This window comes from Schistocerca americana, chromosome 1, assembly GCF_021461395.2.
Source record: "Schistocerca americana isolate TAMUIC-IGC-003095 chromosome 1, iqSchAmer2.1, whole genome shotgun sequence".
NCBI lineage: Eukaryota > Metazoa > Arthropoda > Insecta > Orthoptera > Acrididae > Schistocerca > Schistocerca americana.
This window is the reverse complement of record NC_060119.1, coordinates 140,831,184-141,119,541: the sequence shown is the minus strand read 5'-3', so window position 1 is coordinate 141,119,541 and position 288,358 is coordinate 140,831,184. Positions and strand designations below refer to the sequence as shown.

Here is a 288,358-nt window from a genome sequence, read left to right as displayed (position 1 = left end):
GATTTGCATAGTATGAACATAGATATGTATATACAACATATTGGCTGGAGAACTCCACGGGCCGGGCGGCTGGCCGCGCGGGTTAGCCGCCCGGTCTCAGGCGCTTTGTAATGGTTCGTGCATCTCCTGCCGTCGGAGGTTAGAGTCCTCCCTCGGGCATGGGTGTGTGTGTTGTCCTTAGCGTAAGTTAGATTAAGTAGTGTTTAGGCTAAGGGACCAATGACCTCAGCAGTTTGGTCCCGTAGAACGTACTACAAATTTCCAAATGAAAAAAAATTCCAACTTCAGATACGAAAATTAAAGCCTTTTCTTTACATATATACGTGAGTCCAAACATGTTTGATGTAGGTAGAAGCAAAATTCGTACACCCGGACGCCGCTGTACGATTCCTTGCATTCTTTCATTACAAAAATGTCCGATCCATACTTTTGGTAGAAAAATTGGCTTCAAGGAAAGGCAACTTGGCAACATTGTAATTGCAGGTATGACAATATCTTCATTCAGGCCTGTCTGGCTCTATCCCACAGTTGCGGCAGTGGGCAGTGTTCCTCGTTAGAGTAATCGAGTTCGAGGGTTCGTTTGGGAGTGTAGTTGTAATTTTTTTAATTTCTAATTTTATACTGCGTGATATTCTATCTATGCTTCTTAGATATTAAACAGCAATTGCAACACCTCATACGAAAAGCTCGCAATTATTTGATACTAATACAGAAATTAGAGTACAACCGTTTTATTATTCGACCTTAAAGAAATATTTTGCTTTTGAACGTTTACTGTTCTCCTCAAGGCACTAAACACCCGAAGCTTTCTGGTCCATCGTCCCATATCTTCAGTTATAACCATTCCCACAAACGTAAAAAAAAAATACCACACCTCTGCTTTTTAGGGTTCTGTACCTCAGTCGGTAAAAGCGCAACCCTTACAGGGTTGCTTTGCTGTCCGTCTCTCTATCTGATTGCCTTTCAATCCGACATAAAAAAAAACATTTTTTCTCAGGAACGGGCAGAAGCATCAAGCTGAAATTTATGCCACATACTGAGACCTATGGTCCTTTCGCGGTGCAAAAACATTAAGCTTCTAAATCAGTTCATTCAAAAGATACGGAGATTTGTGTCACATATTTTGATACCTGCAAACTCACACATAAAACATACACAGGGTATTTCCTGTTGACCTAGAATCATGAAATCTGGCTAGAAACAAGTTTTCACAGTCCAAGCACAGGGAAAAAGCCAGAAAATTCTTAATTTGTGATTATATTGCACAAAAAATATTTCATTTGTCATTTTATGTGCAACTTCAAACTTAAAATTAAAACATTCTCGAAACTCTCGAAATTTTCAGGATCAGTATCCTGCCAGTGTCAGTGTCGTCAATATGCAAAAAGCGTTGAAATTCTCCATTCCTGTGACAGATGAACTGTCTATACGCGTATAAATAATTAAGTTTGTAAGGAACCCGCAGAGCGCAAGTTCTAATTACACACGGATAGAGGTGGCGCAGTGGTTAGTACACTGGACTCGCATTCGGGAGGACGACGGTTCAAACCCACGTCCGGCCATCCTGATTTAGGTTTCCCGTGATTTTCCTAAATCTCTACAGGCAAATTCCTGGATGGTTCCTTTGAAAGGGCACGGCCGACTTCCTTCCCCATCCTTCTCTAATTCGCTACGACCGATGACCTCACTGTTTAGTCCTCTCCCCCAAATCAACCAACCAACCAACCTCATCGCACCTGACCAATTTTTTTTGTTTTTTGTTTTTTTTTAGTCTTTGGAAATGAATGTTATTTAATAAAAGGCGGAATAGACCAGAAAGCATCTACATCTACAGTTATACTCCGCAAGCCACCCAGCGGTGCCACTGTCATTACCTCCATTTCCTGTTCTAGTCGCGTATGGTTCGCGGGAAGAACGACTGCCGGAAAGCCTCTGCGCGCTCTAATCTCTCTAATTTTACATTCGTGATCTCCTCGGGAGGTATAAGTAGGGGGAAGCAAAATATTAGATACCTCATCCAGAAACGCACCCTCTCGAAAACTGGACAGCAAGCTACACCGCGATGCAGAGCGCCTCTCTTGCAGAGTTGCCATTTAAGTTTGCTAAACAGCTCCGTAACGCTATCACGTTTACCAAATAACCCTGTGACGAAACGTACCGCTCTTCTTTGGATCTTCTCTATCTCTTCTGTCAACCCGACCTGGTACGGATCCCACATTGATGAGCAATACTCAAGTATAGGTCGAACAAGTGTTTTGTAAGCCACCTCCTTTGTTGATGGACTACATTTTCTAAGGACTCTCCCAATGAATCTCAACCTGGCACCCGCCTTACCAACAGTTGATTTTATATGATCATTCCACTTCAAATCGTTCCGTACGCATACTCCCAGATATTTTACAGAAGTAACTGCTACCAGTGTTTGTTCCGCTATCATATAATCATACAATAAAGGATCCTTCTTTCTATGTATTCACAATACATTACATTTGTCTATGTTAAGGGTCAGTTGCCACTCCCTGCACCAAATGCCTATCCGCTGCAGATCTTCCTGCATTTCGCTACAATTTTCTAATGCTGCAACTTCTCTGTACTACAGCATCATCCGCGAAAAGCCGCCTGGAACTTCCCACACTATCTACTAGGTCATTTATATATATTGTGAAAAGCAATGGTCCCATAACACTCCCCTGTGACACGCCAGAGGTCACTTTAAACGTCTGTTGACGTCTCTCCATTGAGAACAACATGCTGTGTCCTGTTTGCTAAAAACTCTTCAATCCAGCCACACAGCTGGTCTGATATTCCGTAGGCTCTTACTTTGTTTATCAGGCGACAGTGCGGAACTGCATCGGGGGGTTAGTGCCTTGAAGAGAACAGAGTAAACGTTTAGAAGAAAAATACGTCTTTAAAAGACGAAAAACTGCATCGTGGGGGTTAGTGCCTTGAAGATAACAGAGTAAACGTTTAAAAGCAAAATACGTTTTTAAAAGTCGAATAATAAAACCATTTTACTGTCATTTTTGTATTAGTATCGTATAATTGCGAGCTTCCTCTATAAGCTGTACTGCAGTTACTTTACAATAACTAAGAATTGCAGATACAATATCAAACAGTATAACATTACAAAAAAAGAAAATTACAATTAGACCCCCAAACGAACTCTCGAACATTCTAACGAGAAATGCTTCTCACTGCCGCAACTGCATGGCAGAGGTAGAGGCCTGAATGAAGATATTATCGTACCTGCGATTACAATGTTGCCAAGTTGCCTGACGTCGATTTTCTGTCAAAAATATGCGTGGAGCGAAATTTTGTTAGTCAGTCTTGTACTGCTAATATGTAAGAAATCGCGCTGTCATGACTTGGTGCACGAATATTGGTCCACCCTGTATGTCGCTTGAGGCAAATACCGGTATGGTTCCTTCGAGAAGGAAAAGACTTTCTCCTTCCTTTTCGTTGTCTTATCCGTGCTTGTATAGTGTCTTGTAATTAGCGTGTCACTGACCTTCATCTCTCTTTCCCTCTCTTCAGAGGAAGTGATCAATGTTATCTCCGTTGTGCTGACCGACCTTTTACCTAGCTTAAGCAATGGAATCGTAACCAAGAGGATCTGGTTTAAACTACTCCGCAGCCATCCTGATACGGGTTTTGATTAGTTTCGCTCAGTCATGAAGTTAATGCTGACGTTATTTCTCCATTCGGGTCGCTCGTCAGTTATCCTCTTCCTTTCAGAATAACATCTGCACACTACGTCATCAACGATGTGCCTTATGCACTCGCTAGCAAACCGGCAGTACCTCGCGACTGCTAAATATGTGTGGAAACTGGATATATCAACTGATCAGAGGCCTCCCTGGGAATTGAGTCAGGACGCAAATTTCGACTCCTAATGGCGATTTCGCCCACTTTGAAGGTATGGAACTCGATATTATATCATATACAATATGAATGAAAAATACTGCTTTGTTTTCGTTTTTGGTTTTTATTGTGTTTGAATGCTTTTTCTAAATTTTTTGTACACAATATAACACCACCTCAGAATATGCAGTTTTCGTTTTTCCGATGCGGCGTACTAAGAGTAAGAACTGGCCTTTTCAACTACCAGTTCGTTAAAGGGCAACATACAATTGACCATTTAAAACTCGCTAACTGTTTAATTGCCCTACAATCGTTGATAAAAACCAATTGCGAGGAATAAAACAACACATTTTCACAGAACATCTCTAAACATATATATTGTTTTGTATAGAACTGTTGTTTAAATATTATTTGTCCAATGTTCTAATGGTATAGACAATAGTTTTAGTTTTTTGGATACTGTGTGGTAAGAGTTAGTGAAAGGACACATACCATTCTCCATGGTACAAAAACTCTGGTCGTAAATCAATTCCAATGTCTCTGAATGTTCGACCTCGAGCCTTCTTTATCATTACTGCAAATGAAACTTTGATTTGTTTAAATTGAACGGGTAAATCGGTTGGCATCATTGGTGAATGGGGTATGACAAGGACCGCTCCTGCTGCTCGACCTCTGAGAACAGTAGCTTTTATAGCATTGCTTTGCATAGTTTCAATCTGCCATCGGCTAGCATTAGAAAGTTTTGTATATTTCAGACGCTATTTTCCACATTTCGGTTTTAGCGGAAACATGATCATTGTTGTCAAAAATATATATAGCCTTTGTACCTCTGAATATTTATCTCATATAAAAATGTAAATTAAATCAGTCAAGCACTTACCTAGATTTTTGCAAAACGACGTCGCCCCATTATATATAAGTACAGAAATGTAGATCTTCACCTTCCCAAGTAAACCCTTTACTGTCACCGCCTTGTCAAGTGCAGATTCAAATAATGACTCATATCTAAATAAGTATCAATACCCTCTATTAAAACACCAGTACACCGCCCCCCTCCCCAATCACTTCCGTTTCCTTAAAGAATCGAATTCTTAAGTGTAAAACAGCTTCAAACATCTCATTACTCTACAAATGAGTTAAGGTTGACGTTGCGTTTGAAGACACAAAATCCCAATTACGTTGGTTTAATTTATAAGCTGTAAGTGAGAGTAGTTTAGAAAAGTATCAAACTGTGTTTAAAGTTAGTTGGAAATCGCTAAGGAATATCATTACAAAACGCTCCATGAGTATAGTCTGAGTAATTTGCAGTTCATTAGCTAATTTTTTTACTTGTCTCAATGTTTCTGACGTCATGTCCCGTTGTGGTATAATTTTGCAGATACATTCAGTGATATACGTGGATACTGTCTGTAAAATCTGTTGCAAATAGATTTACTAATAAAGAAATAGTAAATTAAAACATTATGCCTGATGCTGAATCTTCACTGCATGAGAAGCAATAAACCTTTCTTCAGTTTATTGTCTTGTGTGGGTTAAGTAGTATATCAGTGGTGAACCTGGCCCACTGTGCCTAGAAATTCCATATAATACTATCCATAACATGAAAAATCTAAGACAACAGGTGGCAGGAAGTTCAAAAATGCAGGATGGCACTGGCAAGAAATGTAAAATTACAAGATTTTGGGAAATTTTTAACAATTCACAAATTTTTTAAAAATTAAAAAGAAATGTTTTAAAAAGTCAGATTCGAGATGGCGGGATTACCCAGTTGTGCTATGCGCCACCTTTTCCTCTCCAAGCTTTCTGTTTCCCCCTGCCATTACCTATTCCTAGCCAATATAATTTCCTGTCCCATTCCCTTTCCCTAGCCAGTGTAATATTAAAATTGGGTGTAGTATTTTACTGAACGTCAAAATGAGGTAGTCACTTGAATTTCATAAAAATGGCACTAGTTTCAAAGATGCTTATGTAAAATGGTGCCATGTACAATATTTCCAGTGTCGAAAAAATGTAGTCTTTACTTGAACTGATGGCATGGAGAAAGATATTTGACTCTCAATTTCATAAATTGGCACCATCACACTCACACACGCGCAGGCACTCACATACCCGCACACTACTGCACAATGTCCCATCTTTGTATTTAGTGTAGTGTCTCATCATTAAATTTCATCTCAGATGTGTATGTTACTGTAAAAGTAAGATGACTGGTAAATCTTACAATTAACTAGTGAAACCTAAAACGTACCATCATGGTGTGGTAAAAGTCCGAAATTTCTTTTTATATGCATAGATTACGATATTTTACCAATAGACGTTGGTAAATCTTAGGGTGTACCAATACCAGCTGATAAAACCGTATTCATAAGAAAACAATCTCAGCAATTTATTGAAATAGTTTGTACTGATTGTAAATTTATGTATCTTATACATTCTTGCATTCCAATGTGATTATAATGAGCCAGCTTTGGAACCAAGTAGATAAAATTCGTCATCATGAATATTTATCACTACTGCTATTATAGATTATGCTTCAGTTTTTGCCCTGTCTACAACCGGTACTTTAATTCTCACATTCTGTCCAACTGAAGGTTTTGGAATTCTCTTACATGATCCTGCAATTCAATACCTTCTTTGGCAGCTTTTCGGACCGTTACACTCTATTAACACTGTTGAAAGTAGTCAGCGTCTCGTCACAACCGTCAGCTGGTGCCAGTGTCTCGTTGTTAACTGTGGTCAAATTATGTGTCTCTGGTGCTTCCTCACCTGCTGCAGCCGCACTTTCTACCTCTGTTGCTTCTATTCCAGAAGATTATTCTCTGGCATCAGTTCCTTGGCCGTCGTTTTCAGTTTCCTGTGAGTTTTGGAAGTGGTGCTTCCAAGTCTTCTTCAGTGTTTATATTTCTTATTAAATCACGTGGAACAGCTGAAGTTGCAAAGCCCATTTTCATTGGAACCCCAAACACGGCTTCATATGGTGAACATTTGATCCCTTCACGATAAGCCCATTTTTCATTGCTTGCACATAGTCTTTATATTATTCCACAATCCACATAAGCTTTGAATGACTTGCTTACAAAACTCTCGACCATTATCAGAATGATGGATACTTGGGGTACCAAAGATGGTAAAAATGTCCAAAAGATACGCTACTTCATCAGCCGTTTTTGAAGTTAGTATGCAGAGGATAACAAATTCTGTCAAGTGATCTTGGTATACAAGTATGAACTTCGATTTATTGTCTGGATTTGCCTGCAAGTCGATTAAGTCAATTTCCGATTGTGAATTCATTTCACTGCGTACGTTAGGTTTCAGTACAACACCCCTTTTCAATGTTTTTTGCTTTTTCTGACGTGGTTCACATAATCTCAAATAAGTAACAATTGATTCAACAGTCGCATCCTTGTACTTACGATTCAGTTCCACTATCATCCGTGTTCGGCCACCATGTCCCATAGCAATGTGGGTCTCATATAGTACGTCAAACAGTTCATCAAAACGAACGTAATGACGAATTTCTTCTTTTCCAGCAGACACCGGTGTGCTTTGAGTTTCTCTTCACCTCCGATGTTGAGAACATCATATCGCTTCAAACGTGTGTAGTGAAAAGATTTTTTTTTAGAACGATTTTTGCAGTTTCACTTCATTTAACACAATATTATATTGCTCAGCAATTACATAAAAATTATTGTCCTTCTTATTCACTGATTCACTTAAAAGTTCGTAAAACCTGCTACGCATAACATCACTCATTCTGATGCAAAGCTGCAGAAGAAACACCACTAAAATGAGTCGCAAAGATGACTGTACACACGATGCTCGACACTGTCTGAAACTATGCAGCGGTGAGCGGACTGAGAACTCGTAATTGCCAACAAAGAAACTTATCTGAACACAAAACTAGCAACAATGAAACTTGTCTGAACCTGCTCAACAGAGGCGGAGTCTTCGATCCGGCTTTTACCAGTTTGCATTGGTAAATTCTAAGATTTAGCAATGTATCTTGGTAAAAGATCGAAACCTATGCATATAATAAGAAATTTCGGACTTTTACCACACCTCGATGGTAAATCTTAGGTTTCTTTTCTATTTCGCTCTTTCTACCACCTATTCCTCATCATTAAATTTCAACTGATAGGTGTGCACATAACTCTTTTTTCTTTATTGTGATTTCATTCCCCTGCCACATATGGGCAGGGGAGGGCTGTCAGCGGCACAATCCGCCGCTCTTCAGCCGAGTGCCACGACAATTAAAACAAGAATAAAATGATACATACATAAGGCGATAAAAAAGGGGAACATAAAACAGAGTAAGGGGAGAAAATGGAGGTAAAAATACACTGACATGGAGACATTCATGGGGGACAGTTAAAAAAGCCACCAGAAAGTTAAAAAACACAGTTGGCGATTCTTAAAACACAGAGAAGACACTGAATGCGCATGCACAGGTTAAAAGTCGCCCACAGTATTAAAAACACTCCAGAACAACACACTTAAAACTCACTTGGAGCACACATGACGAAGAATAAAACTGCCAGGTGGGACCTGCCGAGGGAAAGGTCAGAGAGGATGGAAAAGGAGGGGAGAGCATGGGGCAGCTAGGGAAGTGGCGGGATGAAGAGAGGAGGGGCGTCAGCGGATGCACTAAGAGGCAGGAGACATGTGGGGCAGGAGAGGAAGAGGGAAGACAAGGCAGGAGGAAGTGCAGAGACACCGAAAGGGGGCACAAGAGAGGGAGGAGAATAGGAGGGGGAAGCCGCTCAGGAGGGAGGGAGGGAGGGGGAGGAGAGGGAGCCCTGAGGAGGAGGCAGAAAGATGGGATTGAAGTTGGTAGGAAGGGTAGATGTCAGGGCGAAGCTCATCATCCGGGAGGGGTAGATGGTGGAAGTTGTGTTGGGAAAGGAGATGGAGGGTGTGGAGTTGGAGAGAGGGTGGGACACAACGGTAAAGGGGCGGCAACTGGTTGGAGGTGGAGAGGAAGGGAGACACCAGGGGGTGAGGGGGATCAGGGCGGTGGACAATATACGGTGTGCGGATGTGTTCAAGGAAAAGGAGAAGGTGGGGGAAGGGGATGAGGTCATAGAGGATGCACGTGGGGGATGGAAGGCGGATGCGGAAGGCGAGACGGAGCGCATGGTGTTCGAGGATTTGGAGGGCTTTATAGAACCGGGGAGGGGCGGAAATCCAAGCTACGCTGGCATAACAGAGGATGGGGTGGATCAAGGATTTGTAACTGTGATGGATGGTGGAAGGATGCAGACCCCACGTCTCGCCGGACAGGAGTTTCAGGAGGCAGAGGCGGTTGTGAGCTTTGTGTTGGATGGTAAGGAGATTGGGAGTCCAGGTGAGGTGGCAGTCGAGTGTGAGGCCAAGGTATTTGAGGGTAGGAGTGAGGTGGATAGGACGGCCATAAATGATGAGGTAGAAATCATGGAGGCAGAAGGAGTGGGTGGTGCAACCTATGATGATCGCCTGGGTCTTGGAGGGATTGATACAGAGGAACCACTGGTTGCACCAAGCAGTGAATTGGTCAACATGGGTTTGGAAGGTACGTTGGGACCGTTGAAGGGTAGGATAAAGGGCTAGGAAGACGGTGTCATCAGCAAACTGGAGAAGATGAACTGGTGGGGGAGTTTTGGGCATATCAGCAGTGTACAGGAGATAGAGGAGAGGGGAAAGGACAGAACCTTGGGGCACGCCGGCAGAGGGACAGGAAGTGTGGGAGTTGGAATTGCGGATAGTTATATAGGAGGGGCGATGGGAGAGGAAGGAAGCAACGAGACAGACGAAGTTGATGGGGAGAGCATAGGTCTGAAGTTTGAAGAGGAGCCTGGGATGCCAGACACGGTCTTAGGCTTTCTGCAGATCAAGGGAAACAACGACAGCGGAGCGACGGGAGAAGTTGGAGGGAAAGAAGATTGGTAAGGTTAAGGAGCTGGTTGTCGGCGGAGAAGGAAGGCTGGAAACCACATTGAGTAAGGGGAAGGAGGTGGTGCTGGTAAAGGTGGCGGTGAATATGGTGAGAGAGGATGGCCTCAAAGACCTTACTGAAGGAGGTGAGGCAGATGGGACGATAGGAAGAGGTATCAGAGGGGGGGTTTGTTAGGTTTAGGGAACAACAGGACACGGGAGGTCTTCCACTGGTAGGGGTAAAATCCAGTGGAGAGGAGGACATTGTACAGGGTAGCAAGGACAGACAGGAAGGATGGGGGGGAGGGAAATTCGTTGAGGTGGCGGTAGGTGACGCCATCATGACCAGGGAAGTGTTACGTTTGGAGTGGAGGGCAAGGGTGATGTCTTGTGCGGTGATGGGAGTGTTGATGTCTGAGGGGGGTGCACATAACCACAAATACATTACATCCAATATTTCCACATCTGTTTCATCTCTCTATAATGCTTACTTTAGTGAGGTAATAACATTTTATTACAGAGAGAACGGAAGGAAAAGACTATCAAACCAAAAGTTCTATGGATATAATTTGTACCAGAATTTTTTTATATTTTCATACAATAAAATACTGCCACACGAATTGGAAACATATGGATTTAATGTGCATTCTACTTTGTCTTCAACACTTTTTAGAATATGATATGTTATAAACATGTTCTTACAATTTAAGTAAATATTTGAGATATATCCATTATCTAACGAAGTTTTACTCCTGCATCTGCCATAATACAATCGAAATGGCACTAAATTGCATTTTGGGGGCAAATTGTATACAACATGAGTAATACATCCATAACATAACAATTAATCAGTTTGTTTGAAGCAGAAACAGTTCAGAGTAATAAGTACTCATACCTATCACACACTTCATGAATGACAAAACGTTCAGAATCTGCAAAGCGGTGCCTCATAAGCAAGTATATTATATTTGCGTTCACTTCTTCATTTCTGAAAAAACAATGGTGCCATATACAAAACCAATGAATTCATATTTGAGGATTAAACATGCATGTGAATTAAACATAGTCACCACAAACTACCTTTATAGGTATAATATTAACATCTCTTGTAATTCCAGTGGCTGGTACTACATGAATACGAACTGACATTTTATATATGGTTTCTCTCCCAGGCGCTGTGTTGGTTTTCAGCCTGAAGACTGGTTTGGTGCAGCTCTCCACGCTATTCTATCCTGTGCAATCCTTCTTCATCTCTGAGTAACTACTACAGCCTGTATCCTTCAGATTCTGCTTTGTGTATTCATCTCTTGGTCTCCCTCCACGATTTTTACGCCCACCCCCTCCACCCACATTTCTCTCCAGTACTAAATTGGTTACCCGTTGATGTCTCACAATATGTCCTACCAGCCGATCTCTTCTTCTAGTCACGTTGTGCCACAAATTTATTTTCTCCAGAGTTCTGTTCAGTTCTTCCTCATTAGTTACGTGATCTAGCCATCTAATCTTCAGCATTCTTCTGTAGCACCACATTTCAAAAGCTTCTATTCTCTTATTGTCTAAGATGATTATTGGTCATGTTTCACATGACATGGCTACACTCCATACAAATACTTTCAGAAAATAGTTCCTGACACATAAATCTATTCTAGATGTTAACAAATTTCCCTTCTTTAGAAATGCTTTTCTTGCCGTTGGCAGTCTACATTTTATCTCCTCTGTTTCGGCCATGGTCAGTTATTTTGCTGCCCAAATAGCAAAACTCATCTACTACTTTAACTGTCTAGTTTTCTAATCCAATTCCCTTAACATCATCTAATTTAATTCAGCTGCATTCCATTACCCTCGTTTTGCTTTTGTTGATGTTCACCTTATATCCTCTCAAGACATTGTCCATTCAGTTCAACTGCTCTTCCAAGTCCTTTGCTGTCTCTGATAGAATTACAATGCCATCGGCAAATCTGAACGTTTTATTTCTCCTGCTCTCTGGACTTTAATTCCTCGTCGAACTTTTTCTTTCGGCTTCTTCAATGTTTGCTCATTATACAGATTGAATAACACCGGGGAGAGTCTACAACCCTGTCTCACTTCCTTCTTTACCACTGCTTCCCTCGACTCTTATAACTACCTCTTGGTTTCTGTGCAAGCCGTTATGAGCACTGCATTTTACGCCTATTATCCTCAGAATTTCAAAGAGAGTTGTCCAGTCAACATTGTCAAAAAGCTTTCTCTATGTCTACAAATGCTATAAACGTAGGTTTGTCTTTGCTTAACCTATCTTCTGTGAGAAGACGTAGAGTCAGTATTGCCTCACTTGTTCCTACATTTCTCCGGAATCCAAACTGATTTTTCTCAAAGGTCGGCTTCTGTCAGTTTTTCCATTCTTCTGCAAAATATTTCGTTTTAGTATTTTGCAGCCATGACCTATTAAATTGATAGTTTGGTAATTTTCATACTTGCCAGCATCAGCTTATTTGCAATTGGAATTACTATATTCTTCTTGAAGTCTGAGGGTATTTCGCCAGTCTCATAAATCTTGCTCACCGAATGGAAGAGTTTTGTCATGGCTGGCTCTCCCAACGCTGTCAGTAGTTTTAACGAATATTATCTACTCCTGGGCCCTTGTTTCTAGCCGGCCGTGGTGGCCAAGCGGTTCTAGGCGCTACAATCTGCGTGAAGAATTTGACAGAGCAGAGAAAGACCTAAGTAGAAACAAGGTTCAAATCAAATGGCTCTGAGCGCTATGGGACTTAACATCTGAGGTCATCAGTCCCCTAGAACTACTAACTAACCTAAGGACACCACACACATCCATACCTGAGGCAGGATTCGAACCTTCGACCGTAGCAGCAGCACGGTTCCAGACTGTAGCGTCTAGAACCGCTGGGCCACAGCGGCGGGCTACGCCGGACAAAACAAGATCCGACACGATACTCATATAGACTTCAGACTTCTACCCTTCATCAATGTAACTTCTCACATCTGACATCTATCACTGGTGGCTGTTTACCTCCAACTTCCCAACAGTACTTCCATCACTGCTGGCGGCTAACTTCCAACTGCCCAACAGTACTGGCGATTAACTTCCAACGAGTCCGACCAGCCACAGAGACTCTTACAAAGAAAGCGCAGTCAGAGATCCAATGCAAAGCGCTACACAGCGCTGCCAATCACAGAAGCAGCCCACTTACATGTGTTGTAATCTGCACATGCTCTCGAAAAGGCATATTCTGAAGTACAGTTTACTGGGGTGGCATAACGGAAAGCGAGATGCCGAGTTAGAATATCGCACCCTTCTAAGCTGCATGAGACGGACAAAAATACGGAAACACTCAAAAACATAACACATTACCATGCCCAATACGGTGTAGGAAAACCGTTGGCATTAGAAACAGCTTACAGTCATCTCTGAAACAGATGTCCTGAATGGTTTTAAAAAGGAACCTTATATAATTCTTCCTGTAAAACAGTAGCGAGTTCAGGTAACTTCTATCCAAAGTAGACGACAGAGGCGCAATAATAATGACTGGTGGATGTTGGCCAGCGGAGACGCGACACTTCGTCCTCGTGATCACAAAACCAGTTATGAATGCTGAGAGCTGTGTGACTGTGTGAGCAGAAGCCATGTAGTTTGGGACAGAGCATCATTGGGGAACAGGTATTGTAGCGTGGGATGGACCTGATGAGCAATAATGGTGACATAAACCTCGGCACTAATACGACTTCGCAGTGTTACCATGAAGCCCACGATAAGGCTCCCCAAAGAGTTACGGAAACCCCATCATGTTTATCTCTTGGGAGGTAAGCTCGGTCAGAAGTCGGAAACAATGTGAAACAAAACTCATTCGACCAAATGACTTTCTTCTATTGCTCCATGGTCCATGGTCCTCGCTTTCTGTTATGCCACCCCAGTAAACTGTACTTCAAAATATGCTTTTTCGAGAGCATGTGCAGGTTACAACACATAGTGAACGGTGTCCATTGCTTCGGCATCACGTTTTCTCATAATGGGCATTTGCACTCGCACCCAATTCGTTGCTTCTGGAGCTCCCTTCCTGCTGTTTTGGCGCTGATAGGATTCGCTTGTACGATATTCAATCCTGCAGTGACTTTTGCAGCTGTCGCCCTCAGAGTTTTTGTCACAATTCTCATCAGTGAGCTTTCGTCACGATCACTCAATACACTGATGAGGTAACGGGCAAGTTGTGGCGCCCTGAAAATATTCTATGTTCGGAATTGGGGCGGCCGAACGTTAGAGCAAGAGGGGTAGCCCCAGCGTCTGGTCCAGGCCGCGTGGCTGGGAATTCCATGTTGACGCTGTGACAAGGACCTTGCTTTGTGTCGATGAAGGAGATTTGTATGCCGAGAGTGCCAAAGATGTGAAACCTTAATGGCAGACATTTCACAGTTCATATAGAAATTAATAGTAGCCAGATGAATCATGATACCTCAAAATAAACGTGTATATTACAATTGTAGATTAAAATTGAAGAAACTGCAAAAGGTGGGAATTTAGGGAGATGGGATCTGGATAAACTGAAAGAACCAGAGGTTGTACAGGGTTTCAGGGAGAGCATAAGGGAACAATTGACAGGATTGGGGGAAAGAAATACAGTAGAAGAAGAATGGGTAGCTTTGAGGGATGAAATAGTGAAGGCAGCAGAGGATCAAATAGGTAAAACGACGAGGGCTAGTAGAAACTCTTGGGTAACAGAAGAAATATTGAATTTAATTGATGAAAGGAGAAAATATAAAAATGCAAAAAGGAATACAAACGTCTCAAAAATGATATCGACAGGAAGTGCAAAATGGCTAAGAAGGGGTGGCTAGAGGACAAATGTAAGGATGTAGAGGCTTGTCTCACCAGGGGTAAGATAGATACTGCCTACAGGAAAATTAAAGAGACCTTTGGAGAAAGGACGACCACTTGCATGAATATCAAGAGCTCAGATGGAAACCCAGTTCTAAGCAAAGAGGGGAAAGCAGAAAGGTGGAAGGAGTATATAGAGGGTCTATACAAGGGCGATGTACTTGATGACAATATTATGGAAATGGAAGAGGATGTAGATGTAGATGAAATGGGATATATGATACTGCGTGAAGAGTTTGACAGAGCACTGAAAGACCTGAGTCGAAACAAGGCCCCGGGAGTAGACAACATTCCATTAGAACTACCGACAGCCTTGGGAGAGCCAGTCCTGACAAAACTCTACCATCTGGTGAGAAAGATGTATGAGACAGGCGAAATACCCTCAGACTTCAAGAAGAATATAATAATTCCAATCCCAAAGAAAGCAGGTGTTGACAGATGTGAAAATTACCGAACTATCAGTTTAATAAGTCACAGCTGCAAAATACTAACGCGAATTCTTTACAGACGAATGGAAGAACTTACAGAAGCCGACCTCGGGGAAGATCAGTTTGGATTCCGTAGAAATTTTGGAACACGTGAGGCAATACTGACCCTACGACTTATCTTAGAAGAAAGATTAAGGAAAGGCAAACCTACGTTTGTAGCATTTGTAGACTTAGAGAAAGCTTTTGACAATGTTGATTGGAATACTGTCTTTCAAATTCTGGAGGTGGCAGGGGTAAAATACGGGGAGCGAAAGGCTATTTACAATCTGTACAGAAACCAGATGGCAGTTATAAGAGCGAGGGGTATGAAAGGGAAGCGGTGGTTGGGAAGAGAGTGAGACAGGGCTGTAGCCTATCCCCGATGTTATTCAATCTGTATATTGAGCAAGCAGTAAAGGAAACAAAAGAAAAATTCGGAGCAGGTATTAAAATCCATGTAGAAGAAATAAAAACTTTGGGGTTCGCCGATGACATTGTAATTCTGTCAGAGACAGCAAAGAACTTGGAAGAGCAGTTGAACGGAGTGGACAGTGTCTTGAAAGGAGGGTATAAGATGAACATCAACAAAAGCAAAACGACGATAATGGAATGTAGCTGAATGAAGTCGGGTGATGCTGAGGGAATTAGATTAGAAAATGAGACACTTAAAGTAGTAAAGGAGTTTTGCTATTTGGGGAGCAAAATAACTGATGATGGTCGAAGTCGGGAGGATATAAAATGTAGACTGGCAATGCCAAGGAAAACGTTTCTGAAGAAGATAAATTTGTTAACATCGAGTATAGATTTAAATGTCAGGAAGTCGTTTCTGAAAGTATTTGTATGGAGTGTAGCCATGTATGGAAGTGAAACGTGGACGATAAATAGTTTGGACAAGAAGAGAGTAGAAGCTTTCGAAATGTGGTGCTGCAGGAGAATGCTGAAGATTAGGTGGGTAGATCACATGACTAGTGAGGAGGTATTGAATAGAATTGGGGAGAAGAGGAGTTTGTGGCACAACTTGACTAGAAGAAGGGATGAGTTGGTAGGACATGTTCTGAGGCATCAAGGGGTCACCAATTTCGTACTGGAGGGCAGCGTGGAGGGTAAAAATCGTAGAGGGAGACCAAGAGATGAATACACTAAGCAGATTCAGAAGGATGTAGGTTGCAGTAAGTACTGGGAGATGAAAAAGCTTGCAGATGATAGAGTAGCATGGAGAGTTGCATCAAACCAGTCTCAGGACTGAAGATCACAACAATAACAACATAGAAATTAATAGTAGCCAGATGAATCATGATACCTCAAAAAGAAACGTGTACATTACGATTATTTGCACGACGATTGTGATGGTGTAATCAAATTTTTAATGTCTTTATTAGTTTACAGTTTAGTATTTGACTGTAAATTATGCAAGTAACACCCAGCAACGAATTTCTCAAATCCAAACGGGTCATCCGATTTCGTCGGCCGACGTGTCTTTAGAAAGCTATTAGTGTAGACCTAAATTGGTATAAATTACAGGCATGTAATGTGAGTAATTGGAGGTCAATGTTGCCGATTACTATCGATCGCGTCAGGCCATAAGTACTCCACAGTTACACGAAAAAAAAAAGGTAGCAGCATGCTTATAAATATAACTATTCATCTATGTCTCTGTTTATATCCGATATATACCATTCATGAAGAAATTGGATAAATGTTTACTGTGTTTTAGAAAGCACAGAGACATTATGCTACTGATACCTTTTGTTCTATTCCTTTGATATGTGTTTATCTAATTTGTTTATGTTTCTAATAATGTGTGTTAGAGCGTGTTTATGGTCCAGCTGTAGGAATATGTATTTAATTTCAAGTTATTTAAATGTAAATCCATTATTTCGAATGTGTTTCATTATGTTTGTGTGGATACGTTGGCTTGGAGACATGGAGGGAGCGCTCTAGCCAATCACAGCGCTCGTTACTAAGAGAGACGTATGGTGGTTGGGAAAGACTAGTAGTGTGTGGAGTTTTCGCGCGTGGTCGCAGTGGACATAAATATTTCGGAGTGCCGACCTGTGCTCTTGTGTGATTTCTGTGGCTTCTGCAGTGAAGACGTAGTATGCGTTCAGAAGTGAATATCTCGCGAGCTATGTTGTTGTTCATAACTAATTACGTGAAGTAGGAATCTATTGTTTCCCCGCTATTCAACTTATATTTTATTTTATTGCTGGACCATCGACACCAATAAGTGTTTTGCAGAAATATACCGCATTCTCAAAAGTACTTCTACTATCGTACTCATCATTTAAAGTCGTTAAGATAGTACCTGCAGGTTTTAATTACAATCTTTCATTTATAAATTTATATGTTACATTCATGATTCGCAATTGCCGAGTGATAGAAACCTTCGACCATTCTATTCATGTGTGTATACTTATTGTATACTGTAGACGCAGCAGTATTTGGCCTGTAATGCGGCAACTACGTATCCCAGCCCCTAGACAACGAAACCAGCCAAAACAATATTTCAACTTTGAGTCGGAGGGTACGTAGTTGTGGGCTGCCACCAACATTTCATTCATTTTTTTTATATTTGAAAGCCCACAACACACTGATGTCCGCGTTGTGACTTAGCAGATGATGTTTTTCCGCTTTCACTGTATGCGGTATAAAACTTCGATATGGTGTGTCTTGAAACACCAAACACTTCAGCTGTTTTGGATACGGAAACACCTATCAGGGAAGCAACCACCAGAAGAGCGCCAATAATTCGCAGACGTTCACAATTCACTTAGATCCGACATAAAGCACTCAGAACTACACAGAATTCTGTTCTGATCACGACTGTCACTGGCAAAGTATTGAGAACATTGCACAGTTGCTGTTTGTGGTTAAATACAATGCAACCTGCATTTATGTTTATGCATGGATCTTTCGCGGCGTTTCCATATTTCTGTCGATCCCCTTTATAACGATGCGACATTGAAAACTTCATGGTGCAACATCCAGCTTGTAATCTTACACTCCCACACATCACCATTAAAGTTCTCATTCTTTGCACAAATTTTGAAAACTTCTAGAGGAGTACTATTACAAAAGAACGTTTTTTACTTATATTATCTCGTTGTTGTTGCTGGCTCAAAGTCTTGTTGTGTCTAGGAGTTCATTCTTGCTGCTGAAAATTTTGATTTGACGTTGCGGGTTCCTGAAGACGAAATAACTGATGAAGAGTTGCCTGTTGCTATGAATATCTTTTTATTTTATCCCATTCTTCTAAATCACATTGACTTTATAATTTCCACATTCATAAAACCAATAATTACATTGTTGGTGACAAACGTATGAAAACGTCTACTTCCATCTGAGGCCTGCCCACTATCACCAACTTTCTGCGGTACTCACAATTTCCAAAGAGCTTACAGAACAGAAGAGTCTACAAACATTCTCGACAGAACAAGAATCTTTACTACATTATATCATTACACATAAATAAATCCAGAAACAAATTTAATAATTATCGTTTGATTGCGCGATTAATATATGAATTTTAAGAGTGCCAGAAGTTTTGTAATTTAAATTGTTCTTAAAGAAGAGTAATTTTAACTGTTAGTACATATCGATTGTACCACATTAATTTCTTTTTTATGCATCTTAGCCTGAATTATAATACATCATATACAAAATTATATGAATTCTTTTAGTGAAACAGCCGAGGTAATGTTCACCTATACGAGATTCGAGATTAATCCTGGTATTGGTTATTTCTATATTTAAAAAAAAGGCGATGTTAGAGGTTCAAAATGGTTCAAATGGCTCTAAGGACTATGGGACTAAGGTCATCACACACATCCATGCCCGAGACAGGATTCGAAGCTGCGACCGTAGCAGCAGCGCGGTTCCAGACTGAAGCGCCTAGAACGGCTCGGCCACAGCAGTCGGCAATGTTAGAGGAGGAGGATTCATTATAAGCTTCAAACACAACAAGCTACCATTGGTTATGGCTAGCATGTGCCGTGGAGAGTACAAAATCCGACATAATTCGGGAATGAACAACGGTAAGCGAGAAATGAAAGAAACGACTGTTTTTCTCGTATTTATTACGCGCTGTATCCAAGGTGACAGTTCAATAATTCGACCACGTTGTTAATATTGTGCCACAGGTTTTCCCCTTTCCACATCTCATACTAGTCGACTTTAAACTTCAGTTTTTCAATCTTTGTTCTAGCGGGGCCGTTCCACAGCTGTGGACCACCCTCTATTACGACAACATTCTGTAAAGGCTTACTTTCTCTTTGACTGCAGGGCAGCCATGCGGGATTAGCCGAGCGGTCTAAGGCGCTGCAGTCATGGACTGCGCGGCTGATCCCGGCGGAGGTTCGAGTCCTCCCTCGGGCATGGGTGTGTGTGTTTGTCCTTAGGATAATTTAGGTTATGTAGTGTGTAAGCTTAGGGACTGTTGACCTTAGCAGTTAAGTCCCATAAGATTTCACACACATTTGGACATTTTTTTTTAACTGCAGGGCAGTGCTGAAACTAACTGCTGCTGAATTCACAGTAACTCCATTCGCGCTCGCCAGCATAAAACCTACTGTACTGTAGAATCACAATCATTTCTAGAATTACATCTGAATTTTGAAATTAACCAAAAGTGTATACTCCAGATTCCAGGAGTGGACAACTGCACTTCTTGCCCCTCCCCAATTCCCCTACCCACTCCAGATGACTATGCTTCCGCGAGTACTTGAACTCTGCCCTTGGGGGCTGTTCCAATAACGCCACAACATTAGTTCCCAAAACGCACGTGCTGAACTGTTTGTTATTGCCGGTAGTACGTAAATAAGAGTAGATACGGACCAGGCACCAATATTGGCTGGCCTTTATCCACGGTTCGTAGAATTGTGTCCGACTAGGCCGCACGTATCAGTTCACGAAACGTGTCCGCCTGTAGCGTGTGTTGATTCTCTCAGTTCTCAGAAGGCGGCTGTTATCTCCGAGTCACGTTCTGGCGTCAGGCAAATCGCTTTCCGATACGCGAGTAAAATAGAGTGTTTTGTGTCAGATTCACGAAGGAGATGCTCCGAATTACGAACTTTGGTGATCTCTACAACTCACTCTCCTCGTACGTAGCTGGCGCTGATTTGTGTTACAGTGTCGCAAGAGTCGATCTTTCCTCACAGCTAATTTCTCCCTTTTTTTCATTGTGTTTAGCTCTTGTGATGAAGTCGAAAAACGACATGTCTTTTACGGAAGAAGCGGGTGGTTTCTGCACTAGTGAAAGCTGCAGATCTGTTGCCAGTGCCCTCAAATGCTCGATTTCTGGGGAGTTCTCAAGATTTTTCTGTGCCCTTTTATTTTATCTCAAAATACGTGCGTTCGGCTATTCTGTCCGTAGATGTTGCGAAAATCGTAAAAAAGCACCAAGTGGCAAAAAAATAGTTGCAAGCAAGGAATACGTTAGCAGCTGAAAGTAACGACACGTGTTTCGCGCCCTTATTTCATCTTACCATACATGAAACTCTCGCTAGCCTGCGACACTTATGTTGCCGTTTATTAGTACGCTATCGAGATATTTACAAACTTAGCTTGCCTTTACTACAGTGGAATGATTCCCAGTGTCAGAAACAAAAAACATTAATGTTAAACGTCAATTATCGATGCACCAAAGTATAATAGAGGGATACGGAGACAGGAATTCGAGAGCGTAGGTTCAGCCACTGTGACGACTCCCCTTGTCAGCAGTAGAATGTTAAAATTATGTGGCGATAGGCACGACTCCCTTGACTTCTGCTTGTTGAGCCTTCCGGCAGCCCATAGAAGCTGTACTCCATAGAAACCATGTCCCCAGAACTCTACTACATGAAGTTAAACTGGCGTTTCAGGAAGCCTTCAGACTCAATACTATCTGTTACAGACGGTCACACGATATCAACAATTGTAAAGAAGTGATTCTCCACCCCTCCCGATGGCGGGGAGGCTTGCGTGCCTCAGCGACAAAGGTATCCGTACTGTAGATGCAGACACAACGGAGGGGTATGTGTTGAGAGACCAGACAAACGTGTGGTTACTGAAGAGGGGCAACATCTTTCTCAGTCGTTGCAGGGGTAACAGTCTGGGTGATTGAGATATCTGGGGTTGCAACTTCAACCAAAACGGCCTTGTTCTGCTGGTACTGCGAACGGCCAAAAGCAAGGGTAAACTACAGCCGTAATTTTTTCCGAGGACGTGCAGCTCTACTGAAACTGCTATATGGTTAAATAATGATGGCGTCCCCTTGAACAAAATATTCTGAAGGTGAAGCAATCCCTCATTCAGATCTCCAGGCGGGTCCTACTCAGGAGAATGTCGTCGCCAGGACAAACAAAACTGGCGTTCTGCGGATCGGAGAGTGGAATGGTAAGATCCCTTAATTGAGCAGGTCGGTTAGGAAATTCAAAATGGGAAATAGTTTAAAATTAGATATAATTAATGAAGTACAGTGGCAGGTGAAGCAGGACTGGTCAGGTGAATGCGGGGCTATAAATACAAAATCAAATACGGATAATGCTGGAGCGGTTTTAATAATGAATAAGAAAATAGGAATGTGGGTAAGCTACTATGAACAGCACAGTGAACGTATTATCGTAGCCAAGACAGACAGGAAACCCACATCACCACGTAGTGCAAGTTTATATGCCATCTAGCTCTGCAGCTGATGAAGAGATTGATGTATGATGAGATAAAAGGAGTTATTCAGATAGTTAATGGAGATGAAAATTTAACATTGTGGGGGACTAGAATTCGATAGTAGGAGAAGGAAAAATAGTAGGTGAGAATGGACTGGGGGAAAGGAATGAAAGAAGCAGCCTGGTAGAATTTTGCACACGGCGTAAATTAATCATAGCTGGCACATGATTTAGGAATCGTGACAGAAATGTGTATAAATGGAAGAGACCTGAAGACACTGGATGTTTTTAGACTGGTTGTATAATGCTAAGACAGATTTCAGGACCAGTTTTTAAGTTCTTTCTTCTTTATTCGTGTCAGAAGTACACTAAAATGAACACATATACAATACATACAAAGAAAACTGTGCAGTATTCATCCAGAATTGGCCAACTTTGATAGCATTGGGTGCTAGAGACGTTAAGACCTTCATGTTATAGCTGGTTGGGCATGCGCTACATCTGAAGAGATACCGGGTTGTCTGCAATTCACATTCGCACAGTGTTGTGTTGGCAGTTGGGAGTTCCATTTAGGGAGATTGCCCCTTGATCTTGCACTTCGGTCCGTAGTCTGTTCAAGGACTTCCAGATGACCCACTTCTCCGTGTGTCCAGGCGGCAGGGATTCTTGTGGTGTCATCCAGTTTGACAGGTGTTGGCATCTTTCTTTCCGCTTGGTGAATCGGGTAGGCGCAGCTGATCTTTCTATGGGCTGTGTAGTTGTTAGGAAACTCTTCCAGGACTTCGGTCTTGGCTTGCCAAGTAGATGTCCAAAGAGTGGATGTGAGGTCACTGTACTGATTTTAAGTTGTAAGACGTTTGCAGGGGCAGATGTAGACTAACCACAATTTGAAACTTACTGGCAGATTAAAACTGTGTGCCGGACCGAGGCTCGAAATCGGGACCTTTGCCTTTCGCGGGCAAGTGCTCTACCATCTGAGCTACTCAAGCACGACTCACGCCCCGCCCTCACAGCTTTACTTCTGCCAGTACCTCGTCTCCTACGTTCCAAACTTTACAGAAGCTCTCCTGCGAGCCTTGCAGAACTAGCACTCCTGAAAGAAAGGATATTGCGGAGACACTGCTTAGCCACAGCCTAGGGGATGTTTTCAGAATGAGATTTTCACTCTGCGGCGGAAGGTCCCGAGTTCGAGTCTCGGTCCGGCACACAGTTTTAATCTTCCAGGAAGTTTCATATCAGCGTACACTCCGCTGCAGAGTGAAAATCTCATTCTGGAGCAATTATCAATGCTAAAAATACAAGAAGTAAACAGCGCGTAGTACACAGAAATTGCAACTCATGACATAATCTGTATAGATTATACATTAAATTACATTCCAGTACTTCGGCGTTGCTATACATGCGCTAGTACGGCTACACCTTCTGTTCAGGCTCTTGTCACAACTACTGTGTAATGAAGGTAGTCTTTTCAGAGAACACATTGGTTGGCTGTGTGGCGCCGTCTGTGTGAAATACGTAATACATAACCGCCATAGTAGAGTAATTAGTCTTACTGCCACAATTAACAGTTAAATAAGATGATCTAAAAATACCAGATTCACTCCTTGTGAGACAATTACTTTTTAATCTTTAAAAGTATAGGCAAAATCAGTTTCATAAAATTTACAGACAGCTAGGAAGCACATGATGTATGCTGTGACTGCTGGAATTGATTTTTGAATATTTTTTCCTTTATAGTTTTTTAATCGTCGTGACTAGGTACGTGGCTCATTTTATTTATCGAAAAATTCATAAATGGCGCCAAATATCACTAAGATACTTCCTGGCAGATTAAAACTGTGTGCCCGACCGAGACTCGAACTCGGAGGCAAAGGTCCCGAGTTCGAGTCTCGGTCGGGCACACAGTTTCAATCTGCCAGGAAGTTTCATATCAGCGCACACTCCGCTGCAGAGTGAAAATCTCATTCTGGATCACTAAGATAGATCGTTGGTGTGATTTGCCAAGCCGTAACGGATGTAGAGAGTTTTGACCGCTGTACCACTTCATACAGATTTTTAATAATGAATACAGTGAAATAAGATATAGAATTGCTGTTATTACCTGCACATGCATCTAAACCAATATAACGTGGAAAAAGTTAGGTACGTTAAATATTAGAATCATAGTACTCGTACAGTAGCGCATTTATTAGAGGTCATAACTCCTTTACTCTGAAGGTTAGGTATTACGGGGTTCATATAGAGGTCGCTACACAGCCAACCGATGTTTTCTCTGCAAAGCCTATCTTCTTTACACAGTAGACTTTTGTGAACTGTGAGAAGAGCCTGAACTATAAATGTAGGAGCAGTAGGGCATGTACAACAATACCGAAATACTGGTATGTAATTTAGTGTACAAGCGATGTAGGTTATGTCATGAGTTGTAACTTTTGTATACTATGCTCCGACCATGTACTTCTCGTATTGTTAGCATTGATAATAGCTAGTTACTAGCCGAAATGTGGATCTGCTCTAATAAAGCTAGAACGGAAACGACGACTGAATGCTGCTCTTTAACATCTTGAAAGTTATATCACAGTCGCGGAGCGCATTCCACTTTGCTAATGACAGGTAATTTGATGGAGAGGTGTTTTTGTTTGTGAGTGGAAAGTGACGGTACCAGAAAGGGATTGTTTTGGATTCACTATTTTAGTGATAAGACTTAATATTCGGTGAGTGTAGGTCTTTTTGAGTCATCGGTTTTCTCACTGGTTCGATGCAGCCCTCCACGAATTCCTCTCATGTGCTAACCTCTTCAGAGTAAGAATTGAAGCCAAAATTCTTAATTATTTGTTGTATCTGTTTGACTCTTTCTTCTCTTCCCTCTACAGCTGTCTGTACTATCATTTAATTTATTCCCTGAAGTCTTAACACGTGTCCTATGATTCTGCCCCTTCTTCGTGTTAAGCGTTTTTCGTGTGTCCCTATCTTCGACGATTCGGCAAAGAATCTCATTTCCCACCTATCAGTCCACCTGACTTTCAACAATTTTCTGTTGCACCGCATCTCAAATACTTCGATTCTCTTTTGTTCTAGTTTTCCCATAGTCCATGTTTCACTACCGTACAATACTGTGCTCCATGTATACATTCCCAGTCATTTCGTCCTCATGTTAGACTATATTTGATACTAGTAGATTTCTCTTGGTCAGGAATACCATCTTTGCCTGTGCTGGTTTGCATTTTATGTTCTCCTTTCTTCGCCCACCATGTGTTACTGTGCTTCCAAGGTAGCACAATTCCTCAGCTGCGTCTACTTCGTGGTCCATAATTTTGATGTTAATTTTCCTGCTATTCTGATTTCTGTTTCTTGTCATTACTCTCGCCGTTCTTGAATTTACTCCCAATCCATATTCCACACCCATTAGACTGTTCATTCCATTCAAAACATCCTGTAATTGTTCTTCACTTTTACTGCAGATAACAATGTCATCAGCAGATCCTATCATTTATATCCTTTCACTCTGAATTTTAATCCCATTTTTGAACCTTTCTTTTATCTTCGTCATTGCATCTTTAATGTATGGACTGAACAGTAGTGACGGAAGACTGCGACTCGTCTTACACACCTTTTAATCCGAGCACTCCGTTCTTGACTTTATATGTAGTAGGGTATAATATAAAACATCGACTAACTCAGTATGCTTTTTCACTTGTAACCCTAAGTTTACCGAAAAATAAATATCACTCCCCAGCCAGATTTAAATACAAATTTCTGTGTTCTTTGGCAGCACATAGCTTACAGGATAGTGTGCCTATAAGTACATCTAACCCGTCCTCAAAATCCAGAAAACTGAACCGATAATCCTGTGAAGGGAGACAAATGGAATTAAAGTAAGTACAGTATATAATTTTGCTCTGAATGGTGTTGCTTATTGCCAAATCATTCAAAGCAAGAATTAAATACTCATCCCGTGACAAGATGGAACAAAGCTGAATTCTAATTCTGTCAGGTGCTACTAACGTGGAGTGAGTTTTCCATTAAATGCGAGAAAACACAAGGAACGGATACAAACAAAAATAAAGTAGAATATCAACGATATAGGTACAATATATTTAGACTGAGATACGCACGAGTCCACAGAACATCATGCTAAGAAACCAGCTTGTGGTTAATATGACACAAAAGCAAATATGGAATCATGTACTGTATCCAGTATTACGGGCAGAAATCAAGCAGATCAGGAGCAACACAAGATAAAACCACGAAGGAATCATCCGAATGGGTCGCAAATCAATAGATGTAGTATACAGTCATGCTCATAAATTATGGATAATTGCAGAATGTGGTGCCACACAACATGGCACTACACAAAACTGGCGCTAATAGCATTGGCACATAGGGAACACACACGACACAGATCTGTAAGTCGACGGTATTGGTGATAAGTTGAGAAAACCGTTCCGAAACACATGTGCTACAAAACGCCACTGTTTCCTGCGCATGTTCCCCGACATCATTATGGGATATGATCACCATGCACACGTACACAGGCTGCACAACCGGGTTGGCATACTCTGGATCAGGTGGTCGAGCAGCTGCTGGGGTATAGCCTCCCATTCATGCACCAGTGCCTGTCGGAGCTCCTGAAGTGTCCTAGGGGTTGTACAGCGATACGTCGACCGAGAGCATCCCAGACGTGCTCGATGGGGTTTAGGTCTCCATTCGCCTGATACCTTCTGTTTCAAGGTACTTCTCCACGATGACAGCTCGGTGGGGCCGTGCGTTATCATCCATAAGGAGTAAGGTGGAACCCATTGCACCCCTGAAAAGGCGGACATACTGGTGTAAATTGACGTCCCAACACACCTGACCTGTTACAGTTCCTCTGTCAAAGACATGCAGGGGTGCACTTGCACCATCATAATCCCACCCACACCATCAAACCACGACCTCCATACAGGTCCCTTTCAAGCACATCTGGTTCCAGGTTCACACCAGATGAAAACCCGGCGAGAATAACTGTTCTGACTATACCTGAACTTGTCCGTGAACATAACCTGGGACCACTGTTCCAGTGACCATGTACTGTGTTCTTGACACCACGCTTTAGGGGCTCTCCTGTGACCAGGGGTCAGTGGAATGCACCTTGCAGGTCTCCGAGCGAATAAATCATGTCTGTTTAGTCGTCTGTAGACTGTGTGTCTGGAGACAACTGTTCCAGTGGCTGCGGTAATGTCCCGAGCAAGGCTACCTGCAGTACTCCATGGCCGTCTGCGGGCACTGATGGTGAGATATCGGTCTTCTTGTGGTGTTGTACACTGTGGACGTCCCGTACTGTAGCGCCTGCACACGTTTCCTGTCTGCTGGAATCGTTGCCATAATTTGAGATCACACTTTGTGACACCTGGAGGGCCCGTGCTGTGTTTGACTAGCCTCGAGTCGCCCTAGTATTCTACCCCTCATAACGTCATCAATATGTGTTCTTTGAGCCATTTTCAATACACAGTCACCATTAGCTCGTCTGAAAACGTCTGCACACTTACTCGCTGCACCTTATTCTGACATGCACCAACACACCTCTGCGTATGTGGAGTGCTGCCAGTGCCACCGTGCGATGGCCGCAGGTCAAATGCACTGCATGGTCATACCCCGAGGTGATTTAAACCCGCAAACCGTCCACCAGAGCGTTGTTTCACCATGTATCAGCAGTATCCTTAATTTATGAGCATGAGTGTACATGTACAAACAAAGCAATGGTCACAGTTCCAGAAAAATAAAGGGCCACCAGTCCCTGATTGTCGGGCCGTACTGCGGGCGACCGTCGGGTTGGTACCCCACCGCTGTCCGGTGCATCTCCAGACACTTCTTCACCGGTCATCGGAGCTCGGTTGACTCTGAGCACTATGGGACTTAACACCTACGGTCATCAGTCCCCTAGAACTTAGAACTACTTAAACCTAACTAACCTAAGGACATCACACAACACCCAGTCATCACGAGGCAGAGAAAATCCCTGACCCCGCCGGGAATCGAACCCGGGAACGCGGGCGCGGGAAGCGAGAACGCTACCGCACGACCACGAGCTGCGGACGGAGCTCAGTTCGAAGCAGGACTCATGACGGAAGATAATTCTACCCCAGTCACTGAGATCGAGAGCTGAGATGAGGATGGGGCAGGATAAGGTTACGACTGTGGATGGGGCTGTAATCAGTTACTCTCGATTGCACAACAAATACGTAAGCTTTACTTACAGAAATTAAAATTTTAAAACAGTCTCTTAAAAAAACGCAGTTGACTGTGTGACGGCTAAAGGCCTTATCACAGAACAAAATCCACAATTTTAGGGCCGAAGGCCACCAACAATAACCTCAAACAACAAACGGCTGAAGGCCTGAATTTAAAGTCAGAAGAACAATTCCAAATAGCACATATTAAGACAAATACTTCGTTTTAAAACAAACTGTAACACTGCCGAAGTCCTTATTATAAAAGAAGTGAAATTATCACTCGGCTGAAGGCCACAATCAATTTCAAATAACAAATGGCTGAAGGCCTGAATTAGAAGTCTGGAAAACAATTCCAAAAGCACTTCTAAAATAAATCCCTTGCTTTTAAAACAAGTTTGCTTTAGCCGGCCGGTGTGGCCGTGCGGTTAAAGGCGCTTCAGTCTGGAACCGCGTGACCGCTACGGTCGCAGGTTCGAATCCTGCCTCGGGCATGGATGTGTGTGATGTCCTTAGGTTAGTTAGGTTTAAATAGTTCTAAGTTCTAGGCGACTGATGACCTCAGAAGTTAAGTCGCATAGTGCTCAGAGCCAAGTTTGCTTTAAAAAAAACCTTACTGTAACACGGCTGAAGGCCTTATCACCAAAGAAGTGAAATTATTGCTCGGCTGAAGGCCACACAAACAATAATTAGCAAACTACAAATATCCTTAAAACAAACATCACAATCTAAGGAATCAGGACAAGCGGTTCTCAGCAAGTGTTCCAAGGGTCGGCCTGGGAACCTAACTGAAACATAGGGTAAGGTGTAACAGGTAGCCAAGAGTTGTACTCACGTAACAGGATGGCAACTCAAACTAGGGGCAGCTTAAGCGCCGACCGACCGACTAACCAATCCGCCTAACGTCCGATCACCGGTACAACGATGGAATATTTTTAGGCAAGGGCGAAGAGACAGACAGCACGACGTCTTCAGAAAACACCCAAGGCCGAAGGAAACACTAGAACCAAGGTAGACCTCCCAAAAAAATATACACAGTACAATACAAGAGGCTGCCGAACTACACACCGTGTCAGACAGCATCAACACGACGGGGAAAGGTACACTGCCGGAAAAGTACGCTAACCTCCAGGACAGGTAACTGTGGCGTTAGCGGCCACAAGGCAGAAAGTACCGCTGGTTGCACTTCACTAATAAGAATAATACTAAATTCAATAATGAATAACAAGACGGCTGCAATATTTCACCGCCTCGAAACACTTCACTCGTTGGCGCCAGGCTCAGCGGCCCTGGAGACAACAACCTACCGACCAAAGGCGAGATCTCAGACTAGTCGAGGTTGCACTAGCGGTTAACTCTTCAATCAACTTAAACGTCCGGGTTACGGTGTGCTACGAGATCGCCGCTGTCGCAGCTACCCCTCCTCGATCTGGCAGTGGCAGCACGCCACCAGTGGCCCCGGCTTGCCCTCGCTCTGCACGGACCTGCTCGTTGCTGCGCCCCAACCGACCTGATCTCCGTTCGCAACTCATCACCAAATCCAGTACGCAGACAGCATTAAAATAACTGCTCATTCAAAACCACAAAATACACACGGATCCGGAAAAACAATTCCACCAACAACTCACAATACTAAAACCAGTCACTGTGAAACAACACTGACGAATTATAAGTCGGCACAAACACAGAGAAGCCAGAAGTGGTCGGAAGACCGCTGAGACGACCGACCGAACGACCTAGCAATGGTCGTCCCCACTCAAGTCAGGCGCCGGAAAGATCCCAGTATAAATCGTCGACTGACAACTTACTGCCATGAGGTCACTTCGACGAGCGGACACACACACACACACAAATGAAAGTTGCACTACTGGAATACAACGGTCCATTCAGCTAAAACTCGCTGAATCCGGCCCTTGACGTGGTAGTGCACTCTCGCGACCACAACCTTCCGTCAGACAGTGCACGTGTATCGCCAGCGGTCGGGCGAGTACTGGCTGTCCGGTTCTCACTGCTGCTCCGTCCCAACTTCACTAGCTCGATGCACGACGACCTGGGAAATACTAGAGGCCGCTCCAAAGATGGTACCACAGTACGCGCTATCGATAAGCGCTGGTACTGCCACTCACGGGCAGGCAAGCTAGCAACTTAGCGACGCCCAGTAAATCGAATAAGAAACGAGATGCCATAACCGCAATGATAAGATGCCAAGCAGTAAACAGCATGAACACGAGCCGCGCACGGCTCAGAGATTCCAGGCCTAGTTGATTACAAATGTAGTCCGTACAAAGGGTGCAGGAGCTCAGCCCCCTTTCTGTGAGCCACCTATTAATGGTCCTTGTGGTCATTGAGGCACCAGTTACACGTCTGATCGATGATAATGACGTATCCAGGGCTTTGAGTGCCTCTCTGACGATTGCTCTGTCCTAAGGATCTCTGGTCTCTCCAGGTCGAACACTTCCTTCGTGTCGCTGTGTTCGTCCACGGTTCACCATTCCTGCCATCATATTCGAACAGCTGCATCGTTGCTATTCAGACGTCGAGCGATTCGCAGATTACACCAACGGAACTATACATTCCCTCTGAAATGCTGACATCCGCATATATTGTTCACTCCCCTGTCTGCGAGATATAACTACTGTCAAACTGAGTACACGGAATGAAATTCATGCAACATTACGCCTTGGTATCGCCGCAGCTCGTGGTCTTGCGATAGCTTTCTCGCTTCCCGCGCACGGGGTCTCGGGTTCGATTCACGGCGGGGTCAGGGACTTTCCCTGCCTCGAGATGACTGGGTGTTGTTGTGTTTTCTTCATCATCCTCATTCATCCCCATTACGGTCAGTAGAAGGCAATGGCAAACCACCTCCGCTAGGACCTTGCCTAGTACGGCGGTGCGGGTCTCCCGTATCGTCCCCTACGCTCCTTGGAGTATGGGACATCATCAACATCGACATGTCCTCTGTTTACTAATGTTGTCAGCTGCACTGTGAAAATGTGCTGCAGCGTCACACATTCATCTATCGGCCTCCAAAGTTTACAATTTTACATTTTCTGCGGATGCTTGTATGAATATTTGTGACCAATTTGCGCAACTCTTTCGTTGTGCGTGGTTTTTTCTTTGCCTTAGTGTGTATTTACTATGCAGTTCAAACAGTGGAACACACACAAGAAGTGCAATACACACACGAAGTCTTAACCACGAAGACAACCCGACGTTACCAGCTTCTGCTAACTAAGAATCGAAAACAAATTTGGAAGACTTTAATAATCCAATAAGAAAGCGACACGAATGACGGATAAACTTGTAGCGCTCCGGTGGCCTGGCAGCAATCCAGCAATTCGAGTTTGCTTTACTGAAAATCCCTATATGAGTTTGAGCCCCGTGGGCACGGCGCATGCACGTGTTAACCACGCCAGACGGGCTGTCAGTCCACAGAGCGTGGCTCCGGTCGAAGTGTACGGCCTGCCGGGTGAAACTCGTCGCTAATCGCATCCGATGACCAGTTCGACTCAGAGCCGCACTGGGACGCAGCCTAAGAGTGGTACTACGAAAAATTACGATGAAAACAATTTGTGGTTCAGTATTGTAATGCTGGGTGGTCACAATTAAAGTGCAGCTACTCACGGAGCTCGTGGATGAGCTGTGATTACCGTATGGCAGCGAAACTTGCTAGATATATTAATATATATTAATGCCTTAACGCGGAATCGATTTACGCTGCAAAGAAAATTAGCTGCAAATCTGGCGCTACATCTACATCATACTCTCCAAGCCACCCAATGCTGTGTGGTGCTGGGTATCTCTGGTGTCACTAATTGATCCCGCTACCCCGTTCCACTCGCGAATGGCCCATGGGAAGAATGATTGTCGGTAAGCCTCTATATTGGCTCACATTTCTCGAATTCTCGTCGCGGTCATTACGCGAGATGTATGCGGGAAGGAGTAATACGTTTCCGACTCTTCCCGCAAAGTGCTCTCTCGAAATTTCAATAGTAAACCTCTCCGTTGTGCACAACGCCTCTCTTGTAACATTTGCCGACAGAGTTTGTTGAGCATCTCTATACCGCCTGTACCATAGTCCTATGACGAAACGCGCCGCTCATCGTTGGATCATCTCTATTTCTATATTTTGACTAAAGTTCAGTCTTGATCACATCATGTATGTTTTAATAATATAGGTAACCGGTTTCGGTTCTTTCTACAAAACCATCATCAGACCCATGGCTCCCTTAGGATGGTAGGCGGAGCTCTCCTCGCTGCTACGCAGTCAACTGATTATAGAAAGAACCGAAACCGGTTACCTATATTATTAAAACATACATGATGTGATCAAGACTGAACTTTAGTCAAAATATAACAATTAATTGATCACTGCTTTCCAAAAATGTTTACCATCTCTATTTCTTTTGGAAAAAACGACATTTTGTCTATGGAGTGCGTGATTGATTCTCTTGTAAAAAAAAAAAAATAGACACAATCACATGTTTATGACAGTCATAGCCGAAAGCTATACAATGATCATCTTCAGATGCTAAAGGCGGCATACACCGAACACAGGATAACAACGCATGAATCTGTGTTCAGTGTATGCCACCTTTAGCATCTGTTTCTTTTATTAGTCCTACCTGGTAATGGTCCCACAATGATGAACAGTACTCAAGCATCGGTCGGTTACATTTCCTTAAGATTCTTCCTTTGAATCTTACTCTAGTATTCGCCTATCCTACTATTTGTTTTACATGGTTATTCCAATCAAGGCAGCTCTGGATAGTTACTCATAGATCTTATGCGCTAGACACTGGTTCCAGCAGTTTCTCGTCAACTGCGTACTTCTACATTAGTGAATTCCTACTCCTATGTATGCGCAATGTGTTACACGTATTTACGGTCGGGGTAGCTGCCAGAGCCTGTACAAATCACCAGTTCTCTGCAGGTCATTCTGCAAATCGATACTGTCTTCTGACGTTGCTACTTTGTTATAGACAAGAGCATCATCTCTGTCGATTTTATTCCGTTCAGTGCGACATGTTCTGTTCTGTATGCAAGGAAGTGACGAATTCAGTTGCAAATCTGGTCCGATACTCGATAAGCTCGTATTTTTTTCACCAAGCGGCAGGGCGAGAGTCGAATGCCTACTTGTAGTCAAGGAACGCGGCATCAACCTGAGCACTGTTCTCTACAGCGCCATGGGTCTCATGGAGGAACAGAGCGAACTGAGTTTCACAAGATTTCTGTTTGCGGAATCAATTTTTACAGAGCAGATTTTCGTTCTCCAAAAACGTCAACATTCTTGAGCATAAAACACGACCCATAAACTCTGCAACAGACTATAGCAGTGTGTATCTGGTCCTGCGGGCCTTCTTGCAAACGGGAATGACCTGCGCACTTCTGCAGTCATCAGGTACACTTCGTTGCTCCAGCGATTTACGACAAACCGCTGCTAGGAGGGAAGCAAAATCTCTGTAGAATCTTACAGGTATCTCATCTGGTCCTGATGCCTGATACACTGTTTGTATGACAGTATGGCAACCACGATGTCATTTGACAAGCCAGTATGGCCATCGAGAAGAGAGACAGTGCGCTGTTTGTGAAACTGTTTTATGTGGACGGTAGAAATTGCAGTGCTGCAGTGAGAGGGTACCGCCAACTGGAAGGTCGGAGGAGAGGCCCAGTGTCATTAAATGGTTTAAAGAAGACGATAATGAATTTCGGAAACATGAGTGAGCTTGATGTGGTAGCTGGAAGAAGGAGGTGGTCTTAGCCCAGTGGAAGTTACTGACGAGGTTGCCTTGGCCATGCAGCACGTGCTCCGGATAGTGCTAGTGCTCGTACCGTGTCACGTGATGTCCATCCCATGATCTATGGTACGGAAAATTTTCCGGTCTATTTCCCACTGGTATCCATGTGGTAAATGGAAATGAACATCTGGCGTCATTGGCCGGGAGGCCCCTGCGAGCCGGATGGGGATGAAATGATGATGAAGACAGCACAACACCCAGTCCCTGAGAGGAGAAAATTCCGATCCACCCGCAAATCGAACCCGGGCTCGCAGGACGGCAATCTGTCACACTGACCACTCAGCTATCGGGGCGGACTATCCATATGGTGTAGCAACTGAACCCTCATGACTCGCAGCAATATTCTGAATTTGCTCTTTGGTTTCTGGCACAGATCGAAGTTCGTGATATGTGGCTGCGCAATATTCTATGGAGTAATGAGGCATATTTTACACTACAGGGAGCAGTGATAAGCACAACTGCCGAATTTGGGGTACTGTTATACTGCTTATCGTGCTCAAAAAGCCTTTGCACTCGCCAGAAGTGACAATGTGGCGTGGCTTCATAACACTTTTATACTTGGTCTCTTCTTCTGCTTAGGGAATACACTCCGAGGGCCTGTCAAGTGTATCGTGACGTCTCCACGCTATCGGTACCTCCTTGTGCAGCAAGAGTTCTTGTTTTGGAAGAGCGCAATTGTGTGGAAATCACTGTTTACATGCAAGATGGGGCAACACCTCATGTCGCTCAACCAGTTGAAGATCTGCTTACAACCTTCCACGAATGTGTTATCTCCAGAGGTTTTCCAGATGCATGGCCTGGAAGATCACCTGATCTGAATCCATGGGACTTTTGTTGAGCTGGCGCAAGCTGTGGCCAGCACACTGGTCGGCAAACATGTAGCGCAAAGAGCGATATTAGGCCAGAAACGCCGGCCGTTGTGGCCGAGCGGTTCTAGGCGCTTCAGTTTGGAACCGCGCGACCGCTACGGTCGCAGGTTCGAATCCTGCTTCGGGCATAGATGTGTGTGATGTCCTTAGGTTAGTTAGGTTTAAGTAATTCTAAGTTCTAGGGGACTGATGACCTAACATGTTAAGTGTCATAGTGCTCAGAACCATTTGAGGCCATAAACACACCGACAAGCAACACGCCGCCAACGCAACTCCCGACCGCTTGTATTTAGGCCGCCTCCACTGATCAGAGGGCCTCATTGTCTCACGCTCCAGTTTGGCATCTGTCAGTTCGATCACAGAGTGGGTGTATTTCATCCCAGGCTATGACAGTGACCATAGCGACTTGCAGCGAGACTGAAAGTTTGTAATAGCAAGATTACCGATACTGTCTGCAAGAGGATTATTACAGATGAGCTTGTACCACGAACATGGACTCTATTAAAGTATCCAGGTCATGTAAATAAAGAACCGTATTTATCCATGTGTGCATTTGTGTTCTAGAAAAAGGATACCGGCCACCCACAACAACATCCTCTCCCTTGCATCCCTATAGTACAAGACTCTATATTTGGGCCTGGGGACATCTAGAAGAACGCGTTTACCAATGTCACATTCGGTCTTTACCTGATCTGAAGACCAGTATACAAGAACAAGTCACTCAGATTCCAATGGAACTGCTGGGAGTAACTTTTGATCATGTCGTTTACGAATGCAGCACGTCGTCGCCGTGTCCTGTGCTGATACTGAACAAACTGTGTAAGTGGCAGTTAATATTAAAGTCAACATCACGCTGTTTTCTCTTGTTTGACAATTTCTGACCAAGTCCTAATCCATTACATGTGGAAACGTTGCTATTAGTCTCTCTTGCATTGACAACACTAGATTTGCACCTGGTGGCCATTACGCATTAGGATATCTACCAAGTTTCGCTGCCGTATGAGAATTACAGCTCACACTGCACCTCTGTGAGTAGCTAATTGTAACCACCCAGTACGTAATTGCACAAGTACTAGGCGTAATTTGTGTGCATGGGTTTATTTGGCAAAGTTTTTCAGTAGCAGCACGTATGAATTAAGTTAACATTCACATCATGCTCTCTCGAATCAGATCCCCAGTCGCGCCCAATCATATGCGTGTTAGTTCAGTTGACAAAACAGAAGTTCTAGCAGTTTGAAATCCGTTCGATTCCGCGAAAAATTTCTTCCGTACCTCATTTCATCCAAAGAAGCAGCCATATTACGTCGAAGATTGTTTTCCGAACTTTGAGGTCGCTCCAAGACTATACCTGTTACTTATGATCACAAAGCCCGCATCTCGTGGTCGTGCGGTAGCGTTCTCGCTTCCCACGCCCGGGTTCGATTCCCGGCGGGGTCAGGGATTTTCTCTGCCTCGTGATGGCTGGGTGTTGTGTGCTGTCCTTAGGTTAGTTAGGTTTAAGTAGTTCTAAGTTCTAGGGGACTTATGACCACAGCAGTTGAGTCCCATAGTGCTCAGAGCCATTTTTATGATCACAAACGGAGGAGAAAAAGATTGTCTTCAATATTGAAGTTGATTAATAAGAGGCTTGGAACTTCCATGTTAGAAGGCAGACACTAGTTTCTGACAGCACTAAGTACTGAAAGTGATATTTTAAGGCAACTTCTAAAGGAATCGTGCGAGCTTCCCCTCGCCTATTTGATTCATAGTGACAGGGTCTGTGGGACACGACAAGGACTTCAACATAATATGTAAACAAGAAGACGCAACCCTAAACCGTTTTCGAGAAAATCGAGTTTGAAAATTGTAGTTGTAATTATATATTTCGTATGGTCGATAATATTCAAGGATTCAGCAGCCGAGCGATTAATTGCTTAGCTTCATCAGTGCGAGGTCTCTGCATCGAATGTCGCTGCCAGTACATTTTTTTTTCATTCTACCGTTATTCTAACAACAGATACTCATGGAACGCCACGAAATTGTTTGTAATCGAGAACCGTTTATGGATGTAAGCTAAGTTTGTTTTGCAACAGACACATTGAAGAAGCTATGCACATGCAAAACTTCGGTGGTCATTACAAGCGCCGTAAGTCGCGATAATTATTGTTTCCCACGTTTCGGTCATCTATTCGTGAAGTGCTCCACGTATTACAAATTACACTTGTCATAAATGCAGATACAATAGCATAAATGAAATGACTATACTGATTGGATAGAAACTTATTCTGTGTGTATTTTTTATTTCCAACTTGATTAAGATTTTTTCTCTTTTTTCAGGATAAAGATTATGAAAATAATAAATGAATCACTAAATATTGATAATTTACGCAGCCATAATAAATATGATATGAAGGGCTTATTTCAATAGTAGTACAAGTCCCTTACCTCCAATTTTCTGCCTATGATGCTTCTGAAATTAATGACGCAAACAAACAGAAAGAAAGGTTCATCTCTAGCAAGAAGCCATATGCTTGAATATTTCTGGTATCTTAACTGCAGATTTTTCAGCGTTCATTTAACTTTTGGACTCTGCATCTGAAAATGAACGAAAATGAAGCGCCTAGAACCGCTCGGTCACAACGGCCGGCGTTTCTGGCCTGATGTCGCTCTTTGCGCTACAAGTTTGCCGACCAGTGTGCTAGCCACAGTTTGCGCCAGCTCAACAAAAGTCCCATGGATTCAGATCAGATGATCTTCCAGGCCATGCATCTGGAAAACCTCTGGAGATAACAAGTTGGTGGAAGGTTGTAAGCAGATCTTCAACTGGGTGAGCGACATGAGGTGTTGCCCCATCTTGCATGTAAACAGTGATTTCCACACAATTGCGCTCCTCCAAAACAAGAACTATTGAAATAAGCCCTTCATATTAACAATAAGTGGGAATGAAAAAAAAGAACAGATTTGCTAGCAGGGGGATTCTATGCAAAGACCTCTCGCTTTTGAAACTAAGCGCTTACTATCTCAGGTGCGGACTCTTCGAATATTAGCCACCGTACAAAATATTTAAGCACGCGTAAAATTTTCAATCTCGATTTTCTCGAAAGCGGATTGTTCCACTCCTAGTTGTGTGCTACATGTCCTGTTAACACGAATCAGATAGGTGAGGGGACGTTCCTTCGCTCCCCTTTTAAGATATGGAGTTACTACAAGTAGCTTCATTAGTATGAAGTGAAAGTACTAACCAATTAGCGAATAAGACTGCTTAAAGCTTCCATTTTGAGCGTTATTATGAGGGGAAATATTGTATGTGAATTCTGAAGAGGTAAATTTGTTCGGTTGAAAAAATGATAATGTTACTTCGAATTTCCCCAACAAGCAAATTCGCTTATAGCAAACCTAAAATTTTCTTGAAAATGAAAATACTGACTTTTGAATTGACACTTCAGGTTAATGGCAGAATTTTAAGAAAGAGTGGTTCTACTGTTCGGACGTTTGGGATCCGTACCATGTCGGTTTGAAGGAAGACGTCGAAGCAATTCCGAGGTGGGATGCAAGATTTGTTACCGGTGAGTTCGAAGAACAAGCAAGTGTTACGGAGATGCTTCGGGAATTCAATGTGGATTCCCTGGAAGGAAGGCCAAGTTCTTTTCGAGGAACAAAATTAAGAAAATTTAGAGAACCACACTTGAAGATGACTGCCGAATGATTCTACTGCTGGCAACATACATGGCGCCTAAAGAACACGAAGATAAGATTCGAGAAATTAGGGCTCACGCAGAGGCAGTAGACAATCGTTTTTCCCTCGCTGTGTTTACGAGTGGAACAGGAAAGGAAATAACCAGTAGTGGTACAGAGTACCCTCCACCACGCACCGTACGGTGGCTTGTGGAGTATCTGTGTAGATGTAAATGTAGACACGAATCTACGCGTTGTGTTCTTTTTTTTCAAGCAATTGTTCACAGTGATGTTAATAATTTGTCTTGATTAATTTAATGATTTCAGTTCTTTTAATTTTTTATTGTTACTGATTTATTCCATCACAAGTTTTACACAAGAATTTAATTAATTAAGCTACAAACCTTAAACGGAGTGTTATCAGTTTTAATTCGATAATTGCTCGTAAACGCTATTGTTGCAGGTTAGTTGCCAGAAAATTTTCCCTGGTACGACCGACGCCACGTGTCCAGCCTTACCAACCTGTCTGGAGCCTCTTTAGTGTCATTAACGTGTATCAATCTAATCTTCTTCCAATAACTGCTAGGTTTTTCAAATAATTAACTGTGATGTAACACAACACAGTTCATTTTTATTTTTTCAGTTCACTCATATTTACTGTTACTAAACAGTTCAGATGAACAATTTGTTATTATTGTGGTCCATAGTTCGCAACACAGATATATAAGCTACACTTCGTACAAGTGATTTGGTAAAATGTTTACACAGAACTGACGTACAAGTTTGACTGACAGCGATGTTCGCTTTTTAACTATCGGCTATAAACTGAAAATTACAGGACTGATTGTGCCGTAAAAAAGACGTTAGAAATTGCGTAGAGGTTTGCGAGTTCACTGCTGGACCCTGACAGACTGCTTGTATACGATGCTTATTTATAGACGCGCATATTACAGAAATTACAAAATGGTGAAATAGAAGACTATTATACGAGGGTAATCCCAAAAGTAAAGTCTCCTATTTTTTTATTAGTACATAGACCCGTTTATTTCTACAATGTTTACATCAGTTTACAGCTTGAACATTTAGTTGTTTTTCGACATAATCACCATTTCTGTCGATGCATTTTGGTAGACGCTGTGGCAGTTTTTCTATGCTCATGTCATACCAGCTCGCCGCCATGCTGTTCAGAAAGTTATGAACCTCTTCTTTCACCTTGTCGTCGGAGCTGAATCGCTGGGACCACAATTAATGCTGACAGGTACTGTGAGACTCTGAAAAAACTCAAACGGGCAATTCAGAACCGGAGAAGAGGAATATTGAGCAAGGGCGAACACATTCTCGATGACAACGCTCGCCACACATCGCTCGGCAAACCGTTGCTCTCCTGCAACAGTTTCAGTGGAACATAATCGTCCACCCACCTGTCGCTGACCAGTCCTGACTGTTCCCTAGACATTAGCATAAACGTTAAAAAAGTTGAAATTACAAAAATACTGTAGATAGCCAAGAAAATTTCTGTAAGCAAAAGCCACACAATTAGAAGATGCCAGATTAATAGGTGCTATTTTGTGAGTGGAGAATTTTAACGAGCACGGGGATTTGCAATGTTTGCCAAAACTGTTTTCAATGTGAAATTTTCTACTTGAAATAATTACCAAACTAACAAATAAAACTATACACTTCTGGAAGCACAAAAACAGTAGCTATAAAATTATAGCAACTAGTTTTGGAAAGAATTGCATCTTAACATTGGAATAACCTGAAAGAAGCAAATTTTTCAGTACGAATAACTTTTGAAATATTAAGTGCTTAGAAAAAGTTTACTTGAAAGAGGTGAATGAAACTCCGTCGGAACAGGTCGCAGAAGACCCAACGGTACCACCCGCCGTGTAGGTCACCGGTTGCTTATACGGAGGGGCACGTGGTCAGCACACCATTCTCCCGGCTGTTGTCAGTTTTCCTGACAGCTACTTTTCAGTAAAGCAGCTCCTCAACTGACCTCACAATGGCTGAGTGTTGCTAGCTTGCCAACAGCGCTTGGCAGAACCAGACAGACACCCACCCAAGTGCTAACCAAGCCTGACGGGAATCAGTGTTACCACTGCGGCAAGGCTGTTAGCAGAGAAGAGAACTGGGGCTTTCAAATGAGCTATGTTCATCTAGAAATTTTTAGCGGGGTGGAATTTTGAGGAGCACGTGGTATAGAAGTATAGAAAATTATAAAAATTTCTTTAAATAAATTGTTTCTACGTGGGCTATTAAACTGGTGTTACCAGCAGCGGGCACATTATACTAAAAATAATAAAATTTAGTGAAATCCTGCATGACTAAGAATTTGACAACTTCATTTGCTACATACACTGAAGTGCCAAAGAAACTGGTATAGACATGCGTATTCAAATACAGAGATACGAAAACAGGCAGAAAAAAGCGCTGCGGTCGGCAACGCCTATATAAGAAAACAAGCGTGTGGTGCAGTTGCTAGATCGGTTGCTCCTGTTACAATGGCAGGTTATCGAGATTTAAGTGAGTTTGAACGTGGTGTTATAGTCGGCGCAAGAGCGTTGGGACACAACATCTCCGAGGTAGCGATGAGGTGGGCATTACTCCGAACGACCATTTCACGAGTGTACCGTGAATATCAGGAATCCGGTAGAACATCAAATCTCCGACATCGCTGTGGCCGGAAAAAGGTCCAGCAAGAACAAGTCCAACGATGGCTGAAAAACGTTCGACGAGACAGAAGTGAGATCCTTCCACTGATAGCTGCAGATTTCAGTGCTGGGCCATCAAGTGTCAGCGTGTACACCATTCAAAGAAACATCATCGATATGTGCTTTCGGAGCCGCGTGCCGACTCGTGTACCCTTGATGACTGCACGACGCAAAGCTTTACGCCTCCCCTGGGCCCATCGACATTGGACTGTTGAAGACTGGAAACATGTTGCCCGGTCGGGCGAGTCTCGTTTCAGATTGTATCGATCGGATGGACGTGTACAGGTATGAATCCATGGACCCTGCATGTCAGCAGGGGATTATTCAAGCTGGTGGAGGCTGGTGTGTGGCGTGTGCAGTTGGAGTCATGTGGGACCCCTCATACGTCTAGATACGACTCTGACAGGTGACACGTATGTAAGCATCCTGTCTGATCACCTTCATCCATTCATGTCCATTGTGTATTCAGAGGGACTTGGACAATTCCAAAACAATGCAACACCCCAAAGATTCAGAATTGCTAGAGTGGCTCCAGGAACACTCTTCTGGGCTTGAACACTTCCGCTGGCCACTAAACTCCCCAGACATGAACATTATTGAGAATATCTAGGATGTCTTGCAATGTGCTGTTCAGAAGAGATCTCCACCCCCTCGTATTCTTACGGATGTATGCACAGCCCTTCAGGATTCATGGTGTCAGTTCCCTCCAGCACTACATCAGGCACTAATCGAGTCCATGCCATTTCGTGGTGAGGCCCTTCTGCGTGCTCGCGGGGCCCTACACGATATTAGGCATGTGTACCAGTTTTTCGTCTCTTCAGTGTAATTATAGTACAGGCATTACTGAAAAAAAGAGATCCGAAAAAAAAATTTTGCATCATGAGTGGTGTAAGAGCAAGTAGGATAATCCCATCTTCCTCTGCTAGAGGCTCTATAGATCCGTTCTTGCTTCTAGATTCCCGTTGCAGACTGGAACTGAGCCGTCCCTACCCTTTCTCGCCAGCCGCTGCACCACTACGACCGCACAGTGTTATCTGAAATACATACAGTCAGCTGTAGTAGCGTTTGCGGAACTGCACGGTTGACCTTGATCCGCAGTGCAGTGTCGCGAGGGCAGCGCCAGATAACACGGCGGTCGCGGTCGCACTGCGCTGACGCATCGTTGTTTCGGTCACAATGCAGCTGATAGACAGGCGACGACAGCAGTCATTCCGTTACGTAATAACACTGTGATGTGTCGAAATGTGATATCAGAACAGTTGCGCAAACTCGATTTATTGGTTCCTTCTTCTTAAAGCTCTCTAGCGGATACACGTTCTGACTGCAGCCGATGCATTTCCCAGCCGAATCGATAGAAATGTCGCAGTGGTTACTACACTGCAGGATTGAAATCCTCGTCTGAGTTTTTTAGGTTTCCTATGGCCCTTCCTTATCGATCAAGGCGAATGCCGGGTTCGTTCCCTCGAAATGGACTTCGCCCATTTCTTCCCCATCCTTGCCTCTAATCACCTTATCGTCAACAGTACGTTAAAACCATGTTGCAACAGCTTCAATCAGTAATTACTAACTATTGCGACAAATGCGTATGAGATCTTTTAGGGAACTCCAAAGGGTAGGTACAAGTTAAAATTACAAGTGCAATTTCACTTGCTTGTTTATTTTTTGTCGTGAGTCTTATGACAATAATACCTTAACAGACTGTTTATGTTGAAATATCTGTCCTTGATCAGAGTGAAAATTAGCAAATAAATGCTGGCGGCTGTGGTCGAACGTTTCGAAGGTTCGAATCCTGCCTCGGGCATTCATGTGTGTGGTGTACTTAGGTTAGTTAGGTTTACGTAGTTCTAAGTCTAGGGGATTGATGACCTCAGATGTTAAGTCCCGTAGTGCTTAGAGCCACTTGAACCATTTTTGCAAGTAAATCAGTTCTAATTGTACTCCTAAAGGCACAGTGTATGGGGTAGCGCAAACTGGAGTTTTAAATAATTTGACTACTCAGGAGGATGTCATCATCTGAGAAACGAAACAGCCGTTCTACGGATCGGAGCGTGGAATGTTAGATCCCTTAATCGGGCTAGTGGATTAGCAAATTTAAAAGGGGAAATGGATAAGTTGAAGTTAGATGTAGTGGGAATTAGTGCAGTTCGGTGGCAGTACGAACAGGACTTCTGGTCATTTGAATACAGGATTATAAATACAAAATCAAATAGAGGCAAGGCAGGAGTAGGTTTAATAATGAATAAGAAAACAGGAATGCGGGTAAGCTACAGTGAACAGCACAGTGGAAGCGTTATCACACGAAAGATACACAGAAAGCCCATACCTACCACAGTAGTACAAGTTTATATGCCAACCAGCTACAGAGATGATGAAGAGATTGAAGAAATGTATGTTAAGATAAAAGAAATTAATTAGATAGTTAAGGGAGGTGAAAATTTAATTGTGTTAGTACGAAAAGGAAGATAAGGAAAAATAGTATATGAATGTGGTTTGGGGGAAAGGAATCAAGGAAGAAGCTGTCTGGTAGAATTATGCACAGAGCATAATTTAATCGAAACTAATACTTGGTTTAAGAATTTTGAAAGAAGGTTGTATACGTGGAAGAGACCAGGGGACACAGGAAGATTTCAGATTGACTATGTCATTATAAGACAGAGATTTCGAAACCAGATTTTAACTTGTAGGATATTCCCAGGGGCAGATGTGGACTCTGACCACAGTTTATTGGTTAACTGAAAAACTTGCAAAAAGCTAGGAGATGGGACCTGGGTAAGTTGAAAGAACCAGACGTTGTTGAGAGTTTCAGACGGAGCATTAGTCAACGGTTGATTGCGATACGGGAAAGGAGAACAGTAGAAGACGAATAAGTAGCTTTAAGGGATGAAATAGTGAAGGCATCAGAGGATCAAACAGGTAAAAAGACAAGGCTTAGTGAAAATTCTTGGATAAGACTGAATTTAATTGCTGAAAGGAGAAAATATAAAAATGTAGCAAATAAAGGAGACTAAAGGGAATACAAACGTCTAAAAAAATGAGTTTGACAGGAAATGCAAAACGGCTAAGCAGGAATGTCTAGAGGACAAATGCAAGGATTTGAAAGCATATTTTACCAGGGGACTGATACACCGTCTACAGGAAAATTAAAGAGGCCTTTGGAGGAAAAAGAAGTAGCTGTATCAGTATCAAGAGCTCAGATGAAAAACCAGTGTTAAGCAAAGAAGGGAAAGCTGAAACTTGGAAGGAATATTATAGAGGGTCTATACAAGGGAGGTGAATTTGAAAGCAATGTTATAGTAAGTGAAGTGGACGCAGATGAAGATGAAACTGGAGACACGATACTACGAGAAGAATTTGACAGAGCTCTGAAAGATCAAAGTCGAAACAAGGCCCCGGTGGGGTATAGATGATATCCCGTTAGATCTACTGATAGTCTTGGGAGAGCCAGCCATGACAAAACTCTGCTCTCCGGTGTGCAAGATGTATGAGACAGGCTCAGATTTCAAGAAGATTATAATAATTCCAATTCCAAAGAAAGCAGGCGTTGACAGGTGTGAAGATGACCGAACTGTCGATTAACAAGTTATGGTTGCAAAATACTAACACGAATACTTTATAGAAGAATGGAAGAACTGGTAGAAACCGATCTCGGGGAAGATTGGATTGGATTTCGGAGAATTTTAGGAACGCGTGAGGGAATGCTCATCCTACGTCTTATCTTAGAAGATACGTTTATAGCATTTGCAGACTTACAGAAATCTTTTGACAATATTGACTGTAATATTCTCGTCGAAATTTTGAAGCCAGCAGGGATAAAATACAGGGCGTGAAAGGCTAGTTACAACTTTCACAGAGCCCGCATCTCGTGGTCGTGCGGTAGCGTTCTCGCTTCCCACACCCGGGTTCCCGGGTTCGATTCCCGGCGGGGTCAGGGATTTTCTCTGCCTCGTGATGGCTGGGTGTTGTGTGATGTCCTTAGGTTAGTTAGGTTTAAGTAGTTCTAAGTTCAGGGTGACTGATGACCTAAGCTGTTAAGTCCCATAGTGCTCAGAGCCATTTGAACCATTTTGAACTTTCACAGAACCCAGACGGCGGTTGTAAGAGTCGACTGGCATCAAAGGGAGCAGTTGTTGAGAAGGGTGTGAGACAGGGTTGTAGCCTATCCCTGATGTTATTCAGTTTGTACAGTGAGCAATCAGTAAAGAAAACAAAGAAAAATCTGGAGGAGGAATTTAAGTTCAGGGCGAAGAAATAAAAAATTTGGTTTTTGCCGATGATACTGTAATTCTGTCAGAGACAGCAAAGGACTTGGAAGAGCAGTTGAACGGAATAAACAGTGCCTTGAAAAGAGGATGTGAGATGAACATCAACAAAAGCAAAACGAGGGTAAGGGAATGTAGTCGAATTAAGTCGAGTGATGCTGTGGGAATTAGATTAGGAAACTAGACACTTAAAGTAGTAGAAGAGTTTTGTTATTTGGGCAGCAGAATAATTGATGATGGCTGAAGTAGAGAGGATAGAAAATGTAGACTGGCAATGGCAATTATAGTATTTCTGAAGAAGAGAATTTTGTTTACATCTAGTATAGATTTAAGTGCCAGGAAGTCTTTTTCTGAAGGTATTTGTCCGGAATGTAGCCATATATGGAAGTGAAATGTGGACGATAAACAGATTAAACAAGAAAAGAATAGAAACTTTGAAAATGTGATGCTACAGAAGAATCCTGAAGATGTGATGGGTAGATCACGTAACTAATAAGGACGCACTCTGTAGAAATAGGGAGACTAAAAATTTGTTGCACGACTAAAATAAGGGATCGCTTGATAGGACGCATTCTGAGATATCAAGGCATCACTGATTGAGTACTGGAGAGAAGTGTGTGTGGTAAAAACCGTAGACGGATACCAAGAGATGAATAGAGTTAGCAGATTCAGGAGGGTGTAGGTTGCAGCAGTTATTCAGAGATGAAGAGGCCTGCACAGGATAGAGTAGCGTGAAGAGTTACATCAAACCAGTGTTAGTACTGAAGACCACAACTACAACAAATAATTTGAATTCATTTTGTAGGTTACACAGGTGCTTAAACCTTCTCGCAAAAGACTAGTGAAGTTGCATGATATTTTTTTGATAACCCGCGAAACATGGGTCTGGAGGTCACTGATGATGAAAGACTTTCGAAAAACGTTTGGAATGCATTGATTTTATCATACATGTCAGAAATAAGTAATTACGTCCTTTAAGAGTCTCATAATGGGCAACGGCCTTGCCGCAGTGGATACACTGGTTCTCGTGAGATCACCGAAGTTAAGCGCTGTTGGGCGTGGCCGGCACTTGGGTGGGAAACCATCCAGCCGCCATGCGTTGTTGTCATTTTTCGGGGTGCACTCAGCCTCGTGATGCCAAATGAGGAGCTACTCGACCGAATCGTAGCGGCTTCGGTCAAGAATACCATCATAACGACCGGGAGAGCGGTGTGCTGACCCCATGCCCCTCCTATCCGCATCCTCCTTGAGGATGACACGGCGGTCGGATGGTCCCGGTAGGCCACTCGTGGCCTGAAGACGGAGTGCTTTTTTTCTTTAAGAGTCTCATAATATTAGAGAGAAAGGTCAAGACAGTATCCCATTTTTCATCAGTGCTGGCTGCATCTGTCCTCTCATTTGCATAAATAGGGCAATTTGTGTCCCAATAGCAAAGGATATGTTGCGAACTTCGCTTCTAATAAGCCATCGTACCTCACAACGATATAACATGTCATTATATGCTTCTTCCAGATCTTACAAACATTTCTTGAACTGCAAGTAATTGACACCATAGCGCCTTAGAAAATGCACGTATTGTATAACGACCTTTTAAGTATCACCATTTGCGCTCTTTCTGCTCCAAGGGCCTCCTAGTGGACAAAACAGGTCACAACCTACTTTAACTGTCTTTTTCTTTCATACGAGACACAAAACCATGCTAAATTCCAATCATCAGTGGCGTTACATCTTTCGCCACATAACAGAACCTTTCACAAGGAAAAAACATATTCTAATTGCATCACACAGTACCCAAAGTACATCGCTAACCACGGTTGTCTATTCCATAGGTGTCAGATTTACTACCTGTTTGAAGACCTTCAATTTCGAGTCACCACCCCATGAAAATATTGCAGTCTTTGCATGGTCTGTTACCTTGGTGGTTTCATCAAGTACGAATGAAGAAGTAACAAAAATCGGATTTCTATCCTTCAGCCTGTTTTCCAGATCTGCACTCTTATCTCCGATCCGACGAGAAACTGCTAAACTACTAAAATATTCAAGGGTTTCAAGCCGCGTCAAGTGGTTAACTACCCACGAGCTTTCGGCAGAAATCTCCACTGCCGTTTTAAAGTGGCTGACTGTCGTCCGAATGCCGCTGCCGTGCTTATATAGCCGCATCGCCGACAGTGACGTCACTGGTGCCCAGTCCCGCACCCATATATGGCAATGCTTTCGTGACACGACTGCCGCGGCCGCTTTAGCTTCCCAATCTTAGGGTCCCAGGCCGTACTCAGCTGCAACCCACGTTCTTTGTTCAGTGTGTTGTTCGATATTTTGATAGCCAATGCTTCATTTATAACGCTATTCCAGATGCCATTGTTCCGTTTAATAAGTCGAAAGCAATTCGCTGTCCGTTTCCCAACGCGTGCTTCGGGCTGCAGCTGATTTTTCTAGATAGCATAGGTGGAAACACTTTTCAGATTCTATGCGGCGCTGTACAATAGTGAGGACAGTCTGACCAACTTAAGACTGCCCACAACCACAAGGTATTTTGTATATTCCAAGTGTTCTGAGGCCTAAATCGTGTTTCACAGGCTTCATTAGCTGCCAGATCTTTGCTGGGGGTCTGAAGAATGTGTCGATTTTGTGTATCTTCAGGAGCCCGCTCGGTGAAGCCAGTATTATGATTAGTTTTGATGTGTTTTTCCCTATTCGCGTGTGTACCCATCACAAGACTTTTTAGTCTTGCCGTCACGGTTCTTTGACGACACCATTGTGTATATATTGAAACATACGCTGGCGTCATCGTATTTTTTACACGGTGCAGAATATTTCAACCAGTCCGCAGCTCGTGGTCGTGCGGTAGCGTTCTCGCTTCCCACGCCCGGGTTCCCGGGTTCGATTCCCTGCGGGGTCAGGGATTTTCTCTGCCTCGTGATGACTGGGTGTTGTGTGATGTCCTTAGGTTAGTTAGGTTTAAGTAGTTCTAAGTTCTAGGGGACTGATGACCATAGATGTTAAGTCCCATAGTGCTCAGAGCCATTTGAGCCATTTATTTCAACCAGACGGATGGCGTCACAGTGGGGAGCCTATTAGCTCCAGTTGCATCTGTCCTCTTTATGGAGCAGTTTGGGACATCACCTTGGGCATGGCTCCTGCAAAGCCCAGTTGTTTGTATCGGTACATCGACGATAGCTTCGTCATATGGCCTCATGGACATAAGAAACTGGAGGAGTTCCTACGACGCATCAACAGAATCCACGACCATATAAAGTTCACGGTAGAAGTAAAGAAGGATGGTTCCTACCGTTCCTGGACGACCTTGTCCGCTGTAAACACAATGGGTGTCTCGGTCACAGTATTAACCAAGTCCACCCACACGGATCGGTATCTGCACGCCGCAAGCTACCACCATCCAGCATAGAAACAGTCTGTTCTGAGGACCTTAGCGCATCGAGCTGAAACCGGTTTGGACGCCGACACCCTGCCGAGGGATCTGGGCCACTTATGTACCGTTTTCAAGGAAAACGGTTACAATAGCACACGAATTTCGCAAGCAGTTTCATCTAAGCCACGAAAGCAGAAGGCCTCCAAAGAAGACACGAAGAAGATAACGTTTTTGCCGTTTGCTATCTCAATAACAGGGAGGAGCGTTTTTACCGTTTTGTAGCCCACCAACATAAAATCGACGTTGTCTTCGCGCACCCAGCAAAGATTCGGCGATTAATGAAGCCTGTGGAAGACAATTTATGTCTCAGAACATATGGAATATACAGAATACCTTGTGGATGAGGGCGGTTTTATGTCGGTCAGACTGTCCGCATTACTGAACAGCGCCGCATAGAACTATCCCGAGCCGGCCACTGTGGCCGAGCGGCTCTAGGCGCTTCAGTCTGGAACCGCACTGCTGCTACCGTCGCAGTTTCGAATCCTGCCTCGGGTATGAATGTGTGTGATGTCCTTAGGTTAGTTAGGTTTAAGTAGTTCTAAGTCTAGGGGACCGATGACCTCAGATGTTAAGTCCCATAATTCTTAGAGCCATTTGAACCATACTATCCCGAAAAATTAGCTGTAGCGCAGCATGCAGTGGAAAACGGATACGGGACTACGTTCGACGATACTTCTATTATTAAACAGACCAACTGCTTCTAGGATAGCGTAATAAGTGAATCAATAGAGATCAAAACGTCTGTCACTCAATAAAGATGATGAATTGCAGCTGAGCACGATCTGGGATCCTGTGATTAGAGTGTTGAAACGAGCGCTTCAGTCGCGCCACCAAAATATTGCCACTTGTAGTGCGCGACTGGGCACCAATGACGTCACTGTCGGCGGCGCGGCTATATAAGAACGGCAGCAGCATTCACACGACAGTCAACCTCTTGGCAATGGCAGAGGAGATCTCTGGCGAAAGCTTGTGGGCAGTTAACCACTTGACGCGGCTTTAAATCCGAGAATGGATACCGGCGCGAGAGCATGCATTCGTTCATGAAAAACTGTATGCTTGGAGAGCGAAACTCCTTCAAATTTCTGTATCTCTTCTGGCGTTAAGCAGTCAAAGAGGGTCAGCAAACACGATTTGAACAGGAGCCCCATGGAAAATGTTGCGCCAATAATGAGTGTAGCTTTGCAGCTTGATAGTAATGCTGCATCAGATAAATATTCCTTCATCTCAGCAATCTAAAATTAGTTGCATGAAACGCAAGTGATAATTGAAACTGATGCACATGGAGACCAGGTCTACGTTATGAAGTTTTTCCGTCACAATATTTGCCTTTCAGTGTGACAAGGAGCTGCTTCCTTGCATCGCTGACCAACTCATCAAAGTGCGGAGCATGAAAGGACACGTAGAGGCGCTGAGTATTGTGCTTGTCACTGTATTAAGCATCTTAGGCGCACTAGACACTGAGGCAACCCACCTTTTTCAACAAATAAGGATTGTCCTTCCCAACAAAGGGAACATGGGAACGGGCTGTTTCGAAAAGTCATCGTTACAGCGACATTCACTGAGAGGTGCGAAGCGTTAATAAATTAGGTGTGCAACGAACCAGGGCAGCGCGCAAAAGCAAATGGGACTGCCAGTGGCCGAGTTGACGGGCGACGGTGTGCGCCCATGCTGGATGGGACAGCGTTGGAACAGCCCATATTGGGACACTGTGTATCTTAAGACGTTTAGTACGTTTCTGGAAATATCTCGTTAACAAATCACGTTATCTTAAAGTTTTTTGTTCGAGCCTCGAGAGCTCAAGTATCGGCTCTTGGCAATAAAATGTATAACTTTTATGGGCCCTAGCTAGGATGTGGCTCTCTATGTTTCAACGTAGAAAGGCTGCATGTAAATGCGTCCATCATCTTACCACACGCCCTATTATCTTGTCCTTTCTTCTACATCTACATCTACATCTATACTCCGCGAGCCACCTTACGGTGTGTGGCGGAGGGTACTTATTGTACCACTATCTGATCCCCCCTTCCCTGTTCCATTCACGAATTGTGCGTGGGAAGAACGACTGCTTGTAAGTCTCCGTATTTGCTCTAATTTCTCGGATCTTTTCGTTGTGATCATTACGCGAGATATATGTGGGCGGTAGTAATATGTTGCCCATCTCTTCCCGGAATGTGCTCTCTCGTAATTTCGATAATAAACCTCTCCGTATTGCGTAACGCCTTTCTTGAAGTGTCCGCCACTGGAGCTTGTTCAGCATCTCCGTAACGCTCTCGCGCTGACTAAATGTCCCCATGACGAATCGCGCTGCTTTTCGCTGGATCATGTCTATCTCTTCTATTAATCCAACCTGGTAAGGGTCCCATACTGATGAGCAATACTCAAGAATCGGACGAACAAGCGTTTTGTAAGCTACTTCTTTCGTCGATGAGTCACATTTTCTTAGAATTCTTCCTATGAATCTCAACCTGGCGCCTGCTTTTCCCACTATTTGTTTTATGTGATCATTCCACTTCAGATCGCTCCGGATAGTAACTCCTAAGTATTTTACGGTCGTTACCGCTTCCAATGATTTACCACCTATGGCATAATCGTACTAGAATGGATTTCTGCCCCTATGTATGCGCATTATATTACATTTATCTACGTTTAGGGAAAGCTGCCAGCTGTCGCACCATGCATTAATCCTCTGCAGGTCCTCCTGGAGTACGTACGAGTCTTCTGATGTTGCTACTTTTTTGTAGACAACCGTGTCATCTGCAAATAGCCTCACGGAGCTACCGATGTTGTCAACTAAGTCATTTATGTATATTGTAAACAATAAAGGTCCTATCACGCTTCCCTGCGGTACTCCCGAAATTACCTCTACATCTGCAGATTTTGAACCGTTAAGAATGACATGTTGTGTTCTTTCTTCTAGGAAATCCTGAATCCAATCACAAACCTGGTCCGATATTCCGTAAGCTCGTATTTTTTTCACTAAACGTAAGTGCGGAACCGTATCAAATGCCTTCCTGAAGTCCAGGAATACGGCATCAATCTGCTCGCTAGTGTCTACGGCACTGTGAATTTCTTGGGCAAATAGGGCGAGCTGAGTTTCACATGATCTCTGTTTGCGGAATCCATGTTGGTTATGATGAAGGAGATTTGTATTATCTAAGAACGTCATAATACGAGAACACAAAACATGTTCCATTATTCTACAACAGATTGACGTAAGCGAAATAGGCCTATAATTATTCGCATCTGATTTATGACCCTTCTTGAAAATGGGAACGACCTGCGCTTTCTTCCAGTCGCTAGGTACTTTACGTTCTTCCAGCGATCTACGATAAATTGCTGATAGAAAGGGGGCAAGTTCTTTAGCATAATCACTGTAGAATCTTAAGGGTATCTCGTCTGGTCCGGATGCTTTTCCGCTACTAAGTGATAGCAGTTGTTTTTCAATTCCGATATCGTTTATTTCAATATTTTCCATTTTGGCGTCCGTGCGACGGCTGAAGTCAGGGACCGTGTTACGATTTTCCGCAGTGAAACAGTTTCGGAACACTGAATTCAGTATTTCTCCCTTTCTTCGGTCGTCCTCTGTTTCGGTGCCATCGTGGTCAACGAGTGACTGAATAGGGGATTTAGATCCGCTTACCGATTTTACATATGACCAAAACTTTTTAGGGTTCTTGTTTAGATTGTTTGCCAATGTTTTATGTTCGAATTCGTTGAATGCTTCTCTCATTGCTCTCTTTACGCTCTTTTTCGCTTCGTTCAGCTTTTCCTTATCAGCTATGATTCGACTACTCTTAAACCTATGATGAAGCTTTCTTTGTTTCCGTAGTACCTTTCGTACATGATTGTTATACCACGGTGGATCTTTCCCCTCACTTTTGACCTTAGTCGGTACGAACTTATCTAAGGCGTACTGGACGATGTTTCTGAATTTTTTCTATCAGTGGTCGCTTCATTTCTTATTGCATCAGTTCACTTCACTGTCCGCACTCTTCTGTAATAGCACATCTCAAACGCTTAGATTCTTTTCCTTTCCAGTTTTCCTCTAGTCCGTGTGTCAATAGTAAGACCACAATCCGAAAATGAACATTGGGGACAAATGCGAGGGTTTCGCGTTGCTGTTCTTGGTACGTTTCCAGTAGAAGTGGTTTTCTGTTGCCTACCTGTGTCCTGTTTGGGAGCATCAAGTGTGTATTATTGTTGTGTGGATCACTATGATGGCCGAGCGGTTCTAGGCGCTTCAGTCTGGAACCGCGCGACCGGTACGGTCGCAGGTTCGAATCCTGCCTCGGGCATGGATGTGTGTGATGTCCTTAGGTTAGTTAGGTTTAAGTAGTTCTAAGTTCTAGGGTACTGATGACCACAGATGTTAAGTCCCATAGTGCTCAGAGCCATTTGAACCATTTTTTTGATCACTATGATGAATGCTTGTACAGTGGTACAGTGCAATGTTGTGTTACGTTATCAATGGTGAAGGAAAGGGTGAGGGTGAAACCCCAGTAATGGCACACAACAACCTATTCCTCTCGAATAGCAGCGAGTGGGCAGCTGAGCTTAACGTCCTCGTCCGACGGACGGATCACCATCAGAAGTTCCATATTCTCACACTTTAAGAGTTAACACAAAGATGTTACACGGATTCATAATGGTGGTATGCGAAGTCATCTGGCCAGCACAACCCTATTGAAAACTCACATCAAAAGGCAGGAGATGAACAGAGATCTACATAGCTGTCTATTTCCTTTCTCAGCCTCAAACCTTAATAATCGTATCTACTACTTTGTCCAAGAATACTTTTATAACAAACCTCGCAATCACTTCTTTGCATGTTTGCGTAAGGAGTCCTGCCATTGAGAACAAATACGAGTACAGTTAGAACTGTTCACAAAATTCAGAGTGTTGTAAAAAGATTTAGTAGTTTGTACTACTTAACCTGTTATCTTCAGTCGACGTATTGCGACGTCCTTGTTGGCTCTGTAACTAGAACCATGATAATTCCGCTTACTTGAGGATATTCAGGTTTTAGTTTAAAATACGTGCGTGAAATAACTTGTTCAAAATGGCTCAAGTCCCCTAGACTCAGAACTACTTAAACCTAACTAATCTAAGGACATCACACACATACATGCCCGAGGCAGGATTCGAACCTGCGACCGTAGCAGGCGCGCGGTTCCAGACTGAAGCGCCTAGAACCGCTCGGGCACAGCGGCCGGCATATAACTTGTGTTAGGCACTTTATTCTCCATACAGGACATTTAATTCTCAGCTTTTTGACACAGCACGATTTTAACATTCAGATTCGTCTGAACCCCAGAATACGACACGACACAAACAGTACAGCAACTTCCCGCCAACATCCAACTTCCTACCACTAGTCAAGAAAGATAAAGGTTACACGAAAGAAACTATTCTACTTAACAAATGAGTTACTTACCGATAATCTTTAGTTTTGGGATTTCGTAATTAATAAAATGACGGAAAATGTATATACAGTTGGATAACCAAATTTTGAAATAAATCCAATATATGAAGAATAATTAAGTTATTTGAAAAATATTAAAATTAATATTACAAGAATTGCCCAGAAAGTAATCCACCGCATTTTTTTTTCAGCCGAAAATAACGCAACGAATGCGAAACGTTACTTGAAATCTCCTGAGTGGGCGCGCCAAGTTTCCGTCATTTCCGACAGTTTGCGTAACTGCAGGACGGTTTCAAAATGGCGTCTGTAGGTGATGTACGTTACAAGTAACGTGCCGTCATTGAATTTCTCAGTGTAGAGAAAGAAACTGTGGGGAATATTCACAAACGTGTGTGCAAAGTCTATGGGGCATCTGCTGTCGAAAGAGGTACAGTTAGTCGCTGGACAACAGGAGTTGGTTCGGCGGAGCTCCACGATTTGCAGTGGTCGGAGAGACCATCCATGGTTATCATACCCGACACATCTGACCTAGCCCCCTCGGACTTCCACTTGTTTGGGCTATTAAAGGATGCTATTCGTGAATTCGACTCACACAGTGAAGCACTGGCTCCGCCACCCGCCACCAGGACCAGGATTGATTCCAAAAGGCCATACAGCCCTTGTTTAGCACTGAGTGTAGAAAAAACACCGTTCTTTCGTGTGTGTAATTCTCATTATGTTCAATAAAGAAAATTTGAAGAAAAAATGGAATGCATTACTTTCTGGGCAACCCTCGTACGTACGTTAATTCATTTTTGAACACATACTCTGTATACAAATGTACAAAACTATTATAGTTATGTCATTAAAACTTTTTGAAATGTAAAACTACAATTTGAATTTATTTGTATCTCTTATAATAAATTTATGGAGGGTGTCGAATAATCCACTCCGTAACGCAAGATTAGCCACTGAGCAGTTCCATTACAAGCCCAAATGGCGCATTGTCTTGGGAGAATGTTGCATGTATGTAACTACGTACCTAAGGGATCTGACGTTTGTACAATATATCAAACACATAATGAAAGGTTTGCAAACATCTTTTATAATAAAAAGACAAAGCACATTTCTATTTATTTCTACATCCTCTTTCAATTCCACAAATTTAATGAGTTTCATTTGCTGAACCTGTCTGTGATATTTCACTTCTAATCGTTGTGCTCGTTGTATCTGTAGCGTTCCCCCAGCCGGTGTGGCCGAACGGTTCTAGGCCCTTCAGCCTGGAGCCGCGCGACCGCTTCCGTCGCAGGTTCGAATCCTCCCTCGGGCATGGATGTGTGTGATGTCCTTAGGTTAGTTAGGTTTAATTAGTTCTAAGTTCTAGGGGACCAATAACCTCAGATGTTGAGTCCGATAGTACTCAGAGCCATTTGAACCATTGTAGCGTTCCTACTGCTGCATTTAGCACTACTGTGATCGTAAATACATCGCTATTTCTCTACTAGACCAACAAAATGAACAGTAAACTGAACATCGCCTCTCTTTTGCCTGTATACAAAGACAACCGCACAAGCAAAGCAGAAACGTTCGCAAACTGTCGCTAGCACGGGCGTTGCGAGAGGCAAAATGAAGTAGGACGCATTAGTCTTACAGTGCCGTGGCATGGCAGGCGTCCCATATGCTCCTTGCATGTCTGAAGTTAGCCACGCCAGGCGTCAGATCACGAGCCACTCGTTCTGATGGGCATCCTGTCTAATGGACCACCGTATAGTCAAATTCTCCTGCAGACGTTCTCGGAAATGTGTTTGACACAGTCATCTTGAAAGGGTCCTGTAGTCCCCTTTCAGTATTTTATTTACTTTCCAGGGATACAAAACTCTCTGGCAGGCATGAGTGAATTAATGTGGTGTGTTTCATGTTGTTATACGGTGGTTTAGTCTGCTACAGAGAATCAGCGGTAGTCGTACAGAATGGCCAACTCCTATAGTTTTCAGGTAGGCAAAGAAGTTTGCTCTCCTTGCGTGAAAGTTACCGGTGTTAGCTCGGTGGCGGAAGCCTCATCTCTAGGTTTTCCTGGCCACGGAATCGCGTGGTAGACGTTGGAGCGCGTGAGACGGTTAGTCTGCTTCCAGCGCGCCGAGGGTCTGCAGCCGAGTTCTCTTCGAAGGAGGGTGAGATGGTTTAAAAGCGCCGCGCGTTGTCTCGTAGCGAGAGGGGAGCTTTTAGCTTTTGGTCTCGCATCTCGTCTTATAAAGATTGTTTAACCTTGTTGCAGCAAGGAATGCAAGGCTTCTGCAGATTTTCAGTTTGATTCCTAATGCAGACTTTGATCCGTAAGAAGAACGTAACACAAAGGTGTTGCATACACAAGAAGTGCACCCTCGGTTCAGTGTGAGCGTTTGTCTGCCTGCAACTGCGTCTGTATAGGTTCTAATCTTTCCTGAACCTTAACAATTTTGCCTCTTCGTGAATTTTCTTTGTCTCATTTATCTAATGTCCGTTGGAAGCCATCCACATGGTTTAATATTAGAGTTTGTTGGCCCACTGCCATCCCCCTTTGTCCATTCAAATGTGCCTTCTGAAAAATGTTAATTGTTCGCGGCTGCGTTGTTTAATGTGATTAAAACTTGGCCACGGTATGTATAAATTGTCTCTCCGCAAACCACGTGGGCATACGAGTGTGTTGTGAATCGTGTACCGTTTCACAAGAAATTGTACTTATTTACCAGGCAACAGCAGATATGTAGATGCATGACATCAATGTTTTAAGGAATAAATAATTTTGGCACCAATCTTATCCTGCGTACCGGTGTTACATCTCTGTTACCTACGCCATTTACCTTGTAGTTTCCTTGTTAGCCCATCCATAGCGTTTCCATGCGCACAGGCCCAGTAATTAGTGTTCCCTTTTTATTTAAAACAAATTCTTTAGAATAGATGTTGTTTTCAGGAGTGCTGCTCAAGCTGCTCTTATGCACAGTGTTCACGCATTATTTACTTTATTTTAGTATTTGATTCACTTGAACTATGCCTGGACCAAACTAGTAATTACGTCCCATTCTTTATGAGTGATGGTGCAATGAATGTTCTTTCATGAGTCTTTTTTCTTAGGATTAAATTAATTAATTTTCCGAGGCAGCCGAACCCTATATCTGTCGTGTGGCTAGAGGCGGTGGCGACCCAATCTTTTACGTTGATTTCTATGTCAGATATTTTCTTATTCAAAATGAGATTCACGTAACTTACACATAACGCCAATTTTTTCCACAACTTACACATAGTGACCATGACGCAAGCTAACTTACAAGCTACCATGTTCCAGTCTGTTATAATAAGACAAGCTCGCCGATTGTGAACATAAGTTGCAGATTTAATCGACTCATTGAATATTAGTGGCCTGGTTACGTATGTATAAAGACTGACGTATCGAATTTCTACAAGAGGAGTATACTGGAGTGCTTTTTTACGCCCTCAGACCCAAATCAGTAAGGCATAGAAATCGCCTAAAAGTGCTTCAATTTTTGCTGTGGAGATTGTGGTAATTTTGCTAGCAATTAAGTCTGTGTCTTCAACTTCCTTCCTAAAGGTATTAATCGTATCAGGCTCCCAGAGTGTTCTTAAAAGTATTCAACTCCGAAGATGAAACTACCAACCATTATATTTTGTACGTGGTATTGGAATACATTCGCTCTAAACGGAGACGTCAAGGGATAGCGTTTGTAATTAGAAATCAAAACGTTCTCGGTCCCAGGTTCGAAGCCGACGAACGCTTAAGTTTGAATAAACATCATCAGTATTGGAGGCCGAACACTTCCGACCTAAGAAGTCACTCTCATTCTTGCAACGACCTTTTCAAAGAGGGCGGAGAAGCGGACAGTGGTTCTGGGCACACTCTTTCCCTTGGGGTGTAAAATGCCCCTAAACACGGAAGAATCAGCAATGGTCAACGGCATGAGAATATAGAAGGCAATGGAAGCCATTGCAACAACGACACATAACGTCTATCCACAAGGCATGTTGCTGTCTTTTGGTCTCACGATATTTCTCCATCGACAAAAGATTCCGCGACAGTCCCCCGTTCCGATCTCGCGGAGGAGACTGCCAAGGGGAAGGTGACCACGAGAAAAAGACTGAATAACCAACGTAGGGATAACGTTCTACGAGTCGGGTCGTGGAATGTCACAAGTTTGAACGCGGTAGGGAAGCTAGAAACTCTGAAAAGGGAAATGCAAATGCCCAATCTAGACATAGTGGGCGTCAGAGAAGCGAAATGGACAGAAGTCAAGGATTTCTGGTCATTTGAGTACTCGGTAATATCAACAGCAGCAGAAAATGGTATAACGGGAGTAGGATTTGTTATGAATAACAAGGTAAGGCAAAGGGTGAGGTACTGCCAACAGTTCAGTGATAGGGTTGTTCTTATCAGAATCGACAGTAAACCGACACCGACAACGACAGTTCAGGTATACATTCTGACGTCGCAAGCCGAAGATGAAGAGATAGAGAAAGCATATGAGGATATTGGACGGGTAATTCAGTACGTAAAGGGAGAGGAAAATCTAATAGTCATGGGGGATTTGAGTGTGGTTGTAGGGGAAGGAGTAGAAGAAAGGGTTACTGGAGAATGTGGGCTTGGCGCTAGGAATGAGAGAAGAAAAAGACTAATTGAGTTCTGCAATAAATTTCAGCTAGGATTAGTGATTCTCTGTTCAAGAATCACAAGAGGAGAAGGCGTACTTGGAAAAGACCGGGAGATACGGGAAGATTTCAGTTAGATTACATCGTGGTCAGACTGACTCCGAAATCAGATACTGGATTGTGAGGCGAACACGGGAGCAGATATAGACATAGATCACAACTCAGTCGTGATGAAAAGCAGCCTGAAGTTTAAGCCAGTAGTCAGGAAGAATCAATACGCAAAGGAGTGGGATACAGAAGTACTAAGGAATGAAGAGATACGCTTGAAGTTCTCTGAGGCTACAGATACAGCAGTAAGGAATAGCTCAGTAGGCAGTACCGTTGAAGAGGAACGGACATCTCTAAAAAGAGCAATCACAGGAGCTGGAAAGAAAAACATAGGTAAAAAGAAGGTAATTGCGAGGAAACAATGGATAACAGAAGAAATACTTCAGTTGATCTTTGAAAGAAAAAAGTACAAAAATTTTCTGGGAAATTGAGGAATACAGAAATACAAGTCGCTGAGGAATGAAATAAACAGGAAGTGCAGGGAAGCTACGACGAAATGGCTGCAGGAAGAATGTGGAGAAATCGAAAAAGATATGATTGTCAGAAAGATTGACTCACCATGTAGGAAATTCAAAATACCTTTCGGCGAAATTAAAAGCAGGGTTGGTAACATTAAGAATGCAACGGGAATTCCACTGTTAAATGTAGAGAAGAGAGAGCGGATAGGTAGAAAGAGTACATTGAAGGCCTCTGTGAGGGGGAAGATTTGTCTGATGTGATAGAAGAAGAAACAGGAGTCGATTTAGAAGAAATAGGATATCCAGTATTAGAATCAGAATTTAAGAGGCTTAGGAGGACTTAAGAACAAATAAGGCAGTAGGGGTAGATAATGTTTCATTAGAATTTCTAAAATCATTGGGGGAATGGCAACATGTTAGTGTGAGATTGTACGAGACTAGCGATACACTATCAGACTTTCGGAAGAACGTCATCAGCACAGTTCCAATGGTTGCAAGAGCTGACAAGTGCGAGAATTATCGCACAATCAGCTTAACAGCTCATTCATGTGAGTTGCTGACAAAAATAATATACAAAAGAATGGAAAGAAAATTGTGAGTATGTTAGATGACTATCAGTTTGGCTACAGGAAAGGTAAAGGCACCAGAGAGGTAGTTCTGACGTTGTTGATAATGGAAGCAAGACTGAAGAAAAATCATGGAAACCTACATATTTATATCTTTCGATAAATGTTTAATACTACTCCTGCTACTTCTAATAATAATAATAATAATAATAATAATAATAATAATAATAATAGATATAGAAGAAGAATTTCAGCTAACATATATAGAATACAAAGACACAAATACAGACATTAGACCATTCTTGCATAGACCACCAAATAACCCACAAGTCGAAACAACAATAAAAACTATCAACACAATCATACACAACAAAATAAATGAAAACACAACTATGGAAGAGTTACAACTACTGGTTTATATAGGAGCACTCACTACACTAAATATACACACTAGGCAGAGATCAGAACCAATCAACACAGAGAAGAAACCCACAAAATCAGCATGGCAACACAGGCTACAGATCAAAACAGAAAAACTGAGAAAAGACATCGGACAGCTAACACAATTTATAAGAAATGAAATCTCGGAAAAAAAACGAAAAAGGTTAGGTAAAATCTCACAACAAGAAGCGACAGAGCAATTAGACGAAAAGAAGCAGAAATTACAAGCATTAGCCAAACGACTCAGAAGATACAAAAAAAGTGAAAATAGAAGGAAACAAAACCAAACATTCAACACAAACCAAAAGAAATTTTACCAGACAATAGATAACACACACATTAAAATAAACAATCCACCAAACATAACAGACATGGAACACTTCTGGAGCAACATATGGTCAAACCCGGTACAACATAACAGGCATGCACGATGGATACAAGCAGAAACAGACACATACAAGATGATACCACAAATGCCTGAAGTGATAATTTTGCAACATGAAGTCACCCAAGCAATTAATTCTACTCACAATTGGAAAGCCCCTGGAAATGATAAAATAGCAAATTTCTGGTTAAAGAAGTTCACCTCAACACATTCACATCTAACTAAATTATTTAACAGTTACATTGCAGACCCATACACATTCCCTCATACAGTTACACACGGAATAACATATCTGAAACCTAAAGATCAAGCAGACACAGCGAACCCAGCTAAATATCGCCCCATAACATGCCTACCAACAATATACAAAATATTAACTTCAGTCATTAAACAGAAATTAATGACACATACAACACAGAACAAAATTATAAATGAAGAACAAAAAGGCTGTTGCAAAGGAGCACGAGGATGTAAAGAGCAACTGATAATAGATGCAGAGGTGACATATCAAACTAAAACTAAACAAAGGTCGCTACACTACGCATACATTGATTACCAAAAAGCTTTTGATAGTGTACCCCACTCATGGTTACTACAAATATTGTAAATATACAAAGTAGATCCTAAATTGATACAGTTCCTAAACATAGTAATGAAAAATTGGAAAACCACACTTAATATCCAAACAAATTCAAATAATATCACATCACAGCCAATACAGATTAAGCGTGGAATATACCAAGGAGACTCATTAAGTCCTTTCTGGTTCTGCCTTGCTCTGAACCCACTATCCAACATGCTAAATAATACAAATTATGGATACAATATTACTGGAACATATCCACACAAAATCACACATTTGCTATACATGGATGATCTAAAACTACTGGCAGCAACAAATCAACAACTCAACCAATTACTAAAGATAACAGAAGGATTCAGCAATGATATAAGTATGGATTTGGAACAGACAAATGTAAGAAAAATAGCATAGTCAAGGGAAAACACACTAAACAAGAAGATTACATATTGGATAACCACAGCGACTGCATAGAAGCGATGGAAAAAACGGATGCCTATAAATATCTAGGACACAGACAAAAAATGGGAATAGATAATACAAATATTAAAGAAGAACTAAAAGAAAAATATAGACAAAGACTAACAAAAATACTGAAAACAGAATTGACAGCAAGAAACAAGACAAAAGCTATAAATACTTATGCCATACCAATATTGACCTACTCATTTGGAGTAGTGAAATGGAGTAACACAGACCTAGAAGCACTCAATATACTTACACGATCACAATGCCACAAATATAGAATACATCACATACATTCAGCAACAGAAAGATTCACATTAAGCAGAAAGGAAGGAGGAAGGGGATTTATCGACATAAAAAACCTACATTATGGACAGGTAGACAATTTAAGAAAATTCTTTCTAGAACGAGCAGAAACTAGCAAAATACACAAGGCAATCACTCATATAAATACATCGGCTACACCACTGCAATTTCATGACCACTTCTACAACCCTTTAGGTCACATAACATCAACAGATACGAAGAAAGTATATTGGAAAAAGAAAACACTTCATGGCAAGCACCCGTATCATCTAACACAGCCACACATCGATCAAGACGCATCCAACACATGGCTAAGAAAAGGCAATATATACAGTGAGACAGAAGGATTCATGATTGCAATACAGGATCAAACAATAAACACCAGGTATTACAGCAAGCATATTATTAAAGATCCCAATACCACAACGGATAAATGCAGACTTTGTAAACAACAAATAGAAACAGTAGATCACATCACACGCGGATGTACAATACTAGCAAATACAGAATACCCCAGAAGACATGACAATGTCGCAAAAAATAATACATCAACAGCTTGCCTTACAACATAGACTTTTAAAACAACACGTTCCTACATACAAGTATACACCACAAAATGTACTGGAGAATGATGAATACAAATTATACTGGAACAGAACCATTATAACAGATAAAACAACGCCACATAACAAACCTGACATCATACTCACCAATAAAAAGAAGAAATTAACACAACTAATCGAAATATCCATACCCAATACAACAAATATACAAAAGAAAACAGGAGAAAAAATTGAAAAATACATCGAACTGGCTGAGGAAGTCAAAGACATGTGGCATCAGGATAAAGTTGACATCATACCAATTATACTATCAACTACAAGAGTCATACCACACAATATCCACCAGTACATCAATGCAATACAGCTACATCCAAACAAATATATACAACTACAGAAATCCGTAATTATTGATACATGTTCAATTACCCAAAAGTTCCTAAATGCAATGTAACATATACCGTACAGTTAAAAGGAAGTCACGCTGATCAAGGTCCGCGTCACTTTCCATTTTTAACCAGAAATAAAGTCTGAGAAAAGGATAATAATAATAATAATAAAGATAATAATGCCATTGTTATTAGCATTTGTCTGTTTTATAGTACAACTTTTCTAATTTATCATTTTCAAAGTTCAGGAAATTTATTGACACGGTCTCTGTGTGCGTCATTAACTTGGAAGTGCTATCGAGCGTAAATTAAATAGAAATAAAAATTAAAACAAGACTCAGAAAAGCGATCTGGGACTTAGTATTTGACTTTGATATATAATAGGGTAATCAGGAATACCGCCTTTTTAGTATCATAACGGTAATGACTATTTCTAACGTCTCTAATATTTAAAATACTTGCATGTCTGAGCCTATTACCTTGTAAGTCGCAGGACCACACAGAGTCGAGGAGGACAGGAAAGTGTTTGAGGTAAAGGAGAAGAAGGGAGGGGGGGGGGGGGACAGATGAAGTCATTGACATGCCGCTAATCAGTAACAGAAATACAGTGTAAGAGTTGTCGCTATTGGTTGGAAGTGTTCAGAGATATCTCTCGGGTTTTTCTGGCATGTGCGACAGTAAACACGTGAATCTGGTGGGTCGATGAGCTCTTGCCACATCACGAGACGCGAAGTGAGATTGTTATTCCAAGGCCGAGCAAAGACCGGAGCACCCGCGCTTGGCCCAGGGGTCACACTGGGTCCTCCGCAGTGGACGCACATTGGGTAACACAGAAACCAGCGATGACAAGTTTCCTATTCTTAAGGTGGCCTCACACGTAACTGCAGATGTCCTGTAAATTGAGTTCAGTGAAATTTGTTTCCAAAAAAGGTCGAGGTAAGCTCCACTAAGTCCCCCTGCCGAACTCAGCCTCTTGACCGCCAGGTAGAAGAGCCGATGACCCTTGCGTGGTGTACTGATGAAGAGGACTAGAAATGTTCCAACAAGAACTGTAATGTCAAATTTTCTATAATCGGAAATGATAGCAATTTATTTTATTCAATAACGCGAAAAACCAATCAAAAGTTTACTTTTCGTTATTCACCCGATGCCTAGTTTCGGGCAGGGACCCATTTTCAGATCATCATAACACAGTCAAAAATTGTATTTCCGAAAATACAAAAACATGTCAAAAATGTGCAAACGAACAGTTACAGATGGAAGCGCTGTAACAGTTCGTTTGCACATTTTTGACATGTTTGTTGGAGTGATATGGGACGTCCGGATACGACTCTGACAGGTGACACGTACGTTAGCATCTTGTCTGATCACCTGCAACCATTCATGTCCATTGTGCATTCCGACGGACGGGCAATTCCAGCGGGACAATGGGACACCCCACACGTCCAGAATTTCTAAAGAGTGGCTCCAGGAACACTCTTCCGAGTTTAAACACTTCCGTTGGCCACCAAACTCTCCAGACATGAACATTATTGAGCATATCTGGGATACCGTGCAACGCGCTGTTCAGAAAAGATTTCCACCCCCTCGTACTCTTACGGATTTATGGACGGCCCTGCAGGATTCATGGCGTGAATTCCCTCCAGTACTACTTCAGACATTAGTCGAGGCCAAGGCACGTAGTGTTGCGGCACTTCTGCGTGCTCGCGGGGGCCGTACACGATATTAGGCAGATGTACCAGTTTCTTTGGCTCTTCAGTGTATATCCACAGCTGCAAGAATGACAATCATGCATGAATAAGCATTCCGTGCGAGGTTGTTTGTGTATGGGATACTTTTGCGCAGCTACGATTTGACATTAAAATGTTAGTTTTGTGCATAAGTTCGTAGCGTTTTTCCATAAGTTTAATGAACACAGCTGACACATATTACAGAGACTTTAGTCATAAGTAATTTTTTATACTCCACTATTTACAACAGTCTACCAACGCAGGGGCAATTTTTCGATTCAGCGGCTGTACAAATCACGTGGGTTTGAGTCCAAGAACTCGTCGAACCGTGTTTGTAGCGCATTTGCCTCCGGAAAGGAAGGTACATATGGTATAACTGTGGATCCACAACAGATACATTTAGCGTTCCACACATCGCGAGGTAGGGGCTATTTGTGAGCCGAGGAAGAAAGCCCTTTCCAGTCAGCCGGCTGAACTTACCTCTCGGGGCCTCACAGCCAATAGTGCCATACAACCCTTTCTTTCTGTTTTCCACTGTCTTTGCGCGCAAGTGAAATCAATATGGATTTGTTAACCTGTGTTTCGCGAACTGAACCGTTATTCTCGGTTGGACGCACTTCGTTGGATTACAGATCACAACTCTGACTTGCGTGATTGTATAGTGTCACAAAGAGTTTACGTGATTTGGCGAATGTTGTTGATTATGGTTGAACTGAGCGTTTCGCTTCGATCTATATACAAAAAACCTTTGTAGATATTCAGATTTTATCGTACTTCTGCTTGTAATGTGAAAGCGTAAAGAAGGTCGTCTTTAAGCCATAAAAGTGAGCGGTCTTGCCAGCGTGCAGACAACAGTTACCAATTAATAAAATTGAAGTAATTTATGTTCGATACTGTAAATCTGCAAGTTATTGTTATGAAGGTGTTGAACGGTGCAAGAATTGTCTTTAACGAAGGAGAAAAGTAATGCTTGTAATTTGTGACAAAAACGTGAACCAAGGAGACAGCACAGGGCAGGCTGAAATCTGATCGCACCATACAGTCAGAAAATTAAAATTCCTTATGTAAGTTATACTATTTATAAATAAGCCCTAATTGCTTGTGAGAATTATTTGAATATATTTAGTGTTTACCAGATTTCTTATTGTATTCTTTTCCTTTATTTTTTTTCCTCCATGCCATTATTTTTATAAATGTCAAACAGGCTTTACTACAGCAGAGAAACTGCGGCATCCTGGTCGTAGACAGAAGGCCACTCCTTGTCTTCTGTACAACTCATAGCTGCCCCATTTATTTATGATTTCATTTAGAAATGCAGTTTTTTTATTGTTCATTGTTAAAGGTCCCTTAAGTAATTATAAAATCCATACTGATTACGTAAAGGAATCCGGGTTGTTCTTTTCCAAATAATAGAAACCTTTGCGTAATGAAAAACTAGCCTCCTTCTGACAACGATCAGGAGCCGACCAGAAGACGGACGTCTTCGACCGCTTTCGTGTTTCCTGTGGCAAAGCTGTGCCAAACTGGGAATACGACACACGACATTCTAGTATGAAACACAAATATATATACATATATATATATACAGGGTGATTCAAAAAGAATACCACAATTTTAAAAATGTGTATTTAATGAAAGAAACATAATGTAACCTTCTGTTATACATCATTACAAAGAGTATTTAAAATGGTTTTTTTTCACTCAAAAACAAGTTCAGAGATGTTCAATATGGCCCCCTCCAGACACACGAGCAATATCAACCCGATACTCCAACTCGTTCCACACTCTCTGTAGCATATCAGGCGTAACAGTTTGGATAGCTGCTGTTATTTCTCGTTTCAAATCATCAATGGTGGCTGGGAGAGGTGGCCGAAACACCATATCCTTAACATACCCCCATAAGAAAAAATCGCAGGTGGTAAGATCAGGGCTTCTTGGAGGCCAGTGATGAAGTGCTCTGTCACGGGCTGCCTGGCGGCCGATCCATCGCCTCGGGTAGTTGACGTTCAGGTAGTTACGGACAGATAAGTGCCAATGTGGTGGCGCTCCATCCTGCTGAAATATGAATTGTTGTGCTTCTTGTTCGAGCTGAGGGAACAGCCAATTCTCTAACATCTCCAGATACTGTAGTCCAGTTACAGTAGCACTTTCGAAGAAAAAAGGACCAAAAACTTTATTGGCTGAAATGGCACAGAAAACGTTCACCTTAGGCGAGTCACGTTCATACTGAGTTGTTTCCCGCGGATTCTCAGTGCCCCATATACAGACATTGTGACGGCTGACTTTCCCGTTAGTGTGGAAAGTTGCTTCATCACTAAACACAGTCTTTGAAACGAAAGATTCATCTGTTTCGATTTGAGCAAGGATAAAATCACAGAAATCGATTCTTTTAATCTTATCAGCTGCAGACAGTGCTCGAAGCAATTTCAGACGATAAGGTTTCATAACTAACCTTTTTCGTAGGACTCTCCATACAGTTGATTGTGGAATTTGCAGCTCTCTGCTAGCTCTGCGAGTCGATTTTCCTGGGCTGCGAACAAATGCTTGCTGGATGCGTGCTACATTTTCATCACTCGTTCTCGGCCGTCCAGAACTTTTCCCTTTGCACAAACACCCATTCTCTGTAAACTTTTTATACCAACGTTTAATACACCACCTATCAGGAGGTTTAACACCATACTTCGTTCGAAATGCACGCTGAACAACTGTCGTCGATTCGCTTCTGCCGTAGTCAATAACACAAAAAGCTTTCTGTTGAGCGGTCGCCATCTTAGCATCAACTGACGCTGACGCCTAGTCAACAGCGCATCAAGCGAACAAATGTACAACTAAATGACACTTTATAGCTCCCTTAATTCGCCGACAGATAGTGCTTAGCTCTGCCTTTTTTCGTTGCAGAGTTTTAAATTCCTAAAGTTGTGGTATTCTTTTTGAATCACCCTGTATATATATATATATATATATATATATATATATATATATATATATAATTATCAGATTAAAATTGAAAAAAATTGAAATACATTTAATTTAATTATTTTTTTCTTTTATCATACTAGATGGTTTTTATTTTGCTTTCTGAGGAGAATTGTGATTGTTAACAATATTGTTATTTTTAATACATTCTCTCGAGAATTAAACAACATAGAAATAGTAGAATATGTAAGAAACGGAAACAAAAGTACATTCATGTTCAGAAGAAAAAAAAAAAAAGACAGAACACCTTGAAGTGTCTGCATTCGCACAAGACGTTCAGCGCCAACTCAAGATCTTATGCTGTGGGGTGCTATTGGATACAACCACAAATCACAGTTGGCGCGTGTCTAGGGCACTGTGATCAGTGACCTGACGTCCTGCGACCCGTAGCAATTTTGGAAATTTTGGAAATTTGTGGTAAGGTCTTATGGAGGCAAACTGCTGAGGTCATCGGTCCGTAAGCTTACACACTGCTTAATCTAACTTACGCTATGAACAACACACACAGCCATGCCTGAGGGAGGACTCGAACCTCCTACGGGGGAGCCGCACGGACCGCGCGGCTATCCCGCGCGGCGACCCGTAGCCACACCCCTTCTGCACACCACATCATTCACCATTTTTCAGCAAGACAATGCATGACAACGTGTTTCTGCACGAACTCGTGCCTTCTTCGTGTCACGGGATGTCAGCCTTTTGCCCTAGTCCGCCAGATCACCAGACGTGTCGCCAATCGAAAATGTGTGGATGAGGTGAAGCGACGCGTGCAGTGCTGTGACCCAACGCCGACCACCGCAGATGAACTTTGGAACCAGGTGAACGTTGCATGTACAATGGCTGTACCACAGGACGCCAATCGCATCTTATATGCGTCGATGCCATCACGCGTGAAACAAGTTATCAGGGCCTATGTGCATACTGGGCAACAGGACACATGCTGAACGTTTCTGCAGAACATACTAATATACATGTCCCGTGAATATGGAAGTGCCAGTTCTAGTTGTTCAAGGTGTTCTGTTTTTTTTTCTGAATATGAGAGTATTTAAACATTTTACTCCTATTATGCCTGTAAGAGAACTGCTCCGGTTAACCAGAGAGTTTATTTATTGTAACAGCATCGGGAGTAATAGTCGGTGGCATCAAAGAAGCGGACACGATATTTGCACAACTTCCATATTCCGACTTTCTCCATGTTTCAAAAGAGAAGACGTACGATTAATGGGAAGAGCAGTGGCAAATATCGCAGCAGAAAAAGGGCTCTTCGTTCGTTTCGGTCCAAAACCGTGGTACAGTCAGAAAAAAACCTCCAAGGAGATACGTAAGATCAATCATTAGAATAAGTTTGAGGCATGCATGTTTCCCTGCACGCCTGTACAGCATCGCAGTGATAGACTCTCCAGAACACTGTGAACGTTCAGAAGGCTACGGATACCTTGATCATTTCATTTTGGGATGCTCCAAACATACCCCACATTAAAATAAACTGTGGGAAAACTTTGCAAAAATAAAGATTCAAATGGCTCTGAGCACTATGGGATGTAACTTCTGAGGTCATCAGTCCCCTAGAACTTAGAACTACTTAAATCTAACTAATCCAAGGACATCACACACATCCATACCCGAGGCAGGATTCTAACCTGCAACCGTAGCGGTCGCGCAGTTCCAGACTGTAGCGCCTAGAACCGCTCGGCACTCCAGACGGCAATGAAGATTCCCTTGCCAACAAACATTAACATTTTAATGTGCGACAACAACATCAAAAACAATAGTTTAATAAGACTTTGCCAACAGGAAGTGGACACGAAGCTCTGATATATAAAATACTGAACATGTAATTTTATATATGTACAAAAGTAGACGTCTATTTCAAGTTTAATTGCAGCCACTAACCTAGCAGCTGTAATGGCTTATTGTTTTCTACAAAAAGTCTTTAAATGGATTTAACAAAAGTCTGTGGACGGCTGGCGATGTTGTAGTGTATGCTCCTTAAAATGCAGTGGTATGGAAACATATTACCTGGAAAAAAGCGTGGAGTGCCGTAATTGCGGAAGCGATGTACTTATGAGGGAAGAAGGAATTATTTCCCTGGATGACGACATGTAAATGTACCGAGGCGATGACACTAAAATTAGGGAATGTGCACATTAATATAGCATCGAACCAACTAAGTTTGTCAAGAAATATTGTCAAATGCCGCTTCAAACTGAATATTTATGTGTTCATTACTGTGTAAATATAAAATTGGTTCAAATGGCTCTGAGCACTATGCGACTTAACTTCTGAGCTCATCAGTCGCCTAGAACTTAGAACTAATTAAACCTAACTAGCCTAAGGACATCACACACATCCATGTCCGAGGCAGGATTCGAACCTGCGACCATAGCGGTCGCTCGGCTCCAGACTGCAGCGCCTAGAACCGCACGGCCACGCCGGCCGGCGTGTAGATATATGAAATTTGATAAACTCGCTTTCTTTCATTCCATAACCTACCTGTATAAAGAGCAGTACTGTAATTTTGGCCCTTAAAGACGATGAAAGTAACTTAATGAAAATATATAGCCATTGCAGAAAAATAGAACATTTCATTAACTGCACGGTATATGAACCAGTGCTACAGTATATTACGTCATTCTACAACTGTATGTACTTGCAGTATAATCGTTATGACGTGGATTTGGGTAGTCCTCTACACTCACAAGATTATTGAATAATAAATCCCGATGGCCGCGTCATGGGTCGCGGAAATTTCTACACTACCGTACCAAATGTAAGCAAACACCTAACTCAGGTTCGCTTCGTGTGTTTATTAATAGGATTGTCATCTCTAATGCTCAAAATGTAAACCTTAAGCGTTGCTACGTGGTGTAAAGCTATTCGTGACAGAGAATACTGCACGATGAATTTCATCTGGGCTTATCGCACAACACGCCTGTGTTATCCGGCAATTCGTATCTTCGAGAACCGTGGGTGTTTGGTTGTAGCCCTCTTGTTTCAATATTTCCCTACAGATAAAAGTCCAAGTTGCTAAGTCTGGTGAACGTGCAGGCCCTTTCGTGTTCCCGGAACGACCATTCCACCACTCTCCAAACGTTCTGTTAAGAAGGTATGTAATTACCAATCCGGAATGGACGAAACATCCGTCATGTTGGAACCATACAGATGTACTGCAGTAATTGAAGCTGCATATTCGTGAGGAACTGTAGGTAATTGTGTCTGTTTAAAATCCCATCAATAAAACAGGGACCAGTGGTGGATTCTTGAAAAGTCCCACTCGTTGTTTATCCACTTCTCTCAGCTTCAGTCCAGAAGTGCAAGTAATAAAGATGCATTTGCATGGTTTGTAAACGATGCTTCGTCCGTAAACGGAATCATGCTTGAAATTGTCGCATCACCTTGCAATATTCGTTGACATTATCCACATCTACAAACATACTGCGCAAGACATCATATAGTGCATGACGGAGGGTGCTTTGTGCCACAAATAGTCATTCTGTTTCCTGTCCCATTAGCGAAAGGAGCGAGGGAAAAAGCGCGTCTAGGCCGAGTGGTTCTAGGCGCTTCAGTCCGGAACCGCGATGCTGCTGCGGTCGCAGGTTCGAATCCTGCCTCGGGCATGGCTGTGTGTGATGTCCTTAGCATAGCTGGGTTTAAGTAGTTCTAAGTCTAGGGGACTGATGACCTCAGATGTTAAGTCCCATGGTGATTATAGCCATTTCAACCATTTTTGAAGAGCGTCTATATGCCTACTTAAGAGTCCAGATTCCTCTTATCTTGTGTACGCTGCCCTTACGCGAAATCTACGTTCGTTTCAGTAGAATCATTCTTCAGTCTGCCGCAAATGCCTGTTCTCTGAATTTTTTCAGTAGTGTTTCGCGTAAAGAAGTAATCTTCCCTCCTGGGATTCTCATTTGAGTTCACAAAGCATCTCCTCAGCACTCGCCTATTGATCGAATCTACCCGTAATATGTCTAGCAGCACGCCTGTGAATTGCTTCGGTGTCTTCCTTTTCTTCGACTTGATGGGGATCCCAAATACTGGAGCAGAACTCATGAATGGGTCACACTTGTGTTTTATACGCGTTCTCCTTTACAGATGAGCTACACTTTCCAAAATTTTCCCAATAAATCGAACTTAACTATTATTTTTCTACATTTCCAGCATGCTGCCATTCATCACCCCAAATGGAAAGCCCTTCTCCATCATCCTATAGTCTATTATAATAGGTCAACGACGCCACTCTGCCATTGTCTATAGACCTACTAAAATATCAGCAAATACGGGGGTTGGTACTTATATAGTGGCAACCATTTATTCGCAACCGATACAAAAGAGATACAAGTTTGTACCTGTTACTGTCCTTCAAAGTAGTCACCAGAGTGCGTAGAACCCGTTGCCAGCGATGTGGAAGGCGTGGTATACCGTTAGCAGAGCCTGTTCTGTTGATGATGCGAATGGAGCGGTCTACTGCCTGTCGAATCTCTGGAACAGTTCTGAAGCGAATGCCACGAAGTGGCTCCTTCATATTCGAAATCAAATCAAACTCACAAAAACTTAAGTCCGGGGAGTATGGTTGATGGTACAGTACGTCCCAGTCCCATCGATCGAACAAAGCAGCTACAGCTTGCGCTGAATGCGCCCGCGCATTGTCGTGCAAAATGATGGGTGGCTTGCGCAGAAAGTGTCACCGCTTCTTTCGCAAAGCTGGTCACAGGTGATGCTACAAAAATGAATAGTAATACTGTGCATTGACGGTCTGCCGTGGAGGAACGTAATGTGTTAGGTTAACAGTACCACAGTCGAACGCGAGAATTCTAACTCAGAATGTGCTCAAGGATTCTGCAGCAAAGCGATGTTACGGATATTGGTCTGTAATGTAGCGGGTCCATTCGTTTACCCTTCTTATAGACAGGAATCACCTTCGCTTTTTTCTGGTCGCTTGGGACTTGGCAGTTGACGAGAAATTCGAGATAAATGCAAGCTAAGTAAGGGTCTACTGTTGAAGAATACTTCTTGTAAAATCGAATTGGGATTCCATCCGGATCTCGCAGCTTATTTGTTTTCAACTTTTTCAGCTGTTATTGCTTTGCCTGTTTTTATGCGTATATCTGTGAGATTCGTACGGGATCATGTGTGACGGTCAACCTATGGTATATCTGTACGATAATGTTTTAAATATGAACTTTAGAAGTTTTGGTTTCCTTTTCTGTTTTATTGATACATCAGACTGGTCGACGAGTTACTAAATTGATGCTTTCAACCCGATTAGTGATTTTGCGCGGGACCAAAATTTTATCTGTTTCTCGTGAATATCTTACGCTAACGTTTTATGACTGTGAAAGTTCTTGTATGCGTCGCACATTGATATTTTTATACATGCACGATTTGTTACCAACTACTGCCTGACGACATTTTTATATCGGGAATACAACAATCTCCACTTCCTCAGCGTTTCCCGAACTTTGTTATTAACCCACAGTGTCTTTTCCGTCGTTAATCCACTTACTCGGCACTTCTCCATAGTGTGATTTACAATCAGTTTAACCTTTACCCATATTTCCTCTACGTCCATCATACTGGCACTAACTGATTTTCATTCATTGTCTAAGTAAGATGCTAACAACAGTTTATCTGCCATTTCCAGCCTTTTTGATGGATTTGTTGACTTCAGCAATGGTCGTCGTTGTGATGACATCATGATCATTAATCTCTGTCTGTATAGTGACATTGTCTGTAAGGTCAGGCCTGTTTGTGGCTACAATGTCTAAGGAATTTGCATTGCGTGTGGGTTGTTCAGAACTTCATCGAAAGACTGTATGAATCGATAGACGTCCCAGTCTATAATCGGTAAGTTAAAAGTCGCTAATATTGCATGATTGGGGTACGTCTGCGCTACTGTGCGGAGACTTTCTTTGAATGATTGCGCAACTGTTTTTGAATGATTGTGCAACTGTTACGGCGGAGTCGGGTCCCAGTAAAAACATCCGATGGTTGAGTTCATCTAGGTCTGTCACTCGTGTCCAGATAACTTTGCAGTCAGACTCAATTTCGCTCTCGGTAGACACAACATTTCTGTCGACTGCAATGAATGACTTCTCCTCCTCTGGCGTCTAACCTGTGTTTTCGATATACATTTCACGTCTCGTTAAATATTTCGGAGCTTGCCGCTTCGAATTTCGTTCAGCTCTCGGTTACAAATGTAATTTGAACGCGACTGTTTTGTTGGAGGGGCGTAAATACAGAAACTATTGTTTTTTTTTCGATCGCTTCGGCAATTTACTGCTAAAATTTTGACATTTAAAGTGTGTTTGCTTTGTACGAGACCTGATGTTGCTCTCTGCGTATCGACTGGCGAGAGTTGATCAGAGGGCCTCTAACAAACGCATAGCTTAAAAAAATCTCGTCGGCACTCCACAAGTACTCCGTTGCCCGAGGTAGCTGTTTCTTTCATGCAGTGCACCCCTAACCTGTCAGGACGAGTCCCACAATTCTGCACTCCATAATGCAGGTCCAGAAATCTGCAGTCATCACCATCACAAAATCGACAGAATCTCGACCCCAAATCAAAGGACCCCGTTCAGCTGTGTAAATCTTGAGTTCTGCTAGCACCATGCGTGCAAGGCTAACAACTCCGTAATCCGCCTTTACGAACTGAAGATGGCTTCAGAATCCAAGCGCCAGGCGTCACTGGTGTCAACTTAAGCCTGACTCTCACAAACTTCGAAGCGCTGTTGCAAACAGTCTACGATGTGGTTGATGCTAGCGTGACGTTTCTCCCGGTGCGGTCTTGCTTCCGCCTTACCGTAGCGATTTCCCTCTCCGTATGTACAGACCGTGCTGCTCTGTTCCTGGTTGGTATACCGGGCAACAGTCTCTCAGTGCTGCCGTCAGTGCCCACACCATAGTGCGGCGGCAAAAGCAGTGAAGTGGAGACACTAGTACGGACAGAACATTTGCCCTTGCCTTGCAGCTCCCTTAGATTGTTTTCAAACGACGCTGTGATTTACCGTCTAGTAAAATCATCAGACGATCAATTCCAATTACAAAATGATCTACGAAGTGCATTCAAGTTCTAAGGCCTCCGATTTTTTTTCTAATTAACTACTCACCCGAAATCGATGAAACTGGCGTTACTTCTCGACGTAATCGCCCTGCAGACGTACACATTTTTCACAACGCTGACGTCATGATTCCATGGCAGCGGCGAAGGCTTCTTTAGGAGTCTGTTTTGACCACTGGAAAATCGCTGAGGCAATAGCAGCACGGCTGGTGAATGTGCAGCCACGGAGAGTGTCTTTCATTGTTGGAAAAAGTCAAAAGTCACTAGGAGCCAGGTCAGGTGAGTAGGGAGCATGAGGAATCACTTCAAAGTTGTTATCACGAAGAAACTGTTGCGTAACGTTAGCTCGATGTGCGGGTGCGTTGTCTTGGTGAAACAGCACATGCGCAGCCCTTCCCGGACGTTTTTGTTGCAGTGCAGGAAGGAATTTGTTCTTCAAAACATTTTCGTAGGATGCACCTGTTACCGTAGTGCCCTTTGGAACGCAATGGGTAAGGTTTACGCCCTCGCTGTCCCAGAACACGGACACCATCATTTTTTCAGCACTGGCGGTTACCCGAAATTTTTTTGGTGGCGGTGAATCTGTGTGCTTCCATTGAGCTGACTGGCGCTTTGTTTCTGGATTGAAAAATGGCATCCACGTCTCACCCATTGTCACAACCGACGAAAAGAAAGTCCCATTCATGCTGTCGTTGTGCGTCAACATTGCTCGGCAACGTGCCACACGGGCAGCCGTGTGGTCGTCCGTCAGCATTCGTGGCACCCACCTGGATGACACTTTTCGCATTTTCAGGTCGTCATGCAGGATTGTGTGCACAGAACCCACAGAAATGCCAACTCTGGAGGCGATCTGTTCAACAGTCATTCGGCGATCCCCCAAAACAATTCTCTCCACTTTCTCGATCGTGTCATCAGACCGGCTTGTGCGAGCCCGAGATTGTTTCGGTTTGTTGTCACACGATGTTCTTCCTTCATTAAACTGTCGCATCCACGAACGCACTTTCGATACATCCATAACTCCATCACCACATGTCTCCTTCAACTGTCGATGAATTTCAATTGGTTTCACACCACGCAAATTCAGAAAACGAATGATTGCACGCTGTTCAAGTACGGAAAAAGGCCCCATTTTAAGTATTTAAAACAGTTCTCATTCTCGCTGCTGGCGGTAAAATTCCATCTGCCGTACGGTGCTGCCATCTCTGGGACATATTGACAATGAACGCGGCCTCATTTTAAGACAATACGCATGTTTCTATCTCTTTCCAGTGCGGAGAAAAAAATCGGAGGCCTTAGAACTTGAATGCACCTCGTAGAGAGAATTTCTGCATGATTCGAAAAGTGGCAATTGGCACTAAACAAAGAAAAGTGCGAGGTCATCCACATGGGTACTAAAAGAAATCCGATAAATTTTGGGTATACGATAAATCGCACAAGTCTAAGGGCTGTCAATTCGACTAAATACCTAGGAATTACAATTACGAGCAACTTAAATAGGAAAGACCACATAGATAATATTGTGGGGAAGGCGAAACAAAGACTGCGCTTTGTTGGCAGAACACTTAGAAGATGCGACAACTAAAGAGACAGCGTACACTACACTTGTCCATCCTCTGCTGGAATATTGCTGTGCGGTGTGGGATCATTACCAGGTAGGATTGACTGAGGACATCTAAAAAGTGCAAAGAAGGGCAGCTCGTTTCGTGTTATCGCACAGTAGGGGTGAGAGTGTCACTGGTATGATACGCGAGTTGGGGTGGCAGTCACTGAAACAAAGGCGGTTTTCTTTGCGGCGAGATCTATTTACGAAATTTCAACCACCAACTTCCTCTTCTGAATGCGAAAATATTTTGTTGACACCCAACTACGTAGGGAGAAATGATCATCATAATGAAATAAGAGAAATCAGAGCTCGAACGAAATGATTTAGGTGTTCCTTTTTCCCAAACACCATTCGAGAGTGGATGGTAGAGAAGTAGTAATAGTTAATTATGTGATGTGTTTGTGGGAAGACTGTTAGACACAGAGAAAAAACAGCAAAAACACTGAAGTGGGTACCTATTAAGGTATCGAAGAACCCTCTGTCAGGCACTTAGGTGTGAATTGCAGAGTAACGATGTAGATGTACATCATTGATCCTTCCACAACGCCTCACAAATATATCTGCACTTCTTGCGGGTGATCCTGTCTCCTCTGTTGAAAGAGGTGGTGCCTCTGGTGGTATGAAGGGTACTACGGCTACTACACGATGGCGTTCCAGCTCACTTCCAGATGTCCGAGTGGAGACATCTTGACATTTACCCCACCCGATGGATGGGGCGAAGTGGTTCAGTCGCAGGACGCGCCCAGTTGCCAGAACTCAATCCTTTCGATTCCTAGCAGTGAGGGCACCTGAAACGAGTTGTGTTTGCAAAGCTTATCCCACACGTGCAGCCACTGTAACTATGCATTCATGCTGCCTGTTGCAAATTGATACATTTGAACATGTGCGTCAGTTGCTGCTGCATCATGTTTGCTTGTACTTACAAGGGAACATCCCCATCGCACCCCCTCAGATTTAGTTATAAGTTGGCACAGTGGACAGGCCTTGAAAAACTAAACACAGATCAATCGAGAAAACAGGAAGAAGTTGTGTGTAACTATGAAAAAAAAGCAAAATATACAAACTGAGTAGTCCATGCGGGACAGGCAACATCAAGGCTAACGTCAGCTCAGGAGCGCCGTGGTCCCGCGGTTAGCGTGTGCAGCTGCCGAACGAGAGGTCCTTGGTTCAAGTCTTCCTGCAACAGAAAAGTTTAATTTTTTATTTTCAGATAATTATTATCTGTCCGTCCGATGCGATCACTTTTTTTGGGAGTGGTTATCACATCCACAAGAAAACCTAAATCGGGCAAAGTAGAAGAATCTTTTTACCCACTCGCCAAGTGTACAAGTTAGGTGGGTCGACAACATATTCATGTAATGTGACGCACATGCCGTCACCAGTGTCGAATAGAATACATCAGACGTGTTTTCCTGTGGAGGAATCGGTTGACCTATGACCTTGCGACCAAATGTATTCGGTTACCATTAGAGAGGCACGTCATTTCGTCTACTAATCGCACGGTTTTACGGTGCGGTCGCAAAACACAGACACTAAACTTATTACAGTGAACAGAGACGTCAATGAACGAACGGACATATCATAACTTTGCGAAAATAAAAAAAGTAAAATTTTCACTCGAGGGAAGACTTGAACCAAGGACCTCTCATTGCTCAGCTGCTCACGCTAATCACGGGACCACGGCGCTCCTGACCTCTCATTAGCCTTGATGTTGCCTATCTTGCACATGGACTACTCAGTTTGTGTATTTTGCTTATTTTTTTCATAGTTCCACACAACTTCTTCCTGTTTTCTCGATTGATCTGTGTTCAGTTTTTCAAGATCTATCCACTGTGCCAACTTATAACTAAATCTGAGGGGGGTGCGATGGGGAGGTTCCCTTGTTAGAGATCCGTGGGGGCCACATTAAACACTTTGGCTAATGGTGGTCCCATCATACGAGGATAATCCCAAAAGTAAGGTCTCCTATTTTTTTTATAAGTACATAGATCTGTTTATCTCTACAATGATTTACATCAGTTTACAGCTTGAACATTTAGCTATTTTTCGACATAATCACCATTTCTGTCGATGCATTTTTGTAGAAGCTGCGGCAGTTTTTGTATGTCCATGTCATACCAGCTCGCCGCCATGCTGATGAAGGATGTCGCCACTGGCGTGATTGTTGCTTGGTCTCAGGTGTAAAGTAGTATGCCAAAGTTTCGTCACCCGTGACAATTGTGTCCAGAAAGTTGTCCTGTTCGGCTCCAAGGCGGCGAAGGAATGCGCGGGAAGCATCAACTCGTTGCCGCATGTGGTCCTCAGTCAGCACGCGTGACACCCATCTTGCGCACACCAAGATTCAAGATTCAAGATTCTTTATTAGCCATTGATCATGCAAGATGAAATAGGCTTCGTCAGTACATAAAATAATATTAATATTCCAGACCTCCCGGTAGTTCAATGTTTCCGTTAAAATTCTGTGGGCAGTGCTTCGGGAAACCTCAGGAATCAGCGTGCAGATTTCATCCAGGGTGATCAACCGATCTTCACACATGCTTTGCTCAACCTTCAACACTGTCTCCTCAGAAACTGACGGTCTCCTGCTCCTTTGTTCGTCGTGAAATTCGGTCCGACCAGCTGCAAACTCTCTTCACCACTTAGACATTTTTGACATCCATGCACGACTCACCATACACTTCCGTCAATTGGCGACGGATTTCAATCGGCGCATTGCCCTTTGCGTTCAAAAACTAAATAACTGCGCCCAAATCGCACTTGGCGGTTAACATCCAACGGGAGCTCCATTCTCAACAGCTTCCAAGCCAGGACTGAGCGCCAGAGCGCGGCGTGTGCATGTTCACACACAGCGCGTGAAGCACTTTCCATAACAGTGTGACCAACTGCCACACAAACAGAGTTCTGTACATATAAAAAATAGGAGATCTTACTTTTGGGATTACCCTTGTGGCCTGTGCACTGTACAGGGATGGTGAATTAATAAATACCCTATATCACAGACACCATACATTTCTGGCCATGTCATCATGTTACCTCTTTTGCTCCTTATTATCTCGGCGACCGTTTCCTTTAGTTTGCCGTCATTTAGCAAAATCACCATTTATAAAGGAAGATCACATAGCGCGTTTCTCATTCATAAACTGTATTTTAAAGTTGTTTTTTGTAAGAAGAAGTTATGCCTCATGTTAGAGGCAGAAACGTCTATTGGAACATGTCGGAATTCAACTGCAGCAGGGACTGTGCCTATCGAGACTGATGCTCGTGTAGATCGGCATCCCACAACTGTCATGCAAAAGCGGAATCGAAGGGTTGACTGTACTCAGTCAACGCCTTGCAGGCTCTAAACGGCGCCACCCGACTATCACCAAAGAGGAGATATTCTAAACTCGGCCACAGCCACCCCTCATACCTGGGTTGAGTTACAAGCTGAGGTGATAAAAGTCGTGCGATACCTCCTAATCTCGTGTCGGACCTCCTTTTGCCCGGCATAGAGAGGCAGCTCGACGTGGCGTGGACTCAATAAGTCGTTGGTAGTCCTCTGCAGAAATACTGAGCCATGTTGCCTCTATAGCTGTCCGAATTGCGAAAGTGTTCCCTGTGTAGCAATTTATGCATGAACTAACCTCTCGGTTATGTCCCGTAAATGTTCGATGGGATTCGTCTCGGGAAATCTGGTTGCCCAAATCATGTGCTTGAATTGTCTCGAATGTTCTTCGAACCAGTCGTGAACGATTGTAGCCTCGAGATGGGGCATTTTCATCCATTCTAGTATCTGAACAAAACTATTTCCATCAATGATCGGTTCAGTTGGAGCAGAGGACCATTCCATTCCATGTAAACGCAGCCCACACCGTTATGGAGCCACTGTCAGCTTGGACAGTGCCTTATTGACAGTTTAGGTCCATGGCTTCGTGGAGTCTGCGCCACACTCACACTACCATCAGCTTTTACCAGCTGAAATCGGGACTCATCTGACCAGGCTGCGGTTTTCCAGTGATCTAGGGTCCAACTGACATGGTCACGAATCCAGGAGAGGTGCTGCAGGCGGTGTCGTGCTTTTAACAAAGGCACTGACATCAGTCGTCTGCTGCCATATCCCATTAACTGCAACATTCGCCGCAGTGTCCTAACAGATACGTTCGTCTTATATCCCACACTGATTTCTGCAGTTATTTCACGCATTAAGGCTTGTCTGGTAGCAATGACAACTCTATGCAAACTCTGCTGCCCTCGATCGTTAAGTGAAGCCCATCAGTCTCTCCGTTGTCTATGCTAAAAGGTAATGCCTGAAATCTGGTATTCTCGGGACGCTCTTGACACTGTAGATCTCGATATATTGAATCCCCTAACTATTTCCGAAGTGGACCGTCTGATGCGTCTAGTGATAACCACCATTCCACGTTCAAAGTCTGTTAATTCCCATATTGAGGTCACAATCACGTCAGAAACCTTTTCACATGAATCATCTGAGTTCAAACGACAGCTCTGGCAATGCACTGCACTTTTATATCTTGTGTACACGATTGTACTGCAATCTGTATATGTGCATATTGCTGTCCCATGACTTTTGTCAACTCAGTGTAGGCTTATTTGCAGTAAGACAAGTATCCACTGAATTTTTAAAATTCTCAATCTGTAACAGTTTGATAAATGTAATCCAACTATCTATTCACAAATTCATCTATGGAGTAGAGCGAACTGTCAAGCAGAAATGATTTCAATTTGTTTTCAAAATGTTAACTATCAGCCAGCGCCTTTAATTCGCCAGGATGTTGGTGAAATATTTTTATTTCTATGCACTTTGTTCCCTTCTGTGCAAGAGTATGGTTAAGTTGTGGGTAGTGGAGGCAATTTCTATTCCTAGTGTCATGTCCAGGAATGTTACTATCACTTCGAAATTGTTATTTAAACAATTGCCTTTATGAAGTCCAAGGATGGACACCAGCATGTTTCTGTACAATGAATACTTTGTACCTATTTGTGATCGCCCCCTGAAAATTACTCCATATGAATCAGCGGATGGAAGTATGTAAAGTAAGCTAATTTTCTAATGTTTCCATTACCAAAAATCAGCAATTAACCATAGAGGAAATCCTGTTGTACTTAAGATCTGTAATATGTGATTTCCAGTTTAAGTTCTGATCAATATGCACACACAGAGCTTTTACAGTCAATTTTACATATTTTCCTCCCCTTGAGCTGTACAGTTGATGATTATGAACGATGATGTACCTTGCCTTGTAAAGAATTTAATGAACTGTGTTTGTTATAAGTTAAGTGATGGACCATTTACTGAGAACTAAACAATAATGTTGTCCATCTCCGTGGCTGAGCAGTCAGCGTAGATGGCTGCCATGTGGAGGAACCAGGTTTGAGCCAGGTACTGCTAAGGATTATTCCTCAATGGAAGGACTGGTACGGGGTACACCTCGTGATGCCAATTCAGGAGCTACATGACTGAACAGTAGCGCCTCCACAGTCTTGAAAGTCTGCAAAGCGGCTGGAAGATTTGGTGTGCTGACCACATGCCCCTCCATACCAGACTCATGATGTCGCAAGGCAAAGGTGTAGTGGCTGGTAGACATCCCTTGAGCCTTCATGGCCTGAACAAGGAGATCATTACAATGCAGATGAGTATTATCCTTCAAATTATCAAGGCAACATCATATGAGTCTTCAATAAACTACTTTCATGATTGCTCTTGATTGGTTTTCATGCTTTTAGTACTTTTTAAATTGGTTTTCATGCTTTTAGTACTTTTGTATTCAAACAGACACACACACACACACACACACACACACACACACACACACACACACACACACACACACGGGGGAAAATGGAAATACACAGTGTAGTTTTCAAAAAAGTGATTTAAAAATCTGTATTATGCAGGTTTTTAACAGGGTGGGAACTTAAACTTTGTTTAGGGCAGTTTAGAAGTCGCCATTCCTCTTCCAAAATATTAAAAATATTCCACATCCCCAGTTTACATCCCCCCCCCCCCCCTCCTGCACTAAAAGCTATAGTACAAGTTATAATCAAACTGTGGAAAATCCAGGATGGACTGTAACTGTATTATGAAAATGGAAGTTGCTACTCACCATATAGCAGAGATGCTGAGTCGCAGATAGGCAAACAAAAAGACTGTCACAAATTAGCTTTCGGCCGGTATGGCCTTCATCAAAAATAGATCACACACGCACACACACACACACACACACACACACACACACACACACACACATGGTAATGCAATTGGCTTCAGTTGCCAGAGACTGCTTTACTTTCAAGGATTCTATCACGTTTGTATTAATAACATGTCGTGTGTATGTGAGTTGCATTTGCATTTGCGTGTATGTGGGGGAAGGGTGGGGGGGGGGGGGGGTGTCTGTCGTCTATTTTTGACAAAGGTCATAGTGGCCAAAAGCTAATTTGTGACAGTCTTTTTGTTGTGCCTAACTGAAACTCAGCATCTCCACTATATAGTACGAGTTAGTACATGAAAGTACTAGGATCACAAGCCAGCGATTAACGTTCATTTTCCTCTGGGTAGCAAATCAGGTCTTAAAAGTGTGGACATGTGGGTGCAAAATGGAGAGTCTATATAGACAGGCATCATCCATTTCCCAGTTATGACCCTGCAAAAAAGTAAACTATGTGATGTGTTTGTGGGAAGACTGTTAGACACAGAGAAAAAAACAGCAAACACACTGAAGTCGGTATTTATTAAGGTACCTGTACCTGTACCCCTAGCATCCTATGTATATATACTGCACCGTAATCAGTCTTGGTAGTTTTTCGATATAGTAATTATTAAAATATGTAAGAAAAATTGTTTAAATTTTTCCATTTTAGGTTATTTCTTTCCAAATATCTAGCTACTTTTCTCTGTGGTACATGACTTGTTGATTCTTACTATACATGTGTAGGTCATATGAATTCTTATTCTCATAGGGTTTTAAGTTTCTAAGGTATTTCCCTAGATCTCTGTGGTTAGATAACTTCTGTACAATTAAGTTATTTATTACACTTTGCTATAAAAAAGGCAGTTTATTTTTGAGAAAAGCATGACTAGTAATAATACTGAGTCTTTTCATTTCACTGCTAACTTTGTTCTTATTTCTAAGTTTTTCCATCAATCACATTTCTTATCCAGATAAATATAACTGAACAAGAATGTTGAAGTTCCATACTAAAATGTTTTTACAGTGTATGATATCTTACAAATGCTTATGATGGAATGAACAGTACTTTGTTTAATAGAGAAAAAATGATGTATCACAATATCCAATCTGGTTTTATAAGTTCTTTTGTTGTTTGAATCGTAATTTAACACTTCAGCCTTGCACTGTCATCATTCCATAGTTAAATGATGTGCTTCAGTTTCCTTTTTTATTGCCACCAAATCCTGTCTCATGTTTTTAGCATTCCAGCATTTTGACGAAGCACTCTAATTCGTGCATAGGCAATATCCCAGTCAAGATATACACCTATGATATGTCTTTCATGGCCAACATTGTCAGTGTAACCTTCACGTGCATGAATCAGACGAATATTATCAAATGTCAGTATGTCACCTGGAAAAAAGAAATGCCAGAAAATATGTAAGAGGAATAATCATTATTTCTCCTGCACAGATGTCAACATCTTTTTGAATCAATATTAAAGATACAACAACTTCTCCTACCTGGTGAATTCTTCAACATAACAACATTTTCTGGATGGTAAAGTGCTTTTGTGAAGGCATGATATGCTTTGTACCACGATACAGCAGTCTCCAAAGGTACATTAAAGTGAGAGTCTCTCTGTGGCTGGCTGTAATTTATTCTTATGATTTGTCCAAACATGTCTTCACTGAAAAATCACAGATGATAACATTGATTTCCTTGCTAGCTGATGACTGATGGAAGATTATAATTATTATAATGTCAGCAAAGAGTAGCACACAACAGAGTAACAGAAAACAGATTAATAAACTGCTGCATATGAAACAGTTAAAATTTATCTTACAAAAACATACATATTATAAACAATTACTTTGTGCAACAAACAAAGGTATTTCCTGTATTAATTAATCTCAAGTTTGTGTTGCTTCTTTCTTTTGCACAGTGTTTTCTTTCTTTGGCATGTTGTTATGAAATTTTAAATCCTAACCAAACAGGAAGAATCGACAGTCTCCTTCTAAATAGCAGATCTTTAGCTTTAATAAACTTCTGTGTTGTCTCTCTCTCTCTCTCTCTCTCTCTCTCTCTCTCTCTCTCTCTCTCTCTCTCTCTCTCTCTCTCTAGGTTCATTACAATTTGACTTATTAAGATATCCATGACTAAATACTTTCAGTCTGTTAAATGCATTTTTTCCTTCAACAATTGATGAAACAAAAAAAGTGAAATCAAATAAAATTAGCAGGACAGGTAGAGGTTTTAATTACAAAAGATAATAGGATAAGCAAATGATGATGGTAAAAATTTGATTGAATTATTTAGAGAAGATTTACATTACTTGTGGCTATATAGGCAATAACTGTGGCATTTGAGGAAACTGGAAAGTTGTAGGAAATTGTCCTAAATCATGAAATAAGAGATACAGATGTCTAACCAGGAAGAAGATATCTGTCATAAGACCTCAAAGAACAAGACTAAATACATAACAGCTTTTTTGTTAAAACAGAACTATTTTTTGTCTTCTGTATTCTGATTGGGCGAAGGGAATAATGCCCATCCATATACCCCAGAGACAAAGTACAGGTCCAGAGAATGGAAGCATTCAAGATATCCAATGAAGAATAAAATCCAGTTGATCCCACTTTCTAACAGGGTCATGCTGAATGTGTTTCGAAATGCAAAAGAAGCTTGGCTTCATTTGTGAAGGATAGTGGATGACCAGTGACATTGTGTGGCAGTTAATAGCAATTATGATCCATGGAATAAGCAAATAACTGAACTAAAATAAACTTGTGCTTCTTTGTAATAATGTAAGACCCTACACAACCATGACAACAGTAGTTCCTTTGAGGGGGGGGGGGGGGGGCATGAAGTGTAGATCACAGATTTACTTCAGATTTTGTGCACTTCTGTAGTCAGTTATGACAACACAATGTGCAAATAGTAAGCCATACTACTTAGCCAATTTTGAGAAAATTGCAAGAGAAGTATTATGCATTTAATAAGTACTGGTGCAGTGTTATTCTGAGCCTGAAATGGCACTGATCAGGTGGTTAGTGTTCAAGTTCCATAATTGGCACATCACTAGATCAAATCCACACTCATTTCGTGTATGTTTTTTTAAATGCATATTTTTTTAAAGACTGGTCATATTATTTCACATGTATGACATTTTAAAAATAAGGTAATGAAGAAATATGTGCATTTGCATGAACTTTTATACTGTACTCTGAGAATGTGATTTTCGAAAAATTTGCTCTTATACTCTTCATTCTTGTTACTTTATTTATTTATTTTATTTTATTTATTTTCATGTTCTAGAGATCCTGATATGAGTGTATTGCTAGGATGTAGAACATGTCAGATTATTACAGTAATAACCATATCTAAATAGTCATGAGACATACAAACTAAATCACATATTAACAGATACATGAGGTTCAAGTGTTGAAACAACACAGTTTACAGTAGTAATAATGATTACACAAACAAATTATAAGCCTTCATTGTAATATACATAGAATACATTCTGTCATCAGTTGATATGCCAGTGCTACATAGTCAGATCTTATGGGAATGCTTATAATTAAACACATTGTACTAATTGTTTGTTACACACTATCAAAACATTCCTGTAAAGAATACAAAAACTATTGAAAAGATAAAGTTTCAGCAGTTTTTGGAATTTAGTCATATCCTCAATCACTGATTTAACATGAAATTGAAGTTTATTGTACACTTTTATGCTTGCTAATGTACTTCTTTCTGTACCATGCTGAGATTTTTGTATCTTTGTGAAGACCATGTTTACTACTTATATCATGATCATGATATTCACTGTTTGTTTTGCAAATTGTATGATTATTGTTGACGAAGCACATTAGGGAAAAAATGTACTGAGATGGCATGGTGAGGAACCCGAGCTTGTTTGAATAAGTTTCTGCAAGAGCATCTGGGGTGCACCCTAGACATAATTCTGATGACTCTTTTCTGTGCAATAAAGACTTTGTTTGGTTATGGCTGGTTACCCCAAAATATGATGCCACATGTCGTAAGTGAATGGAAATATCCTAGGTATGCAGCTTTGTTTCCAAGTCACAAACAGAGGCAATTGAGCGAGTGGCAAATGCTGCTGAATTCAGTCTTTTACATAGGTTGCTGATGTGAACTGATAGTTCAGGTTGCTGTTTATTTGTAATGCCATGAATCTGGAAGACTCAACTCTCAATATCTCTTTGTCACCACATTTTATTTCAATATTTTCCTGTTTTTATTTGCTGTTTGTAACTGAATGAATAGACCCTTATTCACATTGTGACAGACCATTTGAGAGTAAATTAATCATTAACAAGGTCTCACTGCTATGCAAGTCAACTGTCAAATGAGGCTTGTCTCTGTGTCTGCTGGTTGAAGCAACCAGGTGCAAAGTAGTTCTGGGTATCTTACCCGACTGCACATATGAGGCATTTTGCAAATCACAATAGGCATACATGTTCAACAAAAAATGTATGGGTTTGGTTATTAACATGCCAATAATTATAAATATAATATTTTTGTGACAATTAAAATTACTAAAAAGCCATATGTAGGTGTTAGCTGATTAATTCAATCCTATCCTGTGTTGGTCTCATGCCCCCTGATGAAATGGGATGACCTAGAAATGTTACTTTCTATTGTCATAAGTGGTGTTTTTCCATGTTCACTGTTACACCTAACCACTCCAGGTTGTTGCAGATCTGTTCAAGGTCTTCACCTCATGTAGTGAAGGAGAAAAAATGAGTGCATCATCCACGTGTGGAAAGCATATGAAAGTTTGTACAGTCCAGAGCTGATCAATCTCTGCCACATTTGTGCCATATTTCTCAGTCTGAAAGGCATGTATAAAAATTCAAATTGCCCAAAGGGGCTAATAGCAGCAGTTTTAGAAATTTCCTCTGCTGGCATCAGTATTTGCACATATGCCTCCTTATAGTATATGACACTGAAAACTTAGGTGTCTGATAGTGAATGGGAAAAATCTAGGATGTTGTTTACAGGAAATCAATCATGGATGGTTCTGACATTAAAGGATCAAATCTCAGATAAGCAAAGGAGGGTAGAGATGTTACAACAGAGTAGAGAATTTAATGAAATACTAAGTGCTCAGAACACATTGAGTAGAGTGGAGGAATGTCCACGGAAATTAGTAGTACAGAAAGTGCAAGAAAAAGTAGAATCTGCAAGCAATGTACTTAATTCTGTGTATAATATAGAAGAAAACCCTAATTAGTATCAAAAGTTGTGGGAAGAACTGGAATGAGATTCCAAATACCAGAACAATTTTAAGATATTGCCTCAGTTCAATGCCTTTAAGAGGGAATTTAGAAGTCCAAGTGAGCTTAGTAAAGTGTACAATGATCATAAACCTCAGTATGATAAAAAATTTAACTCATAATGAACACGGAGATGAAAATTTGAGATTGGGGTTCACTGATAGGTGTGAGAGTATGCTTGCCAGTAGAGATATTCATGTGTGTTCTGGATTTAAATTCTGTAGTAATATCTATGTAAACATCAATGAGTATTTAAAAGATGCTTTAACCTATGGATGTGAATTTATTAAGTTACTATGTGAACTACTGTTGGTTGGGAGAATGAAATTTATTAGCAATAGACATATGGAGTGACTTGTATTTTACACTATGTAAGTGAGATGTACAAACCTGTAAGAAGTGAATGGTTTAGCAGAGAAGCAGTAAGAGACTTAAAGTGTGCATATTCTCCTGACCCTGGAGGAGGCTAACGAATATTGTGTTTACAGCACCCAAAAGTCATTATGGATCCAAGTACCAAGTTAAACAGTTATTAAACTGTAGGTAGGCCTAGGGTAGATTTTAAAGCTGTAAGTTGGATTTTTATGATTTTATTTATTTTCATTACTTACCTGCAGTGAATGTGTACACACTTATTTATTTATTGTCATAAGAAGAAAGAAGAAAGTTATCAGAGTTTAAATATTTACATAATGTAAGAAGTTTTGTTATGTTTTCAACTGTAGCATCAGAAACTTTAGTTGTTAAATAGAGTCGTTGGCTTTACACAACAGAGTGTATGGTTAAAGTCAAACCAAGTTCTCATGGGCAAAATGGCCCAACTGTGTAACGTATATTACAATCACTTCATCAGGGTTGTGTATTAAATGAGTAATGAAGAAAGTAAATGTCAAACTGGCATTCATTTACACTGTTGTTCAGAAAACTTGTTAGCAACATCAATTGAATGAAGGAATGAGGAAGGGAAACCACTCCCTGAAAAACATCATGACATGCAAACATGTACGCAAGATGAAACAGCTCAGTGTATCAATTGTTTGATCACTGAAGCAATGAAATTAGGCAAACAGTAGTCAGTTGTGGGTACTTTTATAATATGACTTATGAACGTGAAGGGATGAAAGATTAAGATTTGTACATATTTACTCATTAAAGTTTTAAAAGGGGTAATATGTTCCTGCTAGAAGAGTTTAAAGTATCTAGAATAAGAACAACAATATTTTAATGTAGCATTTAGTAGTGAAGATTTTACAGATGTTACAGCACTCCCCTACAATGATCAGTGGTCTGAAATATGGTAACATCAATAATAACCTCTTTGTAATACCAGCACTGGGATACCAAATGAAAAGAAGTGTAGGCATGTATGTGAATTTAGAGGGGCATCAGAATGCAAGTAAATAGTGACCAAGAATAGCTGAAAGGCTAAGGAGCAACATCTTCATTTAAATGAATAGGGCAAAATGGTAGGACGCTTTGTACATTGGTGAGTGTTTCTGATGCCATGCACCTGATATAATGACTGTATTGGAGAGTACCCAGGCCAGGTGAATCCACAGAAGGAATGACTTGACCCTTATTAGGGAAGTAGATTTGTAAAGGAACACTGGCATCTTAAATTGAAAGTTAACTAAGAAGTACCTACCCATAGAAAGTGGTGTAGAAGGAAGTAATTGTTCTCTTCATGAAGTGTTCTCCAAACTAGTACAATGCAAAGAGACTTACCTGGCTGGTGTCAAAGGAGGACAACAGCATTAACTGTACAAGTGTCTGGGATTTGAATTTAGCAATCACAGATGAAATTTACAGATTAGCATGTAGCTAAATGGGTACACAAAAATTTAAGCATTTAGTCAAAGTAGCAGTGGCTACCTTGTTTGCTTAAGAGAGCCACAGTATATGGTCATCAATGTAACATGCCAAGGCAAAAAGATTTCATAATGTGTGTTGGCAGATACAATGGAAATATACAGATAATTGGCTAAACCAACTGTAGGCATAAAGTTACAGGTATGTTAAGAGTGAGATGACTTAATAAGAAATACAGTCTCAGCAGAGTGAACTATTATGCATATGAACTGACTAAAATTACAGTGAAAGGTAATTTTCAGATGTAATGGTTGAAATGGAGAGCAGAACACTCATTCATTCTTAAAAGGAAAGTTTGTGTATGTGGAAATGTTTACAGTCATATAAACTGAGAAGTGGTTGTTGTGACATATATGAAACTATGTGATCAAAAGCAGTGCACCTGGTAAATACAAAAAAGGGCTCCAAGTAATAAAGATAGAAGTGAAAGTTACTGAATTGCAGTTGAAAGAGAAGAGCTAAGCTCTCATCTACTTTCTAAGTTATGCAATAAATGTCAGAACAGGCCAAATGGGACATTAATTGTAAATAGTGTTACAGTAAATAAAATAGCCATGTTGCAGGATGTTGTAGATAGTTAATTAAAATGGTTTACATGACACCTTTCATCTTGGTGTGCAGATATGAAGGGTGACCAGACATTTTTATGAAATGATATGTCCCACTTCCAGGATTCTATGACAACGAAAGATGTAGTAAGCGCAGGGCATGGGGTGGGGGTGGGGGGATATTATTATGATATGTGTAGATGGGAGAACATTGTAAACCCACCACATCCACAAGATGGGGCAGCAAGCGGGTGTCTCCACCTGCTGTTGGTTGTTCGTTTTGTTATAGGGTGCAATAACAACTGGGGTCATACGTGCCCAAGTCAGAAGTATAGAATATGAAGACACAGAGGAGATAAAAAACGACTATACATCAATCCCAATTGAGACAAGAGAAATCAGCTAAGAACAGGAAAATGGAGAAAGGGCTACAAAGGACACCATACAGAAACATAGGTCCAGAACTAAAAATTGGCCTTCGCCATATTGCTATGACAGATAAGAAGTAAACCGTGATTGACAGCCCACGCGTCATTTGCAAAAATGGCCGATAACTCAGACAGCAAACACAAGCGGGAACATAAATGGTTAAGAAATGGGCATTTCATCAGGAAGTGGTGGACAGTTAAAACTTGGGCACAATGTATACAAAGTGGTGGGGGAGCGCCACTTAATAAATGACGATGGTTTAAAAGGCAGTGCCCTATACACAACCTAATTGAAATGACCTCTTCCCAGCAGGAGGGCTGAGAGGAGGTCGTCCAAGCCACTGGGAGAGGCTTAATGATCTGGAGCTTATTCCCATATCAGGAGGACCAATGGCAGTGCCAGAGTGACACCACCTCCTGACAGATGGCAACACAGAGATCACTGGAGGGAATGTAGGAACTAGTGGGCTGAGGTACAAGGACTGCAGCCTTGGCAGTGGTGTCAGCAGCCTCATTTCCTGCCAGACCGACATGACCGGGAACCCACATAAACATCACAGTGCCTCCACCAAGAGAGAGCAAGTGACTTTTCCTGGACCCATTGCACTAGGGGGTGGGTGGTGTACAGACTATGAAGGACACTGAGAGAGTCTGAGCAGAGGACGCAATTGAAAAGTCTGTGTTGCTGAATGTACTACATGGCCTGGTACAGAGTGAAGAGCTCTGCTGTAAATACTGAGCAGTGTGTCAGAGGTCAATATTGAAAAATTGTGACACCGATGATGAAGGCACACCCGACACCACAGTCAGTCTGAGAGCCATCAGTATACGTAAAGGTACTATCGCAAAGTTCCATGCAAACTTATAGTGATAGAGCAAGGCTGGAGTGGTGTCCTTAGGAAGCAAATGAAGGCTAATGTTAACATGGGCTGCTGCATGAAGCCAAGGATGTGAAGGGTTCACACCCACCAGGAATTTTACAGGTAGTATGAAGTTAAGCTGCTGGAGCAAGTGCCAAAAGTGGACTCCAAGAGATAACAAAGAGAGATGCACCCTATACTAGTGGTCAAAGAAATCATTGAAAAAGGAGGAGCAGGATGGGTGGCCATGCATGGCAGACAAATAGCATGCATACCTGCTGAGGAGAAAGTCATGGTGATAGGACAGTGGTAGTTCAGCTGCTTCAGCATACAGACTCTTAACCAGGCTAGTGTAAAAGGCACCAGTCGCCAAATGGATGCTACAATTGTGGATAGTGTTGAAATGGTGCAAGAGGATGGATGTGCAGATGCATAAACAAAGCACCCATAGTCTAGTTTCAAATGGACAAGGGACCGGTACAAACAGATGAGGGTGGTTTAATATGCACCCCAAGAAGTACCATTGAGGACGCGTAGGACATTGAGGCATCACGTATACCTGCCAGGTAAGATACGTGGGAGGACCAAGAGTGTTTCCTATCGAGCATGAGGCTCAGGAATTTCGTAGTTTCAACGAACGGAAGAGCAACAGGCCCAAGATGTAAAAACAGTGAAAGAAAGCAATTCCTCCGCCAGATATTAATACAAATGGTTTTGTCAGTGGAAAAACAAAAGCTATTGTCAATGTTCCATGAGAAAAGACAATCAAGACACCACTGAAGACCCCACTCAAGAATACAGGTCTGTGGAGAACTGCAATAGATGGCAAAATCACCAATGGAAAGGGAGCCAGAGATGCCAGGTGGGAGACGGATCCTTAAAGGGTTAATGGCGATAGCAAAGTGGATATCGCTCAGGACGGAACCCTGAGGCACACGTGTTTCCTGGACAAAGGTGTCCAACAACGAAAAATCAGTCTTTTAAACATTCCTGAAGGAAACGCGTCAGGTGGCCATGGAAGCTCCATGTGTAGAGAGTATGGAGGCTACCAGTTCTCCAGCAGGTGTCATAGGCCTTCTCCAAATCAAAAAACACAGCCACAGTCTGGTATTTCCACAGAAAACCATTTATGATATGAGTGGACAAAGTAACGAGCTGGTCAACTGCACAGCGGCACACTCGAAATCCACACTGTGCAGTCATTAGTAAAATGCGAGACTTGAGGCACAATACCAGCCGGGCATGAATCACACATTCCATCACCTTGGAAACACAACTGGTGAGAGAGATGGGGAGGTAGCTAGAAGGAAGGTTTTGTCTTTACCATCTTTCCTTCCGGGAAACATGCTCTGTGCCCAGATGCAACTGTACATATTAAACAGAAAGGTCTTGTCCACAAGTGAAAGGTCCTGCAACATCTGAATGTGGACAGCGTCTAGCCCTGGGTCAGAGGATCAGGATGAACAGAGAGAATGATATAGCTCCATCATAGTAAAGGTGGCATTGTAGCACTCATGATTCTGAGAAGAGAAAGGTATCACCCAAACCTCCTCCGCTAATTTCCAATGAAGGAAGGCATGGAGATAGTAGGAAGAGCTCAAAATTTCCACAAAATGGTGACCCAAGGTGTTGGAGATAGCAGTAGGGTCAACAATGACATTGTCTGCTACTGTCAGGCCAGAAATTGGCGAATGGATTGGTCCCAGAGGGCCTTTGGAGGTTGTCCCACATGACAGAGGAAGGGGTGGAACTGTTAAAAGAACTAGTGAATGAAATCCAGTTAGCTTTTTTGCTATCCTGAAGAACGCAATGACACTTTGCACAAATTTGTTTATAATGCATGCAGTTTGCCATGGTAGGGTGGTGGTTAAAAAGGTGGAGAACACGTCTCTGCACATGAATTGTGTTGCGGCATGCCTCAGTCCACCAAGGGACTGGAATGCGATGTGGCAAAGAGGAAGTGTGAGGAATGAAATGCTCTGCAACATTAAGAAAAACGTTGGTAAGATATTCCACCTGGTCAGCACAACTGGGGAAATCTTGTTCTTTGAAGATTGTCAGGGAGGAGTAAAGCCACCAGTCAGACTTAGTAAGCTCCCATTTGGGTGTGCACAGAGTTGGGGTAGGAGCCAGCAAATGTATGGGGAATGGTCACTCAAGTAGGTGTCAGAAAGAATGGACAACTCAAGATGATGGGCAAGCTGAGCAGCACAGAAGGATAGGTGCAAATGGGAAGAGGTGTCTGAGGAGTCAGAAAGGAATGTGGGTGCCCCAGTGTTAAGGCAGAAGAGGTTAAGCTGATTAAGAAGATCAGCCAAGACAGCACCTCTCTGAGAGGTTCTCCACATTAAAGTCACCAAGTAGCAGAAATGGTGGAGGTAGCTGCTCAATAAGCTGAAGGAAGTCTGCCCTTGTGACTCTGAATGATGGAGGGAAAAATTCAAGTGAGGGATGAAAAGGTGAACTGCAACAGCTTGAAGATGGGTAGTCTGGGAGATGGGTTGACTATGAACGTCGTCCCATATGAAGAGCGTGATGCCGCCATGAGATAGAATGCTGAGCTCAGGGGGAAGGTCAAAACAAACCGGGAGGAAATGTGAAAGCTCTAAGCAGTCTTTAGGATGCAATTTTATTTCCTGAAGGGGACACTGTGGCAAACGTCTGATTGGAGGAGAGTCATGATGGGGCAGAAATTAAGGGGTGTCACCTCAGTGACTGCCGAGTGACAGCCTGCGAAGACTCACTGCTACAGAGTGCAGAAGCAGCAAGATCCTTCTCCATGAGGTCCACAGAAGCATCGGCTTGCTTGTGCTATTGGTCTGTGGAGTCCAACACAGAAAAATTGTTGGTGGTGCGCACCGATGACATGGAGGCCAGCCAGGCTATCATGTGGCAACACTGTTGAACAAGATCTTCTAGATGGCAAAGGAGAGAACCGTTTGCCTTTGTTGGACTTCTTCAAGCCTTTACAGTTTTCAGAGGAAGACTTAGCTGTTGGTTGGCTGGAGAGACATAGGAAGTCTTCACAGGAGTACTTCTGTACTTTCTGGCCTACTAGTTGTGTAGCTGGTGGCTTTGCCCGTGGTACGAGAGATTGATGGCTTGTTGCAGAGCTGGACGAGGGGATGACTATGCTACCTTGACACTGGGCAGTTTCACAACCTCAGAACTGAATTTGAGGTTGCACGTCTGTTTGGCCATGTCCTTCATGGAACAAGAGGTAGCAGAATAGAACTATAAGTTCCAGACAGGAGAACGCAAAGTTTTCAACTAGCCAATAACTTGCGAGTGACTGGGTAAGGCGCTTTTTCCTTTACCTGAATCTCCTGGACAGCCTGCTCACCAAGATACATGAGACAATCCCGAGAGGAGGTGGCTTTGCCGCCATTGCAGTTGATACAGCAGGGAGAGGGAGGCGGACAATCGCCCTCGTGCACATCCCCACCACAGGTTACACAGTTGGCTGGGTGTTGACAAGAAGTTCTAGTTTGGTTTAAATGATGGCACTGGTAGCAGCACATTGGGGTCAGAATGTATGAATGGACTGCGATAATTTCATAGCCTGCTTTGATCTTGGATGGAAGCACCACTCCATCAAATGTGACAAAAAGAGTGCGGGTGGGCACTAAGGATGAATCTATCTTTTTCATCACCTGATGGTCCGCCCCCGGTAGCTGAGCGGTCAGCGTGACAGAATGTCAATCATAAGGGCCCAGGTTCGATTCCCCACTGGGTCAGAGATTTTCTGCGCTCAGGGACTGGGTGTTGTGTTGTCCTAATCACCATCATTTCATCCCCATCGACACGCAAGTCGCTGAAGTGGCGTCAAATCGAAAGACTTGCACCCGGCGAATGGTCTACCCGATGGGAGGCCCTAGTCACACGACATTTATTTTCACCTGATGGACAGTAATGACACCCTAATCAGAGAGGTATGATTGGATTTCAGCCTCGATCAGACCTTCGAGCAGCCTAGTATAAATAATGTCACAGGAAGAATTCACAGTTCTGTGGGCCTCGACACAAGCAGGATAGCTGTGGAGGAGTGAGGCAGCCAGCAGCTGTTCTGCTTGAAAATCAGAAGTAGTCTCCAAAAGCAAAGTGTAAACAAGAGCAGGATTTCACAAGACCAGCAATTGCATCAACACCTTTCTGAATAATAAACAGATTTACGTGAAACCATGAGGAACAGTGGTGCAGCTGGAAGAGTCTTTGAATCATTAACCTCATTCCATTTACATTTTGTAGAGGCAGATTGTGAAGATGATTGGCTCTGTGAGAAAATCTCCCACTAAAAACTGTGGTCAGACTGTTCTTATGTCAGCGACGGACAATGCAGAACATTCCCAATAGCACCCCCAGACATGTTCCCCAAGGGAGTGGAAAAAGAATATCAAGAGGACAGACATGCAGCATGGAAGGGAAAAGATGCTGCAAAAGCTGGGGCCCTGTGGTGGCCAAACACAAACCTGCTAAAGAGTGGCGAGCCACCTGGGGGGGGGGGGGGGGGGGGGGAATGGGGGGGGGTCCACTTGCTGTGAGGGACTGCTTGCTCCCCAGTGTCAAGGCTACAAGGGATGCTGTGACGAGTGGCTGTTGAACTGGCTTATGCAGTGAGACACTTCTTGTTGGCTTTTACACAATCTACACATGTTTAAGGAGATCTGTGAATAATCTGCTTGGTTATGAAAGATGATGCTGCAACAAAAAATGTGAATAGAGTAAGTTTAAAATTCAGTTTTCATCTTCAATTTTTTGGTCCTGTCCTCCTCAGTTGCGCGTAATACTACAGTATGTTGATTTTCACTTATGGACCGTCTGACAGCAACTGAATAAAACACAATTTTAGTGCCATACGCGTTTCGCCTTTATTTTCTGCAAGGCATCATCAGTGGCAGGTTGCGTAGACAGTTTCTTACATATTACGCTCCTGTTGCATTTTTGGTCTTGTTCTTCTTCCTATGCGCGCCAATTTGCTGTTTTTTCTGCATTCCACAGCACTATGCACTGAACGCTTTTTTTAATGCAATGGCATTAAAAAAAAAGCGTTCAGTGCATAGTGCTGTGGAATGCAGAAAAAACAGCAAATTGGCGCTCATAGGAAGAAGAACAAGACCAAAAATGCAACAGGAGCGTAATATGTAAGAAACTGTCTACGCAACCTGCCACTGATGATGCCTTGCAGAAAATAAAGGCGAAACGCGTATGGCACTAAAATTGTGTTTTATTCAGTTGCTGTCAGACGGTCCATAAGTGAAAATCAACATACCGTAGTTAAAATTCAGTTGTTTATGTCATTCAAGTAGCTTGGAAGACAGTTAACGCTCTCGTTCAGCACCCATCCACACACAAGGAGACAAATTCCTTTGACGTTTGCTGGAATGTGGTTGGTTCACCTCAGCAAATATCAAGAAGGGTGACTCAAGAAATTTTATTAAATAAATCTACTGATATCAAACATAGTAGAGTTACAGATCACCCACAGGGAACGTAACATTGGTAATATACCAAAAACTATCCATCTTCCACTGCAACCTCTGCTGTTCTTCTATCAAAGAAAATTCAGTCGGGTCAGTCGAAGGTTGCACTGAATGTTGTCACATGGCATTAGCGCATGCAAGAATGCTCACGGGAACTGGTTGCTTGTCATTCTCGCATTTTTGGACTTAATGGGTTGCATACAAAAAAAATGGCTCTGAGCACTATGGGACTCAACATCTTAGGTCATAAGTCCCCTAGAACTGAGAACTACTTAAACCTAACTAACCTAAGGACATCACACACACACCCATGCCCGAGGCAGGATTCGAACCTGCGACCGTAGAAGTCCCGCGGTTCCGGACTGCAGCGCCAGAACCGCTAGACCACCGCGGCCGGCGGTTGCATACAGTTTGGTGCTCTATGTACTCGTTGTGACATGGTGCCCAAACTGGTGAAAGGCCCTGATAGCTTCTGATGGACTTCAATATTCACAGTCTTGCTGTTGAGCCACGTGGTGTGTTCATCGAGTCCGCGTAAAAAAAATTGCTGTCTTGAGTCACCAATGCAGGAATTCACGTAGCAGTAAGTGCGAATAATATTCAAAATAAGAGACAGCTCAACAAAGGCAACAAGTTCCAAAGCGGTACATTTGCTCACTATTTTTTTTTTTGTGTTCATACTGGTGGTCACTGTCAGTGTTGGCAGCCCATGCTGCCACTAACTACTATTACCCATACAGGAGAATGAAAGGGCAGACTGAATGTTGGTAGAATGTGTTGTGCTTATCAGAACATCACATGGAAATCACTGAAATTGAATATATACCTCTTGATAGATATAGGCTAATTTCATATTACTATTAAATCCGCAAGAAGGAAGGGGGAGAGGCTATATATACTAAAAATGGAGTGCCCCAAACACATCAGGTTAATGAATATTGTGTTGAACAGTGCTTTGAATGCTCTTCCACACTATTGGATCCAGAAACACCCAAAATATTAGTACCGACATCCTGCAGCCCAATAGAGGGAAACTTCTTAATTATCATAAAGCAACTAGAGGCAGTATTAAAAATATTATGCAAGCTCCACTCAGAAACCATATTTGTCATCTACATCTACATACATACTTCACAAATATCTGTGAAGTGAATGTCAGAGAGAATGGTTAGGGTTTCTTCCCATTCCAATTGCTTATGTACTACTACAAGAATGATTGCTTAAATGCTTCTTTGCATGTCATAATTAGTCCAACCTTCATTTCACAATTCCTACAGGAATGATACATTGAGGGCATTTTTATTTTCTAATAACAGAAAATTCATGCTGGAATAACAATATCAAAACATATCTGGAGATCACCGTGTGAATGTGTGTGTGTGTGTGTGTGTTTTGTGTTGTATACATCTGATGAAGGACTTTGATAGCTAATAATACCAAGCAGTCTTTTTTCAATGTGCCTGTATGCCACTCAACACCTCTTCTATGTGTGAGTACCAATCCATCCTTTTCATAATGTTTATTTTCTGTCATAGAGCAATGACTGAAGAAAAGTAGAGTAGTTGATGTACAGCACTGGATTATTTTTCTACAGCAAAGTTCTCAATGAGGATTGAAAAACATAGTTCAACAGACACTGATGGTCAAATACTGACAGTAAAATATGCTGACCAACATTGTTTTGATAGTAGAAGATAAGTATTGTATTGCAGAATCATAAACAATGACATCATAATGATGTTTATCAAAAAATTATGACAGGACTGCTGAAAAGAGATTTATCAAAAAGTTTAGATGAAAAATTTTACTTTTTCTTTAACGTATTCTTGCAGCATATCAGGCTTGCTTTCCACTTTCTTTTTTAAAAAAAAAAAAAAAAAAAAAGTGCACAGATGTAAAGAAAAGTAACTTGTGCTGGGAAGAGAGGTCTGTACCTAATTCAGAGGATGAGCTAGTGGTGTAGCGAGGGGATGGGGTGGAGGGGGGGGGGGGGGAGGCAAGTGGGTCTATCATGCCCCGGGTGCCACATGGAGAGGGGTGCCAAATAGTCTTCAAGACAAACAAGATTTTTCACAGAAAATATATTATTATTAGAGCAAATTCTATATACTATATTACTACATGTGTTTCTGGAGGGTGAGGGATGCATCAGTGAAGTGTAGTCTCATATGCTGGGCACTGAAGAAGGAAGGATGGGGAGGGGGAAGAGAGCAATAAAGTGTTGTGCCCTGGGCGCCAAGGGAAGAGGTGAGGCGTGCCAATAAGTGTCATGCACCACTGAGACAAGCTGATATGAAATGTCATTACCATCAGTATTGTAACATCTCTTATCTAAAAAAGTAAAACACTGCTCACAAAAAAATAAAACACGTTACTACAAAAGTGAAAATGATTTGGAACATTGTTAAATAGGAAACAAACAAAAACAGCTGTGGTAAGAGTGATAACACATTGAAATCATTGGCTACTGAACTCAATGGCTACTTTCTCATAGCTGAAAGTACTGGTGAGCAATACTGTCTCATAATTTATTACTTTCCTCAACTGAATTTTTGTTTGATATAAAAAGCTTGTACTACACACATTCCTACCACTACCAATTCCCATGAGATTACCGAGTTATATGTCATATGGGAGCCTAAGTGGTAGAGAAACAGAAGCATAATAAATGTAATATCTGACCTGAGGCTTCATACACTGACTTAAAAAATCTCATTTTGCTTTGACACTAATATTATATCACTGATTTTCTCTTGGTGACAAATTCAGTTGTTGCATTCTCTTATTATTTTTAACTTGTGCTGAGTACTTTGTGTCTCTTGACTTAGCTCAAGATACTGTATATTTAACTGTTATATGTTGTGACTGGTTCTGTTCCTTTTGTGAAAAGGTAAACAGCATGTGAGTGGTAAAGCTGTAAAAGCAGCAGCTCTTAAGAAATCATATCTTTCACATATTAAGTTGATATTTTAAAAAGAATATGATATGTATATGAGTTTCTCCTAATACAAACACAATCCTAATCACAGCATTAACAAAACAATTTTTCAAAACCTCTAAATATATTTTCTTTATGGCAAATTTTCAGAAACGAGTAGATTATTATATAACTGGATTTTCTTCTCACCAAATCACTGGTGCCCTATACAATGTGTGAAATTTAATCCCATCCTCTTCACCTATATCCAGCCATTCTACAGGAACTGTGGAAAGAAGTTTGTAGAAATCTGGATTATGCTTCTTCATATGGTTACCAACATAAAATCCATCGGTTATTAGATTTTCTCCACCAGGTCCATCTGTCTGTACCAGACAATGGAGTAGATTCAACTGAAACAGTAATGTTTACAATGACCTTTGCTTGCAGCACTATACAATGAAGTAGAAAATTGAATTATACACACAATGAATTTACAGGTTGTACAAAGGAATAATTACCCCTGGTTTGTATTCGTAGTATGGCAGGTCAGTATGCATTTGTAGTGGTGTATTGAGATATGCAGAGTTTGTTGTACCTGGTTTGTGTTTTACTTCAAATGTCTCTCTGTAAGAAGAGAAGATAGACTCAGATTATCAGTCGTCATAAAGACCAACAAGTCACATTAATGAATTAATCCAATATTGTTTTTATTTGTATGAGTCAAGGAAAAATTACCCGGAAGGTGTAAATGTGTGTCAACATTATGTGTGTATGACTCTGTGTGTGTGTGTTTTTCTAAATCTGATGGACTTCGTCTGATAGCTTAATCTGCTTTTAAATGTGCGTGTCTGCTGCTCAATACCTCATCTACGTTGTGTTTAGCAGTTTATCCTAATGCATACTAAATTCACATATAGTAGGCTCTGATCTTCAGTATCTTTGCAGTAGAGATTACATGAACTAACACTGGTAGAACAGTTTAAATCTGAAGTCCATTACTAGCTACAATCCAACCAAAGAGGATGTTTCTTGTCTTTCTCCATGTATGAACCATATAATTTAGCCTCATATGTAGTATTATCTCATAATGGTACCTCCAAAACATTTCCAATTCCTTGCATCAAATAAGCTACACTTCCCATTACTAACATATTTTATGAATATGGCACTGGGAAGTCGTAGATGGAACATAAATAATCTATGTCATAAATGTTACTGGATAAAGTGGAAACTATGATATTACCTAGTGGCTATGACCAAACATATTTCAGTGGACGTAAACAATATGATGATGGTAATGTCATATTCTTGTCGAATATTAAAAAGAAAATAGTCACCATCAACCAGTTGTTTGACATACACTGATTTTTAAAGGCTTCCTCTAGTCTTTTCTGTGTATTACAGTCTTCAGCTACAAACATCCATGTTGCCCCAGCAAGTTGTCTAATGTCATTCATGCACCTTTAATTAGCTTTCCATCTTGGTCTTTTATTACCTCCTTCGATCCAGCATTCAACTTCCTTGGACCACCATTGGTCTTCTTGGTTCACCTCATTACATGCACTACCCACATCCATTTCACTACAGTTGTAAGAATTACACCTTTTCCTCAAGTCTTTTCCCTGCTGCATTTGTTTCTTTTTTTGCCTCACCTAGTAATTCCTATCAAGCATCTCTCCATTGGACAGTGAGTAACCCTCAATTTTTGAATGGCTTTTGCAATAGAATTCTATGTCTCATTGCTGTAGACCAGAAATGAAATGTTTGCTCTTCTGTTTACTTTTCTTGTCCAACCAGACGTTGCCTTCCACTTCTATACGTACAAAAATTTATCAAGTGATTTCATGACTTCATTGTCAGTTATTATTATTTTCTGTTTGAAGTGCTCACTGAACATCATCACAGTCTTATTATAATTGATTTTTAAGCTTACTTTCAATCTTGCTCTATTAAGTTTTTCATATACTATTGAACTTTGTCTGCACAAGCAGCAAATAGTGCAAAATCATCAACAAAGTTAACATGATATATTTCGTCTAAATTTTGTTAGTTTAATGATCAGAAATCTTACTCCAAAGCTGCTAAGAATAGTGTAATTGGTGTAGAAACTTTCTGCATGACTTCTCTTTCAGTTCATAATTTCCCATTATGCAGATGTAGTGCAACAGAAGCTGCACCATTAATGGATACATTCTTTGGAATACTAAAACAGAGTGAATAAATTCCTTGTTTCTTAAGGGCAATTGGTTCAGATTTTGTTGATACTGAGTCAGAAGCTTCCTCAAAATCTATTATAACAGGCAAAGAAGCCATCCATAGTCATTGATCATTTATATAGTTTTCTTCCCAATCTGTAAATGGGCCACTGTCTTACATCAATTCCTACAGGCTGGATGTTGAGTGTTCAAAATCCAATGTTTTTTATGCTATTACTTGTAATGGAAATATTTTAGGATTAAAAAGGACCACGTGTCAAAAAGCAGAAACATTGAGTTGTTAATAGGCGTACACAAAAGAAAGAAAACTTGCTAGCTTCTGGAATTATACTTTGACGAGCTAGAATAAAATACATAAATACGCACACATGCATGCACATGCCTATCACCCATGTGGTGCCAGCTACATTAATCATGCCAGTGCTATTTTGTGCCAAGTTGCAGTGGGGTAGCATTAGGTGGGGTGGACAGAGGGAAGTGGGAAGCACAGAGGGGGCTAGAGGTCAGTGGCCAGTGACTAGGAAGTAATTGGCCAGTTTGCCAACCAGGGATGCGGGAGAGAAGGTGGCAGGTGTATGGGCTGGCACGACTGTAGATGGTGGTGGGAAGTGACACACGCTGAAGGTGATGAGGGTACATGAATTGAGAGGGCGTTTCAGGACAGACGGAGGGAGAACTGTTGGGTGGAGGGTGCAGGGAAGTCAGCTACCTGGGACTGGGGTCAGGACAATTACAGAAGCAGAGGATGTGTTGTAAAGATAACTTCCATCTCAAAAGTTCAGAGAATCTGGTGGTAAGAAGCCACATGATTCTGGCCTTAGGCCATTTTCAGTTATCTAAAACAGAAGCATTATACATTGGATACATTAGTGACACTTGTGATTTTGGTTTAGGAACAAGTCATATTTATAGATATGCTAGGTGCATTATAACTTACCTTATTCATGATTTTTACTAGTAAATTATGCCATGTATGTCATTACTCCTATGATTCCATGTTATGTTCATAAAATAAATTAGAGAAGTTTTACACTATTTTAGGAGCACTTGTTGCAAAGCTCTTATATGTAAGGCCCCTGTTTTAACCTCCTTAAGACTAGGAACATCATAATTATTTTACAGAAATTTGTCAATTAACCTGCACATGCTTTTATTCTCAATTATATTTAACTATTGTTCATCACTGGTGCAAATATGACTAGATGTAAATTCTTTAAAATAATTTGTAAATATTAGTTCTTTTACTGTGGGAGCATGTCATTTTTGAAGATAATGGTGTAATCTGTTGCCAGCACATTGGTTGGCAAAGATGAAGTGCAAAAATCGATTAGTAGGTGCTGGATCAAGTGCACCTATCACAAGAGAGGCCAGAGACACATGCACAAGCAACACACTGCCTACGCCATCTCGACAGCACGTATTTAGGCTGCTGCAACTGATTGGACGGCCTCACTCAGTCAATCCCTCAGTCTTGCTCAATCATCCTGTTTGGCATCTGTCAGTTTACTTGCAGAGCGGGGTTAGGCTACGATGGTGCATAGCGACCAGATTAATGACTATAGCGGGACTAGTTTACATCAGTCTGCAAGATGACTATTACGATGAGCTTGTACCACAAACATGGACTCTATTCCAGTTAAGTAAATTTTCCAGTTCATGTAAATAAAAACAGTATTAATCCCCATGTGCATTTGTGTTGTAGAAAACAGATACTAGCCACCCATAACAATATCCTTTTTCCCTTGCTTCCTTGTGGTATAAGACGCTACAACACCAATGGTGAACGATACTCAAATATAATTGAGAACAAAAGCATATGCAGGTTAATTAACAAATTTCTGTAAAATAATTATAATCTTCCTAGTGTTAAGTAGGTTAAAACATGGACCTTATGTATAAGAGCTTTGCAACAACTGCTTGAAAGCAATGTGCTCCTAAAATACCATAAAACCTCTCTAATTTATTTTATGAGTATAACATGGAGTCATAGGAGCAATGACATACATGGCATAATTGACTACTAAAAAATCATACGTAAAGTAAGTTATAATACTCCTAATATATCTACCGATATGACTTGTTCCTAAATCAAAATCAAAAGTGTCACTAATGTGTCCAATGTATAATGCTTCCGTTTTAGATAAGTGAAAATGCCCTAAGGCCAAAACTGTACAATTGTACATGAAATAAAGAGAATGACAGCTGATAGCATCATGAAATCATTCAAAAAATAATTTTTTATTTTTTATTATTTATCTTTTATTTTAAGCGCTCAGCTGTTATTGAAAAAAAATTACTTTGTTCTCCAAAGACAAATCTGGTGTATGTGTTTTGTGCTGTCTTTATCAGTGTGTTTGCTCAAAGTGCGATGAACTAGAGACCCACCCACCACCATACATTTCATTTATCATACATCTCCCATATAACTGCAGTCTTTAGTTCAGTACAACTAAAGAAGAGAATGATAAAAGTCTTCTGAGCTCTTTGGCAAGGATATAAAATAGTTCAGATGATTGTTAAAATACTGCCCACAGAAGTTGGGGTGAGGAAACTTGAGGTATCACAGAGCAAGGCAATTCATGTATCTACTTTTAGCAAGCTGCTATCCAATGCACTAAATACAGGTTATCTCTACCAAAATGAAAGACTGTTTGGTACAATGATATGATATTAGGTATGGGGATATGAAAAATGTTACCAGTAATTTGAAACTGGTTGGTGGACATCATGATTTAGATTTGTCTCTCCCAAATGAAACAAAACAAATTCGAAACAACTGTTCCCACTGCATGACAGCAGCAGACTGCTGTCCTCTTCTTGTCAACACAAGAACTATTCATCCATGCTTTTGATAAGACCTTAAATTCTAACAAAAAAATTCTTTTACAATCAAGTATTTAAGTTATTCCATATATGGTACAGTTAGCTAATGAGAAAATAAAGCTATGTTCAAAAGGTACACTGATGAGCCAGAACATTAAGACCATCTAAATAATAGCCGGTATTATCCACCTTTGGTAGGATAATAGCAGCGACATGTCATGTCATGGCATGGAAGCAATGAGGCTTTAGTAAGTCACTGGAGGGAGCTGGCACCACATCTGCACATGAAAGTCACCAAATTCCGGTAAATCCCAGGGAGGGAGGGTGCAATGATAACTGACATCATGTTCAGTCACATAACAGATGTGTTCGATTGGGTTCAGACCTGGCAGGTTGGGGGACCAGTTCATCAACTGGAACTAACCACTGTGTTCCTCAAACCACTCCAACACACTCCTGGCCTTGTGACACAGGCACTATCTTGTTGAAAAACACTGTTTCCATCGGGAAACATGATCGTCGTGAAGGGGTGTACATAGTCTGCAACCAGTGTACAATACCCCTTTGCCATCACTGCGCCTTGCATGAGCTCCACTGCACCTATGGATGAACACAAGAATGTTCCCCAGAGTATAATGGAGCTGCTACCATCTCGCCTCCATCCTGCAGCACAGGTGCCAAGGAGTTGCTCTCTTGGAAGGTGATGGCTTCCTGCCCTCCCACCGGCATGATGAAGAAGGTGTCAATTCACCAGACTGTGCAATGCTCTGCCACTGTGCCAACATCCAGTGCCAATGGTCATGCGCCCATTTCAGTTGTAGTTGCTGATGTTGTAGTGTTAACATAGGCACATGCATGGGCTGTCAGCTGTGGAGGCCATCATCAGGAGTGTTGGGTGCACTGTGTGTTCAGACACACTTGTATTCTGCCAGCATTAATGTCTGGATGTTAGTCCCCCACAGTTCACCTCCTGCCCTGTTTCACCAGTCTGCCCAGCCTACAACGTCTGATGTCTGTAATGAGGGATGGCCTCCCAACCACATGATGTCTGGACATGGTTTCACTTTGCTTTTGACACGTGTTGAAAACACTCACCACAGAATCCTCGAACACCTGACAAATCATGAAGTTTCCGAAATGCTTGTATCGAGCCTCCAGGACAGCAAAATTGGTCCTTGGTCAAATTTAGATAGATTGCACACCTTTCCCATTCTACACATGGACAGCACACTCACTAAAACTACCTGTATTGTGCGTGGGTCTGACTAACAGTCATTCCTCGTAAGGTGACACTGCTCTCACCTGGATGGTTCATATTGATAGAAGGTCAGTGTTCATAATGCTCTGGCTGATCAGTGTATATACTTTTCATTTTTCCAAGTGTATGAAGTACAGAAATTGGTATATATCTGGTTCTATTTTGAGAAGTTGCTTACCCATAATGCGTTTTCCTAGGAAAAGCAATTCTGTTGGCAAGTTTAGAAATTTCTTCTTTACTGCTAGGTGTCTCAGTAACTATTGCCACACCATAAACAGCTAAAGCCTCAAGCCATAATAGAAGAGATTGGTCACTGAAATGAAATTAAAAACACCAATAATACAAAAATTTCCAGTACACTGTGGTAAAGGTATCCTAATAAGATTAGAGTTTAGTCTTACATTAGATAATTGTGTCTAGTCCTAGAAATTAATAATGTGGTATGGCAATCAATTTACTTCAAATAGCAGCTCCTTATTGTTATACTATTCCCAAATAATGCCACATGCAAAAACAAGAACATTTTAAAACGCTGCATGAAATCATTTTAAGCTCTACCAAATTTTGAAATACCCTGCACCCCTATATATAGACATTTCGTTAGGGCCTTACTTTACCAGTAGGGCTAGCAATGTGCTTTGCAGTTAATGTCCAAAATTGGTTACTATTTGTTTGTGTTCTCACCATGGTCCCACTAATTATGCCTTTCATCATTGAGTCTGGTAACCACATGCTGTTTAGTATGTATCTAAACGCATTCTTCTTCTTCTTCTTCTTCTTCTTCTTCTTATTATTATTATTATTATTATTATTATTATTATTATTATTATTATTATATAGGGTGAAGCAAAATTTGTGCACTCGGGCTTTGCAGCGCGACTCCTCACATGCCAGCGAAAAAAAAAAAAATGCCTCTTACAAAATTTCGTCCAGCGAGTACATCCGGCAGAAAAAGGATATTAAAGAATGGCAATCTAGCAACACTGTAACCACATGTATGGTAACTACCTCTGTCTGCATGTATTTGTAGTGCCGTGTAGTTGATGCAATGGATAAAGTTTTGGGTTAGTGTGCAAGAAGTCGATGCTTCGATCCTTGGTTGAGGCATATGTTTTTTACTAGGTAAATGTAGTTCAGGTGGTATGGTATCCAGCATATTAATCACCAAAAGCGATTGTAGCAGGTCCTCCAGAAAACATTTGCACTTACATATTACAATCGTATAAATGGAAGATTGGTCAGTTTTGGAAGAAATCCTTTCCACGTAGTGGGCATGAATTTATTTGCACCACTTCATCTAGTAGATGCAAAACCTGTTTTGTTTGTAACCTCCTCCAATGGTCCCATAGATTAGTACCAACTATTATTCTTGCCTCTTTCAGGCCCATTACATTTCATTAGGGCCTTACTTTACGAGTAGGACTAGCAACGTGCTTTGCAATTAATGTCCATACTCTGTTACTATTTGTTTGTGTTCTCACCATGGTTTCACTAATTATGCTTTTCAATATTGAGCCTGGTAACCACATGCTGTTTAGTATGTATCTAAATGCATTACTACTACTACTACTACGACTACTACTACTACTACTACGACTACTACTACTACTACTACTATTATTATTATTATTATTATTCTATCGATGGGATTGTGGAAACATCACGTCTATTACTGTTCGGGAAACAGTGTAATTTGAAACCGAACATTTCACAATTAGCGGTATCAGGATGAAACATGCAGAATAATATATGTCAGAGGGGTAAATCATGTTAGATGGAACAGCATGCAGGACTGATGGCACCGTCCACCAGACAGGGACTAGTTGCAAATGGAGTAACGTGCCCATGACAGACTTCAATGTACATGCGTACATGTGTCAAATTTTCTCATTGTAAACATCAAAACCAGTGTGGCAGATGTTTGGCATACGCAAATGATGAATATTTGGATATGCCTCCTGTCCTTGGTGAATCTGATAACTGGGCTCGTGTTGCCGCTCGTGAGTATGCTGTTAGAAATCCTCATCACTGCAATCCAGGTAATAACGTGTTTGGTCATCTGAAGCAGCGCCTTCAGAAGTTAAGTTCTCTCCTTCCACCATTGCATGACAGAGGTCATCCACGGACTCGCTGTACTCCAGCTACTGAGGAAGCTATTCTGGAGGTCATACACCAAGAACCTCAGCGAAGTACACGTAGCATAGCAAGGCAGCTACATGTCTCGCAGTGCATCATAACACCTGTATCCTGCAGATTGCCATCAGCAGATGCAATTCTGTGAATGGTTCCAACAACAACAGGAAGCCAACAATAACTTCGTGAACACCTTAATATGGTCAGATGAAGCAGCATTCACACGTGAGGGTCTTCAATATGTGCAGTGCTTAGCATTGGTCTGAGGTTAACCAGCACGTCACCTGCGACCTTGGATATCAAGTTCATTTTGGGCTGGAATATTGGGCGACAAGTGTTATGGCCCCTACATGTTGTCTGACCAGTTGACTCCACTAAGATATCATATGTTCCTCTCAAACTAGCTGCCTGACGTGCTGAAAGATGTTCAACTACATGATGGTGCACCTCCACATTCTGGAATTAATGTGCGACAGTACTTGGACAGAACATTTCCAAGGAAATAGCTCGGACGTGGAGGTCCAGTTGTATGGCCACCATGTTCACCTGACATAAATCCCCCGTATTTCTTCCTGTGGGGACACCTGAAGGAGTATCTTCTCCACCTACGAATGTGGAAGAACTGGTAGCGCGTGTTCATGCTGCTCTTGTTTCTGTGTACGCAGTTTTGCTGCTAAGGGTCCAGAGCTGTATGATCCGGTGGATTGCACAATGTGTGGACATGCAGGGGGGTTGCTTTGGGCATCTGTTGATCTGAGAATGACATATTCAATTGTGAAGGTCACTTGCTCATTAATACGGACATTATTATTGTCACTGGTTGCTAGTGTGAGACATCTGAGTGCCCATATTACATGTTGTATAAATGACAAGTAGATGTTGTGTTACTGTGCTGTTATCATCTTTAGCATCTCAAAACTGATATTGTTTTTGTAGTTATTCTGTCCTATGACAGGTCATTTGTTTCAACTGTCTACTTCTTATTTGTCTAACCACGTATTTGTTATGTCCGCTGGGTGGAGTAGCCGCGTAGTTTGAGGCGCCATGTCACGGATTGCACGGCCCCTGCTGCCAGTGGTTCAGATTCTCCCTTGGGTGTGGGAATGTTTGTTGTTCTTAGCATAGGTTAGTGTAAGTTAGTTTAAGTAAAGAGTAAGTCTAGGGACCAATGACCTCAGCAGTTTGGTCCATTGGAAATTCACACACATATGAACATTTTTTGTTATGTTCAGGTTTACAAGATGTTGTAAATTTAGGGTACATGTGACCTAAGAAGCAGTGTATATTATAGTATGAAATGTCAGAATGAAAGTAGCAAATATAAAATGCGCCCCAACCAAGGATCGAACCATCGACTTCCTGCATGCTAACCCAAAACTCTATCTACTGCACCAACTGTAGAGCCCGACTAATATGTGCTGCCAGAGGTACTTATCACACATGTGGTTACAGTGTTGCCAGATTGCCACTCTCTAACGTCCTTTTTCTGCTGTCTGTACTTGCCGGGCGAAATTTTGTGAGAGACATTTTTTTATTGGCATGTGAGGAGTCATGCTGTGAAGCCCGAGTGCACGAATATATACATATATATATATATATATATATATATATATATATATATATATATATATATATATATATATATATATATATATATATATATAAAAAAAACAAAGATGAGGTGACTTACCGAACGAAAGTGCTGGCAGGTCGATAGACACACAAACAAATACAAACATACACACAAAATTCAAGCTTTCGCAACAAACTGTTGCCTCATCAGGAAAGAGGGAAGAAGAGGGGAAGACGAAAGGAAGTGGGTTTTAAGGGAGAGGGTAAGGAGTCATTCCAATCCCGGGAGCGGAAAGACTTACCTTAGGGGGAAAAAAGAACAGGTATACACTCGCACACACGCACATATCCATCCACACATACAGACACAAGCAGACATATTTTGCAGCAGACATATACACTCCTGGAAATTGAAATAAGAACACCGTGAATTCATTGTCCCAGGAAGGGGAAACTTTATTGACACATTCCTGGGGTCAGATACATCACATGATCACACTGACAGAACCACAGGCACATAGACACAGGCAACAGAGCATGCACAATGTCGGCACTAGTACAGTGTATATCCACCTATTGCAGCAATGCAGGCTGCTATTCTCCCATGGAGACGATCGTAGAGATGCTGGATGTAGTCCTGTAGAACGGCTTGCCATGCCATTTCCACCTGGCGCCTCAGTTGGACCAGCGTTCGTGCTGGACGTGCAGACCGCGTGAGACGACGCTTCATCCAGTCCCAAACATGCTCAATGGGGGACAGATCCGGAGATCTTGCTGGCCAGGGTAGTTGACTTACACCTTCTAGAGCACGTTGGGTGGCACGGGATACATGCGGACGTGCATTGTCCTGTTGGAACAGCAAGTTCCCTTGCCGGTCTAGGAATGGTAGAACGATGGGTTCGATGACGGTTTGGATGTACCGTGCACTATTCAGTGTCCCCTCGACAATCACCAGTGGTGTACGGCCAGTGTAGGAGATCGCTCCCCACACCATGATGCCGGGTGTTGGCCCTGTGTGCCTCGGTCGTATGCAGTCCTGATTGTGGCGCTCACCTGCACGGCGCCAAACACGCATACGACCATCATTGGCACCAAGGCAGAAGCGACTCTCATCGCTGAAGACGACACGTCTCCATTCGTCCCTCCATTCACGCCTGTCGCGACACCACTGGAGGCGGGCTGCACGATGTTGGGGCGTGAGCGGAAGACGGCCTAACGGTGTGCAGGACCGTAGCCCAGCTTCATGGAGACGGTTGCGAATGGTCCTCGCCGATACCCCAGGAGCAACAGTGTCCCTAATTTGCTGGGAAGTGGTGGTGCGGTCCCCTACGGCACTGCGTAGGATCCTACGGTCTTGGCGTGCATCCGTGCGTCGCTGCGGTCCGGTCCCAGGTCGACGGGCACGTGCACCTTCCGCCGACCACTGGCGACAACATCGATGTACTGTGGAGACCTCATGCCCCACGTGTTGAGCAATTCGGCGGTACGTCCACCCGGCCTCCCGCATGCCCACTATACGCCCTCGCTCAAAGTCCGTCAACTGCACATACGGTTCATGTCCGCACTGTCGCGGCATGCTACCAGTGTTAAAGACTGCGATGGAGCTCCGTATGCCACGGCAAACTGGCTGACACTGACGGCAGCGGTGCACAAATGCTGCGCAGCTAACGCCATTCGACGGCCAACACCGCAGTTCCTGGTGTGTCCGCTGTGCCGTGCGTGTGATCATTGCTTGTACAGCCCTCTCGCAGTGTCCGGAGCAAGTATGGTGGGTCTGACACACCGGTGTCAATGTGTTCTTTTTTCCATTTCCAGGAGTGTGTATATATATATATATATATATATATATATATATATATATATATATATATATATATATATATATATATATATATATATATATATATATATATATATATATATATATATAATAGAGGGAAACATTCCACGTGGGAAAACTGTTTGTTGCGAAAGCTTGAATTTTGTGCGTATGTTTGTGTTTGTTTGTGTGTATATCGACCTGCCAGCACTTTTGTTTGGTAAAAATAGGGAAACATTCCACACGGGAAAAATATATTTAAAAACAAAGATGATGTGACTTACCATATGAAAGTGCTGGCAGGTCGATAGAAACACAAACAGACACATATATACACACAAAATTCTAGCTTTCGCAACCGACTGTTGCTTCATCAGGAAAGAGGGAAGGAGAGGGAAAGATGAAAGGATGTGGGTTTTAAAGGAGAGAGTAAGGAGTCATTCCAATCCCGGGAGCGGAAAGACTTACCTTAGGGGGAAAAAAGGATGGGTATACACTCGGACACACACACACATATCCATCCACACATATACAGACACAAGCAGACATATTAAAAGGCAAAGAGTTTGGCCCCGTGTATGTGCTGATGGATATGTGTGTGTGTGTGTGTGTGAGTGTATACCTGTCCTTTTTTCCCCCTAAGGTAAGTCTTTCCGCTCCCGGGATTGGAATGACTCCTTACCCTCTCCCTTAAAACCCACATCCTTTCGTCTTTGCCTCTCCTTCCCTCTTTCCTGATGAGGCAACAGTTTGTTGCGAATGCTTGAATTTTGTGTGTATGTTTGTGTTTGTTTGTGTGTGTATCAACCTGCCAGCTCTTTTATATATATCAACCAATGCAGCCAACAGGGCATTAACTTAACATAAGATTATTTGAGGAAACAGAATGAAGGGACTGTTGTCACAGTCACACGCACTTAGCAGACTCAAATTTTGTGTACTGGTGGGGTGCTCATATATGGTAAAAAAAAAGGGAGGTATTATTGGTTGGGAGGCTTACAAGGGCAGGTTCAGCTGCCTAATTGGAAAAATTTTTCTATCCTTCATGCCAAGTGGTACTTTTCCTTCATGAAATGTGAGAAGAGAGTGTTTTAATTGCATCTAATGTGACAGTAATGGGTAAGTGTAGTATGATGTCTTGTTTGTGTGGGATGATAATGAGAAACCCAGTGCCAGCACATAGCCCACTCATCTTGAATAGCACCAAGGGGGCCAAGGAGCTTAATGTTCCAATCTGATGGACAGATCACCATCAACAGAGTCAGCCCTCACTCCATGAGACATTGTGTATAGGTTTGGAATTTAATGTAGGACAATGGCTTAAAGACATGATCAGGGGCCTTGCACCCCAGTCAACAGTATGTGGCATACCAAGGTAGTTACCCATACAAGTACTGGTCATGTCTGAAATTGCTTAACTTTGGTGATCTGATGTGAATTGGTGTATTCAATGAGGCAAGGAAGTTGGCTACTTACATGTGGTAAGTTTGATCCACTCAAGTCAGTTACAAAAATACAAATAATAGAAACTACTCAATAGAAGTTTTGCAATGTTCTCATAATGTGCATAGTTTTTTTTAACTCTTTCTCAATACTATTTTGATCACAGAAAATTGTTCCCTACATGTATCTGTGAAATTAGTATGAAAATAATCCTGCATTCTCAGTGCGTTCCAGTAAAGTGAGCTGTATCTCCAATCATGAATGGCGGCTTGTGAGTACTTTGTCTGTCAACATGTATCAAAGGGTTTACTCAAGCTTTGACTATGTGCTTATAATCACTGGGTTGTCAGTATGGAAAGTTGCCTGCCAATCTGGCAAACTCCACACCAGTGTCATTTGAACATCTAGTCACTACTGCAAGACACAAAACATTTGTAGAACTGCCTCATGGCTGCTACCTACCAACTGTGGCTTACAGGTACTCTGAGGACAATGTAACAGATCTATGCCCTGCCTTTTTTAAAGGCAACTGTAAGACCTTTGACAATGCAGACAGTACACAGCCATCTCCAGCTGCAGATATCCATTACAAACAACAATACAATAAACATGATGGGCAACAGAACACCTGGAACTGTACCTGAATTTGCAGCATCAGATTCTCTTCACCAACATGTGGAGCATTTTCAGAATGAAATTTTCACTCTGCAGCAGAGTGTGCACTGATATGAAACTTCCTGGCAGATTAAAACTGTGCGCTTGAACTCAGGACATTTGCCTTTCACAGGCAAGTGCTCTACCAACTGAGCTACCCAAGCATGACTCATGACCCATCCTCACAGCTTCAAATTCTGCCATTACCTCGTCACCTACCTTCCAAACTTCACAGAAGCTCCTCTGCAACCCTTGCAGAACTAGCACTCCTGGAAAAAGGGATACTACAGAGACTTGGCTTAGCCACAGCCAGAATGAAATTTTCACTCTAGAGCAGAGTGTGCACTGATACAAAACTTCTTGGCAGATTAAAACAGTGTGCTGGACTGAGACTCAAAACTCCATAGAATAGAGCACTTGCCTATGACAGGCAAAGGTCCTAAGTTTGAGTCTCAGTCTGGCACACAGTTTTAATCTGCCAGGAAGTTTCATGTTCAGTGTTTGTTCGATGTTTGATGGCTGTTGCAGAGAAATGTGGAGGTGACCAGGTACCAATGTGTCTCAAGCATGCAAGTGGGCTGGTCACATTTCGGCCTGGTATCATGTGTAGCTGTTAGGTGCCTTTCATCACTGTTGAGGATAATTTACTGGCTTTGCACTATCAGAACATGGTTCTCCAACCTATAGTCCAGTTCTACAGCCAGCATTTCAGTGATGGACTTGTCTTTCAAGATGATAGTACTTGAGCATGCCACACCATCTAATGAACACCTTCTTCAGGAAGGAATCAACTAAAGGGAAAGTACTGCAGTGTCTGCTCATGTGAACCAAATGGACCATGATCAGGACCACATGAAATTTGGAGTGCATCATGAAGAGAACCCTTCTCACACACTGGATGACTTCAGAAGATCCTCTGTCAAAGAGGAAAACATGCTTGAGAAGCACTGTCTTGGTAGAAGAAGGATGCAAGCATGTTACTAATGTACAGGCTGGAGTAACACAATTTTGAATATTACCCAACAGCAGATTCTGTTTCCACAGATCTGCAGTTTTGAGCAAACTGCATTTTCTTGTTACTACCAATTTTGTGTGTGCACTGCTTCATAGTTGGTGTGTGTAGTTTGTACTTGATTCAGCCACTAGAAGCCACCCAGCTTGCTAATACAACAGCAGTTGCATGTGCAGTCTGCTGTGTTCTCTGTTGGAACTAAGGGATATATAGGCCAGAGCACAAAGCTCCACAGGCCACTTATGTATTGCTATTGTGTTGTACCCTATCATCCATGTGTGTGTACTGTCTGAGCAATAATTTATGGTGTTCATGTGTTAGAACACTTTTTGGCGATGAGTATGGCATTTGACTCCACATGTTCCACTACAGCCATCAGTCAGTTTTTAAGGGGATGTAGACACTCTTGCAGCAGTCCAGCAGATGTCTCAGCATCTTATAGGTAATTGTTGTTCACAACAATAGCAGTTCACATCACAGTGGTGACAGCCTCATGCTCCGCTGCCTTATGCCTTATGCCCCTATGAATGAACCCCATGTTCCAGGCAATAGGAATGTGTAATAGGTGACATACAAGAGGACACATGCTTCTGTGTATAATTCTCTTCTGAAATGATCATGGATGTGAAAGGTGCATCAACAGTGACAGTATCTCCAAGCATGTCATATATGGAAGTGCATAACGTTTGACAAACCATGCAGGTGGGGATGGGTGCAGCAGCAATGTTAGTGAACTCTCAAACTTATGCCGATTTGGGTTCTCCCCCTCTGGTTCCAGTATCATGGAGGTTGGCGAATTACAACAAACAATAGATTCCCATTCTTGGACAGTTTTCTGTACTTCTGATTTACAAAGCTATGGACCATTCAGTAAAGTCCTAGTTGTGGACAATGCTTACACCAAAAATCAGATTGGTTTAGATACTTGTAAACTTTTCAGATTCTCCATCAATGACAAAGTGCATTTGGTTTCTGATAAAGTTCCATATCAACAGTTAGAAGCTATCTGTGCCAAATTTTCCTCTCTATTTCTCCAGGACTTTGTTGTGCAACAGGATTTCAGCTCACATTATAATGAAACAGGTTGCCTGCTCCTAGTTTTTCTGGGCCCACCAAGCATCGGTAACCTTACAGGATCAAGTCAAAGTGGAATTACATCATCTTCAAACCCTTTAGGTTATTCAAACTATTTCTTCTAGGGAATAACAGCACCACTGGTGTCGAAAAACTTACTGGTAAATTATGCGTCTGCAGTGATTTTTAAAAAGCTGTTAATGCACAGTCAACTGCCAATACCTACCCTTTGTTGTGCCCTGACAAGCTGTTAGCAAAATTATTGGGAGGGTCACTATTTTTCAAAGACTGACTTGTCAGAGGCATATTTACTGCTGCCACTCGATAAGGAATCTAAACATCTTCTAATTATAAACACCTCATGTGGGCTTTATTAATACCAGCATTTGGCATTTGGCATGGCAAGTGCGCTAGCCGTTTTTCGATGCTTTTTAGAACAACTTATTGTGTTGGGTCCAGGCTGCATCAACTATTTAGATGACATAGTAGTGTCTGGTGCCTCTATGGAGGAACATTTGTGGAACCTTTGTGCTCTATTTTCTGTTTTACTGTCTGAGTGCAATTTGGATGAGACACAGTTTTTTCAACCATCTATTATTTATTTTGGGTTTGAAGTGTTGAGTGCTGGTATTAAACCATTGTGGCAACATATTGATGCTACTGCCACATTGCCACACCTCATATCCATCAAGGAATTACAGGCATTTTTAGACAAAATTGCATACTACCACAATTTCATACCACACGTTGCTACTGTGGCACAATCAGTCAATACATTATTATGTAAAGATGTTCCTTTCCACTGGTCCCTGGCTTGTGACCAGGCATTTAAGTTGTTGAAAAAAAGCTGAGTCGGCACCCTGTTTGGCCACTTTTCAGCCAGGCCAGCACCTTGCGTTAGCGCCGGGCACATCTCGGTTTGGCCTTGATGCTCTCCCTGTTCACAAGTATGCAGACAGATGTGAACATCCTATTCCATACACCTCTGAATTCTTAAATTCACTGCAACAACATTATTCTCAGACAGAGAAAATGGCTTTGACAATCGTATATGCTCTAAAAAGAATTTCATGTTTTTATATATACATGGAAGAATCCTGGAGATACTAGAAGGTATCACATAGATTATATAATGGTAAGACAGAGATTTAGGAACCAGGTTTTAAATTGTAAGACATTTCCAGGGGCAGATGTGGACTCTGACCACAATCTATTGGTTATGAACTGTAGATTAAAACTGAAGACACTGCAAAAAGGTGGGAATTTAGGGAGATGGGACCTGGATAAACTGAAAGAACCAGAGGTTGTACAGAGTTTCAGGGAGAGCATAAGGGAACAATTGACAGGATTGTGGGAAAGAAGTACAGCAGAAGAAGAATGGGTAGCTCTGAGGGATGAAGTAGTGAAGGCAGCAGAGGATCAAGTAGGTAAAAAGAAGAGGGCTAGTAGAACTCCTTGGGTAACAGAAGAAATATTGAATTTAATTGATGAAAGGAGAAAATATAAAAATGCAGTAAATGAAGCAAGCAAAAAGGAGTACAGACATCTCAAAAATGAGATCGACAGGAAGTGCAAAATGGCTAAGCAGGGATGGCTAGAGGACAAATGTAAGGATGTAGAGGGTTATCTCACTAGGGGTAAGATAGATACTGCCTACAGGAAAATTAAAGAGACCTTTGGAGAAAAGACAACCACTTGTATGAATATCAAGAGCTCAGATGGAAACCCAGTTCTAAGCAAAGAAGGGAAAGCAGAGAGGTGGAAGGAGTATATAGAGGGTCTAGACAAGGGCGATGTACTTGAGGACAATATTATGGAAATGGAAGAGGACGTAGATGAAGACGAAATGGGAGATATGATACTGCATGAAGAGTTTGACAGAGCACTGAAAGACCTGAGTCGAAACAAGGCCCCGGGAGTAGACAACATTCCATTAGAACTACTGATGGCCTTGGGAGAGCCAGTCCTGACAAAACTTTACCATCTGGTGATCAGGATGTATGAGACAGGCGAAATACCCTCAGACTTCAAGAAGAATATAATAATTCCAATCCCAAAGAAAGCATGTGTTGATGGATGTGAAAATTACCGAACTATCAGTTTAATAAGACACAGCTGCAAAATACTAACGCGAATTCTTTACAGACGAATGGAAAAACTGGTAGAAGCCAACCTCGGGGAAGATCAGTTTGGATTCTGTAGAAATATTGGAACACGTGAGGCAATACTGACCTTACGACTTATCTTAGAATAAAGATTAAGGAAAGGCAAACCTACGTTTCTAGCATTTGTAGACTTAGAAAAAGCTTTTGACAATGTTGACTGGGATACTCTCTTTCAAATTCTTAAGGTGGCAGGGGTAAAATACAGGGAGCGAAAGGCTATTTACAATTTGTACAGAAACCAGATGGCATTTATAAGAGTCGAGGGGCATGAAAGGGAAGCAGTGGTTGGGAAGGGAGTGAGACAGGGTTGTAGCCTCTCCCTGATGTTATTCAATCTGTATATTGAGCAAGCAGTAAAGGAAACAAAAGAAAAATTTGGAGTAGGTATTAAAATCCTTGGAGAAGAAATAAAAACTTTGAGGTTTGCCGATGTCATTGTAATTCTATCAGAGACAGCAAAGGACTGGGAAGAGCAGTTGAACGGAATGGACAGTGTCTTGAACGGAGGATATAAGATGAACATCAACAAAAGCAAAACGACGATAATGGAATGTGGTCGAATTAAGTCGGGTGATGCTGAGGGAATTAGATTAGGAAATGAGACACTTAAAGTAGTAAAGGAGTTTTGCTATTTGGAGAGCAAAATAACTGATGATGGTCGAAGTAGAGAGGATATAAAATGTAGACTGGCAATGGCAAGGAAAGCGTTTCTGAAGAAGAGAAATTTGTTAAGATCGAGAATAGATTTAAGTGTCAGGAAGTCGTTTCTGAAAGTATTTGTATGGAGTGTAGCCATGTATGGAAGTGAAACATGGACTATAAATACTAACAAAGAGATAGAGGGGCTGGCCAGTACTTACCTCAGCTCAGTACAGCCGATAGATACACATAAAACAGAACTGAAAATTTACATTCCTAGCTTTCGGAACTTTGTTCCTTCATCAGGGAGGAGAGAGGGGAAAAAAGGGAAGAAGGGAAAGTGGATTCAGTTACTCACAACCCAGGTTATGAAGCAACAGGGAAAGGTAAACAGGGAGGATAGCAAGGATGGAGGCATGGTTGTCAGAGGGAAGCCAAAGATATTCTACTGTAAGTACTGTGCCAGCTTCAAACCAAAGAGGATGCATACAGAAGTAAAGAGGTATATAGTATAAAGATAAACACAACCATGTAGGATGAAAAGATGCGTGAATAGCTAAAGAGGAAAGGGAAAGAGGAGAAGACTGAAGAGTGAATGGGAGTGAGGTTGTTTAACGTAGGTTCAGTCCAGGGGGATGGCAGGATGAAAGGATGTGTTGGAGTGCAAGTTCCCATCTCCGTAGTTCAGAGGGACTGGTGTTGGGTGGGAGAAGCCCAATACCCAGTAGCGGAGCATGCCCTCCAGCATAATTCTAGGGACCTAGGAACCTGCTACACTGTATGTGCCATTTGGCTTCTCCCACCCAACACCAGTCCCTCTGAACTACGGAGATGGGAACTTGCACTCCAACACATCCTTTCATCCCGCCATCCCCCTGGACTGAACCTACGTTAAACAACCTCACTCCCATTCACTCTTCAGTCTTCTCCTCTTTCCCTTTCCTCTTTAGCCATTCACACATCTTTTCATCCTACATAGTTGTGTTTATCTTTATACTATGTACCTCTTTACTTCTGTATGCATCCTCTTTGGTTTGAAGCTGGCACAGTACTTACAGTAGAATATCTTTGGCTTCCCTCTGACAACCATGCCTCCATCCTTGCTATCCTCCCTGTTTACCTTTCCCTGTTGCTTCATAACCTGGGTTGTGAGTAACTGAATCCACTTTCCCTTCTTCCCTTTTTTCCCCTCTCTCCTCCCTGATGAAGGAACAAAGTTCCGAAAGCTAGGAATGTAAATTTTCAGTTCTGTTTTATGTGTATCTATCGGCTGTACTGAGCTGAGGTAAGTACTGGCCAGCCCCTCTATCTCTTTGTTAGTATTTGTTTCACTTCTTATATGAGATTTTCCATTAATCATTTAGATCACCTATATGGTCCACATCCTTCATTATTTTGTCCCTTTTGTTAGCTATCACTTACGTCTGTCATCTTAACACTTTCTCTTCTTCAGTGTTTTATATATACATAAATAAATATTTTCGTCACCAACTGTGCTAGTTTCATCTTCCTCCTATTATCTTGTTCCGTTTATAGTCCTCTTCTCTTTTTTATTTATTGATTTATTTATTCAACATTCCATAGTTTTAACGTTCGTTATTCGCTGTTTCCCAGCGAACAATCACTGCCAACAATCTCTTCCACACCTACCAGTATCATCCACTTCCGTCGATTTCTTGTTGCTGGCGATATTTTTGTGCCATTGGCTATCTTTCTCTGCGACAAGAAAATTTTTTTGGGACATTTCTGCCCCACCCGCGATCTTTTTTGCGGCACCCGCGATCTTTTTTGCGGCACGCGCGATCTTTTTTGCGGCCCGCGCGATTGCTTTTGCGGCACGCGCGATTGCTTTTTGCGGCACGCGCGATCGCTTTTGCGGCACGCGCTATCTTTTTTCGCCACTCGCTATCTCTGTTTTTGAGCTACGTGTGTTCTTTTTCCCCTGATAAGGACATACTTGCTTGGTCTGCTCAACTTTTTCCGTATTTTTCTTAAATAGTGGTCTTCCTTTGGTATTGAACATTACCAACACAATTTCTTTCCTTCTCGTCCTTCCCTCCGTGTTTTACTCCTTCTTGTGATTACTATTTCAACTTTAGTTATTTAATTTCCCTACCCACCAGTTACCCACTATGTACCCTAATCCTATACCACATTATTTACATTCATTCCGGAAACATGCATTCACCGTAGCCAAACTGCAATCCCACAGACTTTTCCTCCAGTCCTGCTTAACCTTTGGAATTACCCCTAAAGGGCTTACCTTAAAAGTTCCCATCTCCGGGTGCAATTCCTCCTTCCGCTAGTCTCTCCTGGACTTCCAGAACCTTCAATCCTTAGCCCTTACCCAACTTGTCCTGAATCTCTACACTACTTCATGTAACCACCACTCCCAACAGCTCCTATCTCTCTTCAAAGTCCTCCACCTCTCAAACCCTTGCTTGGAGAACACACTGAGGAACATCATCCTAGAAGCCAGCTGCAAACTTGAGTTCCATGCCACACACCACCTGAAAAAACTATCCACAGTGCTAGTGCAACACCTAAGAAGTGGGGTCCCTCTCCCTATCCCTCACAAACACCAACCACAACAGAACCTTCAACAAACCCCCCTCATAGCCAACAAACCTAGCCTAGCCACCCTACTCAATCTCCCCATCCCAGCACATACCCCACACAGACCAAATCTCAACTATAACCACAGTCAAATGCCACATATCACCAGTCCCAATTCAGTCCTAAACCTCTCATCCAGATCCCTCTCTCCTCCAGAGACATCTGTTCTATCAAAAGGCTTAACCTTTAGCCCCACACCTAAATTCAACCACACTGCCCTGGTTAAAGATCTCCTCTCATTCACCCGGAACCTCAACTGGAAATATCACTTCACTACCCAAACACAGCCCCCAAGTACTAGACCCAGTGTTGAACCCTGTCTAGAACAGTTCCGACTGCCTTCTCAAAGGGATCCTCCTCCCCTCCCCCAAAACCATCCCTTGCAGACATTTCAGGAATTCCTCACATCCAGTGTTGCCTCCCAGTCCTTCTTGAAGAACATCCCGACAACCCCCAACATCACCCCAGCTGAATCCCGTGCCATTAAGGAGCTGAAAATAGACCACTCTATTGTCATCCTCCCGGCGGATAAAGGCTCCACAACTGTCATACTTGACCGTGTGGAGTATGTGGCAGAAGGACTGCGTCAACTCTCTGACACCTCAACCTACAAAGCTGTTACTCAGGATCCCATTCCCTCCATCCAGACTGAGCTGCAAAAAATCCTAAAAATCCAAGGTCCCTCACAAGGCCTCACAACGGCTTCCATAGACTTACTCACTCCACCTGAGCCACGTACCCCTACCTTCTACCTATTACCCAAAATCCACAAAGAGAACCATCCTGGCCGTCCCATTGTAGCAGGCTTCAAATCCCCAACCGAACGTATCTCAGCTCTGGTAGACCAGCACCTACAACCTATCACCCGCAGACTCCCATCTTACATCAAAGACACAAACCACTTCCTAGAACGCCTCAAATCCATTCCCACTCCTCTCCCACCTGAAACCTTTCTTGTCACCATAGATGCTACATCCCTTTACACAAACATCCCACATACCCATGGTCTCTCTGCCCTTGAGCACTACCTCTCCCAACGCCCACCCGAAGATCTTCCAAAAACCTCGTTCCTTATCACACTTACCAACTTCATCCTCACCCATAATTACTTCACTTTTGAAGGCCAGACCTACAAACAAATCAGGGGAACGGCCATGGGAACCAGGATGGCTCCCTCCTATGCCAACCTCTTCATGGGCCGCATGGAGGAGGCTTTCCTGAAGACCCAACAGCTGCTTCCCCTGGCCTGGTATAGGTTTATAGATGACATCTTTGTGGTCTGGACTCATGGTGAAGAAACACTCCTTAATTTCCTCCATAACCTCAACTCCTTTTCGAATCTGAATTTCACCTGGTCCTTCTCCAAAACCCAAGCCACCTTCCTGGATGTTGACCTTCATCTTGTTGAAGCTCACATCCACACCTCTGTCCATATCAAACCCACAAACAAACAACAGTACCTTCACTTTGATAGCTGCCATCCTTTCCACATCAAACGCTCCCTTCCCTACAGCCTAGGTATTCGTGGCAAACGTATCTGCTCCAGTGACGATTCCCTCAACAACTACACCAATAACCTGACCAGTGCTTTCCTCTCCCGCAACTATCCTGCAGACCTTGTCCACAAACAGATTTCCCGAGCAATACATTCCTCCCCGTCCAACAACAATGTTCCTACCCCCAGACCACACAGAAGCATCCCATTTGTCACCCAATATTATCCTGGCCTCGAAAACATCAACAAATTACTCCGCCAGGGATATGACTTTCTCAAGTCAACCCCTGAAATGAGATCATCCCTTGACAAAATTCTCCCCACACCACCCAAAGTTGCCTTTCGTTGCCCCCCTAACCTCCGTAACATCCTTGTTAAACCCTACAATATTCTCAGACTACCTTCTCAACCCAGCGGTTCCTACCCCTGTAACTGACCCCGCTGCAAAACCTGCCCCATGCATCCCCCCACAACCACCTACTCCAGCCCCGCTACTGGTAAAACATACACAATTCAAGGCAGGGCTACGTGTGAAACTACACATGTCATTTATCAACTGACATGCCTGCACTGCACAGCCTTTTACATCGGCATGACAACAACCAAACTGGCTGAGCGCATGAACGGACACAGACGAACTGTCCGCCTAGGAGATGCCCAATACCCAGTAGCGGAGCATGCCCTCCAGCATAATTCTAGGGACCTAGGAACCTGCTACACTGTATGTGCCATTTAGCTTCTCCCACCCAACACCAGTCCCTCTGAACTACGGAGATGGGAACTTGCACTCCAACACATCCTTTCATCCCGCCATCCCCCTGGACTGAACCTACGTTAAACAACCTCACTCCCATTCACTCTTCAGTCTTCTCCTCTTTCCCTTTCCTCTTTAGCCATTCACGCATCTTTTCATCCTACATAGTTGTGTTTATCTTTATACTATATACCTCTTTACTTCTGTATGCATCCTCTTTGGTTTGAAGCTGGCACAGTACTTACAGTAGAATATCTTTGGCTTCCCTCTGACAACCATGCCTCCATCCTTGCTATCCTCCCTGTTTACCTTTCCCTGTTGCTTCATAACCTGGGTTGTGAGTAACTGAATCCACTTTCCCTTCTTCCCTTTTTTCCCCTCTCTCCTCTCTGATGAAGGAACAAAGTTCCGAAAGCTAGGAATGTAAATTTTCAGTTCTGTTTTATGTGTATCTATCGGCTGTACTGAGCTGAGGTAAGTACTGGCCAGCCCCTCTATCTCTTTGTTAGTATTTGTTTCACATCTTATATGAGATCTTCCATTAATCATTTAAACATGGACTATAAATAGTTTGGACAGGAAGAGAATAGAAGCTTTGGAAATGTGGTGCTACAGAAGAATGCTGAAGATTAAATGGGTAGATCACATAACTAATGATGAAGTATTGAATAGAATTGGGGAGAAGAGAAGTATGTGGCACAACTTGACAAAAAGGAGGGACCGGTTAGTAGGACATGTTCTGAGGCATCAAGGGATCACAAATTTAGCATTGGAGGGCAGCGTGGAGGGTAAAAATCGTAGATGGAGACCAAGAGATGAATACACTAAGCAGATTCAGAAGGATGTAGGTTGCAGTAAGTACTGGGAGATGAAGAAGTTTGCACAGGATAGGGTAGCATGGAGAGTTGAATCAAACCAGTCTCAGGACTGAAGACCACAACAACAACATATATAGGCCAAAGTTTCAACTGATCACAAATCACTAGTGTCTCTTTTTAACCCTTTGGACAAATCCACATATTGCTTACAGTGGTGAACTCTCTTCCTGTTACAATACAATTATGAGATAAATTTTCAACCTGTGGCACAACATGCAAGTGCTGACAACTTATCGCATTAGCCAACTGGTCTGGATACTGCATTTGATAAAGAAGAATTGCTTTTTTTTTTGTTTAGATGTCGAAGCTCAGAATGTTGTTTACAGTTTTCATATTACTGCCATTAAAACTGCAGCTGTGGTAGCTGTGGATCCCATTTTAAGTAAAGTTGTTTCTTTTGTGCAACACAGCTGGCTGGACAAACCTCTGGGCCTTGCTTCTGATTCTTTGAGAAATTATTTTGCATTACAAAATCATCTTTCACTTTGGGGAGGAGTGCTGCTGTTAGCTACAGAGGACACTGTTCCCCAGGTTGTAGTCCTATGGCATGAGGTTATGCATTTATTTCATGTGGACCACTGGGTTGTGTCATGTACAAGAGCGTTGGCACACAGACATGTCTTTTGGCCAGGCATTGATGGGGAAGTAGCATGAGTTGTTGCAGCCTGTCCACTGTGTGCCACCTGCCAGGAGGCTCTCCGTGCTTCTTTGTCACTGTGGCCAAATCCACAGCAGCTTTGAGAATGAATTCATGCAGATTTTGTGGGACCTTTTCTTAATTTCTGCTAGCTTGTTGCAATTGACACTTATTCTAAGTTTTCAAATGTGATGCCTTGTCTGTCTACTTCTGTGGTGGCAAAAATTTCGGTGTTGTCAAAAATTTTTGCGATGGAAGATCTTCTGTGTACCTCAGTTATAGACAATGGCCCCCAGTTCATATCTCAGGAATTTGCAGATTTTTGTAAAAAAAACATGGTGTTCACCATGTCATGGCTCCTCCCCTCCACCCTCAGTTGAATGGGGAAGCAGAATGACTAGCACAAACATTTAAGATTAAAATGAAAAAGTACATTTTGGATGTGTTGCTGGACATAGTTCTTGACCAGTTCCTCAGTTCTTATAAGTTTGCTCCTCTTGACGTTAAGAGTCCGGCAGGGTTATTGCACCGTCATCAGCCTTCATCTCTGCTACATCTGTTTCAGCTGAAGCAATGCCATCTGCCAGCACCAACGCAGCAATGCTTCCAGCTGGCACAGCTGTTTGGACTTGTGGGTTTGGCTGCTGGCTGAAATTGGTGCCAGCAGTAATTGAGAGTACCTGCGTCCAATGCCTCTGCATCGTCTGTGTTGCTGGTGGGAGGGTGTCACGACACGTCAAACACCTACTACCGACATGAGTGGTCGCACCACTGCTGCCCAATTTTCACTTCTGTCTCCTCTGCTGTGGGTGCCCATTCAGCTGTTGGGGCCACAGTGGGACCCCGGCTCCTGTATCGTCATAGGTGGTACCTTGCAACCACCTCCATCACAGTCAGCACTACCTGTTCTGCTGCCTTTACCGCACCCTCCTTCCCTGGGGTTGGACTCAGACATGGAAATGGACACTGCACCAGTGTCATCTATCCTACCATATCACCTCTCAGAGGAGGGCGGGCACCAGACCTTCCCACAATCATCCCATTTCTGACCATACACATTGATGGCAGCATGCCGCATGATCAACAACCTACATTGCTCACAGAAGAAATGGACATGAGCACAATGCTCACTTCTTTGCAAGGGAAGAGGGGTGTTGCGAGTACCCATTTTGTGTGTGCAGCACTTCATAGTTTGTGTGTGAAGTTTGTGCTTGATTCGACCACATGGATTGCTAATATAACAGCAGTTGTGCGCACAGCCTGTCAGCTGCGCCCCCTGTTGAAACTAATGGCTATACAGGCCAACGCAAGGCTCTGCTGGCCACTTGTGTATTGCTATTGTATTGTATCTTGTCTTCCATGTATGTGTACTGTTTGAGCAATAAATTACAGTGTTCTTGGGTAAGAACACTTCATTTTGATTATTGTGTTGTTTTTATTTATTTTAATTGAGGTGCTGAGAACCATAAGGGCCTAAAGCACACTATCATTGATTTTGAGATTGTAGCATGTATGCAGACTCCTGGAGAGTATTGATCTTATGGTGAACCAGCTTTATCTGTACCTGCAGCCCCATGTTGTATATATGAACATTCACAAAAATGTGTCTCATCAATTTCTCGGATATTAATTTGTCAGGGCCAATGTATAAACCATAGTTTTCTTGCTCTGTGGTGCTCAGTTGTTATCTGGAGTTGACAACATAATTTAGTGTCTACATCATGTGCATAACATTAACACTCCATAATCGGAGGTGTATCAGCAGTTTTATCTAAACTTCAAGCAACAGAATGTGCTTAATGGTAATGATGAAATGTGGACCATGAAGTGTTTGAATAGGTCATAACTGTGTGTGTGGTGCATTTTGTATCTGTTCTTTATTAATAATTTTGGAGAACATTTCTTGTGGAGAATGTTTTGATTGTAATTTCACATTAAATATAAACTTTACAACAGTCAAAAAACACTACTGTGACTAGCCTGTATATGAAAATTTTGTGAATGAACATTAAAAATAAATATAATTTAAATATTAATTCATATTTCATACCAAAGACAGTACATTATTTTTTCATAGGAAGTATAGGATGTTGAGAATTGGTTAAAAAACAATTTATACCTATGTGACAGGTGGTTTCCCTGTAAATCTGATTTTACAAACATCTATTTTTCTCACAGTTTTGTTTCTGCATTTTGGACTCTTGTCATTCTCAGTGTCTCAGTTTTATTTATTTCAATCTTTAATAAAGATTATTTTTAATTTCTTGCTTCTGTTGAGTCTAAACCAACACATATTGACAGATATGTATGTGGTGCGAAACTGCTTTGAACATTCTGTATGCTGTGAATATTTTGACAGCCATTAGTCTCATCACTGAGTAGTTTGTAGCACTGTAAGTGGACAAAGTTATACCACAGCGCAAATTAACAGGCATCTGCAAGACTTTTACCTACAGTGAAATCTTTAAGAGTACTGGCTCCATGTTCTGTCTTGAGTGATGGTATTACGACTGATTACAAATGCATAATAGTTCTTTAGCACTATATAAAATAGCATAAAAGCTTTAATTTATAATTATTTCAGGTTGAAGTAGGAGTCGTGTGTCAGTGCAAAAACTCATATTGAGCGGAGAACCTTCTGTACGTAAAATTATTCCATTGGAAATTGTAGTGTACTAATACTTCGCAATGAAATTTTTGTCATTCATGATGGTAATGATTATATCAATATGGATTATGATAATAATGAAATGAACAGGAAATCATTAGGTGAGTGCCAGTTCCTCAATGCCATTAACAAAAAAGTTGCATCCTCTACTACTAGTAATCATCTATTCATTATTGCTAAAAATATTATCAAATAATCTCAGACTTGAGCTACTTAGATTCTTCTTTTCTTTTGTTTCTACATCAGAGAAACAGATGTAGTCATTGTTTTAATACTTTGCATGTGGTAACTGAATACTTCTTTGTTGTTATTTATTGTAATTTATGTTTATATACACTAAGTGCTCAAAAGCTACAGGAAGGTACTGGATGCGATGGCAGTCATCGGCTGCTGAAGCCTGCACAGTGCATTTGTGTATGTACGCTCCTAGCAAAGATTAGCAGTGATCTGATATACTGTTGCTTGCCCTGTATGTCTCTGTGGAGGTGACTGATGTCCATTCGTCAAATGCTTGTGGTCAACCTGTGTGGCACATTATACATGTGGAAACATTATTTCTGCAATACTGAAGATTCACCGTAGATACTGTTGATCTTAGAAACCCAAGTTCTTGTAATCTCCAATATGCTATGACCTATGTGTTTTGCACCAGTTATCATCCAATATTCAGAATAAGTTAATTCATAATGTGCTGCCATGTTCACAATGCATCTACCTGCAGCAGACTGTTCATATATCATGCCGCATCTAACTGCAACATTCATATATCATGTGAGGGGGGATATTCCAAAAGTAAGTTTCATCATTGTTTCTCAAATGGAAACTTGATTGCCAAAAACAATTACACCATGGCATCATGAACTATACACCTAGTACTATTTTTCAGCATAGTCACCACTGACATTGATACATTTGTCATAGCATGCACTCAATTTGAAGAACCCAGTCTGAGAAAAATCGGTGCCTTGTGATGCAAGGAATTATTGAACAGCCTGCTCTACCTCAGCATTGGTTTCAAAGTGATGTTCCAGTAGTGCGTCATTCAATACAGGCAGCAGGTGAAAGTCTGATGAGGCAAGATCAGGGTTGTAGGCTGCCTGATCCAATATCTCCCATCCAAACTGATGAGTCTGGTTCTGTGTGAGACTTACTGTATGTGGCTTTGGACAGCACAACACATTCATTCAATAGTCCTGGTCTCTCTTGTTGAATGGTGGGACAGAGTTTGGTGAGAGTGTCACAGCAGCATGCCACACTGATAGCCACTTTCTGGAGGAAATCAAGGAGAATCACATCTGTCACATCCCAGAACACTGGGTCATATCCTTTTCTGCGGAGGGAGATATTTTGAATTTTTTCCACATTGGTACACTGGGATGCTTCCATGTCACTGAGACAGCCTTGGATTCTGGGGTAAATGCACACCCACATCTCATCGTCTGTGATGATTCTGAACAGGAACTCATTTCCTTGTCATGTGTATCACATCAAGTGATCAAGACTGATTCCCATTCTCGCACTCTTGTGATCCGGGGTCAGGGTTTTGGGTCCCAACCTTGCAGACACATTTCAGTAACCCAACAAATCATGGAGCATTTGATGGGTCTGAGCATGGCCAATATGTTGTGTGGACACTACGTCCGACACCATTATGCATCTGACCACTAACAGCAGGTCAGGTACTGACCTCAGGTATTGAAAAAGTGCCAGCCAATACTGTGGGTGAAGTGGGCATGAGAACATGCTCCCAGCATCTACAAACCTTGCTCTCTTTTAGCATTTGCATGGGTATTTTGAATGGTGACATCAATATTCTTTGTGACGTGCCTTAAGCTTTTCTCATGTTTCCATTCATGGATGTGTAAGGCCATGCACTTCGACCTTCATTCATCACACTCTGCCATCCTTCTCTGAACATGCAATACCTGCAAACAACCATTCGAAGAGATGTGTCATCTTCATCATACAAGCTCTGCAGGAGTTTATGGATGATGGGCACACTAGTCCCACATGCCGATTCATACTTCCATTGGCAACCACATGTCTGTTTGCCATCATGATGTTTACTCAAATAACCTCAGGCACACCAGTCTGCTGTGACTCTCTCTTCTTTCACACTCTGCACATGGGTAATTCTTCCATTGTTGAACCAGTAACGGGTGTGGATTCATATGGCATTTGTTTGTGTGACCTGGTGTACCATCTTATCTTTCAAAAACAATGATGAAGCTTACTGTTGTATGTTGCATATTTTTAAATAGGTTGACTGTTCCTGTGACAAAGCCACTAACTTAATAAAAGGGGATTTACAATATTTTGTTTAGAAGTTATGTAACAGCTTGTACCAAAATTTATTTTGTGAATATTTTTGATGACTTTCCTACTCACCTTGATAATATTTTTCTGGGGCTGGTAGCAGAGTTTAATTGCAAAAAGTATTTTTTAGATACACTGTATACACATTTCTTTCACAGAATGGACCTACTATTCTGTTTTTGAAGTGCAGACATATTTATCAGCAAATGCGACTGAACTTTTTTTTAAGATAAACGGATGTGTCTTTCATTACAATGTCCTGGAAATTAACTCATGACATGAACTGAGCAGACATTCTATATTCAGGAATAAAATGTTTGTTTCATTAATACATAAACATTCATTTTAAAAGCAATTGCACTGACAGTAATGTTAACTAAGAATGGCAACCATATGAAAATGCAATGGCAAGTGGGCCTGTGGTTGACAGAGAAGAATGCAAAGATAGGAGCAGTTGACATATGAAAACTGCTGCCACAGTAACATAACAGCCTTCTTTGTGTGATCTATGATACTCTAAAAAACTATTAATTTGTTAATTTTATTAGCTCGTTTTGTAGCAAATTGAAAAACTCTGAACATAATTTGCCTAAAAATCATAACTTTACCTTCTCAAATTCCAACACTTTCAGATTAAAACTGTGTGCCGGACCAAGACTCGAACTCAGGGCACTTGCCCATGATAAGCAAATGCCCCGAGTTCGAGTCTCAGTCTGGTGTGCAGTTTTAACCTCCACAGCAGAGTGAAAATTTCATAGTGGATCCATCACTTTCATCTAGAGACATAATCGCTTCTCCCTTGTGTTAATCTTCCAATTAATTTGTGTGTTATTCACCTTTTTATGATGTCAGCAAATTTGAAACGCTTGATTATAGACTGGAACTTTTGTGTATTCCAAGTTTCCTTTGGTGCCCTGTATGTCTTGCTCAACCATTGCTTCTGTTTCTCCGAAGTGAAGTTCCTTTCTTTTAACCAGTCAAATTGAAAACTGCTGTTATGTCCGTCAGACCATTTGATATTGAAATTTCCGTCAGCCGCCTGTGGACAAATAAAATCTAAGTACTGATTTTAAAAGAAAGGCAGAGAGAACAGGAGGATATGTGAGATTACGTGCATTTCCTCCAGTTTCATAAGAAGGGGAAAGAAACAATGAGAGATTTGAAAGACTGAATTCTGAGCCACGAGAAATATGGTGGAATATGAGGAGGTGAAAACCAATAATCAAATGCCAAAAACAGAGGAGAACAATGTAAAAAACATGAGATAGTAAAACAAACAACAAAAAGAGACAGTTAACATTATAAACAGAAAGTATAATGAAGATGGAACAGATACGAAGTCTAATCTATATTGCGATGGAGAAGGAGCTGTAGTAAAAGGAGGATTAGAAGAAAATAACACATAAAAAGTGGAAGAGAGTAAAAAGAAGATCAGCAAGAAAAAGTTACAAGAAGGATGCTGTAAGAATAGCTCGCAAGAAGGTTGCTTGGACAAATAGGTGAAAGAAGCTAGAAAGTGAGACAGAAACAGGCAACAACTGGAGCAATCTGTTTTATTTTGAAGGCGATGTAATGAAAGAATCAAGAATCTGGTAAATTTAAAAATGATTCTCTGTGTTTTTCATCAAGTAACACAATATAACATTTCTCACCATATTTTGTTGAATATTTATGTTACTAGTATATGACAACATCATTTACAGTCTGCATCTGCCTACATCTGAAAAAGATCGTTTAATATTTCATTCAGATCTTTTGTATACAATAATTATATTCTAGTCCAAAGTTATTGGAAAGGCACAAAATGGCATAACATTCTATTCAAGATGACCTGAGATACTGAAAAAGTGCCAGCCAATACTGTGGATGAAGTGGGCATGAGAATATGCTCCAACATCTACAAACCTTGCTCTCTTTTAGCATTTGCATGGCTGTTTTGAAGGGTGACATCAATATTCTGTGTGACATGCGTTAAGCTTTTCTCATTTGTCATCTATGCCTCAGTCAAATTCAGTTACAGTCTAGAAAAGGAAAAGCATTACAAACTTTCCTTAAAATAGGATGTATTTGACAAAAATTTGTAGGTTGTAATAGCAGTTTTTGAAGGCCTTTGTACCAGAAACAGAACCCTGCTCTAAACCCTAGACATGAAGTTGAAGTATATATGGAAGATATTTTTCTGAGTTGCACTGTAGTTGTATAACTTACGATTCAATTGAGAATTATATTTATTACAAGCTATCCCATAGAAACTGATTAACTTTGGGCATCAAAACCTCCTGCAGAAGGAAAACAAATCTGTATGCCTCAGTCAAAAAGTCCTCAGAAAAGGAAAAACATTACAAACTTTCCTTAAAAAAGTTCTAAGAAGGGCAAAGAGTATTTTTTTTTAAATCAGAAATTGACATCTCTAATAAAAAAATTAAAACCATATGGAACATAATAAAAAGGGAAACACATAAAATCCCTGCTGCAGAAAACATCATAGAGATTAAATCACATGATACCATTAATGAAACTGTTGAAATAATTACTGACATTTTTAACAACCACTTTTTGGCATCAGCAGCCCAAACTAGAGCAACATGTTCTGTTGGTGAAGCCATGTTATCCCTAAAAGAGCTATTAATAATAATAAAAAAAACAAGCAGATTAAAATGTCTCCTGTTACAGTACATAAAACTGAGAATATAATTAGAGAGATGACAAGCAAGAATTCTGTTGGTGTTGATGGTATCTCCTAAAGATTACTGAAGGAATGCTATAAGCCAATAAGCAAAATACTGTGCCATATATTCAATGAATCCTTCCAGCATGGCATTGTTCCTGAGTGACTAAAGTATGCTATTGTCAAGCCTGTCTTTAAACAAGGTGGTAAAACTGAAATTATCAACCAACAACCTATCTCCCTTTTAATAACCTTATCTAAAATTCTAGATAAATTCTAACAAAGTGATAGAGGGGCAGACCAGTACTCACCTCAGCTCAGTACAGCCGATAGATTCACAAAACAGAACAGAAAATTTACATTCCTAGCTTTCGGAAAAACCATGCCTCCATCCTTGCTACCCTCCCTGTTGCTTCATAACCTGGGTTGTGAGTAACTGAATCCACTGTCCCTTCTTCCCATTTTCCCCCCTCTCTCCTCCCTGATGAATGAACGAAGTTCTGAAAACTAGGAATGTAAATTTTCTGTTCTGTTTTCGGCTGTACTGAGCTGAGGTAAGTACTGGCCAGCCCCTCTATCTCTTTGTTAGTATTTGTTTCACATCTTAATATGAGATTTTCCATTAATCATTCTTGATAAATTGGTTAACAAAAGACTTACTGACCACTTGATTCATTATCAAGTACTAAACAATAGCCAGTTTGGATTTCAACAGTGTGTATCAACAGACCAAGCTATTTTCTCCTTCACCCACCAAATCTTAGAGTCTTTTAATAATAAATTATCTCCCGTTGGTATCTCCTGTGACCTTTCTAAGGCCTTTGTTAGTGTCAACCATGAAATCCTCTTAGCAAAGGCTGAACATTATGGTATAAGTGGATCAGCTGGCTCACGGATAAATCCTCCCTAACTGTAAGAAAGTTGAATGACTCTGAGGGGCACTGTGTATCATCTAGCTGGGACTCTATTGGCTATGGTGTTCCTCAGGGCTCTGTACTTGGTCCCCCTTCTCTTCCTCATCTTTATCAATGACATTCCCCTGTGTCTACCTTTAAAGCTCATTTTACTCTTTTCGCTGATGACACCTCCATCCTCATCAACAAAACTCCCAACCACAACTGAAGGAATCAGCCAATATTGTCTTTAAAGAAGTGCTTAATTGGTTTGAAAATAATGGGTTATCACTAAATGTTAACAAGACCCAGTTTGTTCATGTTGAAGTAAGTAGAAAAGTGGAGGATCAATTAAATATTAAATGTAATGATAGTGAGTTATTACACGTTGAGTCATCCAAGTTCCAGGGTGTACAGCAATCTAAAATGGTCTGAACATATCTTACATCTACTCAAAAAATTCAGCTCAGCAACATTCGTTATTTGTATTATTTCCACTGTCTGTGACTGAGACACCACAAAAACTGCTTATTTTAGTTACTTCCCTGCACTATTGTTGCATGGCATAGTTTTCTGGGGTAATCAGCCACTTTTCAAAATAGGAGAGTTATTAGGATAATGAGTGCACTCCAGTCTAGTCTAGACATTCTTGTAGAAACCTTTTTAGAAAATTAGGGATACTGACAACTGCATGTCAATATTATCTACTCCCTGAGCAACTATATAAAACCAATGATTCAAACCAGACCCACAATACCAGGAGGAAGATGGACCTCAAATATGAATTAAAAAACCTTTGTACTGTGCAAAAAAGAGTCCATTACATGAGTTGCAAGGTGTTCAATGCTCTCCCACCATCACTGATATCACTTGTTCATGAGCTTCCCAAATTTAAACAACAGCTCAAACACTATCTAATAGTTCCTTTCATTTGGTTGAAAATTTAGTTGTGTTAACTCTAATCGATTTTTTTAAAATTAAATCTGATATACTTTTATACATTATGACAGTTGGAATCATTTTTAACATTATTATGTCTTTTATGTAGCTATTAAGATCTACTTTTATTTTAACTTTTTTAAATGTAATGTTGCCTATACCTAATAATGTGTATTTTGTCTTATAACTGTATCTCCTCTTGCAGGAGAATTTTTTATGTGTTCCTTTTGTATAATTTGTAACAATCTGACATGTCCCACATCCATGCAAATGTATTGCTGTATTGGATTTATGGGGTATAAATAACTAATTAAATAAATTTCCTTCATACGCCAGAGTATTGGTCATATCTAAAGGCGTTGGGATGATGCACAGTAGCAAAAGAAAGTGTACCATACAATGTGGTGGCCAATAGCATCATTCCATTGGTTATGACTGTTTGGGCATTTCAGAGCATAGGTTGAAAATTTATTAATGATATTTGTGTTAATGTGTGCTTGGTTATGCCTAACTTGTTATAAGTGTGTACATTATGGATGACAACATCCAAATACCTAATATTATACAAAATGAATCAAGGATTTAGAATTTTATTCACCATAGATCATTTTACAACGATATTGGCTTTATCAAACAGGATGTAGTAGTACATACATAACAATAAAATAAACTAGTGTCACTACATTATAGAATACATTTTAAGCATGGCAGTGTACCAAATTAAATGAGGATGGTTTCTAAAAGTTAATGCAATAATCTATACTGTACTATAATATAATATACATGGTGAAAAGTATTTAAACCAACAAACAATAGGAGGCTCTAGGGGACATCAAAACAAATATTTTCCCCTAGTGTCATTTTTTTCCTACGAGGAGTATTTAAACCGGTAGAGGAAGATTTCTCTGGTGGCAAATTAATTAAACCAACAAACACTTTTCCATTTTTTTATGATTAAGAGACAAAACATTAACACAACCCAATTTCAATTACAGTAGATTTTCAAAAATGCCTCCATTGACACGTAAACTAAGTTTACACCATCGAATCATGTTCTGTCTGACACGGGCAAAAATCTCAGGAGTATCCTGAATTGTTCCTGCTGCTGCTACTACCCTGGCAACCAGATCCTCTTTCGATGCAACAGGAGTTGTGTAAACAATGTTGCACATCTCTCCCCGCACAAGGAAGTCCAGAGGAAACATATCTGGGGATTGAGCAGGCCATGGTACAGGACCACCTCTACCAATCCACGTTTCTAGGAACCGTCGGTCCAGGAATCAACACACATGATGACTCAAATGTGCCGCCGCCCCGTCATGTTGGAACCACATGCGTTGTCTACTAGGGAGCAGGACGTCTTCCAGCAATTCTGGCAATGCTCTGCTGAGAAAATTGTAATAGTGCCTGCCATTTAATGGTCTAGGTAGCACATGCATCCCAATTAAATGGTACCCAACAACATCAACCCACACATTAATGAAGAACCGCACTTGATGAGCGCTAGTAAGTGTGTCATGTGGGTTATCCTCACTCCAAACATGCAAATTGTGCATGTTGAAGACTCCATCATCTGTAAACAACACAGAGGATGGAAATGTAGGATGCATTTCACACTGTTCCAGGTACCACTGCGAAAACTGTGTTCTGGGTGGATAATCAACTGGTTCCAGGTTGTAGACATGCTGTAAGTGAAATGGACGTAACAACTGCTCTTAAAGGACTGTTCTTACATTCGTCTGATTCGTCCCCATGTTATGTGCAATTGCATGAGTGCTGATTGAAGGATCCTGCTCCAGATGCTGCCCGACAGCTTCCTCAAATTGCAGCATTCTTACCTGCGACGGCATCCCTGTCCAGGTAATCTGCTAAATGACCCGGTCTCACGCAGATGTTGGTACACAGCAGCAAAGTCGTATGATGCAGGATACGGCGATTAGGATATTGTTGTTGCTAAACCCACTGTGCAGCTCGCTTGTTGTTGTGCGCTACGTAGTACGTACCAAACATATCAGTGTACTCACTACAGGTGTGTCACTCCATTAGTAAACAGAGACAATGCACTACTACACTGGTGGACAGCAGTTGCCTACAACTAAGAGTGTAATACGGCCTCTAACAATTGAGCAGTGTAATACGGCCTCCTCCAGTTTAAATAATCCTCACAGGAAAAAATGACATTAGGGAAAAATATTGATGTCCCCTACAACCTCCCAGAGTTTGTCAGTTTAAATACTTTTCACCCTGTAGTATTGTATTATGTATTGTATACACTATGTAATTACACATGATTAAGCACTGCACACAATAATATGTTTAACTACAGACAACTTTTAAATGCTAATATCCTCCTCAGGCATCTCAAAGAATTCTTTAATGTCATAGAATGGATGATCTGACAGCCAGTTGTACCACTTAATTTAAAAAAAAAATATTATATCCATAGACTGAACATGAACTGACAGTTTATCAAACATTTTGAGTGGATTAACTTTGTGAGAATTTCCTGTTCTTGCTAATCTGTGGCGTGGTATGTCTAATTACCCTTAGCCCTGGTGTTGTGTTCATGTATTTCCCCTCTGGCAATAAATTCTGAAATATTATTTTTAATATAGAGTAGAACACATAGATGTATAAATTTATAATTGTGAGTATTTTGAGTCTGGAGAAAAGAGGACAACAGTGCTCCCTATGACCTCTTTTACATGTTATGTGTAAGACTTTTTTTGTAATTTGAAGATTTTCTTGATGTGAGGGAAGTGCCCCCATATAATCAGACCCTATGAAATATGTGACTGGAATAGCCCAAAGTACATCACCAGAAGGTACTCCAAGATCACTACCTCCCTTAGTTTCAAGATAAGATATGCCACCCATGATATTTTTTGCATACGTGGTTGACATGTTCCTTCCAATAGAGTTTTGCGTCAATGTGAATACCTAAGAGTTTTACTGACTTATTGCCCACTTCATTTGATATTCCCATTAAAAGTTGTTGGGATTTATCAAGATTGCACAGGAGCTTATTGGTTGCCAACCAGTCCATGGGCCTTATCAAGTGTTTCTTTTTTTAGGCTATTTAGATCTGAAATGTTCTGATGTGTGGTAGGTAGTGTTGTATTGTCAGCAAAACATACGACAGGGTAGGCTAAGGTTTTAGGTAAATCATTAATAACTACAATGAAGAAGAAGGGTCCAAGGATAGACCCTTGTGGTACACCTGTGCTGATATCCATTATAGAAGAATTTACACTTCTGACTGAAACAAATTGTTTTTGGTTACTTAAATAAGAATTTATCACAGCTAAAGTGCTCCCTCTCAACCCATAAAACTCTAGTTTCCCCAGTAGTACTTCAACAGAAAAAAAAGGTTCAAATGGCTCTGAGCACTATGGGACTTAACTTCTGAGGTCATCGGTCCCCTAGAACTTAGAACTACTTAAACCTAACTAGCCTAAAGACATCACACACATCCGTGCCCGAGGCAGGATTCGAACCTCCGACCGTAGCGGTCGCCCAGTTCCTGACTGTAGTGCCTAGAACCGCTCAGCCACCCCGGCTGGCCAACAGGAATGCAATCTAAAGCTTTGCTTAGGTCACATAACACCAGTGATACCATGTTATTGTTTTCAAAAGCTATTACGGTTTGGTCAATGATTTCCGAGATGGCCCCTGTTGTTTTTTCCCCTTGCAAAGACCAAACTGAATGCTACATAGGATATTGTGTTTTTCAAAGAAGCTGCCTATTTGTGTGTTTATCAGTGCCTCAAATATCTTTTGGAATATTGGAACAATGGAGACTGGTCTGTAGCTATGGGGAAGATGTTTTTCCCCTTTTTCAAAAACTGGGACAACTTTTGATATTTTATGTGCATCTGGAAAAAACTACAAATTCCACACATTTATTAAAAATAAAAGCTAATGGTTTGGCAACTGAATGAATTGTGTTTTTAATTATCTTATTTGATAACCAGTAAGTCCATACTTTTAGAACCTGAAAATTTGGATACACCTTTTATAACATCAGCGGGTATGACAGGCCTCCATTGAAATACCAAGTTAACAGGCAGTGGTGTTCCAACAAGGTGCATTGCAGATGAAATTGTTGCTTTAATACTGTTACTTATTTCTTTAACTGAGATTAAAAAGTACTGATTTAATTCCTCAGATTCAAACAGAGCTGTTTCTGTGCAGTTTGGTGTATTCTCGTGTTATTATTTGCAATGCTGCCTTGTTTTTATTGGGAGCCCTTTCTGTATAGTTTTCCACTGTTTGCTCTTTTGCCAGAAGTAGTTTAGCTTTGTAGAATTTTTTGCATTTCAGATATGACCTATGAATGTTCACGCTCTGTTCTGCCCCTTGGTTAGAGGTTCGCTTATGCATCTGGTGCAGCATATGCCTGTTTCCTCTAATTTCTGCTAGCTCTTCTGTAAACCAGTTCAGACTTTTCTTTTTAATTTCACTTGCATATCTTATTCTTTTTACTGGTGAGCAAGAATACCGTAAATCTGTGTACTTTTTAAAGAAGTTATCAAAGGTAATTTCAGCTTCCCTTTTCCAAGATTGACAATTTATATATAAAGTCCCAATCTGCACTTCCTAATCTATCAACAAACATACTTACGTACTCTTCCTTTTGCCCTTGTTCCATTACTACTTTATGTTCTTCAATTTTAACTGGTTGCCTCTTACAGAGTGCAAGGAGTAGTGGCTGATGATCTGCCACAATAACTGTTATTTATTTCATTGTAAGGCTTTCAAGAGAAACATTAACTGAGTTCACATGTGGAAATAGACAAGAATTGCTAGTTGCTAGAAGAGAGAAGCATGACATAAGATTAAGAGAGAAGGAAGGTGGAAGAACAGATGATATAATTATTCTCTGTCTGTATCTGTAAATTGCTCATACACCTTTGTGTATTTATTATACTTTAGCTGTTCCCCTTCTGTCCAAAATCATGGCCTAGATTTCATAATAATGGTTATGATGGGTTGTCAAGACTGCACAATTATTTACCCAAAGACAAGCTTTTCACAGGGACAGGAGTTCAATTCTCCTTCAAAGCAACCAGATAAGGTTTTTCTTGGTTACCCTGAACTGGGAAAGGCAAATACTAGTATGGTTTCTTTTCTCACCCCTCCCCAGTCTCTACTAGTAGCCTTCACCATTTGTAATGACCATGTCACTGATTTAGCACTAAACATTAATCTTCTTTGCATCTTTTATTCTGTTGAGGTAGTTCATTATTTGGCAAATTTTCAGTCATGTGACATTCATAACTGAGATCATCTCATTCATACTAAAATCTGTTTAAAATTTTCAAAATGATATTGATAACATGTAGCAATTTTTTGGTTTCTGTTTGAGTGATGATGAGCACCTTTAAACTGGTCTTAAAATTTTAAGAAGAAGATCCTTCAACTTATCCTTACCTCCACACTGAGTGGATGTACATCTACGTCAAAATTTCTCCAGTGGATAAGTCGCGAATGCATATGAGGACTAAAACATGCAGAGCATTGGCAGTTGTCCCTCAGCCAAGTTGTAGGAAACTTGTGCTGATCACCTTCTGGGAACTGTACTGACACCACCTCCCCCTGGACCAATGCTGTAGCTTTACTCTGCAAACAAAATTCAGGAACAGCTTTAATTTAACATTTATTACTGACTAAACTGTTTTCAAGAAATTGTGTATTGTTGTTTGTAGTTATTTTTGTGTCTGATGCAGAAAATCCTTTCAGAAATATTGAAATAGTATATGTAATGTGTATTATATATTATAAGCATTTTATAGATTTACATTTCAGAACTTAAGAATAACAGTGTGATTTTGTTGACATCACGGTACGGCAACTTGTGATTATCTCAAACTACTTACAAGAGAGAATTACCTTCTTGTGACAGTTAATGGTGTAACTGAGGTACCATATAGCTTAGATAAAATTATGGTGGTCATACAAAACAGTTATTTCGATTATGCAACAGAATCTGTACTTTGCATACATAAATAATTAATGTCACATTGTGTAATATTCTGACACAAATAAATATATAAGACTGTGGTACCAATCAGGAGAGCAAATAGTGACTGAAATGTATCACTTAGTGATCGCCTCTGGACAACATGGTGACTACAGTCATAGACTACAATTGCCATTTTGCTCTGGTCTTTGTTGAGAGAACATGTAGTGAAGAGGTATCTAGAACTTCATCTAGCTATAATTTCTGGTGCCCCTTCAATGTCAGGGAGACGTGAATTTCCACTATAGCAGTGCCTTTGCACTTCTCATGCTACCCAAAACATTCTCCAAGATGTTTCCCAGCCCTCCTGGTCACCAAGATCGTTAGACCTTCCCTTTCTTGGGCTTACAGGGAACACAATAGGACAAATTTGATTGGTTCACATTTCCAGCAACATCTTGAGACCAGCTGTGATAAACAGTGGAAAGGAAATGGGAAACTAGCTCACAACATAAGTTCTGACACCTCTGTTATCGGTGGTATATACAGTTATTGAACTGCACTGTAGCTACAGTAGGGTATTTACAGATAATGAAATTATTGTCCAAGATAGTCTGTTGCCATGTTTATGAATCTATGATCGTAGTCATACACAGTGTTCACTGACCTGTATAATAAGTTTTATTCTCCGTCTAGATTGCCTATATTTGTAAAATTGATTTTGCAAATATATTCAATCCAAATGGATAGTAAAACCTATTGTACAACATCTGATGTGAATTTTCTGTCGTAAGAGACAATACTGCTATGTCAATTTTTGCGAAAACTTCATTTCCAAAGTGCTAGTGCATCACAGTGTTCTTTATCCATTTTGTACCAGTCCAGTAAGTAGAAAAAGACAACAACTAATTTAGCCAAGCCACTAGACTTAAAGGTCTGTACAGATATTCTGTTTATCTTGTTCTGGTATACAGCAACAAATTCAGTAACAAGAAAATGAAGAAGAAAGATAGAATGCTTACCATGATAAGCATACAAATGTGACTGTTACACATGATAACTGAACACTGAATGTTTCATGTACTCCTTAGTCTTTAGTATCTAACTGAAAAGATAACACTCTTCTTGTCAAACTAAGCTTTATGTAAATTGAAGTCACATTGGTTACATATATGTTATTTAAAGTGTAAGAAATGTGTGAGTCCCTGGGATTGACTCATATCCTTACCTCTCCTGTGTGGCCCTTTTATAGCAAATGCACATGTGGCCTTTGTACTTTTTTTCTGTTAAAGTGAAATTTTAGAACCGACTGGAAAAAAAGATGTTTATCACAGGGCACATGACCAGTAATGCATCATGGAGAGTCAGACATCTTCCATATTTATGCCTATAAAAATGTGTTGACTAACTGAGTGAACATTGTTGTGGATCAAAACAACATCTGCACTGAGCATCCCATGCATCTTGCCTGAATGGTGCACTGCAATTTCCATGACTGGAAAATTAAAACTAATAGTTCATTTCTATGTAATGTTGCACCTGTTCTACCAGGTTGTTGTTGATGAGGGCTGAATGCACATTGTGTTCTTTACCATGGACATTTTATTAACATTCAGAAAGTTGCCTGCACCAACAGCTCAGTATGTTTGTTCATGGCATTCTTCTATACACTAGAAAAAAGATATGTTAATTTTTGATCAGTGCTACATTACTTGTCCCCAGACCTCTTCTCACAATGGCAGTATCAGGGATCTTGGAAACAATTATTACAAGTGATCACAAAACACCAACTGTTCCACACAATAGCTATGTCCTACATCTCCACACTTGGGGTACACTGCCTCCCCTTGTGCAATACAGGGTGTCCCAAGAGGACTGAACGGTCAGTATTTAGGCACAAATGACAGGAATGACCACTGGAAGCAACAAATTCTAGTAAACATGGGCTCTAAAATGTATATCCTATGAGCTACGAGCACTTCTTCATCGTTGGTACTTTTTTTATAATGCGTCTGCTTGTGCCTGTGTATGTGCGGATGGATATGTGTGTGTGTGCGAGTGTACCTGTCCTTTTTTCCCCCTAAGGTAAGTCTTTCTGCTCCCGGGGTTGGAATGACTCCTTACCCTCTCCCTTAAAACCCACATCCTTTTGTCTTTCCCTCTCCTTCCCTCTTTCCTGATGAAGCAACCGTTGGTTGCGAAAGCTTGAATTTTGTGTGTATGTTTGTGTGTCTATCAACCTGCCAAAGAATCATTTGAGATAGAGAAGAAGGCAAAAAACAGGAATCAACTAGATCAAGAGAAAGTGACTGAACTTATCATAGCAAACAAAAGTTATCACTATTGTTTTTATGTCTGACATTACCATGAAGTAAAACATATTTGGTGAGCACCCCAGCACCATCTATTGATGATTACATAACAGACTTCCCACTTTTTATGATAAATGTCTACTGTTTCAATCCAAAACAAATAAATAACTCCCTGAAGTTTACATTTGATGGTTGTTACAGTTAGGTTCATCATTATAAGCACGTCTGTGACTTGTACACACCTTGCAACTACATAAAAGCTATATACTTCTAAAGAAACTAAATAAAAATGGCATGATGACTTGTTGTATTAACGGTATTGAAATTTATTTTTCCTGGGTATAAGTACTGGAAACGAGATGTGTGTTACAATGTAACTTAATGAGGACAATCAACTAATTACACACAATATTAGATATACATGTCTTGTTAACAACACTGTGTTGATAGCTTAAAATTTCTAGCAATGAAGCTAGGGAAAAGGCCTACTTGAAATGTGATCCAATTCGCTCAGAAATCAGTGTCAATAGAATAACATTTACCAAACATGTTTTACAGTATGCTGGACACAACATTATGCAGAAATGGCAATAAAGCTAACAGTAGCTCTACAAGGTACAACTCAGTGCTCAGTGGTTAAGTGCCAGACTACAAATCTGGGGTCCAATCACCAATTAGCTGTAGGATTTTTTTCTGTTATTTAAATCTGTTTCACTTCTGGTAATGATGTGCAAGGTTTAAAAATGGCAAGTTGTTCCATGGATTGCAGTCCATGTTAAACTGCAGGCCTTGCAATAGCAGACTGCATAAGTCACGACAATTCCCCTAATATACCTCCACAGTCTTTCTCCTCTGTGTTCCATTACTCAACTTCTTGTGGTTTGCTGGTTCTAGCTGTGAACTCACGAATCATGTTAGACTTATTGCTGACATCAGGTAAGGTCAGGCTGTGAATGGATGCCTTTACCTGGGCTGGACTGTTAACAGACAAGCCAGATGCCCATCCATGTGCACTTAAAAGTATCCTGTGTTAAACACAGTTATCTTGCAACTTCTGGAATTCCTTGTCATTTTCGAGACACTTTAGTTTTCCTGCTACTTTATTCATTTTCACATGTGCAAAAGGATATGTAGCACCTTTCTTAGAGCCCTCAAAGGGAGAATGAGTAAAGAGTTAATAACTTAGCAGCAGTTTCCACACTATTGAGTGTCTAGCGTGTTCTTCCTGAATAAAAAAGATTTTTAAGAAATACAATCCGAAGTGAAATTCACCAGAACAGTGAAAAGTTGCAGGTCAGAAGATAAAAATTGGAGAGTTTCTCGACAAAAAATTATTTTCTACATAAAGTCCGTTAATCGTAAATTTGGAGTAATTAATATTTTGTCTTTTTTGGACACCAGGTGACAGATATGAAAACAAATATTTTATCTCCGATTTTTGGCAATTAGCTCTGCAAACATAAATTTCTAAAGGATTACCGTAGTAGTTATTGTTGAATGACGAAAGGGAGAATTAGTACCTTGTTCTTTAATTATTTTTTAGCACTGCAGATATTAAATTTCAATATGCTCTAAGCACAATTCAAATATCATTATGGATACTACATTATATGCCGCAGTAATAATATTTCATTAAATGGTGCTTTCTTCAAATGGCGGCTGAATGCACATGAAAGACATTCTAGCTTATTCGATTAATGAACCAGACCTAATCTCTGATATTGCCTGCGACCCCGCAGAGAGGAAGACAATTGAAAGTCCAAAGAGTAAAAAAAAGCAAATCGTTGTCTCGTTAGAAGTGGACAACGTACTTTACACATGTATTTTATCGGATAAGGCGTTAAAAAGAAAATGAAATGTTACAGGATACTTACAGAAAAGCTAAACTAGGAGTGCAACCAGAGGCAAGAGAACCACACAAAACAAAATGGTACGGAAGCAATGCGCTCAACAAATGTCAGACACATGCAGTCTCACGCAAGTGCTGCACTAAAGCACTTCAGTGATAAAATTTAAGGCGGGGCGAGTACACATGACTGTTCAGCCTAAACATCGAGAGGAGGAGGCCTATCTGCTAGAGAGTGAGTTTAGAACAGACAAGAAAGTCATCTCAGTCCCAAAGTCGTGTTTTGAGTGGCCTCTGGAGTTGCACCACTGCGAATTCAGCTTTTGGAACATAAACTCTTTATCACTGTGAATCTAACGCATCGGTTCTCAAATCACCCTAAAGGAGAGTTGTGGGACAAATGCGCTTACTACAGCCTTATCTTCCTGACGTCAGTGCGGTGTTTAATTATGGAAAATATTCTTTCCTTGTATTATGGAGACAACATTTTCTTTGTAGGAATTAACATGTACGGATTTAGCAATCACCAATCATGTGAAACTCAGCTATCTCTCCTCGTGACGAGAGAGGTATAAACAGCAGAGCCTCAGTTAATCCCATGTTTCGTTATTTCTGGAGAGCCTTGTATACGGTTCTGCACCACTGTCTAGTAAACTAATATGTGCTTACTGATTATTGGAAAACGTGGATTAGATTGAAGTTGGAGGCTTCCTAGCAGAGAGAACCCAATAGCTTACATTGTTTCTGACACACAGAACCCAAATTTTTATGTAATACTACTTGGGTACCCAGTGTTGCCTGAGTATGTTTTTATTCCTATCTTTTATTCCATCTCTTCCTTACCCCTCTCTCTGTCCATCACCTCCTCTTCCCTTTCTTTGTCCATCTCCTCCATCTCCTTCCTTTCTCTGTCCATTTCCTCCTCTACCCTCTATCTGCCCATTTCCCCCTCCCCTGTCTCTGTCCATCTCTTCCTCATCCTATCTGTGCCTGTCTCCTCACTTTCGCTGTCTGTTCATCTCTTCATCCTCCATTCTCTCTCTACATTATCACACTCTCCCCAACAGGTGGCTGGTGGTTCTCACCCCTACAGTATTTCTTTCCAGATTGTAACTAACATGAGTACCAAATTTGATTGAAATCGTTCCAAGGGTTAGGATGAGCTTTTTTTATCATGGCTTTGCTTGCATATGTACATGTCAAAAATATTCCCCACATATTTCATGTGCATTTGTACACATATTTCACCAATATGTCTAGCGAATTTCGCCCTGCAGTTTCATTTCCACGCAGTTTAATGTTTATGACGTTGTACACCCTGAACTACGTGCTGTACAATGATATAATTTTGCAGGTACACCCAGTGGTATATGTGGCTGCTGTCTGCGGAATGTGTTCTCAATGGTAATTAGTGGTAAAGAAGTAACAAAATAAAGCTTAATGCAAGATGCAGCAGTTTTTCACAAATCTCAGTGTTTATGACGTTATATCTCCTTAACTACTTGTAGTAAAACGGTAAATTTTTCTAGGTGCATTCAGCGGTATATGTGGATGCTGTATGCGAAATGTTCTGCGAATGGAGTTATTAGCAAAGAAGTAATAAATTAAAACGTCGTGAATGATGGGGCAGTTTTCGCGCATCTCAGCATTTGACGTCATATCTCCTAAACTGTGTGCCGTACAATGATATATTTTTGTATGGACATTAAGCGGCAAATGTGGCTACTGTCTGTGAAAAGTGTTGCGAATGGAGTAACTAGCAAGGCAGTAATAAATTTAAACGTCTTGCACGATGCTGTAGTTTTTAACGCATTCAATGTTTATGCCGTATGTTCTGAACGAAGTGTCGTACAGTGATATAATTTTTCCGGTACATTCAGTGGTATATGTGAATACTGTCTGCTAAGTGTGTTACAAATATAGTTAGTTGTAAAGAAGTAATAAATTTAAACGTCATGCTTCATACTGCAGTTTTACTGCATGAACAGCGAAAATGTAGTAAACAAGAAACACTTTTCCTTTCATTATTTGTGGGGGTCGTCAGCGATAAAAAGTTTCGTAAAGGTTTGAAATTATGTGAAAGTTTGTTGCAGATTTCTAAGTGCCCTCATTCTCAACTACTGGATGAAAAGTAAGTGTGTTCTCGCGTTGTGGAATGAACTGTTTTTTCACCCCTACCCCTTTGATAGGTGGATGGTTCTTACCCCCGCAATGATTTTTTCCAGACAGAAGATAATGTGTACACCAAGTCTGGTTGAAACCGGTCCACCGTGCATCCATTTTTATAATGTGGATTAACACGCAAAATATGTACATAGGTACTTACGTAATGAAAACGGGTAAAATATGTAAGAAAATATCTAATGTTACGAAGATATTTTTCCGAGCTGAAGAATGGTTTTGCCTGGTTATTCCTGCTTTCTATTCTCTTTCTGCTTTCTATTAGAAGTTACTTGCTCCATAAGTAAGTAAATTTTTGTAAACTCTCTGTTGGTATCCACCCATTGTAGATATTTACCCTTCTATACCAGTTTTGTTCAAAACTAAAGTCCGGGATTGCTTTGCGTTTTCTTTTTTCTTTTCAGTACTGTCCATAATTTGACTAGCATGTCTTTTAACTACTCCTCACTTTCTACCAAAACTGTTGGACCATTTGCGAGTGTAAACATGTCTCTTCCTCTTCTTGGCTATCTGCTTCTACGAGTACTTCCTTGTAATGTCTAATACTTTCTGGGTCTAATAACCGAGTTACTGGTCATAATGTTCGTCCGAGTCTTACAGTCCTCCTTGCTTTGACTTATTACCCATGCTTTCCAAGCCCCATTACAGCCACTTTTTCGTACAAATGCCAAATAACTCTGCTATCTTTGTATTTTAGTACAGTTTTTATATGTATCTCGTAAATATATTCTAATGTCACACTTTTGCAGGTCGACAATAGCAGCTTTATCCTTATGCATTCCTCTTCTTCCTTCTGTATGTATAGGCGTTTGCCTGTTTCACCGTCGTGACTGAAATTATCGGTCTTTCTACCTTTTCTTTGATTTTCCTAAAGATCATTTGCCCACTGGGTAATAATTCATTATGAATTCTGGTATTCTGTCGTCTTCCACTGTTGTGGTGCGGTCCTTCTAATTGTTCCTGTATTCTTTAATCTACTCGTTTAACCTTTTCACTCCCATTTCTTCTCTGATGTCAGAAGTCTTCGTCGTGTCGGGTTCGATGCACACAGCTACTCTCCTTAGGAATCACATCTCCGAGTAGAATAAATTCCTTTCGTTGAGTCATAAATGTAATAAATTAACTTACTGCCTGAGCATGTCATCAGTGTAAATATTAAAAAGAATCGGAGACAAACTGCTTCAAATTTGTCCTGGTCTTAAATTTTCCATTTCCTGCAATGGCGATTTAGTACTGATTCTCCTGTTCCTCTGTCTCTTCAAAAACCGAACTAGTGTCTGCTGAGGATTACGCTTGACGTATGAGTAGAGTTGTAAAACTCCTGTAGGCTATCGTAGACTGTCGAAGTAAGCGTGGACTATGGTACTTTTCCTACTAGCTTTCGTCAGTTAAGATGGTACCCGCGTAGCCTGTACGTTAGGTGTGTTGCATACCTATGGGCGTTACCTCATAACGACGACTTTCTTTGCGTATGCGATCAGTGCCTTGCTAGATTCCCCTAAAAACCAGAAGCAGTGAACCGTCTAGAAAATGAGTGAGGATATATAAAGGACTGGGTAACCTACGGAACACTTCTGTTCTACATTGTTATCCTCCTGTCTGTTACTTAAAAGTAAACAGTATTTATAGCAAAATTGAAACTGTCAATGTTTAATTCATGTCTTATTCGAAAATCGTTGATTTGTAAAGTGAAACGGATGTAGTCGTAAAAATAAAGAAAAGAATACACACTTATCACATAGCGCTAGAAAATACAATTTCCTCACCAAAAAGATAAAATAAAAAACCTCAAAACACTAATATATCTAACATCGCATCAATACTTCATCAAACTTCGATAAAACATATTTCTGTTATTCATAAACAACTTTCGCATTTATAAATAATAACATGAAATTCTTGCCTTTGATCATCATGAAGAACGCTCTGCTGAATACAAAATAACAACAATAATTGCATGTAAACTGACTTGCATCAAAAGTAATTGCTTTCGTTACCCAAAAGGGCAGAATTTACGTGAGCAACCAATTTTTATTAGCTATAAAATAGAATTTATATTCAGTAAGGAAATAAAATATACAACGGACTAACACTAAATGAAGTGCGGTCCTAATTAAGTGCAAAACAAACAACCAAACAACAAAAATAGAAAGAGAAATCGTCGACTTCCAATTTCTCTCACACACATTCATTTATGTTTCTTTCCCTACCAATACTACAGACAATGCTACCATTTAGTACGTCATTTACACCGATCAGTCAGAACATTATGACCAACGACCCACTATCGATATAAACCCGTCCAGGTGATAGCAGCGTCACCTGGCGAGGAACGCCTGCTAGTCAGACACACGTACGGTGCGTGTGGTATCAGTGAGTGTGCTGTCCGTGTGTAGAATGGGGAAGGCGCGCGATCCATCTGAGTTTGACCGAGTGCAGATTGAGACGGGCCGGAAGCTTGGAACAAGAACTTCGGAAACTGCACGACTTGTCGGGTGTTAGAGGAGAGCTGTTGCAAGTGTCTTCAACAGAACCAAGGTGGAACTACGTCCACACGTCGTGGACTTCATCGGCCAGCCCTCATTACAAACGTCGGACGTCATGGGCTGGGCTGACTGGTAAAACACGACAGACAGCGAAATGTTGCAAAACTTACATCAGACTTTAATGCTGGGCACAGCACAAATGTGTCTCAGCACACAGTGCGCCGAACGCTCCTAACGATGGGCCTCCGCAGTCTACGACCCATGCATGTGTCAGTGTTAACACCACGACATCGGCCACTGCGACTGAAATAGGCACGTGACTATCGACACTGCACGTTGGCGCAGTGGGGTGAAGAATCCCAGTCCCTTCTTCATCGTGCCGACGGGGCTGCGCGAATCCGTCGTTTGCCAGGGGAACACCTCCTTGACACCTTTACTGTGGGGTAGAGACATGCTCTCGGGAACATCCACGTTGGCACCCATGGGTTCAGTGGAGCTCATGCAAGGAACCATGACGGCCAAGGAGTATCGTGCGCTGCTTGCAGACCACGTACTCCCCTTCATGGCGATGAAGTTTCCCTTCGGTAGTGGCATTTTTCAACGAGATAATGCCCGATGTCACAAGGCCAGGAGTGTGGTGGAGTGGTTCGAGGAAAACAGTGGTGAGCTTCAATTGTTGTGCTGGTGCCCCCACTCGTCAGATCGGAACCAGGTCAACACACCTGGGATGTGACAGTACGTGGCGTCAGAGCTCATCGCACCCTCCTCGGAATTTGCGGGAGTTAGGTGACTCGTGTGTGCTGATGTATCAACTCCCTTCATCGACCTACCAACGCCTCACTGCTTCCATCCCACGACGCGTCGCCACTGTTATCCGTACCGAAGGTGGACATACCGGCTATTAAGCAGGTCAATTATTCAAAAACAGTCTTAATCGCATTTCCTATTATTATACCGCCAACCGGTTTCAACCCGACGTAGGGGTCATCTTCTGGGAGTTTACACTGCGGAATTATATACACTCCTGGAAATGGAAAAAAGAACACATTGACACCGGTGTGTCAGACCCACCATACTTGCTCCGGACACTGCGAGAGGGCTGTACAAGCAATGATCACACGCACGGCACAGCGGACACACCAGGAACCGCGGTGTTGGCCGTCGAATGGCGCTAGCTGCGCAGCATTTGTGCACCGCCGCCGTCAGTGTCAGCCAGTTTGCCGTGGCATACGGAGCTCCATCGCAGTCTTTAACACTGGTAGCATGCCGCGACAGCGTGGACGTGAACCGTATGTGCAGTTGACGGACTTTGAGCGAGGGCGTATAGTGGGCATGCGGGAGGCCGGGTGGACGTACCGCCGAATTGCTCAACACGTGGGGCGCGAGGTCTCCACAGTACATCGATGTTGTCGCCAGTGGTCGGCGGAAGGTGCACGTGCCCGTCGACCTGGGACCGGACCGCAGCGACGCACCGATGCACGCCAAGACCGTAGGATCCTACGCAGAGCCGTAGGGGACCGCACCGCCACTTCCCAGCAAATTAGGGACACTGTTGCTCCTGGGGTATCGGCGAGGACCATTCGCAACCGTCTCCATGAAGCTGGGCTACGGTCCCGCACACCGTTAGGCCGTCTTCCGCTCACGCCCCAACATCGTGCAGCCCGCCTCCAGTGGTGTCGCGACAGGCGTGAATGGAGGGACGAATGGAGACGTGTCGTCTTCAGCGATGAGAGTCGCTTCTGCCTTGGTGCCAATGATGGTCGTATGCGTGTTTGGCGCCGTGCAGGTGAGCGCCACAATCAGGACTGCATACGACCGAGGCACACAGGGCCAACACCCGGCATCATGGTGTGGGGAGCGATCTCCTACACTGGCCGTACACCACTGGTGATCGTCGAGGGGACACTGAATAGTGCACGGTACATCCAAACCGTCATCGAACCCATCATTCTACCATTCCTAGACCGGCAAGGGAACTTGCTGTTCCAACAGGACAATGCACGTCCGCATGTATCCCGTGCCACCCAACGTGCTCTAGAAGGCGTAAGTCAACTACCCTGGCCAGCAAGATCTCCGGATCTGTCCCCCATTGAGCATGTTTGGGACTGGATGAAGCGTCGTCTCACGCGGTCTGCACGACCAGCACGAACGCTGGTCCAACTGAGGCGCCAGGTGGAAATGTCATGGCAAGCCGTTCCACAGGACTACATCCAGCATCTCTACGATCGTCTCCATGGGAGAATAGCAGCCTGCATTGCTGCGAAAGGTGGATATACACTGTACTAGTGCCGACATTGTGCATGCTCTGTTGCCTGTGTCTATGTGCCTGTGGTTCTGTCAGTGTGATCATGTGATGTATCTGACCCCAGGAATGTGTCAATAAAGTTTCCCCTTCCTGGGACAATGAATTCAAGGTGTTCTTATTTCAATTTCCAGGAGTGTATATCCGTAAGAAAGAGGGACGAAGTAGTGAAGGCAGCAGAGCATCAAGTAGGTAAAAAGACGAGGGCTAGTAGAAATCCTTGGGTAACAGAAGAAATATTGAATTTAATTGATGAAAGGAGAAAATATAAAAATGCAGTAAATGAAGCACGCAAAAAGGAATACAAACGTCTCAAAAACGAGATCGACAGGAAGTGCAAAAGGCTAAGCAGGCATGGCTAGAGGACAAATGTAAGGATGTAAAGGTTTATCTCACTAGGGGTAAGATACAGTCTACAGGAAAATTAAAGAGACCTTTGGAGAAAGGACAATCACTTGCATGAATATCAAGAGCTCAGATGGAAACCCAGTTCTAAGCAAGAGGGGAAAGCAGAAAGGTGGAAGGAGTATATAGAGGATCTATACAAGGGCGATGTACTTCAGGACAATATTATGGAAATGGAAGAGGCTGTAGATGAAGATGAAATGGGAGATACGATACTGCGTGAAGAGTTTGACAGAGCAATGAAAGACTTAAGTCGAAACAAGGCCCCGGGAGTAGACAACATTCCATTAGAGCTACTGACAGCCTTGGGAGAGCCAGTCCTGACAAAACTCTACCATCTGGTGAACAAGATGTACGAGTCAAGCGAAATACCCTCAGACTTCAAGAAGAATATAATAATTCCAATCCCAAAGAAAGCAGGTGTTGACAGATGTGAAAATTACCGAACTATCAGTTTAATAAGTCACAGCTGCAAAATATTAACGCGAATTCTTTACAGACGAATGGAAAAACTGGTAGAAGCCGACCTCGGGGAAGATCAGTTTGGATTCCGTAGAAATGTTGGAACACGCGAGGCAATACTGACCTTACGACTTATCTTAGAAGGAAGATTGAGGAAAGACAAACCTACGTATCTAGCATTTGTAGACTTAGAGAAAGCTTTTGACAATGTTGGCTGGAGTACTCTCTTTCAAATTCTAAAGGTGGCAGGGGTAAAATACAGGGAGCGAAAGGCTATTTACAATTTGTACAGAAACCAGATGGCAATTATAAGAGTCGAAGGGCATGAAAGGGAAGCAGTGGTTGGGAAAGGAGTGAGACAGGGTTGTAGCCTCTCCCCGATGTTATTCAATCTGTATATTGAGCAAGCAGTGAAGGAAACAAAAGAAAAATTTGGAGTAGGTATTAAAATCCAGGGAGAAGAAATAAAAACTTTGAGGTTCGCCGATGACACAAAGGACTTGGAAGAGCAGTTGAACGGAATGGACAGTGTCTTGAAAGGAGGATATAAGATGAACATCAACAAAAGCAAAACGAGGATAATGGAATGTGGTCGAATTAGGTCGGGTGATGCTGGGGGAATTAGATTAGGAAATGAGACACTTAAAGTAGTAAAGGAGTTTTGCTATTTGGGGAGCAAAATAACTGATGATGGTCGAAGTAGAGAGGATATAAAATGTAGAATGGCAATGGCAAGGAAAGCGTTTCTGATGATGAGAAATTTGTTAACATAGAGTATAGATTTAGGTGTCAGGAAGTCGTTTCTGAAAGTATTTGTATGGAGTGTAGCCATGTATGGAAGTGAAACATGGACAATAAATAGTTTGGACAAGAAGAGAATAGAAGCTTTTGAAATGTGGTGCTACAGAAGAATGCTGAAGATTAGATGGGTAGATCACATAACTAATGAGGAGGTATTGAACAGAATTGGAGAGAAGAGGAGCTTGTGGCACAACTTGACTAGAAGAAGCGATCGGTTGGTAGGACATGTTCTGAGACATCGAGGGATCACCAATTTAGTATTGGAGGGCAGCGTGGAGGGTAAAAATCGTAGAGGGAGACCAAGAGATGAATACACTAAGCAGATTCAGAAGGATGTAGGCTGCAGTAGGTATTGGGAGATGAAGAAGTTTGCACAGGATAGTGTAGCATGGAGACCTGCATCAAACCAGTCTCAGGACTGAAGACCACAACAACAAAACAACAACAAGAAATCTAAAAATAGGATAGAAGTTTACGACACATTTGTAGTACCCATTAAAGGAATTAAAGTATTAAAATAATGAAAGGAAAAGTAGCATCATTGTGTACAAATAACATTTTCGAATAGCTCGAAAAATTTTTTTTAGGTAGGTGGTCATAATGTTCTGGCTGATCAGTGTATGTAGTGTATCAACATTACCGAACGGTAGTATTGGTAGAGTGTAACTCTACTTATTAGCCTCCCTTCCTAAATTGACGGAGGCACGGTCGTAGCGCGAAGAGTGTGTGGCGGCGTGCGCAGCCCATGCACGCTATCTGCTGGTTCCGCGAGGCGCGTTCTCCCGTCGTCCCGTCCGGTCCCTATTGAGTGCGTCCCTCCCACTCCCGCTTGCCGTCTTATCCGGGTCGCGCTCGTTCCGCTCGCCACAGCCTCTTAAAAGCTGGCCGAGAAAGTTTGTCAGCTTTCGTGAGCCCGTAGCTGCTTCCGGCTGCGCTGCCGTGAAATACTTCGGGCTTGCGGGTCCTCTGCTTCTTTGTGTTTTAACTACTCTGGCGGGAGTCGAAAGTGTTATACTCCGTCAACACCTTGACCAGTCGCTGCCTAACTGATACTCCAGTATTTTCGTGCCTGTGGGATATCTTGATTAAAATTGCATCCTCGTGTGAGTTCATTTTCAGCACAGAAAGATGTCCTACCTGTTTATTGTTATGGTCTTCAGTCCAGAGACTGGTTTGATGCTGCTCTCCATTCTTCTCTATCCTGTGCAAGTTTCATCATCTCCCAGTACCTACTACAACCTACATCCTTCTGAATCTGCTTAGTGTATTCATCTCTTGGTCTGCCTCTACGATTTTTACCCTCCACGCTGCCTCCCCAATATTACATTGGTGATCCCTTTACGCTTCAGAATATGCCCTACCAACCGATCCCTTCTTCTAGTCGTGCCACAAATTTCTCTTCTCCCCAATTCTATTCAATACCTCCTCATTAGTTATGTGGTCTACCCATTTAATATTCAACATTCTTCTGTATCACCACATTTCAAAAGCTTCTATTCTCTTCTTGTCCAAACTATTTATCGTCCATGTTTCATTTCCATACATGGCTACACTCCATACAAATACTTTCAGAAACGACTTCCTGACACTTAAATCAATACTCGATGTTAACAAATTTCTCTTCTTCAGAAACGCTTTCCTTGCCATTGCCAGTGTACATTTTATATCCTCTCTACTTCGACCATCATCAGTTATTTTGCTCCCCAAATAGCAAAACTCCTATACTACTTTCATTTCCTAATCTAATTCCCTCAGCATCACCCGACTTAATTCAACTACATTCCAATATCCTCGTTTTTCTTTTGTTGATGTTCATCTTATGTCCTCCTTTCAAGACACTGTCCATTCCATTCAACTGCTCTTCCAGGTCCTTTGCTGTCTCTGACAGAATTACAATGTAATCGGCGAACCTCAAAGTTTATAAGTCTTCTCCATGGATTTTAATTCCTACTTCGAATTTTTGTTTTATTTCCTTTACTGCTAGATGTGAAGAATGATGTACAGTAAGTCTTAGGTTGGTGCATAAGTCCGTAGCGTTTCTCCACAAGTTTAACAAACACAACGTATACGCATAACAGAGACTTTAGTCATCAATAATATATTCTCGTTTACTATTTGCAACAATCTGCCAACGTTGGGGCAGCTTTTAGATTCCACGATTGTAGAAATCCCCTGGTTTTGAGACGAATTTCATCTGGAAAGGAAGTTACTTGAAGGTTATTCGACAGCGAGCGGAAAAGATGAAAATCTGAGGGCGCAAGATTAGTTGACTAAGATGGGTGCGGGATGACTTTCCAATCCAACTCCTCTATAGTGCCAGCGGGCGTTGTTGTGAAGCAGCATCATTTAACGCCGTCTTCCTGGTCGTTGTTCTTGGATTGAGTCTGCAGGACGTCTCAGTTGTTGACAACAAATGTCAGCAGTGGTGGTTACACCTCAGGGAAATAACGCGTAGTACAAAAAACAGTTTCTGTCCCACCAGATCCATAACATTATCTTTTGTACACTCATACTGATAAATTAAGGATAATTGCAGAATGTGGTGCCACACAACGTGGCACTACACAAAACTGGCGCTAATAGCATAGGCACATAGGGAACACACACGACACATATCTGTAAGTCCACGATATTGATGATAAGTTGAGAAAAACGTCCCGAAACACATCTGCTACAAAACGCCACTGTTTCCTGCACATGCACCCCGACATCAATATGGGATATGATCACCATGCACAAGTACACAGGCCGCACTCTGGATCAGGTGGTCGAGAAGCTGCTCGGGTATAGCCCCCCATTCTTGCACCAGTGCCTGTCGGAGTTCCTAAAGTGTCGTAGGGGTTTGAAGGCGTGCAGCGATACGTCGACCGACAGCGTCCCAGACGGTCTCGATCGGGTTTTAGATCTGGAGAACAGGGAGACCACTCCATTCGCCTGATATCTTCTGTTTCAAGTACTCCTCCACGATGGCAGCTCGGTGGGGCCGTGTGTCATCACCTCTGAAAAGGCGGATATACTGGTTCAAAATGACGTCCCAACACACCTGACCTGTTACAGTTCCTCTGTCAAAGACATGCAGGTGCGTACGTGCACCAATCAGAATCCCACCCCACATCACGACCTCCATACAGGTCCCTTTGAAGGACATTAATGGTATCTGGTTCCTGGTTCACGCTAGATGAAAACCCGACGAGAATCACTGTTCAGACTATACCTGGACTCGTCTGTGAACATAACCGGGGGCCTCTGTTCCAATGACTATGTACTGTGTTCTTGACACCAGGCTTTATGGGCTCTCCTGTAACCAGAGGTCAGTGGAATGCACCTTGTAGGTCTCCGGATGAATAAACCATGTCTGTTCAGTCGTCGATAGATTGTGTGTCTGGGAACAACTGTTCCAGTGGCTGCGGTAACGTCCCGAGCAAGACTACCTGCAGTACACCGTCTGCGGGCACTTGTGGTGGGATATCGGTCTTCTTGTGGTGTTGTACACTGTGGACATCCCGTATTGTAGCGTCTGGACACGTTTCCTGTCTACTGGAATCGTTGCCATAATCTTGAGATCACACTTTGTGGCACACGGAGGGCCCGTGCTACGACCTGCCGTGTTTGACCAGCCTCCAATCGCCTTGGTATTCTACCCCTCATAACGTCATCAGGATGTGTTCTCCGAGCCATTTTCAACACACAGTCACCATTAGCACGTCTGAAAACGTCTGCACGCTTACTCGCTGCACCGTACTCTGACATGCACCAACACACCTCCGCGTATGACTGTGTCAGCGCCACCGTGCGACGACCGCAGGTCAGATGCACCGCATGGTCATACCCCGAAGTGATTTAAACCCGCAAACCGCCCGCCAGAGCTTTGTTTCACTAAGTACCAACATTATCCTTAATTTATGAGCACCAGAGCGTTGTTTCACTAAGTACCAACATTATCCTTAATTTATGAGCATGAGTGTAGATGCGCGCAGGTCTTTGTGCGGGGAGCTGCTTCGTTTGCACTCAACCAAACCTCTGTTTTCCTATATCTGCAGTGACGATGCAGGAACGAAATGATTAGGGTTGTTCAGGAGCCAATTGATGATAATGGAGAGATACACATATGGCTACTCAATTTTTTTTTGTGATTTTGGCTTACAGATTTCCCGTGACATAAAAATGTCGCACGATCGTGGAATGACCACAGTTCATCACATTTACTGTCCGCCCCCCGGTAGCTGAGTGGTCAGCGCGACAGAATGTCAAACCTAAGGGCCCGGGTTCGATTCCCGGCTGGGTTGGAGATTTTCTCCGCTCAGGGTGTCGTGTTGTTCTAATCATCATCATTTCATCCGCATTGACGCGCAAGTCACCAAAGTGGCGTCAAATCGAAAGACTTGCATCCGGCGAATGGTCTACCCAACGGGAGGCCTTAGTCAAATGGTTCAAATGGCTCTGAGCACTATGGGACTTAACATCTATGGTCATCAGTCCCCTAGAACTTAGAACTACTTAAACCTAACTAACCTAAGGACATCACACAACACCCAGTCATCACGAGGCAGAGAAAATCCCGGGAGGCCATAGTCACACGACATTTACATTTACATCACATTTGCTAGTTCTCGAGTACACTAACGTAGATCATTGTTGACTGATGCCTTTAAACGATCTTCATCAAACCCTGAAAGTCTTCCTGAACTTGGAGAGTCACTAATGTCAGAAGAATCCTCCTTGAAACGAGGAAACCATTTTCTTGGCTTACTCTGATAGTGATAATGTGTGTGAAATCTTATGGGACTTAACAGCTAAGGTCACAGTCCCTAAGGTTACACGCTACTTAACCTAAATTATCCTAAGGACAAACACACACACCCATGCCCGAGGGAGGACTCGAACCTCCACCGGGACCAGCCGCACGGTCCATGACTGCAGCGCCCGGACCGCTCGGCTAATCTCGCGCGGCCTGACTTACTCTGTCCATTGGCATTATGCCCATACACAGCGAAAATGGTTGTGGCTGCCTCCGCTGCTGTCATCCCTCTACTGAATTTAAAGAGAAGAGTATGCCGGAAATGTTCCGATTTCTCCACTTGGCGCTCCGTTTTCTTGCGTCCACAGCTCCACCCACTGTCTCCAAATGACAAACTTACAATAAGAACTACAAGTTAAAAAAATGACAATCGTCAAATAATCCCATAGCAACCGAAACACCAACATGCAAAACGGAAACGCTATGAACTTATGCAAGAACCTAATTCATGATGGGTGTCGGGTGTATCTAACGTAACTGGAGCTTTTCAGCTGCAGATCGGAACTCGCAAGTGGGATGCCTCAGACACGGCTAACCAATTCGGCTCATATTTGGCGGGTCGCTTGTGTGCAACCTAAAATGAGAGACTAAGATAAACTCATGTTCAGAAAAAACAGAACACCTTGAACGACTAGAGATAGGAGGTTCATATTCACAGAACTTGTACATTAGTATGTTCTGTAGAAATGATTAGCATCTGAACCATGTCGGCTCGCGAGTTCGAGGTCAACATCGATATCGCGGCGCAACACCATCCACCAGTAAAATCTGTCTGTGGCTCTCGTTGTCACTATAAACCGAAGTTAATGGATCAATGTAACGAGCGGCTGTGCAGAATACCTCGCAGACGTATGCGCGAACTGTACCGTCAAATCAGTGAGTTTGAAAGAGCGCGCATTATTGACACGGGAGAACGTAATGCATCCATCCGGGAAATTGCTACTCGTATGGGATAAAGTGTAAAGTGTTTAGGCAGGGCGTTGGACGTGTGTAGAATGGTTCACGAAAGGCTGTAGAACACGCCAAGATAGGTCAGGTCGCACCACCCAGACTCTCCCCCCCCCCCCCCCCCCCCCCCACCCGAAGATCTACACCTCATCCGAATGGCATTGCAGGACAGATGACAGATCTACATCCTCTTCGGCTCTGGCGCAACTTTGGAACAGTGTAACACATCGAACACGATCAGCGGTGACAGTCCGTAGTAGTTCATTATGGCGTGTGTCACGCGCGTCGTCCACTTCTCCCCCTGCCTTTGACGAATGTGCAGAAACATGCTAGACTGCTCTGGTGTATGGAACGACGTCACGGGGCACAGGAATGGCATCATCTACATCTACATCTACTTGATTACTCTGCTATTCACAATAAAGTGCCTGGCAGAGGGTTCAATGAACCACCTTCAAGCTGTCTCTCTCTACCGTTCCACTCTCGAACGGCACGCGGGAAAAACGAGCACTTAAATTTTTATGTGCGACCCCTGTTTTCTCTTATTTTATCGTGATGACCATTTCTCCCTACGCAGGTGGGTGCCAACAGAATGTTTTCGCAATCGGAGGAGAATACTGGTGACTGAAATTTCATGAGCAGATCCCGTCGCAACGAAAAACGTCTTTGTTTTAATGATTGCCACTCCAATTCACGTATCATGTCTGTGACACTATCTCCCCTGTTTCCCGATAACGAGCTGCCCTGCTTTATACTTTTTCGATGTCTTCCGCGAGCCCCACCTGATGCGAATCCCACACCGCACAGCAGTACTCCAGAATAGGGCGGACAAGCGTGGTGTAAGCAGTCTCTTTAGTAGACCTGTTGCACCTTCTAGGTGTTCTGCGAATGAATCGCAGTCTTTGGTTTGCTCTACCCACAATGTTATTTATGTGATCGTTCCAATTTAGGTTATTTGTAATTGTAATCCCTAAGTATTTAGTTGAAATTACAGCCCTCAGATTTGTGTGACTTATCGCGTAATCGAAATTTAGCTGATTTCTTTTAGTACTCTTGTGAATAACTCCACACTTTTCCTTATTCAGGGTCTACTGTCACTTTTCGCACCATACAGGTTGTTGTTGTTGTGGTCCTCAGTCCTGAGACCGGTTTGATGCAGCTCTCCATGCTACTCTATCCTGTGCAAGCTGCTTCATCTCCCAGTACCTACTGCAACCTACATCCTTCTGAATCTGCTTAGTGTATTCATCTCTTGGTCTCCCTCTACGATTTTTACCCTCCACGCTGCCCTCCAATACTAAATTGGTGATACCTTGATGCCTCAGAACATGTCCTACCAACCGATCCCTTCTTCTGGTCACGTTGTGCCACAAACTTCTCTTCACCCCAATCCTATTCAATACTTCCTCATTAGTTATGTGATCTACCCAGCTAATCTTCAGCATTCTTCTGTAGCACCACATTTCGAAAGCTTCTATTCTCTTCTTGTCCAAACTATTTATCGTCCATGTTTCACTTCCATACATGGCTACACTCCATACAAATACTTTCAGAAATGACTTCCCGACACTTCAATCTATACTCGATGTTAACAAATTTCTCTTCTTCAGAAACGCTTTCCTTGCCATTGCCAGTCTACATTTTATATCCTCTCTACTTCGACCATCATCAGTTATTTTGCTCCCCAAATAGCAAAACTCCTTTACTACTTTAAGTGTCTCATTTCCTAATCTAATTCCCTCAGCATCACTCGACTTAATTCCACTACATTCCATTATCCTTGTTTTGCTTTTGTTGATATTCATCTTATATCCTCCTTTCAAGACACTGTCCATTCCATTCAACTGCTCTTCCTTTGCTGTCTCTGACAGAATTACAATGGCATCGGCGAACCTCAAAGTTTTTATTTCTTCTCCATGAATTTTAATACCTACTCCGAATTTTTCTATTGTTTCCTTTACTGCTTGCTCAATATACAGATTGACCAACATCGGGGAGAGGCTACAACCCTGTCTTACTCCCTTCCCAACCACTGCTTCCCTTTCATACCCCTCGACTCTTATAACTGCCATCTGATTTCTGTACAAATTGTAAATAGCCTTTCGCTCCCTGTATTTTACCCCTGCCACCTTTAGAATTTGAAAGAGAGTATTCCAGTCAACATTGTCAAAAGCTTTCTCTAAGTCTACAAATGCTAGAATCGTAGGTTTGCCTTTCCTTAATCTTTCTTCTAAGATAAGTCGTAAGGTCAGTATTGCCTCACGTGTTCCAGTGTTTCTACGGAATCCAAACTGATCTTCCCCGAGGTTGGCTTCTACTAGTTTTTCCATTCGTTTGTAAAGAATTCGTGTTAGTATTTTGCAGCTGTGACTTATTAAACTGATAGTTCGGTAATTTTCACATCCATCAACACCTGCTTTCTTTGGGATTGGAGTTATTATATTCTTCTTGAAGTCTGAGGGTATTTCGCCTGTTTCATACATCTTGCTCACCAGATGGTAGAGTTTTGTCAGGACTGGCTCTCCCAAGGCCGTCAGTAGTTCCAATGGAATGTTGTCTACTCCGGGGGCCTTGTTTCGACTCAGGTCTTTCAGTGCTCTGTCAAAATCTTCACGCAGTATCATATCTCCCATTTCATCTTCATCTACATCCTCTTCCATTTCCATAATATTGTCCTCAAGTACATCGCCCTTGTATAGACCCTCTATATACTCCTTCCACCTTTCTGCTTTCCCTTCTTTGCTTAGAACTGGGTTTCCATCTGAGCTCTTAATATTCATACAAGTCGTTCTCTTATCTCCAAAGGTGTCTTTAATTTTCCTGTAGGCAGTATCTATCTTACCCCTAGTGAGATAGGGCTCTACATTCTTACATTTGTCCTCTAGCCATGCCTGCTTAGCCATTTTGCACTTCCTGTCGATCTCATTTTTGAGACGTTTGTATTCCTTTTTGCCTGCTTCATTTACTGCATTTTTATATTTTCTCCTTTCATCAATTAAGTTCAATATTTCTTCTGTTACCCAAGGATTTCTACTAGCCCTTGTCTTTTTACCTACTTGATCCTCTGCTGCCTTCACTACTTCATCCCTCAAAGCCACCCATTCTTCTTCTACTGTATTTCTTTCCCCCATTCCTGTCAATTGTTCCCTTATACTCTCCCTGAAACTCTGTACAACCTCTGGTTCTTTCAGTTTATCCAGGTCATATCTCCTTAAATTCCCACCTTTTTGCAGTTTCTTCAGTTTTAATTGTGGTCAGACTCCACATCTGCCCCTGGACATGTCTTACAATTTAAAACCTTGTTCCTAAATCTCTGTCTTACCATTATATAATCTATCTGATACCTTTTAGTATCTCCAGGGTTCTTCCATGTATACAACCTTCTTTCATGATTCTTAAGCCAAGTGTTAGCTATGATTATGTTGTGCTCTGTGCAAAATTCTACCAGGCGGCTTCTTCTTTCATTTCTTAGCCCCAATCCATATTCACCTACTATGTTTCCTTCTCTCCCTTTTCCTACACTCGAATTCCAGTCACCCATGACTATTAAATTTTCGTCTCCCTTCACAATCTGAATAATTTCTTTTATTTCATCATACATTTCTTCCATTTCTTCGTCATCTGCAGAGCTAGTTGGCATATAAACTTGTACTACTGTAGTAGGTGTGGGCTTCGTATCTGTCTTGCCCACAATAATGCGTTCACTATGCTGTTTGTAGTAGCTTACCCGCATTCCTATTTTCCTATTCATTATTAAACCTACTCCTGCATTACCCCTATTTGATTTTGTGTTTATAACCCTGTAGTCACCTGACCAGAAGTATTGTTCCTCCTGCCACCTAACTTCACTAATTCCCACTATATCTAACTTCAACCTATCCATTTCCCTTTTTAAATTTTCTAACCTACCTGCCCGATTAAGGGATCTGACATTCCACGCTCCGATCCGTAGAACGCCAGCTTTCTTTCACCTGATAACGACATCCTCTTGAGTAGTCCCCGCCCGGAGATCCGAATGGGGGACTATTTTACCTCCGGAATATTTTACCCAAGAGGACGCCATCATCATTTAATCATACAGTAAAGCTGCATGCCCTCGGGAAAAATTACGGCTGTAGTTTCCCCTTGCTTTCAGCCGTTCGCAGTACCAGCACAGCAAGGCCGTTTTGGTTATTGTTACAAGGCCAGATCAGTCAATCATCCAGACTGTTGCCCTTGCAACTACTGAAAAGGCTGCTGCCCCTCTTCAGGAACCACACGTTTGTCTGGCCTCTCAACAGATACCCCTCCGTTGTAGTTGCACCTACGGTACGGCCATCTGTATCGCTGACGCACGCAAACCTCCCCACCAACGGCAAGGTCCATGGTTCATGGGGGGACCATACAGGTATCTTGTGTAAATCATTTTGCAAGTCGTTTTGATCATCTGATGACTTTGCAAGACGGTAAATGACAGTATCATCTGCAAACAATCTAAGACGGCTACTCAGATTGTCTCCTATGTTAATATAGATCAGGACCAATGGAGGGCCCATAACACTTCATTGGGGAACGCCGGATATTACTTCCGTGTTACTCGATGGTTTTCCGTCTATTACTACGAACTGTGACCTTTCTGACAGGAAATCACGAATGCAGTCGCACAACTGAGGTGATATTCCATAGCCACGCATTTTGGTTAAAAGTCGCTTGTGAGGAACGGTGTCGAAAGCCTTATGGAAATCTAAAAATATAGAATCAATTTGACATCCCCTGTCGATAGCACTTATTACTTCATGAGAATAACGAGCTGGTTGTATTTCACAAGAATGATATTTTCTGAAACCATGCTGACTATGTGTCAATAAATCGTTTTCTTCGAGGTACTTCATAATGTTCGAATACAGTATATGTTCCAAAACCCTACTGCAAATCGACGTTAGTGATATAGGGCTGTAATTCAGCGGATTATACTTCCCTTTTTGGGTATTGGTGTGACTTGAGCAATTTTCCAGTCTTTAGGTACGGATCTTTCTGTGAGCGAGTGGTTGTATATAATTGCTAAATGTGGAGCTATTTTATCAGCATACTCTGAGAGGACCCTGGCTGCTATACAATCTGAACCGGAGGCCTTGCCTTTATTAAATGATTTAAGCTGCTTCGTTACTCCGTGGATATCTACTTTTATATTTCTCAACTTGGCAGTTGTTCTTGATTGGAATTCAGGAATATTTACTTCGTTTTCTTTGGTGAAGAAGTTTCGGAAAACCGTGTTTAGTAACTCTGCTTGAGTGGCACTGTCGTCAGTGACTTCACCGTTGTTATCGCGCAGTGAAGGTTCAAAATGGCTCTGAGCACTATGCGACTTAACTTCTGAGGTCATCAGTCGCCTAGAACTTAGAACTAATTAAACCTAACTAACCTAAGGACATCACACACATCCATGCCCGAGGCAGGATTCGAACCTACCACCGGAGCGGCAGAACCGCTTGCCACTCCAGCCGGCTGCGCAGTGAAGGTATTGATTGCATCTTGCCAGTGGTGTGCTTTATGTATGACCAGAATCTCTTAGGGTTTTCTGCCAGATTTCGAGACAGAATTTCGTTGTGAAATTATTAAAAGCATCTCGCACTGAAGTACGCGTCATATTTCGAACTTCTGTAAAACTTTGCCAATCTTGGGGTTTTGCGTTCTTTTAAATTTGGCATCAAATGGTGTTTTCGGTTGAATCCGGGCTCTGCTTGTTTGAGATTGATGGCCACACTTTGGTTCGCCACAGATAGAGGAAGCGGCAACACAGTGACTGCATTCGCACAAGACGTCTCAAGGCCTTATGTTGTGGGGATGCTATTGGGCACACGCACAAATCACAGTCAGTGCGTGTCCGGGGCAACTTGGCCAAAATGGCCGGCGTGAATGACGTCTTGCGACCTGTTGCCACACCCTTTCTGCGCAACTCCCCAGACGCCATTTTTCAGAAAGACAATGCACGACCACGTGTTGTTGCACGAACACGTGCATTCTTAGTGTCATAGGATGTAAGGCTTTTTACCCTGGCTCGCCAGTCACCGAAGTTGTCGCCAGTCGAAAATGTATGGGAAATGGTGAAACGATGGTGCAGAACTGTGACCCAGTGCCAACCACCACAGATGAACATTGGAATCAGGTGAATGCAGCAGGGATGGCTATACCATAGGATGCCACTCGCGCCCTATACGCATCGATATCATTACACATGGAACAAGTTACCAGGGCCCATGGTGGACTGGACAACAGGACACATGCTGAACGGAGGTAACTGAAATGCTATTCATTTCTTCAGAACATACGAATGTACATGTCCTGTGAATATGAACGTCCTATCTCTAGTCGTTCAAGGTGCTCTGTTTTTTTTCTGAACATGAGTGTATTATCACCCCTCGCTTTTGAGAAAACCACACCTAAGTTCATGACCTGCAATCGACTCAATATTGATGAGGTTGACAAATAATTCAAAACTGGGCATCTTACGTAGTCGTATATGGGGGACAGCACACGCATTGTTTCACAGAAATCGAGGAAAGAAATTATTACAACTACCGCTTCTGTACGCAAACAGTAAACGTGGCGACCAAGGCATCCGGCTGGGAAACAGAGGACCTGTGTTCGAATCTCAAGTCCGTTCCTTTTTTCATTTGTATTTTCCGTTTCGAAATAGATAGGGATAAGAGGGTTCATAAGGTAAGTAATTCAGCAAGGAATAATAACAAGAAAGGCAAATAAATTTGTCAAACTATTTTGATTAAAAAATTAAAATTTTGATTCTGGATGCATGAAAACAGTTCCGAAAAGAAGCTGCGAAGACGAGCATTCGACGCACGTTATCGCATAAGTGAGGAAAACTAACCATTGCCGCAGTTGTTAGTACACATAAAATAACGCATTCGTTCACAGTGCGGTGTTTCATCACAACGTCTGAATAATTTTTGCCATCACAACGTCTGGATAATTTTTGCCTAAAATTTCGCTGTGCTTATAAGAAACTAATGATTAATTTGGTCTTGGGATATAGAAGCGGTCTATCGCTTAACCATCTCGTTAATAAATGTTTACGTCACTTGATCCAAATCCTATAAGTTTGTAAATTAAATTTATGAAACATATCGTGAGAAAATTTTAAAACCATACGTTGCTCGTACAAGTTTTGTCGGATGGGTAACACTCATCTAGGTATTAAGCGTCATTTTGTACTTTCGTTTCATATCGCTTTGCCAACGTTGACTAACAACTTTACGCTTGCAGTTATAGTTATTCAGGGAGCGCGAAATACTTCGAGAAGCGAAGTGGAGGCCGGAGTTGCAATTTGTATTAAGCACTGTAATGATTCGAGAATTTCTGTGTAAATTCTAGAACCACTCAGCCTTTTACCGTCTCGAACACACGATATTCTGGATACGAGTGTGGGATGGTAGAATCCTACCTACTGAGCGTGACATGTTTGTGTGTGCAGATTTAAAATTAGTCACGGGAAGAAAGTAGACGCGGAAGTCGGACGGCACCGACAAGTGCCTGTCGGGCAATCCATAGATGTTTTAGTGAGTGTATAAGGAAGAACCATGGAGTTTACATGCAGCTCTGTGCTTATTGTGTCATTGACTATTGTTATTAAAACAAGAACAGTTGAAAAGGTACTTTTGTAGACTCTTGACACAACCTTGTTAGAGGCAAGACTCATTTTGTGATTCATGCTAAGAAAGGTCATGGTATCTAAGCCAACTTTCTTTTTACTGTAACTCAATTTGTTTCTAACGTCCAACTGTACGAGAGACTTACAGGAAGTTACATATTCAAGTGGAAAGAGAGATATTTATTGTGTAATGAGGTAAAATACATCGTTAGTTGACGAAAAGTAAAGTTTGTACGTCTACTTATTTCATAAGTAGGAGTAGTTTAAAAATTCCTGTACCTACCGTTATTCGATGGAGAAGTAGTCAAGAGGGTTTCCAGCAGCCGGCTGTTCAGTAGAGAAGAGTGGCTGCAAGTTCCAAGGAAGTCATCTCATAAAGAAGTGGAAGTTGGTTTGGGGGAATAAGTTTGTATGTCTACTTATTTCATAAGTAGAAAGAGTCTAAAATTCCTGTACCTAGCGTTATTCGACGGAGAAGAAGTCAAGAGGGTTTCCAGCAGCCGACTATTCAATAAAGAAGAGTGGCCGCAAATTCCAAGTAAGTCATGTCGTAAAGAAGTGGAAGGTGGTTTGGGGGAATAAGCCGAAATAACCCGGATCCACACTCACACTTTAAGTCATCAGAACGTTAGCGTATGAAAACAAACATAAGACCATTGACACCCTCCAATATTGCAGTGAGCTGCAATTTGGAACTTGTGCTGTACAATCATGGAAGTTCATACAATATACTGGGCTCCATCTGGCTATATTGAGTTATTTATGAAACAACTATACGTATTATTAAAGTTTTAACTTCTAAACAGAATGAAATGAAGTGAAATTTCAATTTCAATGTTTAGAGCAAACCTGCTATACAGCTACACTCAAGTCCCTCGTCATTTCACGTAATTAAACTCTCCCTCACACATGAGGGTCACTCGAAAAGAAATGTACACTATTTTTATTTCAAATCCATCTTTTATTCTGTATGTCTGAAAGTTTTACAGTGTGTAGATACATCCTTTAGGAAGAATATTTTCATTTCTTCACATAATTTCCATCCCTCTCAACTGTCTATCGCCATCTGGGAACCAGCGCCTGTATACCCGCACGGTAAAATTCTGGACCAACCTGTTGGAGCCACTGTTTGGCAGCGTGCACAAGGGAGTCATCATCTTCAAACATTGTTCTACGAAGAGAGTCTTTCAGTTTCCCAAAGAGATAATAGCCACATGGAACCAGGTCAGAATTGTAAGGCGGGTGTTTCAGTGTTGTCCATCCGCGTTTTGTGATCTCTTCCATGGTTTTTTGACTCACATATGACCGTGCATTGTCGTGCAACACCAAAACATCCTGCTTTTGCCGATGTGGTCGAACACGACTCAGTCGAGCTTGAAGTCTCTTCAGAATTTTTGGTGGTTCCGCTTGGCATGACGTCCACAGGCAAGAGTCCTTCAGAATCAAAAAAACCGTAGCCATAACGTTTCCAACAGAAGGTGTGGTTTTGAATTTTGTTTTCTTGGGTGAATTTGCATGATGCCACTGATTGCCTCTTCGTCTCTGGTGAAAAATGATGGAGCCATGTTTCATCACCTGCCACAATTCTTCCAAGAAATTCATCTCCACCATTCTCGTACTGTTCCAAAAGTTCGCTGCATACCGTTTTTCTTGTTTCTTTGTTAGCCACTATCAACATCCTGGGAACCCACCTGGCACAAACCTTTTTTAACGCCAACACTTTCAGTATTCTGCAAACACTTCCTTCCCCTATCCCAACGTAGCGTGCCAATTCGTTCACTGTGATGCGTCTGTCAGCAGTCACCAGTTCGTTAACTCTCTGCACATTGTCTGGAGTGTGTGCAGCACGAGGCCTGCCGCTGCGAGGACAATCCTCATTATTGCCATACCCGCTTTCATCACGTATGGAAATGGAAGAGGATGTAGATGAAGGTGAAATGAGAGATATGATACTGCGTGAAGAGTTTGACAGAGCACTGAAAGACCTAAGTCGAAACAAGGCCCTGGGAGTAGACAACATTCCATTAGAATTACTGACAGCCTTGGGAGAGCCAGTCCTGACAAAACTCAACCATCTGGTGAACAAGATGTATGAGACGTGCGAAATTCCCTCAGACTTCAAGAAGAATATAATAATACCAATCCCAAAGAAAGCAGGAGTTGACAGATATGAAAATTACCGAACTATCAGTTTAATAAGTCACAGCTGCAAAATACTAACGCGAATTCTTTACAGACGAATGGAAAAAGTGGTAGAAGACGACCTTGGGGAAGATCAGTTTGGATTCCGTAGAAATGTTGGAAAACGTGAGACAATACTGACCCTACAACTTATCTTAGAAGAAAGATTAAGGAAAGACAAACCTACGTTTCTAGCATTTGTAGACTTAGAGAAAGCTTTTGACAATGTTGACTGGAATATTCTCTTTCAAATTCGGTAGGTGGCGGGGGTAAAATACAGGGAGCGAAAGGCTATTTACAATTCGTACAGGAAGCAGATGGCAGTTATAAGAGTCGAGGGGCATGAAAGGGAAGCAGTGGTTGGGAAGGGAATGAGACAGGGTAGTAGCCTCTCCCCGGTGCTATACAATCGGTATATTGAGCAAGCAGGAAAGGAAACAAAAGAAAAGTTCGGAGTAGGCGTTAAAATCCATGGAGAAGAAATAAAAACTTTGAGGTTCGCCGATGACATAGTAATTCTGGCAGAGACAGCTAAGGACTTGCAAGAGCAGTTGAATGGAATGGACAGTGTCTTGAAAGGAGGGTATAAGATGAACATCAACAAAAGAAAAACGAGGATAATGGAATGTAGTCGAATTAAGTCGGGTGATGCTGAGGTAATTGGATTAGGAAATGAGACACTTAAAGTAGTAAAGGAGTTTTGCTATTTGGGGAGCAAAATAACTGATGATGGTCGAAGTATAGAGGATATAAAATGTAGACTGGCAATGGCAAGGAAAGCGTTTCTTAAGAAGAGAAATTTTTTAACATCGAGTATTGATTTAAGTGTCAGGAAGTCGTTTCTGAATATTTCTATGGAGTGTGGCCACATATTGAAGTGAAACATGGACGATAAATAGTTTGGGCAAGAAGAGAATAGAAGCTTTCGAAATGTGGTGCTACGAAGAATGTTGACTAGAAGAAGGGATCGGTTGGTAGGACATGTTGTGAGGCATCAAGGGATCCTCAATTTAGTACTGGAGGGCAGTGTGGAGGGTAAAAATCGTAGAGGGAGACCAAGAGATGAATACACTAAGCAGATTCAGAAGGATGTAGGCTGCAGTAGGTACTGGGAGATGAAGAAGCTTGCACAGGATAGAGTAGCATGGAGAGCTGCATCAAACCAGTCTCGGGACTGAAGACCACAACAACAACAACCTGCTTGCCCACCGACTAACTGTACTGCGATCGACAGCAGCATCTCCATACACCTTTTTCAACCTCTTGTGGATGTTTCCCACTGTCTCGTTTTCACAGCACAGGAATTCTATAACAGCACGTTGCTTCTGACAAAAGTCGAGTGTAGCAGCCATCTTGAAGACATGTTGTGACGGCGCCACTCACGGGAACAGGTTGAACTAAGTTTGAAAACAAAAGGGAAGGATGTATCTACACACTGTAAAACTTTCACACATGCAGAATGAAAACTGTATTTTTTACAAAAATAGTGTGCATTTGTTTTGGAGTGACCCTCGTAGAATGTAACTAGAGGTACTGAAAGCAGCAGTACTTTTATTGACTACATTTCTCAGACACATCCAGACGGCAAAAACATTGTGTAAATACACTAGCTGAACAAAAGCAACCAGACACGCCTACGTAACTCGAAACTGAGCTGTAGATGTCAAGAGAGGCGGATCCGCTAGTACAAAAGGAGGCGGGGAGTATTGTGCTGTCAGTAGAGGAGCAGAAACAGCAGAATGGGTCGGTAGGGACTTTAAACATGGCCTTTTCATTGGATATCAGCTGAATAACAAAATTCATCAGGAGCATTTCAGATTATCAAACCGTCTAAAGGTGCACAAGTCGACTGGTGGTAAGCTCACTGTGAGGTGGAAACGTGAAGGAACAGACACTGCTAAACCAATATCAGGCAGGTGCCACTGGCCAGTGGACGAGTGAGAATTAGTGGTATAAGTGATTATTACGCTATAACCTACGTTAATCGGATAGAAGGTGTAAGTGGGTTGCTTCTGTGTTGGCAGCGCTGTGTAGCGCTTTGCATTGGGTCTCTGACTGTACTTTCTTTGTAAGAGACTCTGTGGCTGGTCGAACTCGTTGTTGGAAGTTAATCGCCACTATTGTTGGGCCGTTGGAAGTTAGTCGCCAGCAGTGATGGAAGTACTGTTGGGCAGTTGGAGGTGAACAACCAGCAGTAATGGATGTTGGAAGTGAGAAGTTAGCATTGAGGGAAGGTAGAGGGCCGAAGTGTTAGCGTAGGCTAACGATCTGTATATGTTCAACTTGGAGACTGAATATTATTTATGATTATATACCTTTGTACTAGATGTCAATGACGATTTACTCTACTGGCCATTAAAATTGCTACACCAAGAAGAAATGCAGATGATAAACGGGTATTCATTGGACAAATATATTATACTAGAACTGACATGTGATTACGTTTTCACGCAATTTGGGTGCATAGATCCTGAGAAATCAGTACCCAGAACAACGACCTCGGGCCGTAATAACGGCCTTGATACGCCTGGGCATTGAGTCAAACAGAGCTTGGATGGCGTGTACAAGTACAGCTGCTCATGCAGGTTCAACACTATACCACAGTTCATCAAGAGTAGTGACTGCTGCATTGTGACGAGCCAGTTGGTCGGCCACCATTGACCAGACGTTTTCAGTTGGTGAGAGATCTGGAGAACGTGCTGGCCAGGGCAGCAGTTGAACATTTTCTGTATCCAGAAAGGCCCGTACAGGACCTGCAACATGCGGTCGTGCATTATCCTGCTGAAATGTAGCGTTTCGCAGGGATCGAATGAAGGGTAGAGCCACGGGTCGTAATACATCTGAAATGTAACGTCCACTGTTCAAAGTGCCGTCAATGCGAACAAGAGGTGACCGAGATGTGTAACCAATGGCACCCCATACCATCACGCCGGGTGATACGCCTGTGTGGCGATGACGAATACACGCTTCCAATATGCGTTCACCGCGATGTCACCAAACACGGATGCGACGATCATGATGCTGTAAATAGAACATGGAGTCATCCTAAAAAATGACGTTTTGCCATTCATGCACCCAAGTTCGCTGTTGTGTACACCATCGCAGGCGCTCCTGTCTGTCATGCAGCGTCAAGGGTAACCGCAGCCGTGGCCTCCGAACTGATAGTCCATGCTGCTGCAAACGTCGTCGAACTGTTGGTGCAGATGGTTGTTGTCTTGCAGACGTCCCCATCTGTTGACTTGGGATCGAGCCGTGGCTGCACGATCCGTTACAGCCACGCGGATGAGATGCCTGTCATCTCGACTGTTAGTGATACGAGGCCGTTGGGATCCAGCACGGCGTTCCGTATTACCCTCCTGAAACCACCGATTCCATATTCTGCTAACAGTCAGTGGCTGTCGACCAACGCGATTAGCAATGTCGCGATACGATAAACCGCAATCGCAATGGACTACAATCCGACCTTTAACAAAGTCGGAAACGTGATAGTACGCATTTCTCCACCTTACACGAGGCATCACAACAACGTTTCACGAGGCAACGGCGGTCAACTGCTGTCTGTGTATGAGAAATCGGTTGGAAACTTTCCTCATGTCAGCACGTTGTAGGTGTCGCCACCGGCGCCAACGTTGTGTGAATGCTCTGAAAAACTAATCATTTGCATATCACAGCATCTTCTTCCTGTCGGTTAAATTTTGCGTCTGTAGCACGTCATCTTCGTGGTGTAGCAATTTTAATGGCCAGTAGTGTATATTCGTGTCTGAACTGGATTTCATTCCGACCTGAACTCAATGGAACACCTCTGGGACGAACTAGAACGTCGACTACGCTCCAGAATCACGCTCCAGCATCGATACCTTACCTTGTTTTAGGTCTTCAGGAAGAACGGTCTGTATCCTCATTGGATGTATCCCCAGCAGAATTTAAGCCAGCATAAAGGCGAAGAGTGGTCACACCCCTCATTAATGTCCACTAGCAGGTGTTCGGATACTTTTGATATGATAGTACACTTGCAGCTATAAGACTAAAGAATGAAAAGGAACTGACGAATAATAAAGGAGACAAGAATTGTATTAGCACATCGGAAAGATATACGTAACCAGCCTGGCGTCAATGAAAACTGTGATGTATTGTCTAGTGCAGTCGTCAACGCTGAGCGTGCTGAATATAGCGTGCTGCTGAACGTTCAGAAACGATGCTACTTCTGCATTCCGTGCATGTGCCTCAACATTGTAAGCGCGATCACAGCGCGCTCCAGCGGCAGATATCGGCTGTATCCGGCTCACAAATCACACAGTTTACAAATTGGATGGGCATAAAATTACTGCGTTAGTGCTCTAAAACACAAATTTCCCTTGTCCATAGGTTAGTCACATCGTTCTCTCTTTAGTACACACAAACAAAACTATCAGTATCCACGAACATTGTTTAAGGCAAAAAGAAAAGTACCATATCCAATCAGTAAAGGCATCGGCTTATAAAAATTCCATTACAAACAGAGCGATCCTAGTTCTCACGTCAGACAAAAATTATTTCATTATTCTCACTAATTAGTTAAACCGTAATGCGTAATGTCATTGTTACTCGATCATTGTTCTTATTCAGTAACAGAATCTTTCCAGCATGTGAAATACAAAACTTGAAACATGAAAGTGCAATATATTGCAGTGGTCCCCAACGTTTCTTAGATTATTACCCCTGAGAGCTTTCAGACATTAGCTAGTACCCCCCCCCCCCCCCCTCTCCTATTGACGCCCCCCCCTCTCTCCCTCTTTAGCACCTAATTAAACTGTAGAACGAAAGAATTTTGTTGGAACACTAACTTTTAACACTATGAAAGGTGATTGATATTTAGTTTTGTGTGTGTGTGTGTGTGTGTGTGTGTGTGTGTTAGAATTAATGACGAATGAATTCGTTGTGCATCGCAAGTGCTACCCACAACTCCTTCTCAGATAAGAAAGCTGTCTGTCCACAGTGAGGGTGGACGCTTGTTACAAAACACGCCTGCCCTGCAGTACTCACCTCCATTGCGGCACTTCCTTGACCTGCACACTGAAACACCATTTAAAACCAGCCAAGCTAAAATGTGTGCACTATACTTACTGTTCGCAAATCACTTGATTGCTCTGCACTCCTTACTTCGGAACTGGCCGAAACTGGGAGTCTACAGGCTGTTAATGTTCTGTGTCTAACTACTCTAATAATGATACTAACCATTTCAGGAGTGCTAGTTCTGCAAGTTTCGCAGGAGAGCTTCTGTAAAGTTTGGAAGGTAGGAGACGAGGTACTGGCAGAAGTAAAGCTGTGAGTACCGGGCGTGAGTCGTGCTTCGGTAGCTCAGTTGGTAGAGCACTTGCCCGCGAAAGGCAAAGGTCCCGAGTTCGATTCTAGGTCGGGCACACAGTTTTAATCTGCCAGGAAGTTTCATATCAGCGCACACTCCGCTGCAGAGTGAAAATCTCATTCTGGAATAGTAATAATAATAAAACTATTTACAGCACTACAGTAGCCTTTATTTAGTTACTGCTGTGTGGTGCTGTCAATTAATTTATTTATCTGTTTGGGAAGCGACAAAGGAAGCAATTTAATCTACATCTATATCTACATCCATACTCCGCAAGCCACCTGACAATGTGTGGCGGAGGGTACTTTGAGTACCTCTATCGGTTCTCCCTTCTATTCCAGTCTCGTATTGTTCGTGGAAAGAAGGATTGTCGGTATGCTTCTGTGTGGCCTCTAATCTCTCTGATTTTATCCTCATGGTCTCTTCGCGAGATATACGCAGGAGGGAGAAGTATACTGCTTGACTCCTCGGTGAAGGTATGTTCTCGAAACTTCAACAGAAGCCCGTACCGAGCTACTGAGCGTCTCTCCTGCAGAGTCTTCCACTGGAGTTTATCTATCATCTCCGTAACGCTTTCGCGATTACTAAATGATCTTGTAACGAAGCGCGCTGCTCTCCGTTGTATCTTCTGTATCTCTTCTATCAACCCTATCTGGTACGGATCCCACACTGGTGAGCAATATTCAAGCAGTAGGCGAACAAGTGTACTGTAACCTACTTCCTTTGTTTTCGGATTGCTGGACTGCTGGAGGTACAATTTACAATGTCTCACTTTTATCATCGGCAATGTACGGGACAAAGAACAACATATGAGTGTAGTGGACTATGGGAGGAAACTGTAACCTCCACCGCATTAATGCTACTAATTCAGAGAAAGTAATTATTGATAACTTATATGATCAATATTAGTGTTACAAAATTATAATAATAGTAATGATTTGTTTCGTGACTGAAGGGGTAATTACCCCTAGGTTGGGAACCACTCCTCTACAGTAACCAGCAGCTCCCAAGAAAAGCGTCTCAAAGTTATTTTAATAAATTTCAATTCATGTTTTTTTCATTAAATTTTTGCCAGCCTTCGTGGAGGTACGGAGATCAAATGTCACTGCTACTGCACATACCAGTTCCCACTGCGTAACAGAACTTCTTGGTACAGTGGCGTTCGTAATCGGTAAGCACGCGACAGCAAGCGTATCTAATATGTTCCAAAACGCCGTACATAAAAACGGGATTTTCCGGCGCTCGTATCTCGGGTTTTATTGGTGACAAAAAGGGCGTCAAGTATTTTGGATAGCCATTGGGCTACGGACCATTTGTATATCTAATAAAAGGATCATGTTAGCATTACTATCCTGCAGAAAAGAGTGTATGTATGAATATTACCCACTTTGTCCTCGTTAGGCAAATGGAACAAATCGGTTGGTTCTTTTTGTATTTGATGTGGTCTACGGTGGGCTTGATGGGACTTATGGAAGCATCGTTAGTTCATGGGCGGTTCCCCGAAAAGACCCAAAAAAGGGTTTTTTCTATGTTTTCGCCGTCATCAGGGGACCAAAACCCAGCCAAAGATTCCAAGACGGTTATGCACAGCAAATGACTGAAATTTTTACGAAATGTTCCTAAGATCCCAATTTCTAACAGCCTTGAAAATTTCCTTGATCTCTCTATCGTTTGCAAGATACAGATGTTCAAAGCATATGGTACTCTATTTCTACACGTAAAATCCTGTACGAGGCGAAATCTAAATAATAAATAACCGCAGCAAATTGCTCAATTTTTAACGGTATATTCCATAGACATATACCTAAAAGAGCCATCGCCCAGTTTTAAAGAGCTTTATCCGTTATCGAGAAACACTTCAATAACTGGATAGGGAATCCCCGCCGCGGACTCTGAGACGGCTATAGGCGGCAAATTTTTACGATGTATTCCTAAGATCACTATCTAGAGGAACCTTGAAAATTTCCTTCGTACCTTTATCGGTTTCGGAGAGTCAGAGGTTCAAAGTTACACTACTCATACACGTAAAATACGCACGGAAAATCCGGTGTGAGGTGAAAGAGTAAAAAGTACTTTTCCTGTAAAGTGTCTCCGCTATCATATGGGAACCTCATGTTGTAGAACTGAAGCACATGCAAAATGTTTTGCACGTAAAATCAGGTCTGAGCTGAAAAATTAGTTTTCTGTTATTTCACTTTCACATAAGTAAATTATATAAATTTCACTGACCAAAAAATTCCTTTTCATATGTGTTACATGCCCTGCTGCAACAGGGAAAAGAAGGGAACCACCGGAAAAACACTCCTATCGTAACACAAAAAAGGCGAATGTGCTCCTATGTATTTAAAAGACACTGACTGAAAAGTGGGGTGCCAACTGCTCAGCACCTTTAAAAATTCACCCAAAAATGTTGGCATGCGAACATATTCGCGCTTTTTTAGGCTGAGAGAGAAAAGACGGTGGCAATGGCAAAGCGCCGGAAAAGTAATAAATACCGGAAGATAGTACACAGTGGTTGTGGTATAGAAAGAGTGAAAGAGAGAATGTCTGTGTGGGAGAGAGGTGCACAGTGAAAGAACAGTGCTACGAAAAGAGTGAGGCAGACAGTGCCGCGGCAAGGGGGGGGGGGGGGGGGGGGGGCAATAAAAACAGAGAGAAAGTGGTAGTGAGTATGAGCAAGTGATAATGAGAGAAAGAGTATATGACAATGACAACGAGGAACAGAGATCTATAGGAAGGTGCTGATTGCTGCAAAAAAGACATTTAATGACAACATAATATATAATGCAGAGAATAAAAGCAAAGCTGTCTGGCATGTTATAAAAAAGGAAACAGGGAGAGGCAAACTAACGCAGAATAACATACTGCTAAGGGTAGGGGATAAAGTAATAAATGATCCACAGCACTTGGCAAACTATGTAAACGAGCACCTTTCAAGTATTGCAGAGAAGTTACAGCAAAAATTCCCCCAAACAAATATAACACCTGTAAATAATGTTGCACTAAATACAATGATGTTACTTCCAACCAAACAGACTGAAGTCAGTAAAACAATTCAAAAACTAAAAAATAAAAAGTCAGCAGGCTTATATGAAGTACCAATGTGTGTACTGAAACAGTGCACAGGGATTATACAAGGCCCCTTAACATATATAATAAATGAATCCTTCACATCAGGGACATTTCCAGAGCAGTTAAAACAGGCGACAGTTGTGCCTTTGCTTAAGAAAGGTAATGCAGAAAATTACCGGCCCATTTTCCTGCCGTTAGCATTCTCAAAAATAATAGAAGCAATTATGAAAGATAGATTAATGAATTACCTGAATAAATAGAATCTTTTAAGCAAATCACAGTTTGGTTTCCGAAGTGGCAAAAATACGGATTCAGCCATAGTAGAGTTCACAAAAGTTGTACTTGATGCTCTTGATAAAGATGAGTGTGTCACAGGCATATTTTTGGATCTTTCTAAGGCCTTTGATACAGTCGGCCACAACATTCTATTAAATAAATTAGAAGCATTAGGAATAAGAGGGGTAGCTTAATGACTGGTTTCGATCATACCTAACAGATTGGGTACAAAGAGTAGAGATAACACAAAATTCAAATAGACCTAAACATTTAGTAAAACACTTATCAGAACCAAAATACATTAATATAGGGGTTCCTCAAGGTAGCATATTAAGACCAATACTGTTCATGATATACATCAATACTTTCCCAGTAGAGTTACTCATGATGAAAAAATTCTCTTCGCTGATGACAGCAATATTATAGTTACTGTGAAAACAAGAGAACTCCTTGCCGAGAAAGCAAATGAAACTCTGAAGGAAGTTTATGATTGGTCAATAAGTAATAAAGTGACATTGAACATAAAGAAAACTAATGCCATGAATTTCAGTTTGAAGAGGAAAAATGACAATGTTAAATTAAATGTAGATGGCACCTCTATAGACTGTGTAGCAAATGCAAAATTTCTAGGAATGAATATTGATTCTCGGTTGAAGTGGTGTGAACACACAAAGGTACTCGCAAACAGAATGTCATCAGCATGTTATGCCCTTAGAATCCTATCATCAGTGTGTAACATGTAGTGTCTTTTAGGTACGTATTATTCATATGTACACCCAATTCTGAGCTATGGGATTCTTTTTTGGGGAACAAATGCACAAAATATGAACACAATTTTCGAACTCCAGAAAAGAGGCATAAGAATAATAACAAAAAATACTAGTCGAGCTCATTGTAAAGATCTGTTCAGACCGCTGGGGATTTTAACTGCTCCATGTGAATACATTTACCAATCAGTTGCACACATCAAAAATAACATTGGTAATTACTGAACAAACAGCTCTGTCTATGACCATGCAACAAGAGATAGAATCAACTTACATTTATCAAGAAAAGATTAACATAAAAGTCAAAACAGCATCATATACCAAGGAAAAAAACTCTACAATAAACTACGAAAAGAGATTAAAAAAAGGCAATAATACACTTATTTAAAAAGGCAGCTAAAAAGTACCTGTTATGCAATACATTTTATGCATTGAAGGATTACTTAGCTAAAACAGAGTAGGGGTTTGACAAAAAATGTTATACGAATGAATAATAATAATGAGTATGATGATTACAAAATATCCAACATTTCAGATAACACCTTCACTTAACGTTTTTTTTCCTTCTTTTTTTCCTTTCCCGTAGTAGTTATCCCCAAGCTATGCATAGCACAATACTAACACCTCTTCCTCCTTCTGAGCTCAGTGATCTCACTCATTATTGAGGGATGCTGACTCAGTTTTTCAGGATAGTAAATCGGAAGTTGCAGTACATAAAATGGCCCAGAGATCACCAGTGTGTGTGTGTTGTGTGTGTGTGTGTGTGTATGTGTGTAGTGAGTGAAGTGTTATCAAACAATGTATGTATAGTGTGTACAGTGACTGATAGTGAGATATGAGAGAACAATGTGGTAATACATTATTTAATAAGTTATTTGTAAAAAAGTACTGTATACCAGAAGTAAATCTAATGATTGTCTCTAACTAAAAGTCTGTAAATATATGTGTATACGAATTAGCTTATTTTAAATTGATGTAAATTTGTAAATACTTTGACATGACCTATACCCTTGTAAAAAGAGATCTACAGATGAATAAAGCTACTACCACTACTACTACTACTACTACTACTACTACTACTACAGATAGTGACAGTGAGAAGGGACAGTAGCAGTAGGAAGGGAGGGATGGATGAGAAATTAGCAGTAAGAGAGAGAGACAGTGAATGAGACGTGTGTGTGTAGTGAGCAAAGTGTTATCAAACATTGTATGTATAGTGTGTGCAGTGACTGATAGCGAGATAAGAGTGAACAATGTGGCATTACATTATTTAATAAGTTATTTGTAAAAAAAAAAGTATTGTATACCAGGAGTAAATCTAATGATTGTCTCTAACTAGAAGTCTGTAAATATATGTGTATACGAATTAACTTATTTTAAATTGATCTAAATTTGTAAATACTTTGGCATGTCCTATACCCTCGTAAAAAGAGATCTACAGATGAATAAAGATACTACTACTACTAGAGATAGTGACAGTGAAAAGGGACAGTAGAAGTAGGAAGGAAGGGATGAGATATTAGCAGTAAGAGAGAGAAAGAGAGAGGCGGTGAGTGACACGAGACTGTAGTAGCAGGACAGAACGCAGGAGACAATGACAGAGAGACACAAAGAGATAATGACACTGAATTGGCCCGAATGAGTGAGTGAGAGAAAGGGCAACTGGGAGTGATTGAGTATGAGATACTTACACCGATGAACTAGAGGATTTGCACGGGTTACAGTTAGGCTGGTATTACACTATCAAATTTCTTTGTCCAATGTCTTTGTCAAAGATATTTGATAGTGTAATAGGGACTTTGTCAAATGTCGTCCAATATTTGATCAAATCTAGGGCCTCGCTGTATATTTGATCAAAGAAACCGCTTGTCTTCTGTTCACTGCAATGTGACATGTTACCACATGGAGCGCTAGCATCGCTGTAGCGTTCTGTCGTCTGTAGTGTTTTTATAACCATTGCCGGTAAATACAATTGGTGTGTGCCGACAACTACAAAATTAATAGAGATGTCTGAAGCTGATGAGGCGCCTTACAACGTGAGGCACCCTGAATACAAAAATAGATTAAGAAGATTGGAGACCTAACCTGACCTAACCTAACCCAACCTAACATAACCCTCTCCTGTAGCAAGGAATCGGAGTGTTATAGTGAGCCTGTCTTCTGAAGATGTAGCAGTTCTTAAGTGAATATTGTGCTTTGTGATAGGAGGATACACTTCATTGAGCACATACAGAAATGTATGCTCATCCATTCTTAAGTAATTGATGTACGACTACACGTCTTCCACTGTAAGCTCACGTAACAAGTTTTGTTGAATGCTTTTATCGTGTCGTCGTAAAACCCACGGCTTCACCCAGATTAGATTAGTTTTTCGCTCCATAGATCCGTGCTGAGGAGATCCTCGTGGATGTGGAACATGTCGATTTTTTTAAGCTGAAATAACAATACTAATAGTATGAATAAATACAATACATCATTTGTTTCTATTAAAATTTTCGCCAATGGAGTAGAAGGAGTTGGCCAGTAGTAAGTCTTTCAGGCTCCTTTTAAACTGATCTTTATTTCTAACTAAATTTTTTATGTTTGCTGGCAAATTATTGAAGATGAGTGTTCCTGAGTAGTGGACCCCCTTTTTGAACTAAAGTAAGTGCTTTTAAGTCCTTGTGCAGATCAGTTTTGTTCCTGGTATTGTATGTATGAACTGAGTTGTTTGTTGGAAAAAGAGATATATTATTTACGACAAATTTCATTAAGAAGTAAATATACTGAGAGGCAGTAGTTAGTATACCCAGTTCTTTGAAGAGGTTTCTGCAGGAGGTCCGTCAATTTACTCCACAAATAATACGTATTACACGCTTTTGGACCTTGAAAACTTTTGTTTGACTTCAAGATTTACCCCCAAAATATTATCCCATATGACATTATGGAATGAAAGTATGCAAGCTTTTTCATTTTTATGTTGCCTGTGTCTGCTAACACTCGAATTGCAAATACAGATTTGTTAAGGGCTTTCTGCAGTTCTGTGGTGTGCTCCTCCCAACTGAATTTATTATCAAGTTGTAATCCCAGGACTTTTAAGACTGTCAACCTCGTATGTATGGTTCCATTTCCCCCCCCCCCCCCCCACTTCTTTTCCGCATGTGCACACAATGCAATTGGAGTACGTAGAACTGCCGGCCGAAGTGGCCGTGCGGTTAAAGGCGCTGCAGTCTGGAACCGCAATACCGCTACGGTCGCAGGTTCGAATCCTGCCTCGGGCATGGATGTTTGTGATGTCTTTAGGTTAGTTAAGTTTAACTACTAAGTTCTAGGGGACTAATGACCTCAGCAGTTGAGTCCCATAGTGCTCAGAGCCATTTACGTAGAACTGCTGCGGTTAAATAACAAGTTGTTGTCAGCCATCTTGAACTTTGACGAAAAATTTGATGACAGTGCAATACCCCTTCTAGCGCTACGTCAAAGATCTTTGTCAAATATATTGGACGGAATATTGGATCACATCTTTGATCAAATCTTTGACAAAGAAATTTGATAGTGTAATACCGGCCTTAGGGCAGCTTGTGGGAGACTGAGGTGAGCTGCAAGTTAAAAATAGCGCGAATATGTTCGCATGCCAAAATTTTTGGGAAACATTTTAAAGGTGCTGAAGAAGATAGAATGAGGAAGCTGGTTCCCCACTTTTCAGAGTCTTCTATATAAAGAAGAACATATTCGGATTTTCTGTGCTCCGGCAGGAGCACTTATTCTAGTGGTACTTGTTGAAATTGGTAGGTGAATCGCTCGTGTGTGCCGGGTTGGAAGCAAGGTGATAGTTCTGGCGACCCGTCGCTCGTCTGTGGGTTGCGTAAGAAACCTCTCAGTTGATTTTCCTCTCAATTCAGTCGGCCGTTATGAATGCGGCCGTTTGAGATGCATCGAAATGTTTGATGCTGCGTTCCGTTCAGTCAAGTGTGACTCAAGCTTTAAACCTCTGCTCACCGCACTTGACACGGCACAGAGACAGGCGTAGGAACACTTATATTGGCTGCTCATTGTATGGGAACAGATCACTAGGAGCGATAAGGCGCCGTTTTTTAAAGCTGGCGAGCAGTGACGTGGGCCTTCGGAATGTGTGGAGAGGTACGGCGATGCGGGTCGAGAATGACGCGCGAGTAACGGCTCCGTTTCCGGCCCGCGCACTAAAGCCGACTTTCGATCGTCAACGTTGAGCGTGCTGCGTATAGCGGGCTGCTGAATGTTCAGAAACGATGCTACTTCTGCATTCCGTGCATGTGCCTCAACATTGTAAGCGCGATCGCAGCGCGCTCCAGCGGCAGTTGTCGGTTGTATACGGATTGCAAATCACACTGTTTACAAACTGGATTTGCGTAAAATTACTGCGGTAGTTCTCTAAAACACATATTTCCCTTGTCCATAGCTTAGTCACATTGTCCCCTCTTTAGTATACACAGAACTTCCAGTATTCACGAACATGGTTCAAGGCAAAAAGAAAAGTACCATATCCAGTCAATAAGGGCATCGGCTTATAAAAATTCCGTTACAAATAGTGCGGTGCAAATTATTATAGTTCTCACGTCAGATAAAAATTATTTCATCATTCTCACTTTTCAGTGTAACCGTAATGTCATTGTTACTCGATCATTGCTCTTATTCAGTAACAGAATCTTTACAACATGTGAAATACAAAACTTGAAACATGAAAGTGCAAAATATTGCAAGTAGTGCAAGTTGTCTAGCAGATATAGCCAATCCAACAAACTCACTCTTATATTTACATAACACCGGATATTACAGAAAATTCTTCTATGAAACAAATAAAGTATCAGAACCTATTACAAAACTCAATTATCAGTAAAAGAAAAAAAAATGTATTAAGAGGGACGCGAACCAGCAATCCATCTCTGCCCATCTGCTCATTACTCTTCACCTCCCACAAGTCTACGACCGAACTCTCCATCTTACCATCTCCTAAAAGCTTTAATCGCAGGTATGTTATTAACTGACATTTAATTACAACAAATTGTACGACGAGAAAGCCCTTCGAGATCTACCGACGACGCTCATGTCAGGAGCGCCAACGACTGACTGTCCGAGAGATTGCAGAAACATCTAACATTTCAGTTGGATTCGCTCATGAAATCCTGACACAGCATCTTGGAATGCGTAGTGTTGCCGCCAATTTCGTTCCACGACTCATGTGTCTAGACCAGAAAGACCATCGCCTCGCAAACTGCGAAGAGTTTTCGGATCGCGCAAATGAGAACGAGATGTTCCTTAAGAGAATTGTAACTGGTGATGAGAGGTGGGTCTACGGTTATGACGTTGACACCAAGATACAACCTGTACAATGGATCGGGAAAGATTCTCCAAGACCAGAAAAAGCTGGTCGGGTCAGATCATATGTCAAGGCCATGCTGATAGTTTTCTTTGACTTTGTAGGATTGATTTCATCATGAATTCACGCCACAGGGACAAACTGTTAAACGATGATACTATTGGAATACGTTGCTACGCCTGCGAGAAAATGTGAGAAGGAAATGGCCTGATAAGGCGCGAGACAACTCATGGCTCTTGCATCACGATAACGCACCCGCGCATTCAACCCTTTTGGTTAGTGACTATTGCACAAAAAACGAAATCACTGAGGTGCCTCATGCTCCGTACTCTATAGACCTGGCCCTTGTGGACTTTTTTTATTTCCAAAATTGAAAACACAGTTGAATGGACGAAGATTTCCAACGATAGACGAGATAAGAGAAAATTCGCACACGACGCTTTGCGCGATCCAGCAAGAGGCGTACGAAGACTGCTTCCGGATATGGAGACGGCGTTGGGAGTAGTGTGCCAATTGTGGAGGATAGTATTTCGAAGGAGACGATGTACAATAAGGTAACTTTAAAAAATTTCTTGAACAGACCTCGTATACACAGTAATGTATTATACACAAATGCTAAAATCCTATTTGTAAAGCATATTGCAAATAAGAACTTTTTGTAGAAGTGTATAAACACTTATTACAGAAAAATCAGTATAGTTTTCATATGTTAAAGAACAACTCTCAAATTTGTAATTCTAAATGAAATGGAAACAAATGTACGATCTGGTTTTCAGGTATCTATGTAAGAGCTATCTAGTGGCTGCCAATTATTTGCATGCCTTAACCTACGTTTCTAGCATTTGTAGACTTTAGAGAAAGCTGTTGACGATGTTGACTGGAATACTCTCATTTAAACTTTGAAGGTGGCAGGGGTAAAATACACGGAGCGAAAGGCTATTTATCATTTGTACAAAAACCAGATGGCAGTTATAAGAGTCGAGGGGCATGAAAGGGAAGCAGTGGTTGGGAAGGGAGTGAGACAGGGTTGTAGCCTATCCCCGATGTTATTCAATCTGTATATTGAGCAAGCAGTAAAGGAAACAAAAGAAAAATTCGGAGTACGAATTAAAATCCATGGAGAAGAAATAAAAACTTTGAGGTTTGCCGATGACATTGTAATTCTGTCAGAGACTGCAAAGGACTTGGAAGAGCAGTTGAACGGAATGGACAGTGTCTTAAAATGAGGGTATAAGATGAACATCAACAAAAGCAAAACGAGGATAATGGAATGTAGTCGAATTAAGTAGGGTGATGCTGAGGGAATTGGATTAGGAAATGAGACACTTAAAGTAGTAAAGGAGTTCTGCTATTTGGGGAGAAAAATAACTGACGATGGTCGAATTAGAGAGGATATAAAATGTAGACTGGCAATGGCAAGGAAAGCGTTTCTGAAGAAGAGAAATTTGTTAACATCGATAATGATTTAACTGTCAGGAAGTTGTTTCTGAACGTATTTGTATGGAGTGTGGCCATGTATGGAAGTGAAACATGGACGATAAATAGTTTGGACAAGAAGAGAACAGAAGCTTTCGAAATGTGGTGCTACAGAAGAATGCTAAAGATTACATGGGTAGATCACATAACTAATCAGGAGGTATTGACTAGAATTGGGGAGAAGAGAAATTTGTGGCACAACTTGACTAGAAGAAGGGATTGGTTGGTCGGACATATTCTGAGGCATCAAGGGATCACCAGTTTAGTATTGGAGGGCAGCGTGGAGGGTAAAAATTGTAGAGGGAGACCAAGAGATGAATACACTAAACAGATTCAGAAGGATGTAGGCTGCAGTAGGTACTGGGAGATGAAGAAGCTTGCACAGGATAGAGTAGCATGGAGAGCTGCGTCAAACCAGTCTCTGGACTGAAGACCACAACAACAACAACAACAACAACAACAACATATGTTCATTACTGTCAGTCCGCTGAACTGTGTACTTCAAAGAATGTGGATAGATGATGTATTTAACTCGTCACGCAAAGTTAATTAGTTATTGTGTTACGAAATTCAAGACCTAACAAGCCTCATTAGGATGGCATGTGTATGGACATCCCTAGTGGCAAAAGGTGCTTCTTAACTATATTGTTTTTATTTGTCATATTACCACCTTGAGCTGCGGGTAAAATGCCTTATTTAGATATCTAGTTTCTGTCGTCTGACCATCACCATGTTTGCGAAAGCAGCCGCAGCTTCACGTTACGTGAAATATAAAATCGTTATCGCCAGGTGATAAAACATTGAATAATACACTGTTATCACATCGTATATAAATAACGTTGTCAGTCTATAAAAACTGTGCCAGGTGGGTGTACACATTCGTGTTAACGCTGTGAACAGATTCGTACCACACAGAGGCGACTCAACAGGTGATCTTCCGAGCAGTTTTTATGGACTGACGACGTAATTTATATTACGATACGATAGCAGTATTATTCATGGTTTTGTTACTTGACGAGAACGATTTTATATTTGACCTAAAATAATGCTGTGAATACTTTTATGAACGTGATGATGGTCAGACGTCTGAAACTGGTTGTGTAAATGAAATATTTTGCCAGCAGCTCAAAGTGGTAACACATTTTTCAAATATATAAGAGCTTGGGTCACCACCTCCTGGAACCTATTTTCATTTTTAACAAACCTCTGTTGAATGTGCTACACATCATCCACTACAACGTCAACACCGTATGTGTGATACAGTCATAATGGAGCAAGATGTATAACAACAAGTTTTATGAAGGTATGAAAATGTTGGATTTCTATTTCATCACTTATAATGGAAAATATAAATAATCATTGTACTCGTACTCTATGTAGATGCATTACTTTACAGAACAGAAGATGACAGTCTTAACTTTGAAACCTGCCATCAGAAATAAATAGTACTGTATGTGATCTTGGTTATTAAAAGTTTCCTCAAATGCTGTGGTCAGTTTCGCATTACTTAGGGCTGTCCGAATGGTCTGACGAGAAAGTGTGCAGAGTGTAAGACGTATTAGTGATTGACGCTGTACGTGTTGCTGGCCAGCGTTGGCCGTAACGAGTGAGAGAAGAGGAAGGGTCTGCAGAGTCTAATTTTGCTCGCTGTGCTCCAAAGTCGGAAGCGTAACCATCGCTAAGTGGCACGAGACGGCCTGCAGTGAAAGCAGCCCCAGGTCCAGTGGCGGGACGGGCCGTGAAAAAAGACAGCCGGCCAACTTTCCCGTCTGAAGCTGCCTGCACCGGTCTGGCCGAGGGAACACCGACTGCCGGGCACCGCTGCAGCCGCGGCCTGGGATCTGCCGTATTCGCCGAGAAACACTGTTCGCATCTGCAATTCCTCTATCCGTTCCACATCCGCAAATCTTCTATCCGTATCTGCAATTCTGCAACCGCTCACGCGGATGTTAAAATTTTCTAATCATCAATAAGATTGGAATACCAAAAACGAAACGCTCAAGTTAAAAAAAGGTGTAACACGTGGATGCGGTCTTTCTCTACTACTGTTCAATCTCTACAGGGTGAAAAATATTTAAACCGACAAACTCTGGGAGGTTGTAGGGGACATCAAAAGAAATATTTCTCCCTAATGTCATTTTTTCCTATGAGGATTATTTAAACCGGTGGAGGCCGTATTACGCTCTTCAGTTGTTAGAGGCCGTATTATGATCTTCAGTTGTTAGAGGGCGTATTACGCTCTTCAGTTGTAGGCAACTGCTGTCCGCCAGTGTAGTAGTGCATTGTCTCTGTTTACTAATGGAGCGATACACTTGGAGTGAGTACACCGATATGATTGGTGCGTACTACGTAGCGCACCACAACGGACGAGCTGCAAAGCGGGTTTATCAACAACAATATCCTAATCGCCGTATCCCGCATCATACGACCTTTGCTGCTGTGTACCAAAGTCTGCGTGAGACCGGGTCATTTAGCAGATTACCTGGACGGGGACGCCGTCGCACAATAAGAACGCTGCAAGTTGAGGAAGCTGTCTTGCAGCATCTGGAGGACATGGGGACGAATCAAACGAATGTAAGAACAGTCCTTCGAGAGCAATTGTTACGTCCATTTCACTTACAGCGTGTCCACAATCTGGAACCAGATGATTATCCACCCAGAGCACAGATTTTGCAGTGGCACCTGGAACAGTGTGAATGCATCCTACATTTCCATCCTCTGTATTGTTTACCGATGAAGCAACGTTCGGGCATGATGGAGTCTTCAACATGTACAATTCGCATGTTTGGGGTGAGGATAACCCACATGCCACGGTAACTAGCGCTCATCAAGTGCGGTTCTTCGTTAATGTGTGGGTCGGTGTTGTTGGGGACTGTTTAATTGGGCAGTATCTGCTACCTAGGCCATTAAATGGCAGGCACTATTACAATTTTATCTCCAGAGCATTGCCAGAATTGCTGGAAGACGTCCCGCTCCCTACAAGACAACGCATGTGGTTCCAACATGACGGGGCGCCGGCACATTTCAGTCGTCGTGTGCGTCGATTCCTGGACCGACGGTTTCCAGAAACGTGGATTGGCAGAGGTGGTCCTGTACCATGGCCTGCCCGACCCCAGATATGTCCCCTCTGGACTTTTTTGTATGGGGAGAGATGCACAACCTTGTTTATGCAACTTCTGTTGCATCAGAAGAGGATCTGTTTGCCCCGATAGTAGCAGCAGCAGTAACAGTTCAGGATACTCCTGTGGTTTCTGTCCGTGTCAGACAGAACATGATCCGACGGAGTAACTTTTGTTTACGTGTCAATGGAGTCATTTTTGAAAACTTACTGTAACTGTAATTGGGTTGGGTTAAGGTGTTGTCTCTTGGTCATAAAAAAATGGAAAAGTGTTTGTTGGTTTAATTAATTTGCCGCCAGAGAAATCTTCCTCTACCGGTTTAAATACTCCTCATAGGAAAAAAAGATTTTAGGGAAAAATATTTGTTTTGATGTCCCCTACAACCTCCCAGAGTTTGTCGGTTTAAATACTTTTCACCCTGTATATCGAGGAAACAATGCAATGACGGAGATGAGAGAAACGTTCAGCGATGAGATTAAAATTCAGAGTAAAAAGATATCAATTGCAAGGTTAACTGATGACAGTGCTATCCTCAATGAAAGCGATGAAGAATTACGCGACAAACTGAGTGGAACGAAAGTCTACCGAGCACAGAATATGGATCGAGGGTAGACCGAAGAGAGACGAAAGTAATGAGGCGTAGCAGAAATGAGACTGGTGAGAAACTTACTAACATCAAGCTCAGGGACCACGGAGTAGAAGATGTGAAGGAATTCTGCTGACTTGGAAGCCATAACTCACAACAGGTGAAGCAAGGAGAACATAAAAAGCAGACTGGCATAGGCGAAGAAGGAGTTCATATTCGCAGCAAGTCTACTAGTATTAAACATAGGCCTTCATCTGAGGAGAAAATTTCTGGGAAAGTATTTCTGGAGCACAGGAATGTGAAGTAGTGACTTAAGGACTGTGGGAAAAGCGGAACAGAACAGGATGTGGTGCTATAAAAAGATGATGAAAAGCAGGTGAAATAGTATGATAAGGAATGAGGAGGTTCCCTCAGAAACGGCGAAGCAAGGAACATGGAGATCACTGACAAGAAGGGACAGGATGATAGGACATATGAAAATAGCTTCTATGCCACTAGAGGCAGGTGTAGAGGGCACAAAATATAGGGGAAGACAGAGGTTGAGATAGATCCAACAAATAATTGAGGACGTAGCGTGAAAAAGCTACTTTAAGATGAACACGAATTCGTCGCGGAGGCTCATCGTACCAATCAAAAGACTGATGACCCATAAAAATAAATGAAATAAAAATATGGGAGTTTGCGCTTGGCCTGACTTTTCGTTCTTTGAGGCCGCAAATGGTAATTTATATTCCACATAGTAAATACACAGAGCACGGTAAAGACCACATTATAATATAGCCTGTCACATTCTTGATACGTCCGGTGAGTTACAGTTTTCAGCAGTAATGACTGAAAACGGGTGTAGGAGTGTTTCTACGGAACATTTCGTCAACATCACACACAAAGTTAAATGTAGGCGTCAAAAGTTGTCAAATATTTTGCATTCACATATATGTGAGGCACTTCGTTTATTAAGTGTGCCTTACACTGAAGATTCAAAGAAGTTGGTACACCTGCCTAATATCATTTACCGCCCCCTCGAGCACGCAGAAGTGCCGCAGAACGACGTGACACGGGCTCGACTAAAGTCTGAAGTATTGCTGGAAGAAACTGACACCATGAAGCCTGCAGGGCTGTCCATAAATCCATAAGAGTACGAAGGCTGGAGATCTCTTCTGAACAGTAAACTGCAAGGCATCCCAGATATGCTAATAATGGTAATGTCTCAGGAGTTTGGTGGCCAGCGGAAGTGTTTAAGCTCAGTAGAGTGTTCCTGGAGCATTTCTGGACGTGTGACGTGTCGCACTGACGTGCTGGAATTGCCCAAGTCCGTCGTAATGCACAATGAACATGAATGAATGCAGGGGATCACACAGGATGCTTACATACGCGTCACCTGTCGGAGTCGTATCTAGACGTTTCAACGGTTCCGTATCACTCCAACTGCATACTTCCCACACCATCACAGAGCCTCTACCACCTTGAACAGTCCCCTGCAAACATGCAGAGTCCATGGATTCACGAGGTTGTCTCCATACCCGTACACTCCATGCGCTCGATATAATTTGAAACGAGAGTCGTCCGAGCAGGCAACATGTTTCCCGTCACCAACAGTCCAATGTCGGTGTTGACGAGCCCAGGCGAGGCGTCAAGCTTTGTGTCGTGCAGTCATCAAGGGTTTCGTTGAACAGTTCGCACGATGACACTTGTTGATGGTCCAGCATTGAAATCTACAGCAATTTGCGGAAGGGTTGCACTTCTGTCACACTGAACGATTCTCATTCTCTTCAGTCGTCGTTGGTCCCGTTCTTGCAGGATCTTTTTCCGGCCGCAGCGATGTCGGAGATTTTGTATTTTACCGGATTCCTGATATTCACGCTAGACTCGTGAAATGGTCGTACGGGAAAATCCCCACTTCATCGCTACTTGGGACACATAAATCTTGATAACGCTCCATTGGATCAGCAGTAACCGATCTAACAACTGCGCCAGACACTTGTTGTTTGATATAGGCGTTGCCAACCGCAGCGCCGTGTTCTGCCTGTTTACCTATCTCTGTATTTGAATACGCATACCTACATCAGTTTCTTTGGTGCTTCAGTGTTAAGTAACCATAATATTAAATCATGTTAACATGTAAAATATCTCAATGTAATAGGCGTTGCATTGTGTACTTGAAACTATATTTAAATACAAACGTTAAGAGGCTATCTGATCTTCACCATAGTTAATTTACGTCGTATGTGAAACACAAACCGAACATGTAGCGAAGGGTGCAAAGGGTAGACTGTCCTAGAACACGTCGCTTTGTGCAGCTCTTTGTATCTCATAAAATCACTGATGCCTGTCGATACTGGGCGGAACAAAGTGGCGTTTTGTTGCCGTTCCGTCTGGTGTCAACATACCAACGGTTCTGTTCCGTTGACGTTAGTCCGCAGCTCGTGGTCGTGCGGAAGCGTTCTCGCCCGGGTTCGATTCCCGGCGGGGTCAGGGATTTTCTCTGCCTCGTGATGACTGGGTGTTGTGCGATGTCCTTAGGTTAGTTAGGTTTAAGTATTTCTAAGTTCTAGGAGACTGATGACCATAGATGTTGAATCCCATAGTGCTCAGAGTCATTTTAACCATTTTTTCGTTGACGTTAAGTGTGAATCTACCTTTACTTGGCTAAGCAAACTAAAGACCTGGAAGATGAGTGGGGGATATATAATATCTTCGCAAAAGTATTCGGACGGCTGCCGAGAATTCTTCCGAGTTGTATGGCCGTGGTCCATGGAACTCTTCTATCCCTGAAGTTTCGTCCAAAGCTACGGGACTTCTTCGGAGGTGCTCCTGGTTGTGCTGAGTCTTGCCGACTGACAAGTCGGACGACGAAGAAGGGTCTAAGTCTAAACACCGTCAAAAGTGGGCGTGGTCTGGATTTCTCGTGATTGCAGAGATAAACCTTGTCAAGGATAAAATATAACTATCGATCATAGTACGTCAAAGATAAAAGCTTCTCATCGATTCTGTAGCGCCACTGTCCATATATCGCAGAGTTTCATAGCTTATTTTCTGTTAAAATCATCCCCATGTTTATATATTTCGATGGCTTCTCTATATAGCCGTGGATAATAGTTCGCCATAGTACATAAAACTTCAGTTTCCGAAAATTTCACTACGTGATCACCTGACTGAAGAGCATGATCCGCCACGGCTGACTTGTCTGTTTTCCCTAGTCGGCAAAGACTTTTAAGTTCCTTCAACCGTGTATTCACACTTCCCTTTGTAGTTCAAATGTAGACCCTACCACATGTACACAGAATCTTTTATCACCACTTGCAGACAGAGGGGACATTTATCCTTAAAGGAACGAAGTGCTTGGCCTATTTTCTTAGTTGATCTGAAAATCGGTCGAACGTTATGTTTCCTTAAAATCTTGCCGATTTGATCAGTTAACTTTTTTAATGAAGGGTAGAGAAACCATGTTCTTCTATCGCTGTATCCTATCGTTGTCGTTAGGCCTCCCGTTATTCGGTCGCAAAACTCTTATTTCCTTACTAGAATACCCATTCATCTCAAAAGCCTGCTTTAGATGTTTTAAATCGGCGCCCAGGTATTCCGGTGCACAAATCCTTTTAGCTCTGTCCACTAGACTTTTATTTACACCTCTTTTCTGTTGTGGATGATGATTGGAATCCTTATGCAAGTATCTGTCGGGGTGAGTAACCTTCCGAAAGACTTTATGTTTCAAGCTGCCATCAGTCTGTCTCATAACGAAGACATCCAAGAAGGATATTGTATTGTCTTTCTCCATTTCCATGTGCAAGATCCCCTCGTTTCTAAACTGATACTGTTATTAGTCAGCTTAGCCGCGAGTCCGTAGAGGGTGGTATATGTGACGTACAGTATAACTGGTCAGCATTTCCACCCGGAATTTGCGAGTGTAAGTCGGACCTTCCTTGATCCGCCTTGGTGGGTCGTGTTGTCGGATTTCCTCCTACCTGTACGCGGTGCAGCTTTCGTAAATGTCGTTCCGTGCAGATTCTTCATTGGCGCATTGGATGTCTGTCGGTGGAAGCTAATTATCTGAAATTGCTGTCGATTAACTTTGGCGTATCTATTTACTCGAAATTAACATTCAGAATGCCGTAATATCACTTTCATTCCTATCAGATCAATAATGAAGCACAAGTGTCACAAACTACTCGTAACCGAGAGCATGGCTACCATCGAACAAGACAGGAAGAGCTCTTAACGCCGACTGCCGACTTTGGCGCGCAGTCCGTATCTCTTACTAGTTTCGTCACAGTTCGTGGATTTCCGATCAAGTTCGTACTTACTAAGATATGCATTTGTTAATGAACGGGTGTGAATTTTAACGAGGCAAAATTATGATAAATAGTTTTAAACATCCAGAGGCCCCTCCTAGGATTCATGTTGTCATAAATGACTTTAATTATTAAATATAAATAAACGAAATTGGTGACTGGCGTAAAGATGGCGGTACTTCCCGTCATGTATATTTCCCAGGCTGAAGCTTGTTGCTACGGTCCAGCGCCGAGCCCCACCCCACTACGCGCGACATATGGTCGCTTCGTCACCTAGCCAGCCAGCGTGGGAAATGCTCTCCGACTCATAGCCGGCTACGGACTACAGCACTTCCTAACTATCGTGAATACATCAATAAGAGACAATAATTTATTAAAACTGGTAAAAATGTCTTCCTCGCGTAAGAGGCACCTTACACATGGTAAACTGGATTTTAGGATTTATACTATTTAAATAACAGAAGGATTCCTTTAAAGCTTTTTTGCCATGTGACCAAACCACAAATGTATCATCCACGTATAGATTCTCGGCAGCTGAAACATCCGGTCGTGAAAGCCTTCATTGTATGATTATCTGGACGCCCCTACGTAGAACAGATTTCACCACTAGATGTCACTAGAGGTGGATCAGGCAGTATTAAAGATGGCGGGTAGTATTGTGTTGTCAGTAGAGAAGCAGTGACAACGGAATGGAGCGGTCAGGAGAGCTCACTGACTTCGAACTTGGGCAAGACATTGGATGTCAACTAAATACCAGATTCATCTGGGACATTTCAACCGTTCTAAAACTGCCCATGTCGTCTGCTGCTGATGTAACTGTGAGGTGGAAATGCGAACGAACAGCTAAACCAATACCAGGCAGAGCTGAACCGTCGAGCACTGCGGAGGGCCATTGCAAAAAATCGCATGGAATCAGTGGAAGGAATCAGTCGAGAGTCCCAAAGTGCTACCAGCAGTGCAGCCAGCACAATGACTGTAGTTAGGGGGTTAAAAAGATGGGGTACAATGCCCAAGCGGCTATTCAGAAGCCACATTCTCTGTACTCAGTGCTAAGCGACGCTCGAGGTGGTGTAAAGAGCGAAGCGACAGGTCAGTGGATGACTGGAAACTTGTGACATCGAGTGATGAATTATGCTATACCCTGTGGCGATCAGATACAAGGGTTTGGGTTCGGTAAATGCCTCGAGATGTTACCTGACACCATGTGTCGTGGCAACAGTGAAGCACGGAGTAGGTGGTGTTGCGTGTGCCGGTGGGTTTCTGGCGCCAGGCGATATCGATTCTTACTTCCATTTTTGATCGTTCTCCCTGTGCCTCGTTCTCTTTGCGTCTTTGAGGCAGGCTATTTATAGCGGCGCGCGTGCGCAAGTCGAGCAGAGTGGGTCAGTGGATGACTGGAAACTTGTGACATCGAGTGATGAATTACGCTATACCCTGTGGCGATCAGATACAAGGGTTTGGGTTCGGTGAATGCCTCGAGATGTTACCTGACACCATGTGTCGTGGCAACAGTGAAGCACGGAGTAGGTGGTGTTGCGTGTGCCGGTGGGTTTCTGGCGCCAGGCGATATCGATTCTTACTTCCATTTTTGATCGTTCTCCCTGTGCCTCGTTCTCTTTGCGTCTTTGAGGCAGGCTATTTATAGCTGCGCGTGTGCGCAAGTCGAGCAGAGTGGGTCCGCGCACGAGCCGAGTCAGTCTGTGACGTGACGTGCTTTCGATGTAGTCGTTGTGGGGAGTTGGCGACACCGTGTCACGTGACACGGCCGTATGCCGTGACGACCAGTTGAGTTGGCCAGTGGCGATCAGGATTTGCTAATACCTCGAGAGCCATGTGGATGGATGGCGTGTGAATTTCATCTGAAGAAGAAAAAATTAATCGCCAAGCTTTCGTGGTGGGTTCCTCCTTCTACATATAGTGAATATTATTGGATACTTAAGGACTGGTGACTGTTGCAGTTGCTCGTGCTAGTGGCCAGCAAAACATTCACTGCACTGGTTGCGAGACGAGTTATGTTCTGGAACGGCTATGAAATTATGTTACTAAAGTGGCTAGAAATAGCGCCTCGCATTTGTAACATTTAGTGCTTAGTGGCATGTTGAAGGTAGCTGGTTCTCCTGAACGTCATTTCTTAATTTAGTTATAGATTTAGAATTTTCTGGTTTTACGAATTAGTGGTAGTTGTTGTTTCTTAATAATTTCTTGTGTGTATTTAAGTGATATCAGTTTCTATTGCAATTTCAAATACCTATTCGAAGGTTGATTGTCACGTTAAGTACTGCACGTTTGATTTATGTGGTGTCAGCCATTCGACGAAGACAGATTACCTTACGTCATTGGGTGTGGACTGGCACATCTTTTCATGTAGTATCTAGATTATTTATTTTTTTTTTGATCAAAGGAAACTAAGCTCATTTATTCTGTTCATTGGTTAACTTGTAATATGTTTATATTAAGGTATTGCTTTTCTATATATACACTCCTGGAAATGGAAAAAAGAACACATTGACACCGGTGTGTCAGACCCACCATACTTGATCCGGACACTGCGAGAGGGCTGTACAAGCAATGATCACACGCACGGCACAGCGGACACACCAGGAACCGCGGTGTTGGCCGTCGAATGGCGCTAGCTGCGCAGCATTTGTGCACCGCCGCCGTCAGTGTCAGCCAGTTTGCCGTGGCATACGGAGCTCCATCGCAGTCTTTAACACTGGTAGCATGCCGCGACAGCGTGGACGTGAACCGTATGTGCAGTTGACGGACTTTGAGCGAAGGCGTATAGTGGGCATGCGGGAGGCCGGGTGGACGTACCGCCGAATTGCTCAACACGTGGGGCGTGAGGTCTCCACAGTACATCGATGTTGTCGCCAGTGGTCGGCGGAAGGTGCACGTGCCCGTCGACCTGGGACCGGACCGCAGCGACGCACGGATGCACGCCAAGACCGTAGGATCCTACGCAGTGCCGTAGGGGACCGCACCGCCACTTCCCAGCAAATTAGGGACACTGTTGCTCCTGGGGTATCGGCGACGACCATTCGCAACCGTCTCCATGAAGCTGGGCTACGGTCCCGCACACCGTTAGGCCGTCTTCCGCTCACGCCCCAACATCGTGCAGCCCGCCTCCAGTGGTGTCGCGACAGGCGTGAATGGAGGGACGAATGGAGACGTGTCGTCTTCAGCGATGAGAGTCGCTTCTGCCTTGGTGCCAATGATGGTCGTATGCGTGTTTGGCGCCGTGCAGGTGAGCGCCACAATCAGGACTGCATACGACCGGGGCACACAGGGCCAACACCTGGCATCATGGTGTGGGGAGCGATCTCCTACACTGGCCGTACACCACTGGTGATCGTCGAGGGGACACTGAATAGTGCACAGTACATCCAAACCGTCATCGAACCCATCGTTCTACCATTCCTACACCGGCAAGGGAACTTGCTGTTCCAACAGGACAATGCACGTCCGCATGTATCCCGTGCCACCCAACGTGCTCTAGAAGGTGTAAGTCAACTACCCTGGCCAGCAAGGTCTCCGGATCTGTCCCCCATTGAGCATGTTTGGGACTGGATGAAGCGTCGTCTCACGCGGTCTGCACGTCCAGCACGAACGCTGATCCAACTGAGGCGCCAGGTGGAAATGGCATGGCAAGTCGTTCCACAGGACTACATCCAGCATCTCTACGATCGTCTCCATGGGAGAATAGCAGCCTGCATTGCTGCGAAAGGTGGATATACACTGTACTAGTGCCGACATTGTGCATGCTCTGTTGCCTGTGTCTATGTGCCTGTGGTTCTGTCAGTGTGATCATGTGATGTATCTGACCCCAGGAATGTGTCAATAAAGTTTCCCCTTCCTGGGACAATGAATTCACGGTGTTCTTATTTCAATTTCCAGGAGTGTATTTGTGTAACTTGTATATACCACAGTGTGTCTGCCGCTAATGTTTTCCTGTTTTCAGAAACGTATATAGTGGTCGAAGCAAGCAAACCTCGCCTCGCGAGCTTGCAGTGTGACGGAAATCTCAGTAGTTGAACTCAGGGCCGACCGGACCCCGTTAACGCACGGTTTCTATATTCCATTCAACGAGAGGCTTCTTTTAGGCAGAAGATTTCCTACTGCCCAAAGTTGAGTGTAAGTTCACCCTTTCGATCGTGTGTTTGTGAAATCTTAATGGATTAACGTTTGCTCGCGGCCATCACATGTTCATCAAATTGACGTTTTGCATAAAGTCTAGAATTTTCCGGATGTTGAGTGTAGTAGAATGCTAAGTGTAAACAGAACAATTAATAGTACCCTACAGGTCAGATAGCATGAAACGAATTTTATGTTTCCAGTAAGTGTAAAACTGAGTGAGAAAGGCGACAGCCGACATTGTAAACATTTGGTTATCTGTTGTTACCGGCACGTAAAGGCGCCGTTGTCACAAATGTGACGTTTAATATTGTAAATACTAATTTTGGATAGGGCCTTGATGTGCAAATGTTGTTAATTCATTATTACTGCTGATGAATTCATGTGTACGTGTAATCAATAAAGAAGAGTTGCAACTACAAACTAGTTGTGTTACTGGTATACAAGGTTAGAGTGTGCAGTCGCCACACCATTACGCCATGGGGGTGGTTCTCGTGGTTATGGTGCCCTCCCGTTATTACGCTTACGAAAGGATATGAACACATTTTACAGCGTTGTGTATTGATTACCGTAGAGGGAAAGTTCTGAGAGGACGATTGTTTTCATCAGCATGACAGGGTACCCAGTCGCAAATCAGCATTCGTGAGGAATTGGTTTGTGGAAAATAACAGTCCTGAAGCGGACTAGCCTACCCAGAGTCCCGTCCTGAGCCCAACGGAACTCCTTTGGGATGAGTTAGAACGTCGCCGTCGCTCCACACCGCAGCGTCCAACATCGTTACCTTGTCTGGTTTCGGCTCTTGAAGAAGAATGGGATGTCATTCCTCCACAAGCATTCAGACACTCCACTGAAAGTGTCCCTATCAGAGTTCAAGCCTTCATAAAGTTCAGTAACAGCTGTCATCAGATCAGTAGTGTGTGGCATCAGATAGTGCATGGGACAAGCGTAATACCTACAGGCTACGGGAAGAATACACACTACTGGCCATTAAAATTGCTACACCACGAAGATGACGAGCTGCAGGTGCGAAATTTATCCGACAGAAAGAAGATGCTGTGATATGCAAATGATTAGTTTTTCAGAGCATTCACACAACGTTGGCGCCGGTGGCGACACCTACAACGTGCTGACATGAGGAAAGTTTCCAACCGATTTCTCATACACAAACAGCAATTGACCGGCGTTGCCTAGTGACACGTTGTTGTGATGCCTCGTGTAAGGAGGAGAAATGCGTACCATCACGTTTCCGACTTTGATAAAGGTCGGATTGTAGCCTATCGCGATTGCGGTTTATCGTATCGCGACATTGCTGCTCGCGTTGGTCGAGATCCAATGACTATTAGCAGAACATGAAATCGGTGGGTTCAGGAGGGTAATACGGAACGCCGTGCTGGATCCCAACGGCCTCGTATCACTAAAAGTCGAGATTACAGGCATCTTATCCGCACGGCTATAACGGATCGTGCAGCCACGTCTCGATCCCTGAGTCAACAGATGGGGACGTTTGCAAGACAACAGCCATCTGCACCAACAGTTCGACGACGTCTGCAGTAGCATGGACTATCAGCTTGGAGACCGTGGCTGCGGTTACGCTGCATCATAGACAGGAGCGCCAGATGGTGTACTCAAAGACGAACCTGGGTGCACGAATGACAAAACGTCATTTTTTCGGATGAATCCAGGTTCTGTTTACAGCATCACGGTGGTCGTATCCGTGTTTGGCGACATCGCGGTGAATGCACATTGGAAGCGTGTATTCGTCATCGCCATACTGGCGTATCACCCGGCGCGATGGTATTGGGTGCCATTGGTTACACGGCTCGGTCACCTCTTGTTCGCATTGACAGCACTTTGAACAGTGGACGTTACATTTCAGATGTGTTACGATCCGTGGCTCTACCCTTCATTCGATCCCTGCGAAACCCTACGTTTCAGCAGGATAATGCACGACCGCATGTTGCAGGTCCTGTACGGTCCTTTCTGGATACAGAAAATGTTCGACTGCTGCCCTGGCCAGCACATTCTCCAGATCTCTCACCAACTGAAAACGTCTGGTCAATGGTGGCCGAGCAACTGGCTCGTCACAATACGCCAGTCACTACTCTTGAATAACTGTGGTATCGTGTTGAAGCTGCGTGTGCAGCTGTACCTGTACACGCCATCCAAGCTCTCTTTGACTCAATGCCCAGGCGTATCAAGGCCGTTATTACGGCCAGAGGTGGTTGTTCTGGGTACTGATTTCTCAGGATCTATGCACCCAAATTGTGTGAAAATGTAATCACATGTCAGTTCTAGTATAATATATTTGTCCTACGAACACCCGTTAATCATCTGCATTTCTTCTTGGTGTAGCAATTTTAATGGCCAGTAGTGTACAATCCCAGTACCAGAGAAGCCCGGTTTGAGTATTTCCGAATCAACAGCTTAAAAAACCATGGATACAAAAGTTGGAAGATTTTTCTGATTTCTCGGTCCTGTGCGTCACACCATTCATGCCAAGTAGCAACAAATAAATCATATAAAGCGCTGCACTTAACAGACTTTTCTTTCTCAAACTGCGATATAACTTACTTTACAACAGATTGCATCTGATTGTAAAAGAGATATTTAGCATGCAAGAACTTGAAAATGATAATGGGCTTCTACCAACATGTATTATACTTTCTCTTCCCCATCCACAATAGCCGGCCGGGGTGGCCAAGCGGTTAAAGGCGCTACAGTCTGGAACCGCGCGACCGCTACGGTCGCAGGTTCGAATCTTGCCTCGGGCATGGATGTGTGTGATGTTCTTAGGTTAGTTAGGTTTAAGTAGTTCTAAGTTCTAGGGGACTGATGACCTTAGAAGTTAAGTCCCATAGTGCTCAGAGCCATTTGAACCATCCACAATATCGTCTTAGAGTTTGTTCCCTTTGTATAGTTCTTCTTTACATTCGTTCCGCATTTTAGCCTACAGTTCTGTACCTAACCGCCTCTCTCTTCTTGTACGGTTTATTTCATTGTCCGAAGATATCAACTGGGTCTTGTCTTTTCACTTTTTTTTTCCTTTGATGCTGTATACATGATATTACACCCATCAGAACCTAGTGAGTGGCTGATAATCCGTAGGTCAAGGCCCCAGACACGTCAAAATCAATCAGTTATGACTCAATAGAGGCAGTACATTTCTTATGTCAAACTACTCTGCAAACACTCCTGGAAGAATTGCGAAAGTTTGCTACTAGAATTATTGTACACCTAATATCATATCGAGTATTGTGTTGTACAGTGTAGTTAAAACTAACAACAGTCTCGTGGTGGCTTCTTGCGTCACGCAAAACAGTTTAGCCCCCAAGCTTCCAGCATTTTTTTGCGAATTGCAAGCAGCTGGAATCGCATCAAGTGATTTCACTTCACCTTCTCATGGATCCAAAAAGACAGTGGGGTTCATTACTAAAGATCTGAGTAGCGAGGTATGGTGATGTGTCCTGCACTGAAGTTCGTGAAAGGAAATCTCCATGCAAACATCAGGTGGAGTTAGAACGGCACCACTGACACATTAACTGGCAGAACTTTATCATCTCTTTCTGCAGCAGCGAATCGTAAGAGTGGTGTGGCGTCAATACCTTGGTGGTGAGAAGTCTTCTGGAGGCCAAATTAGCGGACAAACTGCGCAAAGCGCCGAGAACAGGTGCTCGCAACATATTCGCCAACTCTGAAACACAGTAATACAAGGACCGTTTTAAGTTTTTTTACAAATATAAAGAAAAAATAATCTTTCATACAAACCGTTGTGTTGTTCTTCATAATATTCACCTTTCAAATTTATACAATTTAGCATGGGTTCGAACCAGTAATGTTCTGAAAACATTTTTTCCCTCGTGATGTTGGTGCCACAAAACGTGGTTTTGGAAGCATTCAACAATTTCTCGAGATGATGCAAATTGCTGTCAAGGTATTTTTTGATTGACATAAGGGAACAAATAGAGACATTTATACTATGTTTTTCCTTCATCAAATAGTGTTTGACATTCTGCACAACAGCTGCCATTGTGACGATGACGAACGATGCGACGTTTTCGTTTATCTTTCCTGATTTCATCGATGAGCAAACTGTCGCATCACGTTCAGAATTAATCGTTCCACGATCCTGTACAGCGACGGTCGCGAAATTTCCAGTGTAACCAAATTGAAAAAGCCATCATTTATTTGGAAGTGCTTCGCGAAGGGATCTCTTTTGTTGGTTTTGTTTCATCTTGGAACATGAAGCAGCTGATTGCTGCTACAGCGTAGGAAAAATCTGAATCGATGTGCATACAAAGACAAATATTGCTCTTTGGTCGCTCATCTGTAAGCAAGACATACTAACGATGTCTTCTGCCGTTACTCAGGTGCGAAGCCATTGCCTGCATTTATGACCAAATACGAATAAATAATAACGTGCACGCACTGTATAGTGCCGGCCGCTGTGGCCGAGCGGTTCTAGGCGCTTCAGTCTGGAACCGCGCGACCGCTACGGTCCCAGATTCGAATCCTACCTCGGGCATGGATGTGTGTGACGTCCTTAGGTTAGTTAGGTTTAATTAGTTCTAAGTTCTAGGGGACTGCTGACCTCAGATGTTAAGTCCCATAGTGCTCAGAGCCTTTTGAGCCATTTTGAACACTGTGTTTTGTGTGTTATTGACAAATCTGCAATGCATACCTGCGCTGGTGAATGAGATTAATATCAAAATTACCTAAACAGGTCAGCAAATATTACGTCACTAATATCAGAAATTGAGTCCGCCTTCATGCAAAACACCTTGTTATTCGTTTATTTCTTTATTCTCCCAAATTAGTTTCGGCGACAAATATCACCATCATCAGTGGGTTTTTTTAAAAATCTAACACATGCAGAAAATAGCATGGTTATACACAGTAGCACATTATTACATTCTTACTATTCCTTTTTTGAAATATAGTTTTCTATGGATACGTTCGTACTACCTTATTTATTGTATGTTACAGCATGTTTTAAGAATTATTGTCGCTGTTTGCGGCATATTTTCTGTGCGCTTTTTTCCTGTTTCTACAGTTTTCATAGCCTTTATCTCCACATGCGATACACTTCTCGCGACACACGCGAACAGCAAGATGCGTAATATTCTGGATCAAAAACAAAGTGCGAAAGTTTTGTTTTTCTGTGTATAAAAGTTGCTACATATCATCCAACGAACGTGTCAAGATGTGCACACACGTTTCTCTTCTTCAAAAAGTTCTGGGGAATGTCCTGCGTACTTCATTTACAGATGTTGCTCCATTGTGCTTTGTCACAAGACGCCGTTGACGCTCTATGGCCGCACGTCAACTACTTAACATTGCCTGCTGACAACAACTGGTCGAATGCACATCTTTTGTTAACAGTTACAGCTCTCGTCGCAGTTATTGCGCTTACGTCGTGTACATGCCAGGAGTAAAACCAATCTCGGAACGTTTCCGACCGACGCTGCACTCAAGTTTGTCTCCTATTACTATGCTGCATACGTATTATGCATTTCTCCCTGACTAAGTCACATGCCGAGTATCTTCAGTCATGTGGAGCACAGCTTCGATGGTTTTTGGAAAAACTGAATTTTCTCGACTTGCACGAAATTTGTAATCTGGAAACGGGAAACGGTAAACTTGAGAAATGTCAAAATGTAAGAAACCAAAGAAGCCCGACAGATCCGCGTTACAAATAATTTTCTTGGAAGGAATGCAGATTAGGACATCATAAGTGTTCGAGAAATTCGATAATTTTGGAATTAAAAAAAATACAAAAATGGAAATTTAGTTGAACGATGTAAGTGTCATGCTTCACTTCCAAGGAGCCGCCCAGGGTGGCCAAGCGGTTCTAGGCGCTACAGTCTGGAGTTGCGCGACCGCTACGGTGGCAAGTTCGAATCCTGCCTCGGGCATGGATGTGTGTGACGTCCTTAGGTTAGATAGGTTTAAGTAGTTCTAAGATCTAGGGGACTGATGACATCAGCAGTTATGTCCCATAGTGGTCAGAGCCATTTTGAACTTCCAAGGAATCACTGAATGTGCACGACATCACCTCACTTATTTCTGAGCAGTAACGAAGAAAACAAAAATGACATCACTAACGCAACGAGAAACAAAATACTTTAAATTCCCCTTCAAGAAAACTGACCATGACTAATAGCTCCTTTTTTTTCAGTACTTATTTGTTGGCCAATGGAAAACGAGGAATATTTCGAAGGAGGGAAGATCGCGCAGTTTCATATCTAAAACTATACGACATTTTGTTTTATTTCATTTGCTGCACAATACATAGTTAAGTTCTGATGATTTCAGATTACATTACTTGGTCGTGGCTCCTTTTAAGTAACAGCGGTCACTTTGTTGTATACCGCTTTCCTTCAATTCTTAGTTCAATGTTATTATTTATGATTCTTTTTCGTTTATTATAAAGCGTTAGACACTAGAGCCGACCGGGGTGGCCGAGCGGTTCTAGACGCTTTCGAATCCTGCCTCGGGCATGGATATGTGTGATGTCCTTAGGTTTAAGTAGTTCTAAGTTCTAGGGGACTGATGACCTCAGCAGTTAAGTCCCATAGTGCTCAGAGCCATTTTTTTGTTCGTTGCTAGAGGTCTACGTCGAGAATAACTGAAATGAGATAAAGTGTAGGTGAAGGTGCGGTAAAACGGCCACTCTAAGGAAAATTGAATTTACACCAAACAATGGTTACTGATACAAGTTTGCCACTTACATATTTTGAAAATTCGTGTTAAAGGGAACCCAACAAATATTGTTAAGCTACAAAGACAATAATATGTAGAAATTGTACGCATTTTTCTGAAGCCTTGCATAGTGACCACTTTTTCCGGCCGTAATGTGCAGTGCCCTCGCAATGGGGTAGCATTTTGGTTACTCTGATTTCCAGACATATTTATGTGCATCTTGATTCACTAGCATCTGAAACAAAACCAAACGACCGCAGCAGACTGTTTTCATTCGCATTTCCGAATTAGGCCAAATATAACAGAACAGAGACGGTTTTTAATGATATAGCTTAATTAACTTAAAATCGCCCAAAAGGGTTAGGACAATGGATGAAAGTATATAAATGTATTTAGAAGTAGTGATATACGGCCAAAACTTTTTTTTTGGGTGGGGGGGGGGGGGGGGTGGTTAAGACTCTGCTCACGTTTCCCGACGAGTAGTGTGGGTTTTTCCCCCGAACGATCGGCATGTCGGCGTTAATCGTCCACATATGAAACTCTCAAATCGCGGAGAAGTAACAAGGAACTAGATTTGTAGCCAAAAAGCTTTATTTAAACACTTACGTTGTAAGAGTCCCGCATGGTTCAAAAAAGAAGGAACAGATGTCAACTGTTTGTTACTGACAAGATATAAAAGACAGAAAAACGTTGTGCATGTCACTGGGTATAGAATAAGGTCCAACGTTTTCACACAGCTGCGCTCTTGTTTGTAGCAACATGACAACTACACCACGAGAGAAATCATGTTGTGTGATGGAATTTGAACGAAGTCAGTCCGTTCCTCAAGTTCAACGTGCATTCCGCCGTCGGTTTCGCAAGGAACCGCTTCTGGACAATCAGGTCTATGACTGGCATACAAAATTGTTGGAGTTTGGTTGCATATGCAAAGGGAAGAGTGGTGTCGGTCACGCACGTCTGATGAAAATGTCGAGTTTATCCGAGATGCCTTCACATGGAATCCTTGGAAGTCCATAACACGGGCAAGCCAGAAATTCAACTTCCTCCAGCAATAGTGTGGCGTGTTTTGAAACGACGCCTGCAAATGAAGACTTACAAGTTGCAGTTACTGCAGTAACTGCGTCTCGGCGACCGTAAGAGAAGGTGCGAATTTTGCATTTCAGTTCTCCAAGATATGACAGAGAAACTTTTTCCGAGCTAAACATTGGACGAATCGACGTTTCAAAAAAATGGCTCTGAGCACTATGGGACTTAACTTCTATGGTCATCAGTCCCCTAGAACTTAGAACTACTTAAACCTAACTAACCTGCCCGAGGCAGGATTCGAACCTAAGACCGTAGCGGTTACGCGGTTCCATACTGTAGCGCCTAGAACCACTTGGCCACCCTGGCCGGCAATCGACGTTTCATCTATCAGGTAAAGTAAACCTTCATAATGGAAGAATTTACATGTCACAAAACCCTGGCGTCGTCGCCGAAAGTGGAAGAGACTCACCGAATATGAATGTGTTTCGTGTCGTTTTCGTTCACAAAGTTCATGGACTGTTTTTTTGCGGTGGGAACTGTGACAGGAGTGTCAACCTGGACATATTGCAAAACTGTTTCCTCAACTTCACGAAGATTCCAATGAGCAATCTTATGCGTGACAACGCCCCGTCTCACTTTTACCTTGAGGTGTGGCGTTATCTTAATACCATCACCCCACAACGTTGTACTGGAAAAGGTGCACAACTAGACCTTGTTCACTGCGTTTAGTAGACCTCACATCTTGCGTTTTTTTTTTTTCTTTTCTTTGAGGATACATAAAAGACAGAGTCTTGTTCACGCTGTTGATTCTACACTAATGCTCATAAATTAAGGATAATGCTGATACATGGTGAAACAACGCTCTGGTCGGCGATTTGCCGGTTTAAATCACCTCGGGGTGTGACATTGCGGTGCATTTGACCTGCGGTCGATGCACGGTGACGCTGGCAGCAGTCCACATACGCAGAGCTGTGTTGGTGCATGTCAGAATACGGTGCAGCGAGTAAGTATGCAGACGTTTTCAGACGTGCTAATGGTGACTGTATGTTGAAAATGGCTCAAAGGACACATACTGATGACGTTATGAGGGGTAGAACACTAGGGCGACTGGAGGCTGGTCAAACACAGCAGGTCGTAGCATGGGCCCTCCGTGTGCCACAAAGTGTAATCTCAAGATTATGGCAAGGATTCCAGCAGACAGGAAACGCGTCCAGGTGCTACAGTACGGGACGTCCACAATGTACAACACCACAAGAAGACCGATAACTCACCATCAGTGCCCGCAGACGGCCACGGAGTACTGCAGGTAGCCTTGCTCGGGACCTTACCGCAGCCACTGGAACAGTTGTCTCCAGACACACAGTCTACAGACGACTGAACAGACATGGGATTATTCACCTGGAGACCTGCAAGGTTCATTCCACTGATCCCTGGTCACAGGAGATCCCGTAAAGCCTAGTGTCAGTACATGGGTCATTGGAACAGTGGTCCCAGGTTATGTTCACGGACGATTCCAGGTATAGTCTGAGCAGTGATTCTCGCTGGGATTTCATCAGGCGTGAACCAATACCAACCCCTTATTGTCCTTGAAAGGGACCTGTGTGGAGGTCGTGGTTTGATGGTGTGGGGTGGGATTATGACTGGTGCACGCACAAAAAAATGGCTCTGAGCACTACGCGACTTAACTTCTGAGGTCATCAGTCGCCTAGAACTTAGAACTAATTAAACCTAACTAACCTATGGACATCACACACATCCATGCCCGAGGCAGGATTCGAACCTGCGACCGTGTCGGTCGCTCGGCTACGGACTGTAGCGCCCAGAACCGCACGGCCACTCCGGCCGGCAGGTGCACGTACACCCCTGCATGTCTTTGACAGAGGAACTGTAACATGTCAGGTGCATCGGGACGTCATTTTGCACCAATATGTCCGCCTTTTCAGGTGTGCAGTGGGTCCCACCTTCCTCCTGATGGATGATAACGCACGGCCCCACCGAGCTGCCATCGTGGAGGAGTACCTTGAAACAGAAGATATCAGGCCAATGGAGTGGACTCCCTGTTCTCCAGACCTAAACCCCATTGAGCAGCTCTGGGATGTTCTCGGTCGATGTATCGCTGCACGTCTTCAAACCCCTAGGACACTTCAGGAGCTCCGACAGGCACTGGTGCAAGAATGGGAGGCTGTACCCCAGCAGCTGCGCGACCACCTGATCCAGAGTTGCCAACCCGTTGTACGGCCATTGTACTTGTGCATGGTGATCATACCCCATATTGATGTCGGGGTACATGCGCAGGACACAGTGGCGTTTTGTAGCAGATGTGTTTCGGGACGGTTTTGTCAACTTATCACCAATACCGTGGACTTACAGATCTCTGTAGTGTGTGCCACGTCGTGTGGCACCACATCCGGCAATTATCCTTAATGTATCAGCATGAGTGTATAAACAGCGACCTATTGATTCATGTGTGGAATGAAATGGACTGCAGTTTCGATGTTTCTAGGGCAACGTATGGTGCTCATGTTGAATATATGGTATAGTTTCTGGGCAAACAAAGAACTTTGAACCTTCCTCTATCCAGTGGCAGGCGCAACGTGTTTGTGTCTTTCATAGTTTTCCTGTAATAAACAATTGCAATATGTTTTTTTCTTTTTAAATCACTTTTCTTCACTCAACAGGTAAGTAGGTAACAGGGATAATATAAATGAGTCACCTTATATCAGACGACTGAAAATCAGAAAAATTCCTGTTAAAAACTTACAGAACAAGCTTCCTCTGTTAAGCTCATTGACTACAATAATGGTATATATTAGAATTAGTTTGCCCACTTACCGGCAGGGAGCAAGGCTACTGAAGGGAAAAAATATGCAATGGCCACTTTTGCCGCTCTGGCCACTTTACAGCGCTTTCCGATACTATTGTCTGTTGCTTCTAGGAAAGTGAGCGAGAAACAGGTTATAACATATTTACGACCATGAAATACAAGCACGGCGCATTCAGCGTTCCTAATGTCACGAACAAAGGAACTTCAGTGCTAATCTAGCGAAGGTACTCTTAACTGAAATGAGGCATCTCTGGTACTTCCAACGTATCTCAAGTTATTAGTCATGGCACATTCAATGGTTTCCAGAGCAAAAAAAACATACACACACAAAAATATTCAATTACGACACTATCAGTATTCCCCGTTTCCAGTTCAGTTGTAAATAGCCTTTTGTGAAGGTGATTGATTGCCATATGTTGAACGAAGCGATTCCAGTCAGTTTTTGTGAGTGACACTTATGGAAACTGCAGCAATAGGTTCTATCGAAAACCTTCATGCGAAATTTATGTTTTTTCGCAATACAGTTTTTTCCAACGTTCATTGCAGGGAAACTATTAGGACAATTTATGAGCTGCCATTATTTTGGCAATAAAAGTCAACAAATTTTAAAACAATGGTAATGTGCCATAAAGTGGACAAGTGGCTGTAAAAGCTTGAAAGCCGATCATTGTGTGCAAGTTAGAACATTAGAGGGACTCAACAGTGCAAAGTTTCTTCACCACAGTGAATTTTTAACACTACCGTACTGCGCATGAAACTGAAAATGGTCTTCTAAATGCGTAAGAAATGTGCCTTCTCTGTCATGGTCATTAGAGACGGAACTCTGGGTCAGTTAGCAAAGGAGTATACAGGGTGAAAAGTCTTTAAACCGACAAACTCTGGGAGGTTGTAGGTTACATCAAAAGAAATATTTTTCCCTAATGTCATTTATTCTTATCAGGATTATTTAAACCGGTGCAGGCCATATTACGCTCTTGAGTTGTCAGACGCCGTATTACGATCTTCAGTTGTTAGAGGGCGTATTACGCTCTTCAGTTGTAGGCAACTGCTGTCCACCAGTGTAGTAGTGCATTGTCTGTGTTTACTAATGGAGCAATACACCTGGACTGAGTACACTGATATGGTTGGTGCATACTACGTAGCGCACCACAGCGGACGAGCTGCACAGCGGGTTTATAAAGAACAATATCCTAGTCGCCGTATCCCGCATCATACGATCTTTGCTGCTGTGTACCAATATCTGTGTGAGACCGGCTCATTTAGCAGATTACCTGGACAGGGACGCCGTCGCACGGTAAGAACGTTGCAATTTGATGAAGCTGTCTTGCAGTATGTGGAGCGGGATCCTTCTATCAGCACTCGTGCAATTGCACGTAACATGGGGACGAATCAGACGAATGTAAGGTCGTTCGAGAGCAATTGTTACGTCCATTTCACTTACAGCGTGTCCACAACCTGGAACCAGTTGATTATCCACCCAGAGCACAGTTTTCGCGGTGGTATCTGGAAGAGTGTGAAATGTATCCTCCATTTCCATCCTCTGTGTTATTTGTCGATGAAGCAAAGTTCGGACGTGATGAAGTCTTCAACGTGCACAATTCGCATGTTTGGAGTGAGGATAACCCACATGCCACAGTTACTAGCGCCCATCAAGTGCGGTTCTTCGTCAATGTGCGGGTCGGTGTTGTTGAGGACTTTAATTGGGCCGTATCTGCTACCTAGGCCATTAAATGGCAGGCACTATTACAATTTTCTCACCAGAGCATTGCCAGAATTGCTGGAAGACGTCCCGCTCCCTACAAGACAACGCATGTGGTTCCAACATGATGGGGCGTCGGCACGTTTCAGTCGTCGTGTGCGTCGATTCCTGGACCGACGGTTCCCAGAAACGTGGATTGGCAGAGGTGGTCCTGTACCATGGCCTGCTCGATCCCCAGATATCTCCCCTCTGGACTTTTTTGTGTGGGGAGAGATGCACAACCTTGTTTCTGCAACTCCTGTTGCATCAGAAGAGGATCTGTTTGCCCCGATAGTAGCAGCAGCAGTAACAGTTCAGGATACTCCTGTGGTTTCTGCCCGTGTCAGACAGAACATGATCCGACGGAGTAACTTTTGTTTACGTATCAATGGAGTCATTTTTGAAAACCTACTGTAACTGTAATTGGGTTGTGTTAATGTATTGCCTCTTGGTCATTAAACAATGGAAAAGTGTTTGTTGCTTTAGTTAATTTGCCACCAGAGAAATCTTCCTCGACCGGTTTAAATATTCCTCAAAGGAAGATATGACATTAGGGAAAAATATTTGTTTTGATGTCCCCTAGAACCTCCCAGAGTTTGTCTGTTTAAATACTTTTCGCCCTGTAGAGAACTTGAGGAAAACGTAAATCTGGAGGATCAGACGTAGACTGTTCCCCTTCACCTCCCGTCGTTAGGGAATTCAATATTCCAAGATTCGCTGTGTCAAGAGTGTGTCGAGAACATCAAATTTCAGGCGCTACCTCTCACCATGGGCAATGCAGTGGCCGACGGCATTCACTGAACGACTGAGAGCAGCGACGTTTGCGTTGAGTTGTCAGAGCTAATAGACAAGCGACACTGCGTGAAATAACCGCAGAAATCAATTGGGGCGTACGACGAACGTTTTCATTCGGACAATGCGGCGAAATTTGGCGTTAGTGGGTTGTGGCAGCTGACGACTGACGTGGGTTCGTTTGCTAACAACGCGACATCGCCTGCAATCCCTCTTCTGCTATTGTGACCTTATCGGTTGGACACTTGACGACTGGAAAACCGTGGCCTGCTCAGATGAGCTGATGGTAGGGTTCAAGTGTGGCGCAGACCCCATGAAGCGATGGGCCCAGGTTGTCAACAAGGCACTGTGCAACTGGTGGTGGCTCCATAATGGTATGGGCTGTATTTACATGGAATGGACTGGGACCTCTGGATATTCCGCTACTTGCAGCCATTCGGGTGCAACATGTTCCAAGCAACGATGGAATTTTTATGGATGACAATGCGCCTGCCACCAGGCCACAACTGTTCGCGATTAGTTTGAGGAACACTTTGGACAATTCGAACGAACCCAGGCCGCCTGACGTGAATCGTAGTGAACATTTATGGGACAAGCTCTCTAGGCTCTGAGCACTATGGGACTTAACTTCGGAGGTCATCAGTACCCTAGAACTTACAAGGGAACCTCCCCATCGCACGCTCCTCAGATTTAGTTATAGGTTGGCACAGTGGATAGGTCTTGAAAAACTGAACACAGATCAATCGAGAAAACAGGAAGACGTTGTGTGGAAGTATGAAAAAAATAAGCAAAATATACAAACTGAGTAGTCCATGCGCAAGATACGCAACATCAAGGAGAGTGTGCGCTCAGGAGCGCCGTGGTACCGTGGTTAGTGTGAGCAGCTATTGAACGTGAGGTCCGTGGTTCAAGTCTCCCCTCCAGTGAAAATTTTAATTTTTTATTTTCAGACAATTATTATCTCTCCGCCCGTACGTCCGATGCGATCGCTTTTTTGGGAGTGATTATCACATCCACAAGAAAACCTAAATCGGGCAAGGTAGAAGAATCTTTTTACCCATTCGCCAAATGTACAAGTTACATAGGTCGACAACATATGCCATCGCTAGTGTCCTATAGAATATATCAGACGTGTTTTCCTGTGGAGGAATCGGTTGACCTGACCTTGCGATCAAATGTTTTCGGTTCCAGTTGGAGAGGCACGTCCTTTCGTCTGCTAATCGCACGGTTTTGTAGTGCGGTCGCAAAACACAGACATTAAACTTATTACAGTGAACAGAAACGTCTATGAACGAGCGGACAGATAATAATTGTCTGAAAATAAAAAATTTAACTTCTCACTGGAGGGAAGGCTTGAACCAAGGACTTTTCGTTCCGCAGCTGCTCACGCTAACCACGGGACCACTGCGCTATTGAGCGCACAGTGTCCTTGATGTTGCCTATCTTGCGCATGGACTACTCAGTTTGTATATTTTGCTTATTTTTTTCATACTTCCACATAACTTCTTCCTGTTTTCTCGATTGATCTGTGTTCAGTTTTTCAAGGCCTATCCACTGTGCCAACTTATAACTAAATCTGAGGGGGGTGCGATGGGGAGGTTCCCTTGTTAGAACTACTTAAACCTAACTAACCAACGGACGACACACACATCCATGCCCGAGGCAGGATTCGAACCTGCGACCATAGCGGTCGCGCGGTTCCAGACTGTTGCGCCTAGAACCGCTCGGCCACTCCGGCCGACTTTATGGGACACCGAGAGGTCAGTGCGTGCACAAGATCCTGCACGACAACACAATCGCAATTATGGACGGCTACAGACGCAGTATTCCTCAGTATTTCTGCAGAGGACTTCCAACGATTTGTTGAGTCCATACTATACCACACTACACCAGGCGAAATATTAGCAGGTATTCCATGACTTTTTTCACCTCGGTTTACAACAACGGCTGTGAGAAACTGGTACGTTCGCAGCTAGGAGGGTTGACTGTGGTGCTCCAGGGACACGCCACGGTCTCAGCTTTAGAGTGAGCGTCCTTCGTCACGTAGAAGTGAACTCGACGACGAGTACTCGAAACACTGCCCACGCCATAGGCTGCTGTAGAGCACACAGATCACTGTCTCCGCTGTGTGCGAACCGTGAAGCGGATGTCTGAAAGCGACGCGATCTCCAAATTTATTTTACATCCAAACGGTACTTTTCCGGGCAAGCCTTCCTTGCCAGAACTTTTATCTCCCTTGTCTACAAAACTACTCAATTTAGTATGTACGAGGCGTGGCTATAAAATAACGGGACTGATGCTGACACATTAAGTACACATGCGCCTAGGTTGAACGACCAATAGCTGTGGCGTGTGAAACCTCTCAGTAGAATGCGGCATCTCTGATGTCTGTAGGAAAATCAGTGCAGCCCTGACGTTCGGTTGCGTAAGAGTTGTTATTCTGATTTGCCGGAAAAATGATAAGTGTAATAATAGGGCAGTGAACTGTCGTGTGAAGTTTCGCATGAAACTTGGAAAAACTGCTACGGAAACCTATTTTTACTAAAAGAAGTGTATGACGTAACTATTTATAGCGTACACGAATAATGGCTCAAGCGATTCCAAGATGTATGAGAAGCCCGGGATGTCCTTCAACATCAGAAACGGGTGAAAGTAACTAAAAGTGGGTAATCTGAATCTACCGGTCGTCGGTTGAGTATTCGATCGATTGCTGAAACTGTAGGAGTTGACGAAGAATGCGTAAGGCAAATTTTGCATAACCAGTTTATCACGAGAAAAGTGTGTGCGAAATTGGCGCCGAAAATTCTCACGATCGAACAGAAAAATGCTCGTGAAAATGTTTGTACTGACAATTTGAATAGCACTGAAAATGAGCCTAGTTTCTTGGAAAGAAGTGATAACATGTGACGAATCTTGGTTTTTCAGTTATGATCGAGAAACTAAGCGAGAGTCCATGCACTGGAAGGGCCCAACTTCAACGATGGCGAGAAAAGCTCGAATGAAGACTCTGAAATTTTTAGACAACATAGTTGTGTGGAGATAAGAGCGATTGGATTACTTATAATCAATTATTCTAAATGACATTCACAAGCACTTCATTTATTTTGCCGCCAACTGGCTTCAACCCGCGATGGGGTCATCTTCAGGGCAATTTACACCATTTGGTCACTCGCTGGAGTCGTCGCCCTGCCTGTGCACGGTTTGAATAATTGATGACTCTGAAGACGAGTGCCTCAAAGGCCAGCGGTAAATATTCATATCAATATTCACTTGTTCGCTGATATCTCAAGCGTACCGATTTGGAATTATCAAAAAGCTATTCACACTTATCAGAGAAACTATTGTGAATATACGAGGGCCGTTCAGAAAGTAACCTCCGGTTGATTTAAAAAAATACACCAAGTTAAATAAAAATATTTTAATATATACATCTTACAACTACATCTTTGCACTATTTTTCTACATAGTCTCCATAGCGATTGAGGCACTTATCGTATCTCTTCACAAGCTTTGAAATTCCTTCTGCATAAAAATCACCCGCTTGTGCCTGAAGCCAGCCTGTGACCGCATCTTTGAGCTCTTCGTCGTCATCAAACCGCTGTGACCCGAGCCATTTCTTCAAATGCATGAAGAGGTGATAAATCACTTGGCGCCAGGTCTGGGCTGTAAGGTGGATGGTTGATAACGTCCCACTTGAAGGACTCAAGAAGGGCCGTTGTTCTGCGACCAGAGTGAGGACGGGCGTTATCGTTCTGTATAGCCCGTCGTACCTTTTTATTGTTTCACAGTACACGTCTTGAATAATGGTCGTACCACGTTCCATGAATTCAACCAACAACACCCCTTTGGCATCCCAAAACACCGTTGTCATCAGTTTTCTGGCAGAAAAATCTTGCGAGGCTTTTCTTGGTTTGGTAGGCGAATTTGAATGTGCCCACATCTTTGATTGTTCTTTTGTCTCAGGGTTCACGTACTTAATCCAGGTTTCGTCACCGGTCACGATTCTGTTTAACAATGGTTCTCCTTCGTCCTCATAACGTGACAGAAAGTCTAATGCAGAGGCCATTCTTTGAGTTTTGTGGTGGTCGGTAAGAATTTTGGGCACCCATCGTGCACAGAACTTACGGTAACCCAATCTTGCTGTCACTATCTCGTACAAGAGAGTCTTAGAAATCTGTGGAAAACCAGTAGACAACTCCGACATTGAGAAACGTCGATTTTCACGATCTTTTGCATCAACTGTCTGAACGAGTTCGTCAGTCACCAATGATGGTCTACCACTCCTCTCTTCATCATGAACGTTTTCTCGTCCACTTTTAAATAAACGTACCCATTCACGGACAACTCCTTCACTCATAACTCTTGGTCCGTACACGGCACAAAGCTCACGATGAATAGCTGCTGCAGAATATTCTTTTGGCTGTAAAAAACCTTATGACAGCACGTACTTCACATTTGGCGGGGTTTTCTATTGCAGCACACATTTCAAACTGCCACAAAAACTAAACTAGCGCAGGTACGACGTTCACTCGACCATGGCTTGATGCCGACTGACCTGTTGAGTGCGTGAACGCACAGATGGCGTCGCTACTCCCCCCACAACCCGCACTGTGACCAATCGGAGGTTACTTTCTGAACCGCCCTCGTATTAATTACAATAAAACCGATTATTTGGAGTAAATACAGCAATAAATAGCATTTGAGACCAATGGTATATATAGTATCACCTAGCGTCACTTAAAGGGTTGGAGTTCTGTCTGTCATCATCGGCGTAGTCTCCCTCTCGTCGTATTCAAGCTGTTTTCCTTCTGCCCAACAGAGATTCAGTATCTCTGTCACGTTGTAAACTAGGCATGTTTTTCTCTTTGTTTTCTTCTTTCCATCTCATAGTTTCTGGTTCTTCCTCTGACATATCAACTTCTTTTCCACATTTGATTCCTTGTGTAATGGTGTCATACATTTCTGTCAGGTGTCAATCACATTCGACAAGAAGCTAATGACGAAATTGTTCAACACACTGTTAATAAGACTGACATTTCTTAAATTCCATGTATTCGTTACAACATATGTTGTTTATTGTTTTGTTCTGCTAAGGACCAAATGAAGTAACTTCAGTCTTCTTTCTTTCCTCCTTTCTTTCTTTCCAATAGTTTCTCATTCTTTCTGTCTTTTTCTTTGCTTCCTTCTGCCCATATTGCGCCTGCCATTTTCTTTGTATTCTCCTGGAAGACCTCTAAAATTTTTTCCTTTTGCTCTGAACCTTTCTCTTTCTCCTATTTCTACCTCTGTTATTTCCATTTCTCTCAGGTCAGCTTTTACTTCTTTGATCCATGTCATTGATGTTTCTGGGTTTCTGTCAAAAAAGTTAAAAATTCTCTTCGTTATCCTCTTTTCATATTGAAATTTCAGGTGTCGATAGTGTAAAACGCTTCTCTTTCTCATTATGTCAGATATTGGTTCTATTTTTTCATAAATTGCTTTCATACTTAATACCATTTCCCATTCTCATATTTTGGACAAAATATTGATAGCTTTTCTCCTTTTCTTTTCTGTCTAATTGTTTGGCTGTATTTAAAGAAAGGCTTTTTGAAGTATAAAGCTATTCTGGCATAATGACAACGCTGTAGTGCTGAAGTTTTGCGTTTATGGAAATAGATTTCTTATTATACAGGTCCTTTGTTACTTGAAAAGCCACTCCATTTTCCTTGTCCTTGCTACTACTACTACTGCTACTACTACTATACACCGTAAAATTACATTGCGAGAAAGAAATGTCAAGATTTTAGAGCAGCTACGCTCAGGTCAAAAATTAATTTATTTTTCACTTGAGCATAGCTGCTCTAAATTCTGACCATTGCTCTCTCGCGATGTAATTTTACGATTTCTCAAAATTTCATACTAATGAAGACACCCGTAATGGATGTCGAAACCTAGGTCAATCATACCAAATAGTTATTTGCAACCGGTTGGCTGTATAATTTCTATGTTTGAAAATTGTACATAGTTGCTGAGGAACAGCCGTATTTAAAACTGTGTTATTATTATTATTGTTGTTGTTCTTATTACAATTCTTCCTTCGGTTTATGCCATCTATAGACCACGTGAAGTAACTTTCTGGTGATTTTGTATTCTTTCCTGATCTTCGGTCTTTCTAAAATTTCTTCATTCTTTCATCGTGTTTCTTTTTTTCATCTGTCCATACACTAATGCGCTTTCTGAAAAACCCTGAACTTCCCAATCTTCTTTCGAAAATTTAGCATGTCTAGCATTTCTGATTTCGTAATAGTTATCTCTGATAAACTGTTTTCCTTAACCTGAACCAAATTATTTGTGTTTGAGACTTTTGTCGAAACTGTGAGATTTCTTTTTAATCTATCTTTCGCGGTTCATTCGAATCAAGTGACCACAAAATAAAATTCTCAGATTGCTGTTTCATTTTGGGTGTAAATTCTTCACTATTTCATAAAGAATATCTGTTTTATGATGCTGTTGCAGTGTGGATTTTTGTTTTTACTGAAAGCGATTTTTTATTGTAAATGTCCTTCGTTAAATGATAACCCATTTCCATTTTCAGGGCAGTGTTTTTGTTTATTTCTTTATATACACGGTTTGGCCGCATTATTTCCCCTAAGGACTTAAATTTATTCACTCTGTTGATCGTAGCGTATCCTGTGCTTAAGAAATTTGGAGTATTTTTAATGCTCGCTACGAATTTGTTTGTCATATCTCAGGAAAATCATTATTATTGTTATTATTATTACCCTTATTATTATCGTCACTAAATATTGTGCTTTGCTATACATATTGTAATGTTGCCTCATTAAGGATGTCTTGTTAGATGTAAGAGGGGGCCTGAAAGGCCTATACTTGCAAGGTGAAATAAATAAATAAATAAATGTCCAGTACAGGTTTGGAAAGGCGATTTACTCGAGTGCGACTTCATCGGTATGAAAGCCATCACAACAAAACAGAGTAAAGCATTTAGAGGCTTACCTAGACAACTGTAGTGGGATGTAGAGTTTAAGAAGAAAACCCTTACTGTGACTAACCTCGGTATTCCAGATTGCGAACGTAGTTCATAAACGAGAGCGTCGACTCGCTCGATTAAAACACGTCCTTCACAAAATGGCTTCCCAAGGTCGGCGTGAAACGCGAACACTTGTGTTTACTGATAGCACTGTCTCGTGCTATTTGCAGATAGCCAGCGCTTTATCTCACGGGACGCCAGTTTAAGAGCAACCAAATCTAGGATTAACAAGCCACAGTACAACAGCCCACGAGTGCGTGACTGGTTATCGCGGTTTGCGTTAAGATGTGTGAAGGACGATAGCAGCCTCAGCTCTTCAAGCACTTTCTGGTTTCTGTTTGATTAACGATTATTAGACGAGCACAGTCAGAAACCACTGCAAAAGCTTTATGACACGACAGTTTCATATTTACAAGAAAACTATCTAAACTAAGGAAGGATAGGAACAGAGCAGTCAGTCGTAGTCCCACTGTTTTTTTTAATAATTCTTGCATATCCAGATTTCAGCTATAAATAGCCATTTTCAGTGCTAAAATACAAGGAAATTACAGAATCAAAATTGATTTACTCAAAATAATAAGTAAAACACACGTCATCTGAGACATAATCCAATAAACTCCCAGCAGTACATGACACGTAAGTGTGCAGGCTTTCGTGGCCGTTGTCACTGAAGTTAAAATCTTCTAGGTTATTAGGCCGCGTCATGTTTCTTCTAAAATGTTAGACGTTTCGACCCCTCTGCTGGGATCTTCCTCAGGATCTTTTGGTGTCCACTACTGCTAGAACACTGTCAGAGACGATTGTCGCGTCCATTATAAAGGGGACATTTTCTGGCGTTCGTGCTGGAGAAGTGATAGTATTGGTTAAAATACATGTGGCTACCATTGGTGGACCATAGTCATAGGCTAATACAGAAGAAGGGGCGTTGGTAGCTCATCTCGTGTGGATACCATTGGCGGTCATCGTCAGTGGATAGAAAGGCACTGTTCCACACTTATGCTGGAGATGGGATATTGGTTGAAATGCCTGCTATCGTTATTGGTTGGTCGTCATCAGTGGCTAGATTCGAAACGGACAGAGCAAGAGAGGGGAAATGTTTACCCAAATTATTATTGTCCGCCGAGGTGGACTTGCAGCGTGTTTTTTATGTCGCTCGCAGACCGCGGCCGCGTATTCACGTCCTTGATGGCGGGGAGCCACGATGACGGAAGCTTATAGCCGTCCTCTCTATTGAAATTAGACGAATTCTTAGAAATTTCAACCGCTTCTCGGACCTTTCTTCTATAAATGTTTGTTTCTTTAACCAGTACACGTACGTTATTAAAATCGATGTCAGAGCCACAGTTCTCGTGACGTTCCGCTACTGCCGATTTTGCACTTTGATTTAGCGGCATGGGCAGTTCGTGTTCCTTAATGCGTTCTTTAACAGTTCTTCCCGTTTCGCCTATATACACCAAAAGATCCTGAGGAAGATCCCAGCAGAGGGGTCGAAACGTCGAACATTTTAGAAGAAACATGACGCGGCCTAATAACCTAGAAGATTTTAACTTCAGCACATGACATGTTAGGACAATGTTACTTTGTGCCAGGAAGGGCTCTCAACAAAAGAAGTGTCCAGGCATCTCAGAGTGAACCAAAGCGATGTTGTTCGGACATGGAGATACAGAGAGACAGGAACTGTCAATGACATGCCTCACTCAGGCTGCCCAAGGGCAACTACTGCAATGGATGTCTGCTACCTATGGATTATGGCTCGGAGGAACCCTGACAGCAATGCCACCATGTTGAATAATGCTTTTCGTGCAGCCACAGGGCATCGTGTTACGTCTCAGACTGTGTGCAATAGGCTGCATGATGCACAACTTCACTCCCGAAGTCCATGGTGAGGTCCATCTTTGCAACCACAACACCATGTAGTGCAGTACAGATGGGCCAAGCAACATACTGAATGAACTACTCAGGATTGGTATCACATTCTCTTCATCAATGAATGTCGTGTATGTCTTCAACCAGACAATCATCGGGGATGTGTTTGGATGCAAACCTGTCAGGCTGAACACCTTAGACACACTGTCTGGTGAGTTCAGCATGGTGGAAGTTCCCTGCTGTTTTTGTGTGGCATTATGTGGGGGCCGATGTACGTCACTAGTGGTAATGGAAGGCGCCATAACAGCATTACAATACATGAATGCCATCCTCTGACCGATAGTGCAATATTGGCAGCATATTGGTAACGCCTTCATCTTCATGGACAGCAATTCACACCCCCATCATGCACATCTTGTGAATGACTTCCTTCAGGATAACAACATTGCGCAACTAGAGTGGCCAGCATGTTCTCCAGACATGAACCCTATTGAACATGTCTGGGATAGATTGAAAAGGGCTATTTAAGCATGATGTGCACAAACAGGAGGAAGGCAAGGTGGTTGTTTAGAACAAGTACAGCAGCCTCAGTTCCGTCATGTAGTGTAAGTAACGCCTTCAATACTCCAAAAACTAACTCAGTTTCTGTCTGATACAGTAGTTTAAAACCTATTCTTTATTAAATAAAATAGGTAACTATATTTGTAGATCACCTTTAAAATACTTCAAGGAACGACGATTCACAATGTATTTATTAATACGAGGAACATTTCATAGATAATACACAGGCTGATATTACTGTGGACTGTAATAGTCTCCCTGACTTTGCCGCCGGATGACGTTGTGCAAATTCCACAATATTTCCTTGGAGCAACTGTCCGACATCTTCGCGTGGTTGAACCTTGCTGGTGGCTAAGTACGACTGAGGGTATCCGCAGGCCGACGCCCCTGTATATAGAACACGCGCGCGAAGAATGTGCAGGTGCGGAAATCACGCTTGGCAATGATTTGCAGATACATGGCGCCATACTGTAACACCCTCTGCCGAAAATCGCAGAGCGGTACTCCTGCGCGTTCGCTGTACGCTATGTTTACTAACAGTGCGACCAGACGTTACTAAAACACCATATGAGACCAATGTTATGACGGGTCTTTATCTACTCGTCGTAATTTAATGGCAGCCAACCCACGGTTCCAGGCTGTGCTCAGTTGAAACTGCACATCCCTGGTGATGAGATTCTCACCTCTATGGATACATTTCCTGAGACTGGATTCGGCCGAACGTTGGTCACCAGTTCACTGGCGGTCGGCTTTCCAAAGAAAGCTGTAGATTTCGATTTGTTACTGAATTGGGTAGGCTCTAGAATTACCAAAGATACACAGCTTTTAGGAGAGCTGTACCTGCAGCTTTTGTCTGTCGTTCACGGCGAAAAGATGTTAGTAAAGACACCCTTTTTCACATCGTGCATGTCACTTTCGAATAGCTTTCCCACAGGCCGCTGTGGCCGAGCGGTTCTAGACTCTTCAGTCCAGAACCACGCTGGTGCTACGGTCGCAGGTTCGAATCCTGCCTCGGGCATGGATGTGTGTGATGTCCTTAGGTTATTAGGTTTAAGTAGTTCCAAGTCTAGGGGACTGATGACCTCAGATGTTAAGTCCCATAGTGCTTAGAGCCATTTGAACCATTTGAATAGCTTTCTAGTAGCGTTCTAATAGCTTCCACGTTTTTAGTCTTTGCAGTTTGTTTTTATAATTGCAGTTCATAGGGGCCCAAGAACATTCCCTTTCACTCTATCAGTTTTAATGCTCTCTCCACATCCACTCCTATGCGCCAATATTTACAAAAGCAATAAATACACACCCATAGCGAGAGCAGATATTGCTTGCAAGGAAAACCGCGACAGTCGAAATTTTTTCAGGACAGCCACAAATCACATTGTTCTTTGCCTTGTGCCTATATCCCGCAGCAGCGCAGGGTCGGCAATGTTATCAACGGATTTGGCGGGGCTAGATTGAGGGGTGGCCTGATGCCCTTCCTGTCGCCACCCACGAATGATGATGATGATGAAATGATGAGGACAACACAAACACCCAGTCATCTCGAGGCAGGTGAAAATCCCTGAGCCCGCCGCGAATCGAACCCGGGGCTCGGTGCTCGGGAAACGAGAACGCGAGCTGCAGACAGCCACAATTTACATTCAGTATGTTTTATTCACTGGCTTTGCTCTATAATTTTGCAGGAAACAACTGTGCTTAAAACTGTCAAGGCCACAGTATCTTAAGGGTATTTTTGTTCCGTCGTTGCAACTACAAAAATTCGTGTTTTTTTTTCCACCAGACACGTTTCGCTTCATTGAGGTAAAGCATCATCAGTGGTCTGTAATTAAGTTATTTACATTTTGATTTTCTTTAAGACCAGAAAACAGTTTGTTGACAATATGTTGACTTGTACTTACGGTGATTTTCGTTTGATTTCTCGCTTACATCGGGTAATGCGGTCTGCTAGCACATCGTTCATGTTTTTCTTCTTTAGCCACTGGTAGTTTAACTTCTGATGATGCCCACTTTATATTAAATACCGAAACAGGTTAATAAAACTTACTAAGTGCGATTTATCGCTGTCCTGAAAAGTTTAAATACACACCGTTCTAGAGACAGAACAAACCGCTACTGAACCAACGAACATTCCATCCGCAGTCCGCGTTAGGAGAGGGGTCCCAGCGCCAACCAAACGCCAAAGTTTTGATGTTACGAAAAATGGCTCAAATGGCTCTAAGCACTATGGGACTTAACATCTGAAGTCATCAGTCTCCTAGACTTAGAACTACTTAAAACTAACTAACCTAAGGACATCACACACATCCATGCCCGAGCCAGCATTCGAACCTGCGACCATAGCAGCCGCGTGTTTCTGGACTGAAGCGCCTAGATTTGATGTTACCGCCAGTAGACCGAACCGCAACTAAGGCCAACTGTTTGGTTGGCTCCGATTTGCCGCCCGCACGCACTTAAGCACCTTGCACAGGTACGAATGGTTCGAACAACCAACCACACGAGCAATTTACGTGCAGCAAATACCCATCCAGAACAACTTCACTGAGCGACTGCAGCGCCCCCCTGTTCGATGCCGATGTTTGGTTTGTGGAGCGCTCTACTGCGTGGTCATCAGTGCCCGTACAAAGTTCCAGTTTTTACACTGTCCAATTTTTTTCTACAGTCCAATCGAGCCATTGTCACGAATGATGATGATGATGATGATGATGATGATGATGAAATGAGGACAACTGTAACAACCACTTCACGGGCAGAGAAATTTCCCAACCCCAATACCGAGCGAGGTGGCGCAGTGGTTAGCACACTGGACTCGCATTCGGGAGGACGACGGTTCAATCACGCGTCCGACCATCCTGATTTAGGTTTTCAGTGATTTCTCTAAATCGCTCCAGGCAAATACTGGGATGGCTCCTTTGAAAGGTCACGGCCGACTTCCTTCCCCGCGCTTCCCTAATCCGATGAGATCGATGACCTCGCTGTTTGGTTCAAAATGGTTCAAATGGCTCTGAGCACTATGAGACTTAACATCTTAGGTCTTTAGTCCCCTAGAAGTTAGAACTACTTAAACCTAACTAACTTAAGGACATCACACACATCCATGCCCGAGGCAGGATTCGAAACTGCGACCGTAGCAGTCCCGCGGTTCCGGACTGCAGCGCCTAGAACCGCACGGCTACGGAGGCCGGCTCGCTGTTTGGTCTCTTCCCCAAACAACCTAACCCAACCCAACCCAGCCCGGCCGGGAGTCGAACCCAGGAACCCGTGCCCTGTTCGAACCGCCGTTTGCGAACTGTTTATAGGTTTGGCGTGATGCCGCTGAAGCAAAAACTGGGAATTTCCTTGGTTGTTTCGAAGGTTACAACGCCAAGAAAAGCCGAGAGAAGGGTGTGGACAACGAAGTGACTTATGCAAAGGAAGAAATTCACCCATTCTCTTTTCCTGAAAAAACTGGGATCACGGATAAAGCGTACTTTTTTGGAACTGCTAAATATAAGGTCTTAATATGTGTCAAACATTTAGGACGCTATTTTCTGCTATTCACTGTAATTAGATTGCCCAGCAAAGTGTTCTAGGCGCGCAGTCCGGAACCGCGCGACTGCTACGGTCGCAGGTTCGAATCCTGCCTCGGGCGTGGATGTGTGTGATGTCCTTAGGTTAGTTAGGTTTAAATAGTTCTAAGTTCTAGGGGACCGGTGACCACAGCTGTTAAGTCCTATAGTGCTCAGAGCCATTTGAACCATTTTTGAACCAGCAAAGTTTCTATTGTAGCAAAATACGTACCTTCTTCAATACTCTTATGTGCTATTCGCATGTTATCTAATTTACGCCTCAAAATCAGAGGTGTGGCGTCTGGATTGAACTGTTAAAATATTTGCAACTAGGAAGTCATTGCTGTATATTTTGCTTTCCTGTTACTACACTGCTCACAACTAATATCCCAAAAGCATCATCTCACTCTATACTTTACCAACAGTTCTGTCATTTTAAGGCGATTCGTCTTGGAATCTGTCTTGTTTGCCATTTCACTACTGTGCAAGTATTTCACTATTTTGCTAGTATATTTCCCGCGCACAGACAGCAATTGGCTAAATACTCCTGCACACTGCGAAATTTGTTGGCTGAAGTCGTGTTGGGGGTAGGGTGAGTTGGTGTGGTCGGCTGTCGGGTGGTCATACACGACCAACCGCCAGATATGAAAAGTTGGTCTAGATGGTCGTTAGGTAGGCCAGTGGCGCTACACACTTCCGATTTGTTGGTCGGTTGGTTGGCGCATGTGTAGGATCCTTAAGGAGGGACGTTGATGAAAAACACATTGTTTCCAAAAATGCACCAAATTCACAAAAAAATGTTCAAATGTGTGTGAACTCTTATGGGACTTAACTACTAAGGTCATCAGTCCCTAAGTTTACACACTACTTAACCCAAATTATCCTAAAGACAAACACACACACCCATGCCCGAGGGAGGACTCTAACCTCCGCCGGGACCAGCCGCACAGACCATGACTGCAGCGCCTGAGACCGCTCGGCTAATCCCACGCGGCTCCCAAATTCACAGTTTGGGAGATATGGCAATGAAATTTTGTACCACGCTTTACATGAAACTAACACATTTACATATAAAATCCTTTGATTATATACATTCAACTTTTTTTAAATGAAATTTGAAGTTTTATTTTCAAAAAATAATGTATGATTTTTCTCAGAAAGTATTCAAGAGATTTCTACAAAACTTTCTATGTTTCGATTCTTTATATGTTGCAAGCTTCTCTCATGAGGTTTTTAGAATAGGTCAAATATGAGAAATTTCATAATTTTTTAATTATAATTCCACAAGTACAATTTTAAATCCATGCAAAATTCCAAGCACTTTGCCCCATATCTCAGCTTGGAATCAGAATGTCAAAATTTGCTCTTGAGACGTTTCTTAGGTTTACAGAAATATGTGTACAAAATTTCATAATTCTAGCATTCATAGAACCTGAGGAAAAGGTACATAAATTTTAAAAAACCAACTTTTGAGGAAACGCAATTTAAAGTTCAATCTTATGTCATTTCTTCAGAAGGCACGAAATTTGCCCTCTGGAACTTCTTTCCCTTTAAGGCTTCTCATGTGGTTTCTTGTTGTCTGTCTTCTTTCCTTTACCAGGTCTTCAACTGACTTTTCAGCTGCAGAGACGCCCGGTAAATCTATTTTTCTCAGGATGTCTTGAGTAAAATTTCCTGTCTTGAAGCCCATTCTTTCTAATACCTTCATCCTCCCGACGTTTCCATCATTAAATACAATAACTGCATCATAAGTTGCAATCCTGACAACTGTAGCAGATGTGTTTTTAGGGCGTCGTCTCCATATGAGTGATTTTAGAGACTCATTTGAATTTTGGGTTTTGCCATGAACACACTTTTTGAGAAGTTCAGGATCGGCCAAAGATGATCTATAAAACCCAAGAGTATGTATCACGGCCTTCTAGATGCATCCCGCACACGTTTGGTTGAAAGTAATACACAGAATCGTTGGTCACTGAGCTGGTGTTGAAGTGCTGCTTCAAAACGTGGGCGTGGCAGGGAGGCCGCGTCACACTTTTAATTAATTTTCAGGCACTTCGGATGCGATTTCAACATTGAAACTTTGGGAACTTATTGTTCATGAGCTGTACTGACAAATAAAAAATAAATCGAAAGTTAAATGATTAATGGAAAATCCCATATTAAGATGTAAAACAAATACTAACAAAGAGATAGAGGGGCTGACCAGTACTTACCTCAGCTCAGTACAGCCGTTAGATACTCAAAACAGAACAGAAAATTCACGTATCCTAGCTTTCGGAACTTTGTTCCTTTGTCAGGGAGGAGAGAGGGGAAAAAAGAGGGAAGAAGGGAAAGTGGATTCATTTAATCACAACCCAGGTTATGAAGCAACAGGGGAAAGGTAAACAGGGAGGGTAGCAAAGATGGGGGCATGGGTGTCAGAGGTAAGCCAAAGATATTCTACTGTAAGTACTGTGCCAGCTTCAAACCAAAGAGAATGCATACAGAAGTAAAGAGGTATATAGTATAAAGATAAACACAACTATGTAGGATGAAAAGATGCGTGAATGACTAAAGAGGAAAGGGAAAGAGAAGAAGACTGATGAGTAAATGGGAGTGAGGTTGGTTAACGTAGGTTCAGTCCTGGGGGATGGCGATATGAAAGGATGTGTTGGAGTCCAAATTCCCACCTCCGCAGTTCCGAGGGACTGGTGTTGGGTGGGAGAAGCCAAATGGCACGTACGGTGTAGCAGGTTCGTAGGTCCCTAGAATTATGCTGGAGGGCATGCTCTGCTACTGGGTATTGGACATCTCCTAGGCCGACAGTTCGTCTGTGCCCGTTCATGCACTCAGCCAGTTTAGTTGTCGTCATGCCAATGTAAAAGGCTATGCAGTGCAGGCATATCAGCTGATGAATGACATGTGTTGTTTGACATGTGGCCCTGCCTTGAATTGTGTATGTTTTACCAGTAGTGGGACTGGAGTAGGTGGTTGTGGGGGGGATGCGTGTGGCAGGTTTTGCCACCTCTTTACTACTGTATGTATCCTCTTTCATTTGAAGCTGGCACACTACTTACAGTAGAATATCGTTGGCTTCCCTCTGACACCCATGCCTCCGTCTTTGCTACCCTCCCTGTTTACCTTTCCCCTGTTGCTTCATAACCTGGGTTGTGAGTAACTGAATGCACTTTCCCTTTTTCCCCTCTCTCCTCCCTGACGAAGGACAAAGTTCCGAAAGCTAGCATACGTAAATTTTCTGTTCTGTTTTGTATATCTATCGTCTGTACTGAGCTGATCCCTCTCTTTGTTAGTATTTGTTAGAAATCGAAAATTGACAGTTTTGGTCAATTTCATCAACGTCCCCCCTAAGGAAATATCGGCCAACGAAGCGGTAGACTGTTGTACGTCGGCCTTCACTGGCATAATGCCTAGGCGCCTTTACATCCGTGATTGGCGGCATCGGAGCGGAGTGTAGAGGCACAGAGCGACAAGTGCGCTGTCGCAGGCGCCAGCAGAGGTCACCGGCCGCGGCTCATTACAGTCGGTCAGGGCCACTGACGCTCGAGAACGCTGCCGGCTGCGGGGCAAGTTCACGCAGGGCCACGCGCCGTCAAATGGCGGTCGGCACGCACGCCGAGTTGTAGCAGTCACCTTCACCTCAAACGCTTTCTTCACTATACTGTGTTCAACATAAGAACAAACCTGTTGTAAACGATGCACCATGTATTCTTCTGCGTTTGCTGGAATATCACTGGACTTCGCTTCAGATGGAGCGGAAGCTAGGCCGCCCCGAGTAGTCAAGCGCGATAATAAGGATTCGTTTTTTGCTGTACGTTAGCCTCTCATCGACTGAGCGGTAATACCGGACAACAGGTTTACCACCGCATTTATCGTGGACGGCACTGGCCGGCCAGCTGGTCCAACTAACCTGCAGTGATGTGAGCAGCTGCAGTTACGACGTAAAAAAAGACGAGCACAGAAACAATATAGCTTCTAAATGGCTCTGAGCCCTATGGGACTTATCGTCGGAGGTCATCAGTCCCCCAGAACTTAGAACTACTTAAACCTAACTAACCTAAGGACATCACACACATCCATGCCCGAGGCATGATTCGAACCTGCGACGTAGCAGTCGCGCGGTTCCTGACTGAAGCGCCTAGAACCGTAATATAGCTTCTAATGCCATTTAATTTTGAAAGAATGAAAAAATGTTCGGCTAAACAACAATATCGCACGCTTCTTAGAGGACCAGACGGAAAGCGTAACATGCTCTCTTTCTTAGCTATCGTAGTATTGTAATTAAAAACAACGGCGATGAAAATTCCGAACTTCGAAACAGGTTACTATTTTTACACGAGATATGTGTGACGCAATAGCGTACTGCAGGGCTTTCACCGTATAGATAAATATTGAAGCCACTGAAGGTATTGGCCGAGCTGTTCTAGGCGCTTCAGTCTGGAACGGCGCGACCGCTACGGTCGCAGGTTCGAATCCAGCATCGGGCATGGATGTGTGTGATGTCCTTAGGTTAGTTAGGTTTAAGTAGTTCTAAGTTCTAGGGGGACTGATGACCTTAGATGTTAAGTCCCATAGTGCTTAGAGCTATTTGAACCAATTTGAAGGTACTAACTTACAGTCAGTCGTCTGGTAATCTCTCAATTCTTCCCATATCCGAATCCGAGAAAATCATTTCAGTATTGCAACTGTCATCTGCTAAAGAACTAGTCGAGCAATAACAGAATCCACGAAGCCAACCAAGTGCGACGTTTTCTCCTCATCTTTTACGGCACACTATTCTGTACGCCGCCAGTACTCGACAGTGACGTGTGCCAAAGCTTTGTGCATTAATTCCAGTACGTCTGGCAGCTTAAATGTCTTGTTATTTCTCGCGACGAATCCTTAACTTGGCTCCAGATAAGTTCTGTTACGTTCATATTGCCATGGTATTGTGGGAACCGTAAAAATGCTGCTTTTGAATGGTGTGCTCAATGCTGTTAAAATGATTGTTCTCCATATTTCTATGACGCTTATCTTTCCAGCTCCTGAGAGACTACATCTGTCCTATGTACTATGGGACTTAACATCTGAGGTAATCAGTCCCCTAGACTTAGAACTACTTAAACCTAACTAACCTAAGGACATCACACACATCCATGCTCGAGGCAGGATTCGAACCTGCGACCGTAGCAGCAGCGCGGTTCCGGACTGAAGCGCCTACAACCGCTAGGCCACAGCGGCCGGCAAAGAGTACTTAATTTTCATTTATGTCCTAAAAATTTAATTTGTAATTTTTTCTTAATTGGAACAACCTTTGTTAACAATCTTCTATAAAACATCGATAACTGAGATTTTATTTGCAATGAAAACCTGAATTTTGGGTGCTATGTGTAATTAGAAATAAGAAGACGTGCATTTTAAATTAAAATAATGATTAGATATGTGTTAATTGATATATATATATATATATATATATATATATATATATGTGTGTGTGTGTGTGTGTGTGTGTAAAATTTATCATATATATAGATGTAGATATTCCAAATTTAACGAGAGAGGAGAGAGAGAGAGAGAGAGAGAGAGAGAGAGAGAGAGAGAGAGAGAGAGAACAGCCAACCCGATATTTGAACCCTCGTTAAACGGATGGAGTCTGGATTATCATTCTATAACGCTATCGTTTCAGCTGTGCGTTCCGTGTTCCAGAGTGTGTTTCACTGCGGAGCAGGAAGCAGGGTCAGACATTTACACACTACGTATTAACAGCGCGACAGTCAGAGCACAACAGTACAGAGACTGCGATTGTACACGATTTTTGAAATGAAAACTACATCGCTGAAATACGATTAAGAAAAACTTTGATGGCTGTCATATTTTAGTTTCATTTACTTTAACATAGTAATAAGTACGTAAGTAGGATCTACTTCCTAGAGCGTAACGACACCGGGTTACATGTGGAACAGCTGCTGACCAATCATCGCGTTTGTGTTTGACTATATCAGGTTTATTCTTATGATGAACAAAGTATAGTTCGCGCAGCTCTCAGCAATGTTACATTAGATGGTTTCACAGGGTTGGATTTAACCATGGCTGTAGTTATAGCGGTGCGGAGCGGCACGAGCTGAGCAACGCTGGCGTAACAAACCGGTGCTGGTCAATGCACTTGATTATACTCGCGCTGCGTGCGATGCGGCTCTAAGCGAATCAAACATGTTTATTTCTGAGTGCGGAGGCCACAGGGTTCGGGTGACTCCGGCTGCACTCGGGCAATGCCGGCAACATTCGGAGGTTGCTGCGGGTAGCAGATTCAGTACTTTTGCTGCCGCGTATTTTCCTTCCGTTGTGGAAGTCCGCGCGGGATACGGTGGCCGATGCCCAGTGATCTATCAACTTTCGTCGGAATCGGTGAACGATTTCATTCGTTTGTTCGGAAAGGGATGCCGACATTGTTTGCCCACTTTCGACCGGTCGGCGGCGCGCTGCGATGACAGAATCGATTCGCACGCTCTGCAATCTTTCTCCAATGATTTTCAGAAACTATTCGGTAAAAAGTTCATTTTCGCCTTACTTACAGCTTTATATGTCAGCTTCATTAAGGCCTTCACCGGTCATTTCGTTAATGGTCATAGTTATTTTGATATTTGTGTATAAGACACTGCGCGAAAAACGAAAAAGTTTGCAATCAAAAACAGGCGTCGCTACGATTTTGCATTTCGTGCATATTACATAAAATCATAAAACAAGTCTTTATGGAGCTGAAACACTATTTTTCACAGAAAGGGAGACAAACATCGGACAATCGAGAAAAGAGAACGAAAACTGATCAGAAAAATTTTAGGTCCAAATTATACTGAAGACGTAACATGCAAACTAATGAAAATAAAGAAAAATATACCAACATTTATCCAGATATAAAAAAGTGTAGGCAAGAATTTTATGGAAATATTAGCTAGACAGATTGTGAAATTCTACGAAAGCCACAGTAAACCTACAGTTGAAACAATAAAATGGATCGATGCAGTAAAAGAAGACGTGAAGGAATCAGGAATAAAACAACGCGGTTTACCACACAGAAAAACTTGACGATAGAAAATTCATAATTTGATACATGGGCTGGTAGGAATACCAATGTTGTCACTCAACAACTGAACTTCTGCGGATCTCGCTCCGTCTACTGCCACCAGCAACCAAAACGGCAGTGATAAGCCTGAAGATAATCTGGGAAAAGGGCCGAAATCGCTTGCTAACAAATAAAAAATCTGCAAATGCGATCGCGACTGTTGTCGCTGATTTTTAGCATAGTCCTTCAGCCTAGTATTGGGTCACGTCCAGGGCTTCTTTCTTCTCAAGCCACGAATCGTCGAGGTTGCGTCTACGGACTGTTTAAACAGGCCAGGAAGTGTTCCATGTGTTGCACAGCATCACAGTCGTACTTGTCGTCATCCACGCCATCATTACCGCATCGCATCATTTTTGTTTTCTCTGGGGCCAGCCCTCTTCTTGTGCAGTTCAGGATCCTCCACGTTTTCCAATTTGTTGTGGAGCCGCCAGTGTGCTGGTGGGTAGCCAGGTGGTGTTTCTTCAGTTGCCGTGTTTAAGAACCTTTTACGGGATCCCAGTTGTCCAGGCTTGCACTCAGTGCCAAAGAGAGGATTCGATCATCGATGGTTTGTCTGGGCCTCTCTATGAATTCGCGAGATGTCCTTCGCGAGCTGGGACTCGCAAGACCAGCAGCTCTGCCAAGCTTTGGTAGGGGCGTGGGTTTCATACATCCTGTTGTTATGTGACACGTTTCATTAAGGCTTGTGTGGACTTTCTACGCTTGGGTTGATCTGGTCCATACCAGGCAGACATATTCAACTGCAGAGTGCTTCCGGGGTGATTCACAAGCTAGCAGGTTTTTCTCCCCATTTGCTTCTTACAAGTTGCCGCAAAATATTTTTTCTGGCGGCTAGCTTCTGCCGAATGTTTTCACGGTGGTGTCTGTATGTCAAAGATCTGTTCAAAGGGAAGTTGGTTTATCTGTGTTCGAATTCAGAGACGGCAAATGGAAGAGTAGTTGAAGGGAATGGCTACGAGTAGTACATTCAAAAGAGGCTGTAAGATGAACATCGAGAGAAGTAAAATAATGCTAGTAGATTGTAATCGAATTAAATTAATCAATGCTAAGGGCATTAGATTAGGAAAGAGGACACTGAAAGCATCAGATGAGTTGTTATTTGGCCAGATAAATAACTGACGATTTCCGTAGCACAAAAAACGTAAAAATAACAGTAGGGCAATCGCAAGAAAAGCATTTCCGAAAACGAGGAATTTTGAAGTGTTAGAAAGTCTTTCCTGAACGTAATTGTCTAGTGTGTCACTTCATATGCAAATGAAACGGGGACGATAAGCAGTTCAGACGAGGAGAGAATAGAAGCTATTAAATGTGGTGCTACAGGAGAATGCTGAAAATGAGTATATCGAATAACTTAATGTGGACGTGCCGAGTCTAATCGGGGAAAAAATATATTTATGGCACGGCTTGACTAAGAGAAGGCTTCAGTTGATAGTATACATCGTGAGCCATGAAGGAATCTTCAGAATTTGGTAATGGTGGGAAATGTGGGGTGTAAAAACTGTAAATGGAGACCAAAGCTTGAATACAGTAAGCAGATCCATATGGGTGTATGCTCCCAGTTCATATGCTGCGATGAACTAGCATGTACACGATAGACTAGCCCGCACAGCTGCATAAAACCAATCTTTTGACTGAAGATCACAACAGCATAAACAACAATAACGTTCCCCGTTATCGTTTAGTTAGGCCTAGCAGCAAGATCCAGGGCGGTGAGCAGAAAAATTTTGTTAAACAGTTAAATCTTTTATATACGTAGTTCGATACACAAGACATGGAAGAAAAGCTAACTGACATAGGGAACATAAAAGTAAGTGCTGAATCTACATATTTTATTACTAAATAATGCGAGTATTAAGTTAACCCAAAGTGCTGTGATGAAACAATGGGTCTCGAAACGAAATATTTATACTCAAATAATTATTTCCTTTGTAAACAACTGAACATACCTAAATCAATTAGGTGAAAAATACCGGGTGGTTATAATTAAAGGGCAGCTACTGATGGCGGTCCCGTGTGGGGTGTATTTATCGTGTGGTAGGCAAACTTGGTAGATATGGTAACGCGTTTAATGCATAAACAATTTACTTTCGAAATACATTAGTTCAAATTTTGGCCACCACTTCTAGCGTTGTACACCATTTCGTTGACTTCTCCGGTGCTCAGATTGAACAAATCCGGTAAGTAACGATTAATAACAAAATTAACATTATCCCTTTCTCATTTGTTTGAACTTTCCTGCCCACGTCCCGTTCCTAATCCATTACACATGGAAACTTTTCTATATGTCCTTCTTGCATTCACAGCGCCATATTCAATCCTAGCGGCCAATATTTGAACTAACTTTTTTCCAGCGTAAATTTGATACGCATTAACGCGTTAGAATATCCAGCAAGTTTGGCTGTCATACGACAGTTACAGTCCACACTAGACCTCTGTGAGTAGGTGCATTTTATAATATTTACTCTTATTTGCAAGCAGCAGACGAAAAAGAATGACTGCGAATATTGACAGTGTACTACTTTTCTTCCGGGGGTAGAAGAGGGTAGAAGAGTTCGCCCTCTTTCCTCGTCGTAGGCTTGTGGCGTGTGACGTGCATACTGTATCTGTTTCGTCATCAAATTTCACAATAGTGGACACCCTGCTTCAGAGTGAAAAATTCATTCAAGAAAAGCATTACCGTGCAATATAGTATGTGATTCGTATCATACACCAATTCATCTGGTACAGTATTAGCACCCTTCAACCCAGGTTCGTTGGTTCTCTTAAACTGGCAGTATATTTTCATATAATCCATAATATATCGGTTGTGGGAATACTTACTGCCCACAACGTTAGATGTAACATTTTCGTTCATGGTTGCTATTCTAAGCTAGACCCGTTTAGAGAAATGAGTCTTCTTTTCAAGTGTTAATGTAGGGATGCAACGATGTAAGCACTTGAAATGAGAAGTATCTGTCGAAGGGCATCGTGATTGTCGCAACAGACAGTAGTTCAATGTGACTGATAACGTGTTTGTTTCCAGTAAGATCTAATCTTGTTGTACTGCTTATCAACGTCCTTATCTGCAAAAACTGTATTATCACTAAACCGGAGCGGTTGCATATTGCCTTGGCCTTGGTAAAGTAGTTCAAGGTCATGTTATTGCTGAATGAGCAAGTGTTCATTGGAACATAGAGTAACGTCAGAAGTGCCCCAGGGAAGTGTGACAGGACCGCTCTTAATTTCTGTACGCAGGGTGGTTATAATTAAACTTTCACTACTTGAGAGGGCGCCCATGACAAAAAGAGTGATTGTAGGACAGTGAAACTTGGCGGAAACATTTGTAAGGGCGTGTGAAAGAGGAATAACGAATAAACCACTAAAAGAAACACATTTTAATTTCCACGTAAGAGGATAACATGTTAACTGCGTACCATGTTTCCGTACCAGGTTTAAAACGTTGTTCAGTGTGATGACCGTCTGCATCCACGACAACCTGGAACCCCACTAGAGATTGCCCTACTGCTGACCAAAACAATGGCGTCGTGACGCAGTTAGTGCACTGCTTGAAGATCGCATATTGCATCCAGCATTCTCAGCTATGGCAACGGGAACGTCTTCAACGGTTTGTGACACAATCTGCCGTCGGCCTCTCCCACGAACAATTCCCAAATCACCAGTTAATTTGGCCACGCGGTCTAGAGCGCCTTGCCACAGTTCACCCTGGTCCCACCATCGGAGGTTCGAGTCCTCCCTCGGGCATGGCCGTGTGTGTGTGTTGTCAGCGTAGGTTAGTTTAAGTTAGATTCAGTAGTGTGTAAGTCTAGGGATTGATGACCTCAGCAGTTTGGTCCCACAGGAACTTACCACAAATTTCCAAAACATTTACCACCAGTTAATTTGAACTTATGAATCACGTTCTTCAACACCAGTTTGGAAAGAGGATCCCTTCGTATTCGTTTAATGCGTCGATACTCGCGGCGAGCGGCAGCACTATTCCTGTTGTTCCGATAAAACTGATGTACGAGTGAACCCCTGATCACCTCGTGCAGACCCATGTCGAATGTCTCCAACTGCAATGCACAACGATGCTTGTGTTTCAACCCTACAGCAAATCCTGCAGCAAAAGTCAGCACGTCACACCTAAAAAGTTGTGTATCCGTAAGATAAATAACTTTCCGTCTACATTGGCTCAAGTAGCGAAAGTTTACTTGTAACTGTCCTACACATAAAACGTCTGACGGACAGGGTGAGCAGCAATTTACGAGGTGCATTCAAGTTCTAAGCCCTCCGATTTTTTTTCTTATTAACTACTCACCCAAAATCGATGAAACTGGCGTTACTTCTCGACGTAATCGCCCTGCAGACGTACACATTTTTCACAACGCTGACGCCACGATTTCATGGCAGCGGCGAAGGCTTCTTTAGGAGTCTGTTTTGACCACTGGAAAATCGCTGAGGCAATAGCCGCATGGCTGGTGAATATGCGGCCACGGAGAGTGTCTTTCATTGTTGGAAAAAGCCAAAAGTCACTAGGAGCCAGGTCAGGTGAGTAGGGAGCATGAGGAATCACTTCAAAGTTGTTATCACGAAGAAACTGTTGCGTAACGTTAGCTCGATGTGCGGGTGCGTTGTCTTGGTGAAACAGCACACGTGCAGCCCTTCCCGGACGTTTTTGTTGCAGTGCAGGAAGGAATTTGTTCTTCAAAACATTTTCGTAGGATGCATCTGTTACCTTAGTGCCCTTTGGAACGCAATGGGTAAGGATAACGCCCTCGCTGTCCCAGAACATCGACACCATCATTTTTTCAGCACTGGCGGTTACCTGAAATTTTTTTGGTGGTGGTGAATCTGTGTGCTTCCATTGAGCTGACTGGAGCTTTGTTTCTGGATTGAAAAATGGCATCCACGTCTCATCCATTGTCACATCCGATGAAAAGAAAGTCCCATTCATGCTGTCGTTGCGTGTCAACATTGCTTGGCAACGTGCCACATGGGCAGCCGTGTGGTCGTCCGTCAGCATTCGTGGCACCCACCTGGATGACACTTTTCGCATTTTCAGGTCGTCATGCAGGATTGTGTGCACAGAACCCACAGAAATGCCAACTCTGGAGGCGATCTGTTCAACAGTCATTCGGCGATCCCCCAAAACAATTCTCTCCACTTTCTCGATCATGTTGTCAGAGCGGCTTGTGCGAGCCCGAGGTTGTTTCGGTTTGTTGTCACACGATGTTCTGCCTTCATTAAACTGTCGCACCCACGAACGCACTTTCGACACATCCATAACTCTGTCACCACATGTCTCCTTCAACTGTCGATGAATTTCAGTTGGTTTCACACCACGCAAATTCAGAAAACGAATGATTGCACGCTGTTCAAGTAAGGAAAACGTCGCCATTTTAAGTATTTAAAACAGTTCTCATTCTCGCCGCTGGCGGTAAAATTCCATCTGCCGTACAGTGCTGCCATCTCTGGGACGTATTGACAATGAACGCGGACTCATTTTAAAACAATGCGCATGTTTCTATCTCTTTCCAGTCTGCAGAAAAAAAAATCGGAGGCCTTAGAACTTGAATGCACCTCGTACGGCTGTTTGCTAATGACGCTGTGGGGTACGGGAAAGTGTCGTCGGTCAGTGACTGTAGGAGGATACAAGATGACTCAGACAAAATTTCCAGTTGGTGTGATGAATGGCAGCTTGCTCTAAATGTAGAAGAATTTAAGTTAATGTGAATAAGTAGTGAAAACAGTCTTGTGACGTTCGCGTACAGCAGCAGTAACGTGCCGCCTGACACAGCCACGTCGATTAAGTATATAGGCATAACATTGCAAAGCGATATCAAATGGAATGAGCACGTGAGGTCGGTAATAGAAAAGGCGAGTGGTCGACTTCGTTTTATTGGGGAATTTTTGGAAAGTGTAGCTCGACTATAAAGGAGACGGCGTGTAGAACACTCATGCGACCCACTCTTGAGTACAGGTAGTGTGTTAGGGATCGTCAACAGGTAAGATTAAAGGGAGACATCGAAGTAGTTCAGAAGTGGGCTGCTATATTTGTTGCTTGTTCGTCCGATGGCACTCAAGTATTACGGAGGTGCTTCGTGGACTCAAATGGAAATCCCTGGAGGAAAGACAACGTTCTTTTTGCGACACACTATTGAGGAAATTTAGAGAATCGGCATTTGACGCAGACTGCGAAACGATTCCACTGCAGTCAAGGTACATTTCGCGTAAGGACGACATTAAGGCTCGTACGAATTTTTCTGGAATTGTAATCATTTGTTTATCTGTAGATGTATATCTATCGGTTTCCGTCCCATTCGGATAATTCCTTCGTGTGCTTCTTTCTGTCTTAGGGGCTATTCATTCCCTCGTGAAGTTCGTTGTAAACAACGTACTACAGTTAAAAAGTAACAATAATGTACATATGTACAACACGGAAAGAAAAAAAATGGCATTCGTTGTTCCACATTAAGGTATTCTTTACAACAAAAAGGGGTACGCCCTGCTACTACTATCTAGCTTTTTGATCACTTACGCAATGGTATAAAATGTCTGAGAGACAGCAAAATGACATCTGAAGAAAAAATTGAAGAACTTTTTTCGCTTCCAGCTCATTCTTTTCCGTTGAAAATATGTAATACGTAAAAGGTCCTGGGTAGGAAATACTGTTTAAATCTGCATTAAAAATGTAATAAAAAATTCTTGTAAATGGGAAGCACGTAGCCATATTTGCATGTGAACATGAAATTTGAATGTAAAATTACTCTTTCCACATTTTGAGATTAATCGTACAAATCACCATGGAACATGAAATTAGCTAAGTGGACTAATAAGATAAGGAATACGGAAGTTCTTCGCAGAATCGCCGAGGAAAGGGGCAACTGGAATGCAGTGAATAAGCAGAATGGGCAGGATGATAGGACATGTGTTAAGACGATTAATTTCCATAGCGCTAGCGGGAACTGTGTGGGGTAAAAACTTCAGGGGAAGACAGAAACTGCTATGCATCACACAAACAATTGAAGACGTAGGTTGCAGGTGCTACTCTGAGATGAAGAGCTTGGCATCAGAGAGGAATTCGTGGCGTGCCACATCAAGCCAATCGAAAGATGGAACAAAAACTAACAAAAAACTTACAGCCTGAAATAGGATATTCAGAAATTCTATTAAATCATTATAGCTCTTTAATTTAAATATGTGGATATATGTGTATGTTCCCAGTGTTGGGGCCGGCCGGAGTGGCCGAGCGGTTCTAGGCGCTACAGTCTGGAACCGCGCGACCGCTACGGTCGTAGGTTCGAATCCTGCCTCGGGCATGGATGTGTGTGCTGTCCTTAGGTTAGTTAGGTTTAAGTAGTTCTAAGTTCTAGGGGACTAATGACCTCAGAAGTTAAGTCCCATAGTGCTCAGAGCCATTTGAACCACTTGAACCCAGTGTTGGGAGAGCAAGGGAGTCACTGACGTGATTACCAGGTTTGCCTACTGTTGTACTGGGGTATCAGGTGGATATACAGAACCTTTAATTAAGTACTGCTGCCTGACGCCAAAGTGATTTCTTGTCCGTTTTTTGCGGGTGAGTACATTTCTGAGACCAGTTCTGATGCGGCGAGCTGTGCAGTCTGGAGCAACTGAAGGACCATTGACTTCATACGTGAGAACGTTTTGTGGTACCCCTTGAGCAGGTTGGTGAACATTCCCCGTCTTTTTAAGTGCTCGACATCAGTGTTTCAGCCCCGTTAGTCTCAGAACTTTAGAAGAAGCATGCCAATGTGCTCATGTTCGTAATCTGACCATCATGTGGCACACTAATTTAATTGGCTTTCTTTATGAGTGAACCTGATGCCATTCTTTGAAAGTTGCAAGATCACCGAGTTTTCACATATTTTTATAAGCACATTTGCTTACTTTCCACAGTTTAACATGTTCATATTATGTACACGATAATCTAGGTAATAAAGTGGTTTATTTCTAACTTTGTAGGATTTTACTGTTCCCAAGTGCTGAATTACGAGCATGAAATAATGACGCCTGTGGGAGATGTATTCGGCTGTCTCATCTGACAGATATTCACGGCTATAATTAATTTATCTGCAGTAGACAGACTTTCATTAGGGACAGACCGTCATATTAAACAGCCACTGGCTCAAAATTTCGATCTTTCGGGCCAGAAAATCTATAACACCCCCGAGTAACTTTACAATACATCACAAGGGGTTGAAATACTTTCTTATAGAGAACGGTACAAAATACCACTGACGGTTTTCAGGATACATGTGCAACAATCCACAACAGAGATCACACTATTCAGAATGACGATGATATTAAGTGGATATGATTATAAAGACAATGGGAACGTGATGGAAAATATTGTCTTCGAGATGATGTGTTAGGATACAATGAAAATTTCGTAAGAGAAACTATTGACAGCAGAAGGAAACAAAACAGAAATTTGGACACTACATTTCATCAGTTAAGGTAATTGATGACACAGTACCTAACAACAGAGAATATTGTTTAATCATTTCGTGTTCTCCTAAAATGTTCGTATATTTCAAGCGATGAATCAAGAACACTGACGGCTAATAATGAAAATAATGAGATTCTAGATGAGATGCCAGATGTGGTATACGGATATGAAGACAGTCGAACCATGAAAAAAGGGAAGACTCGGCGCTGAGAGATGATTAAAGCTGGAGGAAAATCTACATAAAATTTTAAAAAATATTTACAGAATGTTTTCGAAAGATGTCAATGTCTCCAAACTGGAACAACGTTGTAATTATTCTTCTTCACGAGAAAAGGGAGAAACATGACATAAAAAGCTGCAGTTCTACTAGTTTCTATCCATATCGTACCCGACATTAACTAAAATTATTGCCCACTGTGCCGAAATAAACATTATATTTTAATCACCGGGCGAGGAGGCCCAATGGTTAACACATTCGACTCCCATTCGGGAGGATAACGGTTCAAATCCGTGTCCGATCATCCCGATTTATGATTTCTGTGATTTCCCTAAATCGCTTCAGGGAAATGTCGGGATGGTTCCTTTGAAGGGCACGGCCGATTCCCCGCCCCACCCTCAACAAACATAACGTGAGTTTGGGCTTCGCCGGCCGGTGTGGCCGTGCGGTTAAAGGCGCTTCAGTCTGAAACCGCGTGACCGCTACGGTCGCAGGTTCGAATCCTGCCTCGGGCATGGATGTGTGTGATGTCCTTAGGTTAGTTAGGTTTAATTAGTTCTAAGTTCTAGGCGACTGATGGCCTCAGAAGTTAAGTCGCATAGTGCTCAGAGCCATTTGAACCATTTGAACCAAGTTTGGGCTTCGTCTCTCATGACCCGATATCGACGGACGTTAAATCCTAACCTTACATTCTTCTTCCTTCTTAGATTTTAACCGGGTAAAGGAACAAGATACCACTGTAAGTGACTATAGCAGAATGGCCCATTTGTAAGTCGAAACGAAATTATACAACTTTTTTTGAGATTTACAGCTCCTGAGAAGTTTTCAGCTCGAGGTCGATAAATCTGCATTAACAGATCTCGAGAAACATGGTATGATCCAATCTATGTTAATATAATGAAGAATATGTACGCGAATGCTACGGTATTATAAGCTCTCGAAGATCGACGAACGGGTGATGAAGCAAATATGCTATTTGGTGGAAAGCTTCCGATTTTTGTCGATTTCCGCCGATTGATGAGTGGAGCGAGAAGCGAAGTTGGAGAAAGCAAACAAAAAAGAGGCACAGAAGGTGATTATGTAATTTACTTGCCCTTCCAACCAGTTCTTACGCTGCTCCCAAGCTTCTTTCTTTTCTCAAAAGAAGATAATTCCCGATTATTTGATTTTGAGAAAGGTTTGAATGGTTGGAGGCACTTCAACCCCTTCATTCACGTTCGCGAAACATCGGCAACTCCCTGAAACTCGTATGTCAAATGGAAAGAATTAGAAGATCAAATGAAAACTGGTTCTTATGCTGATGCTGTCTTCTAAAAGGGCATACTAATTGAAATACGGAAGTGTTGTTCTGTCCTATAGTGATACAAATTCTACACTGCGCCAGGAACACTTTACATTGAAGCTCAGGTGACAATTCCACCAGCGGCGTATGTTGAGCTGTTTGGAGCTTATTAGTTACTGCAATCCTTAACTGTTTCAGAACATAGGGAACGTTAGACAGGGAAAACATGTTACGAGCTATTTTTCTGCTAAAATTCAGAACGAGGTTGAAGAGAGTGTGGGAAGTAAAGTTCGATCTATCAGAAAAGCTAAAATGGGCTACGGACTTTATTATGTTTCATTGTATTGCGGCCACAGTACATTAGTCATGTCTAAATTAAGAATGGGGATAATTCAATACGAAAACGTTTTGTTGGTTTCTTCATAAGTCATCAGGAAAGCAGAAGGGGTTTATCAGAAGTTGAGCAGTAATGGTTTGGAAATTCCAAATTGTCGTGGCCAAGAAGTCGATAATAGTCCGAACAGGGCAGGAAAATATGAAGGCGTTCAAGCATTTAAATGCGAAAACACGATCAGGCTAAATTTGTACCTTGCGCTGAACACAATCTAAAACACGCGGAAATTTCAGTTATAATCATGTTTTAAAATTTTTAGGAAAGTGTAGCAGTTCTTCGATTGCTTCAGCAACTCTACTTTGATGTGGGAGACTGTACTAGACCGTCGTAAAAAAAAAGTCTCAAGAGACATCACTATAGGCTCCAAGCTGTTTCAGCTCACCAGAAGACATCCGTACTCAAGGTGTTACAGGATATGACCACCGTTACAGGATATGACCAATAGATACAAATGGACCAATATAAGAGCAACACGAGTTTTGAACTTTCTCAAAGAAATTGATTACGTAAGGTGACTTTTAAAGATGTAGTTTGATGTACACTCCTGGAAATTGAAATAAGAACACCGTGAATTCATTGTCCCAGGAAGGGGAAACTTTATTGACACATTCCTGCGGTCAGATACATCACATGATCACACTGACAGAACCACAGGCACATAGACACAGGCAACAGAGCATGCACAATGTCGGCACTAGTACAGTGTATATCCACCTTTCGCAGCAATGCAGGCTGCTATTCTCCCATGGAGACGATCGTAGAGATGCTGGATGTAGTCCTGTGGAACGGCTTGCCATGCCATTTCCACCTGGCGCCTCAGTTGGACCAGCGTTGGTGCTGGACGTGCAGACCGCGTGAGACGACGCTTCATCCAGTCCCAAACATGCTCAATGGGGGACAGATCCGGAGATCTTGCTGGCCAGGGCAGTTGACTTACACCTTCTAGAGCACGTTGGGTGGCACGGGATACATGCGGACGTGCATTGTCCTGTTGGAACAGCAAGTTCCCTTGCCGGTCTAGGAATGGCAGAACGATGGGTTCGATGACGGTTTGGATGTACCGTGCACTATTCAGTGTCCCCTCGACGATCACCAGTGGTGTACGGCCAGTGTAGGAGATCGCTCCCCACACCATGATGCCGGATGTTGGCCCTGTGTGCCTCGGTCGTATGCAGTCCTGATTGTGGCGCTCACCTGCACGGCGCCAAACACGCATACGACCATCATTGGCACCAAGGCAGAAGCGACTCTCATCGCTGAAGACGACACGTCTCCATTCGTCCCTCCATTCACGCCTGTCGCGACACCACTGGAGGCGGGCTGCACGATGTTGAGGCGTGAGCGGAAGACGGCCTAACGGTGTGCGGGACCGTAGCCCAGCTTCATGGAGACGGTTGCGAATGGTCCTCGCCGATACCGCAGGAGCAACAGTGTCCCTAATTTGCTGGGAAGTGGCGGTCCGGTCCCCTACGGCACTGCGTAGGATCCTACGGTCTTGGCGTGCATCCGTGCGTCGCTGCGGTCCGGTCCCAGGTCGACGGGGACGTGCACCTTCCGCCGACCACTGGCGACAACATCGATGTACTGTGGAGACCTCACGCCCCACGTGTTGAGCAATTCGGCGGTACGTCCACCCGGCCTCCCGCATGCCCACTATACGCCCTCGCTCAAAGTCCGTCAACTGCACATACGGTTCACGTCCACGCTGTCGCGGCATGCTACCAGTGTTAAAGACTGCGATGGAGCTCCGTATGCCACGGCAAACTGGCTGACACTGACGGCGGCGGTGCACAAATGCTGCGCAGCTAGCGCCATTCGACGACCAACACCGCGGTTCCTGGTGTGTCCGCTGTGCCGTGCGTGTGATCATTGCTTGTACAGCCCTCTCGCAGTGTCCGGAGCAAGTATGGTGGGTCTGACACACCGGTGTCAATGTGTTCTGTTTTCCATTTCCAGGAGTGTATTAACAAAACTGAACTGTACTAACAAATCGCTATAAGGACACAAATATCGAGTTTGCTACCTGCTGCGGTAAACATTATTAAACAGCAACGTGAAGAGGAGTACATAAATACTCAACCAGCGCCAAAGTCGTTAGTGATTCCATATCCGCCCGAACAGTTTTACAATTACGTGGTTGAGAGAAACTAAAAGAATGGTTGGAGAGTTGGCTGAATCCGAGGCAAACTCGATCTGTGCTGAGAAACTGTGTGAACTAGAGTGCTTCCAAGTTTTTGATAGAGTAAGAAGTGAAATGGAAAGAAAGATCTCACACATATCACACCATTTTATCTGATTTTGACGCCAAATACAGCACAGATGTTGACACAGCGAAGCTGAAAGCTGCAAGACGGAAGAAATGTAGTATAGTGGGTCGATACAAGGGTACCAAACATGAGGGCAAAACTACAGAAAGAAGAGAGGAAGTAGGCGAAGATCAGGTAAGAGATATGCTACTGCAGTAGACGACATATATACAGAATTATTGAGCTCCTTGGGACAGCCAGACATGGCAAAATCATTCCACTTCATGTGCAAGATATATGAAGCAGAGGAAATACCCTCAGGCTTAAGGAAGAATGTAATAATTGCAATTCCAAAGAAGACAGATGCTGACAGGTAAGAATACTCCCGAGCAATTAGTTTCGTAAGTCACGGTTGCAAACTATTGACACGAATTATTTGCCGAAGAACGGAAAAGTTGGCAGAAGCCGACCTCCGGGAAGATTACTTTCTGTTCTGGAGAAATGTAGGAACACGGGAAGCAATACTGACCTGTAAAACAATAAACTGGTAGCCAAGATCGCAGGAATTCTTTTTATTCCATGATTACCGGTTTCGGCGAAATTAAAGTCGCCATTATAGATCGATACTAGTACCTAGCTTGCGCTTGTATGTAATGGTGACACTTAACAATTATAATGTCATCTCTCTTGGACGCCTATGTGTTACTTACGACAATTTTGTAAGGTCTGCGTGTTACAGGCAACTGTTAATATCACCATTGTTTGCCTTGATGTTGTAACCTGTATGTGTCCTAAGATCCGATGATGGCGACTTTAGTTTCGCCGAAACCGGTACTCATGGAATAAAATGTTCAAATGTGTGTGAAATCTTATGAGACTTAACAGCTAAGCTTACACACTACATAACCTAAATTATCCGAAGGGCAAGCACACACACCCATGCCCGAGGGAGGACTCGAACCTCCGTCGGGGCCAGCCGCACAGTCCATGACTGCAGCTCCTTAAACCGCTCGGCTAATCCTGCGCGGCAATCATGGAATAAAAAGAATTCCTGCGATCTTGGCTACCAGTTTATTGTTTTACAACCATCTAGGTCGCTCCCACTTGAGCACAATGTGCTCCCAACAATACTGACCTTATGATTTACCGTAGAAGACAGGTTGAAGCAAGGCAAAAATACATTTGTAGCATTTGTAGATTTAAATAAAGCTTTTGTCAATGTGGACTGGACTACCGGTACACTCTTGAAATTTGAAGGTAGCAGGGATAGACTACAGGGAGCGAAATGTTATTTACAACTTGTACAGAAACCAGACAGGTTCAAATGGCTCTGAGCACTATGGGACTTAGCTTGTGAGGTCATCAGTCCCCCAGAACTACTTAAACCTAACTAACCTAAGGACATCACACACATCCATGCCCGAGGCAGGATTCGAACCTGCGACCGTAGCGGTCGCGCAGTCCCAGACTAGCGCCTAGAACCCCTCGGCCACAACGGCCGGCAAACCAGACAGGAGTTCAAAGAACACTAAAGGGAGGTCATAGTTGAGAAGGGAGTGAGATAGGGTTGTAGCCTCGGTAGATGTTATTCAATATTTACATTGAGGAAGCTTTGAAGAAAACCAAAGAGAAATTTGGAATGGTAATTAAAGTTCAGGGAGAAGAAATAAAAACTTGCAGTACGTTTAAAAGAGATTATAAAATGAACATTAATAAAAGTAAAAAAAAAGCGTCATGGAATGTAGTCGTGGACGAGTTAAAACAGGCGATGCTGAAATGAGACGCTAAAGGCTTAAATGTGTTTTGCTATTTGGGCCAAAGTAGGGAAGATACAAAATGCATACTGGCAACAGCAAGAAAAGTGTTTCTGAAAAATATAAATATAAATGTTATGAAATATTTTCTTAAGGTATTTATCTACAGTGGGAGTGAAATGTGCACGACAAGCAGTTCAAACAATAAGAGAAACTTTTGAAATGCGGTGCTACAGAATAATGATGAAGATTAGATGGATAAATCGAATATCAAATGAGGGGGTAATGAGTCGAAATGGAAAAAAGGGAATTTATGCCACAACTTGACTATGAGAAGGGCTCGGCTGAAAGAACACATTTTGAGTCCTCAAGGAATTGTCATTTGGCAATTAGGGTTAAAATTTTACATGGAGCCCAAGGCTTGAATTGTGTAAGCAAGTACAAACAGTGTAATTGCGGCATTTACCAAGAGATGAAGGGGCTTGCACAAAACAGACTAACGAGTTGCATCGAACCAGTCTTCGGACTGAAGATCAGAATGACAACAACAAGGACAAAACACATGTTATTACATTACAAGAAGGAGAAAAATGGGTCAGTGGACTTAGTTTAGCACTTTACTCACCAGCGGAATAAGAGTTTTCCAGTAAGAAGGTGCAGGTGTCAGAAGCGTGGGTGCATGCCACGCTGGCCCGCGTCCCAGTGTTAACTGGATGCTGGCGAGGTCAGCCTGCCGTGGCTCTTGGCTTCTTATCATTCTCATGTCGGAGCGCGTTACGTGCTGCTCAATGTTTGGCCGCAACGCTGATTACGAGGCGACAACTTCACCGTGGTCCCGCCTCACCTGATGCCCGCTCTCCGGGTACTCACGAGATTGTACTCCTACGACATGCCGTGGCGGCGCCGTGACAGACTAAGCTGGATGCGAGTTTCGGTTGTTGAAAACCCGAAAACAGGTAGATGCTGTATTTTACACATGCAATGAGAGGGTAGACACCAGAGGGTGTTCACTGTTACGGACGGCTCACGCTGGACGTTACATCCATTGCGTAAAAACATTTTACAGTAGTAGTCGTCAAACTTTCTTGCTTAAGAGACAATATTCATATTGTAGGACGACACCTCGGGCCCTGTAGGAAAGGGTGGGAGGGGGCAGGGTGTAAAGTGGTTTTTCAAAGAGAAATTAAATTTCCATGAAACCATGGTTACTCATAGCTTACCACGCATCCACTTTGAATCTGCATATTACATATTTGTATAAGGTGTCACACCAAATATTTTTAAGTGAATCAGAAAATAACATATTGGAACTATACTCATGCTCATGAAGTAAGGATAATGCCGATGCATGCTGAAACAACGCTCTGGTGGGCAGTTTGCGGGTTTAAATCACCTCGGGTATGACCATGCGGTGCATCTGACATGCGGTCGTCGCACGGTGGCGCTGGCAGCAGTCCACATACGCAGAGGTGTGTTGGTGCATGTCAGAGTACGGAGCAGCGACTAAGTGTGCAGACGTTTTCAGACGCGAAGCTTCTTGGCAGATTAAAACTGTGTGCTGGACCGAGACTCGAACTCGGGACCCCCAAGCTGTGGCTAAGCCATGTCTCCGCAGTATCCTTTCTTCCAGGAATGCTAGTTCTGCAAGGTTCTCAGGAGAGATTCTGTGAAGTTTGGAAGGCAGGAGAGCGTGAGTCGTGCTTGGATAGCTCAGTTGATACAGCACTTGCCCGCGAAAGGCAAAGGTACCGAGTTCGAATCTCGGTCCGGTACACAATTTTAATCTGTCAGGAAATTTCATATCAGCGCACACTCCGCTGTAGAGCGAAAATTTCATTCTAGGTTCCAGACGTGCTAATGGTGACAGTGTGTTAAAAATGGTCCAAAGAACACACACTGATGACGTTATGAGGGGTAGAATACTAGGGCGACTGGAGGCTGGTCAAACACAGCAGGTCGTAGCACGGGCCCTCCGTGTGCCACAAAGTGTGATCTCAAGATTATGGCAACGATTCCAGCAGATGTGTCCAGGCGCTACAGTACAGGACGGACTACTGCAGGTAGCCTTGCTCGGGACCTTACCGCAGCCACTGGAACTGTTGTCTCCAGACACACAGTCTACAGACGACTGAACAGACGTGGTTTATTCGCTCAGAGACCTGCAAGGTGCATTCCACTGACCCCTGGTCACAGGAGAGATCGTAAAGGTTGGTGTCAAGGACAAAGTACAAGGAATTGGAACAGTGGTCCCAAGTTATGTTCACGGTCGACTCCAGGTATAGTCTGAACAGTGATTGTCGCCGAGTTTTCATCCGGCGTGAACCAGGAACCAGATACCAACCCCTTAATGTCCTTGAAAAGGACCTGTATGGAGGTCGTGGTTTGATGTTGTGGGGTTGGACTACGATTGGTGCACGTAAACCCCTGCATGTCTTTGACAGAGGAACTGTATGTAACATGTCAGGTGTATTGGGACGTCATTTTGCATCAGTACGTCCGCCTTTTCAGGGGTGCAGTGGTTCCCACCTTCCTCCTGATGGATGATAACGCATGGCCCCACCGAGCTGCCATCGTGGAGGAGTACCTTGAAACAGAAGATATCAGGCTAATGGATTGGCCTGCCTGTTCTCCAGACCTAAACCCCATCGAGCACGTCTGGGATGCTCTCGGTCGACGTATCGTTGCTCGTCTTCAAACCCCTACGACACTTCAAGAGCTCCGACAGGCACTGGTGCAAGAATGGTAGGCTGTACCCCAGCAGCTGCTCGACCACCTGATCCACAGTATGCCAACCCATTGTGCGGCCTGTGTACGTGTGCATGGTGATCATATTCCATATTGGTGTCGGGGTACATGTGCAGGAAACAGTGGCGTTTTGTAGCACATGTGTTTCGGGACGGTTTTCTCAACTTATCATCAATACCGTGGACTTACAGATCTGTGTCGTGTGTGTTCCCTATGTGCCTATGCTATTAGCGCCAGTTTTGTGCAGTGACACGTTGTGTGGCACCACATTCTGCAATCATCCTTAATTTATGAGCATGGGTGTACATGCATTCTTCTGAAGGCTTACATAGTGACCAATTTTCCGTACCTAAGCGGGTACTGTGGTCACTGACAACGCATTTCTGAGCTCAATTTCTAGGCGCATTCACGCCCTAGTATCTGAAACAATAACACGCGGGTGCAGAAGACCTTTTTCAATCGGACTTTATCGTGTTAGGTCAAATATAACAGAACAGCGACGGTTTTAAATAATATAACTTAATTAATTGAAAAATTGCCACAAAGGGACAGAATTGCGGATGATAGGTTTGTATACAAAGTGGTTTAGAAACCAGTTTTATATGTTGTATTATGTACGTAGGCAGCAACAAATAGTTTTGATGTCAGCCGCAAACGTGGTACTCCCAATTTTTTCAATAGTGTTACGAGGAAAGAACGTCTTCTTCCCTCCAGGGATTGCCATTTCAGTTCCCAACAGATTTCCCTAATATTTGTGTTCTGATCGAACCTACTGGTTACAAATCTAGTAGCACGCCTCGAAATTGCTCCGATGTCTTCCTTCAATCTGACCTGCTGTCGATCATTTGGCTTTCCTATTATCTCTCATACGTGCTCGTTCCATCACATATCGCTTTACAACGTTACGCCTAGACATTTAATCGAAGTGACTGTATCAAGCAGTACACCACTAAAACTGTATTCGAACATTACAGGATTTTTTTTTTTTTCCTATTCATTTGCATTAATTTAAATTTTCTACTTTTAGACCAAGCTCTCATCCGCCATACCAAATAGAAATCCTGTATCCTCCTAAACTAACACAACAACGACACTTTCCCAAACACAACTGCGTCAGAGCAAACAGTAGCAGATTCCTTTACACCCCGTGCGTTAGTCATTTATGCACATAGAGAATACGATCAGCCATATCGCAGGTGCATGGGGCATTCCTGACGATACCCTTGTGTCTGATGAACACTGGCGGAGGACATCAAAAAAGTTCCTAGAAGGGCAACTCGTTTTGTATTATCGCGCAGTAGGGGAAAGAGTGCCACGCATATTATATTCGAATTGGAGTGAGAAAAAAAAAAAAAGTAATTTTATGTTTTCACGAAATTTCAGTCACCAACTTTCTCCTCAGAGTGTGAAAATATTTTCTTGGCGCCCACCTATAATGGGAGAAATGATCGTCATAATAAAATAAAAGAAATAAGAACTCGCACGGAAAGATTTAAATGTTCGTTTTTCCCACCTGCTGTTCTAGAGTGGCACGGTAGAGAAATAGCTTCAAGATGGTTTGATGAACCCTCTGCCAGAATTGCAGACTAATCACGTAGCTGTAGGTGTAGGGTTTACCGTCCTGTCGATATCCATGTCATTAGAGACGGCCGGCAGGTAGGGAGACAGTATAAGTCACTGATATTACCAGTAATTTTCAGGTGACAATACCATCTGTCTGTGTTGCCCTTATAGTTTGGGGTGGAGTGTTCACATCGTCTCAACCGTGAACTGCGTGCAATAGAAACGCATGCCTTTCCGCACCGTCTATTTGTTTTTTTTTTTTTTTTGTTTTGTTTTAGGAATTATCCCCAGCATTACTAACACGTACTAAAAGTCAGAACCACCTTCAATTTGCTTCGTTTGGGATAGCATACATGAACCAACCCTCATGATGTGAGAACAAAGGTTATCTTAATTTTTACACTTTTTTAGAAAACCCTTTTGAAGCTATTGAACTATTGCAGTAGATGTACAAGGTCGAAACACGTCGATGCACGTAGTTTATTTCATTCAGTCAACAACGTTCTATGCTACGGTCGCAGGTTCGAATCCTGCCTCGGGCATGGATGTGTGTGATGCCCTTAGGTTAGTTAGGTTTAAGTAGTTCTAAGTTCTAGGGGACTGATGACCTCAGATGTTAAGTCCCATAGTGCTCAGAGCCATTTGAACCATTTTGAACAACGTTCTAAACAACATTAGTTCTTGTTTGTTTTCATCCCTTCTATCACCATGTCAACCTGCTTTAGTCAATAGAGTACGTTACAAACATGATTTGCATCCAAAGAAAACGGGCAATCTGGAAGGATTTCTCAATACTTTTTCGATCCTTTGAATCTTAGAGAAAACTGACCTTCACCGACAGGGGAAACGTCACAAATATTCATTTTATTCGTATGACTGGTTGTAATACTGACGTAGTGCTTATTTCACGTAACAGGAATGACGTCACAACCCTTCACGATAAAGGAAGACCCGCAGGTGAATGTGGACAGCTAGGTGGAGACAATTGAAGAGTGTTGAGGTAGCTGGACCAGTGATTCTGGTTATTCGATTTTATTAATTACGTTGTTTTTGTACTGAGTAATAATAACCAAACATTACTCGAACTTGAATGCATTTTCAGTGAAGTGTGAACTGATCTGAAACTGAGTGTGCACTGATCTCAAACTTTCTGGCAGTTTTTAAAACCGTGTGGCCTTTCGAGGACAAGTACTCTGTTGACTGAGCTACCAAAGCACGACTCACGATCCGTCCTCACAGCTTCACTTTCGCCAGTACCTCGTCTCCTACCTCCCAAACTTCACAGAAGTTCTCCTGCATACATTGCGGGACTAGCACTCCTGGAAGAAAATATATTGCGGAGACATGGCTTAGCCACAGCGTGGGGGATTGTTTCCAGAATGAAATTTTCACTTTGCATCGGAGTGTGCACTGAGATAAACTTCATGGCATATTAAAACACTACGCCGGTCCGGAATTCGAACGTGGAACCTTTGCCCAGGCTGCGGGTAAGCCATGTCCCCGCAATATCCTTTCTCCTAGGAGTTCTAGTTCCGCAAGGTATGCATCAAACCTCTTTGACGTGTGAACGGTAGAGCATGTACTGGCCGAAGTGAAGCTGTGAGGGAGACCGTGAATCGTGCTCGGGTAGCTCACACGCCAAAATTCCAGAGTTCGAGTCTCAGTCCAGCACTGAGTTTTAATCTGCCAGTAAGTTTCATTGCTCAAAGCTTTTTCTTGTTATTTATGAAGACCACCTCTGCCGTAAAATGGATCCGCTCACCTGCAGGCCTGGACAATCACGACTACAAGATAAGCATATCCATGGGACCTGCAGATTTGCGAATCTGCTGATTGGTGGGTGGGGGGGGGGGGGGGGGGGGCGGCTCGCTTTTTATAAACCAACCCACAATATCAACAGCATGTTCAAATGCTTCAAATGGCTCTAAGCACGATGGCACTTAACATCTGAGGTCATCAGTCCCCTAGATTTAGAACTACTTAAACCTAACTAACCTAAGGATATCACAAACATCCATGCCCGAGGCAGGATTCGAACCTGCGACCGTGGCAACAGCATGTCAAGTGTACTCTGGAGGAAAGTTTTGGCGTTGAAGGCGGTGCCAAGACCTCATGTTAAATCACTCTTGTTGCGTTTAGCTGTAACATAAATTTTTTTGCTTCGTGACTACTTAATCCTAATTTTGTTGCTTGCATTTTTTTCTTCGTGAGTCATCGCGGAGCTTGTGTCAGAAGTTCATTTTATTCCTACCTGTTATCTCCCGTGAAAAACACCAAATATTTGACGAAGAAATTTTATTTATTGACGAATTCGTCTCGGGAAATCAGTTGAGTACTATGTTAGTTTGCCGGCCGGAGTGGCCGAGCGGTTCTAGGCGCTACTGCCTCGGGCATGGATGTGTGTGATGTCCTTAGGTTAGTTAGGTTTATGTAGTTCTAAGTTCTAGGGGACTGATGACCTCAGAAGTTAAGTCCCATAGTGCTCAGAGCCATTTGAACCATATGTTAGTTTCGGAACGACTTTTCGTCCAGTTTCTTACTTCTCATCTTCTGGTGAACATGACATTCAAACATCTGTGCGCGATGCATGGATCCAGTTGCGGGATGCCTATCTAACGACTTCTAGGGGAAAGTAATTTTGATTTTCAGTATATCATGTAAAACTTTAAATTGCTGCCGTAACTTAATCATTAAGTCTTACATTAAAGGTTTGACACAAGTAGTCAAGTATCAAAGTCTTGAAGCAGGATAACTCACTCCGCGGACATGACGCAGACTATATTCATCCAGCAATTCACAATGAGATTTTCAACAAACGTTACACATAACTCCAAACTTTTTCGAAACTTTTTTCTCACTGACACCTTCTTTTGTATCCCGCCTGGAAGGCGGCTCGTGGGTCTGCTCCTGAGATCTGCAAAATAGGCCGAATGAAGAAAGCGAATAGGAGCAGTTGAGGTAAAGCACTTCGCTCCTGGTGCATAAACCTTTTCGTACAGATGACCACGTAGGCGCAAAACGGTTCTTGTATCAAAGCTAACGGTTACTAGAAGTAACAAAGGCAAAGTCTGTAATCTCTAGCCCCCCTACAAGCTCTTGATCAACTAGGACGAAACGACAGCAGCGTTCGTTGAGCTTACAGCGTCAGCCAGAGGGCGATGTGGTCGGCGTAGTTCGTCCAATCTCGTAGTGCCAAACTACCAGCGTGCACCTACACTGTGGCATCGGACCTATAGACACCACACCTTCCACAAAACAATGAAAGGAAAAGAAGCTTATCGCTTACTATATTTTCGCTGTTCACGAAACGAAACTACAGCATCGGGCACGACATTTTAATCCTTTACTTCTTTACTGCTAACTCCACTCTCAACACACTTTTCAGACAGTGCCCACATCTACCACTTAATGCACCTGCAAAATTACATAACTGTACGACACACAATACAGGAGATATGACGTTATAAACGTTGAGACGCTTGAAAAATTTGGGTTTTGCACCTTTAAGCAAAAAGATTTCACATGCTTTAAGTCAAATATTTAACAACCTAGCTAATTTGTAAAGTAAACAGACGTTTGAAGCTATTTTATATACAGGGTCGTTCATTGATACTGACCGGGCCAAATATCTCACGAAATAAGCATAAAAAAAACTACAAAGAACGAAACTTGTCTAGTTTGAAGGAGGAAACCAGATGGTGCTATGGTTGGCCCGCTAGATGGCGCTGTCATAGGTCAAACGGATATCAACTGCGTTTTTTTTAAATAGGAACCCCCATTTTTATTACATATTGGTGTAGTACGCAAAGAAATATGAATGTTTTAGTTGGACCACTTTTTTCGCTTTGTGATAGATGGCGCTGTAATAGTCACAAACGTGTAAGTACGTGGTATCACGTAACATTCCGCCAGTGCGGACGGTATTTGCTTCGTGTTTCATTACCCGTGTTAAAATGGACCGTTTAACAATTGCGGAAAAGGTCGATATCGTGTTGATGTATGGCTATTGTGATCAAAATGCCCAACGGGCGTGTGCTATGTGTGCTGCTCGGTATCCTGGACGACATCATCCAAGTGTCCGGACCGTTCGCCGGATAGTTACGTTATTTAAGGAAACAGGAAGTGTTCAGTCACATGTGAAACGTCAACCACGACCTGCTACAAATGATGATACCCAAGTAGGTGTTTTAGCTGCTGTCGCGGCTAATAACCATATCAGTAGCAGACAAATTGGGCGAGAATCGGGAATCTCAAAAACGCCGTTGTTGACAATGCTACATCAACAGCGATTGCATCCGTACCATATTTGTATGCACCAGGAATTGCATGGCGACGACTTTGACCGTCGTGTACAGTTCTGCCACTGGGCACAAGAGTAATTACGGGACGATGACAGATTTTTTACACGCGTTCTATTTAGCGACGAAGCGTCATTCACCAACAGCGGTAACGTAAACCGGCGTAATATGCACTATTGGGCAACGGAAAATCCACGATGGCTCCGACAAGTGGAACATCAGCGACCTTGGCGGGTTAATGTATGGTGCGGCATTATAGGAGGAAGGATAATTGGCCCCCATTTTATCGATGGCAATCTAAATGGTGCAATGTATGCTGATTTCCTACATAATGTTCTACCGATGTTACTACAAGATGTTTCACTGCATGACAGAATGGCGATGTACTTCCAACATGATGGATGTCCGGCACATAGCTCGCGTGCGGTTGAAGCGGTATTGAGTGGCATATTTCATGACAGGTGGATTGGTCGTCGAAGCGCCATACCATGGCCTGCACGTTCACCGGATCTGACGTCCCCGGATTTCTTTCTGTGGGGAAAGTTGAAGGATATTTGATATCGTGATCCACCGACAACGCCTGACAACATGCGTCAGCGCATTGTCAATGCATGTGCGAACATTACGGAAGGCGAAGTACTCGCTGTTGAGAGGAATGTCGTTACACGTTTTGCCAAATGCATTGAGGTTGACGGACATGATTTTGAGCATTTATTGCATTAACGTGGTATTTACAGGTAATCACGCTGTAACAGCATGCCTTCTCAGAAATGATAAGTTCACAAAGGAACATGTGTCACATTGGAACAACCGTAATAAAATGTTCAAACGTACCTACGTTCTGTATTTTAATTTGTAAAAACCTACCTGTTACCAACTGTTCGTCTAAAATTGTGAGCCATTTGTTTGTGACCATTACAGCGCCATCTATCACAAAGCGAAAATAGTGGTCCAACTAAAACATTCATATTTCTAACGTACTACACGAATATGCAATAAAAATGGGGGTGCCTGTTTAAAAAAAAACGCAGTTGATATCTGTTTGACCTATGGCAGCGCCATCTAGCGGGCCAACCATAGCGCCATCTGGTTTCCCCCTTCAAGCTAGACAAGTTTCGTTCGTTGTAGTTTTTTCGTTTGACGCTTATTTCGTGAGATATTTGGTACGGTCACGATCAATGGACCACCGTGTATAGTAGTTAGATTCTTTAAAAAATGGAGGGGGGTGGACTTACTGGTTAAATATAGTTTACAACTTACGTACGCCGCACGTTAAGTGGGAGCTTAAATGGACGGCCTTACTCTGTTTTTCTTTCACGGAGATTTCGCAACCACTGGCGCCACTGCAGGAGTTTACTAACAGCGTGCCGACCACTCGGACAGCTTGCGTGCCAGATTTCTTAACTGTTTTGTGTAGGCGCATATCACGAGTGTGTGCATATCTTCGTGTCAACATTGTTGTCGTTGTTGGTGAGAAACATCATTACTAGCAACACTTGCCGCCACTACCCGAGACACTGTGTAGAGGTGTGGAGTTTAATCCAGGACATTGCTGCAAATTCTGATGCACCAACAGTGCCCGACTACTGGCCACATTACTAGCGCTAGTAATAGGGCGGTCGACTCGTAGATAAGCGGATCGGATTCTTGTGGTAAAAACATTTCCATCGCCAGCATGTGACCAGTGGTCCCATACTCTTAGTAACTAACAGAATTTGCGACAATTCCCTGAATTAAATTCCCAACACCTCCGCTGGGTTTCAGGTAGTCACGGCCAGTGTCCTTGGCTATGAAGTAAAAAAATGAGCGAGAAGTATACAATTCCTTCACGTTTTTTCGCAATTAAAAAAAAGGTTGACCGGGCGTGAGTGTGACCCGCTCACTGAGGCTACGGTGCAAACTTAACTGTGCATACAGACAGTTCATCCATTCCGGGAATAGAGGATTTCGACGATTTTTGTGTGTTATCGACATTGGTTCTCGCAAGAAACGGCCCCACATATTACAAGACTTCCGAGAACGTTTTAATTTTAAGTTGAAGCGGCATCACAAACACAAAATAAATATTTTTTCTTTTGATATAATTGCAAAATAACGATTTCCTGGTTTTTTCTTTACTTGTACTGTGAAACCTTTCTTCTTTCCAGATTTCAAGATTCTTCGTCAAGGGGAAGTACTCTACAGGTTTTAATGAGTGAGTTTGCGAGTATCAAAATATGTGACATAACTGACCATATCTTTTAACTTTGTAAATTTGAATTAGAAGCTTAACATTTCTATAACACCCAAGGGCCATAGGCCTCAGTATGTGACATAAATTTCAACTTGATACGTGTACATTCCTGAGAAAAAGGGGCCTTAACAAAAAACATTTCGTGTGATAAAATTACAAGAAAAGGGGAATGGAATACAGTAGAAGAAGATTGGGTAGCTTTGTAAGAGGAAATAGTGAAGGCAGCAGGTGATCAAATAGGTAAAAACACGAGGGCTAGTGGAAATCCGAGGGTACCACAAGAGATACTGAATTTAATTGGTGAAAGAAGAAAGTACAAAAATGCAGTCTAAAAAAAACTGACACGAAGTGAAAAACGGCTAAGCAAGAATGGCTAGAGGACAAATGTAAGGATTTAGAAGCATATAGCACTAGGGGAACGACAGATGCCGACTACAGGAAAAGTAAAGACTCCTTAGGAGAAAAGAGAACCACCTGCATGAATATCAAGAGCTCAGATGGAAAACCACTCTTAAGCAAAGAGAGGAAAGCTGGAAGGTGGAAGGAATATATAGTGGATCCGTCCAAGGGAGATGTACTTGAGACCAATGTTATAGAAATGGAAGAGAACGTAGATGAAGATGACATAGAAGAGAACGTAGACGAAGATGATATAGGAGATAAGATACTGCGTGAAGAATTTGACAGAGCACTTAAAGACCTAAGTCAAAACAAGGCCCCGGGAGTAGACAGCATTCTTTGAGGACTACTGATAGCCTTTGGAGAGCCAGCCATGACAAAACACGTCCATCTGGTGAGCAAGAGATATGAGACAGGAGAAATACCCACAAACTTCAAGAAGAATATAAAAATTCCAGTTCCAAATAAAGCAGGTGTTGACAAGTGGGAAAATTACCGAACAATCGGTTTAATAAGTCACGTTTACAAAATACTAACACGAATTCTTTACAGAATAATGGAGAAAGGTAGAAGCCAACCTCACGCAAGATCAGATTGGATTCTGAAGAAACGCACAAACACGTGAGGCAATACTGACTCTATTATTTCTCATAGAAGATAGGTTAATGAAAGGCAGATCTACGTTTGTAGCATTTACAGACTTAGAGAAAGCTTTGAAATTCTGAGGGTAGCAGGGGTAAAATACAGGGAGCGAAAGGCTATTTACAACTTGTACAGAAACGAGATGGGCGTTATAAGAGCCGAGAGGCATGAAAGGGAAGCAGTGGTTGGGAAGGGAATGAGACAGGGTTGTAGCCTGTCCCCGGTGTTATTCAATCTGTATATTGAGCAAGCAGTAAAGGAAACAAAAGAAAAATATGGAGTACGAATTAAAATCCATGGAGAAGAAATAAAAACTTTGAGGTATGCCGATGACATTGTAATTCTGTCAGAGACAGCAAAGGACCTAGAAGAGCAGTTGAACGGAATAGGCAGTGTCTTGAAAGGAGGATATAAGATGAACAACAACAAAAACAAAACGAGGATAATGGAATGTAGTCGAATTAAATCGGGTGATGCTGAGGGAATTAGATTAGGAAATGAGACACTTCAAGTAGTAGATGAGTTTCGCTATTTGGAGGGCAAAATAACTGATGATGTTCGAAGTAGAGAGGATATAAAATGTAGACTGGCAATGACAAGGAAAGCGTTTCTGAAGAAGAGAAATTTGTTATAGATTTAAGTGTCAGGAAGTCTTTTCTGAAATGAAAAATGTTCTATTGGCAACAATTACCTACACCTTCCCCCTATTTCTCTACATACTCGCCGCTCCGACTTACACTTTTGTCATTACATTGTACCAACTTTCTCATACCCTCATCATAGCAGGCAACCAACTGTGCTTTCCGCCAGTTCCCTAAGCTAGTCTGTAGCTCGTTGTCTGCGCCAAAATGTTATCTTCATAGACAGCAGCTTATGTGAGACGAAACGCAGGAAGAGCGAAGTCGGGGCTGTATGTTGGGTAAGCAAACATTTTCCGTGGGAAACGCTGCAGGAGCGTCTTCATTACACCCGCAGTGTGCAGCCGAGAATTGTCATGACGAGGGAAATGAATGATAGTTACGTTATGTGGGTTGCATGAAATCGGGCGAAATCTCTTAGCAGGCACTCATCATGACAAGGACACTATTTTCTAGGAATCCTTACGTGCTCAGTGCACGCTCGGAACGAAAAGAGTAACATATCGCAATCGACGGGCATACTAGACACACTTCCCATCACTTGTGCAAAGCTTCGTCGGATTTTCACTGTTTCCACTTCGCGACTGATCGCACCTTAATAAATGAACAGACCTTGTGTTTGCGAGAGGGGAGATAACCCCAAACCTCAAGAAACCACGTGCCTTTAATATTGTAGCGTGTTTAAATACAGACAGTGCAGTCAGCTTCAAATGTCGGTTTTCAATAGTGTTCCTCGAAAAGAACATTGTCTTCTCTCCAGGGTTTCCCGTTTCCGTTCTTGAAGCATCTACCCACTAATTTGGCGGGAGCCAATAGGGTCGTTTTTGCAGGGCTGTATTCTGAGGGAAACCTAGGTCTGCAGACTTGTACACATTTAGGGTGTGGCGATCAATAGGCATGTACTGCAGAAAGACAGATATTACTATCACCCAATCATCAGTTTAATAAGTCATGTTTGTCAAATATTGAGACGAGTTATTAGTCTGAAGAAAGCCAAACCTGCTTTTATAGCATTTCTAGATTTGGAGAAAGCTTTTGACAATGTTGAACTGAAGATAGTGAGGATAAAATACATGAAGCGATAGGTCATTTACAGAAACCAGACTGCAATTATAGTAGTTCCTCGCTGTGTCAGCCTTTTTGGGCTATTTGGAAAACACATCTCAGAATGTTTTGGTTTGCAGGAGGGATGAGGGGAAGCATACTGTTCAACATCCTGGTATTTACCCCAGCAACAATTGAGTGCACAGTTCTTCTGAGAAGGATAGGTCAAATTTTGCGAGTCTGAAATCATTAACAGCTGTCCGGCACGGCGAGCGGTGGGTGTTGGCCTGGAGCAGCACAGCCCACATGTACGGACGGAGGTTTGCAGCCCAGTGGCAGTGGCGACAGCTGTTCACATGCGACCCGGTGTCGGAGGCGTCGTGGAGGTGGAGAAGAGACTGAAACATGCTACAGCCCCATTGACTCAGCACAATTAATCCAGGAGCAGTATACCAGAATTCTAAGTGAATTACTTCCACCAGCGTGACAAGGCTACCAAGGGACAGATCGCAATTAGCTTGGGTATCTTCAGCTATTTGACAACGGTTACTACCCACCTTTGTATCGGAGGAAGTGACTACCTAACCTGTGGGAAGCCTACAGAGACGTCAGGTAAGCATCTGTAACAGTTACCTGGCGAGTGTGATGCGACTAAAAAAAAAAAAACAACCTCACCATCCAAAGGAACTCTCATGATTAATTTAATTAGACTATCAATTTGATATCAATGACGTGCCACCAGGCGGTTAGAAAGCAAGGGCGCAAGTTCCACGGATATGATTCAAGAGTTGGAGCGGTATGTCAGGCTTTTTTTCGTTGCAGCTAGTTCTTTTAATAGAATTTCAGTGTTTCTCCTACAATGAGAGAGATGATCATCGTAATAAAATCAGCTATATTATCGAGTTTATAAAGTAATACGTGTGTGTGTATTGTATGTATTAAACTGGGGACCTAGAAACGACGGAGAGGCTTCGTCGCGCCGTAGCCCTCAGTGGTTCACAACCCCACAACAGGCCACAGCAGTCCACCCACCCCACAACCGCCCCACACCGAAACCCAGGGTTACTGTGTGGACCCGCCCTGGAACGTCTCAGACCACACGAGTGTAACCCCCAAATGTTTGAGTGGTAGAGTAATTGTGGTGTACGCTTACGTGGAGACAGTGTTTGCACAGCAATCAAAAAATGGTTCAAATGGCTCTAAGCACTATGGGACTTAACATCTGAGGCCATCAGTCCCCTAGACTTAGAGCTACTTAAACCTAACTGACCTAAGAACATCACACACATCCATGCCCGAGCCAGGGTTCGAACCTGCGACCGTAGCAGAAGCGCCGTTGCGGACTGAAGCGCCTAGAACCACTCGGCCACAGCGGCCGGCGGACAGCAATCGCCGATATAGTGTAACTGAGGCAGAATAAGGGGAACCAGCCAGCATTCTCCGAGGCAGATGGAAAACCGCCTTGCCGGCCGAAGTGGCCGTGCGGTTAAAGGCGCTGCAGTCTGGAACCGTAAGACCGCTACGGTCGCAGGTTCGAATCCTGCCTCGGGCATGGATGTTTGTGATGTCCTTAGGTTAGTTAGGTTTAACTAGTTCTAAGTTCTAGGGGACTAATGACCTCAGCAGTTGAGTCCCATTGTGCTCAGGGCCAAAACCGCCTTAAAAACCTTCCACAGGCTGGCCGGTACACGGGACATCGAGACTACTCCGCCAGGCGGATTCGTGCCGGGGGTCGGCACGCCTTCCCTCTCGGGAAGCAGCACGTTAGACCGCGCGGCTAGCCGGGCGGGCCAAGTGATACATAGTATAAACCTGATATTTACAACTTCTGTGTGGTGCTACATTGAGACATTTCGTATGTGACGAGACATTTTTTTACTTTAAGAGAATTCAAAAGTGAAGAGGTATCCTGTGACAGAGGCTGTGATGAGTCAAAAATGACTTTTGTATTCTAGTGCTGCGATGCAATACACACCGGATGTTAAGCTGGTAAGGACAGATTTTTCACTTGATGAGAGGATACTTAGAGGAAATATAGCCTACACTATAGTGCTGTACAGGATTTTCACAACAAGTAACGATACTTTAGCAATGTGAAAACTTATGTTTGGTCCAGTTTCTTCTGCCTTAGAAGATAACTCATATAGAACGGAGGAATCTACATTTCGTGTGGTAAATTCAAGGTGTATTGATAAAACAACACCCCGTTTCGGATTTCTTAAACTGATAAGTCTATGTCAAACGTGGCACTGCAGTTCGTCCGAGTGGCACCGCGTTGTGCCATGGTCTACGGCAGTAGTGGTCATGAAGGCTCTGGCTACCAAAAGTCGAGGCTCAAGAAAGCTGTCGCGAGTTGCCGTTTCTCGGCTAGCCGGCTCTTCAGGTACACAATACACTCGGTATATGGCGTTGGACTACACTGCAGATGACTGATAAGTTTTCTTTTTTGTCTTGAGACGCTGTGTTCAGGTAACATAATGAGCACTAGATTCATAATTCTGTGCCATATGTTTCTCATGTTTCTGTTGGTTAGGATGACTTGCGACTCTTAAATAGATGTAAATGTGTTTCATTTCCAAATGATGTTGCTACATGAGTCCTATATATAGGGGCAATGGGTCGCTGTTCCAATGTTATTACCCATCCTTATGTCCCTCCCAGCAGCAACTGTTCAATTGTATATTGGCAGGAGGCTGCTCACCTATACTTCAGTGACAGGTTGCTTTCCTATCAATATTACCCACCCTTCCATATACCGCTATTGGCTAGACTGGCTAGAGCAACTCCTTAGTGCTAAACTAATAGCGAAAATATCCTCTCCACATCCAGCATTTATTCAGTTATAGATCAGCACTGTACTTCAGTGATAGGTTGGTGTCCTACTATTATTACCACCCATCCTTTCCATATCCTTGGCTACACTGACTGGAGCAAGTCTCTAGTGCTAGACCAATAACGAATATATCCACTCCACATCCAGAAGTTACTGGCGGAACTGGACGGAGTTACTGCCCAGTGCTTGATCGGCGGCAACTCAGATTGTTTAAATAAACAATATTCTACACTTTCTACAAAATAAAGACTTATATCTGTCCTGTCCGTCGGCTCAGCACAGACTGAGTCATTTTCCCGCCAATTTCCAGGTGGGGGAGGGTAGGGCCAACAATTGATCAATTACACTACTGGCCATCAAAATTGCTATACCACGAAGATGACGTGCTACAGACGCGAAATTTAAAGGACAGGAAGAAGATCCTGTGATATACAAATGATTAGCTATTCAGAGCAAACATACAACGTTAGCGCCGGTGGCGACACCTACAAGGTGATGACATGAGGAAAGTTTCCAGCTGATTTCTCATACACAAACAACAGTTGACCGGTGTTGCCCCGCGAAACGTTGTTGTGATGCCTCGTGTAAGCAGGAGAAATGCATACCATCACGTTTCCGACTTTGATAAAGGTCGGATTGTAGCCTATCGCGATTGCGATTTATCGCATCGCGACATTGCTGCTCACGTTGGTCGAAATCCAGCAGAATATGGAATCGGTGCGTCCAGGAGGGTAATACGGAACGCCGTGCTGGATCCCAACGGCCTCATATCACTAGCAGTCGAGATGACAGGCATCTTATCCGAATGAATGTAACGGATCGTGCAGCCACGTCTCGATACCTGAGTCAACAGATGGGGACGTTTGCAAGACAACAACCATCTGCACGAACAGTTCGGCGACGTTTGCAGCAGCATGGACTATCAGCTCGGAGACCATGGCTGCGGTTACCCTTGCCGCTGCATCACAGACAGCCGGCCGCGTTGGCCGTGCGGTTCTAGGCGCTCCAGTCCGGAGCCGCGCTGCTGCTACGGTCGCAGGTTCGAATCCTGCCTCGGGCATGGGTGTGTGTGATGTCCTTAGGTTAGTTAGGTTTAAGTAGTTCTAAGTTCTAGGGGACTGATGACCACAGCAGTTGAGTCCCACAGTGCTCAGAGCCATTTGAACCATTTTTTTGCTTCACAGACAGGAGCGCCTGCGATGGTGTACTCAACGACTAACCTGGGTGCACGAATGGGCCGGCCGGGGTGGCCGAGCGGTTCTAGGCGCTACAGTCTGGAACCGCACAACTGCTACGGTCGCAGGTTCGAATCCTGCTTCGGGCATGGATGTGTGTGATGTCCTTAGGTTTGTTAGGTTTAAGTAATTCTAAGTTCTAGAGGACTGATGACCTCAGAAGTTAAGTACAATAGTGCTCAGAGCCATTTTTTGCACGAATGCCAAAACGTCATTTTTTCGGATGAATCCAGGTTCTGTTTACAGCATCATGATGGTCGCATCCGTGTTTGGCGACATCGCTGTGAATCCACATTGGAAGCGTGTATTCGTCATCCCCATACTGGCGTATCACCAGGCGTGATGGCATGGAGTGCCATTGGTTACACGTCTCGGTCACCTCTTGTTCCCACTGACGTCACTTTGAACAGCGGACGTTACATTTCAGATGTGTTACGACCCATGGCTCTACCCTTCATTCGATCCCTGCGACAGCCTACATTTCAGCAGAATAATGCACGACCGCATGTTGCAGGTCCTGTACGGGATACAGAAAATGACAAGCACATTGTCCAGATCTCTCCCCAATTGAAAAGGTCTGGTCAATGGCGACTGAGCAACTGGCTCGTCACAATACGCCAGTCACTACTCTTGATGAATTGTGGTATCGTGTTGAAGCTGCATGGGCAGCTGTACCTGTACACGCCATCCAAGCTCTGGTTGACTCAATGCCCAGGCGTATCAAGGCCGTTATTACGGCCAGAGGTGGTTGTTCTGGGTACTGATTTCTCAGGTTCTACGCATCAAAATTGTGTGAAAATGTAATCACATGTCAGTTATAGTATAATATATTTGTCCAATGAATATACGTTTATCACCCTGCATTTCTTCTTGGTGTAGCAATTTTAATTGCCAGTAGCGTAATTAATTTGATATCAAAAGTCACCAGAACTCCTGTTCCCTACTTCTCTCGTCCGAATCGGCCCGTATCTAAGTGGGCTGGTGCTCCATCATGCATTAGCCACGTTACCTGTTGCTCGTATTGCTGACGAGACTTCTGCAGTTAAAGAGGCAGAGTTTTCTGCGGGAATTCCACACAAACGTGTGTCAATAAAGGCGTTGTGGCAAAACAAGTAGCCCAAATAGTAGGCCACCAATAATCCTTACCCCAAACATTCTTGGTGCAGGGAGTGGCAACTGACCCTTAACATAGACAAATGTAATGTATTGCGAATACATAGAAAGAAGGATCCTTTATTGTATGATTATATGATAGCGGAACAAACACTGGTAGCAGTTACTTCTGTAAAATATCTGGGAGTATGCGTACGGAACGATTTGAAGTGGAATGATCATATAAAACTAATTGTTGGTAAGGCGGGTACCAGGTTGAGATTCATTGGGAGAGTGCTTAGAAAATGTAGTCCATCAACAAAGGAGGTGGCTTACAAAACACTCGTTCGACCTATACTTGAGTATTGCTCATCAGTGTGGGATCCGTACCAGGTCGGGTTGACGGAGGAGATAGAGAAGATCCAAAGAAGAGCGGCGCGTTTCGTCACTGGGTTATTTGGTAACCGTGATAGCGTTACGGAGATGTTTAATAAACTCAAGTGGCAGACTCTGCAAGAGAGGCGCTCTGCATCGCGGTGTAGCTTGCTCGCCAGGTTTCGAGAGGGTGCGTTTCTGGATGAGGTATCGAATATATTGCTTCCCCCTACTTATACTTCCCGAGGAGATCACGAATGTAAAATTAGAGAGATTAGAGCGCGCACGGAGGCTTTCAGGCAGTCGTTCTTCCCGCGAACCATACGCGACTGGAACAGGAAAGGGAGGTAATGACAGTGGCACGTAAAGTGCCCTCCGCCACACACCGTTGGGTGGCTTGCGGAGTATCAATGTAGATGTAGATGCATTGAAACTAAACCAGTACTGACGCAATGATTCAACCATTCCCTGTAGATTTCCTGTAAACCATTTATGACGAGTGTGAAGGTTTGCGATTAAATAAAACCAGGAAATAAATAATGTAATATACTAATGGTAATTGCTATATTGAAGACACACCGCCCGTTTCCAAGCGTATGAATCTTCTAGTTCCAATTTTTCCCTCTCACTTAATATTCCCCCTGTATATATCCTGCGGCATGGTAGGCCATGACCCTCCTCCGAGTCCGTTATCGCAGTGGTGCTACCGTCAGATACCCAGTGTCGCAACCTGAGGTAGTAGACACGGAAGGAATAGGAGGAAATATCAGTGACACTGAAAGTTTGAGCCAGGCCTGGGGGGATGCCGAAATAGCCTAATGGTTCAAGGGACTGCACGCGGAAAGCGGGAAATTCGGTTTGGCTTCCGGTCCGAGACAAATGTTCATTAGTCATGACCATCTCGTTTATAAAACGGCTTCACGCGAAAGCGAGGACTGCTCTTCAAATGGCCGATAACTTTACACTGCAGCTTATCTTTTCAATTTTGTGTTTAAATGATGTACGTACTGACAAGTCCATCATTTAGGAATAATAACTCCAGTCTCTACTTCTACCTCCTAAGGTACATGACTTGTCTGTCACATACGGCATGACGTTTTTATTTCTTTCTAAATGAGCACAGGCCACATAAAACTAGTCACCCGTAGGACACGTCACGCTAATACCATGTAACACAGCCCCTAGTCTTGATAATGGAATCAGTTCAGTGAGGAAGACAATCCACGAGTTTCTTACGGTGTGCCAAACGTAGATGTGGCCATTCAGTGACAATCAGATTCCACATATCTATCAAATTACGGAAAGACTCATTGCTACCCTTCACCCGCCAAACAGTCCTAGAAATTTTCTGTGAAGTTAAATCGAGTGATTTAACGGGCCATTCGATGTGCCATAGGGTGTCAGAGTGGTCGTTTGTCACACCAGAAGCATATGCGTACGAGTACATTTCCCTAAACGAAGTCCTACCTAGGTCATCCTGCCGCCTTGGCAGAACTGCCGAAACTGCGCCCCTCCCCACTCCCAAAAACATTTTCTGCAATTTTTTCCGACACATATTTAGGATATTTTGTAACTTCTAAGGTAAGATTAATAAAAAAGATGTGTTATTGAAAGATATTATTTCAGTGAGCTAAATAAATGACAAATATTGAACACAACATAAGGGGTGTTTCATTGTAGTAAATAAAAAGCGCAAATTGTATATACTCTTTCTAAAACAATTAAAAGTACTCATAAAACAAAATCAACCTCTTGTTGTTTGTGACAACTATGATATTTTAGTATGATGTGCAATAAAGAACAGACTTTATTTCCTCCTCATAATTTATTAAGGTACGTTGTTAATTCAAAATAAAAGAAATAGGGCTATATTTAAGTATTGAGACAACATTCATTTCCAAGAATGGAGTTTTTAATATAATTTTAATTATCATAATTTTAATTAATTGCTAAAACTATGATGGTGCTACAGTCAGTGGAATTATCACAAATACCTTCGAAGGTATGTCGGTACTTGGGTAAGCACCTAGTACCCCATATGAAAAATAAAACCTCAAAATATTCAAATGGAAAGCTGCAGTGCTCTTCATCAGCTATTTCGACTGCAATTAGAAACCTGCTTCTTCGTTAACCCATATGTGAAATAAAACCTCAAAATATTGAAATGGAAATCTCCAGTGCTCTTCATCAGCATTTTGACTGCAATTAGAAACCTGCTACTTCGTTAACTTGGACAGATGTATCGGTATTTGTGCTGTATTTGGCACCAAACTGAGCTATTTATTTTTTTTAAATCAGACAAAGAGCTCTAATTTAAGGCGCTTCCAACACTAAATTAAAGTGAGATCAGATGGTTTGTTATATGTGAGATCTGTTTTCCAGTTCGTTCACTACTGGATGAAATTCTTTCACGTCTTCAGTTGGCAGATATCAGCAAAAATCAGAAGCCTTCGGTGAAATAGTATATTTACTTCAGCCATGCATTCGCCAACCTTTGATATCTTACAGTAGCAAGCGAAGTACCAAAGATACCGCCATTTTAGTCCGCCCAAATAGTAAATATAGCTTGCGAGAGGTGGAGTAGAAGAGTTTATTTTTTTAACTCGTTCATACTGCGCGGTACCAGCTATTCGTCAACGAGTAATAGAACGTGTATTGTGTATTTCTACTGCAGTAACAGAAACTGAAATAAAAGCGTTCGAAAACTTTCGCATTTTGCGATTTTGCAGAAAGTTTGAAAAATAGCTATTTTTTTGCCCTTGGTACTGGGCGCAAAAAAATTGTAGTAATCAAATTTATCGATATTTTTACGCTCTTTTAAAAAGGGAATAGACGACAAAGCGGTAGGAACACGAAAAACTACGATTTTTTGAAAAACAGATTTTTTTAAAAACTGAAAAAGTTTGATATTTTCAATGTTTTCCGACTAAAGAAGGATTAGCCAACGTAAATTTTGTTGGCAAAACTTGGTTTTCCAATCTTTCCAACGATATGAACTAGTTAAAAAGATAATATTTTCTACCCCACAATGTGACTGGGGTACTTGTTCAACATGGGATGACTATGAAGGTGGCACTTGTGTAAACCGAGCACGTTGTTGACACATAGCCCACGTGATGCCTCTTCTGTAGTACTCATTTCTCTATGATGCTACTTGGACAACAGGACACTGTGACAATAGCGTGTGGTTAGAGCCTCGGTGATATGGACACGCTTCTTCTCCTATCCTAAGCAGAAGGGGAAACGCATCTTTTCCCAAGAAGACGGTAGGAACCCGAGACGTTGGTGCACTCAAATAGAGCTCCTGAATTTTTTTTTAACGGTTGTTGCGCCCCTTTGTGACTGCGTCCTTGGCGGGGGCCAATCTCGTCAAGGTCTCGGTATGGATCTGGTTATAAACATGGCTGTTGTATATAAAAAAACGTCCTGTTTCATGTTCACGGCAACGTAAGTGGGTCGGACCAAACCATGATACCAAAAGCACCCGAAATATACCACAGAATAATCTCCGTCCTGAACTGCACCCTCTACACACCGGGGGTTAAACCTCTCACTGGACCTCCAAGCTCTGATCTTTTGAAAAACAGGCAAAATGTCGACTCCAGTTAGCTACTTTCCAGGTCCAGAGTTTTGTGGACCACTGAGGGCGTCCAGCTTGTGTACCACAGTGACAGATAGCTTTTTGCGACTTACTCGACTCCGTATCTCCATTGCGGGCAGATTGTTTAGGAATGTTCGCTCGGAAACTGGTTGACATGAATCTGCATTTACTGACAGTATCAGTCCTTGTGAGGCTTGGAAACGACTGTAATTGACAAGGTGTGACCCTAGTGTCTGGTCCCTACCTGTTGGGATCTTTCTACGACCGTCGCTCTTACTTCATGTTTCATTGCTTCGAGTGGTACTCAGACGTGTTGGACAGACCACGTAGGCAGACCAACAAATCGGGCAACTGCACTCGTATGATGTTGGGAGCGTTCAAACACTATAGCTCCTTTCTGCCATTCTGTCACGATTCCACGTCTGAATGCCTCTGTGTGCACTACAATTAATCTAATCTTGACCTCATGTTCGCTATGACAGCCATGAGTAGGCAGCTTGTAGTATGTTTCTAGAGACATGATTTACAATGGGTGCTTGAAATTTTATAAGTAGGCCTCCACAGAATAGTTTACTCTGTCCTCAAGAGTCTGTCAGTTTATTTCAATCAGCCTCTCCGCTGATACCCTCCAGATCAAACTGACCTTTGGCCGTATTCAGTGTCCCTTGTTAGCAGTATTTGGTATGGGTCCCACATACTTGAGCAGTATTTTAGGATGGGTCGCACGCAGCGGTGGCCGGTTATCATCTGCTAATGTACTACAGCACACTGTAAATATCGCACTAAAAATTAAACCATTTCTCTTCGAATGCGAGCCATAAATCACACTATAATTATGTCAGTTCTCTTTGAATATGTGCTCATAAGCAAATAAAACGGACGAAAGCATGTTTTGTAGCGCTCTCTCCATGATAATCAGAAACCAATGTCAAGCGCTGAAATGATGGTCTGCCACACTATAATTAGCTCAACGCAGCTGCCTATTTTCGACTCCGCATGCTCTGATATGATATCATACATTCTGACGCTATGAGTGCTACGTTGTTCACAACACCAAGTCAGTATTATTCTTTTAAACTGTGTATAGCATAATGTGCAAGCGTCGAGGATGAAGTGTTTTGAGGAGCTGTTGTCGTCACCATGCAGTGGCCAAGTAGTTTAATACCCATTCTGGCAGACTGTGGACTCATGTTTGATTCCCACCATTTCCTTTCATTTTATTTCATTCCTCATAATATTAACTATTAATTATTAAATTTAAATACATTCAAACAGTTCAATTTATATACGAGGAATTAATATATTTACTTAAGTTACAATTAGTACAATTAGTATTCTTGTAAGTCAAAACACTACAGGCCATCAGACATTAGTAAAATTTTGCACGAGCCACCATTGGTGATTTGTAAGCAGTCTCCCTTGTAGACAGATTACACCTCCCTAGCTTTCTACCAATAAATGGAGGTCTGCCACCTGCTTGACCCAAGACTGAGCCTATGTGATCATTTAATTTCATGTCCCTACAACGTGTTACTCTCAGGTATTTGTATGAATCGACTGATTCCAGCTGTGACTAACTGGTATTATATTCATAGGATACTGTGTGTTTCCGTTTTTTGTGAACTGCGCAGTTTTAGATTTCTGAACATTTAAAGCAAGTTGCCAATCTTTGCAGCACTTTAAAATCTTATCAAGAACTGATCGAATATTTGTACAACTTCTTTCAGGCAATACAGAGAGGTTTAGTACTGGAATTTCGAGAGAGCAGTTTCCGGGAAGAGATGGACAACATATTACTTCCTTCCTTACGCATGTCGTGAGATGTCCACGACGAGAAAAATCGAGAAATTAAAGCCCGTACAGAGGCTTACCGACGATCATTCTATGCCCAGTTCGCGAATGGAAGACTCAAGAGGGGGCGGGGGGGTGTCAGTTAGTGGTAGGAAAAGTATCATCCGCGCCACACAACGTTAGGTGGCTTACAGAATGTGATGTATTTGAACTTCCTTATGGATGAACACGTCATATGCGAAAAGTCTGACGTTAATGTTGTTATATTGCCCGTAAAGACATTAATAAACAACATGAGTAACAAGGATCCAAACGCACTTGCCCAGGTCACACCCAAAGTTACTTCTACGTCTGTCGACGACTCTCCATCCAAGGTAACATGCTGCGTCCTTCCTACCAAAAGAACTCCTCAGTCCAGTCATAATTTCGCTTGAAAATCCATGGTTGTACTTTTGATAATGAGCGTAGATGTGGTACAGATTTCAATGACTTTCGGGAGTCGAGAAATCCTGCGTCTACCTGACTACCTTAATCCATGGTTTTCAGTTTGTCAGGCGAGAAGAGCGCGAGCTGTGTTTCACATGATCGATGTTTTTGGAACCCATGCTGGTTGGCGTAGAGGTCGTTCTGTTCAAGGTACCTCATTACGTTTACGCTCAGAATAGGTTCTAAGATTCTATAACAAATGGATATCATGGTTGGGGCTGTCTTGTGTTACCCTTATCGTAGATAAGTATGACCTGCGCCTTCTTCCAACGGCTACGATAGATTTTAGCTAGAGGGAGGACTATCTCGACTGCAAATTCAGTGCAGAATCCGATAGCGATTCCATCGGGCCCTGCGGCTATGCTCAATTTTAACGATTTTCGTTAAAGAAAAAAAGTTGTAACACACGAATGAGTTGTCTGTGTGCAGTATTCAAATGATATTTTACGACACCGTAACTATACATGTTACACTGTTTTGTTCTTTAAACCTTTTGGCAGGTAGAACTGTGTGAGTAACCAATGTTAAAACCATCTCCTGATAGAGCAAGTTGCGCAAAAGCAAGACATTGGCTTACTATTCGGTATGATGTACCTTTATTGCAGCTAGAGTAAGATTTTAATGACAACAAATAATTGAAATATGTGAGTAGGTCACGATGTGCCAGGCTCTGAGCCAGAAACGTGACGATAAAAAGTGGATGCCGCACTTCAGACGTGAGCTATCGGTGATACTAGATCTCTTCAGTTTACTTCAGATGTGGTGGCGTGTTCGCTGAGAAACAGTAGTTTAGGGTGAAGTCGAGCGTGTGAAGATAATGCACTGTAGCTGCCGATCTGCACGAATGCATCTGCGGGACAGCATTTCTGTCAAAAAGTCATGTCCTTGTGGTTGTGCATACATAGCTAACTCTGAGGGTCATAGAATAGGAGCAGTAAAGTTAGTACACTCCAAAGGCGCTTCACCAACAGGCTACAGGCCTGTGTCGGTAAACATAAGCCAGTAAGTAGCATGCTCCGAGACAGTTTGAAGTGCGATGGAGCTCAAAGCACATAATGTCTTGCTGTAAATGCTCCCATTCTACATTAAACGAACTAACTTAGACGATTAAAATGCCATGGTACCTTCTCTCTGTCTCATGTCTATGAAATCTTTTTCTCTTCTAAAAGGGTAGCATTCATCTCACGCTAGCTTTGGAGAACCCTACGTCATAGTGACGTAACGCTACGTCATCGTGACGTAAATAAACCTAAATCGACTTCATGAGTACGTATATCGATCTTTGCAATTGCACCACAGAGGTTGCACCGATAACGTGAAAGCTAAATGTAAATACATGTGTAGAAACGAAGTTACAGCAGTCGTGTGGTAGGTTCAGCCCAGTTGAATTAGTTATTAAGCTGGAATCCTAACAATTTTCGATGTTATTGTATTTTTCTTGAACATAATGAATGTCTGAACGAAGGAACCACACCGAAAGTAAAGAAAGAAACGCTTGCACTATTTTTTTAAAAAATCCGATGAATCGTCCATTAATCATGTGGACAGAAACATGAAATAATGAACTATTAAGCTGTAATCCAAAGAATTTGGGATGTTATTGGGTATTTCATGAACATAATGAAAGTCAAAAAAAGCTTGTAGTCATTTTTAAAAAATCCCATGAATTGTGCATGATTGTGTCGACAGAAACGTTAAATAAGTAATTATTAAGCTCTAATCCCAAGAACGTGAGATGTTATTGTGTGTTGCATGAACATAACGAATATCTGAACGAAGGAACTGCACTCCTGGAAATGGAAAAAAGAACACATTGACACCGGTGTGTCAGACCCACCATACTTGCTCCGGACATTGCGAGAGGGCTGTACAAGCAATGATCACACGCACGGCACAGCGGACACACCAGGAACCGCGGTGTTGGCCGTCGAATGGCGCTAGCTGCGCAGCATTTGTGCACCGCCGCCGTCAGTGTCAGCCAGTTTGCCGTGGCATACGGAGCTCCATCGCAGTCTTTAACACTGGTAGCATGCCGCGACAGCGTGGACGTGAACCGTATGTGCAGTTGACGGACTTTGAGCGAGGGCGTATAGTGGGCATGCGGGAGGCCGGGTGGACGTACCGCCGAATTGCTCAACACGTGGGGCGTGAGGTCTCCACAGTACATCGATGTTGTCGCCAGTGGTCGGCGGAAGGTGCACGTGCCCGTCGACCTGGGACCGGACCGCAGCGACGCACGGATGCACGCCAAGACCGTAGGATCCTACGCAGTGCCGTAGGGGAGCGCACCGCCACTTCCCAGCAAATTAGGGACACTGTTGCTCCTGGGGTATCGGCGAGGACCATTCGCAACCGTCTCCATGAAGCTGGGCTACGGTCCCGCACACCGTTAGGCCGTTTTCCGCTCACGCCCCAACATCGTGCAGCCCTCCTCCAGTGGTGTCGCGACAGGCGTGAATGGAGGGACGAATGGAGACGTGTCGTCTTCAGCGATGAGAGTCGCTTCTGCCTTGGTGCCAATGATGGTCGTATGCGTGTTTGGCGCCGTGCAGGTGAGCGCCACAATCAGGACTGCATACGACCGAGGCACACAGGGCCAACACCCAGCATCATGGTGTGGGGAGCGATCTCCTACACTGGCCGTACACCACTGGTGATCGTCGAGGGGACACTGAATAGTGCACGGTACATCCAAACCGTCATCGAACCCATCGTTCTACCATTCCTACACCGGCAAGGGAACTTGCTGTTCCAACAGGACAATGCACGTCCGCATGTATCCCGTGCCACCCAACGTGCTCTAGAAGGTGTAAGTCAACTACCCTGGCCAGCAAGATCTCCGGATCTGTCCCCCATTGAGCATGTTTGGGACTGGATGAAGCGTCGTCTCACGCGGTCTGCACGTCCAGCACGAACGCTGGTCCAACTGAGGCGCCAGGTGGAAATGGCATGGCAAGCCGTTCCACAGGACTACATCCAGCATCTCTACGATCGTCTCCATGGGAGAATAGCAGCCTGCATTGCTGCGAAAGGTGGATATACACTGTACTAGTGCCGACATTGTGCATGCTCTGTTGCCTGTGCCTATGTGCCTGTGGTTCTGTCAGTGTGATCATGTGATGTATCTGACCCCAGGAATGTGTCAATAAAGTTTCCCCTTCCTGCGACAATGAATTCACGGTGTTCTTATTTCAATTTCCAGGAGTGTATACGCACAACGAAAGTCAAAAGAAGCGAGTAGTCATTTTTTTTAAAAAAATCCGATTAATTGTGCATAAATCATGTGGATACAAACGTGAAATAGGGAGAAATTATAGTGTTTCGTATTTTTATAAAAGCCAATGGATTGTACATAATTCTTCTGGGCAGAAACGTTAAACCGAGAAATTAATGTGGTTCCAAAGATAATTCCGAATGTTGCTGGAATTTTAATTTTGCCTTCATGTTGCAGATCAACTCAGAAAATTTTGCTCTTCATAAATAAATTATTGCTGATGATTATAATATATAATGTAGCCTGTTTATAACACGTCATTATTTTTCTTTATACGCTGTGTACTGTGAAAAACAATGATATTTCGTCTATAATTGTTACTCACATTTTAATATTTAAGCAGTATCAACTATAAAAAACAGTGAGTTTCCTAGTAGTTGCCAAATGATGTTGAACACTGACTGTCACAATGGGTGAACTACTTGACAAAATAACCTCAACAGCTCACAGTTTTTAGCAGCACTAAGTGATGTTTCATATGCGATGGTGGAATACCGTGTTTGTTTATTCTCTCAATACACATGGTATAAATTTTGGGGGGCGTTTGGCATAATTACTATAGCTATTTCCATATTGACTAAGAGTCATACAAAAAGTAGCTGAAAATGGCGACAGCACTCACTGCTTTCAGTTGCTTAAAATGCTGGTAAATGTGACTTGCATGTCATTGTTTGTTCACAGTATACAACGTATAAAGAAAAATAATGACGTGTTATAACAGGTCAGTACATTATAATCAGCAGCCATAATTTATTTATGCAGGGCAAAATTTTCCGAGTTGATCTGCAACATGATGGCAAAATTAAAATTCCAGCAACATTCGGAATTATCTTTGGAACTACATTAATTTCTCGGTTTAATGTTTCTGTCCAGAAGAATTATGTACAATCCATTGGCTTTTATAAAAATACGAAACAATTTAATATCCCCCTATTTCACTTTTCTATCCACATGATTTATGCACAATTAATCGGATTTTTTTTTTAAAAAATGACTACTCGCTTCTTCTGACTTTCGCTGTGTTTATGGTTCCTTCGTTGAGATATTCGTTATGTTCATGAAACACAATAAAATCCCACATTTTTGGAATTACAAATTAATAATTAATTGTTTGACGTTTGTATCGACACAATCATGCACGATTCATGGGAGTTTTTGAAAATGACTACAAGCTTTTTTCGACTTTCGTTATGTTCAAGAAGTACCCAATAACATCCCAAATTGCTTGGATTACAGCTTAATAATTAATTATTTCATGTTTCTGTCCACATTTATGGGCGATTCATCGGATATAAAAAAAGTGACTGCAAGCGTTTCTTTTTTACTTTCGTTGTAGTTCCTTCGTTCAGACATTCATTATGTTCAAGAAACACACAATAACATCGAAAATTGTTAGGATTCCAGCTTAATAACTAATTCAGCTGGGCTGAACATACCATACGACTGCTGTAACTTCGTTTCTATACGTCTATTTACATTTAGCTTTCACGTTATCGGTGCAACCTCTGTGGTACAACTGCAAAGGTCGATATACGTACTCATGAAGTCGATTTAGGTTTATTTACGTCAACATGACGTAGCGTTACGTTACTATGACGTAGGGTTCTCCTCGCCTAGCGTGAGATGATGCTACCCCTTCCGAAAACGTTTGTTATTAGATATCCAAAAGAGGGACAGAAAGCCGTAAAATACAGTATTTTGCTCAAAGACCTTAAGGGAACAGAAAGGAAAATCTCGTCAGTTTTCTAAATACTGTATCTTAAAGAATAAGAGTTGTTAGGACCATGTAATTCTTACCGTTTTTTAACAAATCTTTTGGGAACATTTTAACGTACGAACCACAGCTTTTGGTCACATAACTTTTCTCTCCTATATTTTGTTTTGCAAGTGTAATAAAGCATGTTAATAATTAATGTACAAACTACACTGGTCAGAACATATGACCACCTACCTAATAGACGATATGTCGTCCTTTGGCAAGGATAACAGGGACGAAGCGTCGTGGTATGGAAGTATTGGTACCACATCTGCACACAAAATTCACCTAATTCCCCCGTACATACCTGGGAGGGGGCGATGAGGTATGACACCACGTTCATCTCATCCCAGATGTTTTCGATCGAGTTCGGATCTGGTGAGTAGAAGGAAGCGGGGGGGGGGGGGGGGGGGCGGGGGGAGGGAGCGAGGAAGCACATCAAATGGAACTCGCCACTGTGTTGCTCGAACCACTCCATAACACTTCTGGGCTTGTGACACATGGTGCACTATGTGTTGAAAAACGCCACTGCCGTCGGGAAACACGATCGTCATGAAGAGGTAGGTGTACGTGATTAGCAACCAGTGTATGGTGCTCCTTGGCTGGCACGGTGCATTGCACGAGTTCCATTGGACCCATGGATATCGACGTGAATGCTCTCCAGACCATAATGGAGCCGCCGCCAGCTTGTCTCCGTCCCACAGTGTCAAGAAGCTGTTCCGCTGGAAGACGACGGATTCGCGCCCTCCCATCGGCAAGATGAAGAAGGTATCGGAATTCATCAGACGATGCAACACTCTGCTACTGTGTCAACATCCAGTACCCATTTCAGTCGTAGTTGCCGATGTCGTGGTGTTAACTGCACATGCACTGGTCGTCGGCTGCGGAGGCCAATCATTAGGAGTGTTCGGTGCACTGTGTGTTCACACATACACTACTGGCCATCATAATTGCTACACCACGAAGATGACGTGCTACAGACGCGAAAATTAACCGACAGGAAGAAGATGCTGTGATATGCAAATGATTAGCTTTTCAGAGCATTCACGCAAGCTTGGCGCCGGTGGCAACACCTACAACGTGCTCACATGAGGAAAGTTTCCAACCGATTTCTCATACACAAACAGCAGTTGACCGGCGTTGCCTGGTAAAACGTTGTTGTGATGCCTCGTGTAAGGAGGAGAAATGCGTACCATCACGTTTCCGACTTTGATAAAAGTCGGACTGTAGCCTATATCGATTACGGTTTATCGTATCGCGACATTGCTGCTCGCGTTGGTCGAGATCCATTGACTGTTAGAAGAATATGGAATCGGTGGGTTCAGGGGGGTAATATGGAACGCCGTGCTGGATCCCAACGGCCTCGTACCACTAGCAGTCGAGATGACAGGCATCTTATCCGTATGGCTGTAACGGATCGTGCAGCCACGTTTCGATCCCTGAGTCAACAGACTGGGACGTTTGCAAGACAACAACCATCTGCACGAACAGTTCGACGACGTTTGCAGCAGCATGGACTAACAGCTCGGAGACCATGGCTGCGGTTACCCTTGACGCTACATCACAGACAGGAGCGCCTGCGATGGTGTACTCAACGACGAACCTGGGTGCACGAATGGCAAAACGTAATTTTTTCGGATGAATCCAGGTTCTGTTTATAGTATCATGATGGTCACATCCGTGTTTGGCGACATCGCGATGAACGCACATTGGAAGCGTGTATTCGTCATCGCCATACTGGCGTATCACCCGGCGTGATGGTATGGTGTGCCACTGGTTACACGTCTCGGTCACCTCTTGTTCGCATTGACGGCACTTTGAACAGTGGACGTCACATTTCAGATGTGTTACGACCCGTGGATCTACCTTTCATTCGATACCTGCGAAACCCTACATTTCAGCAGGATAATGCACGACCGCATGTTGCAGGTCGTGTACGGGCCTTTCTGGATACAGAAAATGTTCGACTGCTGCCCTGGCCAACACATTCTCCAGATCTCTCACCAATTGAAAACATCTGGTCAATGGCGGCCGAGTAACTGGCTCGTCACAATACGCCAGTCACTATTCTTGATGAACTGTGGTATCGTGTTGAAGCTGCATGGGCAGCTGTACCTGTACACGCCATCCAAGCTCTGTTTGACTCAATGCCTAGGCGTATCGAGGCTGTTATTACGGCCAGAGGTGATTGTTCTGGGTACTGATTTCGCAGGATCTGGGTACTGATTTCTCAGGATCTATGCACCCAAATTGCGTGAAAATGTAATCACATGTCAGTTCTAGTATAACATATTTGTCCAATGAATACCCGTTTATGATCTGCATTTCTTCTTGGTGTAGCAATTTTAATGGCCTGTAGTGTACTTGTACTCTGCCCAGTATTAGAGTCTGATATTAGCTCCGCCACAGTTCTCCGCCTGTCCTGTTTTACCAGTCTGCCCAGCATACGACGACCAACATCTGTAATGAGGGGTGGCCGCCCAACCCCACGGCATCTGAACGTGGTTTCCCCTTGGTTTCGCCATGTGTTGAAGACACTTACCACTCCTCGAACACCCGACAAATCGTGCGATTTCCGAAATGCTCGTGCCGAGCCTCCAGGTCCTTGGTCAAACTCAGATAGACAGCGCGCCTGCCCCCTTCTACACACGGACAGCACGCTCACTGATACTAGATGCACCATTGATGTGTCTGATTGACAGTCATTCATCGCCTAGTGACGTTGCTATCGCCTGGGCACCTGGACGGGTTCGCATCGATAATAGGTTCTTGGTCCTAATATTCTCGCTGATCAGTATATGTGCACGCATCACAATACAAAACCAATATTGATTTTTTTTCTGGAAGTTCTTAAATCAGTTATCCTTGAAGTACACCTTTTAATACTAGCCAATAGAGCCTACTTTGCCTTAACAAGACTTCTATCCTCAAGGCTCCTGACTCGTACCACTAAATTAACTATCTACAAATCACTTATACGACCAGTGCTTACATATGCCTCTGAAGCCTGGACATTAACAACTAAAGATATTGAAATACTGGATGCATTTGAAAGAAAGGTACTTAGAAGAATTATCGGCCCAATCTGTGAAAGAGGAAGATGGAGGAGGAGATACAACCATGAGTTGTATATCATATACAAAGACTAACCCATCAGAAGGATAGTGAAATCATCCAGACTGAGGTGGGCGGAACATTTAGCTCGCATGAATGATACAGAAGTACCAAAAAGAATATTACAAGGAAAGCCAAGAGGCCAGAAAGGACGTGGTCGACCAAGAGTCAGATGGGAAGATGGAGGAATCGAACATCTTAGGAAGATGGGCTATAGAAACTGGAGAGTACTGGCAAAGGACCGAGAGAAATGGAAGGAAATTGTAGAAGAGGCCAAGGCTTATCATGAGCTGTAGAACCAAGGAAGAAGAAGATCAAAAATTGCAATAAGTAACTCATAGTTTATCTTCAAAAACATTTTAATTTTAAATTTTAGGTCATAAGAATGAGCTACTTTTTAGTTAAGTTTGTTCTGAGACAGTATACAAAATCTCAACCCTCTATTTTAATAGTTTTTAACCAGTGTGTACCAGCGCATCAAATATGTGAACTTTCGAAAAATTCAAGTAAAGTAAAAACGCATTTCTCTATCGTTTCGAAGAGTCTCCTGCTGTCAGTGACGAACCTTTCTGCATACAGAGTCCCACAGGCACTCTCGTCTATTCCATAACCTTATACCTTGACACTGAACCACCACTGAAACATTAAAGAGCATCTGGCACACTTTTTTTTAAAGTATTTCGTCCAACCAGAACAGCTTTTCATATCTGTTCCCTTACATAGCTGTTGAAATTCTCATTTGGCTTTCGAGACCTACCACGTAAACACTTCTCTGATAATGTTGTGCCACAAAGATCGCTAAGTACATGTTTTTTCAACTTGCATTATAAAAAGTGGCAAAGAATGCTTGTGGCTATATGTCTTACATTCAATAATAGCCCTCTGGTAGCCACACCACCACTCATATCCAAGTGGCCAGAGTTCATGACATGGGTTATAATTTGTAAATGTTTTATGTAAGAAGGCAGCCCATACTGCCTTTCTCAAAGGATTCAATCTGATAAGTTTTAAAACATTCCCACTACAAACTAAAAAAACATAAAATTTTCTGAAGTTGTTGATAAGGTCCCATACGAAACTACCACAAATAATTTCATTACTTCGCTATAAACACGTATGACAGTGGCAAAACAGTGTCTAAACTCTCTGTATACACAAAAGCGAAGCAACCATGCTGCTTCCAGATGTTAACCACCATTAGAGACAAAAGACTCATAAAAATAAACAACTGAGAACCAAATTCTGGGCACAACAAGAAATTGAATACATAATTGGCGAATGTCAAATCCAAAGAAATCTTGCCCAGAAAAATTTTTGTTCTTAAATTTATTCACAGACATCAAAAAAATTTGTAATAAGTAGATTGCACCTTTGTGAAGTTTAAAAGCTAAATGACTCAGTGGGTCGCAAATCTCACTCCAAAATTCTAAAAGAAGAAGATCTGGACCTCCAAATCACTGCAGTTTTAATGAAACACTAAATGGTGGTACAAAAACTAAGGTAAAATTCAGGTGAGAAATTTCGAAATAGTTTTTGAAATTAAAACGGGAGGGTGACAGGGTGATAGACTCTTTCTTTTACTTTTCAACTGTGCCTTGAAAAACGTAATATAAGAGTGGCGAAAACAGAAATGGGTACCGGTACTTAAAACTGACGAATCAAATCAGTTATGAAAAACCAGTATTAAAGTAGACTGCTTAGCTTTTGCAGACGACCTGGCAGTTCTCTGATAGAACATTCAAATAACACAGAAACAAGTAGAAACCGATAAAGAAACAACTGAAACAGTAAGTGTAGAAACTTTATTTTAAAACAAAAAAAAGTACATTTCTATCAATAACATGATACTCAAAATTCCAAAAAGCTAAATATGGGAAAAAGAAAGGCGCTTCTCATTTCAAATATTTAGGCGAAACCATTCAGGAGACTGGCCTGGGAAAGACTGATTACGAAATTCGTGGCCACTAGATGGAAACTGCCTTCAGTCTTACAACAAGCAAAGCATCTCAAAACAAAAGTGTCTTTATGGGACTGAAACGCTAATTTTAAGCACAAAGAGAGACATCGGAGAAATCGAGAAAAGAGAATGAAAACTAATCGGAAAACTTTTAGGTCCAAATTATAGTGAAGAGGGAACATGCAAATTAAAGAAAATAAAGAAAAGTGTGCCAACATTTATTCAGATATAAAAAAGTGCAGGCTAGAATTTTATGAAGATAATAGCCAGACAGGTTGTGAAATTGTGCAACAGCCACAATAAACCTACAAATGAAGCAATAAAATGAATCGGTGCAGTAAAAGAAGACGTGAAGGAATCAGGAATAAAACATGATTTACCACACAGAAAAACTTTTAGACAGAAAATTCACAATTGGACAGATTGGCTGGTAGAAAAACCAATGAAGACCGGAACAACTTGCTCTGACGAAGGGGAAAGAAGCTATGCTGAGTAATGTTGGCACGAAGAAAAACCAAAACAAAACTCTGAAAATGTTCTTTGTTGTACATTTAATTGATACATAAGTTCGTAATGTTTTTCCATAAGTTCTATGTCTTCTTCAATATTTACAACAGTCTGCCAACGCTGGGGTAACTTTTCGCTTCCCTAACTGTAGAAATCATGTGGTTTTTAGGCGAAGAACTTGTCGAGACATGTTCGGAGCGCATTTTTATCCGGAAGGAAGTTCCTTGAAGGCTTTTCGGTAGAGAGCGGAAAAAGGTGAAAATCTGAGGCTGCCAGATCAGGTGAATAAGATGGATGCAGAATGAGTTTCCAACCTAACTTCTGTATAGTGTTCTCTGTCAGTCTAGCAGAATGCGGGCCGGAGTTATCGAGGAGTAGCGTCACTTCACGCAGTCTTCGTGGTTTTTGTTCTCGGACTGCGTATGCAAGCTATTCGTAGTACACCACAACATCGCTGTTCCACCAGATGCATAACAACATCTTTTGGGGACGCGAGCAGATCTTTGTGCAGGCAGTTGCTGCTTTCTTTGGACTCAACCATTACTTTCATTTCCTTATGTTAGCATAAAGATACCATTTCTCGTCATCAGTAACGGTACAGAATAGGAATAGTCGATTTGTTCGCGATCCAATTAATGACGAGGAAGCAGAGATGCACATACCGTCACCTGCTTGTTTTTGTGATTTTGGATTAGAGAATGTGGTAGCCATACAAGCGATTTTTGAACCTTCCCCAATGCATGCAAATGTCAAACGATGGTGGAATGATCACATTTCATCACATTTGGCAGTTTTAGATTACAATGACATGGATTAATGGAATTTGGTGGGAGTGCAGCGGCAATAGTTTAATTTTTTTCATTGGTGGGACAGTAAATATAACTTTTCAGATTTTTTAAGACACCTCTGGGTCTGCTTCCAGGGGAGACACTTGGGAGTCTTCTCTCATTTGAGACACTTCAGTGAGGACGCTTCGGGCAGAGACTTCGCCCAGCAGAACTCTGGTTCAGACCTCGTCTGCTGCTGCAAGCAAACAGGCGCACTTAGCGAGGTATCGGCACCACCTGCAGTCAGCACATTCACATGTCAATAAGGGCGAGATTTACGAGCAGAACCGGCAGTGTAGGTCGCGATGAATTTAGTAACTCTCCATAATTTCACGGTTAGGTTCAGCTTAGCAACTGGGGCAATTGCCTCACTTCTGTTTCGTGTACGATATGCAGTCACTGCTGTTGAGACGCCTCTTATGGACAGTCAGTTTTTAATAGTAAGCTGAATTTACATTACCATCACGTACGTCACTATTCTAACCTTTGCCAACCATAGGTCATTCCAGTTTTGTTTTCTTTGTTTTATTATTAACGTTTGTCACATCAGGAGTACGCTTTTACTGAATTCAAAGAAAATCAATTAATGTTAATAAACTTACGGATTTACCTTATCTTTGAATTTCATTTCATAGTTAGTCATCCCGTTGCACGGTTAGTGAAAATTTGTAATAACCATAACCCCAATGGGTGGGTCGAAAATTAGCGTTTGTTCTCTGTTGCACACAGTTCAATTAGCATATTTCTTTGGGTAGAGATCTACACTTACGCTCATAAATTAACGATAATTGCAGAGTGTCCTGCCACGCTAGCGCTAATAGCATAGGCACATAGGGAACACACACGACACAGATCTGTAAGTCCACGGTATTGGTGATAAGTCGAGAAAACTGTCCCGAAACACACGTGCTACAAAACGCCACTGTATGCTGCGCATGTATCCCGACATCAATATGGGGTACGAGCACCATGCACACAGGCCGCACAACGGGTTGGCATACTCTGTATCAGGTGGTCGAGCAGCTGCTGAGGTATAGCCTCACATTCTTGCACCAGTGCCTGTCGGAGCTCCTGAAGTGTCCGAGGGGCGTGAAGACATGCAGCGATACGACGACCGAGAGCATTCCAGACGTGCTCGATGGGGTTTAGGTCTGGAGAATAGGCAGGCCACTCAATTCGCCTGATATCTTCTGTTTCAAGGTACTCCTCCACGATGGTAGCTCGGTGGGGCCGTGCGTTATCATCCATCAGGAGGTAGGTGGGACCCACTGCAGCCCTGAAAAGGCGGACATACTGGCGCAAAATGACGTCCCGATACACCTGACCTGGTACAGTTCCTCTGTCAAAGAAATGCAGGGGTGTACATGCACCAATCTCACCCCTCACCATCAAACCACGACCTCCATACAGATCCCTTTCAAGGACATTAAGGGGCTGGTATCTGGTTCCTGGTTCAAACCAGATAAAAACCCGGCGAGAATCACTGTTCAGACTATACCTGGACTCGTCCGTGAACATAACCTGGGACCACTGTTCCAATGACCATGTACTGTATTCTTGACACCAGGCTTTACGGGCTCTCCTGTGACCAAAGGTCAGTGGAATGCACCTTGCAGGTTTCCGAGGGAATGAACCATGTCTGTTCAGTCGTCTGTAGACTGTGTGTCTGGAGACAACAGTTCCAGCGGTTGCGGTAAGGTCCTGAGCAAGGCTACTTGCAGTACTCCGTGGCCATCTATGGCTCTGAGCACTATGGGGCTTAACTTCTGAGGTCATCAGTCCCCTAGAATTTAGAACTACTTAAACCTAACTAACCTAAGGACATCACACACATCCATGCCCGAGGCAGGATTCGAACCTGCGACCGTAGCGGTCGCGCGGTTCCAGACTGTAGCGACTAGAACCGCTCGGCCACTCCGGTCGGCCGTGGCCGTCTGCAGGCACTGATGGTGAGATATCGGTCTTCTAGTGGTGTTGTACATTGTGGACGTCCCGTACTGTAGCCCCTGGACATGTTTCCTGTCTCTTCGAATCGTTGCCATAATGTTGAGACCACACTTTGTGGCACGCGGAAGGGCCCGTGCTACGACCTGCAGTTTGACGAGCCTCCAGTCGGTCTAGTATTCTTCACCTCATAACGTCATCAATATGTGTCCTTTGAGCCATTTTCAGCATACAGTCACCATTAGCACGTCTGAAAACGTCTGCACACTTACTCGCTGCACCGTACTCTGACATGCACCAACACACCTCTGCGTATGTGGACTGCTGCCAGCGTCACCGTGCGACGACCGCAGGTCAAATGCATCGCATGGTCATACCCCGAAGTGATTTAAACCCGCAAACCGCCCGCCAGAGCGTTGTTTCACCATTTATCATCATTATCCTTAATTTATGCGCATGAGTGTAGATGGGTAACCAGCTAGCATAATCAATCTCATTTTAACAAACGGTTTTACTTCGTATCTAGGAGTAACCATATGTTGCGACCTTAAGTGGAATGATCACATAAAACATGTGGTAGGAAACGTTAATGGCAGACAGAGGAAGAATCTAATCAGCGCATCGGAGATGCTGAAGGAACTCCAGTGGCAGACACTACAAGAAAGTGTATCAAGTTATATATCAAGAAAAAGGATGCTGTTGCAAGTCCGAGAGAGCACGCTAAGGGCAGAATTGGACAAATATTACTTCCTTCCACATACGTCTCGCGACATGAACGCAACGAGGAAACTGGAGGTAATACTGAAGTCTACTGACAATCATTCTTCCCATGTGTCATACGCCAATAGAACAGGGATGGTGATCAGAATTGGTACCAGAAGTATCCTCAGCCACACACCGTCAAGTGGGTTGCGGAGATGTAGGTAGAACGTGACAGGGATTCCATTGGGATCTGGAGCTTCGTTTACCTTTAGCACGCCACTGATACAGACATCTATACCACTCATCTTAGCTGTGGCGTGAGAATGAAAATGTGGTCGGATGTTTCTTTGTAAAGAGACATTTGATTTCGGAGTCCAGCGTTCCTGCTTCTGATTTTACTTTGCTACTCTCATGTAGTGACCGAGCAAGAGGCAAAGTGCTAAGACAGTCAAATCCCTTTCCGACCACCCAAATTTAGGTTCTCGATGACTTCCTTTGTTCTGTTTTTCTTTATAAACATTTACGTTCCATCAACTGAATTTTAACACCGAGTAAATACCAGGCGTGTCTGGACAGTACTGTATGTTCCATTTTGGTTCAAATGGCTCCAAGCACTATGGGAGAATTAACATCTGAGGTCATCAGTGCCCTAGACTTAGTACTAATTAAACCTAACCAACCTGAGGACATCACACACACCCATGCCCGAGGCAGGATTCGAACCTGCGACCGTAGCAGCAGCGCGGTTCCGGACTGAAGCGCCTAGAACCGCACTGTCACAGACACCGGCTACCATTTCTGGAAAAGCTCATAAAAACAGTTTTCAAACCAAACTTATTTTTGTAAGAAAGAGAATTTTTTAAACAATTTTTCTACATCGTTGCCATCATTGTTCAGAAATCTGTTATAGCGGATAACCAATTTTTCTATGCTCTTTTCATAGAAAGATGACGTTAGTGAAGACAGCTACCGCCGAACTCAGTTTTTGTGTCGTCGTCACTGTCAAAGCGCTTTCCACTAAAATCACGCTTCACGTTCAAGAACAAGTGGTAGCCAGAAGGAGCGAGATCGCGGTTGTACGGCTGGTGATCGAACTGTTCCCAGCCAAATTGCTGAATAGGGTTTTCAGTGCTGCTTTGGCGGATTCACCTCTGGGAAGTAACGCAACAAGCAGCATACCCTGTCTGTACCAGAACACAGTACAGATGGTTATTTGTGCTCACAACTTTGCCCTGAATTTTTGTTTATTGGTGGCTCGTGAGTGGCTCAGGGCCGGTTCGAGAACATTTTTCCACACAAGTGACTTCTCATCACTTGCGCTCCCTCTCCACCCGCCCTTCAGCCTTTTACCCTTGCACAGTGTCACCCCTGTCATTGTTAGGTACTTGCATAGAAATCTCACTCTTAGCTTGGCACCACAAGCGGCCACTACTAATTGTGAATTCGTTGTGTATGGAAATCTTGCTGTTGTGGCGTCTGTGACGCCACTGTTAGATGGCACCATAATGGGCAATTTGTGCTGCTTGGGTCCTAAACTGACCCTGCTCGGACTACATCTGTAAATGGTATAATGTGTCACTTGGGGTCTCAAATTGGTCCTGCATTCATTACATCTGTAAACGATGTAAAGAGATTTAACCTCTTGAACAGAACTGTTAATAGAATGAATGAATTAATTAATGTGGGGGATGAAAAGAATGTAGTTTATCGCATACCCCAATCAATTTTTATCTGGCGTCCTCAGAGCAGATATCAGATGAAATAAAAATTTGTGTAGGCAATATAAATTAGAGTATTGGCACACAACTTTACATACACTTCGCTGGATAGAGCTTCACTTACACCAATTCAAGATGCGCTTCTTAAAAGCGGACTGAGAATTTAAGGAAAAAATTCGTAACCTCTAGTTTTCTCCGTCTAAAACCAAATAACGTCTTTGACAGGATCCTCGTTTGTCCAATGTATGTAAGTCTTTAGTACTACCGAACAGATTAAGCATTGCAAGTGAGGTAAATTGTTCTACAAACTGGAAATTGTTAAGTATTTATGTATGAGAAGACTCTTGAATAGTAAACTGTATAAAGCAACAGGTGAATGTTTTCTTATAAGGCAAGGAACTGCCAAAGTCTCAATCACTTCAAAGTTGATGGCTAACTGCATATGACATCTCTCACTGTGAATGTACATGCTGAAGTGTAATACCTCCGAATTTTTGTATGAAAATCCCTAAAACTTTTTAAATAAAAGAAGCGTTATTAAAATTCTACGTCCTTATTCGTTATATCTACATATTTATTTCTCAACATAGTCGCCCTGAAAACGAATACAATTTCCCCAATGAGAGGCCTGTTTGTTGATACGGTCACTGCAGAAAGTTTGTTGGCGGAGTCACAAATTCAGCTCTGCTTGCACCACTTCATCACACGAGTACAGTCCTCGAAGGTGTTCTTTAAGTTTTGCAAGCAGATGAAAATCGGATGTGTCCAACTCGAGATTGTATCGATTATGATGAAATTGTAGCGACAATGAACCGAAGGTGTCGGATTGTTGCAGACGTCGCGACATAGTTACGTTACACTCCGCTACAATTCGGCGCCCTCTAGCTGCAAATATATGGACATGAAGAGCAGAGATGTAGAATGCCAAGACTTCTCGCATAAAAAGTTCGGAGGCATTACTTTTCAGCAAGCCCTCGTATTTACCTGGTACACTATCACCATGCTTATATTACGTATTTCAGTCGCGCTGGTACAATGTCTTCAATGTCTAGAAGCAATGTTTACCACATTACACAATAATAAGATTACGACACATTCAAGAAGTGTGTAGAACATACCTCCGTTTAAGCGGAAGTCAAATGCGATGCAGGAGGCAGTTAATTCGTTGTCGCGAAGGTGTTTTCGAGGAGCAGATTAGAACCTAATTGTGTGTACTCAAACATCCATTCCGTGACGGTACAACAGCGAGAAGTGTGTCGGTGAAAGATTTCGGATAGACGCGGCAAGCAGCTGCCGCCTACTGACTCACTAAGCGGCCAACGGGCAACTGGCGCCGGGTGAACTTTACCCTCGACTCGCTGCTACGCACCAAGCGTTCGAGTGACATGTCTGCGCGCACAGGCGTACAAGCACTGGAGCCAGCACAAAGAAAACAAATTCACTTGCGCCGCGCTGCGCGACAACACAGTGGAAAGGGGGGGGGGGGGGATTGAATTTTTTCCCCTGAACAGAGGGAGAGTACCGTACAAGTTTCTTTGACCGTTAATTACTAAACGTAATTCAGCTCAGAAGCACGATGTAAGGCACTACTAATGTAATTTTTATGAGCGTCAGCCATTTGACGTCTACTGCTGGATAATGAGGGTTTTCCTGACTTTTACACACATTTTGGTCTTGAGCCAAAGTAGCCTACGAGGTGCAGTTGTCACATTCAAAAAATCAAGCTGCAACTATGAAACACACTAATCGACTGGTGTTAAATCCTCTACATATCAAACCTCTCCTTGACATGTTCACCCTGCAAGGCGGCATATTTTTCCGAACGATGACTCGGCAGGTACCTTTCGTCTACATCTACATGCGACTATGCGATTCACACTTGGATGCCTGACGGAGGGTTCATCGAACCATTTTCATTCTATTTTCTTACCGTTCCACTCCCTAAAAGCGCTCAGGAAAAACGAGCACTTAAATCTTTCCGCGCGAGCTCTATTTTATCTTATGTTATTACGATGGTCATTTCTCCCTACGTGTTGGCGCCAGCAAAATATTTTCGCAATCAGAGAAGAAATATGGTGATCGAAATTTCGTGAACAGACCTTGCTTTTAATTATACGAGGGTAATCCCAAAAGTAAGGTATCCTATTTTTTTATAAGTACATAGACCTGTTTATTTCTACAATGGTTTACATCAGTTTACAGCTTGAAAATTTAGCTATTTTTCGACATAATCACCATTTCTGTCGATGCATTTTTGTAGACGCTGTGGCAGTTTTTGTATGCCCATGTCATACCAGCTCACTGCCATGCTGTTCAGAAAGTTATGAACCTCTTCTTTCACCTCGTCGTCTGAGCTGAATCGCTTTCCGGCCAAATGTTCTTTTAACCTAGGGAACAGGTGATAGTCACTGGGTGCCAAGTCAGGACTATAGGGTGGGTGGATGATTATGTTCCACTGAAACTGTTGCAGGAGAGCAACGGTTTGCCGAGCGATGTGTGGGTGAGCGTTGTCATGGAGAATGTGTACGCCCTTACTCAACATTCCTCTTATCCGGTTCTGAATTGCCAGTTTGAGTTTTTTCAGAGTCTCACAGTACCTGTCAGCGTTAATTGTGGTCCCAGCGATTCAGCTCCGACGATGAGGTGAAAGGAAAGGGTCATAACTTTCTAAACAGCATGGCGGCGAGCTGGTATGACATGGGCATACAAAAACTGACACAACGTCTACAAAAATGCATCTACTGAAATGGTGATT

At 42.6% G+C, this 288,358-nt stretch overlaps 1 protein-coding gene across 3 annotated transcripts; it reads right to left on the bottom strand.

Annotated features, from left to right (window-relative positions):
* Positions 1-83,085: 83,085 nt before the first annotated feature.
* Positions 83,086-286,937, bottom strand: LOC124620705 (gamma-butyrobetaine dioxygenase-like). 3 transcript variants are annotated; one of them, XM_047147089.1, is made up of 9 exons: positions 245,455-245,526; positions 200,919-201,007; positions 140,026-140,214; positions 130,929-131,131; positions 106,396-106,530; positions 100,439-100,544; positions 100,128-100,330; positions 84,030-84,196; positions 83,087-83,919 (listed from the first exon to the last, which is right to left on the bottom strand). In XM_047147089.1, the coding sequence occupies exons 2-9, from the start codon at positions 200,994-200,996 to the stop codon at positions 83,756-83,758; spliced, it is 1,245 nt and encodes a 414-aa protein (XP_047003045.1). In that variant the 5' UTR covers positions 200,997-201,007; positions 245,455-245,526; the 3' UTR covers positions 83,087-83,755. The 3 variants fall into 3 exon arrangements, with proteins under 3 accessions (XP_047003046.1, XP_047003045.1, XP_047003044.1); XM_047147088.1 differs by lacking the exon at positions 245,455-245,526 and adding an exon at positions 286,722-286,936 and having other exon boundaries at positions 83,088-83,919; XM_047147090.1 differs by lacking the exons at positions 140,026-140,214; positions 245,455-245,526 and adding an exon at positions 286,722-286,937 and having other exon boundaries at positions 83,086-83,919.
* Positions 286,938-288,358: the final 1,421 nt, after the last annotated feature.

Bases quoted from the DNA above. Each gene is read 5' to 3' on its own strand.
- LOC124620705 (XM_047147088.1), bottom strand. From the start codon at position 200,996: ATGTTGCGAGCACCTGTTCTCGGCGCTTTGCGCAGTTTGTCCGCTAAT. The intron at 106,531-130,928 runs GTGAATAACACA...ATTTCATTTCAG, and splicing joins TTTGCTGACATCATAAAAAG to TGACCAATCTCTTCTATTAT. The intron at 84,197-100,127 runs GTGAGAAGAAAA...GTGATTTTTCAG, and splicing joins TATAGGGCACCAGTGATTTG to TGAAGACATGTTTGGACAAA.